At 44.5% G+C, this 286606-nt stretch overlaps 8 protein-coding genes and 1 non-coding gene across 18 annotated transcripts; 5 read left to right on the top strand and 4 right to left on the bottom strand.

Moving 5' to 3' along the window:
* The first annotated feature begins 1930 nt into the window (after window positions 1-1930).
* On the top strand, window positions 1931-9641 carry ATP6V1G2 (ATPase H+ transporting V1 subunit G2). The gene is made up of 3 exons (XM_058170843.1): window positions 1931-2314; window positions 2523-2623; window positions 8992-9641. Exons 1-3 carry the CDS (start codon window positions 2233-2235, stop codon window positions 9163-9165), a joined length of 357 nt encoding a protein of 118 aa, XP_058026826.1. The 5' UTR covers window positions 1931-2232; the 3' UTR covers window positions 9166-9641.
* Window positions 9642-18405: 8764 nt separating this feature from the next.
* Window positions 18406-33461, top strand: DDX39B (DExD-box helicase 39B). Of its 2 annotated transcripts, none has more exons than XM_058170182.1 (11): window positions 18406-18548; window positions 21305-21538; window positions 21629-21756; window positions 21902-21994; window positions 23263-23446; window positions 24212-24330; window positions 26180-26311; window positions 27925-28034; window positions 29046-29190; window positions 29469-29616; window positions 31964-33461. In XM_058170182.1, exons 2-11 carry the CDS (start codon window positions 21328-21330, stop codon window positions 31978-31980), a joined length of 1287 nt encoding a protein of 428 aa, XP_058026165.1. In that variant the 5' UTR covers window positions 18406-18548; window positions 21305-21327; the 3' UTR covers window positions 31981-33461. The 2 variants fall into 2 exon arrangements, with proteins under 2 accessions (XP_058026165.1, XP_058026166.1); XM_058170183.1 differs by having other exon boundaries at window positions 18484-18614.
* On the top strand, window positions 29277-29346 carry LOC131193773 (small nucleolar RNA SNORD52). Its single transcript, XR_009154025.1, has one exon. It is a non-coding gene; the product is annotated as a small nucleolar RNA SNORD52 (small nucleolar RNA).
* Window positions 33462-38533: 5072 nt separating the features above from the next.
* On the top strand, window positions 38534-51240 carry C2H6orf47 (chromosome 2 C6orf47 homolog). The gene is made up of 3 exons (XM_058167699.1): window positions 38534-39976; window positions 43669-44615; window positions 51148-51240. The coding sequence occupies exons 2-3, from the start codon at window positions 43983-43985 to the stop codon at window positions 51223-51225; spliced, it is 711 nt and encodes a 236-aa protein (XP_058023682.1). The 5' UTR covers window positions 38534-39976; window positions 43669-43982; the 3' UTR covers window positions 51226-51240.
* A 729-nt stretch (window positions 51241-51969) lies between these two features.
* On the bottom strand, window positions 51970-81222 carry APOM (apolipoprotein M). Its single transcript, XM_058169563.1, has 7 exons — window positions 81089-81222; window positions 72140-72282; window positions 63859-63932; window positions 59701-59799; window positions 58811-58909; window positions 55863-55902; window positions 51970-52801 (listed from the first exon to the last, which is right to left on the bottom strand). The coding sequence occupies exons 1-6, from the start codon at window positions 81197-81199 to the stop codon at window positions 55877-55879; spliced, it is 552 nt and encodes a 183-aa protein (XP_058025546.1). The 5' UTR covers window positions 81200-81222; the 3' UTR covers window positions 51970-52801; window positions 55863-55876.
* A 13606-nt stretch (window positions 81223-94828) lies between these two features.
* Window positions 94829-140159, top strand: BAG6 (BAG cochaperone 6). Of its 3 annotated transcripts, none has more exons than XM_058168691.1 (25): window positions 94829-94988; window positions 97541-97658; window positions 98380-98600; window positions 100797-100850; window positions 104801-104875; window positions 105692-105867; window positions 106099-106228; window positions 107497-107694; window positions 107855-108161; window positions 110110-110196; window positions 110306-110413; window positions 112968-113080; window positions 113743-113827; window positions 115776-116125; window positions 117281-117617; window positions 122474-122643; window positions 122740-122793; window positions 124515-124617; window positions 124705-124829; window positions 129139-129285; window positions 130991-131050; window positions 132588-132731; window positions 134989-135096; window positions 137865-138011; window positions 139849-140159. In XM_058168691.1, the coding sequence occupies exons 1-25, from the start codon at window positions 94911-94913 to the stop codon at window positions 139945-139947; spliced, it is 3594 nt and encodes a 1197-aa protein (XP_058024674.1). In that variant the 5' UTR covers window positions 94829-94910; the 3' UTR covers window positions 139948-140159. The 3 variants fall into 3 exon arrangements, with proteins under 3 accessions (XP_058024674.1, XP_058024672.1, XP_058024675.1); XM_058168689.1 differs by lacking the exon at window positions 139849-140159 and adding an exon at window positions 139112-139405; XM_058168692.1 differs by lacking the exon at window positions 139849-140159 and adding an exon at window positions 139112-139405 and having other exon boundaries at window positions 98380-98567.
* A 4675-nt stretch (window positions 140160-144834) lies between these two features.
* Window positions 144835-197575, bottom strand: PRRC2A (proline rich coiled-coil 2A). 7 transcript variants are annotated; one of them, XM_058168591.1, is made up of 32 exons: window positions 197283-197574; window positions 179095-179286; window positions 178659-178836; window positions 178468-178567; window positions 175456-175528; window positions 175198-175341; window positions 174954-175090; window positions 174768-174847; window positions 173838-173977; window positions 173629-173719; window positions 171380-171608; window positions 170231-170669; window positions 166500-166726; window positions 165521-165890; window positions 164029-164239; window positions 161297-163390; window positions 159372-159622; window positions 158256-158383; window positions 158015-158144; window positions 157478-157563; window positions 157092-157337; window positions 153218-153406; window positions 153018-153092; window positions 151680-151854; window positions 151522-151574; window positions 151242-151330; window positions 150838-151096; window positions 147786-147890; window positions 147470-147694; window positions 147292-147380; window positions 145724-145817; window positions 144835-145598 (listed from the first exon to the last, which is right to left on the bottom strand). In XM_058168591.1, the coding sequence occupies exons 2-32, from the start codon at window positions 179204-179206 to the stop codon at window positions 145461-145463; spliced, it is 6957 nt and encodes a 2318-aa protein (XP_058024574.1). In that variant the 5' UTR covers window positions 179207-179286; window positions 197283-197574; the 3' UTR covers window positions 144835-145460. The 7 variants fall into 7 exon arrangements, with proteins under 7 accessions (XP_058024574.1, XP_058024573.1, XP_058024575.1 ...); XM_058168590.1 differs by having other exon boundaries at window positions 179095-179261; window positions 197283-197573; XM_058168592.1 differs by having other exon boundaries at window positions 147792-147890; window positions 179095-179261; window positions 197283-197572.
* Window positions 197576-202815: 5240 nt separating this feature from the next.
* AIF1 (allograft inflammatory factor 1) lies at window positions 202816-231174 on the bottom strand. Its single transcript, XM_058173121.1, has 6 exons — window positions 230966-231174; window positions 223185-223246; window positions 215135-215201; window positions 212266-212307; window positions 207013-207175; window positions 202816-203457 (listed from the first exon to the last, which is right to left on the bottom strand). Exons 1-6 carry the CDS (start codon window positions 231039-231041, stop codon window positions 203373-203375), a joined length of 495 nt encoding a protein of 164 aa, XP_058029104.1. The 5' UTR covers window positions 231042-231174; the 3' UTR covers window positions 202816-203372.
* An 11314-nt stretch (window positions 231175-242488) lies between these two features.
* Window positions 242489-281500, bottom strand: LOC131193186 (uncharacterized). Its single transcript, XM_058173122.1, has 9 exons — window positions 280811-281500; window positions 278410-278628; window positions 276368-276540; window positions 268136-268250; window positions 261340-261544; window positions 256527-256608; window positions 251128-251351; window positions 247815-247919; window positions 242489-242913 (listed from the first exon to the last, which is right to left on the bottom strand). The coding sequence occupies exons 1-9, from the start codon at window positions 281211-281213 to the stop codon at window positions 242877-242879; spliced, it is 1563 nt and encodes a 520-aa protein (XP_058029105.1). The 5' UTR covers window positions 281214-281500; the 3' UTR covers window positions 242489-242876.
* Between the last annotated feature and the right edge of the window lie 5106 nt (window positions 281501-286606).

The following is a 286606-nucleotide window of genomic DNA, read 5'->3' on the forward strand; positions in this document are numbered from 1 at the left end:
CCTCCTAGAGTCATGCTAAGTGACTCCATATAAATTTTAATAAAATAAAATAAAATATGTTTCAAATCTACTTCCTGTTTTGCTTTTATTTTATTTTATTTTATTTTTGATTTTATGGAATCTTGGGCATTAACCTGGCTTAGGTAACCCTGTTCTACTCACGTTTAACAAAGTAGATCCAACAATGAAGATTTCTAATCCAGTGATTTATCTCTAGTAAGTACAATGCGTCCATCCAATTTCTAAAGACATTTTAGAACTGATATAGACTTCCAAGGATGAGAAGGCTGTGAAAAATCTCGTACTTTAATTAATTAATAAAAATATTAAATGCAGTTGTTAAGATGAGTTGGCAATCTTTTCAGGAGCTGTTTTTCTCCCAGGATATTTCAGATTGCACTTCCCATAATCTTAGCTCTTATAGTAATGGTGATTATAGGAACTGATGCATGTTCGTTCCTATGGGGATAGGACCATTTTGCTTGTTTCCAGGAGTGATGGAGCGTAACATTTGGTCTCAACATCAGCAGTTTTAAGATTGTGGCCTTCAGCTCTCAGAATTCCTTAGCCAGCATGCTGGCTGTGGAATACTGGGAGTTGTAGTCCATTGGCATCCTTCAGTCTCAAAAGACTATAGTATCATGCTCTGGAAACAGCATCTAGTATGGCTAAAAAGGCCAATTCGAGAGCGGCAATCCCTTCCACACTGAGGGCAGATACATTCTGTCTCCTGCCCAGCCCCCAGATTTCGCTGGTTCCGGGACGGCCTCTTTGCCTCAGCCTGCCGAACAAATATATCTTTGGATTGGAGAAGGCCATGCTGCGTCTTTAGCCTCCAAGCTGAACGATCGGAGGTCAAGGTTTCCCAGTTGTTAATGTCCATTCCCAGGGCCTTTAGGTCCCTCTTGCAGATATCCTTATATCATAGCTGTGGTCTCCCTCTGAGGCACTTTCCCTGCACTAATTCTCCATACAGGAGCTCTTTCGGAATCCGACCATCAGCCATTCTCACGACATGCCCAAGCCAGCATAGACGTCGCTGTTTCAGTAGTGTATACATGCATATGAAAGACAGCGCATATGAAAGGTGTTCAACTTTCTCTCCTGCCATGTGTAAAGGGTCCAAGACTCACTGTAGTACAAGAGTGTGCTCAGGACGCAGGCTCTATAGACCTGGATCTTTGTATGTTGTAGTCCACACCTCTTAAAATTGCCAAAAGTTAGGAAACACTGATCTAGAAGCTGTGAGTCTTATCATAAAATTGCCCCTTGTGTAACCTTGGACCAGGCCTCATCTTTCTGTCTAAACTACTTCACAAGGTGGTTGTGAAGGATCTTGCCACCCTAAACTTCTTGGAAGATGGTAGGAGAAAAATGACCATGTCACACAAGACTTGAAGTTTTTAAGAAGATGTTAGATAACCATTTGTCTGAAGTGGTGTTGCGTTTCCTGCCTAAGCAGAGGGTTGGATTAGAAGACCTCCAAGGTCCCTTCCAACTCTGTTATTCTATTCTACTAATGTTGAACAACATGTTGCTGTCCTTGTCTCTTAAGTGGACAACCCTCTTTTTTTTCATCCTAGTGTCCTCCTAACCTGACTGGCTTTGTCTGCTAATGAGGACAGATGACAGTTATGCTAAACACAAGCATTCAAAGCTCTAGAGAGAAGCAAACTTGTGCAGATAGTCCTCAATTTACAACAGTTCATTTAGTGACCACTGAAAGTTACAACGGCACTGAATAAAGGGACTTATGTCCATTTTTTACACTTATGACCTTTGTAGCAGCCCCGGGATCCTATGGTCCAGATTCAGATGCCTGGCAGCTGGTTCATACTTACGACCGTTGCTGTGTCCCTGAGGTCACGCGATCACCTTTGGCAACCTTCTGGCAAGCAAAGTCAATGGGGAAGCCAGATTCACTTAACAACCATATTAGTATCAACCGCAATGATTCGCTTAGCAACCGTGGCAAGAAAGATCGTAAAACGGGGCCAAACTCACTTTAACAAACGTCTCGCTTCACAAAGAGAGATTCTGGGCTCGACTGTGGTCGTAAGTCGAGGACTACCTGTATCTTGGCAACAATTAAGCAGCAGAAACGCTGGAGCAGTCGGGCACTAGGACCTTGAAGTGCTTTGCTCAGAAGTGGTACCCACTCTTGCTGGAAGCAGAAGGCATCACCAGAGCCTCTTGCAGCATCGTTGCTACGCATCTATTTGCTACAGAAATATGGCCAGCCAGACGCAGGGAATTCAGCAGCTGCTGCAGGCAGAGAAGAGGGCTGCAGAGAAGGTGGCAGAGGCCCGAAAACGTGAGTTGGAGCTCCCGGTTATTAGGGAAGATGCTGGAAGTGGGGTGGAGGCTGACCAGCAGAGTACCCAGGTTCTCAAGTGGAGAACGGCAGCATCTTTCCCTTTCTCGTGGAGAGGAATGGCAGGGATTTTTTATTTTTTTGAGGAAAGCTGGGCCTTGAAAGGTCATCTCTGCCTTGTCCTTGGACTTCTTTTTCTCCACCCCAGGAAAGGCCAGGCGGCTGAAGCAGGCCAAAGAAGAAGCCCAGGCCGAAATTGAGCAGTATCGCTTAGAACGTGAGAGAGAATTCCAGCAAAAACAACAGGCGGTGAGATGAAGGGCTTGGGGCTTACTTAGCCTTTGCAGTGATGAAAAAATCGAGGATGAAACACAGAGGAAGGGTGGGGAGGGGAATAAAAGATGAGAAGGGGGTGTGGATGATGGGAGTCGGAGCTTCTAAGAAGCCTGATGGGAATTTTGGCGAGGACGAAGAGAGAAAGGGTGGTACAGAAATCTGGAGAGATGAAGACTGGAGTTGGCCTTTACAATTTCCATTGCAATTTAAGGTAGGGAGTTTTGCACCAAGATCAAGGTTTTTGAGATACTTGGCGAGCCCAAATGTTTTGCTTCCTATTGAAGTCGAGGTATGTAAGACCATAATGTGGCCACCTTGAAAACAAAATACAAATAACTCCCCGAATAGAAACACATCTAAAGATGTAATGGAATGTGTGGGTGACCTAGGGAAGTGACGCTGCCTAGAAAAGACGAGAAGCAGGAGCCCACAATGGCCTAACAGCGAGAAGAAGAAACTTAGGTAAGACCCACTCAAATGGATCAAGCATTAAAAATGGTGATGGGAAGGTTGTATTTTCAGACTTACACATTTATGTTAACGTAGCCTTACAATGAAGTAGAATTAGCTCACCTGGTTGGGTTTCCCATCTGGATTACCTGGGGAGACCGACAAAACATATAACCCTTCACTGTCCCCAAGGTGCTTTTTCAAGAGGCAACTGGACTTTCTTGTTTTTTCTTGAAGACGTTTCGCTTCTCATCCAAGAAGCTTCTTCAGCTCTGACTGGATGGTGGGGAATGGAAGGATTTATACTCCTTGCAGACAGCTGGTCGTTTGTTGTGATCCGCCAGCAGCCTGTAGAGCTGGTAGAGCAGTCGGACATTGAGGAGGCTGGGGAGGACAATGGGTCAGTCCTAGAGTCAGGGGAAGGCCCAGACAAGGGCTCTGCGTCAGAGGCAGAGATGGGGCCAGGGCCATCTGGGAGCGATGTGCAGACTCTGGAGCCTCGAGAGGCAGAGGAATAGGAGGAGCCTGTTCCTAGTGCACACATGCAAAGAGCTGCCAGAAGGCAAGAGCAGCTAAAGCAAAAGGACGGCTCAGGAGTAAGGCCAGGAGATGATTGGGCCCTCCCATAAGGCTTAAAAGAACAGCAATGGCTGGGTTGGGTTCTTTGTAGGAAAGCAATGTTGCTACAATTGTTTCTTATCTCCTGTTTCTGAACTTCATGGGGTTCTTGCCAAGAAAAGTGTTTGGCAGGGTGCCAAAGAAGACAAAGGTTTGTGATGAGGCCAAAGGACTTTTTCTGAAGGACTTTGTTTTGGAATTAATTTGGACTAAGCGGAGAATGAAGTAATTCTCAGCTGTTCTAATAAAATATGTTTGTTTAGGACTGATTGTGTCTGGTAATAACTACTTGAGCCTAGGTCACGACAATCCTTTTAGTGAGTTGTTAAGGTCACCTGGAAGTTTATCTGTGTCATCAAATGACTAACTGTCTGCAAGGAGTATAAATCCTTCCATTCCCCACCATCCCGTCAGAGCTGAAGAAGCTTCTTGGATGAGAAGCGAAATGCCTTCAAAGAAAAACAAGAAAGGCCAGTTGCCCCTTGAAAAAAGCACCTTTGGGACATCCATGACCTGGATGACTGAGAATCTCCATAGACATAACCCTTCACTGTTTTTTCCTGGTTCCTCAAATCATCTGTCAAAGTTGCCCACCTCACTTCATCAAACAGTAAAGCCAGTCTGGGAATGTTTCAAAATCATCCCTAGATTTGTGGGATATAAGGATTCAATTGCCTGATCACCTGATCTTCCACCTTGGAAAGCTCACAAAGCAATAGCCTTCCCAAGCAAGACTATAAACATTGTTGACAGAATCAGATTTTTAACAATTATGATATTTATTCTTTATTATTGAGCAGTGACTTTTGTATTGTCTTATTGCTTCACTATTTTATTTATTTTATTTATTTATTTATAATTGGATTTCTATACCGCCCTTCTCCCGAAGGACTCAGGGCGGTTTACAGCCATATTAAAATACAAGTATAAATAGCAATATTTAAAAACAAATTAAAACCAAATATTTAATGGCCAAAACAACTAAAACGGTCAAGGACCGATTTAAAACCCATTTAAAATTACAATAAAATATTTCTTAGGCTAGCCCCGCACGATGAAATAGTAAAGTCTTCAGTTCACGTTTGAAGGGCTGGAGGTCAGGGAGTTGTCGTAACCCCAGAGGCAGCTCGTTCCATAGGGCCGGTGCTGCCACAGAGAAGGCTCTCCCCCTGGGGGCCGCCAACCGACATTGTTTGGTCGACGGCACCCTGAGGAGGCTCGCTCTGTGGGAGCGCACAGGTCGTTGGGAGGCTATCGGTGGCAGAAGGCGGTCTCATAGATAGCCCGGTCCTAAGCCATGGAGTGCTTTAAAGATGATAACCAACACCTTGAAGTGCACCCGGAAGGCTATCCTCTATCACCCGCGCGGCCGCATTCTGGACTAGCTGGAGCCTCCTGGTACTCTTCAAGGGGAGCCCCATGTAGAGAGCATTGCAATAACTAGCTGTTAAGTTGGAACAAATTTACAGTAGAGGTAGTTCTCGAGTTATGACCGGTCATTTAACAATTGTTTGAAGTTACAACAGACTCAAAAAAACGTTATTTGTGATCAGTGCTCAGAGTTACAACTGCTACACAACCCCTGCAATCATGTGGTTGCATTTCAGGCACTTGGCTATCACATTTATGACCAGTTGCAGCATTGTGACTTGTTTAGCGACCATTGTAAAATTAGTTTTAAAATTGAGTCAGGTCACACAGGGTACCTCAACTTATGACTATAATAACTTATAACTGAAATTCTGGTCCCAAGTGTATACAGGTAGTCTTGGACTTACGACCACAGCTGAGTCCAGAATTTATGTTGCTAAGTGAGAAATTTGTTAAGTGAATTTTCTCCCATTTTATAACTTTCCCTGCCACATTTGTTAAGTGAATCACTGCGGTTGTTTAATTAGTAACATGGTTGTTAAGTGAATCTGGCTTCCCCATTGATTTTGCTTGTCAGATGCTTGCAAAAGATGGTCACGTGACCCCGGGACATTACAACCATCATAAATACCATGTTTCCCTGAAAATAAGACCCTGACTTATATTTTTTTGAACCCTGAAATAAGCGCTTGGCTTTATTGCCATGCGCTCAATAGCCCGATTGGGCTTGTTATCAGGGGATGTCTTATTTTGGGGGAAACAGGGTATGAACCAGTTGTCAAGCATCTGAATGTAAATCACGTGACCATGGGTCGTAAGTGTGAAAAATGGTCATAAGTCACTTTTTTCAGTGCCATTGTAACTTGGAATGATCACTAAGTGAACCGTTGTAAGTTGAGGACTACCTGTACATGTGTGAGCTCAAATTTGGAAGTACTTGGTGGAAGCTAAATGAGCAGAGTGTACATGTCTTTGAGGAATCCTTGATACTCTCTGAGTTTGGTTGCTTTCTTGCAGACATGTCATTACCCAAACTAGGTAACATCATCAGTGTTAGTAGTCGGACGATGTCGTGTCCCACTCCTCTTCCGACGGCCAGGTCTGGGAAGTCTGTATCAAGCGTGGCCACGAAGCCTCTGCAGCTTTGCCAAATTCCTGTCAGAGTTCTCAGGGCAGGCAGGAATCAAAGGTGTGACTTCAGCAACCAGATGAGACTTTGCTTGACTCAAGGAATGCCAAAAAGCAGATCCTTTATATAGGCCATGGGGTGTGGCTCCATGACTCAGCACTTATCCAGGCCTGCCCCTCCCTTCCTTTTGCTGACGTCGCCTCTCCATTCTCCGGAAGCGGGGATCCGTCCACTGTGTCTTTCCGTCCTCCTGCTCTGCTGCCGGCAATTCTAGCACGTGGCTGGCTTTGTGCTCACACGCTGTAGGAGGGAGGTTTGTTTGCTCATTCTGTCCGGGCATGGTGCCAGGGCTGGGGGCTGGAGGCATGCCAGGCCATTCCTCTTCACTATCAGTCTCTGGCTCAGGTAGCAGGAGATGGGAGGGGCCCGGCTGAGGAGAGGAGGGCGGGCAAGGCACAACAGACTATCTCCTACCACAACTACTAGCACTGATAATGTCGCCTATTTTGGGTAATGAAATGTCTGCAAAAACAAAACAGCCAAGCTGAGAGAGCACCAAGAGATTCCTTATTTCAACCGTGAGGTACATATATTCCCCTTTATTGGTACATTTCTTTATTATTGGACAGCCAGGAATAGTAGGAGGCATGACAAAGAAGTCATGGAGGGGCAGGTCTGGAATTTCAGGCTTCCTTTTGGGCTCATTCCATTTCAAAGTAAGTATACCAAGCCTATTGGAAGCTGAATTGAGTTTAGTTTAAAGTTTGTAGCAGGAAATTATTATTTTATTATTTATTTTATTTTTATTTGTTTATATTTCTATACCGCCCTTCTCCCGAAGGACTCAGGGCAGTTTACAGCCATATTAAAACAATTTGTACAAACACTAAAATGATTTAAAATGAAATATTTAAATTTAGGTTGATTCCTTAAAACCCATTTAAAATTCCCAATTAAAACTATCAGGCCAAGTCCTGCACGATGAAACAGCCATGTTTTCAGCTCGCATCGGAAAGTTCATTATGTCGCTGTTCCATACTAAATTGCCAAGAATTTCCTCTCTGAACATGCCGACTTCCCTATCCTAGTGGAAGGGAAGAAACATGTTCAGTTTTTATTTGGAATACTGGATTCATTTCAGATTAAATTTCCTTATTGGAGCCTCGACTTAACGTCCACAACAGAGCCCAACGTTTCTGTCGTTAAGGGAGATATTTGTTAAGTGAGGTTTGCCCCACTTTACGATCTTTCTTGCCACAGTTGTTAAGTGAATCACGGCAGTTAATAAATTAGTAACCCGGTTATTAAGTGAACCTGGCTTCCCCATTGACTTTGTGTCAAGGTTCCAGAAAAACCTCTTCTGCATAAAAAAAACTCAGAAGCCATTGTTTTCCAGAGTTCTTTACTAGCATGAGGAAACTGGCACACGATGAGTGAAATTCCAAAACTGAATTTCCGGATTCTTTTCCCAGTTATACAAACCCCAAAAGTCCCGCCCCCCTGACCCCTTTGATGGTCACATGGTCCCACGTTCTCCCAGTTCATTTGAATATCTTCTTGCCACTCCTCCTGCAGATGTGAACACCATCCGACCTTGACCGCTTGAAGAATGTTACCATACCCCTCAACCCCCCTTCTTCCCCTCAGGGGAAAAATGTGGCAGCGTCTGGAACCCTAAAGTCTAATATGGTTTCCAGGCCTGACACTTTGCTTGTCAGAAGGTCGCAGAAGTGGATCACATGACTTTGGGACTCAGCAACGTTCATAAGTATGAACCAGTTGCCAAGTGTCTGAATTTTTGATCACCTGGTCCTGGGGATACTGCAAAGGTTTTAACTGTGGAAAATGGTTACACCACTTTGTTCAGTGGCATTGTAACTTTGAACCGTCACTAAATCATCATCATCTTTTTCTTCTTCTTTTAACAACCCTATAATCACTTGCGGGGTGAAGGCAACTGAATGGAGCTGAGGTGTTTACTGGCCGGATGCCTTTCCTGTCGCCAATGAGGAATTTTGTTCAGCAGATATATTCTCACTGTGCCCAGAGAGACAAATATCTGCCTCTATCTAGGATCGAACTCACAGCCTCCTGATTGTGAGGCGAGAGCTCCATCTCTAGACTACCACGTTACTCTTTGAACTATCACTAAATGAACTGTTGTTATTTGAGGATTACCTGTGTGTTGTGTCTCGTCCAATCTCACCTCAGCCGGGGTCTTCTTATCTGCTTCCGAACACGGAGGAATGTTCTAGTATGCCTCCCGGCCCCGGCCCTGGCTCCATGCCCAGACAGGCTGAAGAGGAAGAAATACCTCCAGCCCCCAGCTCTGGCTCCATGCCCAGGCAAACGGAACAACTAGATCCCTCCCCCTCCTCCACAGCATGTGAGCCTGAGGGAGGTCTATTACCAACAGCTGCCGACTGGAATGACCCTCGCGTCAGAAGACTTGATAGGCGGAGGCAACAGAAGGAAGGGAGGGGCAGGCCTGGATAAGTGTTGAGTCATGGAGCCACACCCCATGGCCTATATAAAAGATCTGCTTTCTGGCATTCTCTGAGTCAGGCAAAGTCTAAACATATCTTGCTGAAGTCACTTTCTGGTCTCCTGCCTGCCTTGAGAACTTTGCTAGGACTTTGGCAGAGCTGCAGAGGCACACCTGATTCGGATTTCCCTGACCCGGCCGTCAGCGGAGGAGTGGGACACGACACTGTGTTAGTGCTTCATTTCTCCTTATTTTGGAACAACCTTTATTTTTTTTCTTCTTCTCTAGGCTCTGGGCTCGCAGGGGAATCTATCCGCAGAGGTGGAGGCTCAGACCCGCAAAAAATTGCAAGCTATGCATGGAGGGCAGGCTCGAGGCAAGGACCAGGTCTTGCGTCACCTTCTCACTACTGTATGGAATGTGCAGCCCCAAATTCACCCCAATTACCGCCTGGCTGTCTAAAGGGCCTAGTGCCCCTGCCTGCAGTTGTCTGGTGGACTTCTGATGTACTCCTTATTCTCCACACAATACACTTTAGATGCCCAAATACCCAAGTTCCCTATTTCCACCTATAACTTCACTGAATCAAACAGGTTTAACATCCTGTGCTCCCTGAGGCTTCTCATTCATCCTTTCTACTTCTTTTATTGTATCTTGAATCAAGGCTGTGAATTGCATTTGATAGTCTGAGTAATCCATTCTGCCCAAAAGATGCAAAAGCAAGCAATCAACTTTCTATTCGTTACTGGACACTGACTGCACACTACATACAAAAGGCACACACCCGTTTTCAAAGTACATCTATAGGTTATTTTCTATTCCCCAGGATTACAGGTAGTCCTCAATTTACAACCATAACCGAGCTTGCAATTATGGTTATAACTGTGATGAGTCATTAAGCAAGTCATTATGTGACCGCTTCTGATTTTATTTTTATTTTTTTGCGGTGGTTATTTCACAAATGCCATGGTCATAAAGTAAACCCACTGTTTGCTATCTCCTTTTTTTTGGGAAGTAAACTGGAACTAAATGCTAGTTTCCCAAAAAAAACCCATCATAACTTGTGCTTATACATCCACAAGCACACTGCAATGAGCTATAAGCAAGCCAATTGGGAAGCATCCAAAATGAGATGTGTGTGCATGCGAATTTTGAAATCAGATTGTCACTTTTTCAGGGTTTGTCGGAATTTTGAACAGTTGTTAAGCATCTGGACGTAAGTTGAGGACTACCTGCAGTTGTTTTGGGGTTTTGGGCTTAGTTTTCATTTTTAAAAGGACTTTAAAATCCGAGGAGCTGATCAGAGGTGGGTTTCAGCAGGTTCTGACCAGTTCTGGAGAACAAGTAGCGGAAATTTTGAATAGTTCGGAGAACCGGTAGTAAAAATTCTGACTGGCCCCGCCCCCATCTATTCTCTGCCTCCCGAATCCCAGCCGATTGGGAGGAAATGGGAATTTTGCAGTAACCTTCCCCTGGAGTGGGGTGGGAATGGAGATTTTACAGTATCCTTCCCCTGCCACGCCCACCAAGCCACACCCACAGAACCAATAGAAAAAATTTTTGAAACCCACCACAGGAGCTGATCCCTCCAAAACAGGTCCATATTCTTTCACATCCCAGTGCTGGATCTTTCCTTCCGTATTACACAACCCTGTGGCATGAAAAGACGTGTCTGGAAATGTGAAGGTTGCAAGGTTACCCTTGCGTTACTCGCTACATGTATTTGTGCGCTGAGACCAAGAGGTTCTATTTCTGCTCCGTTGTACCCTGCTTAATTTGTTTCCTTCCTATGATCTCGACAATCTTGTTTATCTGTAAATGAACAGTTCAATAAAAATGGCAGGCAGTTAAACAAGGGGGGAAAAAAATGTAGTGTTTTGTTTTTCTTGACAGTTCTGCAGCAGGAGGTATTGTGGTATAATAGTCCTCAACGTACGACTGCAACGGAGCCCAAAATTTATGTTGTTAAGTGAGAAATTTGTTAACTGAATGTTGCCCCATTTTACGACTTTTCTTGCCACGTTGGTTAAAGAAATCGCTGCAGTGGTTAAATTAGTCACACGGTTGTTAAGTGAATCTGGTTTCCCCATGGACTTTGCTCATCAGATGTTCACAAAAGGTGGGGGGGTGTCACTTGATCCTGGACACTGCAAACCGTCATAAACATGAATCGGTTGTCAAGCCTCTGAATGTAAATCACGTGACCATGGGGATGTTGCAATGGTCATAAGTGTGAAAAATGGTCATAAGTCACTTTTTTCAATGTGGCTGTAACTTCGAACGGTCACTAAACAAACAGTTGTAAGTCGAGGGCAACCTGCCATTGTTGGTTTAAAACCACGTGAACTGGCTGCTCCTTCCAACAGAGCAAGATTTCTCTTTCCTAATCTGCCATAATCCAAACATTTTTGCAATTCATCTCTCACTGTCTCCTACTAGTGTATGTCGGAATTGCAGAGCATATGTGAAGTCAGAGACGCTGAGACAAACTTGTGCTTTTATATAAATAAATATGTTTTAAACCACTTAGAAAGGACTGTAAAGCACTGTGAAGCAATTTATACTGTAAGTCTAAGTCAGTGGTAGTCAACCTGGTCCCTACTGCCCACTAGTGGGCGTTCCAGCTTTCATGGTGGGCGATAGGGGTTTTGTCCGATACTGAAGCACTTTTCTTTTTTTTTTATTTAATTGACTTTTTTGAAAAAATTTCATAGCATTATTTAAAAACATTTTCATTAAGTTTACATAAAATTCCCTGTGACAATTTAAATTTCTGAAAATATACTATTTATATTGCCCGCGCATAAGTTTAGTTCACGTTATGTAAGTGAAACTAAATGGCGCTATAGTGCAACCGCAAACAAAAGATCCTCGTCCTAGAATAGCTCGCGCATCTCCCCCCACAATACCCAGCTGTAACAGACAAGCAGAGCTGGTAGCCAGTGCCCCCCCAAATCCAATCCACGATGCGCGAGAGGCATGCGCAGACGACGATACACAGCGCATTACTGTGGAACCGGTGGGTGGTTAGAAAATTCTACTACCAACAGAGATTCAAAAGTGGGCAGTAGGTATAAAAAGGTTGACTACCCCTGCCCTATACCATTCCAGAGGAATAGTTGTTCAATCTCTTCTTAAAAACATCCAGTGATGGAGTACCTACAACTTCTGAAGGCAAAGTTGTTCCACTGATTAATTGCTCTCACTGTCAGAAAATTTCTCCTTAGTTCTAGGTTGTTTCTTTACTTGGTTAGTTTCCACCCATCGCTTCTTGTCCTGCCCTCAAGTGCTTTGGAATATAAATTGACCCACTCCCTTCTTTGTAGCAACCCCTTAGATATTGGAATACTGCTATCATTGTCACCTCTAATCCTTTTTCCCCCCCACTAAAGTAGACATACCCAATTCCTGCAAAATATGCATTTTGTGTATTTGCAGATGAATTGAATTGTGAGCTGAAATCAAGAAAAGTTTTCACTGCAGGCAATATTGGGATTGTTTCTTCAGGCAGAAGGAAGGACATAAAGAAAACAAAAAGTGGAAAGAAATAGATTTTGTTGCTAAGAGATGAGATGAAATACACACCTGCAAATTAATGGGAAAAGGTAGATAACAGCTGGTTAATTTAAACAAAACTTCCCTCAACTCAGTGCTCTCTGATAGGGAGTCATGCAAATGAACTTGATGAACCTGTTCAGAAATCATTAGAAAAACACAATTTAGAGAAAAGTGGCTTGAGCCCAGGAGAAGAAAAAATATTAGGTTGGCTTCTTCCTGATTCCTTGGATGATAAGGAGGGGAATAAATATGCAATTGGGCATGCAAGATTTTGTTACTATAGCCCAGAGGTGTGCTGATAAATGTTTAAAAACCGGCTCTGCCAACTCCAGTGCCTCCATGGCGCCATGCCGCTAGCTAATGGAACAGCCGATTGGCATATTAAGGATTGTCATTCAGCTCTGCTTTCTTTCAGCTTGCAAAATTCCCAAAATTGTGACCATCTGCTCTTGCAAGCAGGTAGAGGCCAGCTACAGCATAAAATTACTATAGTCTAACTTGGCCACCTAATGAGAAGGAAGGACTCACTGGAGAAGAGCCTAATGCTGGGAAAGATTGAGGGCAAAAGAAGAATGGGACGACAGAGAACGAGGTGGCTGGATGGAGTCACTGAAGCAGTAGGCGTGAGCTTAAATGGACTCCAGAGGATGGTAGAGGACAGGAAGGCCTGGAGGAACATTGTCCATGGGGTCGCGATGGGTCAGACACGACTTCGCAGCCAACAACAACAGCAACAACAAATTTAACAAAGTATAGTTCTAGTATATTTTTTATTTCTTTTTGTCACAACAGTATACACAAACAATTGTCATAGATAAAACAACATATCTTGAAGAAAATATATATATATATGTAAGTAAAAAAAAATATGCATCAACTATATTAATTTGATATAATGAAGAGAACAATAGGACAGGAACGGTAAGCACTTTTGTGTTCTTATGCACGCCCCTAGACATCCCCAGTTTCTGTAATTGTTCATTATATGTTTTGTCCTCCGGTCCTCTAATCATACTGGACGCAGTCAGTATTCCAAGTGTGGTCTTACCAGTGCAGTATAAAGCTAAGTATTCTTCTGTGTTGGTTTCCTATCCTGATTCTTTTTTTTAATCATTTTTTATTTCATAGACAAACAAACATACAATACATAATCAATCATTCAGTGTATCATCTCGTACATCTTTTGTGTCTTCTTCTTACACCTCCTATGTTCATCATTTCTTGGTTTTATCCATTCATTTGTTATAACATTCTCCCCGCATTTTTTGCTTTGCTGTTAATACATTTATCTATGTTCACTCTCCCCATTCTTCTTCCCTTGTTTCATTGCAACATTACCCTATATATATAACAAAACAAATATAACCCCCCCAAGCACATCCTAGATCTGACCAACCACTGCCTATCCAACACATACTTCATCTATAATGGACAAAAATACAAACAAGTAGAAGGAGCACCCATGGGATCACCCCTCTCACCTGTCATTGCCAATCTCTACATGGAACACTTTGAAACCCAAGCTCTAGAAAAATCTGATCACAAACCCAAACTCTGGCTCAGATATGTAGACGACACCTTCATAATCTGGCCACACGGGAAAGAAAAACTTGACAACTTCCTCACACACCTCAATAGCCTACACCCCAAAATACAGTTCACCATGGAAACAGAAGTTAATAACCAACTTCCTTCCTGGATGTCTTAGTCTACAGAAACCCAATGGCTCCCTAGGACACACCATCTACCAGAAGAAAACACACACAAACCGCTATCTGCACGCACTCTCACACCACCACCCAGCACAGATCAACTCCGTAGCCAAGACACTCATCTCCAGAACAAAATGCTTAGCTGATGAACAACACCTAAAACCCGAACTAGACACTCTCACTAACGTACTAACATCCAATGGATTCCAAAGAAATAAGATTACCAAGCTAATCCAAAAAGAACCCCCCACTAAAATCCAAGACAGAGAACAAGAAAACGGCACAGCCCTCCTCCCATATATAAAAGGCACCACAGACAGAATCAGCAAGATCCTCCACAAACACAACATCAAGACAGCATTCTGCACAAACAGAAAAATATCCACCATCCTAAGAAACCCCAAAGACAAAATTGAGTTAGAAAATCAAGGAGTATATGAAATCCCATGCACCGCCTGCCCCACCACATACATTGGACAAACCAACAGAAGAATAAGTACACGCATTGAAGAACACAAGAACTCATTCAAAAAAGAGGAACCAACTTCTTCCCTGGTCCAACACTTTAAAGTCACAGGACATGATATTGACTTTAAAAAGACCAGAACTATCGCCAAAACTGAACACTTTAACAACAGAATAATCAGAGAAGCCATTGAGATAGAAAAACGCCCACACAGCATGAACAAACGAGATGACACCTCCGCCTACCAGCCATTTGGAAACCCGCCCTTATTGACAAACGAGTCCCTAACACGAGGAATGACACCAGACCCACACTCACAAGGTCCACACAGGATGTCACCACCGCACATCCACCCAGAAAGCAGACCCAAACCCACACTGATCATGAAGCACGACCAAGGACCAGAAGCCAGACCGCAGCTGCAACATTAGCCATTTCAAACCCCTCCAATCCATTCATGCAGCAGACTGACACCCACTATGAAGATGTAGCACGACCACAAAGCCAAACAACAGCTATGCAGCTCACCAGCTCAAATCCCCCTGCAGCACAGACTAGACTGAGCACAACCAAGCCCCCACCAACACAGGACACACCCCAGCCAATCAGAGCACAGAAAACCCCCATCCAATCAGAGCACAGCCAAGCTCCCACCCAATCAGTTCAAACCCCACTAGCAGTTAAAAGGAAGAAACAGCTGCGATCACACATTGCTCCCAGAAGCACGGTTGAAGCCTGAAGATGACGAATGAGACTTCGAAACGCCGCCAAGACACTTCCAATTTTACACGGAGAAAACCCGAACAACCAAAGACCTATATACAAACACCCGTGAAAACCTCAGAAAACAAATATATATATATATATATATATATATATATATATATATATATATATATATATATATATATATATATATATATATATATATATATATATATATATATATATATATAGGGCTGACAGTTCTCTGGATGTGTAACCCTAACCCTCTTATCATTTGCCCCTAGCATGCTAACTGTTTTTATGACCACATCTCAATACAAGTTATCATGCAAATCGACATCTAGGAGTCCTTAAGAGAAGTACAGCTGCCAAAAAAAGACAATGCAATCCTAGGCTGCATCTACAGAGAGAAAGTATCAAGATCACGTGAAGTATTAGTACTGCTTTATACTGCATTGGTAAGACCACACTTGGAATACTGACTGCGTCCAGTATGATTAGAGGACCGGAGGACAAAACATATAATGAACAATTACAGAAACTGGGGATGTCTAGTCTAACGAAGAAGAGGACCAAGGGTGACTTGATAATGGTCTTCCAATACTTGAGGGGCTGCCACAAATAGGAGAGGATTGAGCTAGTCTCCAAAGCACCTGAGGGCAGGACAAGAAGTAACATTTGGAAACTTACCAAAGAGAGATCCAACCTAGAACTAAGAGAAATTTCCTGACAGTGAGAACCATTAATCAGTGGAACAGCTTGTCTTCAGAAGTTGTGGATGCTCCATCGGTGGAGGTTTTTAAGAAGAGATTGACAGCCATTTGTCCAGAATATACTATAGGGCCTCTTGCTTAAGCAGGGGGTTGGACTAGAAGACCTCCAAAGTCCCTTCCAATGCTGTTACCCTGTTACATCTATTCACAGCACACCATGAATAGTTCATAAAGGACACATTGGAAGGCTACCGCACAGATTATAGGATGTAGAACACGGGGCTAAATCTCTTCTGCTTCAAGTCATTGATTCGTGATGAGAAGAGGCTTTGGAGTCCACTTGGCATTTTTTGCCTGCTCAAACTATTATTGAGTTCTCTATAGGCTCAGCCTAGCTTTCATGCACTCTTTCTACCAGACTCATGATCCCTGATTTACCATCATCCTTGTCAATCTGGCAGCAAAAACAATGAATTTAATGCAAAGAAATAACATATTCTGATGAGAGAGAGGTTTCCTGAGGATGGGCTCCAGCATGAGTCTGAAAGCTTAGAAGACTAAACCTCTGATCTCGGTGACTGACCCAGATTGAATCCTGCAACATTATATATGTATAACGTATATTTGGACACGTATATGTGCCTTCATTCGTGAGAGGAATAACTGATTCTAACTGGACGATGCCTACAGTATAACATTTAACATTGGACCAGCACTAATAAATTGAGGAATTACATTTTGCTTCTGCCCAAAGCAGTATAAGACCTAAGGAAAATATATTTCAGTTTCCAGATAAGTTGTCAAAAGACCACATAAAGAAGATAATTTAATTTTTAATCAAGACATTACTTTTGGCGTTTACCGGAGAAGGATCTGTTTTAGCTATTAATGACTAAAAGGAGTTGAGAAGTGGCTATGGTATGGAGACCTCTGAACTTTGGTGTTGGAGAAGACTCTTCAGAATATCATGAACAACCAAGAAGACGGTTCACAAAATAAAATAACTCAGAGTTCTGCCTTGAGGCACAAATGACCAGGTTTAAATTACCCTACTTGGAACATATTATACAAATACCAGCTCTCTGAGGTCAAAGAAGTAATTTCCAAATATTTATTTGGTAGCTCAGTAGCTGTCCGTTAACAGACAATGATAAAAAAAATTACCAGTATGGGAACATGTCCAAAGTAGTGATAATTTGAGCTTGATTATTTGAGTCTCGAAGAAGATTGGATTAATAGCTTTGATTTATTGTTTGGGGCAGAGGTTCAGCGTCATGCCACAGATTGCTGCACCCCAAAGTCACAGCCAGTGAGAATAGAAATAAAATGCCAATAGGACTGTTAGAAATCCCAAGGGTGCTTTTTCAAAAGGCAATCAGACACTTGTTTTTTTTCCTTGAAGGTATTTTGTTTCTCATCCAAGAAGCTTCTTCAGTTCTGAATGGGGAGAGGGAGGGGAACCTGAAGAAGCTTCTTGGATGAGAAGTGAAAAGTCTTCAAGGAAAAACCAAAGGGAAGTCCAGTTGCCTTTTGAAAAAGCACATTTGGGACAGCCACAACCTAGATGACTGAGAATCTCCATAGATAACTATTAGAAATCTTTATATTTTGCTTTAGCTCCCAAGCTCTTGTACCTTGAATGGGCTGCTATTGGAAGTACAAAAGCATGAAGTAATGCTAGAATAAACAATCCATGAGAGGATTGAGCCAAAGATTTTAGGTGGAAAATTGTCAGCAAGAAATTTATTTTATTTTGTCAATTATCTACCGTGTTTCCCCGAAAATCAGACCCTGTCTTATATTTTTTTGAACCCTGAAATAAGCGCTTGGCCTTATTGCCATGCACTCAAAAGCCCGATTGGGTTTATTATCAGGGGATGTCTTATTTTTGGGGAAACAGGGTATATAAGATAACAGGTAAAAGTATAAACATAATTTGGATACATGTAAAGAGTAAGTAAAAGGGAATATTAGGACAAGGATGGTAGGCATGCAGGTGCACTTATGCACTCCTCTTTGAGCAACTCTATTCCGATTGACTGGACAGCCACTTGTCAGAAATGGTATATGGTGACTTGCTGGAGCAGGGGGTTGGACTAGATGACCTACAAGATCTCTTCCAATTCTGTTTCTTTAATTGTAAGAATAGGGAAGAAATTTAACTGGTTCCTTCTGCAGAACCACCCCCCTTGAGTTATTGGCCTTAATACTGCTGCAGAAGAGTTACGTAATTCCTTTCTGGGAACGCGCTACCGGTAGAACCCAGCCTTTTTCGCATGAAATAAAATACAGCGATTTAAAAATAAACCACGTGCCTTTACTGACCAATTGCGAGCCAGCACCAATTTACTCCCATTGGGAGGACGCCTGCAAAAATCTGTCCCCATAAATCCTGTATTAAAATAGGTTCGAATGAAAACTGACGAATAGTAGCATCATTTACAAATTATTATTTAAAAATATGGTAGATGTAATCATCTTTTTAAAGTTTATATTTTTATCGGGCACTCAGTTAGACAAAAGGCGCCAAAAAACAACAACCGCGCGGGGTCCTCAGCGCAGGTCCCTGCAGTAGCTTCCGCTTACGCCCATCACCTAACGGAAGTGGCTTTCTTTATGCTGTGACCGAGTCTCGGCATTAACTCGTCGAACCCCTCCCCTTTGTGTAAGGTAAGCTGTTTTTTGATAATCGCCCTTTTATCGGCTCTCCCGGTTAGTCATCCGTCGTATATCGAGGTAGGTACAGTTTCTTCGGGCATTTGCTTTCCCGATTCTTCTTTTTTGGATGGTCATTTCTTTATCCCCGCGCCCAAATTTACAGTTGGGAGCGTGCGCCGTAGACCCTTGTCATTGTAGTTAAAGCCTTGAAATTAAAGATGGCGCCTTTTCTTGCGCGATGGGTGCGTTTCTTGGGCCGATCGTAATCGAGAAACATCGGCCGCTCACTATTACTCTCGTCTTCTTGGCCTGGTTCGTTAGATCGAGAGATCTCTTGTGCTCAACCCCAGCCAACAACTAGTCGACAAACCAATCATATATCTATATAATACGGCAGTTTTTGTAACACCACCATCCCTTCCATTTTTTTAAAACGGGGCCTTATCTGTAGAGGGGAAAAAAAATCTGAAGTATTGTCTAATGAGGCGGATGCAGTGATTTCTGGAGGTTCCCCCCCCCCACAACTGGCTTTGCAATATATGATTACATATTTTTACTGTAGTAATTAAGAATTACTGTTGCTAGCCAGGGTATCCTGCATTTGCTTCCTGATTATTTTTGGGATTAAATAGCTGCATCTTTCATGCGACAAGTTGCGTTGCCTGCTGAACAAGGGAAATACGTTAATGTGTATTAGCATTCATACAAATCGCGGGGGTGGGGGTTGCTGCCCAGGGTTAAATGGCTGCAAGGAGCTTAATTCCTTACTGAAAAGGTAAAAACTCCCTGACAAATTCAGTGTTAAAATACACAGGATCTCTTTTCTCCAGGATTTCTTCCTGGCTGCAGGAAGTGATCAGAAAAGTCAGGAGAAGGTGTTCCTAAGGTTTTCCTTACTGATCTTGCTTTGATAGCTGATTATAGAGTGAGATTTTTTTGGGGGGGGGATTTGCAAATGGTTGTTGAATCTGCCTTTTTCAGGGAAACATGGAAGCTGAGGTGCACCGCATGCAGCTGAACTGTTGCAGTACCAGTACTTCCAACATCGGTTGTCATGCTTTTTGCAAATATTGGGAGTTCAGCAGTAGACTTGCAGAGGTTGCTTATTGGTTATCCCTGTTTTAAGGCATAGATTATTACTTAAATCCTACCTGCATAGAGTTTACACTTTTATATGCATTCCAACCCTTTGATGTTTCCTACAAAAGGAACATACAGGCAGTCCTTGATTTAGAACTATAATTAAGACCAGAATTTCTATTGCTCAGCAAGGTGATTATTGAGCGAGTTGGATGTTTAATGAGTTATGCCCAGTTTTACTATCTTTTTTCCCATGGTGGTTGTTAAGCAAATAACTTGGTTATTAAGCAAATAGCTGCAATTAAGTGGATCATGTTAAGTGAATCTGGCTTCCTTTTGTGATTTAACTTGTTGGAAGCCAGTTGAAAGAGTGCAGTTGGCGATCACATGACCTTAGGAACCTGCAACCATCTTAAATACATACTAATTTGCCAAGTGCCCAGATTTTGATCATGTGACACTGGGATACCGTGACAGTCATGCGTGTGAGGACAGATCATAAATCATGTTTTTCAGTGCCATTGTAACTTTGGACAATCGCTGAATGAATGGTTGTAAATCTGTGTACAATAGTAGTACTTATGCCAACAAAACCATTTGGTATAATAACAATGGATGATTGATAATCTGTAGCTTGTATATTGATTTCATTGTGACTATCGGATCTTCTCTGCAAAATCAGGTAGTCACTGGATGGCAGTAAAATTAAACTGGATCTCACTTCCCCTTGGTGGCTGTTTGGATTTTTGCAGCCCAGATCTAGATTTTCAGTTTAAAAGTACTCTTTACACATACCTTTACAGGAGTCTTCAAAATTATTGAAAATTATTAAAATCAAAATAGCAAAAGAAAGTAACAGTCGAATCCTTGCTTGCATAAATTTGATTAAGGGTAAGAGATGTTCCATTTGTTCTATTTAATTAGCTAAAATATATATATTCTGATAAGTCTTCAGGATACTTTAACTTAAACCATTATTTACCAGAATTTTCAAGAGAATTTATAAAGAATGAAATTCTGCTAGAGTTTTTTTCTACTTAGTGAGATGATGGGCGTATCATGTTTGCTCATAATGGTAAGCCATGATATAGTTTCCTGCAACCAAGAATAATCTTGGGGGGGGGGGATTCCTGAGGTTGACTACTATGCCCTCAGTTACTTTCCTCTGTATCTCACCTGGCTTTTTAAGAGATTCTGGTAATAGGAAGATGGCATCATTTGCTGAAATCACCAAAATTATTTATCTGCAAGAACGAGTTAATAAAGCTCTATGCAATGGGAGTATGTCTCGGGTTAAATTTATTTTTGTGGTAGAATGGTTTAACGTGGTAGCCATTTTATGAATAGGCAAGTCTCTTGTGACAGCCATTGTGTGAGTTTATCACTTGCCCTCGAAGCCCTGAATGTTCCCCTAATCGTAGTGAAATGAACTTAAATCTTGTGCCATAATAACTTGGAATAGAGTTATAATACCATGCAATAGGAAGGGCCTTGGGCTAAGTTACGAATGTAGATGTCTTACTCTTGCAGATGCTTCATGGTCTGGTGCTACAACATGACCTTTCTCTTGAAAGGGTTAGAGGTCACTGTGGCTTGTAATGCTTTGTTTATTCGTGTTCTGCAGTATATTGATAATGTTGGGAATTTCCTTTCTAAAACACTTTGGCTCACTTAAGCCTTCATCTTAGTTTTTAGAGAGGGAGGCATCACCATGACCGAGAATGATGTTGACAATGAGCTGCTGGATTATGAAGATGATGAGGTGGAAAACCAAGCAGCTGGAGAAGGGGTGGATGTCCCATCTAAGAAAGACGTCAAGGGATCCTATGTCTCCATCCACAGTTCTGGCTTCCGTGATTTCCTATTAAAACCAGAACTCTTGCGTGCCATCGTTGATTGTGGCTTTGAGCACCCTTCAGAAGGTGAGTCGTGGTGATTTGTTCTGTGGAGAACTTGGGCTTCTGTGATCTCAGTGGCACCAGGTGTTAACTCTGTCCTTATTCTCAATGCAGTGCAACACGAGTGTATCCCACAGGCGATCTTGGGCATGGATGTCCTGTGCCAGGCCAAGTCTGGCATGGGCAAGACTGCTGTCTTTGTTCTCGCTACACTTCAACAGTTGGAACCAATAACAGGACAGGTATGTCAATGAAATCCAGACTCTCCCCCCCCCCCACGCAGATGATAAATGGGCACAGATGTTTGAAGCCTGATCATACAGGTGGGCTAAGAATAAGCAAGGGGGAATGGGAGAAATTACAAATTATTTTTGCCCTCTTTCACAGGTTTCTGTGCTGGTGATGTGTCACACGCGTGAACTGGCCTTCCAGATTAGTAAAGAATACGAACGGTTCTCCAAGTACATGCCTAGTGTCAAGGTAAGAGTCAGGAAGTTGTTCCTGTTCTGAATCGTCAAGACTCTGCTCTTGTTTACCATCATGGGAATAAAGAGAATAATTCTTAGAGAATTATTTCTTTGTTTATATTTATATGCCAACTCATGTGATCCTAGGCAGCTCACAAAAGCCATGTGACGTGAGTGATATCACTATATGCTCATTAAATAAAAAAACACATAGTGATGTGACCTTAACTTCTTTCCAAAAATATAATGAGGAAAGAACCATTCTAACCTCAGGACAGAGGGTTAACATCCGGCTGCTCCTAAAAAGGCTTATTTTGAAGCACCTTCCCCTTTAATTTCTCACAGATTAGGGATTTTGAGCCGTTTCTGTTTGCCATCATTGAGTGGGAGGGCAGAACGTACCTGGGTTAGAAGGTAACAGAGTTTCCTTGGTGAGATGGGTGGCATAGAAATTTGATAATTATAAAAAAAGATATGAACCATAAAAAACTTAATGCGTGCTAGTGCCTGAAGCTTGGTCAGTGCAATTTCTGCAAAACCAGTGTTGACTATAGCAAGGGAGCAGCTGTACTCAACGGTCGTAGCTTCTGAATTGACTTTAAGAGCAACCCTCAGCAAAACAGATTGCAGTATCCAAGTTCAAGTTAAGGACACATTACTGACACCATAGTCACCCAGTCTAGAAAAGGCTGCATTGGATAGCACAACTACCGTTTGCTGTTCCATCAGAGGACATGAATCCCAAAGGACCCAAAGTTGTTAACCTGCTGTTCCAGGGGTAGTATTAGCCTGTTCAGAGCTAAAGAAGCATTCTGGAAACTGATGGATACTAAACAAAACAGCACCTCCATCTTACTATGATCCATCTTCTAGGCTGTTCCATCTCATCTGTCCTCTGGGCCAGTGGTTCTCAGCCTGTGATCCGTGGACCCCTGAGGGGGCTGCAGTGTCATCATGGGAGATCCACGAAGGTTTGAAGAAATGTTATGAATTTAAATTTGAGTTAAGTCTTGGCTGTTTGTGGCCACAAAGTTCATTTAAAGGGGGTCTGTGGTAAAGAAAAGGTTGAGAACCACTGCTCTAGGCACTGGGGAAAGACTTAACATCTCTTTTAGCTTGGAACAGACATATAAAAACAAGAAAGGATTGAAAAGTTTTCTAGGGCTGTGTCAGATTCGGCTTAATATTCTGCTGTTTCCCACCCCTGGATACTCAGATGGTTGATTAAGCAGAATCTAGCAACCGTGCCTGACAATATTCTTTCATTCTTCCCTCCCATAGGTGGCAGTGTTCTTTGGAGGCCTGTCCATCAAGAAGGATGAAGAGGTTCTGAAGAAGAACTGCCCCCACATTGTGGTGGGGACCCCGGGCCGCATCCTGGCTTTGGCCCGCAACAAGAGCCTTAACCTCAAACATATCAAGCATTTCATCCTGGACGAATGTGACAAAATGCTTGAGCAGCTTGGTGAGTGTTGAGGGTATTGTGGAATAGAAAGAAAAGACAGGGCTTTAGAGCAGCCAGAAATCTACATTGTTCCCTTTGTAGACTTGAGTTTCTATGAAGGCAAGGAAGAATAGAAAAAAACTCCCTTCTTCTCAGGCCTTTGTTAGCTTACTTGGGGTACTTTCTGACTTTGGCTGTCTCTCTTTTAAAATTGAGGCACACTCAGTGTGATATGTAGAGAAGATAAATTTTAAAAATATATATTTTAATAGCAATAGCATTTACATTCATATGTCGCTCCATAGTGCTTTATAGCAACATCATAGATATATCCATTAATAGCAGTAGCACTTAGGTTTATATACTGCTCCATAGTGCTTTCACTCTGAGCAGTTTACCATTGTGAGCGTATTGCCCCCCAACAATCTTGAGTCCTCATTTTACTGACCTCAGAAGGATGAAAGGCTGAGTCAACCTTGAGCCAGTCACAATTGAACTGCTGGCAATGGGCAGAATTAGCCTGCAATTCTGCATTCTTACCACTGTGGCACCATGGTTCACAATAGCAACAGCACTCAGACCTATATACCGCTTTACAGGGCTTTATAGCCAGTCAGGATCAAACTGCTGTCAGTGGACAAAGTTAGCCTGCATTCTAACTACCGAGTCACCAGGGCTCTTTTTTCAAGGCTTTGAGATGCTTGTGTGCCTGTATTTTTAACCCAAGTCGCTATTGTTAACCTGACAAAACCTGTTAACCTATTGTTGGCCCTTCTTTCCTCCCAGATATGCGTCGAGATGTCCAGGAGATCTTCCGCATGACCCTGCATGAAAAGCAGGTCATGATGTTCAGTGCTACTCTCGGCAAGGAAATCCGCCCAGTGTGCCGCAAATTCATGCAAGACGTAATTAAAACCCTTCTACCTTCTTTACCCACCTGGCCGGTCAGCCTACCTCTCTCCCTCCCTCTCCCCATCCAAGGAAGGAGAAGGGGGCCGGCATGGAGAACACTACCACTCTTTACAGCTCATTGGGCTGCACCCTTGCTGCCCCTCACTTAGCCAGTTCTGCTAAGGCATCTCTAGGAGACATAACTTTCCGGAAGATCATTCGGGTGACGCTAAGAGCCTCCTTTGCACACACGAGCGACAGCACCTCTCCCAATAGGGTCAGAACAGCACTTCAGCTATTATCTTGATTTTGCCCCTCTGGCACACTTAGCTTAGAGATCATCTACATTTTACTTAGGGCGGATCCGTCCCAGAAGGGATCCTCTTTCTGCTTTCCCACCTGGCAAGCGGCGCAACATGGGCAGCGCTCCTTTGCTGCCCCAGTTCCCTCCCTCCGCGTGGAATTTGCCTGTTTGTGTCAGCGCCGTGCACGGAAGATCCTGGCCCACACACACACCCACGTTCGGAAGATCCTGGCCCACACACACCCAGGCAAGTGGTAGCCTTTTTTTTATTCCCCAAATCGTCCGCCCCCCCTCACCACCCCGCGTTAACCTGATACACACATTACGCACAAAGACACAACCGCGGCCTGTGTTGTTCCTGATCCTGCCCTTCCTTGCCCCGCCCCTCCCTGCCCACGCATTCTGGAGACCTGCGGCGAAAGACTCCCCGAGGGATCCGAACAATCGGAGGCAGCCCAGTGGAGCGGACGCCTGGTGACCCGGAGGAGAAGTTTTATCCTTTTTTGGAACGGGCAAAAAAGCATTATTTTCTGTAACCCTCTTCTCTCCTTCCCTCCCCCTGTGCCATATGGGAAAGGGATTTATTTCAGAGCCTTCGCAGTGGGGAGGGCAATAATCTGGGCATTTTCCCTAAGAGAGCCCCTAAATTATGAGGCAGAAAAGTTAACTCTTTAGAGGAGGGGGTGGGGAACGATGGCCCTTCGATGACTTGTGGACTTCGACTCCCAGAATTCCTGCTTGCTCGGGGATTCTGGGAGTTGAAGTCCAAGAGTCAGAAAAGGGCCATCGTTCCCCACCCCCCTGCTTTTAGAGTGCATTAATAAGAACGTTAGTTAACCCTGGAATGAGTTGAGTTCAAAATCAGGTGATTTTACTGGTCTGATGCGAGCAGATCAAAAATGATGTCTTCTCTTATATGGAAGGAAAGGAATGGCAGCTCCTTTTCTTTCATTGCCCAGATCTTGTTACCCCCTTTAGGCCAAGCAGGTTAAGATTCAACCCTCTGCATGGTTAAATGTTAAACGTCTTGGAGAAGTGACCAGTGGAAGTTAAGGTAGCTGGAGTCAATTAGTAAATCGCCTTTTTTCCCTACAAGTGGGGTGTTCATGTTTTTCTGGCAGTGAAAAAGGGATTATTGAAGCTTTGAATCTCTATTTGAAAAAGGGGATTATTTGAAGATCATACAGAGTCCTGATGTGACTCAAAATTCTTTTTAAGGTAACAATACTAATGTCATGTAACAGATATGTATTTTTAAAAGGTGATGTTAGCCCTCGTTCACAGAATATTTTGCAGGATAAATCCTTGGCTGAGAAGGGAGAACGCTGCTTCCTAGTGTGCACTGCTTAGGTGCATGTGGTTTTTTTGTTTTGTTTTTGGAGTGTTCTTGTCGGAAGGAGTTAGCCAGCCTTGGTTTTCTGGACCTGTCCTAAATAACAGGACCTGTGTGATAGAGAAAGTCGCTCCTGTGCACATCTGTGCTTCTTGTCCTCCCCCTCTCCCCTCCAAGGCCAGGTCAGTCTTACCTTGGTCTAACTGGCCCTGGATTTGCTTCTCAGCCTATGGAGATCTTCGTGGATGACGAGACCAAGCTGACACTGCACGGTCTGCAGCAGTACTATGTCAAACTGAAAGACAACGAGAAGAACCGCAAGCTGTTTGACCTGCTTGATGTGCTGGAGTTCAACCAGGTGCTTTCTGGAAATACAGCCTGTCTTGCGGTGGGGGGAGTGGTGGATGCAGGAGAGCCTAGAGCTGGCTAAATCCAGGTTATAAATTTATAACGACTTATAACCACTTCTTTAGCAAGCATTTGAAGTTACAACTGAAAAAAATGTGGCAGCTGGTCCTCACGCTTAACAACCATTGCAGTATCCCCATGGTCATGTGATCAAAACTTGGCAACCAGCATGTACGGGTAGTCCTTGACTTAACAGTTCGTTTAGGGACTGTTCAAAGTTACAACGGCGCGTATGAAAATGACGCATGACCGTTTTTCACCCTTTGCGACCATGGTGGCATTTCCACAGTGGCCTGATCAAAATTTGGCAACGGGACTCATGACAGTTACAGTATCCCGGGGTCATGTGATCAGCTTTTGTGACCTTCTGGTAAGCAAAGTCAATGGGGAAGCCAGATTCACCTAACAACCATGTTAACTAACAACAGTTGCAAGAAAGGTCATAAAATGAGGTGAAATTCACTTAACAAATATTTTCACTTAGAAACTGAAAGTTTTGGCTTAATTGTGGTGGAAAGTCAAGGACTACCTGTATTTACGACAGTTGCAGTGTCCTCAGATCATGTGATTCCTTTGGGACCCACCCAAACTGCTTCCAACAAGCAAAGTTAGTTAGATAAACCAGATTACTTTAACAATGGCTTGATTCACTTAACAGCCATCTGCTGAGCAAGGAAAATTCTGCACTGGTTGCAATCATAAGCCAAGAACCACCCTGTTTCCCCGAAAATAAGTCCTAGCGTGTTTTTATGCATGTGCCTAATATAAACCCTACACTCAAAATAAACCCACCTTAAGTGCACAGCTGGCTGCCCATTCTATATGGTTGCTTGCATTGCCATGAAGTGGGGTGGTGGTGGAGCTGCTCCATGTGCCATGCACTGGCTTATCTCAGGGCCCCTGCAGCCAGGTCATCCATACCCTGATGCCTGGCGGCGGCGGCAGAAACCCATGTGGCCAGCGGCCCACTTCTGCTTGCTCACGGTTGCAACAGAGCAGGAGATTGAGTGATGTGTTGGCGCTGTGGCTGTGAGGCAAGGCAGGTGTCGGCATGGATGGCCTGGCTGCGAGGGCCTTGAGGTAAGCCAGTGCAAGACACATGGGGCAGCTCCACCCACCCACCCCCACCTCATGGCATCAGTACTGGTGCACCATGCGGCCACCTATCTTGCTGCAAGGAGAACTGGGCTTCCCATACATGGTGTGTGGGGGGGAACAAGAACACACCCACACCCCGGAAAATAAGCCCTAACGCTTATTTTGAGGCCCAAAAGAAAATAAGACCCGGTTTTACTTTTGGGAAAACAGTATCTGTTCATCTTTAAAGACAGTTTGAGGATCTTAATTGAATGCTGGGAGCTGGCTGCTTCTGCTATGACTGTTATCTAAATTTTGTGCAAAAAAGTATCCTTGCCAGACAGGAGTTTTTGCTTATATTGCTCTGCAGAATAAAAGCTAACTGCCACTTTTTGACAGTCTCCGGAGTTGTCCGAGGGGGGGCTTCAACAAAACATAATTAAAGAAAGGTTCACTGGTGATTGACTTTCCCCTTCCTTTGCCTAGGTGGTCATCTTTGTGAAGTCTGTGCAGCGTTGCATAGCTCTGGCTCAGCTCTTGGTGGAGCAGAACTTCCCAGCCATTGCCATCCATAGGGGCATGCCCCAGGAAGAGAGGTGAGGCGGGATGGGCTTCTGGGTTCAGCTGCCTGCAGGGTCCTTTTGCTGTGATGAATTTGCTCAGACTAGAGTCTCTGACTTCTTCAGTGATGATGCTTTAAGCCCTGAGCAATGGCCCCTGCAGAAGCTGTTGTAACTTATCTTGCCAAAAACTTGATTTGTATGAAAAGGTACTAGAGAAAGAAATCGGTATCCTAGGGAGAAAAAGCTTGTTTCTCAGTTGAAATGTTTCAAAAAAGATTGCACTTTTAGCATACATTGCTTTTTGCAGGCACATCAAGATGAGCAGTGTTGGATCCTGAATATTAGGGGTTTGGAACCCACATTTTTCAGAAGTCTGGAATGTTTGATTTTCTGCTTTGGGGATCAGTTTGATGGTTTCTCTGAACCAGAAGCAGATTCATGTATTCCACAGGTAGCCTGCTCCTGAAACGAATGTTTTGTGTGGAATGCCATATCCGGGAAATTTCAGATCACCTCCAGAACTTTCATGAATACTGAACCTTTCCAGAGGAGATTTGAGATATTCCATTTTCAAATTAATGACTTTTACACACCCTGCATTTGCATGTGTATAATATGTGTAGAAAGAAGAAAGGTCTTGATGGGTTAGATCACAGTAATGGGAATTGAACATCTTATGAAGCAAAGGTTCAAAAAGTGTAAATTATGGATGAGGGATCACCAGTATCGCTTTATAGCGCATAAAGAATTTGAATGGGCCAAAAAAAAGTCCCCTATTTTAATTTTTTAGTTGGGAGAACCTTAGGAGGCCCATAGGTTTTTTGTGAAGGTTATATATAGCATTTCACCTTATAAAAGATCTTGACGAATCTTAAATTGGGCTCCTGGTTCCATCTTTTCAGGCTGGGCTTTGGAATGTCTCCCAAAGACCAGCATGGTGTTCAAAATAATTTGATTGATTAAATAAATAAATAATGTAATGCCTCAGAACTATGGGTGGCGTTTCCCAATGAAGAACACTACCATGTATTTGCTGTTTTGCAGATTGTCACGGTACCAGCAGTTCAAAGATTTCCAGCGTCGTATCTTGGTAGCCACCAATCTGTTTGGTCGTGGCATGGATATTGAGCGGGTCAACATCGCTTTCAACTACGATATGCCAGAGGATTCGGACACTTATTTGCACCGGGTAAGCTGAGCTGTCCCCAAAACAACCTAAATTTCCTGGGTTTAGGTGCCCAAATTGGGGATGGGTACGAAAGTCCAAGGTGTAGTTGCAGTGATGAGTTGCTCAGACTAGAGTCTCTGACTTTTTTCTGATGTCACTTTTCCAAGCTCCTGAGTAAGTGCCCTTGGTTGAAACCGCTTTGTTTTTAGTCCTGTACCGACCTTCGGCTGGGTTTGAATCCTATCTGGGGCTCCTGTGGAAAAAAAATTCATTTCCATCTTCTCATTTCTGGATTCTAGGTGGCTCGTGCTGGTCGCTTTGGCACAAAGGGCCTGGCAATCACTTTCGTGTCAGATGAGAACGATGCTAAGATCCTAAATGAAGTGCAGGATCGCTTCGAAGTGAACATCAGTGAACTGCCTGACGAAATCGATATCTCTTCCTACAGTAAGTGTGTTTTACCGATTCTCCTCAACTTAACGATCACTTTAGCCCAAAATTTATGTTGCCAGGTGAGACATTTGTTAAGCAGGTATTGCCCCGTGTTACAATCTTTCTTGCCTCAGTTGTTAAGTGAACTACTGCAATTGATAAGTTAGTAACCCAGTGGTTAAGGGAATCTGGCTTCCCTGTTGACTTTTCTTGTCAGAAGGTCACAAAAGGCAATCATACAACCCTGAAGCACAGCAAGGATCACCAATAGGAACCAATTGCCAAGTGTGTGAAAAATGCCCATGTCAATTTTTTCAGTGCCATTGTAATTCTGAACGATCACTAAACGGACTGTTGTAAATCGGGGATTACCTGTACTGTGCTTTAGCCCAGCCCACCACATCCTCACAAATAAGTATACCAGAAAGAGGATGTGGGGTGAAACACATGGTTGATGGCATAACGATATTGCCTGCTAAACATTTTGCAGAATAAAATGTTATATTTTCCAGATGAAATTGAAAAGTTGATGTTAATACTAAACATTCCCACTTCGTCTATATAGAAGAGCCACTTTCAGTATACAGATAGTCCTTGACTTAAGACCACAAATGAGTCCAAAATGTGTGTTGCTAAGTGAACCAGTTATGTGAATTCTGCCTCATTTTACAACCTTTCTTGTCACAGTTGTTAAGTCAATCATGGCAGTTATTAAAAGGGTTGTTAAGTGAATTTGGCTTCCCCATTGACTTTATTTACCAGGCCCAAGGTTGACTCAGCCTTCCATCCTTTATAAGGTAGGTAAAATGAGGACCCAGATTGTTGGGGGCAATAAAAGCTGACTTTGTATATAATATACAAATGGATGAAGACTATTGCTTAACACAATGTAAGCCGCCCTGAGTCTTCGGAGAAGGGCGGGATATAAATGCAATAAATAAATAAATAAATTTGTCAGAAGGTTGCAGAAGCTGATCACATTACCCTGAGACACTGCAACCGTCATAAATATGAGTCAGTTGCCAAGCATCTGAATTTTGATCATGTGACCATGGGGATGCTTCAACAGTCACAAGTTAGAAAAATGATCATACATCACTTTTTTTCAGTATTATTGTAACTTTGAATGGTCACTAAACAAACTTGTAAATCCAGGACTACCTGTAGTCTCTTCAGACCTTGGTTTAATTTTAATTGTACTTACTGTATTTTTCGGACTACAAGACGTACCTAAATTTAGAAGACGAAACCAACAAAGTTTTTGGCCTCTGTGTACCCCATTTTTTTGGCCCGTTTTCTAGGCTTTTTTTTTTTTTGGTCCCAATTTTTTCAGAAAAACAACCTGAAAAAATCCTCAAAAACGGGCTGAAAAAAGGCCCGAAAATGGGTGTGCGGAGGCAAAAACACCCCGGCCAGTGGGTGGGCAGGGCTTTGGCAATATTCTGTCTATAAGACGTACAGACATTTTCACCCTCTTTTGGGAGACAAAAATGTGCATCTTATAGTCCGAAAAATACGGTACTTAACATTCTAGTGATTTAATATGGTAGATTAAAGTAGACACCCTTTTGTGTATTGGTTCTTCCTTAGCTGATTTTTGTTCATTTTAATCTTAATATTTATCATTTGAATGTTTTATATCGGGGGTGTCAACTCAATTTCATTGAGGGCAGCATCAGGGTTGTTTGACCTCAGACGGGGCGGGGGGGGGGAAGGCATGGCCAGCTTGATGTCACTTGTTTTGGGGGCGCCAGTGGCGGCCTGCGCACTCTGCCAGCGAAAACAGAGCTTGGGAGGGCTGAGCGAGGCCCTCCCAAGCTCAGTTTTCACTGACAGAGGGTTGCAGGAGCCCATTGCAGCCGAAAACAGAACTGCCCTCCCAAGCTCTGTTTTTGCTGCAGAGGCCCCGCGGGCTGGTCCTTCACTGTTTCCAGGGTGGCCCCCACGGGCTGAATCGGAGCACCCCACGGGCTGAATTCAGCTCACAGGCCTTGAGTTTGACACCCCTGTTTTTATATTATGCCTCCCAGGGTTGCTTGATAAATGGGTGATATCTAAATTTAATAAATAAATAAAACAAAACAAATTGATATTTCAGAGAAACATAGCTCTTTTATGGTTTAAAGTGGTTCCCCCCACTTTATAAGCTGGGGGAACAGAACAACATTGGGTTTTGAGTGAACATAAAGAAGTTGAGGTATCTTAAGGGGAAGACATCGCAAAATAAGCGAGCGTAGAAAAGGGATTTTCTGCTCTTCAGAGGGAGTTAGATTTGCTTCGAATTAACAATGGGCCCTTTTCATTTAAGTCAGGAGCTGTTCACTTTCCCTGTTCTTGCCTGACGCCTTCTCTCTTTTTTCAGTTGAACAGACCCGATAAAATGGGAGGAGGGCTCGCCTCTCCATGTTGACCTTGGTTTTAATTCCTGACCTCTGCCACTTTCCTGAAACTTCACATTTAATTTCACCTGATGGAGAAAGAAGTGACTTGACTGTCTGGAATACAAACCCACCCCGGTCCTGTGGCAAGGAGAGAAGAGCTCCTGTCACTTAGCTACGCGTAGTAGTGAAAACGAGGCTGATCACAACAAACCTCCATTGCTCATTGAGAGAGAGAGCTCTTTGGGGTTGGAAGCCTCCTTGCTTGACCGGCACCCAAGACGAAAGGAGCAATTTCCTGTCGATGCTTTTAATACAAAAAAGAGACTTGACTTTCAGACGGATGTTCTCACTGCCTGCCTACCAGAAAGGGTTTTTTTTTTTTTTTTTGGGTGGGAGTGGGATTCCACATGTTGCATTGCTCCACTGTGTTCTCCAGTCAGCAGGTCATCTTCCCCACTGCTCTGACGGGAAGCACAAAAGAAAAGGGGGAGGGAGCTGAGGTGTGTGTGGGGGGTTTGCTCTTGTGAATTTGTGGCATTCAAAAATTGTGTTTTGTTTTAAATGAGGTGACTTCCTCGAATGGGAGAAACTTACGAAAACGAGCTTCCTTTTATAACATTCTCTCATGCCATTTTAAAATCCACTTTTAATATTTTTCCCCCCTCCCGTGTATTCCTCATGGCTTTCAACTTTGTCTGCATGTTAACATTACTTCCATCCCTGCTGGTATCTTCTGGCGGGTAAACTAGTAGTGAAAGTTAGTCATGTTTTAGCTATGGCTTGTTCTCTCTCTCTCTTTCTCTCTCACTCTCCCACCCTTTGAGACCCTCTTATTATTATTTTTGGTAATAAAGGAGCCCAGCTCTTAAGGGTGACTGATTAAACTAGTCTTGTGAATAAACATTTTGCTGGTATTTCGTTTTTTAGGATTTTGGCTCCATTGCATCTAACATAACTGTTGTTTTTTCTTACTGTGAACACACTGGCCCACATTAAATATGAAATTCTGTTGCCTGCTCTCAAGATGCTATATGGAACAAAACTGACTGAAACTGGACTGAATCAGATGCCTGAGAAGTATTTATTCAGGTGGATGTAAAACCAGCAGTAAGAGGACCAAGTTCAAAATTGGACAGTCACTTGTACGCTAAGGCCTGAGTGATTACAACTGGCCTTTTAGTGAATACTTGGTTAATAACAGCTATGAGAATGTGAGGATGCATGATTGATTCATCTGGGCCATGTACAAGTAGTCCTTGACTTATGACCTTAATGGAGCCTGCTTACCACAGTTGTATTTGCGGCAGTCATTTAAGCAAATCATCCTGGTTTGTTAAATGAAGATGGTTATTAAATGAACACTGATCATTAAGCAAACCGATGGCTTGCTATGGACATTAAGCAAATTGATGGCTACGCTATATGTAATTGCCAAAACCTGGAAGCGCAAGTATTCAATAAAACATTTGTGAAACATGATGATGTGATTATAGGACACTGGAAATTATAAATGACCACGTTGCAGAGTGCCTGAAATCTGGTCATGTGACCATGAGGGGAGAACAAAACTGGGTCATAACTAGCCCCAAGGTAGGTTGTACTTTTGAACTGTTGCTGAGCAAGCAGTCATAAATCAACTCCCTGTAGAAAGGCCTAGTTTAATGGAATATGTGAGATGACCACTTTTATTTGACACTTCTCTACAATCTTTCCAGGGTTTGTGTCTGGTGAGGACACAAATCCCTAATAAAGGCGCTCCTTGATCCTCCCAGTTGAAACTTTGTCTACCTCATTCAAAGAACTCCCATTTGTTGAGAGTTTTCTCTTGTGTAGAGATTAACAAAAGACACTACTTGCAAAAGAGAGCAGCTGCTGTGATAGCAACATCTCTTGTGTCTTCTCCCTGTTACTTTGTGCCTGTGCGGCAGCTCAGTGACTGGTAGTCCTCCATTTATGACCACTGCTGAGCCCAAAATTTCTTGTCAAGTGAAACATCAAAGTTTGGTCCCATTTTACAACCTTTCTTGCCACAGTTGTTATCAACTTATCACTAGTTGATAAGTTAATAACCTGGTTGTTAAGCGAACCTAGCTTCCCCATTGACTTTGTCAGATCACAAAAGGTGATCCCATGACCTTGGGACACAGCAATGATCATAAAAATGAGCCAGTTGCCAAAACAGCTGTTGTGTCGCAGAGGGTTAGATATTATATATTGCATATTGCAGGATAACTGCCCACTGTCAGGAGTTCAGTCCTGACCAGCTCAAGGTTGACTCAGCTTTCCATCCTTCTGAGGTCGGTAAAATGAGGACCCGGATTGTTGTGGGGAGGGCAACAGACTGACTGTAAACGACATAGAGGGGGCTGTAAAGCACGGTGTGTCAGGTTTCTGTGAAGCAGTATATAAGTCTTTTAAGTTCTAAGGCTATCTGAATTTTGATCCCATGATCATAGGGATGCTGCAACAGTCAACCAAAAAACTGCCATAAGTCACATTTTCCTTAACAGTCACTAAATGAACCGTTGTAAGTCGGTACCTGTAATGGAAGTACCTATAATGCAGACCCAAGTTTATAGTTGCCTGCAAGTTCTTTCGGTGCTTTTAAAAACAGCTCTAAAAGTTATTAATCTGACATGCAGCTGTCGCTCCTTATGCTTCTGGGTAGTTGGAAGTTTGCAGTGAAGAGTGAACAAACTGAGAATTTGCAAGTCCTTAGGATGGTATGCTTGCTATGTTAGCTGCCAGCTTCCTTGGATTTTTGTAAGCTTAGGGGGAAGGACAGACTTAAGAACAAATCTTGGTTGTTAATGAAGATGGTTATTAAATGAACATTGATCATTAAGCAAACCGATGGCTTGCTATGGACATTAAGCAAATTGATGGCTACGCTATATGTAATTGCCAAAACCTGGAAGCGCAAGTATTCAATAAAACATTTGTGAAACATGATGATGTGATTATAGGACACTGGAAATTATAAATGACCACGTTGCAGAGTGCCTGAAATCTGGTCATGTGACCATGAGGGGAGAACAAAACTGGGTCATAACTAGCCCCAAGGTAGGTTGTACTTTTGAACTGTTGCTGAGCAAGCAGTCATAAATCAACTCCCTGTAGAAAGGCCTAGTTTAATGGGATGTGTGAGATGACCACTTTTATTTGACACTTCTCTACAATCTTTCCAGGGTTTGTGTCTGGTGAGGACACAAATTCCTAATAAAGGCGCTCCTTGATCTAGTTGAAACTTGTCTACCTCATTCGAAGAACTCCCATTTGTTGAGAGTTTTCTCTTGTGTAGAGATTAACAAAAGACATTACTTGCAAAAGAGAGCAGCTGCTGTGATAGCAACATCTCTTGTGTCTTCTCCCTGTTACTTTGTGCCTGTGCGGCAGCTCAGTGACTGATAGTCCTCCATTTATGACCACTGCTGAGCCCAAAATTGCTTGTCAAGTGAAACATCAAAGTTTGGTCCCATTTTACAACCTTTCTTGACACAGTTGTTATCAACTTATCACTAGTTGATAAGTTAATAACCTGGTTAAGCGAACCTGGCTTCCCCATTGACTGTCAGAAGATCACAAAAGGTGATCCCTTGACCCTGGGACACAGCAATGATCATAAAAATGAGCCAGTTGCCAAAGCAGCTGTTGTATCGCAGAGGGTTAGATATTATAGCATATTGCAGGATAACTGACCACTGTCAGGAGTTCAATCCTGACCGGCTCAAGGTTGACTCAGCTTTCCATCCTTCTGAGGTCGGTAAAATGAGGACCCGGATTGTTGGGGTGAGGGCAACAGACTGACTGTAAATGACTTAGAGGGGGCTGTAAAGTACGGTGTGTCAGGTTTCTGTGAAGCAGTATATAAGTCTTTTAAGTTCTAAGGCTATCTGAATTTTGATCCCATGATCATAGGCATGCTGCAACAGTCGACCAAAAAACTGCCATAAGTCACATTTTCCTTAAGAGTCACTAAATGAACCGTTGTAAGTCAGTACCTGTAATGCAGACCCAAGTTTATAGTTGCCTGCAAGTTCTTTTGGTGCTTTTAAAAACAGCTCTAAAAGTTATTAATCTGACATGCAGCTGTCGCTCCTTATGCTTCTGGGTAGTTGGAAGTTTGCAGTGAAGAGTGAACAAACTGAGAATTTGCAAGTCCTTAGGATGGTATGCTTGCTATGTTAGCTGCCAGCTTCCTTGGATTTTTGTAAGCTTAGGGGGAAGGACAGACTTAAGAACAAATCTTGGTTGTTAATGAAGTATGTATTTTCCAAATCCCCCCTCCCGTTTGAGAGGGGAAAAACTATTTTAACGATGATTGTTGTTGAGAATGAAATCACTTCCTGCCATCACATCTGAGGATAAAATCCATGTTGTGGCCTTACCTCAATCGCCTTGGCAGAAACATAATCATGCAATTAATCACAAGCTGAAATAAAGCTTACCGGTGAAGAAATTAACCACAGTACATCCCCATCCATCAGTAGAGACAAGCCTACAGGTAGTCCTTGACTTACGACCACAATGGAGTCCCAACTTTTCTGTTGTTGAGTGAGACATTTGTTAAGTGAGTTTTGCCCCAATTTACAACCTTCCTTGCCACAGTTGTTAAATAGATCACTGCCGTTGATAAACTAGTAACCCGGTTGTTAAAGTAAACCTGGCTTCCCCATTGACTTTGCTTGTCAGAAGGTCCCAAAATGGGATCCATAACCCTGGGACACTGCAACGGTCGTAAGTATGAACCAGTTGCCAAGCTTCTGAATTTTGATCACATGATCATGGGGCTGCTACAAAGGTGGTAAGTGTGAAAAATGGGCCACGCATCACTTTTTTCAGTGCTGTGGTAACTGAACGGTCACTAAATGAACTGTTGTAAGTTGAGGACTTCCAGCAGTACATTCTTTGATGCCCTAATCCAGCGGTTCTCAACCTGTGGGTTGGGACCCCGTTGGGGGTCGAATGACGATTTGCCAGGGGTCGCCTAAAACCATCGGAAATATGGGAAGTATACTTGCGAGTCGAAGAATCGTGCTCCAATGATTGACTCCATAAGCCAGCTGCAGGGTCTTCAAATCGCTAGCCAAATTCGGCTTCAGGCGCAATGAATTAAAAAAGAGAGAAATCTTTGCTCTGATGTCTCCCTCTCAAGCCAGCTGCAATCACTCCCAATCGCTAGCCTAATCTGGCTTCAGGCGCCATAAACTTAATAGGGGAGGAGTCTCCGCTTTAATGCCTCTGTCCTCAAGGCAATCACAAGCAGTTCAGATCGCTAGCCAATACGGCTTCAGGCGCAATAAATTCAAAACGAAAATAATTTTATGGTTGGGGTCGCCACATCGTGGGGAATTGTATTAAAGGGGTCGCAGCACTATAAAGGTTGAGAACCACTGCCCTAATCCATGGGTGTCAAACTCGTGTCCCGCAGCCTGCATCCGGCCCACAGGGTGTTTTTAGATCTGGCCCATGGGGCCACCCTGGAAATGGTAAAGGAATGGCCCATGGTGCCTCTGTCAGCGAAAACAGCTGGGAGGAGGGCACGAGAGCAAGGAAGGAAAAAAAAGGAAAGAGGGGAAGGAAGAAGAAAGGAGAAGGAAGAGAGAAGGAAGGAAGATAATGAGGAGGGGTCTGAGGGAAGTCCTGCTTTAGCATTTGGCCACCAGAGGTGCCCCCCCCCATCACACAAGTGACATCGAGCTGGCCACACACCCTCAGGACCCAGGACAAACACAACCCTGATGCAGCCCTCAATAGAAATCAAGTTTGACACCCCTGCCCTAATCTAACCAGTTCAGGATTTTTTCCTTTGTTAAGGGATTGTAGGTGAGCTCCAGACAGGAGGCCTTGGGAAAGGTAATGTAACTTGATTCTCACCCCTACTGAGTCTGATCTGGTAGCCTGATATTCAGCCTGGTAGCAGGTTACCACACCTGCCTGTTTTGTATTTAGAAGATACTTGCAAACCTCAAAGGTCTCCCTGCGTGCAAGAGAGCCATTCCTGCAGCCCCTGTGAAGCATGGGGTCTTTCAAAGCAGGGGGTCTCCAACCTTGGCAACTTTTAAGCCCGGTGGACTTCAACTCTCAGAATTCCCCAGCCAGCAAAGCTGGGAGTTGGAAGTCCACCGGGTTTAAAGTTGCCAAGGTTGAAGAGCATAGTTTTTTTTTTCCAACATGGCCATTTTAAACTGAAGAATTCAAACCCTGGGAGTTCCCCAGTTGGCTTGGAGAATTCTGGGAATTGGAAGTCCCCTCCCACCAGCTTAAAAGTCGCCAAATTTGAATATCTCTATCACGGGCAAAAAAAAACCAACCAACAACCTTTAATGTTTGTTGTTATTTGTTTGCAATCCTGAAAAGACCTAATTTGCTAATTCTCTGCCTTTTTATTATTCAATCTCCCCCAGCCGATAGCCATCCTTAAAGAGTTAACAAGTAGTCTTGTTTATTCTGGAGTTCGATTTCTAGATTTGCAGCAACCCCCATGGGGAATTATTTTATTTATTTTATTTATTTGTCACAACAGTATATATAAGCATAAGCATGAAATAACTATACGATATATAAGTATATATATATAAGCATAAGTAATAATATAATTAATAATATACTTATTATAATTATAATAATATAATAATAGAAGTAATAAGTAATAATAAATTATATATATAAGCTTTGCTGGCTGGGGAATTCTGGGAGTTGCAGTCCTCCAGGCTTAAAGTTGTCAAGGTTGGAGACCCCTGGTTTAAGCAAGCTCTTTTTTCTGCTACTCTCGAGAAGTTCGACCGGGTCAGAATTTTATTTTAGGTTTTTTTCTAGGGAGCCTGGGAAAGAAAGCCCAGCTAGGAAGGCAGGGAGAAAAACAAGAGCCTCGGAAAAGGATCGATGCTGGTTCTCGCAACTCCGAAGCCCACCGCGCATCTCCCATCAAGGGCGCAAGCCACAACCACACAAACCCACACAAACCCACCAACCCACCACACTAGATTCCCAGCCGCCCTCCAGGCCTCTCACGCCTCACCCCCGCTGGCTTGTTCCTTCCCTCCGCCTTCCTCCACCCCCGCCTCTCGCTTCTCAACCCTCCCAATTTGCAAGGAGCAGCCGCCGCCGGTTGGGAACTGCAGCAAACGAGGGTTGTGGGAGGGAGAAGAGTCCGCCAGCCGCTTGGAGAGCAAGCCCCCAAGTTGGGGAAAAGGGTCTCTCTCTCTCTTTTTTTTTTTTTTGCCTCTCCCGGAGCCAAGAGATCCCGCTCCCGGGTTTTCCCTCTTCGACCTTGCCGGCGTCCTGCGCTGGTTGGATCCGAGACGTGCGAGCGCAGATCCGCCTTGCCAAGATCCGCGATCGCTCCGGTTCCTTGGGACGGCCAGATCCAGAGGCTCCCTCCTTCTTCTTCTTCTTCCCACCCACCCCCCGACCGCGCAAAAGCCTCCACCTCTTCGGGTGGCGCCTCTCCCAAATCCGGTCGGGCTGGAAAAGCCAAACAAGGAGGGAGCTCGCCTTTATTTTTTTCTCCTCTTTCGCGCCTCCCTCTCTGCGTCGAGGGCTGGGCCGCTTCTCCCTCTTTTCTTTTCTTTCCTTTCGTTCTCTCTCTCACCCTCTCTTTCTTTCTTTCTTTCTTTCCTTCCTTCCGAGGCTTGGCGGCTCCAAAGATTTTCCCCGGACGGGCTCCCAATTTCCCTCCCCCCCCGCTTCGCTTTTGCAGGCGCTGCTGCTTGGAAAGCGTCAAGGAAGAGGCGAGATTGCAAAAGCAAAGCTTTCCCCAGTCCTCCTACTCCTCCTCCCTTCCCTCCCCACCGCCGTCCCAGTTTGGGAAGAAAGTGTGGAGGGGGCGCGCCTCGACCCCTTTTTTTTAGAAGCGGAACGAGCCCCCGGCGCGCGGAGAACGCGCGATCCGAAAGGAGAGAAAAGTTGCGCCGGAGACCTTTGCGCCCAGGTGCGCGCTCCAGCCCGGGTGTATTTATGCGCGCGCGCGTGTGTGTGTGTTTGTCGATCAGGTGGGTCACAATACGGTGCGGCCTCTTCTAGCCGGGGGGAGTTGTGGATTTGGAAGGGGGGGCTCGGCCTATTTGGGGGTGGTGGGTGTGATCGCGGGGTGGTGGTGGTCGTGGGTCTCTATCCTTTGATTCGATACGCGGACGAGGAAAGGGAGGCTGTTCCTTCCAGGTTTGAATGGTGGGGAGGGGGGGAATTGGAGAGGGAAAGCCAGGAACGGTCCCTCCGCCAAAGCTTGCTCGGGATGGGCAATTCAGGCCTGAAAAGGCAGTTCCAGCAAGCGCAGGATGCTATAAATAGATCATATAATATCAGTCCGCCAGCAAACTCCCCCCCTTTTTTTTCTTCATTCATTGCTGAGTTGGATGCCTGCCTCAAGCATTTTCTCCACTCGGAAGTTTAGTGTGCAAATTCCAGGTAGGGGTGTTGTTGCTTTTTAAAAAATAATAATAATTAGTGCTTTGCAGAAACCTGCATGGATGGTTGCCTAAACTGGGTATATCCAACACAGGACATAGCTAGACAATGGCTGCAGATTAGATTTTATTCCTCCCTCCTTTTGAAAGGCCCACAATGAGGAATCGGGAGTATTTTGGCACAGATTTCATTATGCACCTTCAGGTAATGTTAAAATGGTAAGGTAAGCATTGTACCTCAGGTTTGTTTATTTGAATTTATATAACTGCCTCGCTCTCCTAAGCAGCTCTCCGATTTGGCCTCTTCAAAAATTCCTTTCTGTGTGAGGTGGCTCTTAAAAATTCCTTTTTATGTGCGGTTGCTCCAGCAAGCCTTTTCTCTGTTGCTAAGGAAGTGGAAAAGCTGAAATTAACAGCTCAAATTGGCCAAAAGAGCTGGCGTAGAAGAGAGCAAAGTTCAGAGAGCCATCACTCGTGATAGAGTGTTGGCTCTCAAAACATGCTAGGGCTATCTGATAAATTAAGCGATGTTTTGAGATGGCTGTTTGCAGAGGTATAGATACGGAAAAACTGTAAACAGGTGAGCCAAAAACTCAGTGAAAGGGTTCAAGGTGAATAGGGAGTTCTATGAATAGGTGAGATGTCCCTTCGGATAAATGTCTTGAGGCATTTATTACTACAACGTTGGCAAGTTTAAGATGTGGACTTCAACTCCCAGAATTCTGCAATCGGCATGCTGGCTTGGGAATTCTGGCAGTTGAAGTTCATGTATCTTAAACATGCCAAGGTTGAGTAACACTGGTTTAAGGAATATTTGCACTGAGGCCCCAAAGAGTCTTCCCCCCAATTTTAACGTAAGGATGCACTCACAGATTCTCAGTGACCAGGAGAAAAGAATTTGTGTCTGTTTATAGCATTGTTTCTCAACCTTGGCAACTTTAAGATAACTTGTTAGAATAGAACAGAGCTGGAAGGGACCTTGGAGGTCTTCTAGTCCAGCCTCCTGCTCAAGCAGGAGAACCTATACAATCTCAGACAAATGACTGTCCAGCCTCTTGTTAAAAACCTCCAACACTGGAGCGCCCATGATTTCTGAAGGCAAGCTGTTCCACTAGTTAATTGTCCTCACTGTTAAGAAGCTGCTCCTTAATTCCAGGTTGCTTCTCTCTTTGATCAGTTTCCAACTATTATTTCTTGTCCTGGCCTCTGGTGCTTTGGAGAATAATTTGACCCCATCTCCTTTATGGCAGCCCCTCAAATACTGAAATACTGCTATCATGTCACCCCTAATTTTTCTTTTCTTTAGATTAGCCAGACCCAAAAACTGCAGCTGTTCTTCATATGGTTTAGTCTCCAGGCCTTTGATCATCGTAGTTGCTCTTCTCTGAACTTTTTCCAAACTTAAAGGACTTCAGCTCCCAGAATTCTGGGATCTCGACTGGCTGAGGAATTCTGGGAATTGAAATCCACAGAGATTTTAAGAAGCCCTGGCTTAGAGATAATGCTTTCATTATTATCTTTTCATGCATTCTTCTTCTTCACCACCACCACTACCACCAAATTAGAGGTAGCTAAAATACGTAACTGTTTCCCTTAGGGCAAAGTCTATTTATCTCAGTGGGAGTTACTTCTGAATAATGATGAGCACTCAAAATTTCAAAAGCAGATCTTATACTGTAGTTGCTACACTTTGGGAATGGCATTCTTGCATTTTGAGGCCTGAAGAGATGGTTGGGGCAATGCAGTGATGCCACAGCAAGACAGATAATGCCTACGATTAAAAAAACAGGTTTTGACTTGGTGAATTCTTACGCTGTGAGAACATTCCTTTGTGCTCCCAGTCTGTAGCTCCTCTCTAGGTTCATTTCATATTTTGAGTTCACGGCATTGCAAAAGAGTTGTTCTGTCCCGAATTCAAGCTTGCTTTATAGGGAAGAAAGATTTTTGCAGACATAAAACAGCTTCTTCAATTTTGGAACAGCTTAGATATGGTGCTGAGTTCCCACATGCGGCTAAATCAGGATTGTTAAATTATAATTTCTTGAGCAAGTCATAATAGCCAAATCTGCTTCTAGTGCTAAATCAGTATTGTTGGATTTACAGCTAATGTTAAATCAAAATCAAGACATCTCATTGGCATTCAGTGGGAAGGAAGGAGAGCAAATATGGAAAATCAGCAAATTAAGATGTAGGTTAAATTGTGAATACATTAAGAGACAGAAAAAAGAAGCAGGAAGACAACCCTTAATTCCAGATTTAGTCTAAACTCTGCTTTTTCCATAAAGTGAAAACGTAATTTGGTTCTTTTGGTGGTGGTAGGGGGAGAATAAATGTGGGAATATTTGAACACTCTTCCCCAATCTCAATGTTTCCATTACTTGGCTAAAAAATTATAGAATTACAAGCTGTCCCTTTTTCTGTATCTTGGTGCAGTCAGAAATTCATAACTTGCATTCTCTAACACAGCTCAAGGAACACTAGATAAAATGGAAAACTGATTGAGTAAATTGGATAGAAAAGAGTTGATATGGGATGAATGAAAATGTGTGGATTCAATATACAAAATAATATAAAATATATTTGCCCTTACATCAAACTATTTGGAGTAGGTCATTATTATTCCTGTTGCTCCAGACACAAAGTAAAATAATAGGTCACAATAATTGAAGTGAATATTTATATTTTCACTAACTACCTTCAGAGAACCAGTTGTGCCCACTATCCTATCACTTTTAAAAAGCCAAAAAGCCAATTGAGGCTTTCTCTTATATGTTTCTTAAAGTCGAGTCCAGTGTTTCTCAACCTTGGCAAACTTAAAGATGGGTGGACTTCAACTCCCAGAATCCCCCAGGTAGTATGGACTGATTGTGGAATTCTGGGAGTTGAAGTCCACCCATTTTCAAGTTGCCAAGATTGAGAAATAGTGGTTTCATCCTTGCCACACCCCAACTCTTCCTCCCTTGCTTGTTCTTTTTTAGGCAATTAGTTCATCAATTTGAAGCTGCCTCCTCCATTTTAGAAGGAGGCAGAGGCCCCTTTTGACTGGAATTAGTGTGATGTGACATCTTGGAATGCCTGAATGATGGGGATACTGTACCGTGGCTTCCTTTTCCTGTTGAAGCAACAATATGCTTTTTTGTAAAAACACAGAGGAGAAGTTCCCATCTCCTCTTTTATCCAGTTTGTCCATAATGCTAAAAGAAGTTGTATGATGTGGCAATCAGTTGTACTTGCCCTTAAGAAAAAGTGCTATTCACCATCTCTATTTTCCTGAACAGAGAAAATTATATTCCCGACAGCCAACGTTCGGAACAACCGTAAGCCCGGATGACCCTTAATTTATGGACGAGCCCAGTTGTGGTTTATTTGAAGAATGAGTCAGCAACTTCAGGATTTGAAACACTTCTAATCAAGCTGAAAGCAGACGCAGAGAAACCCACCAAGATAATCAGCATTCTTTGCAGTGGGAATCCTTTCCGGGAAAATTTTCAGCCCAATTGACTTTTAATCTTCACTTTCCACGTCGCTGGTAAAATAGACATCCTGGGCTGGAGGCCTTCTTTGGCGAGAAGCAGGATTTATTCCCCTTGCAATGTTCTTAAACAGAGCCAAGTCGTGGCTCCCTAGACTGTCTTGGTGGAGAGGAAAGCAGGATTTTAACCAGGAGGAGCATTTGAAGGAAAAACCGGAGGTTCCCGTGAAATGCACGGTGCCTCCCAAGGCAAGATGGTGGAGTGGCCGTCGGCTTTTGGAAATGATTGGATGGGGCCAAGGTTCAGCGTCTGGAGGGCACTCGCTATTTGCTGGAATACCTCAATATGTGTCTCCTCACAAGCCATCGGTGGAGTCTCCAGAGCATTTCCAGATTTGCTTCAACTTCACCCGACACCTCTTTGACCTGTGCGTGGTGACTCTGCTCTGTGCATCCTCCCCGGCTTTCCGGTTGGTGATGGATATCCTGGGATTTGGAGGACCCTTGAAGGTTTGGCTCCACGGCTTGGCCTGTTTTTTGGTCAGCGCCTATGGGATGTACTTGGTTCTTTGGTTGGTCCAAGAGTATCTCTTGCAATTTGCCTGTCTTTATGGGTTTTTACAGACCTTGGTTTTGTGGGTCAGCATCCGCGCTGGATCGTCGGAGTCTCAAGAGGACAAACAAGCTGCCGGCCTCGATACAGATCGAGAAGGCGAGCAGCCCGCGGCTAATGGTTGTAAGCAAGAATCGCCACTATGAGGAGGAAGATTGTGTAGACTCACCTTTGGTGTCAGGGCCAGGACTGAAGCCCAGGAGATTGACTGAAGTGGGCCCTGGAGGACCAAAAGGAGTAACTTTTATCTTGTATGTAAGATGGCTGGACAGAAATTGGGAGGAGAAAAAGGTAATAAGGAGAAACAGTATTTTTCTCAAAACAAGTAATGACTCAAAAATAAGCGTTACATCCGCAGAACTTTCCCCATATAGGTTGTTCTAAATTCCAGTTCTCAGTGGCTGCAAGGAAAGAAACTAACAGATGGGATCCAGCCGGAATTATCATCATCTAGTGGGGCTCAGCAAAAATTACAGAGGGGGAAGAGGTGTGAGATTCATCTACCTTAAAAGACATAAACCAATCTCAGCCTGGTTTGGCTGTGATGGCTATATATAGAGGATTCTGGGAACTGTAGTTTTTGAAGGGAAGAGGAGACAGAAATTATTAACTTGTTTGGGTTCTTAATAGGAGTCATCTTTACCTCTGGTTTGAATCTGTAGTGCCCAAGTAAATATATATTTTCAAAAGAAAGCAAATAACATCCAAAATATAGCCAGTTCCTGCATATTTACAAGGGCCTATGATTTTTCCTTGCTTTGGCCTCCTATTGCTTTCTGGGTGGCGGTGACATGGTGAAGACCATCAAGAATAGGCAGCTGAAAATAAAAAGTATGTGCTGTTCCTGTATGGTCTAGCCCAAGGAGGTCTCCAAACTGGGCAACGTTAAGACTTGTGGACTTCAACTCCCAGAATTCCATGGCTGGCTGAGGAATTCTGGGAGTTGAAGTCCACAAGTCTTAATGTTGCCCAGTTTGGGGAGCCCTGGTCTAGCCAGTAAGAGCAAACAGTTGCCTTTAAAACAGGTTGGATGGACTAAAAACAATGGCTTGTTTAAAAGCCTAGAGAAGAGCCAGTAGTTGAATTTTCTGGGGATAAAATCCAGTGTATCCAAGGATCTACTCTCTTTTGCGAGGGAGAAGTAAGAGAAGACATAATAGTTGTATCCGTATCTGAGCCATGGAAGATATGTAGCCCAGTGGATGGGAAGGCGAGGTCTACCTTCCAGAGGATTGAGAAATGGACATCTGAAAGGCAGATGGCTTTAGCGCAGTTGGCAAGAAGGGTAGAAGGTCTATAGGAGTCCTAAGCTGTGGGTGACAGGGAATCTAGGAAGATTAACTATCTGGCACCCCTTTGCAGAATACCAGCAGAAATAAAAACTCTGAATTCATTCCTGAGCTGGACCTATTGCTGCTTTTTATGTGAGGCGAGTTGGCTTTCCCCAGCTCATTCTAGTAGAATTGTTGATGGGTGGGGACAGACGTTTAGAATAACACTCTGTTTCTTCCACCCCATATCTCAGGGAGAAGCAGTTCTGAGCCTACAGTTTCAATATCCCCAATTGGCTGGGGCTCCCCTTTCACCAGCAACCAGCTTTTTACCCAGTTTTGAGAAACTCCGGCTCTTCTCCTCATTTTCTTGACTCCTTTCCCACTTTTTGGCAATATTTAGATCACTGAACCAGGGTCCACTTCCCCTTATGGTAAAGAGCTGTTCTGAGCCAAAGTCTTAGTGGTTTAGTTTTATATTGTCCATGTGGACCTACAGAATCAGTGACTCGCGTATATTTTCCGTGTTGTCCATCACTGATGTGTTTTTATTATGTGATTTGTTTTTGATTTCTTGAATTTGCCTTATCTCAAAGCAAGTCACCCCCCACATAGGTCATTTCAACTATCCATGCGCAGGTTGTCCTTAGAAGCAGGAAGAATAGAAAGTAGATGTTGGACATCACAGGAGGTAGAAGCCAACAGAGAAGTTAGGGGGCTGGTATTTTGGGGGAAATCCGAATATAGGGTTTTTTGTGGGGGGTTTTGAGGAAGAATGGTGAGGAAGCTGATTCTGGTAAGGTATGTTAGATTCCTAATTGCAGAAGTTTGTTCTTCAGTTAAGGTTGACAGGTTTCACTTCCTTTGAAATGTTCTACAGCAGGAAACCCTCCTAGATATTTATGACTGTAATTTCCGTGGGATTTGAAATCCAAAAAGAATCCAGATGGAGGGATTCCCTGCTCTTGCTTGACCCAGATTCTCGCACAAAGTCCATGCCTTCGTCTAAAAAACAGAGGTTCTCCAAATTTGGCAACTTTTTAAGACTTGTGGACTTCAAACTCTCAGAATTCTCCAGCCAACATGACCGGCTGAGGACTTCCGGGAATTGAAGTCCACAAGTCTTAAAAGTTCCCAAGTTTGGAAACTCTTGATCTAGAACAGGGGTCTGCAAACTTGGCTCTTTTAAGACTTGTGGACTTCAACTCCCAGAGTTCCTCAGCCAGTTTTGCTGGCTGAGGAACTCTGGGAGTTGAAGTCCACAAGTCTTAAAAGAGCCAAGTTTGGAAACTCTTGATCTAGAACGAGGATGGGCAATCTGTGGCGGCCTCCCAGGTGATGATAAACTACAATTCTCAACCTTTTCCATCATGGCCCAAGTTATCTGGCAGTGGCACGGGTTGTCCAGATTCAACATTCCTTTTCTATCAGCAAACCATCCCATGAGAATGTTCAGCTTAGCTTGCGGCAAATCTCTTTTATGATACACGATGTGTCACTTCCAGAGTCCAAGATGCTATGAAGCCTGACTCAAAACGATCTTGTCATTTGAGCAATGCTCATACATTGATTTTCCTAGAGGCATCTACCCCCCTCACTTCCTTCTCCAAATAGAATCCAGCCTTTTTCGGTGTAGCCCTTCTATTATCCTGGGGAAACCTTGAGAAACGGGTGGGGGTGGGGATGGGGATATTATTTCAAAGGCAGTGATGTCCCATGCAGTGTGGCGGCTGTCTGACAAGAGTGCCCGTTTCCAAAACTAAATTTGGCACGCAAGAGCTGAAAGAGAGAGAGAGAGAGAGAAGGAGGCCTCATGACACGTCAGCTAACCTTGGGAAAATACAAGTAAGCAAATCCCAGCCTCTGGGACTTTGGCAGCTGACTGTTCCAATGGGTTGCCAGAACAGTCGTATCCATAGCGCCTCTGGTGCTGTGCCTTCAGATGACTCATTTTTAAGAAATCCCTATTGCAATACAAAAGAGCCTTTCAATTTCTCCCTCTTTTCTTTTTCTCCACAATGCACCTCTGGAGTGCAGGGCAGCTGCTCAACCTAGCACATCCTTTCCTTTCCTTGCCCAAATAGCTCAAACTGACTGAAGCGTGGCTCAAACTGGAGTTTCAGTGAAGACTGGAGGGGTTTTAGAACTAGGGCAAAATCACCAGCATCTTCCTCCTCTCCTGAGCGCAAAGGTTTGTCCTCCCAGCCCCAGCCAAGCCTCCTCCAAAATTAGGGAACTACAATTCCATCAACTCCCATTCGTGTGCTGATGGCTGGGTTGATGTAATCTAGTTCAGGGGCCTTCCAATTTGGCAGCTTTTTAAGACTTGTGAACTTCGACTCCCAGAATTCCTCTATGCCAGTGATGGCGACTCTTCTCGGCACCCGAGTGCCCAAACCGGAACACAGGTGCACATTGGAGCACCGGAAACCCAAAGACCAGCTGGCTGGCGCTTGCATGCCTGTTTTTTGGCCATTTTTGGGGCCATTTTCAGGGTGCTGTGCAGGCATTTTTCAGGCCAAAAAAGGCCCTGAAAAATGGCCTGGTTTTTGGCGGTTTTTTGGGCCGTTTTCCAGCTCTCCGGCACCCACAAAGATCAGCTGGCTGGAAACCAGAAGAGCAGCTAGAGACGGTGCGCGTGCCCACAGAGAGGGTTCTGCCTGCCACCTCTGGCACGCGTGCCACAACACAGCTCTATGCTATGCTGGCTGAGGAATTTTGGGAGTTAAAAGTCCACAAGTCTTAAAAGTTGCCATATTTGGAGACCTCTAGTCTAGTCCAAAGACAGGCCAAGCTGGAAGAAGGAAGGAAGAGAAATTAATCAAGATGCATCTTATGAACACAGTGGCTTTTAATAATTTTTTTTTTAGTAACCTCTTCCCCTTTGGCTGGGGGAAAAAACCCTCCCCTCTCCCCCCTCCCCCATTTTTAAAAGAATAAAGCAGCCCAAGACTATCTCTTCTTGAGGGGCATTTGAAATGACCTGTGTGTTGTTGGCAGATGAAGAGAAAATTTGTACTTTTCTTCCCCTCAAGCAGTAGAATTAATTCCCTTCCAAAAAAGCCCTGTTAAAAAAGAAACTGGAGCTTGTTTTTCCTGCCTTTCTGATTCTCTCTTACATCTGTCCTAACTTAACACCCGTAGAAGGTAATTACAAGATTATTTTCTATCTTGATTATTCCCTCTGTACATAGATGACTTTTTTTAAAAAAATCTTTTTTTATAGGCTTTAGAAGTATTGACATGGGGAAACGATGACATCCTCGCTCTTTGCCAGACTCCCATGTTTTTTTAAATTTATACAAGTAACACCTCCAAAAGGGCATGTATTGAAGGTGTTACAAATTTACTGTGACGTGCCAGGCATTTGCCAAAAGGTACTGTGACGTTCACACCAAAACATGCCATTCTACCAGATCTCTTGCAGTACAGTATTGTTAAATGTTCACCCATGGGTGGTGCCGGTAGTATTATACGCATATACAATCCTGGATCATTTATTAGGAAAACTGTGAAAAAGCATTTGCCAATTGTGGAAGTGCAAAAGGGGGAGAAAACACACATGTGATAGAAAGGATTCTTCCCATTCCCTCAATTGTGCCACCTATTACACACTCTCAACTATACCTCTTCCTGGTTCCTAATGTTATTTTGCACCATTCCAGGAGTCTAGGCGTTCTTTATGGCCTTTTTGAAGGAGAACATTGCTGCCTAGGGTCTGGGACAAATGGCTTTTTTATGTGGAAGAAATGTTTGACGGATAGGGGGTAAAATTGCATGGAATAAGGGTGTGTGGACGAGAGGGGTACATGAATTAACCTGCATATGTTCCGAGCCTTGTTTGTTCTTAAATGCTTCTCTTCTGGATCTGGTTATTTTTCCAGTTATGTTAAAATATATCTATATATTTAAATAAAAGGAAAATTTCAATGAGTACGGTAGCTTATATCTCATCACAGAATCGGTTATATCTAATTACAGCCAGATGAATCAATGAACTTTGTGCGGCTAGTCCTCATGACAGTTTGGACAAAGGCTTTGGCACACGGGCAGCTTAAACTGTCTTTCCAACATGTCTGAATGGGGGTTCCAGCAGCCAGGATCTTTACTTACACCGATGGGGTTGAAATGTGTCATTCTTAAGATCTACGTTGCCATTGTTCCAGAAACTGAGGGAAAAGGAAAGTGAAACTGGGAGAGAGATGTTTAATTTCTGAGTTCTTCCCCTTTTCTCTTGCAAAATGCCCCCCCTCCACTAGTTTTCACTTTCATTTTAGCTGGGAAAAGCAAATTATTGAGATAGGAGGTGAGACATTTGCAGTGCAACTGGCAGACGAGGGAAAGATTTAATTGCCTTTGGGAAGCCACAAAAATGTTTCAGGGTCTCCTTGAAGACCAATATATGACAAGAATAGAGTCCTTTTCATCTATTTATGTGCTCAGTTCTTAATACCAGTCTTAGTTACAGGGTTGACAGTACAGATAGTCCTTGACTTATGACCACAGATTTCTGTGGTTAAGTGAGACGTGTTAAGTGAGTTCGGCCCCATTTTACGACCTTTCTTGCCAGAGTTGTTAAGCGAATCACTGCAGTTGATAAGTTACTAAGTGTTAAGCGAATCTGGCTTCCCCATCGATTTTGCTTGTCAGAAGGTCGCAAAAGGGGATCACGTGACCCCGGGACACAGCAACGGTCACAAGTATGAACCATTTGCCAAGCATCTGAATTTGGATCACATGATCATGGGGATGCGACAAAGGTCCTAACTGATAAACGATCGTAAGTCACTTTTTTCAGGGCTGTTGTGACTGTGAACGGTCCCTAAATGAACTGTTGTCGAGGACTACCTGTGCTGACTAAAATCATACATCTTGCTAAGTCAGCCTCTGGCCTGTTTGTTTTTGTCCTACCATGTTATAAACTAACTATTGCAGTTTATATGTGAAGAATTGTGGTGTGGTGGGCCAGCCAAATGTGTGTTTTTTTCTAAACCACAATTAAAAACGAGGGATTAATGCGAGGTCTCAGTCACAAAATCTGCAGTGCTGACCCAACGAGTTCAATGCTGTTTACACCACTTTCCTCAACATGGTGCCCTTCTGATTTCCTGTGTGTCGTGTGGATGACAGATTCTCGAGGCAATGTTTGGCCCATTTTTAGAAGACTGATCTTAGCTTATTGCTGAAATGAAGCTGTTCTTGGGATCTTGCCTTTGGTGGCACCTGTAGGCTACAGGTAGTCCTCAACTTACGACCACAGCTGGGGAAAGAATCTCTATTCCTAAGTTGTTAAGTGAGTTGCTCTTGACTTTACAGCATTTTTTGCCACAGTTGTTAAGGGAAACCCTGCAGTTGTTCAGTGAATTGTGTGGTCATTAAGCGAATCTGGTTTCCTCCACTGACTTCGCTTGTCAGAAGCTGGCTAGGAAGATCGCAGACAGGGGAATCACAGGATTCTGGGATGCTGCACCTGTCCTAAATACATGCCAGTTGCCAGGCGCCTAAAATTCGATCACGTATCGTGACCATGGGAATGCTGCAACAGTCATAAATATGAGGACTGGTTGTAACTCCCTTTTTTCAGGGCTGTTGTAACTTGGAATCGTCACTAAAGAAATGGTTGTAAGTTGAATAGTTCCTGTCTGTTTCTATTCAATGCAATCCTAAATTGCATGAACAGAGGGATTTAATCAAGATCAAGTGAGGTACTAATACCACTCTATAAAGCCCTAGTAAGACCACACCTAGAGTACTGCATCCAGTTTTGGTCACCACACTATTAAAAAGATGTTGAGACTCTGGAAAAAGTGCAGAGAAGAGCAACCAGGATGATTAGGGGACTGGACACTAAAACATGAAGAACGGTTGCATGAACTGGGCATGGCTAGTCTAGTGAAGAGAAGAACCAGGGGAGACATGAAAGCAGTGTTCCAATATCTGAGGGGCTACCACAGAGAGGAAGGGGTCAAACTATTTGCCAAGGCACCTGAAGGCCAGACAAGGAATAATGAATGGAAACTGATCAAGGAGAGATTCAACCTAGAAATAAGGAGAAATGTTCTGACTGAGAACAATCAACCAATGGAACAATGGAATTCTTGCCTTCAGAAGTTGTGGGAGCTTCATTACTGGAAGCGTTCAAGAAGAGACTGGACAGCCATCTGTCAGAAATGGTGAAGGGTCTCCTGCTTGGGTGGGGGGGTTGGGCTAGATGACCTACAAGGTCCCTTCCAACTCTGTTAATCTGTTTATCCTGTGACATTTAAAGAAACACTTAAAATACTTAAATGCTTCTTTTGAGATGATTGAAGTGCCCAGAAAAACATTGCAAAAATTGGAGAAATGCAGTGGAGGGCTAAGCTGTTATCTGCACATTCCACTGAGATGGGCAGATTATTCACTTCATGCTGGAATTTGCAAATACCAGGTTTCTTCAAAGATGCTGTCTCCTTGATCCTTGCCTCAAATCAGTTTTCCTGGGTCCAAATGTGTTTCAGGCCTCCAGGTTTTATAGGTAGCCCTCGACTTAACGACCACAATTGAGTCCAAAATTTCTGTTGCTGTGTGAGACATTCGTTAAGTGAGTTTTGCCTCATTTTATGACCATTCCTGCCTCAGTTGTTAAGTGGTTCACTGCATTTCTTAAGTTAGTAACAGGGATGTTAAGGGACTCCGCCTTCTTTCATTGACTTTGCTTGTCAGAAGGTCGCAAAAGCAGATCATCTCACCCCAGGTCATAAATATGAACCAGTTTCCAAGCATTTTGGATTTTGATCACGTGACCATGGGGATGTTGCAATGGTCATAAACGTGGAAAAGTCCTAAGTCACTTTTTTCAGTGCCGATTTAATTTTGAACGGTCACTAAACAAACTGTTGTAAAACGAGGACTATCCATAGTTTCAGGGGCTTGCTTTGTTTTTAAATATGGAAGAGCCAAGTGTTTTCTCACTGGAAAATAAATTTTATTTAAAACTGCAAGCAATTGCTTCTCCAAGCAGATGAGTCAAGCCAGCTTCAAGGGGGTGATTCCTTCCTGCTGAGCTGGATATGCAGCTGATGGGAGAAAAAAAAACAATAATAAAAAATAATTAAAAAGTGGTCAACTTTTTGCAACCTTCCGACAAGCAAAATCAACTGGGTTCCTATAACAACCAGGTTACTAAGTTAACAACTGCTGTGATTCACTGTACAGCTGCGGCAAGAAAGGTCGCAAAATAGGACAAAATTCACTTAACAATTGTCTTAACCACAGAAATGTTGGGCTCAATTGTAAACTCAAAGATTACCTGTATAATATGCAAATCAGGGGTGGTATCCAGCCGGTTCTATCCAGTTCGGGTGAACCGGTAGTGGCGGCTGCGAGAGGTTCCGCCCAGCCACCCCCCAGACATCATCACATCCCATTTTTGACCTGTGCATGCACGGAAGGCTGTGCGCATGCATGCAAGGCTGTGCATATGCACGGAAGGCTCTGTGCATGCGCAGAGGGAGTGCGTGCAAGCAAAGCGAGTGTGCAATGCGCATGCTCACATTTATGAACCGGTAGCAAATTATCATATGTGGTGGACATGCCCAGAAGCTAAAAACTATTGAAATAAAATTAAGACATGGTTATAAGAAATGACACAACAACATATTGATTTAAAACCGGAGCTGTTCCTATTGGGTATCCTCCCAGAGAAAATTAGTATAGAAAATATTTACTTGATTATACCTGTAATAACAGTGGCAAGGATTGTTTTTGCACAAAATTGAAAAGCAGAGAAAATACCTCTGGAAGGGGAAGTTATTAAAAAAAAATGTAGACTGTGCAGCAGTGAATAGATTAACTTTGATGATTAAAGAAAGAGAGGACTCAGAATATTTTAAGATATGGGATCAATTTTACTGTTGGTTAGAAAAAATATATAGCTAAGCAAACTAATAGTTATGTAAGAAAATGGAATAATCAGAATATTGTACTTGTGGAAAAAATTGTAACAGATTAAATGAAAATGAAGATAGAAGAAGCAGCAAAAAGATGAAGTCAATGAGAAGACACCGAGATGTCACATGGAAGGAATGGCTGATGTATTAAATGTTTGTTTGTGTATAAAATAAAAAAAATTATAAATACAAACCATTTGCGAACCGGTAGCAAAGGTAAAATGCAATTGTACAGTTTTTACATAATTTGATTAATTATTTCTGATAAAGAAGAGAACAGCAGCTAATCACGTTCTCCCAACTAGTTTTTGAGATCTCACCAGTGGTGGGTTTCAAAATTTTTTACTACCGGTTCTGTGGGTGTGGCTTGGTGGGCGTTGCAGGGGAAGGTTACTGCAAAATCCCCATTTCCTCCTGATCAGCTGGGACTCGGGAGGCAGAGAATAGATGGGGGTGGGGCCAGTCAGAATTTTTACTGCCGGTTCTCTGAACTACTCAAAATTTCCGCTACCGGTTCTCCAGGACTGGTCAAAACTTGCTGAAACCCACCTCTGGATCTCACCAATCTCTGCTGTGCATGCTCAGGCCCAGTTTTGTGGTCTTAAGGGCTAGAAACCTGCTTTTAAAACAAACCAGGCTATAAGAATTGGCAAATTTCTTAGGCTTCAGCAGTTTGCCAGTCAACACCAAAGAGGTTCCCCTCGCCTGTGTCTTGTGCATCTACAGCAGCTTTTTTCAATCCTTTGAGGAATTCACGTGTTTGCTAGAAAATGGCTTTTCTTGCTACAGGACTATTGAAAAAGATGCTTTATTCTCTTGTGCTGTCATTTTCAATGCTCAATTTTTTAAAATTATTATCCAGAGCTATAGGCTCCGAAAGCTGGGAGTGGCTGGAGCCAGACATAAAGTTTCCTATTTCTTTGTCTGGGATCTCATCAATCTTCTCATTCAGACAATACAAATTTTGTGTGTGTGTGTACAGTTCCCTGTGCTTCTTCCCCTCCCAAAGGTACAGGATGTATCGGCAGGCTCCAGAGGTACAACATGAAATTTTGCCCTGGGGAGTCTTCTAATATGTGCAAAGACTTAACGTGAGATTAATTGTACATGGAAATACGATGCTGAACAGAGAATTCGACTTACTCCTATCGCACCATATATTTCTCTTTGTCCCAGCGGCTTTCTCTCTCATCTCCTCACCTTTTATCATTCTCCCTGTCCCTCCAGCTTGCTTTCTGTCCCATCCACCTTCTCTGTCTCTGTCTCTCTCTGTCCCTCCAATCCAAGAGTGGGCTGCTGGGGGTTCGCAGGGGTTCGGGAGAACCTCTAGCTAAGATTCTGTGCAGTTTGGAGATCCCCCAAATCCCACCCCTGGCTGGTCCCACCCACCCCACCCCACCCCTCCCAGGAATCCCCACACAGCCCGTTTTGGATGCAGGTAAGTGCAGGGCGCACACACAGGCTCGGGGAGGGCCAAAAACGGGCCTACTGGAAGTTTGGGAAGGCCAAAAACGGGCCTCCAGAGGGCCTACGGAGCCTGGGGAGGCAGTTTTTGCCCTCCTGGAGACTCGAGGAAAGCCTCCGGAGCCTGGGGAGGGCAAAAACGCCCCCCCTCCATGTCATGGTGCAGGAGGCCGACTAGACCACGCTCACCATGGCCACGCCCACCCAGCAACGGGGCAGAGAACCCCTTGCTAAAATTTTTGAAGCCCACCCTCATCTCTCTCTTCCCCACCCTCTTTCACTGGAATAATTTGTAAACATTTTTAAAAAATTAAACTAAATGCAAAAATGAAAATACACAAAATTATAAAACAAGGCAAAAGAAAGAAAAGAAAAAAGAAAAAACCTCTCAAACTGCATAAAATCAAGCTGACAGCGGAAGGAAGGATTTACCTTGTGATAAATTTGTAAGATAAAAGCCACAAATCGTCAAGACAAGTGCGCTTGATTTGAAGATGGATAGTAGAATGGGTCCTTGGTGCTCTCTGAGCTTGGTAGTTTTCTTGCAGATGTTTTATTACCCAAACTAGGTAACATCGTCAGTGCTGATGATTTTACCTAGTTTGGGTAATGAAACATCTGCCTGAAGATCAGAGAGCATCAGGGACACCTCATGTCAACCCTGAGCTACAAATATTCTCCTTTATTGGATAGTAAAGTATGGTATGGGTTAGATTTATCTTACCGAAGAATTAGAGGTCAGGTTTCCTGGAATTCACAGGCATCTAAGACAAAGGACAGAAAGAAAAGGTTACTATGGCACAAAAGCCTGCTTCCTTCCCTCCCTCCCTCATTCCTTTCCTTTCTTCCTTCCTTCCCTCCCTCCCTCATTCCTTTCCTTTCTTCCTTCCTTCCCTCCCTCCCTCCCTCCCTTCTTTCTTCCTCCATGTTAGTTGTGATTCTAACCTTTGGCATCCAAAAATGCATTTTGAGTAATGCAGTTAGATTGTTACAAGAGATCAAAACTGTCCAAGCTTTTACATATATCTAGTTACACACCACGAGTAACTCCTTTTTAACAAATGATAACCACTTCTAGGATTTAGTTTTTTGGGGCCGAAGGATCAAATTTAAGGTGGTGCTAAACCATCTGTGCAGAACTGAATAAAAACATTATAGCGTCTGATGCAGAAAATACTTTCATGGTAAAAAAATGAATAACTGCCCTTGCTGGATTACATGAAATCAAAAATAATCTCATAAGAAAAGGTTTTCAATGCATTTTGGATACAAGAGTGAGGAGTAGGGGTTATTGATTTCAGAGGTGGACAAAACCACCATCAACACCTGGATCACCAGGCCAGCAACAGAGGTGACTCCTCGAATACCTTACATCTTCTGCCTACCCTTTGCACATCGTGTTGGCTCTACCATTTTAATTCCCCACAATGTATCCAATGTAAGACGATTTGGATTATTGTGGGCCCTCAAAATGGTGCTCTTGTTCTATTAGGAAAGACCCCTGAAATCAGGGATCCTAGAAAATCAGTTAGACCAGGGGTCCCCAAACCTGGCAGCTTTAAGACTTGTGGACTTCAACTCCCAGAATGATGGTATCTCCATCATTCAGATGCTCCAAAATGTCACACCATGCTAATTCCAGTCAAAAGTGGGCCTTTACCTCCTTCTAAAATGGAGGAGGCAGTTTCAAATTGATGAACTAATTGCCTAAAAGAGAACAAGCAAAGGAGGAAGAGTTGGGGTGTGGCAAGGACTAAATTACTGTTTCTCAAACTTGGCAACTTGAAAATGGGTGGACTTCAACTACCAGAATTCCACAATTAGTCCATACTACCCGGGGAATTCTGGTAGTTGAAGTCCACAAGTCTTAAAGCTGCCAGGTTTGAAGACCTCAGAGTTAGACTAACATAGAAAAGGACAAACCAACCATCATTGTTGGAAAGAGGGTAAGCACTGGCCCAGAGAAGATTAAATGATTGTCTTCCAGTACTTCTGATGGGGTAGCAGGTACACATCTTGGAATGTTGAAATGGCACTTTTGCAAAATGGCTGCCTTGGCGGATATAGGCGGTAACAAATCAGACATTTAATCGAAATCCTCTAACTCTCCAACATGCTAACTTGAGAAACCCTCCTCTAAAGAGTCAGAAGAAGCGCAACAGAGCCAAGTCGACAGTAAGTTATGGGATGCAAAAGAAAAGAAACAGCAGGATGTCTACCCTGTCACTTTGGACATAAGAGACTGGATAACCAATTGTCTGAAATGGTATAGGGTCTCCTGCTCGAGCAAGGGGTTGGGCTAGAAGACCTCCAAGGTCCCTTCCAACTCTATTATTCTATGTTCTATGCTTCCTTAGGTCCCATCTTATTTTTCTCTTTTTACAGGGCACTCTTTCACATGGAAGTCTAGGCTTCAGTTCTCTCTCCATTTTAGATTTTTTGTAGGATCTATGTGAGTCCTACCACTGCTATTCAGTGGTGGTAATCAGCCAGTTCGGGTGAACCAGTAGTGGGCCTGCCTCCCCCCGCCCACTGCCCCGGGGCTATGCCGTCCTATTTAGCCACATTTTCTAAGCTGTGCTCATGCGTGCAAGGCGCACGTGCAAGCACATGTGCGGAAGGCACTCACATTTTCGGTGTGCGGTGAACCGGTGGTAAGATTATGTGAAACTCACCTCTGCTGCTATTATGAATAAAGATAGTGCTAGAGATTGGCACTGGGCCCTGTCACATGCCAGTTTCTTCCCAGCCTTTTCCTGTAAGTGCAAGGACTGGTTCTATTGGTTGCAACTGGAATTGATCAGCCAGCTTGTTGCGGTTGTGGTCCGCCAGCAGCCTGCGGAGCTGGCAATGGAGTTGGACAGCGATGAGGCTGAAGTGGGGCCAGGGCCATCTGGGAGTGAGATGCGGACTCCAGAGCCTCCAGAGATTGATGGTAGTGAGGCAGAGGAACAGGAGGAGCCTGTTCCTAATGCACGCATGAGAAGAGCTGCCAGAAGTCAAGAGCAGCTCAAGCAGAGAGGACAACTCGGGAGTAGGGCCAAGAGATGATTGGCCCCTCCCATAAGGCTTAAAACAGACCAGCAACAGCATTTGGGCTTTGCCGGTAAACAACATTGGTAGCTTCGTCTTCTGCTTCGTCTACGTCTTGCCTTTATTTTTGTGACTTCTGAACGTTTGCCAAGAAAGGCCTTTGGCAGTTTGCCTAATTGGACCAAGGTTTGCAATAAGACTGAGGAATTTGTGTAGGGAGGAATTTGTTTTAATTTAGTTGAATGACGCTGGGAATGAAGTAATTCTCAGCTGTTCGAATAAAGTTTGTTTGTTTGTTTTCATGGACTGAGATTCCTACTACCTACTTGGGCCTGGGTCACAACAGTTGACCAACCCTGATGTCATGGGCTGAGGGAGAGGGACTGGCCAAAAATCACCCAGTCAGCTTTCATGACTAAGATGGAACTAGAACTCTCCACCTCCTGGTTTCTAGCCTGATGTTTTAACCGGCTAGACCAAACTCACTCTCCTTAAGTTGAACTTTTATTTTTATTAAATTGATGCCAAGTCAGGAAACCTTCTGGGAGGCAAAGGAATTGTCTTATGGTGTTGCCCTCTGTCAGGATACAATGCTCATGCTCACAGTGGACAAGCTGCTAGTCCATAGAGGGGCTCTACCTTGAGTTCTGGGTATAAGGAGGAATTCATTCAGATCAAGGCAAGAAGCTTTCTTCCAGAAATCAGCAAGGCAGTGTTCTTCAGGACGGAGGATCCGGGCTGGAGAGAGAAGGAAAAAGCAGTTCAAGATCAAGAAAGAATCTGGATCTCAACCTATGATTTGGGGAACCTATTTTCTTAGCAAAAATGAAGAATTGCCATGAACATCTCTGGTTGGAGAGATTTATTTATTTAGGGCAGGTGTCAGCAACCTGTGGCTCCAGAGCCGCATGCAGCTCTTTGGGCCCTCTGCTGTGGCTCCATGTCGGATGATCCCACCACTGGCTGGCCCTGCCCCTCCCCCTCCCCTCCCAGTCACTCCTTGCCTGGCCTGAGAAGGTAAGGGCAATGGTGGGGAATGGAGAAGTGGCCAGAGCAGAGAGAGAGAGATACAGGGGTGGGGAGAGGGAGAGAGAGAAAGAGAGATGTCAAAAGGATTTTGTGGTTCCCGGTGTTTTTTAACAACCGGTTCTCTGCCCTAATGATCAGCCAGGTAGGTGTGGCTAAGGGGGTGTCATGTGACTGGTGGAAGTGAGTGACATCGAGTTGGCCACACCCAGCCAGGTTTTGTGTCTCCCAGTGTTTTCTTTTCTGTGGGAAATGGGTCCAAATGGCTCTTTGAGTGTTTAAGGTTGCAGGCCCCTGATTTAGGGAACTTATATTGCCACCTAGTCGCACATAGCGACTCAAGGCAGCTTACGGAATATAAAACCCCGTATAAAAACAATAAAATGAATAAAAGAAGTGTGAGGTATATGTCATGAGGTTGGAGAGGGCTGCCCTGCCTTAATTCTAAGAAGAAGGGGGAAAAAAAAAGGATTTAGGGACCAGAGCAAAAGGATCTTACTTACAGTAGAAAAGGATCCTTTGATAATCCTGATCTGTCTCCTGGACAATGATGGTGTTGGGACACTTGGCGGAGAATAATTCTGTCCTCATGTGAGGCCGGCCTGTTGCGGGAAATCCAGAAGGGGGGAAAAAACAGAGAAGGTTGGCATACATATCCAGGAGAACAATGCTGGCCAATGAAGCACTTGATCGGCTTGCCTTCAGAAGGTGAGCAAGAGAATTGCCTCTCTCAACATATAAAAAACACATTCTTGCAGGTAGAAAGCTAGTCTGTCAGCGTGTGCTCCAGGGGTGGTATTGACTTACCTTCGCTAGTGGTTCGCAAATGTGAGCGCACGTGTGCATGCGACACCTCTGCACATGACTTTCTGTGCATGCACAGAACGTCAGAAATGGGACGTGATGACGTCTGGGTGGGTGAGCGGAGCCTCCCATAGCTGCCGCTACTAGTTCGCCTGAACTGGATAGAACCGGCTGAATACCACCACTGGTGTGCTCTTATTTGAATGTATAGAATTCACACGTAAACAGCAGAAGTTCTGACCAGTTCTGGAGAACTGATAGCGGGAAATTTTGAGTAGTTCGGAGAACCGGTAGTAAAAATTCTGACTGGCCCTGCCCCCATCTATTCTCTGCCTCCCGAGTCCCAGCTGATCGGGAGGAAATGGAGATTTTGCAGTAACCTTCCCTTGGATTGGGGACGGAATGGAGATTTTACAGCATCCTTCCCCTGCCACGCCCACCAAGCCACGCCCACAGAAGTGGCAGTAAAAAAATTTGAAACCCACCACTGGTAAACAGTATCAACAACCAAAGGTGAATCTATAACTAAATGCAGAGATGGATGCAGTATGCTTTAATATCCAGAAGCTCAAATCCAGTTCCTTGTTTAATGAAGCAGCTAGAGAAATAGAAGACTACAATTCAGGTAGCCCTCGACTTACAATAGTTCATTTAGTGACCGACTGAAGTTACAATGGCACTGAAAAAAGTGACTTATGATCATTTTTCACACTTATGAGTGTTGCAGCATCCCCAAGATCATATGATCAAAATTCCGATGCTTGGTAAGTGACTCATATTTGTGATGGAGTCATGTGATCTCCTTTTGTGACTTTCTGGCAAGCAAAGGGGAAGTTAGGTTCGCTTAACAACTGTGTTACTAACTTAACATCTTCAGTGATTTATTTAACACTGTGGCATGAAAGGGCATAAAATGGGGCAAAACTCACTGAACAACTGTTTCACTTAGCAGCAGTCATTTTGGGGTCAATTGTAATCGGAAGTCGAGGACTACCTGTACATAAATCTGACACATGTAAAATGATTTCCTTGGGAAAACTTTTACATTAAAAAACTGCAATAGCTGCGAGCAACTAGTATTGCATCTTTTACTTTTTCAGAAAAAATATCAATGATGTAAAAATATGTATGAAATGACATTGCTTGGCCAATTAAATTTTATCTTTTTTTATAAAAAATGATTTAGGTCGATGCAGGAGTGATAGTTCAGCCATATATATTGGACCAATAGATGCAGTAGGGACATGGTGGCTCAGTGGCTAAGATACTGAGCTTGTCGATTGAAAGGTCAGCAGTTCAGTGGTTCAAATCCCTAATGCTGCACAGCAGGGTGAGCTCCCGTTACTTGTCCCAGCTTCTGCCAACCTAGCAGTTCGAAAGCACGTAAAAAATGCAAGTAGAAAAATAGGGACCACTTTTGTGGGAAGGTAACAGCGTTCCATGCACCTTTGGCATTTAGTCATGCCGGCCACATGACTACGAAGACATCTTCGGACAGTGCTGGCTCTTCAGCTTTGAAACGGAGATGAGCACCGCCCCCTAGAGTCGGGAATGACTAGTACATATGTGCGAGGGGAACCTTTACCTTTATCTAATAGATGCATTACCCTGTTTATATATTCTTGGTTGGTTTTCCAGCTTAAAGACATGCATCAAAATGAATCCACGGTTTTGTTATCTTTAAATTAGGCTTCTTTAACAACTATAACAACAGGTTTTCCCAGATGCTGGAAAATATTCAGCCTAAGATGAGGTTTTATAAGTGCAACTCTGCAGAAATACATATATTTTTTAAAAAAATTATATGGTTACCCACAGCTGTTAATACATAGGTGCAGAATAGTTTATAATGCAAAACACCTGCAGACATTCTGCCTTCAAACACTTACTGCCACAACAGAGATTAAAATAGGGTAGGATCAAAAGTGGATTTTTTTCATTGAGCAAATAAGGAAGTTATGAAAATGCAGGTAGTCTTCAACTTATAACCTGTTATCAACCATTCAAAGTTACGACGGACTCCCAAAAGATAATTATGACCTGAACTTGAAGTTCTGACAACTGGGCCCTCCACCACAGCCCCGTGACCATATTTTGGGGGCTTGGCAAGCAGCCAGTATTTTACGGCATCATCCACAGATACCTGACCTCAATTTACCATGTTTCCAAGCTTCAAACAATGCCCCACAGCAAACAATGGGTTTGTGAGGTCCAAAATGTACTCAAGTCATCAAAGTGCCAAAGAGAGACTTAAGCAGAGGCTTGGAAAAAGTAACAGCTTTTATTTCGCAAAAGAAAATAGCGGGGTGGACAGTTCCACAGCATACAGGCAGCAAGCATGCAAGGAAGAGCCACACTTGGAAAAAGTATGGCAAACTTCTTCTTTTTTTTAAATGCCCTATTTTTTTTTTTTTTAAATAGTTCTAAGAGTCTCTTTTCCTGGATTTTCCTTTCTTTCTTTCTTTTTTTTTAAAGTTAGGTCTAAATAAAAAGGAATCTTCTCACCAAGCTCCAATCACTGTTCATCTGCACTGCTCCTGCATGTTTCTTTGTTGCCTCGGCTGTCCCAGCTTTGTGGCACCCATGATGGCTGCTTCTTCTCGTGGAAGGAAAGGGAAGAAACCCTGAGACCAGCAGGAGAGTTGCTGCTCGCCCCGAATTACAGGGCGCCCCTCTTTTCTTCACCACCCCTACAGAATGACTTTAGCTCCTTTCGGAGCCCTCCAACAGGGAGAACTCAGTGTGGGAGTGCGCTTGTCACATCCAATACCGCCATGACATCAGCCAGAAGTCAGTATGGTGAACTTCTGATACATTCATATAACTGATCAGAGACAACAGTTTGTTACCCAACTCTGGCCCCCGGCCCATGCCTTTCTTATCTATAAAGCATTCCTTATACCCCTGCGTGTCCATGCTCTCCTCATCAATCGTAACTCATCCCTGGATAGCTCTTTGTTCTACCATCTGTTACTGGCCCCAAGGCAGCAAGGAAGAGAGAGGCTGGGTGCTTAGCAACAAGTCTAAAGTGTAGCCAGAGCACCGCCATATTTGAACCCTGACAGGCAACGACATGCACAGCTGCTTGCTTGAGACATGCACCAGAGACATGCACCAAAACAAGATAGCAAATGTTAGATTAATAGCAGAAACATTTCTTACAGAAGCAAAATATCAAAGGTTAAACTAATTTTTATTGCTGTGTCCCTTCAGGTTTACTTAATGACCATGGCATTTGCTTAACAATCGACACACACACACACACAATTGGTAAAAAAGACTTGGTCACCTTAGGAACTACTTCACAACCGTCATGATCACTCAATTACCTTCATAAGTCAAGGACTGCCCTGTACTACATTAAATGCAATTGTAGGGGAGCCCTCCAGTGCCCACAGATGCCAGTGGGAAATATTAGTGCAGATAAACTTATCTTATTGATTTCAGTAGGAAATTTATTGATACCTTTGCCAAAGCCATGCATTCCTATTTACCTCGCGGGGCAGTTATTCCCTGCATCCATGCTTCAGATTCTTAATCTGGCTATATAACATATATTGCTTTTAAGATCAGCTTTGAAGGTAACATTATCGGCAAAGCTGGCTCGCCTCACAATCAGGAGGCTGTGAGTTCGATTCTAGGTAGCAGCTGGTATTTCTCTCTCTGGGCACAATGAGTAAATATCAGCTGTGAACTCTGCATTGGTGAGAGGAAGGGCATCCGGCCAGTAAACACTCAGCTCCATTCAGTTGCCCTGACTCCATCACGATGCAAGGGATTACGGGGTTATTAAAAGACAAAACAACAGCAACAAAATTATCAGCAAAGCTGGTAGGAAAAAAAACTTGGAGCCTTACCTTCCGTAGCCAGATCAGCACTTTCTTCCCTAAGCAAATAATTCCACGATCTGGGAACGCATTGGCCTGTTTTCCTAGGAAGAAAAGAGGCAGGGGGAAAAATACAGGTGAGCTGTAAATGGGCGGAAGGACAGACAAGTTTCAAATGTGGTTGGAAAGGATCACTGTGACTTGAGTAAAGCTGAGGGAAGAACCTGACACATAAAATGCACTTGTTTTTTAAAACAATCCCTGGCTTTTAAAAATAGTCAGTTGTAAGAGGGGGGGTGCATCTCTGAGGTTGTGGCAAAGCAGATGTGTGTGATGGTGATAGAAAACACCAGGTGAAATTCTAACCTTGACTTTTAACGATGACAGGAAGGAGATTTTGATAAACAGGTAGTCCTCGACTTACAACAGTTCATTTAGTGACTGTTCAAGGTTACTGGCAGCGTTCCAGAAAAAAACCCCAACTCCAAGTAAAAACCCCGAAGCAAGCATCTTTCAAAGTCTCTATTTACTAGGATAGGTAAACTGGCACATCTGGGAAAATCCGAATCTGAGAGATCTGGGTTTTCCCTCAGTAAATCAAAAAACCCCAAAACCATTCCCTGATTCCGCAGTGCTCTGATCGCCAACCGTCCCATCTTGAGACAGCACTCCGACCACTCCTTCTCCAGATGTGGGATCGGCCTGACCTTGACTGACAGGAAGAATGTTATTATGTCTAAAGACAACCCCTCTACTAAATCCCTCCCTCCTACTTTCCCACACATGAGAAAGTGGCAGCACGGAAGCTTCCGGCCTAATATGGCCTCCAAAGCTGACAGTTACAACAACATCACTGTCCTACAACCATTTTTCACATTTATGACCACTGCAGCATCCCCATGGTCATATGATCAACACTGAGACGCTTGGCAACTGACTTGTATTTAATGACAGTTGCAGTGTCCTGGGGTCATGAGATCCCCTTTTGCAACCTACCGACAAGCAAAGTCAATAGGGAAGCCAGATTCACTTACCAACCATGCTACAAGCTTAACAACTGCAGTGATTCACTTAACAATGGTGGCAAGAAAGATAGTAAAATGGGGCAAAACTCACTGAACAAATGTCTCTTGTAGTGTTCTGTCCCCCCACCTCAGTCCGGGAGGCACGAGTGATGACTTAATTAGCCGGCAATTCAGTCCATGGCAGCTATCAGCTCTGGCAGCAAACTAGAGAGCGTCTCTGTTATCTTTTCTTGATGCCGGCGAGTCAACCAGGAAACCAGGAACAAACAGTACTTCAGCTCAAGTTCTCTCTAAGCAGCTGATTTGTTCACCACAGAGTAGTATAGCAGCCCCTGCTGCTTTTATACCCTGTGGGGTGTGGCTCCGTGACTCAGCACTTCCTAGGCCTGCCCCACCCCTGCTTCTGTTGTTCCCGCCTCTCCTGTCTACGAAACCTAGGACTGATTGTCCTCAGCTGGGTCTGGGAACATTGCCTGGGCAGGGGAGATACAGGAGACAGAGGCCTTGTTATTTCTTCCACCTGGCCTGCCTCTGGCTCCTGGAGCTGAGCCAGAGAGGCCGGCCTTGCAGAAGGGAGCCCTGATGGCCCTTCCCCCTCACTCTCTGAGTCACTTTCTGGCAGGGGGCCAGGCCCGGGGGTGGGTGGGCTGCAGCCACAACATGTAGCAACATAAATTTTGGACTCAACTGTGGTCATAAGTTGAGGACTACTTGTATATGGCACTTTCTATAAAAATACAATAGGTGCTGAGTAAACATACAGGATATTCAATATATATTTATACTGGTATATGTGTGTATATATATCTTCTCACATCTTCTTTATGTATTTGAAGAACATGATGTATCTCGGTGTTCAATGGAAAGTGATTTGTGTTTGTGTGTGTGTGAGACTAATTATTTCTGGGCTGTGTATAACACACACAGTACACACACACACACACACACACACACACACACATACAGAGTGTATAATATTTGCAGAATGCATATTATATAATTGGGAAGGCAATAACAGGAGACAGGGAAGTGCCTGTTTCTGGTGCAATCCAGCTACTGTTCTATTTTGTTGCTTTTCTATATTGTATTCTACTATTTGATCGCAGATCTGAACTTTTGCTCCTCTATTTTTAGGTATCGGAAGTGGGCTTTTTAAAGAATTCAATCTCTTTTTGAGTACCAGTCTCTTAACAAAAGCAGAGAACAAGCACCTCCTTCTCTTGATACAGATAGTCCTCGACTTACGACCACTTCAGATGGCCACTAAACCGTTGTAAGTCGAGGACTACCTGTACTTTCTTGATCCTGTAGTCAATTTCACAATTTAATCTCATTGGAGAACCTTCTTTAATTCATTTCAAAATTTCCCATTTCAATTTCACAATCCTGGCATGGAATTCCCTCCCTGCTTATAGAAATGCAGGTATGGGTGACTTACAACTGTTCATTTAGGGATTGGTTGAAGTTACAATGGCACTGAAAAAAGTGACTTATGACTGTTTTTCACACTTAACAACCGTTGCAGCATCACATGATCAAAATTCAGACACTGGGCAACTGACTCACATTTATGACAGTTGCAATGTCCCGGGGTCATGTGATTCCCTTTTGCGACCTTCTGACCAGCAAAGTCAATGGGGAAAACCAGTTTCGCTTAACAAACATGTGACTAACTTAACAACTGGAGTGAGTCACTTAACAATGGTGGCAGGAAATGTCGTCGCGAACTCAAGACCCATCTTTTTATCCGCGCAGGGCTGGCTTAAATTGGGATTTTAATGTTAAATTTATTAATTTTAAACGGGGTCTTAGCATGGTAAATTTTAATCACTGGGCTAATTTAAATAAGTTTTTTAAATCGTATTTTAAACTTGTATATTGTATTGTCGGTTTTATTATGCCTGTACACTGCCCTGAGTCCTTCGGGAGAAGGGCGGTATAAAAATCAAATCAAATAAATAAATAAATAAATAAATAAAATGGGGCAAAACTCACTCAACAACCGTTTTGCTTAGCAACAGAAATTGTGGTCGTAAGTTGAGCACTATCTGTGGAGTGTATTTTTCTTTGTCAGGGTTCAACACATAAAAACTAATTACGATGGCTGTTGTGACCCGCCAGCGGCCAGCAGAGTACCGGGTACTTACGGGACCGCCTGCTGTTACCTTATGCCTCCCATCGACCCGTACGCTCTCACAGAGAGGGTCTCCTCAGGATGCCGTCCGCCAAGCAATGCCAGCTGGCGGCCCCCAGGGGAAGGGCCTTCTCTGTTGGAGCACCTACGTTCTGGAACGACCTTCCCCCCGGTTTGCGCCAAATATCTGACCTTTGGACCTTTCGCCGGGAATTAAAAACTCACTTATTTATTCAAGCGGGACTGGACTGACTGATTTTTTAAATTCCAAATTTTAAAGTTTTAATCCTTTGTAATTTTATATGGGGTATTTTAGGTTAGGTCAATCTGACGGTTTTAATTCGGCCACTATTGAATAGGTATTTTAAATTGATATTTTAACTTTGCATACTTGCTGTTTTTATTTTTGGCTGTACACCGCCCTGAGTCCTTCGGGAGAAGGGCGGTATAAAAATTTAAATAAATAAATAAATAAATAAATTCGGACAGTGAGGAGGTTGGGAAGGAACACGGGCCAGTCCTGGAGTCTGGGGAAAGCTCTGACGAGGGCTCTGAGGGCAGAGATGGAGCCAGGGCCATATGACAGGTATCAGCTGCCTTCGGAGTCAGACATCAGTGAGGCAGACGAACAGCTGGAGCCTGTTCCCAGTGTGCGCATGCGCAGAGTTGCCAGACAAAGGGTTGACTTGGGAGTAAGGCCACAGGTGGACAGTGAAGGGCCCCTCCCATAGGGAATAAAAGAAGAGTGAAAGGGGAGGGTGTTTGCAGGAGACAATTATTTCATTCCTGCATTCTTGCGAAGTATTGCAGTGTCTGAAAGATATCATCCTGGCTACTCTCCAAGCCTGATGAAGGTCGGTAATTGCGAACTATCTTGAAAGACAGTGGGAGAGGAAAGACTTTGCTGGAGAGGAATTTGCTGTAAATTAAATAAAAGGGGTTCATCGGGACGAGGACTCGGCTTCGTGCTGCTTGGGGAAGCCTAGGGCAGAACAATGGCAGCAGTGAGTTTGACAAACTGTAATTTCCCAAAAGACTTACGATAAAATAAGTCACCGAACGCTTGTAATTTTGAGGAAAAGAACAGCAGTATGAAAAATAGAACCACTTTTATATGTCTTTATCCATGAGGCAGTTATATTTCGCAAATGCTTTTAAAAACATTGTTACAGGCACTCCCAGGTTATTTTATGGTCACCCACTCATGCACACCCTATTGAGGCATGCAGATCATCTAAGTTTCTACCTCAAATAGGTGTGTCTAGAATAGACAAGACACACAGCTCCTGGTCAACAGCTCAGAAATTATCAGTCTCTCTCTCTCTCTCTCTCTCTCTCTCTCATACACACACACACACAAATCACTTTCAACTGAATACCGAGACACATCAGGTTTTTCTAATACGTGGAGGAGATGTGAATTGAAAGTAGCAGCAAAATGTACAGGTTAGACAAGGTACATTTGCTCTTTCTCACATGCACATACACACTTATCCAGACCTGGGTCCTAACTAGGCTGCTAGCTAAATGGATGGAAGCTGCCAGTTTTGGATACAGAATAACAGAGTTGGAAGGGACCTTGTAGATCATCTAGCCCAACCCCCCCGCCCAAGCAGGAGACCCGACACCATTTCTGACAGAAGGCAGTCCGGTCTCTTCTTGAAAGCTTCCAGCGATGAAGCTCCCACAACTATCGAAGGCAAAGCTGTTCCACTGGTTGATTGTTTTCACTGTCAGAAAATTTATCTTTATTTCCAGGTTGAATCTCTCCTTGTTCAGTTTCCATCCATTTTTCTTAGTCTGGCCTTCAGGACCCTGGAGTAGACTGGTTTAGGACCTTTTTTTTTTTAGGGCAAATTTTTTTTATTTTTTTTCCATAATAATTCCCACAATTTGACCAGTGTACAATACAATCACTTATACAACAATCGATCCTATACTCAAATTATGCTCAATCCGGGCTACTCGACCGCCACTCCCTCCCTTAATCCTTTCTACCCTTCTCATCCTTCTTCAACTTTCCCCACCATCCTTCTCCTCGCTTTCCTACTTCCCCTCCTCTTTCCCACTTCTCACTACCATCCTTTCTAACCCTCTATCTTCTCCTCCTTCTTCTCCTCCTATCCTTTCTTCTCCCTCCCTTCTTTCCTACCTACCTACTTTCTTCCTTCTTTACTCCTCTTTCCTTACCCTTTCCCTTCGGGAGTGGTTACCGAGCAGCCCCGACTTTACACCATTCCAACTTGTTTAATTTTACCCTTATTTCTGTACAATGGCAATCAATCAACTTATAATCTTCCCCTTCCCCCCCCCATTTCCCCCCCCCCCCGGTTTAGGACCTTTTATAAGCCAGCCACCCACCCACCCAAAGTCCTTGTGCTGATGGGATTTGAGTTTTTCCATGTGCTCAGACCCAGGTTCAGGTGACATTTTTCTTTCTTTCTTTTTTTTTCTTGTTTCTTTTTTAATTACCTTCAATGGTTTCTATTCATGCCAGGACAAATGCCAGCTAAATGCTAGAAAAACCATCATAATCAGGGGTGGGTTCTACTTACCTTTACTACCGGTTCGCATTGTACCCACGCGCGCATGCGCAGATCACTTTTGATGATGTTCGGGTCAGTGGGCGGAGTCTCCTGCCGGTTTTACTACCGGTATTATAGAACCGGTCTGAACCAGGGGCAATCCACCACTGATCCTAATATAGGATCTCTTCCACAGCGCGACTAATTACTAGAGAGAGGGGAGATCTCTTCCCTTCATTGGAGGTCTCAAAGCAAAGACCAGGCCTAGCACTGATGATGTTACCTAGTTGGGTAATGAAATGTCTGCCAGAAAACCACCAAGCTCAGAGAGCACTAAGAACCTGTTGTGGCTCCAGCTCCCCTCTCCCCCCCCGGGCCTGGCCCCCTGCTAGAGAGTGACTCAGAGAGTGAGGGGGAAGGGCCGTCAGGGTTCCCTTCTGCAGGGCCGGCCTCTCTGGCTCAGCTCCAGGAGCCAGAGGCAGGCCAGGTGGAAGAAATAACAAGGCCTCTGTCTCCTGTATCTCCCCCCGTCCAGGCAATGCTCCCAGACCCAGCTGAGGACAATCAGTCCTGGTTGGACCCTAGGTTTCGTAGACAGGAGAGGCGGGAACAACAGAAGCAGGGGTGGGGCAGGCTTAGGAAGTGCTGAGTCACGGAGCCACACCCCACAGGGTATAAAAGCAGCAGGGGCTGCTATACTACTCTGTGGTGAACAAATCAGCTGCTTAGAGAGAATTTGAGCTGAAGTACTGTTTGTTCCTGGTTTCCTGGTTGACTCGCCGGCATCAAGAAAAGATAACAGAGAAACTTGGCAGACGCTCCCTAGTTTGCTGCCAGAGCTGATAGCTGCCGTGGACTGAATTGCCAGCTAATTAAGTCATCGCTTGTGCCTCCCGGACTGAGGTGTGGGGGACAGAACCGAACCCCACAGTTCAACCCTGATCTACAAATTTCTGTTTCTGTTGGCAAAGACCAACATCCTTCTTCTGAAGATGTTCAAGGGATGGGTTGGATCAGATGCCTTAAAAGTTGCTTCACGTTTTGTACAGTTCTGCAATAAAGCTGTCACAGACAAATGGCCTTTCCCCCTTGAAATTGTGAATGAAAGCAACTTAAATTTTTCTCTTCTTATTACAACTCGGGCTGCATGGAAGGAATCCTAGCTATTTTGTGCTTATGGTTACACCTCTTTTTGCTCTGGGTAAGTCCAAGGGCAGTGTTTATGTTCGTTCCGTCTTGGGGCTTCATTGAATTTCATACAGCTAGTCCTCAACCTACGACCACCATTGAGCCCAAAATTTATGTTGCTAAGCAGGATATTTGTTGTGAGTTTTGCCCCACTTTACAACCCTCCTTGCCACAGTTGTTACGTGAATCATCGCCGCTGTTCGCGAATCCGGCTTCCCCCATTGACTTTGCTTATCAGAAGGTCAGAAAAGCGGACCACGTGACCCTAGGACCCTGCAACGGTCATAAATATGAGTCAATTGCCAAGCATCCGAATGTTGAACATGTGACCATAATGATGTAAGTTGTAGGTGTGAAAAATGACCGCGTCCCTTTTTTCAGTGCTATGGTAACTTTGAATGGTCACTAAACAAACTGTTGTAAGTCGAGGACTACTTATAGTGTGAATAGGTCATTCACAAGGACAGAGGATTACCATTACTATAAAATCCGACCGCTGCCCTTGCTCAACAACAGTTAACCTCCCAAGATGCTGACATGGATTTGCATAGCAAAATTATTGAGTCTCTACATTAGTGTTTTTCAGCCTTTGGCAAATTTAAGACCTGTGGACTTCAACTCCCAGAATTCCCCAGCCAACATGGAGACACTGCTCTACACATACTGTGCACATAAGAGGCCCTTATCTTCATTAATAATGCAATACGGGTGCTCCTCGTATTGTAGCCCAAAATTCCTGTTGCTAAGTGATACATTTGTTCAGTGAGTTTTGCTCCATTTTACGACTTTTCTTGCCACAGTTGTTAAATGAGTCATGATTGCAGGTGTTAAGGTTGTTAAGTGAATCTACTTTCCTCATTGACTTTGCTTGTCAGAAGACTGCAAGAGGATCACATGACCCCGGCACCACTCTCACCATCGTAAATGTGAGTCAGCTGCCGTGTCTGAATTTTGATCACACGACCATGGGGATGCGGAAATGGTCGTAAGTGTGAAAAATGGTCGAAAGTCACGTTTTTCAGTGCCGTTGTAATTTCGAACGGTCACTAAATGAACTGCTGTAAATTGAGGATTATCTGTATATATTCTAGAGATTCTTCGATCAGAACCTTACCCCGGGATATGGTATAGATCCCAAAGAGATATCCTGGAGACTGAAGGACTACATCCTTGGTTAAAAATGTCTATGTGTGTTAAATTTTGGAAAGTTGAACTTACAGTCGGATGGCAGCCCGTAGTTGCCCGTAGTTGTAATTTCGAACGGTCACTAAATAAACTGCTGTAAATTGAGGATTATCTGTATATATTCTAGAGATTCTTCGATCAGAACCTTATCCCGGGATATGGTATAGATCCCAAAGAGATATCCTGGAGACTGAAGGACTACATCCTTGGTTAAAAATGTCTATGTGTGTTAAATTTTGGAAAGTTGAACTTACAGTCGGATGGCAGCCCGTAGTTGCAACCGCTCTGGGCCCTCACTCTGATTCATACTAAACAGGGTGCTGTCAACATAGGCAAATGTCTCCAGCGACGATGCTGATGCTGATGCAGCTGCAATGAAGAGCCACCTGCCAAGATACTGCAAAAATGAGAATTTGGTTACTTCAGGTTAAATTAAGAAAACAAGCTGATTCTAAATCCCTATGCTTTATTCTTAGGCATAATCTTTATGTTGTGGCCAGCCGGCGACCAGCGGAGGTGGCAGCAGAGTTGGACAGTGAGAAGGTTGGAGAGGAACTTGGGCCAGTCCTGGGGGCTGGGGAAAGCTGGGACGAGGGCTCTGCGACAGAGGCAGAGAGGGAGCTAGACAGCAGCAAGGCAGAGGAATAGCTGGAGCCCGTTCCCAGTGTGCGTAAGCGCAGAGCTGCCAGAAGACAAGAACAACTATGAAAGCAGGGTTGACTTGGGAGTAAAGCCAGACCTTGGAGATGATTGGCCTCTCCCATAGGAAACAAAAGAGGAGCGAACAGGGAGGGGGCTTTTGCAGGAAACAATTCGGTCGGTTGGTCGTTTCAAGAGTGGAAAGTCCCATTGAGACTAAATTGATTTTAAATCTAATAACAGCAGCAAGATTACTAATAGGACAATACTGGAAGAAAAAAGAAGTACCTACAATAGAAGAATGGATATTGAAAGTTGCCAATTTGGCTGAGATGGCGAAGATATCAGCCTTTTTGAAAGACAATACGCAAGAAAGATACTTAAAGGAATGGAAAAAATGGATTGACTATATTCAAAGTAGATATCAGACTAAGAGTTATCAGACTGTTTTTGAATGATTATGATGTATTATTTTTGTTTGTTTTCGGGGGAAGTTAGGAATTGATGATTGTAGGGGTATAATTAAGTTGGGACGAAATTTTTTTAGCATATGTTTGTTTTATTTTTAACTATACCTTGTGCTCGTTCTGGGAAGTCGGGGGGGGAGGGGGGTTGTGAAGGGAGGGGGGAGGGGAGGTGGAGGGAAATGGGGGGAAAATTTTCTGTAAAACTTTTTGAATTAAAAAAAAAAAGAGTGGAAAGTCCTGTTCATGACTCTAAAAGATTCTGTGCCAAGTTTTGCCTTACTCTGCGTTTGGAAACAAGTTACGTGGAACTTGCAAAGCGAGGTAAGATGTGTTGATAAATATTTCTTTGAAAAACTGTTTGGACAAGCCTTGCTGACTGTGAATGAAAGTAATTCACAGTTGTGTAAATAAAAAAGGTTTTGCTGGGACTAAGACTCTGCTTCCTGCTTTTTAAGGGAACCTAGGTCAGAACACTTTACAGGCAGTCCTCGACTTACAACATTTACTGACCCTTCAGAGTTACCCTTCTTGCGACCTTCGTTAATGGGTAAACCAGATTCACTGAAGTGTAGCTAACTTGACAATTATCATGATTCACTTAACAACTGTGGCAAGAAAGGTTGTAAATTGGGGTAAAACTCACTGAACAAATGTCTTGCTTAGCAACGTACATTTTGGGCTCATTTGTGGTCGTAAGTCGAAGACTACCTGCATTTTAGAAAAGGACAATTCTTTCTCCATCGATTGTGTCTTTTGACACATTGTCAACTGCCAAAATTCAAAATATTGTCAGTTCAAGCTTTGAAGAGAAAATAGAAAAGAGTGGGTGAGGAAAGAACTAAGTGTTTCAATGGCATTCTCGTTACTAAAAGTAGAATTCTGTGTAATTTGGCAAATTGAAAGACGGTATGTCAGTGCAACAGAGGGAAATAAGCAAAATAGTCCCTACCCAACATCATTTTTCCCCAAGAAGAATAACCTATTTGGCCTTCTGTAGAATAGAATAGAATAGAATTTTTTATTGGCCAAGTGTGATTGGACACACAAGGAATTTGTCTTGGTGCATATGCTCTCAGTGTACATAAAAGAAAAGATACGTTCATCAAGGTACAACATTTACAACACAATTGATGATCAATATATCAATATAAATCATAAGGATTGCCAGCAACAAGTTATAGTCATACAGTCATAAGTGGAAAGAGATTGGTGATGGGAACTATGAAACGATTAATAGTAGTGCAGATTCAGTAAATAGTCTGACAGTGTTGAGGGAATTATTTGTTTAGCAGAGTGATGGCCTTCGGGAAAAAACTGTTCTTGTGTCTAGTTGTTCTGGTGTGCAGTGCTCTATAGCGTCGTTTTGAGGGTAGGAGTTGAAACAGTTTATGTCCAGGATGCGAGGGATCTGCAAATATTTTCACGGCCCTCTTCTTGATTCGTGCAGTATACAGGTCCTCAATGGAAGGCAAGTTGGTAGCAATTATTTTTTCTGCAGTTCTAATTATCCTCTGAAGTCTGTGTTTTTCTTGTTGGGTTGCAGAACCGAACCAGACAGTTATAGAGGTGCAAATGACAGACTCAATAATTCCTCTGTAGAATTGGATCAGCAGCTCCTTGGGCAGTTTGAGCTTACTGAGTTGGCGCAGAAAGAACATTCTTTGTTGTCCTTTTTTAATGATGTTTTTGATGTTAGCTGTCCATTTGAGATCTTGCGATATGATAGAACCCAGAAATTTGAAGGTTTCTACTGTTGGTACTGTGTTGTCAAGTATTGTGAGAGGTGGAAGTATGGAAGGGTTTTTCCTAAAGTCTACCACCATTTCTACGGTTTTGAGTGTGTTCAGTTCCAGATTGTTTTGGTTGCACCACAAGGCTAGTCGTTCGACCTCTCGTCTATATGCGGATTCGTCATTGTCTCGAATGAGACCAATCACTGTTGTGTCATCTGCGAACTTCAGTAGCTTAACAAATGGATCATTGGAGATGCAGTCATTGGTATACAGAGAGAAGAGAAGTGGGGAGAGCACACAGCCTTGGGGGGCCCCTGTGCTAATTGTATTTGCTAATGACAGATTTGCTCCTTGGACAATCCTTTTAAATAGATATTCTCACATGCACCATACATACCGAAGGATTCACTAAAAGAGATTCCTATCTAGTAATGTCATCGTTATATGGTAGCTTCACCGCATACATAAACATCAAGCCTATATTAGAGAGCCTAGAATATAGAATCATAGGGCTGGAAAGGACCTCGGAGGTCATCTAGGCTGCGTTGTTTCTCTGCGTCATATAATATATCTGGGTATATGCATAATTTTGTATTTATTTATTCATTCTTTCATGGTTACGTAGTGTATATTGGAGATGGTGACCCTTTGAGAGCTGTATGCAATGAAATTTTCATTTTAATGTATGCCGATCAGTATACATTCCAAGTGACAATAAAGCCCTATTCTATTCTATTCTATTCTATTCTATTCTATTCTATTCTATTCTATTCTATTCTATTCTATTCTATTCTCTAGTCTAACCACTTAGGTTAGGAGGATCTTATACCATCATGATCAGGGGTGGGATTAAAAAATTTAGCGGTTCCCTGCCTGGTTGCTGGGGGGGCGTGGCCAGGGGGGCATTGCCTAGTTGGCTTCCTGAACCACGGCGGGGGGTGGGAGGGGGCGGCATTTTCGCTCTACCCAGACTCTGGAGGCTTTCCTCGAGCCTCCGGGAAGGCAAAAATGGCCTCCCCCGGGCTCCAAAGGCCCTCCGGAGGGTGGAAATGGGCTGTTTCCAGACTTCCGGTACTTCTGGTAGGCCTGTTTTTCGCCCTCCCAGAGCATCTGTGCAGGCAGGCCCTGCACTTACTTGGCATCCAAAATGGGACACATGGAGACTCCTGGGAGGGGCAGGATGGGGTGAGCAGGATCAACCAGTCCTTGCAACCACCGATTCGGCAAACCAGATTAAAATTAACATCCAGTTCGCCCAAACTGGTCCGAACTGGCAGAATCCCATCCCTGATCATGGTCAAATGGTTGTCCAGTCTAGTCTTGAAAACCTCCAGCAATGGAGCACCCAGAACAACCACAGGAGGCAAGCTATTCCATTGATGAATTGTTCTCAGTGTCAGAAAATTTCCTTACTTCTAGGTTGAATCTCTCCTTAACAAAGCTTCCACTCATTACTTCTTGTTGCGCTCTCTAGGGCTTTAGAGAATAAGTCTATTCTCTTTTCTCTGTGACAGCCCTTCAAGTCATGGAAGACAGCTATCAAGTCACTCCTAATGCACCTCTTCGATAGACTGCTTGTCGTTTTTAAAATGTTCTCTATCTTTATTTTTTTAAAAAAAATATTTTTATCTGATAAAAATCTTCAGAGGAACTGAAAGCCCTTGCAGTCTTGGGAGTCCTAGTGGACAATCACTTAAATATGAGCCAGCAGTGTGCTGCAGCTGCCAAAAACGCCAACACAGTTCTAGGCTGCAGAAACAGAGGGATAGAATCAAAGTCACGTGAAGTGTTAATACCACACTTGGAATACTCCATCCAGTTTTGATTGCCACGGTGTAAAAAAGATGCGGAGACTCTAGAAAGAGCAAAGAGCAACAAAGATGATTAGGGGACTGGAGGCTAAAACATATAAAGAACAGTTCCTGGAATTGGGCAAGTCTACTTTAATGAAAAGAAAAACTAGGCATGACATGGTAGCAGTGTACCAATATCTAAGGGCTGCTACAAAGAAGAGGGGTCAATCTATTCTTCAAAGCACCTGAAGGCCGGACAAGAAGCAATGGGTGGAAACTAATCAAGGAGAGAAGCAACCTAGAACTAAGGAGAAATTTTCTGACAATTAGAACAATAATTAGTAGAACAACTTGCCTCCAGAAGTTGTGAATGTTCCAACACTGGAACTTTTAAAGAAGAGATTGGACACCATATGTCTGAAGTGGGGTAGGGTTTCCTGCCTGAACAGGGGGTTGGACTAGAAGACCTCCATGGTCCCTTCCAACTCTGTCATTCTGTTCCGTTCTGTTCAGACTTCCATGGATTAGAACTTTCTCCCCATAGATTAATACAGCTATAGTTGACTTTTATGAACGTGGACATACAATCATAAACCATCTTCGCTCACTGTTATTTAAAGAACCTTCCCAAACTGTGACTTGAATTGAATACTTTATTTGGCCGAGAGTGTGATTAGACTCACAAGGAATTTGTATTTCCATATTAATTTCCGCTTTCTAGATAAGATGGCTTAGTTGAGAATTCTAGGTAATCCCAATGTATCTGGAGTGATCAGATTGAAGAAAACTGCTATAGATACCGTGTTTCCCTGAAAATAAGAGCCTGTCTTATATTTTTTTGAACCCTGAAATAAGCACGTGGCCTTATTGCCATGCGCTCAAAAGCCCGATTGGGCTTTATGGCCAGCAATCACAAGCTAAGGTATACAAAATATACATAACCTCCCACCTTTAAAAATTTAAAACTTTAGATCCCCTCACAATAAAAATAAAGAGATAGGAAAGAATAATAAAAAGAAAAAAAGAAAAGAAGCAATACCAACTTCACATATTACTTCTTCTTACAGTCCATTTTTAAAATTAATCCATCTTCTCAAATTCAATTTTTTTCCCTACTTGTATATTCCTTCAAATTTCATAAATCCATTTCTCAAATTACAGTCCATCTTCTCGAACTCAAATTTTCATCACTTATATATTTCTTCAATTGCCATAACATTTAATGTCCGTTCTTCTTACAGTCCATTTTAAAAATTAGTCCATCTTCTCAAATTCAATTTTTTTCCCCACTTGTATATTCCTTCAAATTTCATAAGTCCATTTCTTAAATTACAATCCAGCTTCTCAAATTCAAATTTTTATCACTTATATATTTCTTCAATTGTCATAACATTTAATATCCAATCTTCCAATACTACTCCCAATCAAATATCATTTCGAATAAAATCTCTCAAATATAATATTTCCAGCTTAACTTCATAACTTTTACTATCTATAAACATGTCAATTAAAACAAATAATCATTTAAACTACATCCACAATATAACAGTAAACAATTAAAATCATTACATCCACATTATCTAAATTCATAAATTTCACTTTCCATCCTTCACAATTAAATAATATCATCCCATAGATTTATACCATACAAATAGCAAATAACAAAAATCCTATAATTTATATCCTAAACAAATCAATTCCAAAAATTAACCATAATCATCATATTCACATCTTAAACATTCCTCCCCTCTCCCATTCTATTTTCCATCATTTCCAAACCAATTAACTTAGCATCTAACAACAAAGGATTCCCACTCTTTAAAACATTAATATAAAAATGTCTCGCTTTCATAACTGAATTAAGAAAATACTTTCTGCCTCTAAAATTCAATTTTTTTCCCCACTTGTATATTCCTTCAAATTTCATAAGTCCATTTCTTAAATTACAATCCAGCTTCTCAAATTCAAATTTTTATCACTTATATATTTCTTCAATTGTCATAACATTTAGTATCCAATCTTCCAATACTACTCCCAATCAAATATCATTTCGAATAAAATCTCTCAAATATAATATTTCCAGCTTAACTTCATAACTTTTACTATCTATAAACATGTCAATTAAAACAAATAATCATTTAAACTACATCCACAATATAACAGTAAACAATTAAAATCATTACATCCACATTATCTAAATTCATAAATTTCACTTTCCATCCTTCACAATTAAATAATATCATCCCATAGATACCATACAAATAGCAAATAACAAAAATCCTATAATTTATATCCTAAACAAATCAATTCCAAAAATTAACCATAATCATCATATTCACATCTTAAACATTCCTCCCCTCTCCCATTCTATTTTCCATCATTTCCAAACCAATTAACTTAGCATCTAACAACAAAGGATTCCCACTCTTTAAAACATTAATATAAAAATGTCTCGCTTTCATAACTGAATTAAGAAAATACTTTCTGCCTCTAAAATTCACTGACAAACCCATTGGAACTTCCCATCTAAAATATATCTGATGTTTCTTAAACTCATCCACTAAAAAAGCAAATTCTCTTCTCTTTCTTAACATATTTGCTCTGGGAAGTCTGGGGGGGGGGGAAGGGGGAGGAGGGGGGGGAAAGGGGGGAAAAATGATACATGGATTGATTATTAATGTACAGTAATTTTTGAAGATATGAAATTAAAATTTAAAATGATATTGGGGATGCTCGACTGCCATTTCAGAAAGAAAAGGAGAGAGGAGTAGAAGGAGGGAAGAAAGTAGGTAGGAAAGAGTAGAGAAGGAGGAGGGGAATAAGAAGGTTAGATAGGGTGGAAGAAGGGAGGAGTGGAGAAGGAGGAGAGGAAGTAGTAAAGTGAAGGAGATGAAGGATGTGAAAGTAGTAGAGGGTAGAGAGGGAGGTTGTGAAGAAAGGAAGTGGCAATCGGGCAGGCCTGAATCAATAATAAATAAAAATTAATGATTAATGATGGATAATAGTTTGTACATAAATATAATGTTGGAAAATGGAAATAAAAATTATTTATTAAAAAAAAAAAGCCCGATTGGGCTTATTATCAGGGGATGTCTTATTTTCGGGGAAACAGGGTATTTCTGGACCAAACTATAATCTGCGAATTATAAAACAGAAAGTTTTCTAATCATGGACAGGAGATCCCAGGTCCCAGAGAGAGAACTCAGAATAAACTCTGGTTTGTTAATTGCTTTTGTCATAGCAGCTCTGAAAGCAAAAACATTTGGTTTGCTCTTGTTTTTCCTGAAAGTCTGAGGCCATATTATTTTCAACAAGATAGAGGACAAAAGAACTTTCCCATAAATTATGGTTGGCTTTAGTTAGTAGAAAAATACTCGGGATTTGCAATGCTGACCTCAGGCAGCAAATATCTTGGACCTGACTGGTCTTGCTTTGGTTAAAACTGCTTTTTGTTGGGGGTATTTTTTCTTCCCCATGCCTCTTTCCAAAACGCCACTCTTGACATTTAAATCATACCAATACTAGGTTGCATTTTTAAAGGATTTTTCTAACCAAGGTTGAAACCGGTCTCAAAAAGTGGGCTTTCCTGTCACCAGAAAGCTATTTATTTTCAACTCAATTCTTACTATAACTTTGAATTTATTGAGGATTGAGGCAGCAGATCAATTGTATAAATAAACAGTACTTATTAGCGAAACACATCGAAGACTAATTTAGTTTGAACACTGAGATTTATAAAACTTAGATTCACCAACCATGGTGTTTAAGTCTGGACTAGGTAAAGGACATTCTGGTTTGAGACTATTCTTAATCCTTTACAGATCCCTCGCATCCTGGGCATAAATTGTTTCAACTCCTACCCTCAAAACGACACTATAGAGCACTGCATACCAGAACAACTAGACACAAGAACAGTTTTTTCTCGAACGCCATCACTCTGCTAAACAAATAATTCCCTCAACACTGTCAAACTATTCACTAAGTCTGCACTACTATTAATCTTCTCATCGTTCCCATCACCCATCTCCTTCCACTTATGACTGTATGACTGTAACCATGTTGCTTACGATTTATATTGATATTGTTTTCTGATTGCTTATTTGTACCCTATGACTATCATTAAGTGTTGTACCTTATGATTCTTGATGAATGTATCTTGTCTTTTTATGTACACTGAGAGCGTATGCACCAAAGACAAATTCCTTGTGTGTCCAATCACACTTGGCCAATAAAGAATTCTCTTCTCTTCTCTTCTATTGGAAGTTTACTGGGTGATGTGGGCCAGCTATTCCTTCTCATCCCAATATACTCCATAGATCAGTTGTGGGGAAAAGCTGGGGAAGGAAGTGCTACATATGCCTTGATATGGAAGAAAGATGAGATAGAAGTGTAATAAAAGAATAACAACAATAATACACAGTACAGTTGTTATGTTTTTCCTCCATCTCTTTATGTGCCTGCCGTTTACCTGATGCACCTGAAATTTGGAAATTGTTGAATTTAGGTGGTTTTCCTCAACAACAGCAATTATTAACATGGCATCCTGCCTGGATTTTTAAATTTTTGGTTACCTGGTCCCGGTTCAGTTCATTAGCATGCAACTTCACAGGATTCTCACATGGGAACACGGCATCCACAAAGAGTCCATACAGGTAGAGCAGGTAAGTCCACAGGCCCTCCATTGCTTGGAGCTATTGGTGGCTTGCTCTGAGAATCGGTCTCTGAAGGTACATCTTGTACAGTTCACCTTTGCCCTCAGCTTGTTAAATGTTTAGCCCTCCAGGGTCTAGAGTCCGTTGCTGTGTGTTTTAGACTATGAGTGAAAATGAAATCCAGAAAGGTCCTACCAAGCAAGGCCAGGGGACTGGAAAGCAGACAAGCCGAGGAGGTGCATTTAGCGAGTTCTTTTAAAAATAGTTTTTATTCAGCATTTACATCTTTAAAATCAGTATTACATTTTTACAGCTTTCCGATACTGGTATCTTTGATAACATCCATTTTATCTTTTAACCAAACTATATACATATACATTTTATATATTACTAGCTAATTTCTATATTCATTACACTTTATAGCTATCTATTACACATTATCTATTTCATTCCTCTATAGCAGTGGTAGTCAACTTGGTCCCTGCCGCCCACTAATGGGCGTTCCAGCTTTCATGGTGGGCAGTAGGGGTTTTGTCCGATACTGAAGCACTTTCCTTTTATGAAAACCTAATGAAAATGTTTTTAAATAATGCTATGAAATTTTTTAAAAAAGTCAATTAAATTAAAAAAAAGGAAAGTGCTTCAGTATCGGACAAAACCCCTACCGCCCACCATTTCACCATTCCCCGTGAAAATTTAAATTTCTGAAAATATACTATTTGTATCGCCCTCACATAAGTTTAGTTCACATTACATAAGTGAAACTAAATGGCGCTGTAGTGCGACTGCAAACAAAAGATCCTTGTCCCAGAATAGCTTGCGCATCTCCCCCCACACCACCCAACTGTAACAGACAAGCAGAGCTGGTAGCCGGTGCCCCCTCCCCCAAACCCAATCCACGATGCGCGAGAGACATGTGCAGACGACGATACACAGCTCATTACTGCGGAACCGGTGGGCGGTTAGAAAATTTTACTACTAACAGAGATACAAAAGTAGGCAGTAGGTATAAAAAGGTTGACTACCCTTGCTCTATAGTATCTTTATATACTATATTATGTTTATATATTTATACATTAATTTTAGATTCTTTCTTCAACCAGTTATACTATCTATTCCATGTTTTGTAATATATCGTTTCCTCTCAGTCTTTTAATTCATTGTTAATTTATCTGCTTCTGCGCATTCTAACACCTTTTTAATTATCATCGAGTTTGATGGAGCAGAATTTTGCTTCCAATTTTGTGCAAATGAAATTCTGGCGGCCGTAATTATGTGTAGTATGAGGTAGTAAATTTCTTTTCTAATCTTCTGTTCCCAATTGTATTCCCAATAAAAATTAATTCAGGTTTCATGGCAATTTTTTCCCCTGTCATTTCCTCTATCCATTTTTGGATTTTTAACCAGTATGCTTTTGCCTTGGGACATGTCCACCACATGTGGAAATACGTCCCTAGCGATACGTCCTACAATGTTCCCTTATAGGTAGGAAGCTAATGTTGGGTTCGAATGGGAATTTCTTCTGAAGTGGTTTCATCCACAGTAGGAGCTTTGCGCTTTTAATTTTATGTTGGTTTTCTCCTGCCCTGGATCATCTGATTCAAAAAAAAAAAAAAAAGCAATTGGTTAATTTAAAGTAATATGTACCATTTCCCGTTGCTAAAGTTTTTTTGTCCCTTTGCTCAGGTTTTCTTCTTCTTTCTTGTTAATACCTCCTAGGCCCAATCCTGCATAATGTCTCCAAAATCAAATTGCGCAGATTATTTATAGGGACTAATTTACTAAAAAAGGAAAGTATTTGTAGCTCAGGGTTGAAATGAGGGGTCCTTGGTGCTCTCTGAGGTTGCTTGTTTTCTTGCAGATGTTTTATTACCCTAACTAGGTAATATTTTCAGTGGTAGTCTACTTAGCACTGATGATGTTACCTACCGTATTTTTTGGAGTATATGACGCACCGGAGTATAAGACCCACCTTAGCTTTTGGGGAGGAAAATAAGAAAAAAGCTGATTAGCAGGTAGATTGGCCTCCCGGAATACCTCCAATCAGCTGTTCCAGAGGTGAATTTTAGCAACAGGTTCCTTGGTTGTGAGCTCTGTACCTTGCTTTTTTTTTTTTTTGCTTTTTTTAATGCCTCTGAAAGCCTCCGAAACAGCTTCAGAAAAAAAGCCTCTGAAGCTGTTTGGGGGCTTTTTTTCTGTAGCTTCATTTCTGATGCTTTTTTCAGCCTCTGAAACCTCTGTTTGAGAAGCTGGGTGGGGCTACATTTGGAGTATAAGACGCACCCAGATTTTCACCCTCTTTTTTGGGGAAAAAAGGTGTGTCTTATACTCCAAAAAATACAGTAGTTAGGGTAATGAATAGTCTGCAAGAAAGCAAGAAAGCACAGGGAGCACCTAGGACCCCTCATTTACAGGTATTCCTCAACTTACGACAGTTCATTTAGTGACTGTTTGAAGTTACAATGGCCCTGAGAGAAGTGATTTATGGCAGTTTTTCACACTTATGACCCTTGCAGCAACATGGTCACATGATCCATATTCATATGCTTGGCAACTGACTCACATTTATGATGGTTGCAGTGTCCTAGGATCATGTTCTCATTTTTTTGCAACCTTCTGACGAGCAAAGTCGATGGGGAAGCCAGATTCACTTAACAGCCGGGTTACTAACTTAACAACTGCAGTCATTCACTTAACAACTGTGACAAGAAAGGTCGCAACATGGGGCAAAACTCACTTAATGATTGTCTCGCTTAGTAACAGAAATGTTGGGTTCGATTGTTGTCGTAAGTCCAGGAGTGCCTGTATAACAGCAGTATAGGGACTATATGGTTTTGTTGAAAAAAACGTCCACTCTGGGTTCAATTCCAAGTGAGGAAAAAGACACTGGATTCATGGAAGTTGTTTGGAAAGAAGGTTTATTGATGAAGAGGATCACATGGCTTGAGTTCCTGAGCAGAAAAAGGACCAAAATGCTGAGAGTGCCTTGGTTTTATGCCCTCTGTTGGGCTTTGAATTTGAGCTTGTATTCTGATTGGTTGTCAGACTCTCATGCGGCCATGCAGGGGCAACTCTGTGGTCTGTCCTGAGTCCCAAGCTTGGTTGAGCCTTGCTGGGTGATGCAATCTCCCCAGGTGCCATGTAGTGAGTTCTGTTGCTAGATGGGTAGAGTTAACCCTACCTTTGAGGGATCTTGGGTGAGGGCATTTGCTTATGAATAGACCTAGCTATCTCTTTATCTCTTAAGTGGGAACATCTGCTGTGGGCTATTGAGGAGGGTGGGGGCTATTAAAAGTGAGTCTGTTTCCTGCCTAAAACATGTTTCTCCATTTCTCATCCAGGGAAATATAATATTCTGCCTTTTTAATATTTCCTAGAATATTTCATTTTCCTAGGAGAGGGCGGGTGTTAACTTCCTACAATACCTATCATGCTTTTCATATTGCTTTTATATTTGCCTAGGGCCAGGGGTAAAATCCAGCAGGTTCTGGAGAACCAGTAGCAGAAATTTTGAGTAGTTTGGCGATCCGGCAAATACCACCTCTGGCTAGCCCCAGAGCAGGGTGGGAATGGGGATTTTGCAGTATCCTTCCCTTGCCACACCCACCAAGCCATACACGCCCACCAAGCCATCCCATGCCCACCAAGCCATGCCCACAGAACCGGTAGTAAAAAAATTTGGATTTCACCACTGCCTAGGGCTCTAAGAAGAGTTATGACTAAGAATATACACAATATTAAGTTGACTGAAGAATTAACACATTTTTGGAAGCTTTTTAGTTTGATGATCTCTTTATCAAGCAAAGCACTGGAGGGGTAGAGCAAGGAGGAAAAATGGGTCCCAAAATAGGGAAGAGGAGAAGCTTCCAATCTATTCCTTGGGACTCTGAGGTACAGAAGAGCAGATAGATGGTTGTGTTGTGCCAAAGCTGGCTTGAAATAAGAAACAAGTCAGTTGTAAATGTCTCAAGTGAGGCAATACAAATTCTAGCTGTTCAAGACACAACCCTTTGCATGCTATGCAAAATAACTTGTTTATTTATCGTACTCATAAATTCCACCCTTATTATTTTTACAAATAAGTAGCAAAAACATCCAAATACACCTTCCTTTTCCTAGGAATTTTCCCCACAATTAAAAAACCCTGTCAGGAAGGTTCGGTTGAGAGAGAAAGAGAGGGAGAGGGAGAGAGAGAGAGAGAGAGACGGATTGGCCTGAAGTCACAGAGCCGGCTTACATGGCTAAGGCAGGACTTGAACTCACATTTTGCTTTCTAGCCTGTTGTCTTCGCCACTAGACCAAGCTGGCTCTCAAAATAATTATGTGGTTGTTCTCACATCTGGTTGGGAAGACATTTTTTCCCCTCCTTCTCTGCACATTATTAACTGTTGAATTTCAGCCTTCCAGAAAGCTGTCAAAGGGCAGGAGTGAATCTGTATATACTGTATATATATTTTGTATTACTGTATTGGTCAAGATGGAGTTAAAACTACTTTTGATCCTTAGGAATCATTTACTGACTACGAATAACTTAAAGATGGCACCTATTGGGAGCTGAATGTTAGTGATTACTAAAGAATATGAGTTGGGGGCAGAGATGGATTGTTTGTTAAGATTGGCGAAGGGAACTTGGAGGTGTGTGTGTTGCCCACCCAAAAATACATTTCACCTAGTAATACAGGCAAAGCAAAAACTCATTTATTAGGTGGATAAAGTCAAATCTATGGATTACATTACTCTTTCCCAGATGGGTTTCTTTCTTTAAAACTTGCAAATGTATTAACTTTGAATACAAGTGTGTTGCAAATGACTTTCAGAATATGCTCTCTATTGTTTAGTATTGAAGTGACAAGTTCTTGCATACCAAAAGAAATGGCCTTGGCCAAGAGAAAAAAAAAACATGTTTTCCATCAATAGTCAAAAAGAGGCTAGATTGCCATGTTCAAAATGCTAATATCACCTTTTAAAATGCTAATAATGAAGCTTAAAATTCCAGGTAACCATATTAGTATTTTGGCATGGTATGGTGTGCACATCTGAAGTTTGGGGAAATCATGTTTTCCTTTTAATCAAAGCCATTTTATTTTTTATTTATTTACTTTTTATTTATTTATTTTGTCACACAGTATATATAAGCATAAGCATGAAATAACTATATAATATATAAGCATATATATAAGTATAAGCATGTAATAACTATATTGATTGGATATAATGAAAAGAAACAATAGGACAGGAACGGTAGGCACGCTTGTGCTCTTATGCACGCCCCTTACAGACCTCTTAGGAATGGGGAGAAGTCAATAGTAGACAGTTTTTGGTTAAAGCTTTGGGGATTTTGGGAAGAGACCACAGAGTCAGGTAGTGTATTCCAAGAATTAATATGCAAGAATTAAACTTTTCTGCAATTAAACAATTTTTGTTGTTGTTGTTAGTTGCGAAGTCATGTCCGACCCATCGCGACCCCATGGACAACGTTCCTCCAGGCCTTCCTGTCCTCTACCATCCTCTGGAGTCCATTTAAACTCATGCCTCAGTGACTCCATCCAGCCACCTCGTTCTCTGCTGTCCCCTTCTTCTTTTGCCCTCTATCTTTCCCAGCATTAGGCTCTTCTCCAGTGAATCCTTCTTATTAGGTGGCCAAAGTATTTCAGTTTCATCTTCAGGATCTGGCCTTCTAAAGAGCAATCAGGGTTGATCTCCTCTAGAACTGACTTGTTTGTTAGCCTTGCAGTCCAAGGGACTCGCAGAAGTCTTCTCCAGCACCAGAGTTCAAAGGCCTCAATTCTTTGGCGCTCAGCCTTCCTTATGGTCCAACCTTCACAGCCATCCATTGCAACTGGGAAAACCATAGCCTTCACTATACGTACTTTTGTTGGCAGGGTGATGTCTCTGCTTTTTAGTACGCTGTCTAGATTTGCCATAGCTTTCCTCCCCAGGAGCAAGCGTCTTTTAATTTCTTGGCTGCAGTCTCCATCTGTAGTGATCTTGGAGCCCAGGAAAATAAAATCTGTCACTACCTCCATTTCTTCACCATCTATCTGCCAGATAGATGTTAAACAATAAAAAATAAATAAAATAAATAAAAATAAAAAATAAATAAAAAATATATTAAACAATAGGCTAACAGTAATGGAGTTGGAAGGGACCTTGGAGGTCATCTAGTCCAACCCCCTGCTCATGCAGACCTGTACTAGAGATTCAAACTGCCGACCCTTCTGATCAACAAGCTCAGTGCCTTAGCCACTGAGTCACCTAGTCAGGGTTTAATAGGGAGCATATCTTGTCCCGAAAGAGTTAAAGTCCATGCAACTTAATGTTGGCAATTTTGAAAAACACTGTTTTTCAGTTCTTTGGTTTGCAGCCTGTGAGCTACACAAGAGTGGTTGAGAAATTGGGTGGCTTTGGAAATGTGAATGATAAATTAAGCATAAATAAAAGTAGCGTCTCATGGAAGTAAGGCTGGAAGGAAATACTTCCTATCCTATCCTATCCCTATTTCGAACATCCTTTTAATTACACTGATTTAATCAGCCGAAAAACAAAATTGCAACAGCCTCATGCTTTTGCAGCAGTTCCCATTGGCCAATCGTTGCTAAGCGACGAGCAAAAACAAAGACGGCGGCGAAACGATGGCTTCTACCACAGACTAATATAATTCTCTTCTTCCCATGTCTTCATATTAGAGGGGGAGGGGAGAAACCCTAAATAAAGATGGCGGATTAAACTTCACTTTTTCGGGCTGCAAGCGGAGAGGGGCGGATAAGCTTCTGCTAATTTAAATAATATGGCGACCACAAAGGTTCCACCCTCCGCTTTTTCTCAACGGCCCTTTACGTCATAGGAATACGTATTATGTCATCTCAACAGCGCGCGGACGTAAACTACAAATATTCTCTCGTAGTGGTAAAGCTATTTGGCTCCTCCCACCGCGTCTGAGGCTCCGTTAAGGCATTCCTTCGGACGTACTACCTTAGTTCAAATGCTTAGAATTATTTTAAATAGTATATGAACTGAGGAAGATTTTTTTAAAAAAACAAATAAAACCGAAGAAGCTATTATCAGCACCTGGGATTTTTTTTTCTGTCCCTTTTCCTACCGAATTTTTGAATTGAGAAGTGTCGGGCAGTCCTTTAGGCAACTAAGGAACAGTCGCAAGTCAAGGGGCTTAGCGGGCTCCAGGCGCATGCGTAGTGACCGAACGGCCGGGAACTCGGCGCTTCGGAAGGCAGGCGCTCGCTCCAGCCGCGAGGCCGGCGCCTGTTTGCCCCCCACCCCACCCCGATATCCATTCCGGAGCAGGATTTCGTGGGGGAAAGGACCCGCGGTGGGAGAATTTTTGCAATCGGAGGACCTCCTTTGCCCGTGGCTCCGCGGAGGCAAGCGGAAGTGCCGCCATTTTAGAACGTCCGGAGAAAATCGCTTCGACGCAAGCGTTAGATCAGAGAGGTAAAGCCGTGAGTAAAAATGAAACGGGGCCCGATATTTCCGGCTATCAAAAAAAAACAACCGTCTCCTTATTTAATAACCCCGGGCGGAAACAAAGAGCGTCGTTTGCTTCTTTCCTCGGCCCGCCGTAGGGACTCTTGATATAAAAGTTAATGTATGTATAAATAACTACATAATGGCAACGCGACCCCTCTCGGTGGGTGTAACGTTCAGCCTCAGATGGGCGAAGGGAACCCGGAGGCGTGTCGTTTTTCTTCCCATGTGCTAACTCTATGGAGCGAGGATTTCCCCTTCTCTCTCTCTCGATATATATGGGAATTTTTTACACCCCCCCCCCCTTTTTGGGCAGGAAGTTTTTCTGGAAGCGGAAGGAAAAAGCTTCGTGCTGGAAAATCGATTCCTGCTTGACGGGAAGTGAAAAGGACGCGAGGGGAGGAGGGGGTTGTTTCAGGGTAAAAAAAAAAAAATTATAAAAGGGGTGGGGAAAGGAAAGGAGAGGAAAGGAGCGAGGGGAGGGGGCCGCTTCGCCTTGCTCTAAAGGCTCCCAGCGCTTTGCCTTCTTACGATCGGATCCTGGGAAATACCGAATCGGGTGCGGAGGACGGCGTGGGATCGTTGTCGTATAATCTGGGGGTATATATGATGGGGGCGAAGGCTATTCCGGAGGGTGGGAAGAAAGAAGGAGGGGGAGGAAGAAGGAAAGAAGGAGGGAGGAAAGAAAGAAGGAAGGGGAAGGAAGAAGGAGGGGAAGGAAGAAGGAAAAGAAAGGAGGGGAAGGAAGAAGGGAAGAAGGAAAGAAGGAGGGGAAAGAAAGAAGGAAAGAAGGAAGAAGGAAGGGGAAGGAAAGAAGGAAGGGGAAAGAAAGAAGGAAGGGGAAAGAAAGGAGGGGAAGGAAAAGGAAGAAGGAAAGAAGGAGGGGAAAGAAAGAAGAAGGGAAAAAGAAGGAGCGGGAAGGAAAGAAGGAGGGGAAAGAAGAAGGGAAAGAAGGAAGAAGGAGGGGAAGGAAGAAGGCGAAAGGAGGGGAAAAGAAAGAAAGGAGGGGAAAGAAAGAAGAGGGGAAGGAAGAAGAGGGGAAGGAAGAAGGAAAGAAGGAGGGGAAAAGAAAGAAGGAAAGGGGAAGGAAAGAAGGAAGGGGAAAGAAGGAAGGGGAAGAAGGAAAAGAAAGGAGGGGAAGGAAGAAGGAAGAAGGAAAGAAGGAGGGGAAAGAAAGAAGGAGCGGGAAGGAAGAAGGAGGGGAAAGGGGAAGGAAAGAAGGAAGGGGAAAGAAAGAAGGAAGGGGAAAGAAAGGAGGGGAAGGAAAAGGAAGAAGGAAAGAAGGAGGGGAAAGAAAGAAGAAGGGGAAAAGAAGGAGCGGGAAGGAAAGAAGGAGGGGAAAGAAGAATGGGAAAGAAAGAAGGAGGGGAAGGAAGAAGGGAAAGAAGGAGGAAAGAAAGAAAGGAGGGGAAAGAAGGAAGGGGAAGGAAGAAGAGGGGGAAGGAAGAAGGGAAGGAAGAAGGAGGGGAAAAGAAAGAAGGGAAAGGGGGGAAGGAAAGAAAGGAAGGGGGAAAGAAGGAAGAAGGGGGGAAGAAGGAAGAAGGGAAGGGGGAAGACCTGGCTCTCAGCAGGCGTTCATCTTTGAGCAGGAGGAGGGTGGTGGTGGTGGCTGGATGATAATTGTCCTCTATAGGTGGTGGTGGTTGTTGGGGAACGAGTCCCATCATCCTTGGAATGGTCATGCTGGGGTTTAAGAGGCTTATGGGGAGATCAGAGTTGCCTAGGGAGGGCAAGACGGCTTGCCCTCCCGAGGCATCTCCCGAGGGTGAGGCTTGCTAGCCCTGTTTTCGGAGAGACATGGTGGCCTCTGAAAACCTCCCCATTTGCAGAAGGTTCCTGTGATTTTTTTTTTGTTTACATTTATATCCCGCCCTTCTCCGAAGACTCAGGGCGGCTTACAGTGTATAAGGCAATAGTCTCATTCTATTTGTATATTTTTACAAAGTCAACTTATTGCCCCCCCAACAATCTGGGTCCTCATTTTACCTACCTTATAAAGGATGGAAGGCTGAGTCAACCTCGGGCTTGAACCTGCAGTAATGGTGGCCTCTGAAAACCTCCCCATTTGCAGAAGGTTCCTGTGATTTGTTTGGGAGTGACTTGGGGATATCTATGGAGGTTCTTGATTGTCCCGAAGGGGCTTTTTCCAAAAGGCAACTGGGCTTTATTTCTTCTCCTTCTCCATCCTCCTCCTCCTCCTCATCCAGGTTATGAGTCTCTTAAAAGGGCTTTTTCCAAAAGGCAACTGGGCTTTCTACTTCATCATCATCATCACCATTATTTTTATAGAATAGAATAGATTTTTTTATTGGACACACAAGGAATTTGTCTCAGTGCATATGCTCTCAGTGTACATAAAAGAAAAGATACCTTCATCAACGTACAACACTTACAACGCTTAAGGGCCTCTGGTGGCTCAACAGACTAATGCAGTCTGTTATTAACACAGCTGCTTGCAATTACTGCAGGTTCTAGTCCCACCAGGCCCAAGGTTGACTCGGCCTTCCATCCTTTATAAGGTAGGTAAAATGAGGACCCAGATTGTTGGGGGCAATAAGTTGACTTTGTATATAAATATACAAATAGGATGAAGACTATTGCTTAACATAGTGTAAGCCGCCCTGAGTCTTCGGAGAAGGGCGGGATATAAATGCAAATAAAAAAAAAAGATGGTCATAGGGTACAAATTTAATACTTAATGATACAACACTTAATGATAGTCATAGGGTGCAAATTTAATACTTAATGATAAAATACTTAATGATAGTCATAGGGTACAAATAAGCAACCAGGAAACAATATCAATATAAATCGTAAGGATACAAGCAACAAAGTTACAGTCATACAGTCATAAGTGGGAGGAGATGGGTGATGGGAACGATGAGAAGATTAATAGTAGTGCAGCTTTAGTAAATAGTTTGACAGTGTTGAGGGAATTATTTGTTTAGCAGAGTGATGGCCTTCGGGGGAAAAAACTGTTCTTGTGTCTAATTGTTCTGGTGTGTACTATTCTCAATCATCCAGCTCATGATTGTCCTGAAGGGGCTTTTTCCAAAAGGGAACTGGGCTTTCTACTTCATCATCATCATCCTTATCCCATGAAAAGTTTTGCTTCTCATCCAGGAAGAAGAAGCAGCCAAAGAAGTTTCTCAGATGAGAAGCAAAATGTTTTCAAAAGGAAAACAAAAAATAATCAAAATCCGGTTTCCTTTTGGGAAACCCCCCATGCACCCCCCTCCCCCGCTTTGGGATAGTCTGCTGATATTCTTTCTTTTTGTCTTTTCTTTTTGTCGGCAGTCAGAAAGGGTCCTTCTTGAGGGGCATGTATTTTAGGTAGGATGTTACTTATAGTGTTTCTGCTCCTGATGTACTTACTACAAGTTGGAGTGGAGAAATTGTGGTTCTGAACTGAGAAAGAGAAAATTCATCCAAGCTTCTTGAATGAGGTGAAATGTTTTAAAAGGGGGAAGTCCAGTTGCCTTTTTTGGGGGAAAAGAAGGACCTTTGCGGTAGTCTGGTGATACTCTCTTTCTTTTTGTCAATAGTGACAAAGGGTCGTTTTTTAAGGAGCTTTAGGGTGGTTGTTTTTTTGGGTAGATCGTTCTAGTATTTCTGCTGATGAAGTTGGAGAGGAGAAATTGTGGTTCTGAACTGAAAAGAGGCAATGGGCTTATTCTGCTGCTTGGTTTACGGGACATTTTATTCTCATCTGTACAGTTTGGGGGAGATGGGTTGAATGAATCCCTTCTGAATTCTTTCAGATTTTTTTTCTTTACTAGTGAAGCCACGCATGTCCAACCTTCTGGCTTACCTGGGCCGTATTGAGTGAAGATGAATTGTCTTGGGCCCCATATAAAATATATAATATAGTTAATGTATGCATATACACATAAAAGTGAAAATTTGGGCTGCATTATTAGCTGTTCAGGTCCGCATGTGGGTCATGGGCGCCATGGGTTGGACACGCCTGATTTAGACCTCCTTGTGTGGGCTGAATCCCAAAGTTCTTTAATGGCTTACTTTATCAACTCCTTGCCCTGGAAAAAAATGTTGTTTGAAAAAAAAAATTGCAGTTTGCTTTTAATTAATAAGAGTAGGCTCTAAGTCAAACGATGTGAAGACATAATTGGAGGGACTGCCAGGTGAGCTGCATGGTTGGGAAGAGATTTGAACCGGATACCTTCTGGAAAGTGCAGTAATGAGTACAATGTCAGGTTATAATCAATGGTTAGGTTGGGTAAAATGAGGTTCACCAGCCCTAATCCTAGCTATGTTTCCCTACTAATAATTTTTATTGATTTTTGGTTACTTATAAACCAATAGTTAATTGTAGTCTTGCTTATTTATAAAGCTTAAGGATACTTGTGCTACTTACCGATATTTGGAAGTTTGTTAAAACGGAGTTTCTTCCAAGGAGGAGGATTGTAGAAAGACCTGTCTTTTTTTCTTCAAATGAGTATTGTTAATAATCTAGGGTGGTTTTTTTCTCTTTTTTTTTCCTCCTAGGGTTTTACACCATCTTTTAAATTGCTGCTTGTATGGTCATTTGCTGGAGGTCAGTTAGAATTTTTCAAAGACCATGGAAAACAATTTTTTTTTGGTTTACATTTATATCCCGCCCTTCTCCGAAGACTCAGGGCGGCTTACAGTGTATAAGGCAATAGTCTCATTCTATTTGTATATTTTTTACAAAGTCAACTTATTGCCCCCCCAACAATCTGGGTCCTCATTTTACCTATCTTATAAAGGATGGAAGACTGAGTCAACCTTGGGCCGGGCTTGAACCTGCAGTAATTGCAGGCTCTGTGTTCTAATAACAGGCTTCTTAACGGCCTGAGCTATCACAGCCCCTAATGTGGGCCACAAATAATAACCTAAGCATATGTAGGTTGTCAGGTAGACAGTTTTGTGGAGTTATTAGCTTTCCGCCAATGAAGGTGGGAGACTGTATACTTAGTCAAATCTTGTTTACTGGGGCTTACACTGTTCATTAGGACAGGGCTTTCCAACCTTGGCAACTTTAAGACTTGTGGACTTCAACTCCCAGAGTTCCTCAGCCAGCTTTGCTTCTGGGAGTTGAAGCTTTGATTCTGGGAGTTAAAGTCCGCCAGGCTTAAAGTTGCCAAGGTTGGAGACCCCTGGCCTATAGTGAATGGATCATAACAACTTCCCTAAAAGACAGACTCATTTGGAAAGGAATCATCTGGAAAAACGGCTCTCTTAGATTTCTTAGATATTTCTTCCTTTTTCTGGCAATGCTAAACATGTGAGTTACAGCCTCTGTGAATGAAACTTACCAGTTTTCTTCCAAAGGCGCTTTTTCAAGGGGCAACTGGAGTTTCTGTTTTTTCTCTGAAGACGTTTCGCTTCTCATCCAAGAAGCTTCTTCAGCTCTGACTGGCTGGTGGGGAAATCAGAACCGACGAAGCCTCTTGGATGAGAAGCGAAAGGTCTTCAAAGAAAAAAACAAAGGAAGTCCAGTGGCCTCTTGAAAAAAGCACTTTTGGGACAAACTGTGACCTGGATGACTGAGAATCTCCATAGACATTTACCCGTTTTCTTGTTTCTTACAGAAAAAAAATCTGTAGATAGCCATGGCGGAGCTGGAGAACCTTGAGGTGATGATAAAAACCTTGGACTCTCAGACAAGAACATTCACAGTCGAAGGAGAGGTAAGCTCACCTGAATTTGGATAACTGCAGGGAAGTGGATAGGACTTGTTGTTTTTATGCCTGGGATAGCTCAGCAGTGTATTGGTGTTGCTTTGCAGAACTCACCGTTACCTGCTTTATGGTAACAGATGATGAGTAGAAGATCCCTATTTGTTGGTGTTCTGACCCAGGCTTCCTGAGAAAGCATAAATCACAATTTTAGTCCCCGAAAAATCCTCTTTTGTTGAGACGGCTGTGCATTATGATCATTCGCAGCCGGTTATGATTCACAAACAGTCTGTGAAGATTCCCACAGTTGTCTGCTCAGATTGACACAGTCTTTCAGGGTCATCTTGATAAGCACCCACCTTTCTCTTCCTTGAAACGCTGCCAGAGACCTAACTGCCAATTAGTTTTGCAAGGCCAAGTCAAACCTTGTGAGCCTCTTGGATGAGAAGTGAAAGGTCTTCAAAGAAAAAAACAAAGGAATTCCAGTGGCCTCTTGAAAAAAGCACTTTTGGGACAAACTGTGACCTGGATGACTGAGAATCTCCATAGACATTTACCCGTTTTCTTGTTTCTTACAGAAAAAAAATCTGTAGATAGCCATGGCGGAGCTGGAGAACCTTGAGGTGATGATAAAAACCTTGGACTCTCAGACAAGAACATTCACAGTCGAAGGAGAGGTAAGCTCACCTGAATTTGGATAACTGCAGGGAAGTGGATAGGACTTGTTGTTTTTATGCCTGGGATAGCTCAGCAGTGTATTGGTGTTGCTTTGCAGAACTCACCGTTACCTGCTTTATGGTAACAGATGATGAGTAGAAGATCCCTATTTGTTGGTGTTCTGACCCAGGCTTCCTGAGAAAGCATAAATCACAATTTTAGTCCCCCCGAAAAATCCTCTTTTGTTGAGACGGCTGTGCATTATGATCATTCGCAGCCGGTTATGATTCACAAACAGTCTGTGAAGATTCCCACAGTTGTCTGCTCAGATTGACACAGTCTTTCAGGGTCATCTTGATAAGCACCCACCTTTCTCTTCCTTGAAACGCTGCCAGAGACCTAACTGCCAATTAGTTTTGCAAGGCCAAGTCAAACCTCGTGAGCCTCTTGAAGTCAAACGGACCTCTTTTATGTCTTATGGGAGGGGCCAAGCAACTCCCAAGCCTTACTCTCAACTCACCCTTTTTCCCCCTTGATCGTTCTTGCCTTCTGGCAGCTCTGCGGGAGCTTTCCTCAGACTCCAGGACTGGCCCACGTTCCTCCCCCAACATCCTCACTGTCTGATTCTGCTGCCAGCTCCTCAGGCCTCTGGTGGGACCACAACAGTTGGTCAGGAAGAAATAAAAAAAAAAAAGAAGAATTCTGGAGGGCCTGGTGTGAAGATGCAATAAAGCTGCAGGCCAAATTCTGAAAAAAGCAGCGGTTAAATATTTAATTCCTCTAGGAAGAAATGATAGTACAGGTGGTCCTCGACTTACGACCACAATTTAGCCTCCTATTTTTGTTGTTAAGCAAGGCGGTTTGATTTTAACTTTTTATGTCTTAACTTAGATGTAAGTGCAAGCTGCCCAGAGTTACCCTATAGTAAGATGGGCAGGCAATAAATTGTTTTGTATATGTATGTGTGTGTATGTACCGGTATGTGTATATGTATGTTATATATGTATATGATATATATGTATTCAATATATGTAAACAATTATGTATATATGTTTGTATGTATAAATTAATTATACCTTCAAACGTACATAATAAACACACACACACACACACCAATTTATTGGCGTGTATATATATATATATATATATATATATATATATATATATATATATATATATATATATATATATGTAGGTCTTTGGTTATTGGGTTTCTCCGCGTAAAATTGGAAGTGTCTTGGCGGCGTTTGACGAAGTCTCATTCGTCATCTTCAGGCTTCAGCCGTGCTCTGGGAGCAAAAGTGCTTCGTGCTTTTGCTCCCAGAAGCACGAAGCTGAAGCCTGAAGATGACGAATGAGACTTCGTCGAAACGTCGCCAAGACACTTCCAATTTTATGCGGGAGAAAACCCGAATAACCAAAGACCTACATACAAACACCCGCGAAAACCTCAGAAAACAAATATATATATATATATATGTTCAATCAGTTCAAACCCCCACTAGCAGTTAAAAGGAAGAAACAGCTGCGATCACACATTGCTCCTAGTGCTTGTGGGAGCAAAGCCTTTGCTCGCACAAGCACGAAGCCGTAAGCACCAGCCTGAAGATGATGAATGAGACCTCGTTGAAATGTCGCCAAGATACTCTCAACCTTACACGGGAAAAGACCCAAATATGCCAAGACCTACATACCTATGCCCGTGAAAACCTACGAAAACATATACATATGTATGTATATTTACACACACACACATACAGATTGATTGATAGATAGATAGATAGATAGATATGTGTTGATCAGTTAAATTAATAAACAAACAAACAAATAAATATTCGCTGACAACTAGGAGATCTGGTCTTGGAAAAATTTCACCTGAGCTTGCTTTGCTGTCAGCGTTCCAGAAAACCCCCTCGCCAAGTAAAAACTCCAAAGCAGGCATCTTTAAAAGTTCTTTTACTAGGATAGGTAAACTGGCACATCTGGGAAAATCCAAATCTGAGAGATTCGGGTTTTCCCTCAGTAGATCCAAACTCCAAACCCAACCCCTAATTTCTCTGCCGATCACATGCTCCAATCGCCAGCTGTCCCATCTCGAGACAGCCCTCCTTCTCCAGCTGCAAGATTGGCCTGACCTTGACCGGCAGGAAGAATGCTATTATGTCTAATGGCCCCTTCTACTAAATCCCCCCTCCTACTTTCCCACACATGAGAAAGTGGCAGCAGAGAAGCTTCCGGCCTAGTATGGTTTCCAAAGCTGACATTCAAATCCTGACAATCTTCAAGACATCTGCAACATTTCATGGACATGGTAGACCCCACAGCTGGATGAGTTTCTGGCACTTTGCATTTCCCCTCCCTCCCTTTTCCTTCCTTCCTTCTCTTTGTGTATATGGTCACTCGCATTTGAGATCGCAGTGCGCTGTCCCTCTGCAGAACGGAGGCGCTTCCTTCATTGTTCGGGCTTTCCTAGGCAGGTGCTGTAGAGGGGCCAGGTTCTGACAAAGGAATAGTGGGAAGAGAGTTTCCTCCTGGTGGTTTTTCTTTTTAATTTTCCTTTTGCTCCACGTAGATCACCGTGAAAGAGTTCAAGGAGCACATAGCAGGCTCAGTCAACATTCCCTCCGAAAAACAGCGCCTCATCTATCAAGGGAGAGTCCTACAAGATGACAAGAAGTTGAAAGAATACAGTGAGTCGGGAACCAAGAGAAGGTTGGGGTGTGTGTGTTGAAATGAACAAGGGGAGGGTTTGGGAGACGGGGGAGGAGTTTCTGACCCAGGGTACAGCCAAGTTCACCCTGGGAAAAGCCCCCCGAAATGTTAGCGTTCTGCTTCCATAAAGGCTGCCCAGAATAAAATTCATATTTTGCACGAAATGCTCGCTCCGGAGTTGTTTTGGCATAGATTCATAACCGCTGGGTTACGGTACAGTGTAAAATTGTTGGAATAAAAGTTTGAAATTGGTCTTGAGACATTCAGATTGGGAAATAAAGTGGTTGTCTCTTTCTTGACCAATTTTTTTCCTGCTTACATACATACATGTTTGGAAATGTACGTGCATCTTGTACATCTTATTTGTACATATATATTACAATATAATAATAGTAATATATGTATTATAATATACCATATTTTTCGAAGTATAAGATGCACCTTTTTCCCCAAAAAAAGAGGGTGAAAATCTGAGTATGTCTTATACTCCGAATGTAGCCCTGCCCAGCTTCTCAAACGGAGGTTTCAGAGACTCAAAAAAGCATCAGAATCGAAGCTTCAGAAAAGAAGCTCCCAAACAGAGCTTCAGAAAAGAAGCCCCCAAACAGAGCTTCAGAGGCTTTTTTTCTGACTTGGAATGAGAATTCTATAAGGAAATATGACCACGTATCCTGGTTGTTGTTGGGTTTTTTTTTGCAGATGTTGGAGGCAAAGTCATCCACTTGGTGGAACGTGCCCCTCCCCAGACCCAGTCGCCCTCGGGAGGGCCTTCAGGAGCAGGCTTGTCCTCCGCCCCTCACAACAACGCGGGACCCCGGGGGTCAGGTTCCACTGTCCATGACCGCAACGCCAACAGTTACGTTATGGTGGGAACCTTCAACTTACCAGTAAGCATTATGGACCCACAGCCACCCACACAAGTGAGTTTTAGCCAGAGAGTTGTTCCCGCTGCGGGGCAAGGGGAAGTATTTGGGCTCCCCCTAATGCTTTCGCCCCCTTCCCGTTAATAACACAAGAAGGGAACTTGTACGCTGCTACATGGTAGGGGGAGCTGGCGGCGGGGTGCTTTAAGCCAGGGGTCTCGAACCTTGGCCAGTCCACAAGTCTTAAAGTTACCAAGGTTCGAGACCCCTGCTTTAAGCGGCTTTGGGTTCCTCCCTTCTGCTTTTGCACAGAGTGGGGTTAGTGTCAGCCGTTCCTGAACTGTCATTTCTAACTTGGAGGGGTGTGTGTTGTGAACAACGTGATGCCACCAGCACAAAGTGTGGCTTTTCCTTCTGTTCTGCCTGCCTTTGCGATGACTGTGTGCGGTCGGAGAGGAAGAGGGTTTGAAACACGCACAGGCACAGGGCTTGCTTTCCGTTGCTTGGGTCACTCCGAAAAAAATAACAGGTAGTCCTCGGCTTACGACCGCGATGGACAACCCCCCCCCAACGTTTCTGTTGCTCAGCGAGACATTCCTTAAGTGAGTTTTGTCCCATTTTACGACTTTCCTTGCCATAGTTGCTAAGCGAATCACTTCAGGTGTACTTACCATAGTGGGTAAGTCAATCTGGCTTCTCCATTGAACTTTGCTTGTCGGAAGGTTTGCCAAAGGGGATCGCATGACCCTGGAACGACGACGGCGTCCTAAGTGCGAGTCAGTTGCCAAACCTCTGAATCTTGATCATGCGATCGTCTGGGTGGAGAAATTTTGTTAGTTGGAATTTTGAATGTTTGCCCCATTGGACGACTTTTCTTGTCCCGTTTGTTTAACTGAGCCGCTGTAGCTGTTAAATTAGCCACACGGTTGTTAAGTGAATCCGGGTTTCCCCGTTGGTCATAAGGTCGCAAAAGGGGACCTTGGGACCCTGCCACCGTCATAAATGTGAGTTCAGTTATCAAGCATCTGAACATAAATCACAGGACTGTTGGGGATGCTGCAAGGGTGAAAAAACGCTCCTAAGTCGTTTCCCCCCCCCCCAGTGCCATTGTAACCTCGAACGGTCACTAAATGAACTGTTGTAGGCCGAGGACTACTTGTATTCAGCCAGACTAAGAAATGACAATCCCTAGGGTGGGGGTGGGGTGTATCTACTGGGGCTAGTCAGGAACAACCTTCTCTCTCCCTCTCCCTCTCCTATCTTTCTCTGTATTCCTGACTTGACGATCGTCCAGGTAGCCCAGAGGTCCCCAAAAATGGCAACTTTTGCTGGCTGGAGAATTCTGGGAGTTGAAGTCCACAAGTCTTAAAGCTGCCAAGTTTGAAGACCTCTGAGGTAGCCTGTATCCATCTTTAAACAAGGCTTGGGGCGAGGGCTCATATTTGAGAACAGAGTGACAAGCAAAGCAGGTATTGCGATTCTGAAATTACACAGCCTTGTTAAATGTACTTTGAACAATAAACATTTAGGGATGTTTAGCATATGAGCTACATACTTGAGGATCTCCATTTCCGAATTGTGTCCATTTGGAACTCAGCCCCTCTTGAAGTCAGTGCAGTTTCCCTCCCAATCAGATTTCAGCCCTAAGAATTCTGTGCCGTCTTTTCAGAAATACGTGGTTAATGATTTCGTTTGTGGTGGCGCGTGGAATAAAGAAATTAAAACCAAAACAAAAAGCGGCTAAAGAATTCTAGAAGGCCTCTTTGGAAGTCATTATTTGGTCCTTCCTCTAATTATTGCTTTTTTAAAAAACTCCTGCACCTATGTGATTTTGCGAAATTATTGGACCGGTGATCCCCGGCCATGAATTCACAGGAGCATAAACAGGTTCCCAAAAGCGCACACTCATGTCTGAATGGTGTATAATTATGTTTTGTGTGTGTGTGTGTGAGAGAGAGGGAGAGAGGGAGAGAGGGAGTCACGAGAAATAAACCCTGGTATTTGGTATTATTTCAAGAAAGTATCTTTCAAATGATGTGTAATTTCAAGAATCTACCACACTGGTTGGGGAGCAGCCTTGGATGATGTTGCATTTGATTTACTGGTGTGTTTGTGTGTGTGTGTGTGTGTGTGTGACCTTCTTTTTCTGCTCTGTTTTGTTCTTTTCTCCTGCACACACCTACCTCATTTTTTCCCCCCCTTGGTCCTTTTAATTTTTTTCTCTGTCTATTTCTCACTCCCTGCTTTCCAAAGAACGATGGATCGTCTGTGGACGTTCATATAAATATGGACCAGGCTCCTATTCAGGTACAAGTGGGTTGGGAAGGACAGAATTTAACATTAAAATTGATGGGTTTATTTTAATATGTGGGCATAACTGAGACTCTGGACTGTAGCATGATGTAAGGAGATCTGGTTGATTGAGAGGCCGCTTAGATTGTTTTTTGATTCTAGAAAAGCTCTTTTTTTAAAAAAAACAAAAAAAACAAAGTTTATTTATTGAAATGTTTTTGTCACCACGATGTAAAAAAGATGTTGAGACCCTAGAACCGGGCCTCCCAAACTTTTTAAACTGGGCTGATTCAGATGTTGTTGTTTTTTTACTTTTAAAAGCATTTTTTCTTCGGCCGAAAAAATGCTTTTAAAAGTAAAAAAAAAAAAGCCTCTGATGATTGCGCGGCTCAGCTGGGATCGTCAGAACCCTTTAAAAACATTTTTTCCTCTGGCAATCCCAGCTGAGTTGCCTGATCGCCAGAACCTTTTAAAAGCATTTTATACAACCTCTTCGGCCGACCCAGTCACATTACCCCCCAAGCCACACCCACAGAACCGGTAGTAACAAATTTTACATTCCACCCCTGATTTGTAATGCAAAAAAACAAAACAAAACCCCAAAAAAACAATATTTAAAATGAAGAACAATTTTAACCAACATAAATATACTATTAATTCAATTGGGAACTGTGGGCCTGCTTTTGGCTGATGAGAAAGTCAATAGCCGGGCTGAGAGAGGCTGTCGCTGAACGGCCCTCCCTTCTCCTCTCTATGATCCCACATAGTTCCTTCCCCTTTGGTTCCAGCCAATGCCTTTGGGGCAGGGGTGAAATCCAGCAGGTTCTGACCGGTTCTGAAGAACCGGTAGTGGAAAATTTGAGTAGTTTGGAGAACCGGCAAATACCACCTCTGGCTGGGCCCAGAGTGGAGTGGGAATGGAGATTTTGCAATATCCTTCCTCTGCCATGCCCACCAAGCCACACCACGCCCACCAAGCGTTACCACAGAACCGGTAGTAAAAAAATTTGGATTTCACCATTGCTTTGGGACTCTTTGCAAGCAGCAGAAAATGGACCTGCCAGCAGCCAGGAAAGGGATAGGAGGCCAGACTTCTGTTTTTAAATCTTTGGGATTACAAGGCTAAAGGCGTTTTAAGCCTAAAGGAGAATTCAAACTGATTTGCTTTTTGCCACACTTGTGTGTGTGTGTATCCACACACGTGAAAGCTACGAAAATTTGTTCAGCAACCAATTTGGTGGCTGTACGGCAACATCCAAAGCAGCGGGTGATCAGGCATTATACTGCGGTTGCATTTGATATTAGTTTCCGCCAACTTCAGCTGACTTTGGAAAAACTAGGAGACATGGAGACGATGTCCCCCACCCACCCACCCACTTTTAAAGTGCTACTTTAAAAGCAGCCCCCTCCCCTACTTAAAACACCGGCCCTGGTTCACATGGCTGTGAAAAAAGACTTTTAATTTAAGGCAGTACGTTGGCAAGGCCAGAGCCGCTTTTCAAGGCAAGCGCACCCCCCCTCTCCCCTATTCAAACTGTGGAAAAGATCCCGTTCAAATTGTTTTCAAAGACTTTTAATTTAAAGCAGTACTTTTGCAAGCTGCGCCGGTGAGATCACCCCCTCAGCTGGCCCTCCCCCACCCCCTCCTGCAGCACCCTTCGGCCTTACCTTCCAGCAGCAGCTGTGTGATCAGAAGTGCAGCTCAACGGGTCAAAGAAGTGTGGCTGGAGTGGATGCTCGCTGGAAGATAAGGCCGATGGTAAGGGGGCGGGGCTTAATTTCCACCACTCCGCGGGCCGGATATTTTGCATTGGCGGGCCGTATCTGACCCGTAGTTTGAGGATGCCTGCTCTAGAAAGAGAGCAGAGAAGAGCAACAAAGATGATTAGGGGACTGGGGGCTAAAACATGTGAAGAATGGTAGCTAGAATTGGGTATGCCTAGAAGGACTAGGGGTGACATGATAGCAATCTTGCAATATCTCAGGGGCTGCCGGAAAGAAGAGGGAGTCAAGCTATTTTCCAAAGCACCTGCATTTAACCAATCCAACATTCTCTCCAGAGGCAATTTTTGATCAGTGGCTGCTGTTTTATGAAGAAGATAGTTCTTCCCAAACCCTAGTTTCACGTCTTTAGCCACCATTCTGAAGCATTGTACGCTGCGGGTGCCAGATTCAGGGTCTTTCATTGGAGGTCTTCTACAGTTGTGGCCAAAATTGTGGAAACCTTTTGGGAAAAGTGTATTTTTGAGGTTTGATGGCTAATAACACCACTTTATTTTTATTTTTTTGGAGTTTCAAGATAATCATATTCCACTGCTGGTATGGCCTGGGAATAGCCCAGACCTTAACCCAATTGAAAATCTATGGAGCCGACTAAAGAAACTTGTTAGTCAGAAGCGACCCAGCAATAAAACCCAGTTAATAGAAGCAATCATTCAATCTTGGTTTCACATTAGAACAGCTGCAGAACTAAAAGACTTGGTTCACTCCATGGGAAGACGTTGTAAGGCCGTAATTCATGCTAAAGGTTACCCAACTAAGTATTAACTGACATGGTGATCATTTTTTGCATATCTCATTTTTTCTGTGGTGATAATTTTTGTATATCTCATTTTTTTTCTACGTGTTTCACTTTTCTTCGTTACACTGTAACTGCTATTCTAATAACAAATCCTTCATAAACGTTCTTGCATTACATGCGTGATTAAATTACCTTTCCATTGATATAAAATTTTATTGGTAGTACTGCAAATAAAAGTGGTGTTATTAGCTAGTTTTTGAAAATACAGTGTTCCCAAAAGGTTTTCCACAATTTTGCTCACTACTGTGAAAGAACGGCAGAGAAACTGAAGGGCATTTTTGTTTTTCATGTTTAGCGGAAAGGAGTTGAGGGTTGTTTATACCGGTCTTCTCCGGACCGATGACCCTCCTGAGGCAGCTTCTGCGAACTCCCATCCAGAATGCGATGCTGACTGGACATGATAGTGAATCCATCTGAAGTGTTCTTAACTTGGAATATAGATGTCTCATTAGAGTTGATGTACTCCAGAGCAGGGGTCTCCAACCTTGGCAACTTTAAGCCTGGAGGACTTCAACTCCCAGAATCCCCCAGCCAGCAAAGCAAAGCAAAGCTGGCTGGGGAATTCTGGGAGTTGAAGTCCTCCAGGCTTAAAGTTGCCAAGGTTGGAGACCCCTGCTCCAGAGCCAGTCAGATATCAGCAAAATCCTGGCAGGCTCCTATGACTTAATCTCAATGTCAGAAATAAGAGGAAAGGAACCCAAAGTCAGGAAGACTCCCAATGCGGAAAATATTTGCAATTCTCCAGGGATAGAAAAGAAATCTTGTTCTCTGCATCCCATAGAGCAGGGTCTCCAACCTTGGCAACTTTAAGGCTCATGGACTTCAACTCTCAGAATACCTCAGCCATCAAAGCAGGCTGGGGAATTCTGGGAGTTGAAGTCCACAAGTCTTAAAAAGTTGTCAAGGTTGGAGACCCCTGCCATAGAGCTTCCAGGTTGGCATTTCACTGGACCTTACAACCCCCCACCCCCTCCAATGTATCCTTACTTAAATTATTTTAGCTCCCCTGCCTGCCTCTTCTGTTAGACATGGAGGGGTTGCTTTAGTAACCCATTGGGTTCTTCCTGCCCGAGGGCTTAGCAAGAGCCATCAGGACTACAGGATACAAAGCTTGGCTTGAAAGGACCCAAGTAAGTAGAAAAGCAATGCAGTCAGCACTAAAGAGGAGGCGGGATGACCCACAGGTTTGGAAAGTGGGTGTGGGGTAAGTGGATTCAACTCGAGGAAGGACAGAAGGGCCCGAACCTGGCCTTAAGGAAATCAAGAAGTGAGAAGAAGAGTTGGTTTTACCCAAGGAAGGATCTGCAGGGTAGGAGGAATTCTGCTTCAGGGGAAAAGGTCCTCTCGGGCCTTCTGATAACGGCCGTTTCTTTCTTCCGCACAGAGTGAACCTCGTGTCCGTCTCGTTATGGCCCAGCATATATTACGGGACATTCAAGGTATCCTGAACCGACTAGAGGTAAGGGAATTTCTAAGAATAGAATTATAATTAGAAATAGAATTAGAATTTAGAGTAGAGTAGAATAGAATGGAATGGAATGGAATGGAATGGAGTAGGAATAGGAATAGAATTCTATTATAGAATAGAATAGAATTTTTTTATTGACCAAGTGTGATTGGACACACAAGGAATTTGTCTTGGCTCTCAGAGTACATAAAAGAAAAGATATGTTCATCAAGAATCCTAAGGTACAACACTTAATGATAGTCATAGGGTACAAATAAGCAATCAGGAAACAATATCAATATCAATATCAATTGTAAGGATACAAGCAACAAAGTTACAGTCATAAGTGGAAGGAGATGGGTGATGGGAATGATGAGAAGATTAATAGCTCAGATTTAGTAAATAGTTTGATAGTGTTGAGGGAATTATTTGTTTAGCAGAGTGATGGCCTTCGGGAAAAAACTGTTCTTGTGTCTAGTTGTTCTGGTGTGCAGTGCTCTATAGCGTCGTTTTGAGGGTAGAAGTTGAAACTGTGTCTGTCCAGGATGTGAGGGGTCTGTAAATATTTTCACAGCCCTCTTTTTGACTCGTACAGTATACAGGTCCTCAATGGAAGGCAGGTTGGTAGCAATTGTTTTTTTCTGCAGTTCTAATTATCCTCTGAAGTCTTTGTCTGTATTGTTGGGTTGCAGAACCAAACCAGACAGTTATAGAGGTGCAGATGGTAGACTCATCTAATCCTGGGAAACATGAAGTAGGAATGTAGAATTGCTGCCCTAGAAACTCTTTTCTATAGGGTCTGGAAGATCACCTGTTCCTTTTCTTCAGGGTAACACCAGTGACCATGCTGCTGCGGGATCTGAGGATACTCCATCTGCTAGCCCGACCGAAAGGGAGCCAATGACGGGCACCGAATCGGAGCCTCCCCAGGAGCCGACGCCAGCAGAGGAAACGCCGCCCTCCGGGAGCGAGCCGCCCCCTGGAGCTGAAGCAGCCGCCCCCAAGTAAGGAGGCTGCCCACCAAAGAGATAGCAAGAGTTCTCCCCTCCCCCCCCTTCAAACCAGCCAGGTGCTGACAGGTCAAGGCGGGGTGGGGAACTGTGGGTGGGAACCATAGAGGTGGGCTGGTAGAGGGGCAGTCTCGAGGAGCTGGAGGGATACTGGCTGTTTCGCAGAGGAAGCAGAGGGGGGCAGTCCCTGAGCAAGATGGCGAGGGTCCTTCTCTGTTTCCGTAGCCACCCGTCACCTGGCGAGTATGTGGAGGTTCTGGGCGAGCTTCGTGGGTTGGAAAGCAGACTCCAGCCTTTCCTGCAGAGATACGAGGAGGTCCTGGGAACTGCTGGCACTGCTGACTACAACAACAATGTAAGAGATGTCCGGTTCTAAAAAAAACACAAAAGTTGACCTCTGATCTGGGAATCTACCTTTTCACCCCTTATTTCTGCATTTACTGGGTGTACGAAGTTGGGTCCATGTCTTATTTACATTGGGACCATTCGATTTATCATTATTCTTTTGATGGATGCTCTGGCCTTCAGTCCTTCGTCTTCGGCTTCCAGACGTGGCTTCCAGAGGCCTCATTCCTGTTCTGACCTAGGCTCCCTGAGAAAGCTTAAATCACACGCTTAGACCCAAAAAACCCTCTTTTATTTAAATGGCTGTGAATTCTGGTCATTCACAGCCCGTAATAATTCACAAACATTCTCTGAAGAGTCTGACAGATGTCTGCCACAGTCTTTCAAGGTAATGCTTATGACAGCAACCGTCATAAGTATGAACCAGTTGCCAAGGGTCTGAATCTCCTTTGAAATGCTGCCAGAGACTTAATTGCCAATTAGTTTGGCAAGCCCAAACGGAGCACAGAGTCAAACGGAACTTCTCAGAGTTTGAATCGACCAGAATGAACAAATTGCTTCCTGCACAGGCTCACATCTGTTTGCTCCTCTCTTATGTCTTATGCGGGGGGCCTTACTCCTGAGTCGCCCCTTTTGTCTTAACTGTTCTTGCCTCCTGGCAACTGTGTGCATGCACGCACTGGAAACAGGCTCCCCCTGTTCTTCTGCCTCGTTGATGTCAGATTCCGGAGGCTCCAGAGGCAGCACATAACTACCAGATGGCCCTGGCCCCCTCTCTGCCTCCGGTGCAGAGCCTTCATCTGAACCTTCCCCAGACTCCAGGACTGGCCCATGTTCAACCTCCTCACTGTCCGAATCTGCTGCAAGCTGTGCTGGCCACTGGCAGACTACAACAGTTTATGGGCTCGGTTCCCCCATCCCGTTCGTGTCTGAGCCACTGTTTAAAGCGCTTCCGGGTTAAAAGGATTTGCCAGTGACATCAACGTCTCCCGGGGGACACCCATGGGGAGGATTTCTTTTTATGTCGCTATCAAGGAGCTGGAGCAAATGACGGGAGCTCACCCTGCCACTCGGCATTACTTGGGTCTCAAACGTGGGCTTGCTAGCCTCCAACCCAGTGTCCTAACCACCTGAGCCCCATGCTTCTTTTCTGACCTCACGAGTTTTTTGATCTGACTCAGCAAGCCTTTGAAGTGATGTTTTTTAGGCTTGGTAAGGAACAACCCCCGCCCGCCCCCGCTTTGTTTCATTCAAATTTCCCTGCTTTTCTTTTGCCAGACGGAAGGACGCGAAGAGGACCAACGTATAATCAACCTGGTGGGGGAGTCGCTGCGCCTTCTGGGTAACACCTTTGTAGCCCTCTCGGACTTGCGCTGCAATCTCTCCTGCAATGCCCCCCGCCATCTCCACGTGGTGCGACCGATGTCCCATTACACAGCTCCCATGGTCCTGCAGCAAGCTGCCATCCCCATCCAGGTGAGGCCTCGGCCCGGAAGAAGCCAGGTTGGGGTTGCCTTTCCTCAAACCCGGGACTGGCTTGGGCCACGGCTCTGGTTTCCCGAGGCTGGGTGAAGAGTGCTCAGCGAAAGAGAATTCAGAAGGCACTCCCGTTTCTTCCTCCGGGTTCTTGCTTCAGATTAACGTTGGAACCACTGTCACCATGACGGGCAACGGTGGCCGCACCGTCCAGACCAACTTGGAAGGCTCTGCTGCTGCTGCCGCCGCCGCTGCTGCTGCTGCTGCTGCTACGGCCGCTCCCACCACCCAGCCTCGCACTTCCAGCCCCGTGGAATCAACCCAGCCCTCCGAAGGCTCGCCTCCTTCCCTCTCCCCGGGGGTCACCCCTATCCCGCCGCCGACCTCTCAACCGGGGCACCCCCGTGTCATCCGCATTTCACATCAGACGGTCGAGCCTGTGGTTATGATGCACATGAATATACAGGGTGAGTTTGGGAAGCCTGATCGAGATCAGGGCTGAAGGTTATACTCAATGGAAGGCAATATTTGCAGCTCAGGGTTCAACTCCGGGGGTCTCGGGGGCTCTCCGAGCTTGGTTGTTTTCTTGCAGACGTTTTAGGACCCAACTAAATAACATCATCAGTGCTTGAAGGGAATGGTGTTTGGTTTCTGTTTATATACAGCTGTTGTGACCCAGGCCCAAGTAGGTAGTAGGAAACTCAGTCAGTTTAAAAACAAACAAACTTTATTAGAACAGCTGCAAATTAACTCATTCTCAGCTTAGTCCAAACTAAAGTCACAGCAAAGTCTTCCCACCACAATTCCTCAGTCTTATCACCAACCTTGGTCTTAATTAGGCAAACTGCCAAAGGCCTTTCCGGCAAAAGTTCAAAAGCAGAAGATGCCAACAAGAAACAAATGCGGCAAGACAAAGCTATCAACGTTGTTTTCCGGCAAATAGCCCAAATGCTGTTGCTGGTCTTTTAAGCTTTATGGGAGGGGCCAATCATCTCTTGGCCTTACTCCTGAGTTGTCCTCTTTGCTTGAGCTGTCTTGCCTTCTGCCATCTCTTCTCATGCGTGCATTAGGAGCAGGCTCCTCCTGTTCCTCTGCCTCATTGTTATCAGCCTCTGGAGGCTTCGGAGTCTGCATCTCACTTCCCAATGGCCCTGGCCCCACTCAGCCTCCGACGCAGATCCCTCATCCGGGCCTTCCCCAGCCTCCAGGACTGGCCCATGTTCTCCCTCAGACTCATCGCTGCCTGACTCAGTTGCCAGCTCTGCAGGCTGCTGGCAGACCACAACAAGAGCGGTTTGGCCGGGTCAAGTGTTCATGTGTTGTTGTTTTCTTCTTGGTAGTGCCTTGTATTCTTTGAACTACCAAGCCCCTTGAAGATGGTCCATGGCCGAATTCCGACTACTGGAATGCGGGTTGTTGGGAGGATAAAGTGGGGATAAAATGCTGGAATCCCCAGAAGTAAAAATGGGACCCAAGTATATATAATTTTTCATTCAGTATTTAAAGCAATCATTGCTCAAGAGTCTTCATTAAACAATTCAGTTAAAACGTTATGCCAAGTGTTATTTTAGTATTTTTTTACCACAGGGCCCCGTCCCAAATTTCAGTCGACCAAACAACGTGGAACAAAATTTATACAGGTAGTCCTCGACTTAACAACTGTTCATTTAGTGACCGTCCAAAGTTACGATGGCCCTGAAACAAGTGACTGATGACTGTTTTTCAGTTACAACCATCCCCATGGTCACGTGATCAAAACAGGCATCTGACTTGTACTTATGACCGTTGCTGTCTCCTGAGGTCACACAATCCCCTTTTGCGACCTCCTGATAAAACAAAAGTCAGTGGGGGAAGCCCAATTCATTTAACAACCACGGTTACAATTAATTTTATTTTATTTATTTTTATTTAATCACATTTTTATACCGCCCTATCTCCCGAGGGACTCAGGGCGGTTTACAGCCTATTAAAAACACAAAAACACAAATATAAATACAAGATAAAACACTAATTAAAAGACTTATTAAATAAGGCTGTATCAAACGTATCAACTGCAGGAATTCACTTAACAACTATGGCAAGAAAGGTGTTAAAATGAGGCAAAACTCACTTAACCAATATCTTGCTTAACAACAGAAATTTAGGGGCTCAATTGTCGTAATTGGAGGACTACCTGTGTTGTTAAAGGATGGGGCGGGGGGAAGGAGAGGGGGCTGAAATAAGGCGCTCTCCCCCCCCTCGCTTCTCAGCATCTTAAAAAAAGGTCAGCTTACCAGATTTCAGTTTAAAACCATGTTACCTGGGGAGGAAGTGTTACGTGAAGTGAAACCCAGACCATCCAGAGAAAGAGAAATCGATCTACAAAGTCGGACGGCCTCTCATTTTTGAGACCCGCTTCCTTTTCTCCCGCTCTAGACTCCAGCTCCCAGCTGGGCAGCGGCAGTTCCGGCGGAGTGCCGTCGATGGGACCATCTGGTTCAACCGGACACTCTCAAGGGATGGGTAAGGAAAGTGGGTCCCTCCGATCTGGGGGCTCCGGCCAACTGTGGGTTTCCCCCCGTTTTCTGGTCCCGTTGATTTTACCTCAGGCTCTGTTGTTGCTTCTCTCCAGGTAGCGGCCCCCACATGCCCCTACCCAGCCTCCCGCCGGAGTTCATGCAGGCCGTGGCCCACCAGATAACGCAACAAGCCATGGCAGCGGCGGCCTCAGCAGCCACAGGTAAGCTGCCAAGGAGGAGAAGGGAAGCACATAGGTAGGTTACAGTGGTGGGATTCAAATCATTTTAACAACCGGTTCGCCCAGGCTGTCGTGGGAGGTGTGGCCCATCCCTGTTCTCTAGCTCCGCCAAACATGTGGGACGAGCTTCCGGGGATGGCCAGCCTGACCCTGAGCGAACCAGTTGTTAAATTATTCCCCCTCCCCAAAATCAAAGTGGATCCTGGGTGCCGCGCTGCAATGGAGAAATGGGCAACGGAGCAGCCGGCACGAGGGAAGGCAGGGGAGCAGGGAGAAGAAAGAGGGAAAGCAGCCGTCTCCTTCCCTCACGCTGGCCACTCCGTTGCCCGTTTCTCCATTGCAGTGCGGCACCCAGGATCCACTTTGTTTTGGGGGGGTGGATAATTTAACAACTGGTTTGCTCAGGGTCAGTGTTCTGTTTCCCTCCCCCAATACTCCCAACAAAGAGTCAGTCAAAGGCGTCCTCTTCTACTTTATTTACATAGATAAATGTCCTGGCCACGTCTACCCACGGGCCTGCCAAGTTTCTGGAGATAACGAAGAAATTATAGATAAGGCCAGAATTACTCACGAACATTTTCTTCCCTCCATTGATACAGTTTGCCTGCGCAAATTCATTGCTTTGTCCAAGACAAAAAACCAGGAAGTCCCGCCTCCTATTTATAGTCTCTGCAGATGTCACTGCATGACCATCATTCCTTGGCTTTATCCCAACGCCACTGTGCGCCGGTCACGTCTGCGCAGTCTTGCATCACTCCAAAACTGTTCTTGGGGCGTTGCCAAATCAGAAGAAAGCTCGAGAGAATCAGGCCTTGCCGGCCCCTCCTCCTCCCTTTGAGTGGGTGCCAGGGAGGGAGAGGGCCCAGGAGAAGCAGGGCTTGCCAGGTCTTCTCCCTCACTTTCTGAATCATCCGAGTCCAGGAGTCCGGGTCCAGGAACCTGGGTCACAATAGTCAGGTTGGCCATTGCGGGAGACTTGTCCCACGTGTGTGTGTGTTAATTTAACGACCGTTTCGTGTGAACCGGTTCGAACCGGCTGAATCCCTCCACTGGGTAGGTAGCCCTCGACTTAACAAGAGTTCATTGAGTGGACGGTTGAAAATTACAACGGCGCTGAAACAAAGTGACTTACGGCCGTTATTGCTACTTCCAATCATGGCAGCCTTCCCGTGGTCACGTGATCCAAATTCAGATGCTTGGCAACTGACTTATATTTATGACGGTTGCAATGTCCCGGGCGGTCTTGTGATCCCCTTTTGTGACCTTCTGACAAGCAAAGTCGGTGGGGAAGCCAGATTCACTTAACAACCGTGTGACTAACTTATCAGCTGCAGCGATTCACTTAACAGCTGTGGCAAGAAAGGCTGTAACATGGGGCAAAACTCACTTAACAACTGTCTCAGCCACAGAATTTTTGGGCCCAATTGTGGTCGTAAGTCAAGGACTACTTGTAGCAAGGGGTGTTTTCCCTGAAACGGGGAGCAGGAAGGAGTTGCCGGGTCCCTGAGAGCTAAGCCTCCTCCTAGGGGTGCCAAGATCCTGATCATAATATAGCTAGTCCTCCACTTACGACCACAATTGAGCCCAACATTTCTGTTGTTAAATGAGACATTTGCTAAGTGAGTTTTGCCTTATTTTATGATCTTTCTTACTTCAGTTGTTAAGTGAATTCCTGCAGTTGATAAGTTGCTATTCTGGTTGTTAAATGAATCTGGCTCCCCTATTGACTTTTGCTTGTCAGTCTCAAAAGGGGATTTCATGATAGCAACGGTCGTAAGTATGAACCAGTTGCCAATTTTGATCGCATAATCACGGGGAATTGTTGTGTCTTGTCCGCTCTCACCGCAGCCGGGGTCTGCTTATCTGCTCCCGAACACGGAGGAATGTATGCCTCCCGGTCCCAGCCCTGGCTCCATGCCCAAGCAGGCTGCAGAGGAGGGGGCACCTCCCGGTCCCAGCCCTGGCTCCATGCCCAAGCAGGCTGCAGAGGAGGGAGCATCCCCCCGCCCCAGCCCTGGCTCCATGCCCAGGCAAACGGAGCAGCTAGACCCCTCCCCCTCCTCCACAGCATGTGAGCCTGAGGAAAGTTTACTTCCAACAACAGCTGATTGGAGTGACCCTCGCATCAGAAGATTGGATAGGCGGAGGCAACAGAAGGAAGGGAGGGGCAGGCCTTAATGAGTGCTGAGTCATGGAGCCACACCCCATGGCCTATATAAAGGATCTGCTTTCTGGCAGTCTCTGAGTCAGGCAAAGTCGAACTTATCTTGCTGAAGTCACTTACTGGTCTCCTGCCTGCTCTGAGGACTTTGCTAGGACTTTGGGCAGAGCTGCAGAGGCACGCCTGATTCGGATTTCCCTGACCCGGCCGTCAGCGGAGGAGTGGGACACAACAGGAATGCTGCGAAGGTTGTAACTGTAAAATGTTTGTAAATCTCTTCTCCCAATGCTGTTGTAACTTTGAATGGTCACTAAACGAACCACCGTATGTCAAAGACTACCCATGTTCGCTCTCTTTTTTGTGTGTGTTTTCTAGGCCAGCAGGTCCCCAGTTTCCCATCGGCTCCGACACGCGTAGTGATTGCCAGGCCTTCAGCTCCTTCTGTGCGGCCCACCCACGCGGGATCTCCCCAGGCCGTAGGACAAGGGGTGAGGACCTGTGGGGTTGGGAGATCTGGGAGTGGGGGCGATGGCATTTCGTCTGTGGTGCTTTCTGCCTCTTGAAAAACGATATCCTTGTGTTGTGACCCAGGCCCAAGTAGGTAGTAATAAACTTAGTCTGTGAAAAAACAAACGAACTTTATTCAAACAGCTGGGAATTACTTCATTTCCAGCGTCATTCAACTCAAAGTAAAACAAATACCTCCCAACACAAATTCCTCAGTTATCTCACAAACCTTAGTCCAATTAGGCAAACTGCCAAAGGTCCTTCCTGGCAAACGTCCAGAAGCCACAAAAACAAAGATATAGACGAAGCAGAAGATGAAGGAGAAGATGCAGCTACAATGTTGTTTTCCGGCAAAGGCCAAATGCCGATGCTGGTCTGTTTTAAGCCTTATGGGAGGGGCCAATCATCTCTTGGCCCTACTCCTGAGTTGTCCTTTTTGCCTGAGCTGCTCTTGCCTTCTGCCATCTCTTCTCCTGCGTGCATTAGGAACAGGCTCCTCCTGTTCCTCTGCCTCACTACTATCAGGCTCTGGAGGCTCTGGAGTCCGCACCTCACTTCCCGATGGCCCTGGCCTCATCGCTGTCCGACTCCATTACTGGCTCCGTAGGCTGCTGACGGACCACAACTCCTTCTTTCCATGCAGGGCCCAGGCATGGGTGGCAATGCTTCCTTAGCCCAGATGATCAGCGGATTGGTGGGACAGCTTCTCATGCAGCCTGTGATAGTGGGTAAGTGACAACAGACAGGCAGCCCGGAGTGGGGGCTGCGGATCTTGAGATGCAGGAGTGGGTTTACAGATAGTCCTCGACTTACAACAGTTCACGTAAAGTGACCGTTTCGACACTGAACGGCACTGAAAAATGTGACTTAGGATCATTTCTCGCACTTACGACGGCTGCAGCATCCCCATGGTCATGCGATCAGAAATCGGACGCTTGGCAACGGGCTCCTATTCATGGCGGCTGCAATAATATGTTTGTTATTTTTCATAAATGTTCAGGAAATAAGAAAGGAGGAAGGAGAAAAAAGAGTTATTTGGAAGAGTAAATAAGTATTTTAGTGATTTTATAGGGTGTAATTGTATTTTAGCTTTGCCAATTGAATAAGTTTTTTAGGGGTAGTTTTTAATTATTGTATGGGTTTGCTTTGTATTTTAACTGGCTGTTCACCGCCCTGAGTCCTTCGGGAGAAGGGCGGTCTATAAATTAAAATATTATTATTATTATTATTATTATTATTATTATTATTATTATTATTATTATTATTATTATTATTATTATTATTATTATTATTATTATTATTATTTTGGTCTCTGTATACAGGGTCTCAACCTTGGCAACTTTTAAGACCGGTGGACTTAAAAGTTGCCAAGGTTGGAGACCCTTGCTGTATACTCCAACTGATTTGCAGTATTGAAAAACATTTCGGCTATCTGAAAACTATACAGATAGTCCTCAACTTACAACAACAATTCACTTAGTGACCAAAATTACAGTGCACTGAAAAAAGTGACTTACGATGAGGTCTTTTCACGCTTGTACCTATTGAAGCAATCCTGATGATCACATGATCAAAATTCAGATGCTTGGCAACGGATTCACATTTATGACTCTTGCTGTGGTCCAGGGTCACATGATCCCCTTTTGTGAACCTTCTGACAAACAACGTCAAAGGGGAAGCCAGATTCGCTCAACAGCCGTCTGACTAGAATAGAATTTAGAATAGAACTCATTGGCCAAGTGTGATTGGACACACAAGGAATTTGTTTTGGTGCATAGGCTCTCAGTGTACACAAAAGAAAAGAAAAAGAAAAGAAAGAAAGAAAAAATACCTTCATCAAAGGTACAACATTTACAACACAAATGATGGTCATAGGTTGCAATTTAACCCTTAGTGATTAGTGATTAACTAATGTGACGTAAGTTAACAACTGCAGTGATTCACTTAACAACTGTGGCAAGAAAGCTCGTTACATTGGGCGGAACTCAATACTTTTCTCACAGCAACAAATTCTGGGCTCAGTTGTGGCTGACTCTGTAAACAGCTTAGAGAGGGCTGTCAAGCATGGTGAAGTCACTTTTTTCAGTGCACTGTAATTTTGGTCACTAAGTGAATTGTTGTTGTAAGTTGAGGACTATCTGTATAGTTTTAAGATAGCCGAAATGTTTTTCAATACTGCAAATCAGTTGGAGTATACAGCAAGGGTCTCCAACCTTGGCAACTTTTAAGACCGGTGGACTTCAACTCCCAGAAGTCGAAACCTTCCGCCGCGAACTTAAGACACATCTATTTATCTGCGCAGGACTGGACTAGAATTTAAAAATTTTTAAATGTTTTAAATTTTAAATTTGGTTTTAAATGGGGTTTTATTATTTATATCTCTATTTTAAATATTCGGCCTATGTAATAAGTTTTTTAAATTAATGTTTTATCTTGTATATATATATATGTTTTTTAAGTGGCTGTAAACCGCCCTGAGTTCCTAGGGAGATAGGGCGGTATAAAAGTACGAATAATAAATAAATAAATAAATAAATAAAAAGTCTAAGTGCCATTGCTGAGCGCTATTGCTAGAGTTAAATGGGGGATCTTGGAAAGTTTGATGGCGGACCGGGCGTCCTCCACCATCACCTTCTCTTGCTTGATCCAGCGGCCCTCTCTGTCTTGCCTTTCCAGCTCAGGGCAGCGGGGCTTCTTCGTCGACCACTTCCTCCGTCAGCGGCCAAGCTACTTTCAGCACCAGCACCTCGGCCTCCCCTCCCACAGCCTCGGCCAGCGCTGGCACCACCAACACGGCCACGACGGCTGCAGGGGGCAGTTCAGCTGGGGCCCCGGGAGGTCCCATCCCTTCGGGCCAGACTCCTACGGCCGCTGCCACCGAACTCCAGTTTTCTCAACTGCTGGGGAACATCCTGGGGGCGGCAGGCTCCAGCATGGCGGGAGTGGCAGGGGTGGGGTCTCCCACCATCACGGTGGCTATGCCCGGTGTGCCTGCTTTTCTGCAGGGCATGACAGACTTCCTTCAGGTGAGTTCTCTCCTCTCCCGTCCTCCCCTCCCCTCCCCTTCCAGTTTTCCTTTGCCTACCTGTTTTCCTTCCCCCTCTCCTCTCCTCTCCCCTCCCTTTCCTGTTTTCCTTCTCCTCCCCTCCCCTCCTTCCCTTCCCTTCCAGTTTTCCTTTGCCTTCCTGTTTTCCTTCCCACTCTCCTCTCCTCCCTTTCTCTCCCGTCCCATCCCGTTCCTTCCCTTCTTTCCTTTTTTTTAAATTTACATTTATATCCCGCCCTTCTCCGAAGACTCAGGGCGGCTTACAGTGTATAAGGCAATAGTCTCATTCTATTTGTATATTTACAAAGTCAACATATTGCCCCCCCAACAATCTGGGTCCTCATTTTACCTACCTTATAAAGGATGGAAGGCTGAATCAACCTTGGGCCGGGCTTGAACCTGCAGTAATTGCAGGCTGCTGTGTTCTAATAACAGGCTTCTTAACAGCCTGAGCTATATCCTCTCCCCTCTCTCCCTTCCCTTCCCCTCTCTTCCCTTCTCTTTCTCTCCCTCCTCCCTCCTCCCCTTCCCTTCTCTTCTTTCTCCCCTCTCCCCTTCCTTCTCTTTCTCTCCCCTCTTCCTTCCTTTCCCTCGTCTCACTTTCTCTTCTGCCTTTCATTCTCTCTCATATTTTTTCTCTCACATTCTCTCTCTCTCTCTCTTTCTTCTTCCTCCCCAAATAATTGCCTCTCCTTGGTTTAGCTCGGAGAAGGAGCATTTCAACAAAGACCTGCTGAATGACAGCAGTCTGTCTGGCCTGCTAGGTCAACCCCAACCGAGTCCCTGAGCCAGCACTGAGCCACAAAGCACCTGCATTTGGCATCCCAAATCTGTTTTTTTTTTTTTGGGTGGGTGGTTCTCATTGGTTCCGTTTTCCTTTCTTCAAATCATTATTGGTCTGAAGATGCTGGGCCTGAACCCAACTTTGTGAGAGAAAAGCCCTCCGTGGCTCTCCTATTCTCAGATGGTTCCCTTAGAAATCTTCTTTGCCAAATTCTCTGGATTCCCGTCTGTCTTTCAAGACTCCTTTCCTCCCCTTTGAACTGAAAGAAGCTGGGCCTTGGGGCTTTCCAAAATTAATGCCGCTCTTTCCAAGCACCCGTCTCTCTCTTTTCCTTCCTTTTTTTTCTTCCAGGCGACGCAAATGGGGGGAGGTCCTCCAAACCCTCCTGAGCAGATGGCGCCTCCTCCGCAACCGGCTGCTTCTCCTTCGCCCCCTCCCCCCTCGGCCCCCCAAAGTGGACCAGAGGGATTCTCGGCCGGCCTGGGCAGTGGCGGCCATGGTGGTCGCGGGGGCGCCTCAGCTGATGCTTTGCCTCCTGAGTTCTTCACCAGCGTGGTCCAGGGGGTGCTGTCCTCCATGATGGGCTCCCTCAGCGCCCAGCAAGGCAGCACGGAAAGTATCGCCGACTTCATCCAGCGCCTCAGTGGCACCAGCAACATCTTTGAGCCAGGCACGGAAGGCGCTCTGGGTAAGGCCTACGCGGCTGCTCTGGCAACGGGGAGCCATCAAGTGGGATAAAACTTGACTTCTTGTAGACCTAAGGATTCGGCAGCCCATTGAATTCTCTAATGCAGGCGGTCCTCGACTTACAACAGCTGGTTTAGCGATTGTTCAAAGTTACAACAGCACTGAGAAAAAGTGACCCACGGCGCCATTTTTCTCACAGCCGTTGCAGCCTCCCCCATTTTGGTCACGTGACCAAACATCAGACGGTTGCCAACCGATTCACATTTACGATGTCCCGGGATCACCTCTTGCGAGATCAATGGGGGAAACCAGATTCGCTTTAACAACTGCGTAACTCACTTAACAGCCACGATTCACTTAACAACGGAGGCAGGAAAGGTCCGTAACATGGGGTTAAAAAACTCACTTAACCAATGTCTCGCTTTGCAGCATCCATTTTTGGGCTGAATTGTGGTCGTACGTCGAGGACCACCTGTACTTTGCCTTCTTAATTCCTCGTATCTTAATGGGTTGAGGAATTGAAGAATTTTTAAAGGGTATGTAAGGCCCGGCCTCTTCCCTCCTCATTCAAGAAAGGGCCTCCCAACAGCCTGATGTGGATTCAGCCAATCCACAGGTGCGAAGGTGTTACTGTACTGGCTGCTCTGAGAAAGAGATAAAGGAACTTTTTCAGGGTCATCCTTCCCTCCCCCCCCACTCCCGGTCGATGAAATCCACATGGCCCTCCCTCCCTTTACGTTCCCCAAAAGATGGGAAACCGCCAAGACGCTTAGGCGCCGGGCTAGAAAGTATAAACCAGTAAATTGCAAGGATGTGTTGTGTCTCGTCCACTTTCACCGCAGCCGGGGCCTTCTTATCTGCTTCCGAACGCTGAGGAATGTCCTAGTATGCCTCCCGGCCCCAGCCCTGGCTCCATGCCCAGACAGGCTGAGGAGGAGGAAGCACCTCCAGCCCCCAGCTCTGGCTCCATGCCCAGGCAAACGGAGCAACTAGACCTCCCTCCCCACAGCATGTGAGCCTGAGGGAGGTCAATTACCAACAGCTGCAGACTGGAGTGACCCTCGCTTCAGAAGAATTGATAGGCGGTGGCGACAGAAGGAAGGGAGGGGCAGGCCTGGATAAGTGCTGAGTCATGGAGCCACACCCCATGGCCTATATAAAGGATCTGCTTTCTGGCATTCTCTGAGTCAGGTAAAGTCTAACATATCTTGCTGAAGTCACTTTCTGGTCTCCTGCCTGCCTTGAGAACTTTGCTAGGACTTTGGCAGAGCTGCAGAGGCACGCCTGATTCGGATTTCCCTGACCCGGCCATCAGCGGAGGAGTGGGACACGACATCATGCAGGATAGATTGGGGAGAAAGCCATACAATATGAATGCGATATGAAATGCAGGGGGGGGCCCTCTCTTCCCTCTTGAGAAATGACAGATTCACGGATCTGACAAAAGAGGTTGGTTGTCAGATTTCCCCAATTCGGAAGGGGTCCTTTTATTTCTTTGTGAGTCTGTGATTTTATTCCAACTTAGCAAAATGGGCTGATTTATTTGGGGTGGCCCAGTTGCCTTTTAAATCTTTAGTACAGTCAAATGCCCGCCGTAAGGAGGATGGGTACAAGAAATTTAAAATCAGGGGGAAAAAAATATACGAAAATAAAAATGACCTAAAAAGCTAAAAATAAGGTAAAATTCTAAAGAAAAAAAAAGGATAAAAACAAATAAATGGACGTAACCTAAGATTGTTTCTTTGCATTATTTTCTGCTTTTAAAATCCTTCTACCCCACCTTTCCCCTGTAGCTGGTCTTTGTGGGTAATAAAGGTTGATATGATTTGATTTGCTACTTGTACTTAAGTGCAAGGCCCTTCTTTGATTATGAGACTTGCTGCATTCTTTATTCTTTTTCTCCCCCGTGGCCTCAGTCTCAAAACCATGTTGAGTAGTCAAAAAAAGAAAAAAAGAAAAAGAAGGAAATGGTTGGGTTTTGGGTTTTTTTGGGGGGAATATTTGGAAACCTCTGTGTATTTGGGCCTGTGTGGCTCAGACTGCTAAGACAGTCTGTTATTAACACAGCTGCCTGCAATTACTGCAGGTTCTAGTCCCACCAGGTCCAAGGTTGACTCAGCCTTCCATCCTTTATAAGGTAGGTAAAATGAGGACCCAGATTGTTGGGGGGGCAATAAGTTGACTTTGTAAATATACAAATAGAATGAGACTATTGCCTTACACACTGTAAGCCGCCCTGAGTCTTCGGAGAAGGGCGGGATATAAATGTAAATAAATAAATAAAAAATAATAAAAAAAATAGGATGAAGACTATTGCTAACATAGTGTAAGCCGTCCTGAGTCTTCGGAGAAGGGCGGGATATAAATGCAAATTTAAAAAAAAACAAACTTTGGTTGTTGTCCTTGTAGCCCTCCAAGGTAGGCATGTTTTGTATTGCAGATGAGGAGTTAATGTTTAGGGTTAATTTGTATCCACTGGGCATCTCATCTGGGCTTGGAATTAAAAATAATCCTGTTTAGCTACTTGGTTGTCTTCACTGGCTCTTCTTTTCCTTTTCCCCATGGGATGGTCCTTGGGCTGAAAGGTCCTTCTTTCCTTTTCCCAGTCAAGTTCTCTCTGCTCCTGCTGTCGTCTTCCAGTGGTCAATTAATCAATCAAAATAGAGCTGGAAGAGACCTTGGAGGTCGTCTAGTCCAACCCCCTGCTCAAGCAGGAGAGCCAATACCAGTGATGGCTAACCTTTTCCGGACCGAGTGCCCGCACCAGAACCCCCAAATGCAATGTGCGTGCGCCTGAACCCCCAAAATGCAATGCACATGCGGGCCCCGCACATGCACCCTGCCCCCCCCCCGCATGTCCCCCTGCCTCCTGCACATGTGTGGACCCCCCGCAGTGCCCACCCACCCCCGTGCATACATGGCAGACACCCAAAGACCAGCTGGCTGGCGGCAGGCACGCACACATACCTGCGCAGCAGAGCTAAACTGGGGCGACTGCTTGCGTGCCATCCGAGAGTGCGCTGCATGCAACCTCTAGCACACGGCCTATTTCAGAAAAGTGGTTGTCCAATCTCTTCTTCTTTTTTTTTTTTTTAGTAAAAAAGTTTTATTTCCATTTTCCAACAACCTATTCAATATACAGTCTCTTATTCAACATTAGTCATTAACTTTCATTTGTTACTTATTCGGACCTGCCCAGCTACCACTTCCTTCCTTAACAAACCTTTCCTCCTCCCTTCTCTGCTTTCTTCTACTTTCTTCATCCTTCCTCTCCTTCGCTTTTCTACATCCTCTCCTCCTTCCCTACTCTTCTCTTCCACCCTTTCTAACCCTCTCTCTTTCCCCTCTCTTCTTCCTCTCCTTTCCCCCTTTTCTACCTAGGAAAGAGAGAGGTAGAAAAGGGGTTGTCCAATCTCTTCTTAAAAGCCTCCAGTAATGAAGCCCCCCCCCCGCCCCCCCCCCCCCCCGGGAGCTGTTTCACTGGTTAATTAATTAATTGTTCTCACTGTCAGGAAGTTTCTCCTTAATTCTAGGTGGCTTCTCCCCTTGATTAGTTTCCATCCATTGTTTCTTGTCCTGTCTTCTGATGCTGTGGAAAATAAGTTGACTCCTCCTCTTTGTTGTGGCAGCCCCTCAAATACTGGAAGACTGCGATCATGTCACCTCCCCCTAGTCCTTCTTTTCACTAGACCAGCAAAACCTAATTCCTGCAGCCGTTCTTCATTTATTTATTTATTTATTTATTTATTTGATTTGATTTTTATACCGCCCTTCTCCCAAAGGACTCAGGGCGGTGTACAGGCGAAAGTAAAAAAGAACGATACAATATACAATTTAAAATGCAAGTAAAAAACTTATTATAATCAGCCTAAGAACTTTAAAATATATAAAAAAACTAAAACCCCAATTTAAAATTAATAATAAGAAATTTAAAATCGATAAAACTTAAGCCAGCCCTGCGCGAATAAAAAGATGTGTCTTCAGTTCGCGGCGAAAGGTCCGAAGGTCCGGTATTTGGCGTAAACCCGGGGGAAGCTCATTCCAGAGTGTGGGAGCCCCCACAGAGAAGGACCTTCCCCTGGGGGCCGCCAGCCGATATTGTTTGGCGGACGGCACCCTGAGAAGTCCCTCTCTGTGAGTGCGCACGGGTCGGTGGGAGGCATGCGGTAACAGCAGGCGGTCCCGTAAGTACCCAGGCCCTAAGCCATGGAGCGCTTTAAAGGTAGTAACCAAAACCTTAAAGTGCACTCGAAAGGCCACAGGTAGCCAGTGCAGTCTGCGCAGGAGCGGTGTTACGTGGGAGCTACGCGTAGCTCCCTCTATCACCCGCGCAGCTGCATTCATACGTTTTAGTCTCCAGGACTTTAATCATCTTAGTTGCTCTTCTCTGCAATTTTCCCTCCAAAGTCTCAACATTTTTTTTTGTTAACATGGTGACCCAAGTCCGATGCAGTATTCCAGGTGTGGTCTTGCTAAGGCTTTATAAAGCGGTAATGATCCCATTAGTCTGGACCAGGACTTTTTTTTTTTTAAATTTGCATTTATATCCCGCCCTTCTCCGAAGACTCAGGGCGGCTTACACAGTATTAAGCAATAGTCTTCATCCATTTGTATATTATATACAAAGGCAACTTATTGCCCCCAACAATCTGGGTCCTCATTTTACCTACCTTATAAAGGATGGAAGGCTGAGTCAACCTTGGGCCTGGTGGGGCTTGAACCTGCAGTAATTGCAAGCAGCTGCTGTTAATAACAGACTGTCTTAGCAGTCTGAGCCACAGAGGCCCAGAGACTTTGAGGGGCTTGTGACGCTGACCCCCCCCCTCTCTATTTTTTTTGCTGCTCTTTGTTTTTCAGGCTTCTTTGGAGACCTGCTGTCTTTGATCTGCCAGAATTTCTCCATGGTTGACATGGTGATGCTGCTTCACGGCCAGTTCCAGCCTCTGCAGCGGATTCAGCCCCAGCTCAGCCGCTTCTTCCGGGAAGAGTACCTGCACGGCCAGGAGCCCACCGACCGCAACGTCCGGGTGAGATGAGCTTCTTCTCACGTCCGGGTGTTCCTTCTCCAGCTTTTTAGCTGCTGCTCAGGTGAATAATTTGCCTTCTCTTTTGGGTTCTTTCAGATGGCCACCTACAGTTTGATCAATGGCTTGGAAGAATACGTCCGGGAGAGTTTTGTAAGTTTGATTCTACTTTTCCTTCCTCGGCTTTGATAAGAGCTGTGTGGTTTGGGCTGGGGAATGGGAAGCACAACCGGCCACTCAGCTTGTGGAGATGAAAGTGTTACTGCCACAGTGGCACAATGCTTAGAATATAGTACTCCAGGCTACTTCTGCTGACTGCCTGCAATTTGGCAGATCGAATCTCACCAGGCTCAAGGTCGACTCAGCCTTCCATCCTTTCGAGGTGGGTAAAATAAGGAGCCAGATTGTTGGGGGCAGTAGGCTGACTCTGTAAACTGCTTAGAGAGGGCTGTAAAAGCACTATGAAGCAGTCTTTAAGTCTAAGTGCTATTGCTATTTAGTCAAGTCAGTGTTTATTAGAGTCAAAGACCAGAGCAAATTAAAAACGCTCAAGGAATATCCAGTTAAATTTTTTTTAGAATAAAATAATAAATAAATACACTCGATATTAAAATCACAACTTGGCATCCAATTTGTGAGCTGCACATGAACAAAACCCTACGTGGCCCAACTATCGTATAAAAATTAGTCCTTAAATTGTTAGGCCAGTAGGTTTAGATCATGGGTGGGCAATTAATTTTCCCCAGGGGGCCACATGAGATACTGGCACTTTTATGGAGGATCCACCCCTGCCCCCTGGCACTGCCACCTCAGCTCTTGATGCTGCCAGTGCTCTTCCCCTGACACTGCACAGCTGCCCTGCCTGCCCTTCACCGATGCCACCTGCCTTCCACTGATGTACACCAATGCCCTGCCCCTGACACTGCTGTGATTCCGCCCCTTATTGCCACTGCCTGCAGACCATAAAATGCCCACATCTAGTTTATTTTATTTTTATTTAGTTTAGTTTATTATTAAATTTCTATACCGCCCTTCTCCTGAAGGACTCGGCGGTTTACAGCCAGCATAAAACAATATACATAAATAGATTAAAAAACACTATAAAAATCTAATTCAAATTTGGCTAAACATTAAAACTATTAAAAATCAATAGTCAAACTCCAATTAAAAACCATAACCCATTAGGCCAGCCCGACGCGATGGAATAAAAGGGTCTTGAGCTCGCGTCAGAAGGTCCGGAGGTCGGGGAGTGATCGTAACCCCGGAGGAAGCTCGTTCCAGAGGGTAGGTGCCCCCACAGAGAAGGCTTTCCCCCTGGGGGTCGCCAGCCGGCATTGTTTGGCTGACGGCACCCTGAGGAGACCCTCCCTGTGGGAGCGCACAGGTCGGTGGGAGGCTATTGGTGGCAGCAGGCGGTCCCGTAAATAGCCCGGTCCTAAGCCATGGAGCGTTTAGATGGATTCAGGCTGCCTCTGGGACTGCTGGGACATTTTTGTATGTAGAACTGTCATCTTTTCTATGTACATAGAATCCTTGACCTACAACCAGTCACTGGGCACTAGCAATAGCCCTCGGACTTACATACGGCTTCACAGTGATTTTCAACACTCTCCCCACTTAACTCTGTACATCTAGCCAGCTGTGCAATGCCGTGGGTCAGAAATGCCCTACAAATTAAATTTGCCCTCATTTTTCAGGCGCCCTGTGTTGTTGTTCTTTACGAGCCCCCCCTCCCCCCAAAAACAGTCACAATACTCTGTGTAAACACTCATAAAAGCTGCACCCAGAACTTTTTTAAACTTCTTATTTTAGGACAATAATCCAGATTTGCTCTCCGTCTGTTAACCGGATTTGTTTTGTTTTTTCCACCTTAGGCCTCAGTCCAAGTCCAAGATGGCGTCGACATCACCCGCACCAATTTGGAGTTCCTGCAGGAGCAGTTCAACCGAATCGCGACCCATATCTTGCACTGCACGGGTAGGAAGTTGGACAGAGGGTGGAAGGAGGCTTTCCCGGAAGAGAGATTCGCTTTTTTGTAATCACGTTGGCCGCTTTTGGTTCCAGATCACACCTTTGGCTACCGACTGCTTGAGCTGTGTAACCAGGGTCTCTTTGAGTGCTTGGCGCTGAACCTTTACTGCTTGCGAGGGGAGCAGACGGCCCTCACCACAGTCATCAATGACCGCATTGTGAGTGACAAGACAGGTTGGGCAATTGCCCTGTTTTGAGGAGGGCCTCTTTAATCGGTCAACTAATTTATTTATTTATTTATTTATTTATTTAATTAATTAAACTTTTATGCCGCCCTTCTCCCGAAGGACTCAGGGCGGTGTACAGCCTACATTAAAACAACTAACATACACACTAAAATAACAATTAAAAGACTTATTCGATAAAGGCCAAATTAAAACCGTCCAATTGACCATATAAAATACCCAATAAAATTAAAATTTAAAAATTTAAAATTTAAAATTTAAAAATCAGGCCAGTCCCGCTTGGACAGGTGGTCTCCAACTTTGGCAACTTTAAGACTTGTGGACTTCCAACTCCTAGAATTCTTCAGCCAGGGAGTTGAAGTGTACAAGTCCTAAAGTTGCCAAGGTTGGAGACCCCTGAACCAAGATGATTAAAGGCTCTGGAGAGTAAAACGCACAAAGTACAGTTGCAGGAACTGGGTTTGGCTATAGTCTAGAGCAGGAGTAGTCCACCTTTTTATACCTACCATCCACTTTTGTATCTCTGTTAGTAGTAAAATTTTCTAACCGCCCACCAGTTCCACAGTAATGCGCCTGTATCATCTGCGCCTTCCTCTCACACATCATGGATTGGGTTTGGGTGGGGCGCCAGCTATCAGCTCTGCTTGTCTGTTACAGCTGGGTGGTGTGGGGGGAGATGCGCGAGCTATTCTGGGACGAGGACCTTTTGTTTGCGGTCGCACTATAGCGCCATTTAGTTTCACTTACGTAACGTGAACTAAACTTATGCGCGGGCGATACAAATAGTATATTTTCAGAAATTTAAATTGTCACGGGGAATTTTATGAAAACCTAATGAAAATGTTTTTAAATAATGCTATGAAATTTTTTTAAAAAGTCAATTAAATTAAAAAAAAAAAAGGAAAGTGCTTCAGTATCGGACAAAACCCCTACCGCCCATCATGAAAGCTGGAATGCCCACTAGTGGGCGGTAGGGACCAGGTTGACTGCCACTGGTCTAGAGCAGTGATGGCTGACCTTTTTGCTATCGTGTGTCAGGAGTGGGGGAGGATCGCGCATGTGCGTGCTCACACCCATAATTTTTTGCGCAGGTGTGCAAGAGCCCCCTCACTCCTGGCATGCGATGGCCCAGTAAGCCCGTTTTTCTCTCACCCAGACTCCTAGAGCCGGGGGAGGGCGAAAACGGCCTTCCTCACCCCCCTGGTAGCCCTCCGGACGCCAGAAACGACCCTTTTGCCAACTTCCGGTGGGACCGGAAGACCCGTTTTTTGCTGTCCCCAGGCTTTAAAGCCTTTCTAGGAGTCTGGGGAGAGCGAAAACAGCCGTCCCCACCCCCCCTCCGGAGGCCATCTGGAGGCCCAAAATGGACCGTTCGCTGGAAATTGGCAAACGGGCCGTTTCCAGCCTCCAGAGGGTCTGGGGGAGGGTAGGGAAGGCTGTTTTCACCCTCCCCAGACTCCTAGAAAGGCTCTGGAGCCTGGGGAGAGAGAAAAATGGGCATTTCCACCACCCCTGAGGCCCTCCGGAGGCAGGAAACAGCCCGTTTCCCTACTTCTGGTGGGTGTGCCGGAGCTGAGCTTGCATGCCCGCTGATATGGCTACGCATACCACAGGTTTGCCATCACGGGTCTAGAGAAAAGATGGACTAAATATGAGCCAGTTGCCAAGCATCCAGTATGGCTGTGATGGTGAACCAAGTGCCAAAACGAGAGCACTTCACGGCCACTTGTCAGGGAAGAGGAGCTGCCCAGGGAGCGTACGCGCACCGGATAAGGTACTTCTGGGTTCCGGTGCATGCATGCGTGCCGGGCCAGCAAGTCTTCCAGTTACTGCTGTGCTGGTGCACACTCCGGGAAAACCAGCTGTTCCGGTACTGCCGCATGCAGAAAGGCCAGCTGATTGTCATGTGCGCATGCGTGCCGTAAACCCGGAAGAGGAACGGGCGACGCCGTGCATGTCAGGCAACATGACTCTGTGTGCCACTTTGGGCACGCGGGCCATAGGTTCACCATCACGGGACTATGGGGATGCCGCAAAGGTTTGTAAGTGTGGAAAACGGTCACGGGTCACTTTTTTCCAGCGGTGGTGTAACTTGCAGTGTTCCAGTTTTTGAGAGGCTGCCACAAAGAGGAGGGAATCAATTTATTCTCCAAAGCCCCAGAAGGCAAAGCAAGAAGCAACGGGTGGAAACTAATCAAGGAGAGAAGGAACCCGGAATTAAGGAGAAACTTCCTAATAGTGAGGACAATTAACTCCTGGAGCAGCTTTGCCTTCAGGTGCTTCATCACTGGAGGTTTTTAAGAAGAGACTGGACAGCCACTTGTCTGGAATGATATAGGGCCTCCTTGAGCAGGGGGCTGGACTAGAAGACCTCCAAGGTCCCTTCCAGCTCTTAGTCCGATTGATTGAAGAACGTTGTTGTGTAATCTGGAGATGGAGTTGCTACCTATCTCTGTTACGGAGCGGGCAGGGAAGAGAAGGAGAGGATCATGCATTGTGATGCTCTGGTGCTTGGCCAGAATGATGCGACAATAGTCCATCCCTTCTAAAGGCTACAGGTGATCCTTGATTTACAACAGTTCGTTTAGTGACCAAAGTTACAACGGCACTGGAAAAAGTGACTTATGACCATTTTTCACATGACCGTTGTAGCATCGCCATGGTCGCGTGATCAAACTTCAGGCGCTTTAGCAACTGGCTCGTATTTATGACCTTTGCAGTGTCCCAGGGTCACGTGATCCCCTTTGGCAGCCTTCTGACCAAGTCAGTGGGGAAGCCGGATTCACTTTAACAACCGTGTTACTAGCTTAACAATTGCAGTGATTCACTTTAGCAACTGTGGCAAGAAAGGTCAATTAAACGGGGCAACATTCACTTAACAAACACCTCACTTGGCAGCAGACATTTTGGGCTCCATTGTGGTTGTATGTCAAGGACTACCTGTATATCCCAGTCACCAGTACTGGTAGTCACTTGATGACTGTTCAGTGTTACGATGGACTTGGAAAGAATTATTTACAACTTCTCCCCACCCCTCCCGTCTTCTCCCCCTTCCCTCTTCTCCTCTCCCCTCCTTTCCTCTCCCGCCTCCCCCCTCCCCCTCCCTTTTCCTCTCTCCCCTCTCCCTCTCCCCTCCCTTCTCACCTCTCCCCTCCCCTCTTCTCCTCCCTTTCCTCCCTCTCCTCTTCCTCTCCCTCCCTTTCCTCTCCTCCCCTCCCCTCCTGTCTCTCCCTCCTCTCCCTTCCCATTCTCTCCTCTCCTCTCCTCTCCTCTCTCCCTTCCCTCTCTCCTCCTTTCCTCTCTCCTCTCCTCCTCTCCCTTCCTCTCCCTCCTTTCCTCTCTCTCCCTCCCCTCCTCCTCCCTTCCTTCTCTCCTCTCCTCTTCTCCTCTCTTCCTCCTCCTCCCTTTCCTCTCCCTCCTTTCCTCTCTCCCTCCTTCCTTCCTTCTCTCCTCCTCCTCCCCTCCTCTCCTCCTCCCTCTCCTCTCCTCCTCCCTTCCTTCTCTCCTCTCCTCTCCTCTCCCTTCTTTCTCTCCTTCCTTCCTTCCCTTCTCTCTCCTCTCCCTCCCTTCCTCTCCCCACCCCTCCTTTCCTCTCCTCCCCTCCCTCTCCTCCTCTCCTCCTTTCCTCCCTCTCCCTTTCCTCTCCCTCCTCTCCTTCCCTTCTCTCCTCTTCCTCCTCCCCTCCTCCCTCTCCTCCTCTCCTCCTCTCCCTTCTTTCTCTCCTTCCTTCCTCCTTTCTCCTTCCTTCCCTTCTCCTCTCCTCCCTCTCCCCTGCCCTGCCCTCCTCCCTTCCCTCTCCCTCTCCCTCTCCCCTCTTCTCTCCTCTCCCCTCCTCCCTTCCTTCCCCTCCCTCTCCTCTCCCTCCCCTCCTCTCTCCTCTCCCTCCTTTCCTCCCTCTCCTCTTCCTCCTCCCCTCCTCTCCCTTCCCTTCTCTCTCCTCTTCCTCCTCCCCTCCCTCTCCTCTTCTCCTCTCCTCCTCTCCCCTTCTCTCTCCCTCCTTCCTTCCTTCCTCTCCTCCTCCTCCTTCCTTCCTCTCTCCTCTCCTTCCCTCTCTCCTCTCCTCCCCTCCTCTCCTCTCCTCCCCTCCTTCCTTCCTTCCTCTCCTCTCCTCCTCTCCTTCCCTTCTCCTCTCTTCCTCCTCCCCTCCTCTCCTCTTCTCCCTCTCCTCTCCCCCTTCTTTTCTCTCCCTTCCCTTCCCCTCCTTTCTCCTTCCTTCCCCTTCTCTCCTCTCCTCCCCTCTCCCCCTGCCCTGCCCTCCTCACCTTCCCTCTCCTCTCCCCAGAGGCGGATGTCAGCGGACATGAACCCGTCCTTGGTGAGCTGGCTCACCACCATGATGAGCATGCGCCTGCAAGTCATCCTGGAGCACATGCCAGTCACAGAGGAGCAGATCTTGCAATATGTCCGCAGGGTGGGCGACCTCCCACAGGTGAGGGACGTGGGGGAATCCATGGGAGGAAAGAGCAGGGGGGAAAAAGCAAATTCCTAGGAGCTTTGGGGACTGGCAGCCATGGCCAAAGAGGGTAAGGCACGGGGCACAGAGGTGGCTACTCGGACGAGTCTTTCCGCAATCTTTGCACTGGAATTGGCCTAAGAACTTCAGCTGTGCTAGTAGAAGGAGCTGGTAGGGCTTCGTTTTGGTGGAGGTTGGAGTGGAGAATGCCTAGAAATGTTTTTTGCTGATGGGACCAGCCCTTGTGGAATAGTCACTTGTTGGAGGTTCCTCAGTTTCCAACACTTGAGTTGTGAGCCAGTTGTTTGCTGAGATACAGATTCCCCTTGCACATATGTGCTAGCCGTTCCCAACTCTAGGGGCTGGTGCTCATCTCCGTTTCAAAGCTAAAGAGCCAGTGCTGTCCAAAGATGTCTCCGTGGCCATGTGGCTGGCATGACTCAACGCCAAAGGCGCACGGAACACTGTTACCTTCCCACCCTATGGTCCCTATTTTTCTACTTGCATTTTTTAACGTGCTTTTGAACTGCTAGGGTGGCAGAAGCTGGGACAAGTCACGGGAGCTCACCCCGTTACGCAGCACTAGGGATTCGAACTGCTGAACTGCCGACCTTTCGATCGACAAGCTCAGCGTCTTAGCCACTGAGCCACCTTGCTGAGATATAGGCAGCTATAAAAATCAATCAATCAATCAAAAAGACCTTCCATAAAAAGTTTAAAACAGCTTTTCCAGGATTTTTTTTTTTTTTGGTGAGGGGCGTCTGCCCTGTATTGATTGGGATATTTTAACCTAGTTATAAGATTTATTATGATTTTGTTTGCTTTTATTGTGAACTTACCCAGGTTCTTGTGATGAGATACAAATCCAATCAATCAGTAAGTAAGCAAGCCAGAGCCTTGTGATAATGGAACATGGGTGCTGAGGTGTGGTTAGGCAGTTGTCCATAAAATCCTGAGAAAATTTGGAGGGCGTCATTGTTATGGTGACTATTGGAAAAGGATAAAAGAACAAACCCGGAAAAGGGAGAGATTTGAAGGAGCTTCATAAGGATAAAGAAATGTTAACTTTTCTGTGTGCTTATAACTTTGCTAATGAAAATATCTGAAAACCAAGCAGTAAAGGTCAAGTTATTTTAAAAATGACCTAAATAAAGATCACAGGTGAATTAAAAACAAAAACAAAAAAACCCTGAAGGACAGCTTTCTGAAATAAAGGACAGTCCTTTATAATAAAAGGACACAAGATCACTGTCATCATAGCATCTCTTTTACCTATTTTTTTTTTAAATAATAACATTCAACTTTTTTTTTTTTTTTTTTGCAACTACACCCATTGGAAACTGGTTTAAAGTTCAGGATGGTCCTACAGCAGGGATATCAAACTCAATTTCATTGATGGCCAGTTCAGGGTTGTTTTTGACCTCGGAGGTGGGCGTGGCTGGGGTGGGTGAGTGTGGCCGGGGAGGGGCACTGGCAGAGGCACCGCAGACCGGTCCTTCGCTGTTTCCAGGTCGGCCCCGTGGGCCAGAGTTTGACAACCCTGTCCTATAGCATAGTAGCGCTTTGCCTCTAAGAAGCTGGCTGCGAGCAGAGCAGGGTCCAGAAGAGGAAGATGGCAGGGAAAGGCCCAGAGTGCAGTGCAAGGACTTTGATAATCTTCTTTTTCCTTGCACCTTCTCAGCCTGCTCCCGAAGAGCCCATGGACGTCCAGGTTGCAGAACAGGCTCCAGAGACCATGCAGGTATGGAATGGGAGGGGCTTTTTAGCACGCTTCCGGGCTGTCTGTGCGACGGATTTGTTTCTTGCACAAGAAACACGAGAGCTTGGAAACAGTAGGTGAGGATTAGCATCTGTTGAGACCTTCAGAGGTTTTTTTTTTCAAATGTGAGGTGCATTACGATCGGGGATCCTTGCTGTGAGGTGCTTGTCAGAGTTTAGGCAGCGTAACTAGTAGTATGAGATAAACCCAGGAGCTATAACACAGCACACAGCACACAGAGCCTTTTAGTGTAACAGTGGTTTTATCTACAGTGAAATATTTACAAACATACGTGGTTAAATACCTTTACAGCTACTGACACACGGAGCAATAATACACACGACTAGAGAACAAGAAGTAGAATGCACGAGGAAAAGGCTTGAAGAGAAGGAACACCCTCTAATGCAGTGGTTCTCAACCTTTATAGTGCTGCGACCCCTTTAATACAATTCCCCACGATGTGGCAACCCCAACCATAAAATTATTTTCATTTTGAATTTATCGCGCCTGAAGCCGTATTGGCTAACGATCTGAACTGCTTGCGATTGTCTTGAGGACGGAGGCATTAAAGCGGAGACTCCTCCCCTATTAAGTTTATGGCGCCTGAAGCCAGATTAGGCTAGCGATTGGGAGTGATTGCAGCTGGCTTGAGAGGGAGACATCAGAGCAAAGATTTCTTGTCCCGACCCACAGGTTGAGAACCGCTGCTCTAATGGCTTCCTTTACATAGCAGCTTCTGACCCATCTTCTTGGAGTGGCAGTAACTCTGCTGCCTTCATTCTATTGCATCAGCTTCCGGCTGCCTTCCGCTTACAGCTTCCCATCAGCTTACAGCTATTAACTCTTCATAGCCTGACAGTGCTGCTTCTACAGTGCAGACAGTAGAATGAGTAGAAACAAAGGCAAGCTGTTTTCAGAGGGCGGGCACCACAATGACTGAGAAAAGCCCGCTTGCTGGGTCTCTCCAGATGACATTATTTAATCAGAACATGCAACCGTGTCAGACTGCGAGATGGGTAGAAGCTACAGGGAGTCCTCATTTACCCACCGCTCGTTTTTGCGACCGCTCAAAGTTGCAATGGCACTGAACCAAGTGGAAGTTGCGACCGGTCCTTGGCGTTCCAGTGACTCCAGAAAAACCAGTGAAGAAACCAGCAGGGAAAATTGCAAGCTTCTCTCCCTTGCAACAGTCCATAGATCTTGCGGTCATGTGACATTACACTTTACAATCGGATTGTGTAGTAGGGGCAATCACAGTCCCCATCACCAAGGACTACCAATACAGGGGGATAGGGCTTTGTAGTTGATAATTAGCGCCTTGAATTGCACCCAGAAATCCACTGTCAGGCTGTGCAGCTTAGAAAACAGAGGTATCCCCACTGCAAGTGCCACCGCATTGTGGGAGAGCTGCAGCTCCTGAATAGACTTCAAGGCAAGCCTCAAGTAGACCATGTTGAAACAGCTGAGTCTGGCTCTTGTGAGGTTCTTCTGTGCATCCCTGTTTTTTTCTCTTTTGCAGCGAGAGACTGCGGCCTCCCCAGCCCCAGCCACGACAGCTGAGGAAGCCATGCCCCAGCAGCGAGGGGAGCCGGAACGGGAGGAATTGCAGCAGGGGGAGCCCCCCGCCCCCGATGTGGAGCCCTGGGCTGCTGCTGTGCCCCCTGTGAGTTCCCTTGGATGGGAAAATGGGCGAGGGAGGGAGGGGGGGGTCCCTATCTAGTGCAGAGCACATTGCGGGGGTGAGAGATCTTTGGTGCTCTTTAAGTTTGCTTGTTTTCTCGGCTAACACTGCCGACCGCCAAACAGTTTGGCAGTTCCAATCTCACCGGGCTCAAGGTTGACTGAGCCTTCCATCTTTCCGAGGTCGGTAAAATGAAGACCCAGATTGTTGGGGGACAATAGGCGGACTCCGTAAACCGCTTAGAGCAGCAGCAGTCCCCAAACTTTCCAGCTTCATGGCTGGCCTGCTGGCGGGGGAAGGAGCATGTGAGTGGCAGCTACACGTGTGCACGAGCGCAGCTTCATTTGTGCGAGCAGTGTGTGCGCCCTCCACTGATGCGAACGGAGGTTTGTGTGCAAGCAGAGGGCGCTTGTGCTTGTGTACGGTGCTCCAGTTGTGTGAGTGGAGGGCACTTTTGAAGCTGGACTCTTTCTCCCACAGCTGATTTCCAACAGACCGTGGCTTGGTCAGTGAGCTGTGGCCTGGGGATTTGGGACCCCTGGCTTAGAGAGGGCACAGTGAAGCGATATATACCGTGTTTCCCTGAAAATAAGACCCAGTCATATATATATATTTTGCCTCCAAAAGGGGCACCAGGTCTTATTTTGGGGGGATGTCTTACCCGCTTACCTTAGGACCAGTGGTCTCCAACCTTAGCAACTTTAAGCCTGGAGGACTTCAACTCCCAGAATTCCCCAGCCAGCTAAGCTGGCTGGGGAATTCTGAGAGTTGAAGTCCACCAGGCTTAAAGTTGCCAAGGTTGGAGACCCCTGCTTAGGACCACTGCAGCCAGGCCATGCGCCAACATCTGTTGCGCCGCTGCTTGACGCTGTGTAGCTTGTGGTGCCGGTGCCGCTGCTCACAGCTAGAGGCCATGTGGCACATTGCGCTGGTGCCACCACTTGCAGCAGGAGGTCCTGTGGGGTGTTGTGCCGTTATGGGTACAAGCCTTGGCACTGGTGTGATGTGCCATGTGTCCAACTGTGAGCGGCCGCGGAAGAAATTGGGCAGCGGTGTGACAGGTGTCGGGGTGTGGGAGGCCCAGCTGCGGCAGTCCTACGGTAAGCCGGTGCGGGGCGGATGAGGCAGCTCCACCCCACTATCCCGCCCTAGCTTGATTTTTACGCATGCGCCTCACACCCCACCTCACACAACCAGATGGCAGGACAGAGTGGGCGGGGTCTTCACCAGGGCTTATTTTTTGAGATAGGTCTTATATTAGGAGCACATGTAAAAATCAACCTAGGGCTTACCATATTTTTTGGAGTATAAGACGCACCTCTCCCCCCCCCCCCAAAAAAGAGGATGAAAATCTGGGTGCGTCTTATACTCTGAATGTAGCCCCTCCCAGCTTCTCAAATGGATGTTTCAGAGGCTGAAAAAAGCATCAGAAACAAAGCTTCTGAAAAGAAGCCCCCAAACAGAGCTTCAGAGGCTTTTTTTTCTGAAGCTGTTTCGGAGGCTTTCCGAGGCATAAAAAAAAGTTTTTTCTGAAATGGAGTTTCAGAAGTTTCAGAGGCAGAAAAAAAAGCTAAAAAAAGGCAAGGCACAGACCTCACAACCAATGAACCTGTTGCTAAAATTCACTTCTGGGAACAGCTGATTGGGGCCCCCGATCCATCTGCCAATCAGCTTTTTTCTTATTTTCCTCCCCAAAAACTAAGGTGCATCTTGTACGCCGAAAAACCTGGTGTTTTTGGGGAAACACAGTATGCCTAAGTGCTCTTGCTGACATCATCACCGAGATGCTAGCACTGATGATGTTACCTAGCTGGGTAATGAAACGTCTGGAAGGAAACAATCCAGCTCAAAGAGCATCAAGAACCCCTCAGCTTTTTTTTGGTTTTGTTTACATTTATACCCCGCCCTTCTCCGAAGACTCAGGGCGGCTTACAATGTATAAGGCAATAGTCTCATTCTATTTGTATATTTTTTACAAAGTCAACTTATTGCCCCCCCAACAATCTAGGTCCTCATTTTACCTACCTTATAAAGGGTGGAAGGCTGAGTCAACCTTGGGCCGGGCTCGAACCTGCAGTAATTGCAGGCTCTGTGTTCTAATAACAGGCTTCTCTACTGCCTGAGCTATCCCGGCCCCCTCTAGCTGAACCCTGAGCTAGAAATATTCTCCTTGATTGGTACATTGTGGGGGATGCTGACCTGTTCCCGAAACCTTTGCTCTCCCCTTCTCCTCTGCCAGGAATGGGTGCCCATCATCCGGGAGGACATCCAGAGCCAGCGCAAGCTCAAGCAACAGCCACCCCTCAGTGATGCTTACCTGAGCGGTATGCCAGCTAAGCGACGCAAGGTGAGACGGGCCCTCTTGGAGGGGTGGGCGAGGACACTCATTTGCCTGGAGTCTTAAAAAAAAAAATTGGAGGGTTTTAAGAAGAAATTGGACAACTATTTTCTCTAAAATCTGTACAGGTGGAGTCCTTGACTTACAACAGTTCATTTTGTGACCGTTCACAAAGCGGTCATAGTGGTCACTATTTTTTCATACTTATGACTGTTTGCAGCATCCCCCCACGGTCACGTGATCAAGATTCAGCCGCTTGGCAACGGAGTCCTATTTATCGCAGCTGCAGTGTCTCCCAGGAGTCATGCGGTCACCTTTTGTGACCTGACAGTCGGTGGGGAAGACAGATTCATTTAACAACAATGATACTGACTTAAGAACTGCAGTGATTCGCTTAACAACCGTGGCAAGAAAGGTTGTAAAATGGAACAAAAACTCACTTCGCAACAGAAATTTGGGGCTCAATTGTGATTGCAGGTCAAGGGCTACCTGTGTAGGGTTTTCTTCTTGAGCAGGGGTTGGCTTAGAAGACCTACAAAGTCCCTTCCAACTTTGTTACAGGAAGTCCTTGATTTACGACCACAGCTGAGCCCAGAACTTTCTCACTTAGCAGTATAAATTTTGGGCTCAGTTGTTGCCATAAATCAGACTCCTGTATTGTCTTTTGTTGGAAGCTTATATATCTATATCATCTATATAATCTATCTATCTCTATCTCATATCTATCACCTATATATCTATCTCATATCTACCTACCTACCTACCTACCTATCATCTCTCACCTCTCTCTCTCTCTATATATATATGTATTTATATTCTCTCTCTCTCTCTCTCTCACCTCTCTATATGTGTATATGTATTTATATCATCTATCATCTACCTACCTACCTACCTGGACCCAGCTATTTTGGGAAATTATCATCCAGTCTCCAACCTTCGCTTTGTGGCGAAGGTTGTAGAGAGTGTGGTTGCATGGCAGCTTCCCCAGTACCTGGATGAAGCTGTCTATCTAGAGCCGTTCCAGTCTGGCTTCCGGTCCGGACATAGTACGGAGACAGCTTTGGTCGCGTTGGTAGATGACCTCTGGAGGGCCAGGGATAGGGGTTGTTCCTCTGCCCTGGTCCTCTCAGCAGCTTTCGATACCATCGACCATGGTATCTTGCTGCACCGGTTGGGGAGTTTGGGAGTGGGAGGCACCGTTTATCGGTGGTTCTCCTCCTATCTCTCCGACCGGTCGCAGACGGTGTTGACGGGGGCAGAGGTCGACCGCGAGGCGCCTTACTTGTGGGGTGCCTCAGGGGTCGATTCTCTCACCCCTCCTGTTCAACATCTACATGAAGCCGCTGGGTAAGGTCATTAGTGGTTTCGAGGTGAGTTACCATCTGTACGCTGACGATACGCAGCTGTACTTCTCCACCCCGGACCACCCCAACGAAGCGGTTGAAGTGCTGTCCCGGTGTCTGGAAGCTGTACGGGTCTGGATGGGGAGAAACAGACTCAAGCTCAATCCCTCCAAGACGGAGTGGCTGTGGATGCCGGCACCCCAGTACAGTCAGCTGCGGCCGCGGCTGACTGTGGGGGGCGAGTTATTGGCCCCAATGGAAAGGGTGCGCAACTTGGGTGTCCTCTTGGATGGGCGGCTGTCGTTTGACGATCATTTGGCGGCCGTCTCCAAGAGGTCTTTTTACCAAGTCCGCTTGGTTCGCCAGTTGCGCCCCTTCCTTGACCGGGATGCCTTATGCACGGTCACTCATGCTTTGGTCACTTCCCGTTTGGATTATTGCAATGCTCTCTACATGGGGCTGCCCTTGAAGTGCACCCGGAGGCTGCAGCTAGTCCAGAATGCAGCTGCGCAGGTAATAGTGGGAGTGCAGTGCAAACTGCGCAGGTTTGCTCCCATGTAACACCAATCCTGCGCAATTTGCACTGGCTTCCTGTGATCTTTCGGGTGTGCTTTAAGATTTTGGTTACCACCTTTAAAGCGCTCCATGGCTTAGGGCCCGGGTACTTACGGGACCGCCTGCTGTTACCCTATGCCTCCCACCGACCCGTACGCTCACACAGAGAGGGCCTTCTCAGGGTGCCATCCGCCAGACAATGTCGGCTGGCGGCCCCCAGGGGTAGGGCCTTCTCTGTTGGAGCTCCTACGCTTTGGAATGAACTTTCCCCTGGTTTACGTCAAGTGCCTGATCTTCGGACTTTTCGCCGTGAGCTGAAAACACATCTATTTATTCAAGTGGGACTGGCTTAGAAGTTTTACTAATTTTAATTGGGGTTATTTATATTTTAGTATTTTAAACTGTTTTAAATTCTGGCCATTCTGTAATATGTTTTGTTTTAGTTTTGTTTTAAAGTGTATATTGTTGATTTTTATTTGGCTGTACACCGCCCTGAGTCCTTCGGGAGAAGGGTGGTATAAAAATCGAATAAAATAAAATAAAATAAATAAATAAATAAATACCTAACTAATTATAATCTCTAACCTCTCTCTATATATGTATATATGTATTTATATTATCTATCTATCTATCTATCTATCTATCTATCTATCTATCTATCTATCTATCTATCTATCTATCTATCTATCTATCTATCTATCTATCTATCTATCTATCACCTCTCTATAGGTATACATGTATTGATATCTATCTATCTATCTATCTATCTATCTATCTATCTATCTATCTATCTATCTATCTATCTATCTATCTATCTATCTATCTATCTATCTATCTATCTATGGCTAATGCTTACATGTTTTTAAAAAACCTTTGCAGACAATGCAGGGTGACGGCCCCCCGTTGCTCCTGTCAGAGGCCGTCAACAAAGCTGCCAGGGTGGTCGGAGTAAAACCTTTGACAAGCGCTGAGAGCCTGAACCGAGACCTGGCTGATCCAGCGTTGCAAGATGGCTACCAGCAGCAGGTGGGATGTGTTCCTTGACTGTGGGACAGAGGGTGCAATGTCAGGGACCCAGAGCTGTTTTCTTACCAGGAAGGGATAATTGCCGTGAAGAGCTGTGGGGTGGCGACGCTGGTTAGAATGCGGTATTGCAGGCAGACTCTGCCCACTGCCAGGAGTTCGATCCTGACTGGCTCAAGGTTGACTCAGCCTTCCATCCTTCCGAGGTCGGTAAAATGAGGACCTGGATTGTTGGGGGAGCAAGAGGCTGGCCTGTTTTTCGCCCTCCCCAGGCTCCAGAGCAGGGGTCTCCAACCTTGGTCCCTTTAAGACTTGTGGACCTCAACTCCCAGAGTCCCTCAGCCAGCAAAGCTGAGGGACTCTGGGAGTTGAAGTCCACAAAGGAAAGGGGCCGTAATAGCTCAGGCTGGTAAGAAGCCTGTTACTAGAACACAGCAGCCTGCAATTACTGCAGGTTCAAGCCCGGCCCAAGGTTGACTCAGCCTTCCATCCTTTATAAGGTAGGTAAAATGAGGACACAGATTGTTGGGGGGGCAATAAGTTGACTTTGTAAAAATATACAAATAGAATGAGACTATTGCCTTATACACTGTAAGCCGCCCTGAGTCTTCGGAGAAGGGCGGGATATAAATGTAAATAAAAAAAATAAAAAATAAAAAAAACCAAGTCTTAAAGAGACCAAGGTTGGAGACCCCTGCTCCGGAGGCTTTCTAAGAGCCTGGGGAGGGCGAAAATGGGCCTTCCCACTCCCACCCCACATCCCCCAGAGGCCTTCTGGAGGTTGGGAATGGCCCGTTGCTGACTTTTGAGCTCGGAAGGCCCGAAAATCAAATGTGCAGGCCAGAGCTGAGCTAGGGCAACGCTTGCGTGCCGACCGATATGGCTCCGCGTGCCATAGGTTCGCCATCACGGCCATCATCCCTTGCGGGGTGGAGTCTGGGCAACTGAATGGAGCTAGCAGAGTGTTTTAATGGCCGGATGTTCTTTCCGTCGCCAATGCAGAGTTTTGTTCAGCAGATATATTCTCATTGTGCCCAGAGAGAGAAATATCTTAAGTGGCTGTTGCTAATGGATGCTCTTGCTTTCTTTCCGCCTTTTTCCAGTTGAAATCTGATCTGCAGGAGAGACTTCAGTCCGATCCCAGTTTCACTCCTCAGCGCTTCCCCAGTGCCCAGCAGGCCTTCGTGGCTGAAGACTCCTAAGAGAGGCCGGCTGGAAGCGCCCGAGGCCTGATCATCAAGGCCGGCCTCACTGTCCACATGCGCGTGATGCAGACACCCCACTCCTTTCTCAGGCCAAATATTTAAATTCCATTTATTTTCCCCCATGGTTGCAGTGACTTTTCTCCCCCCCCCTCCCCGTGGAGTGTCCAAGCTGCTGCCAAAATCAATAAATAAAAACCAAGTCTTAAAGAGACCAAGGTTGGAGACCCCTGCTCCGGAGGCTTTCTAAGAGCCTGGGGAGGGCGAAAATGGGCCTTCCCACTCCCACCCCACATCCCCCAGAGGCCTTCTGGAGGTTGGGAATGGCCCGTTGCTGACTTTTGAGCTCGGAAGGCCCGAAAATCAAATGTGCAGGCCAGAGCTGAGCTAGGCAACGCTATGCGTGCCGACGATATGGCTCCGCGTGCCATAGGTTCGCCATCACGGCCATCATCCCTTGCGGGGTGGAGTCTGGGCAACTGAATGGAGCTAGCAGAGTGTTTTAATGGCCGGATGTTCTTTCCGTCGCCAATGCAGAGTTTTGTTCAGCAGATATATTCTCATTGTGCCCAGAGAGAGAAATATCTTAAGTGGCTGTTGCTAATGGATGCTCTTGCTTGCTTCCCGCCTTTTTCCAGTTGAAATCCGATCTGCAGGAGAGACTTCAGTCCGATCCCAGTTTCACTCCTCAGCGCTTCCCCAGTGCCCAGCAGGCCTTCGTGGCTGAAGACTCCTAAGAGAGGCCGGCTGGAAGCGCCCGAGGCCTGATCATCAAGGCCGGCCTCACTGTCCACATGCGCGTGATGCAGACACCCCGCTCCTTTCTCAGGCCAAATATTTAAATTCCATTTATTTTCCCCCATGGTTGCAGTGACTTTTCTCCCCCCCCCTCCCCGTGGAGTGTCCAAGCTGCTGCCAAAATCAATAAATAAAAACCACATGTCCAAGATTCAGTTGCGTGTTTTTTTCTCCCACCCATCCCCCTCACAATCAATTGTGGCTTTCACACTTTGTAGCACCTTTGCCTTGAGTTATTTTTTGCCAAGCGGGTTCACACAGCCAGCCTTTCCTTGGGAAGGCTTAAAAGAAGCACAACGGGTTTCAGCATTAAAACCACATGCAAGGTGCCTCAGAGCAGTGGTGAAATCCAAATGATTTTACTACCGGTTCTGTGGGTGTGGCTTGGTGGGCGTGATGTGGCTTGGGCATGGCAGAAGAAGGATACTGCAAAATCCCCATTCCCTCCCCACTCCAGGGGGAAGGTTATTGTAAAATCCCCATTCTCACCCCACTCTGGGACCAGCCAGAGATGGTATTTGCTGGTTTTCCAAACTACTCAAAATTTCCGCTACCGGTTTTCCAGAACCTGCTGGATTTCACCGCTGCCTCAGAGGTGCTTTTTCAAAAGGCAAACTAACTGGACTATTATTTTATTTGGGGAATTTATATTGCAGCCTAGTCGCCCATAGCAACTGAAGACGGCTTACAGAATATAAAATTGCATATATAACACAGTAAAACTAATAAAAGAAGAGTCATATAACCCAGTGATTCCCAAACTGTGAGCCGCGGCTCCCCAGGGAGCCGCGCCACCGCCACAAGGGAGCCGCGAAGAAGCAGCGTCCGCTCCACACGCGGTGCCGCGAGATCCCAGACGCACAAAGCCAGACACGGCCGCAGCAACCGGGACTCGCACACCGCAACTCGGGACAACTCAAAGCTGGACCCTCAGTCAGCACCCACAGGGCAGCCCACAGCAGGCAGGAACCCGCCGCACGCCGACGACGGACCAAAGGAGAAGCGCGAGCTCCGGCCCCGCCCGCCCGCCTGAACCACAGCGCCCGCCCAGACCCGCCGCCTGACGAAGCAACGGCGCACCTCCCCTCCAGTCTGCCCGCGACGCCACTGGCCTCCCAGACCACCCGACACGCTGCCCAACACGGCCGCGGCCACCACGCTCGACGGGATCGGGAAAGAGGCTGCAGAAAATAGCAAAACCACCCGTTAGTTCCTCCCAGGTGAGCCAGGCTGAGGCGAGAACAGCCACCTCCTCCACAAGGCGGAGACCCGAGGGAACAAGGGGATCGCGAGGCCAAACTCCGAGACCTAAGCAGGGACCCCCACGCCTGGGAAAGTTCCACAGAGGCCGCTCCCATCAAAGGAGACGGCGCGTCCATCAGCAAAACATGAGTATGCCAAACACTTTGTAGAAACAGACTTTTTGATTAAACTCACATACCTATGTGATATCTTTGAAAAGTTGAATGTGTTGAATCTCTCTTTACAAGGAGGCAATATGCACATTTTAAAGTTAACAGAAAAGATTTCAGCTTTCAGAAAAAAATTCAGAAAAAAAGACAAAAATTTAAAAAAAAATCGGATGTACCTATTAAGGGAGCCGCGGAAAAAATCCGAAGTGTTATGGGAGCCGCAAACCGAAAAAGATTGGGAACCTCTGGTATAACAAATTAATAAGATCACCCCCCTACCCTGGCGACAGCACCTCACAAGACCCATTTAATGGGCTCCATCCTGCTCTGGGTTCCCCAGGCCCGCTGGCAGAACCAGGTTTTCGGCGCCTTCCAGAAGAGTGTTAAGAGTGGGGGCCACTCTAATCTCTAGGGGGGAATGATGTTCCTGTTCTGACCTAGGCTCCCTGAGAAAGCTTAAATCACACACTTAGAACCAAAAAACCCTCTTTTATTTAAATGGCTGTGAATTCTGGTCATTCACAGCCCGTAATAATTCACAAACATTCTGTGAAGAGTCCAACAGATGTCTGCCACAGTCTTTCAAGGTAATGCTTATGACAGCAAAGGTATTGTAGCAATGTTGTTTTCCTACAAAGAGCCCAAGAGCCATTGCTGCTCTTTTAAGCCTTATAGGAGAGGCCAATCATCTCCTGGCCTTATTTCCGAGTCATCCTTTTTGCTTTAGCTGCTCTTGCCTTCTGGCAGCTCTTTGCATGCGTGCACTAGGAAGAGGCTCCTGTTCCTCTGCCTCTCTGCTGTCAGCCTCTGGAGGCTCCAGAGTCCGTGCATCGCTCCTCGATGGCCCTGGCCCTATCTCTACCTCCGACACAGAGCCCTCGTCTGGGCCTTCCCCTGGCTCCAGGACTGGCCCATTGTCCTCCCCAGCCTCCTCACTGACTCCGCTGCCAGCTCCAGAAGCAGCTTTCACACTCAAGTGGAGAGGGGAATGTTTTCAGACACTGAATTTATTAAGAAACTGGTTATACGGATGGATTTGGGGCTATGTTTTTACTGCAGTTGATCTGCAAAACTGTTGAAACTTAGAACTTTTGAGGTTGTTGGGGCTTGCTGAACTTGGGTTATTTTCTTGCAGACATTTCCTTACCCATCTCTATAACAGCATCACTGCTTGGTGAGGTTTGCTTGGTTTATCTAGACATGACTTGTCCCATCAATGTTGGTGGGAGTGTTATTAGTTCCTTGATTAGGCTGCTGTTGTTTGCATGGAGAACACCTTTCTCCAGCTCAACAGCAAGTAGCTGTAGGTGCTTGGGACTGCCCATCACCTTGTGGCTTGACTACTGATTGCAAATTTGGTTTTAGGTGCGATTCAAAGTGCTGGTCACTGCCTACAAAACCCTCATGGAGCCTGACTTTAGAGGGACCACCCATCTCCCATTGTATCGGCCCAGTTTTACCTGGCAGGGTTGGTATGCCCTGGGTTCCATTGATTGAATGCTGTATTTTTTGGAGTATAAGATGCACTTTTTTCCCCTCTAAAGAGGGTGGAAATGTTGGTGCAGCTTATACACCTTGTAAAGCCATTTTTGGCCTCCCAAAGCCCAAAAAATAGGGCATGCAGAGGCTTTGGGTGGCCCGCGGAGTGCTCCTGTGGGCTGGGGAGGGCAAAAACGTTTTTTTTCTTGCATACTGCTTCAAAATCTTGATGTGTCTTATACACCAGTGCGACTTAATAGTCCGAAAAACATGGTAATTTCATCTTTTGGATCACAAAGTACATTGTGTCGCACCATTTGCCCTCTGGAATGAAATACCCTCTCACTAGTGGTGGGTTTCAAAATTTTTTACTACCAGTTCTGTGGGTGTGGCTTGATGGCATGGTACAGCTTGGTGGGCGTGGCAGGGGAAGGATACTGCAAAATCTCCATTTCCTCCTGATCAGCTGGGATTTGAGAGGCAGAGAATAGATGGGGGTGGGGCCATTCAGAATTTTTACTACCGGTTCTCTGAACTACTCAAAATTTCTGCTACCGGTTCTCCAGAACTGGTCAGAACCTGCTGAAACCCATGTCTGCCTCTCGCCCACCTACCCAAGATTCAGACAGCTTCCAATCTACTTCGATTTTGAAGGGCTGTGAAGATGTAGCTCTTTACCCAAGCTTTCCTCTTCCCAACCAGATTGCTTTCTCTGCCACGTCTGTACTTACGTTGACATTTTAAAAACATTTTGAACTTGCAAACTGCAGATTTTTCTGGGACTTGGGTGTCGCGTGCTTTTATAATATAAAATTGAACTACGGTAATTAAATATAAAGAAGGCCAAATTGATGGCACTGGGTAGAGCAACCAGACTTGGACTTGACAGAGAAGACACTGAAGCGGGCGAAAGGTTCTGCCTTTTAGAATCAACTGTCAACAACAGAAGAAATATGGGAAGGTCGTACTAGTCTTGGAAAAAATATATTCAAGTGCTTTCGATGCATCTGTACCTTTTCCGTGTGACACTCTAAGGAAGAAAAAAACTGGCATTTGAATTTGAAGAAACCAAGTAGAATGAATTTGGGAACAGATCATTCCGGGAAAAAAATCTATGTGGTCGATGGCACAATTCAGTAACATGACTACTTTCTATGGTGGATAAGTTGCAGGCCAGCAGCTTATGATCAGTTAGTCCAAGAAAAAAAAAAATTTTCTATTGCTAGTCAATCATCCGTAGTCATCTTCTCTCCCTTCCCAGAGAGCTGCTGTGGACCAGAATGGAGGAAAATGCCGTTCAACACCCTACCCTAAGATTCTTCAGCTTCTTGGATAGATCTTAACACTTAAGTTGTGATGTTTCTGCCCTACTTGTTCTAATGCATCTTCGCAATTTTATGGAACAAGTGGCTTACAGAGCCGTGGTGGCTCAGTGATTAGAATGCGGTATTGCAGGCTAACTCTGCTCACTGCCAGAAGTTTGATCCTGGCTGGTTCAAGGTTGACTCAGCCTTCCATCCTCCTTTTGAGGTTGGTAAAATTAAGACCCAGATTGTTGGAGACAATAGGCTGATTCTGTAAACCAGGGGTCTCCACCCTTGGCAACTTTAAGACTTGTGGACTTCTTGCTGGCTGAGGAATTCTGGGGGTTGAAGTCCACTAGTCTTAAAGTTGCCAAGGGTGGCGATCCCTGCTGTAAACCACTCGAGAGAGGGCTGTAAAGCCCCATGTAAGTCTAATTGCTATGTGCTAATCGCTACTCTAATCCTGCTAAGACTACTTCTCAATTTACTTCATGTCAGGTTGATTTCAGGCAATACTATGAGTAAACAGTGCAGGTCATTTTCACGCAGAACTTTAACCAGAGGTATTCTCCATGGATTTTACAATGAAATCAAGGCCTTATCAGTAAACATTAACGACAGGGGGAACTCAACAGATTGATCTTTTTATTTTATTGGTTTTTTTTAAACAACTTTTTTTTTTGGTTTTATTTATTAAACAAACCAGCTCGACCACCTTTTAAAAACTCAACGCTTCCTATTTCAAACTCAGGGGAGCAGACAGACAGGAGAGGAGGCAGGCTCCCAGGCACGCCTCCCCCTACTCCCATAAATAGAAGAGGGGAGAGGCCAGACCTCACATGTTCATATTTATATATATTTACACTCCACACTTTAGAGCAGCTCCCCACCCCCCCTTCGGATCAAGAGGCAACGCAGCCCCTCCCAGAAAAAATATAAACTCAGGTGAAACCAAAGGAAATAAGCAAAAATACATTCAGCTGGGAGCCTCCCCAAATCCTGATCCTTGCCCCCCCAAATTACACTCCGAGTATCCCACTAAGAGTCTAAACACCCCTAACAGAGGGGACAAATTCAGTGTGCCCCCTCCCCACATAAACAGAAAAGGAGTTAAGGAGACACCCCCATCTTTAGGATACATCAACCTAGAGGAGGGATGAGCCCCAGCAAAGAGCCCTTCCGCTCCCCCACCAAAAAAATCATTTTGAGGAGAGGATGTCAAAACCAAATCCAAAGGGGAGGGAGAAGTATTCTGGGCTAGTGGTGTCCGGAGAGATTGGGGTCTTGCTTGTCGGTGTGGGAACGGGTGTCCGGCTCAAGGCGGCGGACAGGAGCTCCATCCCGGGGTTGAGGTGCCCGTTCCCAGCAGCGGGGGTTCCACCGAAGGACGTCTGACTGCGAGGGCAAGAAGAAGAGCGGAAGGAAAAGAGGAGGAGGAGGAGGAGGTTAAAGGTAAGATTGGTCTGGCCTGCCATCTCATCCGTTGTCTGTACTTAGTTCGCCCCAGAAGCCAGCCTCACCTGCTGGTAGACCTCAAAACGCTGGGCACGAAAGAGGCCGCCGTAGCCAGACCCGGGAGATTTGAGCCTGGCGCTGAAGCCTCCAGAGAAAGGCCTGCGGGAGAAGAGAAAAAGGCTCCGCCTAAGAAAGGGACCCCAGGCAGCCTTTGACCTGGGCTCTCGGGGCTATCAGGATGCGGTTCTAAGGAAAAGCAATTCAACCTGGCTGTGTTTCTCCTCTCCAGAGAATTTTGTAGTTTTTTTTTTTTACATCCTGTTTCTCTTTCTAAACAGAAAATCCTGAAAGCCGTGATTTTCTGTAAAGAACAGATTTATATTCTGCTCTTCAAAAAAAAAAAAAAAATCTCTCTACAGGAAGCAAAAGCATTATCGATATTTTAATAGCAATGCCTTGAAACCCTCTTTGGAATTCTTCATTTGTAAAATTTGACTTACTGTGAAACTTCAAGAAGCTCCCAACAGCTTATAGGTAATCCTTGCCTTACAACTATTTGCTTAGTGACTCTTCCAAAGTTACAGCAACACTGAAAAATGTGACTTATGACCGTTTTCCACATTTACAACCTTTGGAGCAGCCTCATGGTCACGTTATCAAAATTCAGATGCTTGGCAACTGGTTCATATTTATGACCGCTGTGTCCCAAGGTCATGTGATCCCCTTTCGGGACCTTTGGACAAGCAAAGTCAATGGGGAAGCCAGATTCACTTAACAATCGGGTTACTAACTTATCAACTGAAGTGAGTCACTTAACGGTGGCAGGAAAGGTCATAAAATGGGGCAAAACTCACTTAACAAATGTCTCCCTTAACAAGAGAAATTTTGGGCTCAATTGTGGTCGTAAATCAAGGACTACTGGTACTAGATTATCCCTCCACAAATTAGGCTTCCCTAGTTTGTGAGATACATGGAGGCTGTCAAAGGGGCTGTGTCCAGGAAAACCCTTTTTCCACATGCTCTGTGTTTTTCTAGATAAGTTTCCTTAAAATAGGTAAATGACAAAAGGAAACGCTGCAATGAAAACACTTCCTTTAACATCATCTTTTTATTTTTATTTTTTACAATAAGGCCTCCAAAGTCCTACAGACATTCTTCATGGTAAAAGCGGTGGGAGGAAGCGCCTGGCTGAGGAATTATGGGAGATGAAGTCCACACCCTTTTAAAATTGCCCAGGGTTGAGAAACATGGAGGTATTGAGAAACAAGGACGTAAACTAATGGAAGAAACATTCCTCCCCACTGGCAGGAACCCCTTTTTTCAATCCATTTCAAAACAAGGAGCTTTACATGTGAACTGAGATCCCCCCACCCTCCCTGGCAACCGCTGTGCTACACCCAGGTATAAATCAAGGGAAAAGCTCAAATGACAAGAAGTCGCAGTGACACCTCTTCCTTTAGAACCGCTAGAAATTCTCCTTTTCCACCTAATCACCCCCCATGTTTCAGGGATATGACACAGGAATTCAATACATTTTCAAAACTTCATCCAGCTGGACGAACAAGTAAGATTTCACAGCCTTGGAAATATAAACTTCAACCACAGATCATTTCACCCTACAGAGAGTACTTGCCTGTTCCCAGAAGGGGGTCGGGCACCCACAGACCCCAGACCATTGAGTTTCCGGTAATCTGGCATGGGTTTCATTTCCAGAGCGTGAAGCTGAAGAAAACAAGCCTTGTTAGGATCCGGGTGTTGGAGGCTTCCCTCCCTCCCTCCCAGCAGGCTCCATTTTCCCAACCCTTCTTTACCTCGTTGCGTCCCACTCCGCCGGGGGGAAAGGCTCGGATGGCCGGAGACACCAGTCGCCCAGCCAGTTGTCCCGGGGGGCGGAGTGCCTGGGCAGCCACAGGAACCAGAGGCATTGGAGGAGGGGGTGGCGGGGGTGGGGCAGAGGCAGCTGGGGGTGCTTGTTGCAAAGAGCCAAAGTTCACCACCGGTGGTAACTGGGGCGACTCCACCACTGGCAAGAGCACCTGGGGCAGAAGCAGAAAGAAGAGAGTGGCAGATGCTGTATTCACAACCTTCCCGGGAAGAGACTGGGGAGGGTCAGGAAAGCAAGCTCACCCTCACCTGTTGGGCAGGTCCTGTGGCTGTCAGGAAATTGCTCTGGTTGCCTTGGCCCAGTGTGGCTGGGTAGAACTCAGAAGGGGAGGCGAGTTCCTGACGCACCTGTGGAGGAAGGTAGGGAAGGTCAGGGAGCACCTGGTCCTTGGATGGCGACGGCACAGAAAAAAACTGGATATACCCTTTCGGGGTGGTGCCCGGGCAGAACCCAAACTGGGTGTGGGGGAGTTCTGGTCTGGTGGGACCATAATCTGCGTTACAAATATGATGGGCTGGTGGGCAAGAACAGGTGCACAGGTAGTTTCCTAGTAAGATTTTGATTGCTTATTTAATATCCTATCACTATCACCAAGTGTTATATCTTATGATTCATGTTGAATGTATTTATGACGACTATGATCGTGGTTTATCACTTATATCTTTTATGTACACTGACAGCTTACGCACCGAAGACAAATTCCTTGTGTGTCCAATCACACTTGGCCAATAAAGAATTCTGTTCTCTATTTTTTTATTACAACCGTTCAAGTTACGACGCCACTGAAAAAAGTGATTTAGGACCATTTTTCACACTTAACGTAACATAATAACAGAGTTGGAAGGGACCTTGGAGGTCTTCTAGTCCAACCCCCCCCTGCTCTTACAACACTTATTGCGGCATCCCCATTACATTCAGATGGTTATTATTATTTTTATTATTATTATTTATTTGATTTTTATACCGCCCTTCTCCCGAAGGACTCAGGGCGGTGTACAGGCAAGATAAAACCAGCAATACAATACAGGTTAAAATACAATTTAAAAAACTTATTTAAATTAGCCTGGAGATTAAAATTTGCCGTACTAAAAAACCCCATTTAAAAATTAATAAATTTAACATTAAGATTCCAATTTAAGCCAGCCCCGCGCGGATAAAAAGATGTGTCTTCAGTTCGCGACGGAATGTCCGAAGGTCAGGTATTTGGCGTAAACCCGGGGGAAGCTCGTTCCAGAGTGTGGGAGCCCCCACAGAGAAGGCCCTTCCCCTGGGGGCCGCCAGCCGACATTGTTTGGCGGACGGCACCCTGAGAAGTCCCTCTCTATGGGAGCGTACGGGTCGGTGGGAGGCGTGTGGTAACAGCAGGCGGTCCCGTAAGTACCCAGGTCCTAAGCCAGTTAGTTAGTTAGTTAGTTAGTTAGTTAGTTGACAACTAACTCACATTTATGACAGTTGCAATGTCATATGACGCATTCTGACAAGCGAAGTCACTTAATTCACTTAACCAGGTTACTAATTTAACAACTGCAGTGACTCACTTAACACATGTGGGCAAGAAAAGCTGTAAAATGGGACAAAACTCATTCAACGAATTTCTCACTTGGCAACATAAATTTTGGGCTCAACTGCGGTTGTAAGTTGAGGACTACCTGTAATTCACAAGGATAGATAAAAAAATGGCTTCAAGTTTCAGGAAACTGAATCCGGTTGGAATCAGGGGAAAAAAGAAGGAACTGAGAGAGAGACTTGTGCATTACAGAAAATGGGGAGAGTTGACGGAATAGAGACTTTTTACACCATGCAATAAAAATCAGGCCAATTCCCTTACATGGACCAAAACATCCATACATAGACTACTTGAAGGTGAATATTTCAGGTGTGTTAAGACTTTATGCATGGAAACTTTGCACATCTTCAGTAAAAAAAAAAACGAGGCACGTATTTTTCAGAGGATTTAATTCCTTTTTTGTTTTGTTGTGCTGCTTGGTCTCTATTACCAATTGTTTTTGAAAAGGTATGGAGAGGCCGACGGGAGACATGATATGAATCTCAATGCAGCTGTCAAAAACTTGGCAAGGAATCTTCTCAGCCAGTGAAGGAAAAAACTCTTCCTCTGGTAAGCCGTGGCAATATGCTGATAAGAAGTAGTGATCACCCCAATGTCCTTGTACCAAGACGGGCACCGTTTGGGTGAGCAAGCAGGCAAATCAGGTTTAAAATGCCACATTGCATCTCCTGTGTCACGCGCCTATTGATCTAGTCACCAAAAACAAGCCTCTGCTGATATTGCCCCCCCCAGAGACTGCTTTAGTAGCACAATCTGGCACGCAAAGGGTTCAAAATCAGAAAAAACTTGAGTTTTTGTCAGCATGAGTGTCTTTGCAGTTGGAAAAGCTTCCCCCCCTGCCTCCCCCCGCATGCAGACCGGAAATTTTGTTTGCTGGATTTTTTTGCTCAACTGCAGGACTGGAAAGCAAATCAATTTCACACCAGAGCTATAAAGGAGGGGTGGCTCTTTCAAATGTTGATTCCTGCTCCGTTGCCACATTATCCGAGTGCTTTTCTGTAAAGCTGCCCAGATTCTTTGGGGTTAGGAAGCATGTAAGTGGACTAAATGGATAGATAAAACCAAGTTCAGATCAAGAAGCTGCCTTTGTAGACCCTGTTATTTGAACAGCATTGCATCACTGAGAAAGCGCTGGCCAAAATGCACCTCTAACTCAAAAGTCTGCTTTGATAGGTACATGTTTGGTTTCAGGAGGGCTACTCTGCCCCAATCTGGCTCTCCTTTGGAATTCCAGTTCTCTCTTCCTTCAAGTAATTTCACCTGCTCTTCCATGTTCCCTGCCCATTACTGACAGCCCTCAACTTACAACCATTTGTTAGCTAGAAACTTTTGTTTGAGGTAGGGTAGCGACTTACAGTGACAAGATGTGGAAGTCACCCTAAGTGACTTACACTCAGTCCTTGCAGTTACAATCACAGCACAAGTGTTTTATGACCTGAGTGCTTGGCAACTGTCCTGCGTTTCTGGCGGTTGCGGTGTTCTGCGGTCACATGATCGCCATTCGCAACCTTCCCAGCCAGCTTCTGACAAGAAAAGCCAAAGGGGAAGCTAGTAGGGAAGACTGCAAGTGCTGGTCATATTGCTGTCTTGCTTAAAGACCCTAGCAAAACGATTGTAAAATCGGGTGTAGTCACACACAATGCCTCACTTAACAACACATTTCCCCAGTCCCTATGGTTGTCATTAAGTGGAGGGCGCCTCATCGTCTCGCATTACTCCTCCAGTACCTGAAGCAAGGCCTGTTCAGGAGCCAATTGGCTTCCACAGAAGGCTGAGCTGTAGATGAAGGAGGGAGGCGGTGCCTGGTACAGCAAGCCCGTAGCCGGAAGTTTGGGCAGGTCGGCTGCCTGCAGAGCTGCTATTTCCACATACTGTCCTTTCAAGGCCATCCCCGAGAGCAAGGCTGAACTCGGAAGCACTGCGCCCGCTGCCGTCTGAGCTGGAGAAGCAGGGGCCGGGCTGGGCTGGAGGTACAGATGCTGGGACCTAGGGAGCAAGAATCTGTCTCAGACAGCGCGAACAGCTGCGTTTGGGACCTGACCCTCCGGGTGGGTCCCAAACAAGGCGGGATCTTTGCTCCATCTCCCAACCACGACCAACCTATCGTCCGCTCCCCCACCGGCCTTGTTACCTGTATGAGTGAACAGAGGGGGTGTTCGGACGGTAGTTGCTGCCACCACTTGCGCTGTGGAGCTGAGACTCGAGCTGGGCGTTGGGGACCTACGGACAGAGAGGATGAATAAAACGCCATCAGAGGAGAAGGACGCAGGAGGCCAACAGCAGCCACATCCCCAGCCCACCCCGAGCAGCATGCGTCATATTTTAACTGGTCTGTGCCCAGTGCACAATCCCCACTTTCTGTTCCAGGAAAGCATCTCCCTCTTCCGCCTCCCACCTGCCAAGATGGCTACCTGGTTCCCATAAAACAGCTCCGGGTACAGCCGTGGCCCCTGGCCCCTCTCACCTGCGGAGAGAAACACCATCAGGCGCTAATCTGCTTTCGAGCCACTCAAAGAGTCCCGTCCGTCCGTCCGTCCGTCCCCAAAACCAACCAAATCCCCTTCCCTACCTGAGAACATGGGAGCGTCTGCTGGGAAACCATGCAAACAGGAAGAGGCGGCGGCAGCTGGAGCTCCCGGGAAAGATCGGGGCTCGAAGGAACGACTGGGAGGCATCTCGGGGGATGCCCTGTGGCAGGGAGGGGCTGGGGGAAGCAGCTCCCACTCTCGGGGAGCAGAGGCCAGCTGTGGAGAGAGCAGACGGAGAAGCTGTTGGGAGGCAGAGGGTCACGGTCTAATTCTCCAATTCCCTCTCACCCAAACCAACTGAACCTAGTTTATTCCATCGCTACGTATGCTGACTCAAACACAAACCTTTAGCAATCTAATTCAAGCTACACATCAAGGGAGCAAGCTGCTTGCAAGTCCCGTGGAGCTGCTCTGCCTCTGACTGCAGCATAGGCTGCTACCCCACTTACCCCTCCGGTGGGTCCCAAACAAGCGGATCTTTGCTCCATCTCCCAACCACGACCAACCTATCGTCCGCTCCCCCACCGGCCTTGTTACCTGTATGAGTGAACAGAGGGGGTGTTCGGACGGTAGTTGCTGCCACCACTTGCGCTGTGGAGCTGAGACTCGAGCTGGGCGTTGGGGACCTACGGACAGAGAGGATGAATAAAACGCCATCAGAGGACAAGGACGCAGGAGGCCAACAGCAGCCACATCCCCAGCCCACCCCGAGCAGCATGCGTCATTTTAACTGGTCTGTGCCCAGTGCACAATCCCCACTTTCTGTTCCAGGAAAGCATCTCCCTCTTCCGCCTCCCACCTGCCAAGATGGCTACCTGGTTCCCATAAAACAGCTCCGGGTACAGCCGTGGCCCCTGGCCCCTCTCACCTGCGGAGAGAAACACCATCAGGCGCTAATCTGCTTTCGAGCCACTCAAAGAGTCCCGTCCGTCCGTCCGTCCCCAAAACCAACCAAATCCCCTTCCCTACCTGAGAACATGGGAGCGTCTGCTGGGAAACCATGCAAACAGGAAGAGGCGGCGGCAGCTGGAGCTCCCGGGAAAGATCGGGGCTCGAAGGAACGACTGGGAGGCATCTCGGGGGATGCCCTGTGGCAGGGAGGGGCTGGTGGAAGCAGTTCCCACTCTCGGGGAGCAGAGGCCAGCTGTGGAGAGAGCAGACGGAGAAGCTGTTGGGAGGCAGAGGGTCACGGTCTAATTCTCCAATTCCCTCTCACCCAAACCAACTGAACCTAGTTTATTCCATCGCTACGTATGCCGACTCAAACACAAACCTTTAGCAATCTAATTCAAGCTACACATCAAGGGAGCAAGCTGCTTGCAAGTCCCGTGGAGCTGCTCTCGTCTCTGACTGCAGCATAGGCTGCTACCCCCACTTACCCCTCCGGTGAGTGCCTGGTGCAGCTCTTCACCTGCTTTGGGGACTTCGTTCACAATGAAGCGAAGGTCAGCGTCCTGCAAGGCCAAAGTCCCCAGTCGAGGTCTGAGCCCAGGGCTTCTCTGGCTCAGAGTTTTCAAAGAGTAGCGTACGGCAATTCTGGGAGGCAGGTAACCCAGCCGCTCCCGACGGCCACGCTTACCTTGTCGCTGGCACCGAATTGGATGGGTGGGCAGGCTCCTGGGGAGTCCAGCTGGGGGCTCTGTTCAGCCTTCAGACCGACCAGGCCTTCCGTGCTCTCCTTGGCCTTCTCTGCCCGCTGGGAGCGCTCGGTGCCAATAGCACCCGGGGGAGGGTGGTCTCGGGGCAGGGGCTCCGGGGAGCTGCTCACCTGTTGCAGAGGAGGAGTGACAAAGCTCATGAGGCAAACCTTTCTAACCTTAGCAGGTCATGCAAATTGCAAGCTGTCCCCCCTTCAATGAACAGCTGAGGTTTTCAAGCCGTCAAGCAACATCGGCAGCTGAACGGGGATAGCCTGCAATTTGGACAAAGGCCCCAGTACAGGTAATCCTCCGCTTAGGACCATAACTGAGCACACAATTTCTGTTGCTGAGAGACTGTGGTGAATTTTGCCCGTTTTACAACCTTCTTGCTACAATTGTTAAGCGAATCACTGCAGTGAATAAGTTAGCAAACGGTTGTTAAGTGAATCTGGCTTCCCCCATGACTTTGTTTGTCAGCAGGTCGCAAAAGGGGGATCACATGACATTGCAACAGTCGTAAATACGAGTCAGTTGCCAAGCATTTGAATTTTGATCATGTGACCGTGGGGATGCTACAGTAGTCCTAAGCTGAAAAACGGTCATAAATCACTTTTTTCAGTGCCACTGCAACTTTCGTCATTAAATGAGCTGTTGTAAGTCCAAGGACTACCTGTATTCTCCTCACATGTTACCCAAGGGACAGAGAGCTTCCCCTCACTTCAGATGAAGACACCATGATCTCCAAGCCTTCCCTCTCTATTGGAAAAATGACGACGACACAAAACAACTTCAACCAGATCAAGGACAGATTATCCTATGAAATTTCTGATGCTCAGAGATGGGATCATATCTATGTCATCTGGCAGACTAGCTTCCTAAGATCGTCTTTCTTGAAGCCCCAAAGGAGAATCTTGAAGGAGAGAGCTGGCAGGCTGAAGAGCCAGATGGAACACGGAACACTTGTAAATGATCCTTTCAAGTAAATCCGAAGTAAGTCTGACTTTGGGGTGCAAATATTTTATAAAAGCAACAGACTGTCTCCACCGTCATACACTAAGCATCGCATCACAGACTTCAGAGGATAATTAGAACTGCAGAAAAAATAATTGCTACCAACTTGCCTTCCATTGAGGACCTGTATACTGCACGAATCAAGAAGAGGGCCGTGAAAATATTTGCAGATCCCTCGCATCCTGGACATAAACTGTTTCAACTCCTACCCTCAAAACGATCTAAGGAGCACTGCACACCAGAACAACTAGACACAAGAACAGTTTCTTCCCGAAGGCCATCACTCTGCTAAACAAATAATTCCCTCAACACTGTCAGACTATTTACTGAATCTGCACTACTATTAATCGTTTCATAGTTCCCATCACCAATCTCTTTCCACTTATGACTGTATGACTTTAACTTGTTGCTGGCAATCCTTATGATTTATATTGATATATTGATCATCAATTGTGTTGTAAATGTTGTACCTTGATGAACGTATCTTTTCTTTTATGTACACTGAGAGCATATGCACCAAGACAAATTCCTTGTGTGTCCAATCAGACTTGGCCAATAAAATTCTATTCTATTCTATTCTATTCTATTCTATTCTATTCTATTCTATTCTATTCTATTCTATTCTATTCTATTCTATTCTATTACTTTAATTTTATTTAAGAAGATGTTTCTATCCTTTAAATGCAAAGACAAACACACAAAGAGGTGTTGTAAGGAACTGCCTCTCAGCAAGCAAGACTTTAGTTGAATCAAAAGAACTTTTTGCTGAGAGACGAGTGATTGCAGGAGAATAAGGCGAAATTTGAAAAAGCCCGCGCAAAGCAAACATTCTTTCCTTTCCCCAAGCCCAACTTCCCCTCCCCCACCCCCACCAGTCCACAAAAGGTTGTTTGGAGAGTCTCTGAGGCGTGAGGAGATAACAGCTCCCCCTCAGGGCATTGGAGTCAGGCTGAAATCAGCTGGGAGAAAGTTTGCTTTCCCCGCTCCCCAATTCTGTCTCCGAAAACGCTTCCCCCTCCCCACCCCACCAGTCCACAAAAGGTTGTTTGGAGAGTCTCTGAGGTGTGAGGAGATAACAGCTCCCCCTCAGGGCATTGGAGTCAGGCTGAAATCAGCTGGGAGAAAGTTTGCTTTCCCCGCTCCCCAATTCTGTCTCTGAAAACGCTTCCCCCTCCCCATGTCCCAAGCAGTTACAGCAAAAGCAAGCTAAAAATGCCAGCAAGCCTCTCCCCCTCCTTCCAACAGAATGGCAGGACACGATGGTGGGCCTGACAGGTGTGAGTTGTGTCCAGAAATTTGCAAAACTAGAAAAAAGTTGCTAGGAGGAATGTGGAGGGATACATGGGGCTAGCACCCTATTTAAAGGTCCTACTTAGCTGGAATGCAAGCATCTCATAGCAATGAATCACGTCCTCGTTACTTGACTAGACAACTGTAATGAAGCCACCTCAGAAAATGTAATTGCTGAAAAATGCCCGATTATACCTTTGCTTCAGGCCATGTATGTATGTATGTATATATGTATGTAGCTTGGGATCTAGGGACTTGCAAGATCACCTTGTCGTATCACACAGTACCTGAAGCTGCAAAGGTATGTGGTTAGCAAGAGAACAACGTTGCAAGATTGTGGTTAGCGAGAGGACAACGTTGCAAGATTGTGGTTAGCAAGAGAACAACGTTGCGAGCTCATGATCAGAAAGGGCCTCTGGTGGCTCATCAGGCTAATGCAGCCTGTTATTAACAGCAACTGCCTGCAATATTGCAGGTTCAAGTCCCACCAGGCACAAGGTTGATTCAGCCTTCCATCCTTTATAAGGTAGGTAAAATGAGGACCCAGATTGTTGGGGGGCAATAAGTTGACTTTGTATATAGTATACAATTGGATGAAGACTATTGCCTGACATAGTGTAAGCCGCCCTGAGTCTTCGGAAAAGGGCGGGATATAAATGCAAATAAAAAAAAAAAAGGGAGCCAATCAACTCGGTTGCTATGACAATATGAACAGATTCCGAAAGTCATATGATTTGTGGTTTTAAGGTTGTGATGGCAAACCTATATAGCATGTGTGCCGGAAGTGGCATGCAGAGCCATCTCTCCGGACATACGAGCAGTTGCCCATTGCTCTTCTGGGTTCCGGCGCGCCGGCCAGCTGGTCTTCATGCACGTAGGAGCACCCGAATCTGGAAAAGCAGGTGGCCAGTGTGCATGCCCCAGCTGGACACTGGAAGATCATCTTCCTGGCACATGCATGCGCACCGGGCACCTGCTCTTCCAGTTTCTGGCATGTGCGTTCTATTTCGGCACTCGGTGCCTAAAAGGTTTGCCAACACTGTTTTAAGGTATAAAGGATACGGGTGAATAACGGGAGGTTGCCACTGAACCTCAAGCCATCCCTTTTGACTGATCCCTCATTGCAATGTGATGTAGGTGCCTTAATAGCAAAGGCTTTACGTTTGCTAGGCTTTAAATTCTAATAAACCTCTGAATCCCAAAGCGAGACTTTTGTGGTGTGCCGTCTGTTCAATTGTTATTAAATGCAGCTATGCTCATGATTCGGTCCCCCCCCGCCCCCGACAGGTAGAATCCTCTGACTCCAAAGATTGAGCCCTACCTGAGTAAAAATAGTGACAAGTCCAATAAGCATAGCTTAACCGATTGTGTCAGAAGAACACACAAATTTAAGACGTAGATGGCAGAATGTTGACAAATATAACCCTTGTCAGAAGCCATCAAGATCACCAGAGGCAGAATGAAGAGGGAAGTTATCAACGATTTGCAGCTGCCCAGGAATAAACGTTGTACCTTCTTGTCCTTGAGCAAACTGGAGTCTCTAGTTGGTGGTGGCCTCCTCCTTTGTTCCTTAGGGTCCGTTCCTTCTGGATCGGTGGCCAAGGTGTCATCCTTACTTTTGCCAATGGCTCCACCCCGCTTGGTGGCAGCATCCGGTGTGGCTTTCAGACCCCCGTCGGGAGAGCTGCGTTGGCTACAGGTGGCCGAGGAGACCTGTGAGTCACTGCTAAGGTCCACGCCACTGTCAGACAGGCTCATCTGAAAGAGAGGCCAATGGGATTCAGGTTAGGAGAGTTCAGGATTAAAAGGAAGCCCCGAACAAAAGTCTTCCTAACTTGTTAACATCGGTTCCGTTCTCTCACGGATATGCTTCCCCCACCCCTTCCCAGCTCTCTCACCTCTGTACTTGCAACCTCTTCAAAGGCGTTCAGAGGGTCAATCCATGGTTCTACAGAGGCAGGACGGTAGTTTTTCCGAGAAGAGTCTGATTGAATGAAGTACAAGGGAAACTGTGTGGAGTTTCTCTACGATTTCTAAGGAGGCCTTCAAGGCTCACCCTATCCAAATTGAAGACTTGTTCCGGCTCATAAGTGTTTATTTTCAACCCATATGAATTTTGCCAGACATCAGATGCCAAAGGGTTGCAGACACTCCCTGCCTGTTCCTTGCCAAACACCTATCCAGAATGCTCAAAGAACAGCTGACAAAATGGACATTTAAAAAAAAATAAAATAACCCCACACCTATACAGACACACCTTTAACTGGTATGATCAGGTTTGTTTTGGTCCAAAGGATTGTATGTCACTGCTAGAGCTGCCTATCTACACTTCAACTCAACCCTCCCCTCTTTCCTTTCCTTCCCCTCCCTTCCATCAATCCACACACCTTCCTCCTTTCCTTTCCCTTCCTTTCCTATCCTATCAAATAACTTACTAGAATTCAGACGGTTCCAGATCTGTGGGGCTAGCCCTTCTGACACTGGCACACTCCTGCTGAGAGGCTCCCCTGGTGTCTCTTCTTTGGAGGGTGCGAAACCTGGTCCACTGGGAAAGCTGAGGGGCTCCTGGGAGAGGTGGGGAAAGAGGTACCAAAGTTATCCCTAAGTGTTTAAGCCAAATACGAGCCTCTTTCCCTCGATTTGGCACTAGGATGAAAAAAAAAAAATTCTGCTTACCTGCTGTAGAAGATCTTGCTTGCGAGGCCGTTCTCGGCGTTTTGCACCAAAGCTGCTTACTGTGCCAGATTCCTTCAGAGGAGCACTGCCGGAACGGAGAAGCTGGTTCTTGTCCAGGAAGCAGGAATCTGAACAGAGAGGAGAGAGTGAGTCCAATCAAACCAGACAGAATCAGGCAACAATATTAAAGGTGATAAAAAACTCTATATACACAATACCAGAAGTTGGAAGGGACCTCGGAGGTCTTTTATTCCAACCCTCTATATCATTCTAACTCCAAGACCCTATATCATTCTGGAAAAATAGTTGTGTAACCTTTTCTTGAAAACCTCCAGTGTTGGAGCACTGATTAATTGTTCTAATTGTCAGGAGATTTCTTAATTTTACATAAATTCTGTCCCTCTCTGGAAGCCGATACATTTTACTTCTCCAAGCACTTTAGTGGCAATGCAGCACACAGAACAATAAGCCATTCTAGAGTCCATCATTAGTAATCTGCAAAACCAAGCTTACACTGTGCCTTGGGGAAACCAGATCTGCCATAAAAAAAAGTCATGAGCTTTTAGAAATTTTACTGTCAAAAGAGGAAGAGATGGGAGCGCCAAAACATTATGATTTCCCTGGCAACTTCCACTTGAAAGCTAATAAACTAGCAACCTTTGAACTTAATTTTAATAGCTACCATGAATACCCCAAGTTGTTTTTGCACTGTGTAATCTCATTGATTAGAATGGGATTATTAAACAATAATCATGAAACAATATGAAAAAAAGAAAATGCTTGTCCCGTGAGCCGAGCTTCCACTCACAATCCCTGTGAAAACTGGTATTCTTGCCAACTAGCAATTTATAGTCTCAAAAGTGCATTTCAAATGACAACTGGACTTTCTTGGTTTTCGCAACTAAGAAACTTCTTCCGTTCAGAAGAAGAACTGAAGACGCTTCTTGGATGAGAAGCGAAACGTCTTCAGAGGAAAAACTACTCCTCCAGTTGCCTTTTGAAAAAAAGCACCTTTGGGACAACCATGACCTGGATGATTTGAGACTCTCCCTAGACATTTAGCAAATGATAGAGCCAATTTTTTTCGAGCTTTGGCCTAAAAGAGCTCCACGTTACCTGTATTGCTGCCATTCCTATTCTCAAAGCACCCCAACGGGAGGCCCGAAGCATTCCCACTTCCAGAGCCGAGGAAGGACGGCTGAGCTGGGCCAGGGGAGGCAGGCTTTGTGTGGCGGCTGCCCAGTTCAGCTAGAGCCTGCTGGATGCCAGCTGGGTCACTGTGAATGACGCGATCCAAACGATACACTGTACTGGTAGTAGGAGCAGGAGGGAGGCTCAGGCCGGGAGAGTGATCGTCTGTGTTTCGGCTGGAGGGGAGCAAATGGTGATCGATGGAAAATATTGCAAAAGAGAAGGCAGGAAGAAAGGAGCCCTCTGTCCACAGTAGGCCACCCTCAAATACCCTCCCTTCCATTTGGGGCCAAAGGCTTTTCTTTCTATGCCTGTGATGGATGAGATCGCTTCTCGTTTCCGATTCCGTGGGTCTTCGACTCAAGAAAGTTCTTGATCCAGCTTGTCAGCCAAAGGATTTTATTTCATTAACACCAAAAATAGGGTGACAAACTGGCAAATAGCTAAGGATTTTTATGATGAATTCCTTGAAAGAAAGAAGTGGGGAGTGGGTAGCTTCAGAAGGGCTTATTTGGGTGGGGGTGGGGATGATGACATTCAAGCAGAATTTTGGTGCTTGTATTGAAGGGACTGATGAGGACTACCTGGTTACATAAGCTTTTGTTGAGAAGATTATACTGGAATTTAACAGAGATGGAAAGGGATTGAGGAACATGCTCCGTAAAAGCATTCCTAAACAAAGCCGAGGCTTTCCAACATGGCTTCTTGAACGGGACATGAATTAGTGTGTGTTATTTCAGCCACCAGGAAGAACCAGGCATGGCAGGTAAGGCTGTTTACACTTATACTTACTGTGGGAAGGCTGGACCAGGGGAGACAGGTGGAATGTCAAGAGAGGGTGTATCTGAACACTCTTTGGTTTTGCTCCTAACAGAAGGAGGTGCTTTTCCCACATGATCTGAAGCTTGGTAATCTTGTTGCTTTTTAAACTTCTTTGCAGGGACATTTGTTACATGTTAAAAGTTTTTATCCTTCTACACCTTGTAACATTTTAAAGATAAAACACTAGTACAGAAAGCACAAACAACAATTGCAACTACGGCTTAACTGAGCGAGAGACACTACTGATCGCTGCCGATAACCCTTTTCTGATAACCAGCCAGGTAAGGTTGGACTGCAAGTCCCATCATTCCCGGCCAGGGCAACTAGGCTGCCTGGAATTACAGTGGTATCTTGGTACTCAACTGCTTTGAAACTCATCAAAATTGATACCCAAGTCATTTTGATGCAAACTCCCCCTCCCCCAATACTCACTTGGGCCTCTGGTGGCTCAACAGACTAATGCAGTCTGTTATTAACAGCAGCTGCTTGCAATTACTGCAGGTTCAAGTCCCACCAGGCCCAAAGTTGACTCAGCCTTCCATCCTTTATAAGGTAAGTAAAATGAGGACCCAGATTGTTGGGGGCAATAAGTTGACTTTGTATATAATATACAAATGGATGAAGACTATTGCTTGACATAGTGTAAGTCGCCCTGAGTCTTCAGAGAAGGGCGGGATATAAATGCAAATTAAAAAAAACCTTTGTTTGATACTCAACGCACAAGCTAGAATTTGTTGTGTGGACTGCCTTGTGACTCGCTACATTATTCCTTATGGGAAAAATATCTGTATTGTGCCTCCTGGAACGAATTAACGATGAATACCGAGGTACCACCGTTAAGGGGAAACGTAGCCCAACGAAACTTAGGACAGCACCTTGGTTGGAAATAGTGGTGGAGGCTATGCTAGCTTAAGTCACACTTGAGATCACAAAGTCATTCCAGGTGCCTTGAGTTCCCTGCTTTTGCTTTGGGCTCTCCTCTCTCTCCCACCCACCCACCCTGCACAAAGGTTACCCCCAGGACTTGCCTGCGATTCTTGGGAGAGGGCCAGCTTCTTTTATCCCCTCCGCTGCGACCGCTGCTGCTCCCTCCACGGCCAGCTTTGCCTCCTCCCCCCGAGCCAGGGTTGGAGCGCCGGTTCTGTCGGTCCATGCCAGGCCGTTGGCTGGAGAAGCTGCGTTTGGACATTTCTTTCTTCTGGGCTAAACTGAGCTCATTGGTAGAGGGACGCCCCCCGACGGAAGGCACGCCGGAACAACCCCCTTTCAGGAAGGCAGTGGGGGGAGGTCCGCCAGGCGCCGGCTCTTTCTCCCCACCACCGCGGCGCTCTGTGAAGTCACTGCTCTCTGAAGCCGTCTCCCACTCCTCATTTGCCTGGTCAGAGTTCTGGTTGGACAAATCCGGAGACTTTGTGCCAGCCGCTCTACGGGCAGTCGATTCCTCTGGGACGGGAACCGAAGGTGCCGGGGAGAAAGGCTGACCCACCACCCTCTGTTCACCGTTGAGTCGGGCGGCGTTCTCCCGCTCCTGTTTCAGCCTCCGGAATCGAGGTGGCTTGTCCTGTTGCTGAGAACGGCCATGGCGCCGTCGCCGAGGTGGTCGGTCAAAGCCACGATCGGAGTTGGGGCCAAGGGGAGGTTGTTTAGGGGGCGCTTGAAAACCACCAGTATCCTCTGGGGCCATCGGGGGAGGTCCCGATGGTGCCTTTTCCTTCACTGAAGATTCCAGAACCCCTTCTTGTTGCTTTTCGGGTTTCTTGTTGGGTTGGGGCTTAGATGGAGGGCTCCACCCGCCAGGGGGAGCACGGCCACCTCCTCGGCCACGACGGGAAGGTACACCCCGGGGAGTGAAGACACGCCCGCTACGGGCTCCTGGATCAGAGAGGCGTGGGGGCATCTTGTCAGCAAATCGAGGCAAGCCAGGGTGCTGGGAAGGGGGTACTGCTGTATGAGTCACCGGTGGGCCTCGATTGCGCTGGCTAGGGGCTGGCTCTTTGGTCATCTCCTTGTCTGAATGGGCCACGTCACTGGCACTCTCATGGGTCTCACTCCCTGTCTCAGACCCCCGCTGACGTCGCCGTTTCGGGATCTCTTCATACTCTGAGCCTTCACTCCGCGTCTCACTGGTGTTGCGAGGACGGAAATTTGAGCCGGGCCCCGTAGATTTACCAGGCCCATCATCAAGCCGATAGAAAGGCTCGCGGTAGCTACGGAACTCTCGGCTTCTTCCCCGTCCGCCTCGGCCACGGCCACTGTAAGCACCTCGGAAGCCCCGTCCTCGGGCAAAATACTCTCCTCGCCCCCTTGCCCGACCACGACCAGCATAGCCACCACGCTCGTAAGGGACTTCTCGCCGCCGGCGACCTGGTGACAGGTTGCCCTGTTGATGATGCTGCTGCTGTTGCTGCTGCTCTTTGGGTGGCATCATTGTTCCACCATTGACCACTGGCTTGCCTTTGTTCTCCTTGCCCGGTTTTGGAGGCTCTTTGGGTAGTTCTGGCTTACTGCTCACTGCCTCTCCACTCTCCTTGGCCTTTCCTCCAGTACGCACTTCGTCAGCTTCATCTTTTATCTCCTTAGGAGGAGGCGGTTTCTTAATGGGTCCAGCTCGGCGTGGAGTCTTGTCTCCGGAAAGGTCTTCAATTTTCCGGCTGCTGCCAGGACGAGGACCCCAACGTGTCTCCGTTTTGGGCTCACGCCGTGGCTGCTTATGGAATTCATGCTGCTGCCGCAGTGGCTTTTCCACCCGCCGTATTATTTCCTCTTTGACTGGGGTCTCCTCTTTGGGCTGTTCAGAGGGAGGCTTTTTAGCTACTACTGGACGAATGACTAGAGGCTCCACTGATTTGACCTCTTCCGGGAGATCACGATGGAGCAACTGTGGTTCCTCTTCACTTTTGCGAGATGCTTGGATTTGCGGCTCTGGTCGCCCATTTCTGTTCACTTCTGCCGGTGCTGCCAGAGGCATGCTGGCTTGCCAGGGCCCTCCTGGCCGTGGGGGCTCATCCATTGGGAAGCGATGCAATGGTGCCGGGTTGCCATTTTCTGAGAAGCCCTGGTAGTTCCCCATGTATGGCTGAGGGGTGACAGCATCACGGAGGCGAACAGGAGGTGTCTCACTCCTGAAAAAAGACATCAAGTATATGTTTTATTATGAAAGTCAACGAGTGGTTGATTTCTGTAATAAAAGTAGTATTCAGTAGTACATGATAAGCTGTTCTAAACTCAATTGTAAAAAAATTCAATTTTAGTAACAGAATTGTCAAAATCCGGAATACCTTGCCTGGGTTAGTTGTCCCAACCATTAACTTTCAGAGTTTCAATTCTAGCTTAACTTCTATGGACCTCACTCCATATTTAGGAGGTCCCTAAGGGGGCATGTGTAAGTACACTGCCGTGCCCATCATCCTGTCAATGTTTTGATTTTCTAATTTTGTTTGTTCAAATTTGTAATTTTCATTTGAGGGAATAAAATAAAATAAATAAATAAATGGCAGCCCAAAGCTGTGCCATCTTCCTTCCTCTGTCTTCTCATCAACTCTTCAATTTCATAAGGAACTGCAATGGAGATTCAAAAACTGATATCTTTGGTGATGAGGCACACAAGTGTGAATTTCCTTCAACATTCAAAAGGACCACGTCTCCTGATGTGGCTCCAGTAACAAAAACATCAAATTATTATACAAGACAGGATTGTTCGTTTATCTGTCCCCTTGTTCCTGCATCCAAGCAGCCCAAAAATCTTCTAAAGATTCCTCACCTTAAGCCTTTCTCCTCTTCATCTTGCTGCCGAAGAGATGCTGTTGGAGGCCGTGAGTCAACAGTAGAGGGGGCGTTGGTGAAGACATCTCCAGCCCAGGCTAGCTTGGGATCAACAGGTGGGGTGCCACGCTCTCGAAGGATGGGGGGATGGCGTTCAAACTGCTCTGAGTTGGAGCCCCCGCTGTCTGATCGCTCACGGGGCAGAAGACCTGAGGGGAGAGAAAAGGCAGCATGTGTAGAGAACGCAGATCTAACTCCCCGTGCAGTTTTCTAAATAATAATAATAATAATAACAATAACAATAACAATAACAATAACAATAACAATAACAATAATAATAATAATAATAATTATTTATTCAATTTTTATACTGCCCTTCTCCCGAAGGACTCAGGGCGGTGTACAGCCAAGGTAAAACAAAACGGTACAAAAATATACAATTAAAATACTTATTATATAGTTGGCCTAAAAACTTTAAAAATATATAAAACTAAAAACCCCTTAAAATTAGTAATAAATTTAAAACCAATAAAATTTAGGCCAGACCCGCGCGAATAAATAGATGTGATTTCAATTTGCGGCGGAAGGTCTGAAGGTCAGGTATTTGGCGTAAACCCGGAGAAGTTCGTTCCAGAGGGTGGGAGCCCCCACAGAGAAGGATCTTCCCCTGGGGGCTGCCAGCCGACATTGCTTGGCGGACGGCACCGAGAAGTCCTTCTCTGTGAGTGCGCACGGGTCGGTGGGAGGCATGAGGTAACAGCAGGCGGTTCCGTAAGTAGCCAGGCCCTAAGCCATGGAGCGCTTTAAAGGTAGTAACCAAAACCTTAAAGTGCACCCGAAAGGCCACAGGTAGCCAGTGCAGTCTGTGCAGGAGTGGTGTTACACGGGAGCTACGCGAAGCTCCCTCTATCACCCGCGCAGCTGCATTCTGGACTAACTGAAGCCTCCGGGTGCACCTCAAGGGGAGCCCCATGTAGAGAGCATTACAATAATCCAAGCGAGAGGTAACGAGCGCATGAGTGACTGTGCACAAGGCATCCCGATCAAGGAAGGGGTGCAACTGCCGAACCAGGCGAACCTGGTGGAAGGCCCTCCTGGAGACGGCCGTCAAATGATCTTCAAACGACAGCTGTTCATCCAGGAGAACACCTAAGTTGCGCACCCTAATAGCGGTCTCCAACCTTTCTGGCTTTGCCGACTGGGGAGGGGAGAGGATGGTTTTGTGCTAGTGGTTGGTGAGCATGCGCAGCTCCATTTGCGCAAGTGGCGGACACACACAGCTCACACAAATGGATCTGCGTGCATATGCTCACCTGCTGCACACGCAAGTGGAGCTGTGAGTGCATGCCCCTGCTGCTTCCGTGGCCCAGTTCTTTACGGGACAAGGCCTAATAGTGGGCTGCGGCCTGGGGCTTGGGGACCCGTTCTAAATCCATCTTCCATCAGATTCAGCTTACCCACAAATCAACATTGGTTTCACTGATACGTACCAGAGGGGTGTACACCAGGAGGATAAAAATCCATAGGGGGCCTGCCCTGCATCATGCGCGGGTCCATGTAAGGCGGGATCATCATCCAGCGAGGGTCAAAGTTTATCTGGGGCATTGGCGGAGGCCGCCCAATAGAGCCCGGGTAGATGCCTTTGGGTGGAGCCTGCTGTGCCTGAGGGGGTGCCGAGGGCTGCTGCTGTCCAGGTGGCCCCGCCTGAGGATGAACATTGCCCGAGGGGCCCAGAGGGGCCAGAGGAACACCTGATGCCTGCTGCTGGGTAGAGGAAGACAATGGAGGCTGGACCTGGCTTTGTTGTTGCTGCTGCTGCTGCTGTTGCTGCCACTGCTGCTGCTGTTTCAGCAATTGCTCCTGGGAGGGTAATGAGAGCATCTTTTATGACACAGTAAATTCAACAACTGCTCCTAACTAGAGCCTGTCAGATCTGCCAACAAACCGCTTCGCTTAGCTTTGATGGCAGCCTGCCATAAACTGTGGGGAGGGAGGAATGAGAGGATACAGGGAGGGGGGAATGACAGGAACCAGAGGTGCAAACCAGAGACGGTTGAGAGATCCAAGGACACCAGCCTGGGAAAGAAACGCGAACGCCCACCAAAGAAGAATGCCAAAATGTGGAAAACACCTAGTTTGAACCTTACTGGACACCACCAAGAAGACCAAGGGGAGGCGGACCTGGGAGAAGGGAAAATTACCGGGTTTGTGCAGGAATCCCTCAGATCTGGCTTTGCTACGCTGTAACCACTTAGCTTTGGTAAAAGTTATAGCTTTCACTACAAATGGAGTCGAGGGTCTTTCTTTCCTAAATGCCTAAGCTGGGGCAAGTCTGACACAGCTCCCACTTGCACAAGCAACTGCTAGATATGTTGTTTCAGTACCTGCGGGGACATCAGCAGGTACCAATTCCTCAATCAGACCTCAACCTAACAAGTTCTACTGGCTGTTTCTTCTCAGACATATTACCTGTTGTTGCCGCTGGAATCGAGGTGGTAAGGACTTCTGATATTTTGAGTAGCCAAGGGTCTGAGCCGGAATTGGCTGGCGAGCCGGGAGAACCGTCTCTCCCTTGGGCTCCACCTTGGCAGAGATGGGCACTGCTGGAAGGACGGGTCCAGGTAAGGCTGGTTGCTCTTCCCTCACTTCTGGAACTTCCTTGGGAGGAGGGGGCGGAGGCAGAGGGGGTTCAGCTACTGTGGAACAAGATAGAACAGGAAAGACAGGAAATGAGCAGCACAGTCCCATGCATTAACCTATAACCGATGATGGTGAACCTATGACACACATCATAGGTTACACCACCTGTCATTTCTGGTGACACGCAAAGCCTCTGGACCCTCTGCAAGTCATGCAGACTCATGCTCGTGTGGCCTCTGGAGCCTCCAAAAAGTACTTGTGAATGGAGTATGCTTTCCTGCTCCTTTTGGAGTTACAAGGTCACTCAAGAGCATTCTCCAGTTTCCTGGCCTTGTGATGCCTTTAAGAGGCATTTTGAAAAATATTTATAATTATGTAAGAATTTATTTAATACATTTAAATAATTCAATTCTAGTTGCTATTCTGTTATGAATTGTTTCTCTTTTATCGGGGGTGTGAGTGTGACACACCAGCAGACTCAAAGCATTTTCTGACTGCTGAGCTCAAAAGGTGCAATTACTACTGACTCCTATTCCTATTCCTCCTCTCCCCCCCCTTCCTCCTCCTCCTCTTCTTCTTCTTCTTCCCTAGTGTCTATCCATTACAGGACGAAGGCCTCTTCCACACGTTTCCAACCGATGCCACTGATCTATAAAGTCTTTAAAGCATATCTCCCTGAACATATTTTTCTCTCTACACTTAGGCTCTGACGGCTCAAAGTCTACCAGGAAGCAATTTTTCAACATACTTTTCTCACTTGCTAAAAAAAATAAGTTTTCCTGTATTGATGTTAACATGAGCTCCCCTACTCCTGCATTGTTATTCATTTTAATCTTGCTTGAATATTATCGAGAGGTTTGCAAAATGACCATTTGATGATATAATTCAATACCTTCTGATGCAGGATGGTTTGCGACATGTCCAAATTAAGAAAAATGTATGTAATCCTGTTCCCTCAGACTGCAACTGCCCACACGGCCAGAAATAGGTCATAAATTGGATTTTGGAGGGGTCTTTTTTAAAATTTGGGGAGAATTCATATGCAGAAAATGAGTACCAGGAAGAAAAAACAGACCTTTCTCCTCAAGTCAGTTATGCACCTACAATCAAAATCTGAGAGACCTTTTCTATTTTCCCCAACTTCTGAGCAAACAACATAAACAATGCCTTCTTCTGTTATGTCCTTGACTCACTAACAGCTCCAAAGCATTGCAAAAGATTCTGAGGGCCTCTTCTACAGTAGTCTAACCCAAAACCTCTATATACATTTAAAAACCCAAAGCATAGTCCTGCTAGCTGGGAATGATGGAGAATGTAGTCTAATGCACTAACAGATGCCACTTTGTAGATGGCTGTTTTGGAACATGCTTTCAGATGATGTGGGCCAAGGCCTGTTGAGTCCTCTTGCTTATGGAAGTTAACAGAGAATGGGCTCTGTTGACAGGCACCAGCCTTGCTCTGCCTGGATTTTACTTAATCTGAAATGTAAATCAACCCAAATATTCCAAATGTTATTTGTACCGATTCAAACCAGGACTGTTGGACTAAGAGATGCCTTATTTCCAATTTGAAAAATAAGTTTTTTTCCACCAAAGAAGGTTAAAATACAAAACGCCAAAATATTTTTTTTTAAAAAAAACAACCCAAAAGAAAAAACAAGAAGAAAAAAGGCATTAACAACAAAAAAAAGTGCCTTTAAAAAAGTCTGACACATATACATATAACTTCCTCCCTAGTTGAAAGCTGATTAGTATAATAGAGCAATGTGGGTTTCCCAGCCCTTGCCAAACAGGCCAAAAATACTTCTAAACTTTTAAACTACTGAATACTTAAAAATTGTTAGCCTGTCATCTATAAACTACCGTGTTTCCCCGAAAATAAGACAGGGTCTTATCTGCTTTTAAACCCCGAAGTAAGGGTGGGTGGGTCTTATTACTTTGTGGGTGCAGGAGGCCCCGGGTGGCCTGCCCATTCACAGCCGTGAGTCTGGAAGAGAGGCTCCCTTTGCGCGCTGCCATCAAGCCCCTCCCTTCCCACAGGGGGTGTGTGTAGAACGTGAGTGGCCTGAAGGTACCAAGCCATGCAAATGCCTGTCCCCACCTCTTGCTCACGTGCCTCCCAGGCCTCACCACGTTGATGTGGGCAAAGCCAGTGAGCACCAGGTTCTTGAGGAGCTCGTAGCCAATGCTGCCGGCGCCCACCAGCAGCACCCATGTGGAAGCCACGGCCTGGGCCAGCTCTCCCTGCAGGGTCCAGCTCCAGCTGTCACCACAGAGTAGAAAGCATAGTCCCAGAGCGGCCGCTGCCCTGGCTGGGGTTTGGAAGCCACAGAGGCAGAGTTTGGGGGAGATGAAGAAAGACTTCTGCTGCTTCCCTTGCATGCAGCCAAAAGCAGAAGCAGCAGAAGCCTTTCTTCCTCTCCCCCAAACTTTGCCTCTGTGGCTTCCAAACCCCAGCCAGGGCAGTGGCCGCTCTGGGAGTGTGCTTCCCACTCTATGGTGATGGTCTCTAGAGGCCTCCCTTCCTCCCTGCTCCTCTCAGCTCTTTTTGCCCCATGCTCCCCCCACCTGAGCGCTGACCAACCAGAGCGCCCGCCGGTAAGCCTGGGAAGCCCCTCCACCTCAGGAGTTATCAGACTAGATGGCAATCAGGCCAAACTTCCTGGGGAAGGGAGCCTCGTGGGACCCTTGCCATCCTCCCTTCCTCCTGCAGGTCCAGTTTACTCTTTCCAGGCGCCCGGCAACAAGACACTGGGCACCCGCACCGAGGGCAGCCCCAACAGACACAGCTTGGCCAGCCCAGCTACGGTCAACACTCCTCGCCTGTGGCTGAGCTTGGCTGCAAGGGGCCACCAGGCCTTTGCAGGTGGCGGCGGCGGCAGCAGCACCTGCACCGCCTCAGCCATACCCGAGACCCACACCCAGCTGGGCTTGCCGTTGTAGACCTCTGCAACTGCCTGCCGCGCATGGAGGCCTCCTATGCTGCTGGTGGCCACCCTGCCAAGGAAGCCCCAGGGCGCTGATGCTGCTGTGGCGGGCGCTTGATAGCGCGAGCTATGTGGACGCGGTACCTGGGTGCGGGGGCGAGAGTGGGCAGGCTGCAGGAGCAAGCGCTCGAGCTCTACGGTCGGTGCCGCAGATGGCGGGCATAGGAGTTCATAGGGATGTGGCTGCCTTGGGTGGGTTGGGGGGGTGAGGGACCTGTGTGTGCATGTGTGTGTGGAGGGGAGGCTTAATTTTGAGGGAGGGCGTATATTTAGGCCCACCCCAAAAAAATCAGTCTTGGCTTTATTTTTGGGGAAACACGGTATATTAATAATGAAGTTGTTAACAGAAAAAAGAATAATAATAATGAATGATTATGTAAAGATATAAAAGTAATAAAAATTGTAAACACTAATAATAGAAAGACAGATTTCAAAGAGAAGGTTGAAATTCCCTCTGTTATCCCTTTTCTTTTTCATTTTGCACACACTGTATATAACACGGCTGCAGTTTCACTGGCTCTTTGGCTAGCCTCTCAGATATGCTTTTCTAATACTAATAGAAAGAAAAATTTACCAAGAGCGGTTGAGTCCAAGCTGCTCCCATTGCTGCTGCTGCTGCTGCTGCTGTTGCTGCTGATACTGCCACCTCCAACATTGGCAGCTGTGTTGTGAGGTTTGTTAGCTAAAACCACCTCTTCTTTTTTTTCTTCTGGGGAGCCTGGGGCAGCCAATGGATTGGGGGGCACAGGGGTGGGAGGTGGAGGAGGAGGAGCAGGGGGCTCTTTGGGAGGTTCCGGCTTCAGACGCTTGTCAGGAGCGCCAAATTTCTCGTCCAGTCGCTTGAGCTTCTCGGCGCAGGCGGCTCGCCGTTCCTCTTGCATGCGCCGTTCCTCCTCCTCCCTCCGACGTCGGGCCCGCTCCACCGCAGCAGAAATCTCCGAGGAGGATTGCTTTCGGCGCTGGCGCCAAGCTTCATCCTCATCCTCAGGAGGAAGTGGCCGCAGTGAGCGGTCCTGGAGGGAAGAAATGGGCTTGGCTCAAAGCTGCTCCCTCAATGGAATTGCGTTTTGAGGGAGAAGAAGGGATCTTTCCTGATTTAAGCACCACAGTGGGAATTCAACTGTTGGAGGTTTTCACATGCAAGTCACTTAAGCTCCTCATCATTCTGTTTATGAGAAAGCAGCCCTTGCTTTGCTGCACAATAAAGCAGCAACAAACTATAGGTACCCCTCAATACAACTGACTGCTTAGTGACTGAAGTTACTGTACATTCCCCCAAAACCTGGATTCGAAGTTCTGACGGCTGCTCCCCCTCTAGTCACATGATTGCATTTTGGATGCTTAGTAATTGATCCACAGGCTTTGCAGCTTTCTGTGGTCATCAGACTGCAATTTAGGTTTTTTGCTAAGAAACTGTTTTCTTCTGGTTTTCAGGAAAAAAAGAAGTCCATTGTGGACAATGGGTTCACTTTACAGTTGTGTTCACTTAATGACCAAGAAGTCCTAAAATTAGGTGTGGTCATGTGATAACCCGCTTAATAAAGGCATGACTTACAACCACAATTCTAGGCTCAGTTACTGTTGTAAGTCAAGGATTAGGGATAGCCTGCTTTCCTTAGTCATCGTCTCATACTTTACACTCTTTGGTTTAAAGAGGAACCATAATCCGCTCTATGTCCTTAAATCCCTAGAGTGGCAATGGCCAAACCCTCCACCGACTCACTGGGAAATCGTTGGGCTGCCCCCAGTTGCCCCTGTTTGGAGGTGGAGGTGGTGGAGGCGGTGGCGGGCGGACAGCAGGGGAAGGTGACGGCACATCTTTGGCGCCCTCTGGGGGGCGCGTGTTTTCAGTCCAGGCTGTTTTCACAAGAGATTGTTCCTCTTTGGGAGTTCCAGCCTTCTTTGTCTCAGCGCCCGAGGACTGGCTTTCAGGACCAGAAGTTTCATCATTACTACAAAGAGATAAGAGAGAAGAGTAAAAACAAGAGCTTTGCGGATTATGTGCACACCGGGTCTGTCTACTTTAATGAAAAGAAGAAGTAGGGGTGAGATGATAGCAGTCTTCCAATATCTGAGGGGCTGCCACAAAGTGCGGAGGAGTGGGGTGGGGGGGTTTCAACCCATTCTCCAAAGCAGGGGTCTCCAACCTTGGCCACTTTAAGACTTGTGGACTTCAACTCCCAGCTTTGCTGGCTGAGGAATTCTGGGAGTTGAAGTCCACAAGTCTTAAAGTGGCCACGGTTGGAGACCCCCTGCTCCAAAGCACCTGAAGGCAGGACAAGAAGTAATGGAGGGAAACTAACCAAGGAGAGAAGTAACGAAGATACAGAAAGTCCTCACTTAAGAGACCATTTGAAGGTAGGACACTGAAAAAAGTGACTTATGACTGTTTTTCACACAGATGACCTTTGTAGCATCCTTATGGTCACGGGATTGATATTTGGAAGCCTGGTAACTGACTCAATATTTATGACGGTTGTAGTGTCCTGGGGTCATGTGATCACTTGTGACCTTCTGACAAGCAAAGTCAATGGGGTAGCCAGATTCACTTAACAACCGTGTCACTCATTTAGCAACAGCAGTGATTTACTTGACAAATGTGGCAAGAAAAGTCATAAACTCGGGCAAAGCTCACTTAACAAATTTCTGACATAATAATGTACTTTGGGCTCAATTGTGGTTGAGGAGTATCAAGTACAGGGAGAAATTTTCAGACAGTCAGGACAATTAATCAGTGGAACAGCTTGCCTTCAGAAGTTGTGAGTGGTCTTCACTGGAGGTTTTTAAGAAGAGACTTGGACAACTACTTGTCTGGAATTGTATAGGGTCTCTCCTGCTTGAGCAAGGGGTTGCGCTAAAAGACCTCCCTTCTCACTCTTGTTATTCTGCTATTCTGTTTGCAGTTGGGGTAACCAGCAATAAGATCTTTGACTCAAATATTCTGGAAATGCAGCCACCTGGAAACGATTTTCCTTGAATCTCACATGGCTGAGGGCTGCATCTTCGGAGTGTCACATATGAGCAGAGATATTTTTTAAAAAAACCTTCTTTCCTACAGAATTATTATTATTATTATTATTATTATTATTATTATTATTATTATTATTATTATTATTTATTTGATTTTTATACCACCCTTCTCCTGAAGGACTCAGGGCGGTGTACAGGCAAAGTAAAAACAAGCAATACAATATACAATTTAAAATGCAAATTAAAAAACTTATTTTATAATTGGCCTAAAAATTTAAAATATATAATAAACTAAAACCCCATTTAAAATTATTAATAGAAAATTTAAAATCAATAAAATTTAAGCCAGCCCCGCGAATGAAAAGATGTGTCTTCAGTTCACGGAAGGTCCAAGGTCAGGTATTTGGCGTAAACCCGGGGAAGCTCGTTCCAGAGTGTGGGAGCCCCACAGAGAAGGACCTTCCTGGGGCCGCCAGCCGACATTGCTTGGCGGACGGCACCTGAGGAGACCCTCTCTGTGAGAGCGCACGGGTCGGTGGGAGGCATGCGGTAACAGCAGGCGGTCCCGTAAGTACCCAGGCCCTAAGCCATGGAGCGCTTTAAAGGTCGTAACAAAACCTTAAAGTGCACTCGAGGCCACAGGTAGCCAGTGCAGTCTGCAGGAGCGGTGTTACGTGGGAGCTACGTAGCTCCCTCTATCACCGCGCAGCTGCATTCTGACTAACTGAAGCCTCCGAGTGCACCTCAAGGAGCCCCATGTAGAGAGCATTACAATAATCCAAGCGAGAGGTAACGAGCGCATGAGTGACTGTGCACAAGGCATCCCGATCAAGGAAGGGGCGCAACTGCCGAACCAGGCGAACCTGGTGGAAGGCCCTCCTGGAGACGGCCGTCAAATGATCTTCAAACGACAGCCGTTCATCCAGGAGGACACCTAAGTTAATTAATAGCCCAGAAGCCGAGTTCATGGGAAAACCCATGCAATCACTGCCCAATTCTTACCGGCTTTCGGTAATATCTTCATCGGACTCTTTCGCGTCTTCTTCATCACTGAATTTTAGCTTCTCAGTGTAGTCCACTTCTTCATGGGCTCCTGGTGAGAGAGGAGGGGAGAGATAAGGAGACTGAAATCCCAGCACCATCCCTGGAGGGCTGGAAAGAAATGGTTGCATAATCCAGCAACCATTATGTGATTCTTGCCATCAGTTTACCTGCCCAGCCCTCATCGTTTTCCTGGTCCAACTCATCAAATTCTTTTAGGTCGTCCTGCTTAAGGACGGGAGGACGGCTTACAGGTTCCGAGGTGCGCAACTGAGGTTGTGCGGGGCGAGGGCCTGGGAGCCGCTGGAACCTGAGAAGGAAAGAAACGGCAGGAGAGCTTAAACGCCACTTCGGCTTTCTCCTACTGGCTAACCAAGAGACATCTTAAACCCAGAGGAAAGATCAAAGAGCCAAAGAATATCAAAAAGTATCCGAGTCCAGTCCACGTAGTGAAGAGGCAACCCACATTCATTTCTAGTGCAGGAGCCACCAGACCATATTTTACCTCACACAGTAATATTTGCAGCCAAACTGTGAATAGAACTGTGAATTCTATCAAGTTAGAATTACCTGCGATACCCATTTAAGAGTTGGTTAATCAGCCGTGTAATTCTTTAACCTGAATGTGAATACTGGGAGTAAACTAAGAAATTAGAGAAGTGTGTTTTCTTAACTCAATTGTGTATTTTCCTAGGACGATGTGGCTGTCACATGAGCCCACAAAAGGGGCAACTCATTTAACAAAGTGCCCATAGATGGAACAAGTGGCCCTGGGCCCCCTCGGAGACACCCCTTTTCATTGTGGACCTCAATAGCGACGTATCCTTTCCACTTCTTTATTAGCAACCATATCTAGCTTTCTTCTGTTTAAAAGGTACAAACTCTATCATCATCATATCTTCATCATTCTTAACTATTCCGGAAATTTAAAGTTAAGTACTTCAATCAAAAGGTCTAAACAGTTTCAGAGTCCCTTTATTAGACCACAAATATGTCAAGCGTTTCACTTTTGCTAGAGGGCAGATATCCTCCTCAAGCCACATTCGTTGACCACTAATTCAATCCTCTTTACACATAATCCTTCCCAAATCTTGATTTACCTCTGTGCCTCTGCTGTGGGGTAGCGGTAAGGTCCCTGTGGCCCATACGGAGGTGGGAACGGGAGATATGGGGGATACATCTGCAATTGGGTAGAGAAGAAACTCATTACTGGAAAATTCCCCCGTCCCCCAAAGCTTTCTTATGAAGCAAAAAAGCTTCAGCATCTTCTTCCACAATATACTTACAAATGGCGGCATCATCCCCCGATAGGGAGGGAATTGAGGCGGGATGCTGGGCTGCATGCTGACACCAGCCCGTCCATCCTCAGGCACCAGCTCCCCGTCGGTGCCCCGCCCACCTCCATCCCGCCAGCTGGTTGCGTCTGCAAGAGATTTATCAGAGGAAGCAAATAAGTGCGGGAGAATGGGGAAAAGAGCCCCTTGAATGGTTTACCAAGAGGTAGATACCTCAGAAGCTACCGTTACTTACTTTGGGGGCGGAGGTTTGGTCCGGGCCCATACGACGCATCGGTAGTGTCCTTTTCTTTGCCAGCTTTGTCCTGGTCGCCAGCCGCCTGCAGGGTCGGAAATTCCTCGCGAGAGAATCGCGACAGTAGGCTTGATCCCTTTCCACCTTGACATCAGAGAAAGATGGTGGAGTGTCTCTTGGCAAGACTGCTCCATCTTGCAGAAAAAATGGGGATGCTTTAACTTGCATGAGTTGGGGTGGGGTTGGGGCAAAACTTACCATCTCCTTGTGCTCCATGGGTAACGCTGGCCTGTGCCCAGGACTTTACCCCGCTTGCTACCGTAGGGGGATTCTGAAAGAAGGGGACAGGATGAGAAATACTAACTAAAAACAAAATCTTGAGGGCTTCCAATTATCCAGGGATCTCCACAATGTAGGTAAACATAAATCCCAGTATCTAGATCAGAGTTCCCCAACCGTTTGCAGACCAGCGGAGCGGGGAGGAGGGGATAGTTCCGAGCAAGGGGTTGGCAAGCACGTGTACATGCGCAACACTATTTGCGCTAGTAGTGTGCACATGCGCCTGCTTCTCACGCAAATAGCACACACATGCTTACCAGTTCCCACAACCAGGTTGCAAACAACCTCACGGCCCACTAGTGGGCCATGGCCCAGAGGCTGGGGACCCTTGATCTAGATCATGTTTCCGTAAAATGTCAGTTTAATGGCGGCCATCAATTGCCACACACCAGCTAGCATGGGATTTTGAGAATTTAAGATTTATTGGTTGGGAAAAGCCGATCTAGTTCCTTCAAGACAATAAATTTTCTAAGATCATGGTTAAATGTAAAATGTACGTGCTTCAAAAAATTTCTAGAAAGCAGAAGGGTGAAAGTTAGAAGTGTCCAGGAGTTATTATTCAAGCATTCTTGCATCTTCCAATCGTTACTGAGAAACTCACAGGCACGAATGTTGTTTATGTTCACCTTAACAAAAGATTCAGGCTTATGAGCAACTCTTCATTCTTTGGGGCCTGCGCAGATCAGAAGCTTTTGTCTGGCAAATCATAGGCAAGCATTTACATATAACTAGGCACTAAAAGGTTTTTGATGGTATGAGGGCACAAAACAGGGTCATTACTGCTCAATGCTACACATGAATCAGGGTGCTATGATTTGTCCATATTGCTGCCACCTCCAGTATAAATTACTGCAACGTGTTCTACGTGGGGCTGCCTCTGAAGCATACTCAGCAGCTGCACTTGGGACTAAATGGAGCAGCTCATCTTCTGGCAGATAATACTTGGTGACATGCACACCGTGTGCAGGTACAGTTCTCTGCACTGTTTGCCAACAGGCTTCCAGGTCCAATACAAAGTACTGATGTTGAGTATATGAGGCTTATATAGACGCCCTGCGGATGATTCAGGAATCAGAAAGAGTGACAGGCTACGGAAAATACCTTCCTTCAAGTGGGTGCCTTTTGCTTCTGATCTTTTGGGCAGCAGATAATACAGCTTGTTCGGACAGCTTCGAGGAGTTAACTTTGTTTATTGTGTGCATAACCACAACAATAATTGTGGTTATGGGTTATGAATTTAACGCTAATCCACGAACTGATGACCTCCACAACAGAAAACAGTATGGGCCTTTTGCTGTGTGTTATCTTTACACATATTTGAAATGTGTGCTCCGTTTCAAAGCAAAACATTTGTTTTTAAACATCTCTCTTCATAGAGAAAGAGGAAAGAAGAAAGACGAAAAACCTCCCGGGAATTAGTGTTAACCACTTTTGTATTACAGGTAGTTCTTGATTTATGACAATGGAGCCCAAAATTTCTGTTGCCCCATTTTACCTTTCTTGCCTCAGTTGTTAAGTGAATCACTGCAGTTGGTAAATTAGTATAATCTGGTTGTTAAATAAATCTGGTTTCCCTGTTGAATTTGCTTCTCAGAAAATCACAAAAGGGGGATCACATGATCCCCATACACTGCAATTGTCATAAATATGAACCAGCTGCCAAGCATCTGAATTTTGCTCACATGACCATGTGGATGCTGGAAAGGTTGTAATTGTGCAAAATGGTCATGTCACTTTTTTCAGTGCCGCTGTAAATTTGAAGAGTCACTAAATGGATTGTTGTAAGTCGAGGACTACTTGTACTGCCAAGCAATTACATGGACTTGTTCATATAGTCATCAGAAACCAAGGTTACTTGAAAGATTCTACCTTTACCTGTCTTGAGATTTTTTTTCACGCATGGAACTACTCCTCACCATTGTTCTAGACTGATTAAAATCCACTTTTCTGAAATTCAGTGTGCAGTTTGGAAATTGCAATTCACAATGCGTTGGTAAACATGCGATGCTATACTATGCCATGCCAAGCCACACTTAATGTTATCCTTATTGGGATTAATATGGTTCGAAAATAAGCTAGTTTAAATTGGTACGATCATAATTTCCATCAGCCTGTCATTCAGTCGGAACAACATTTGCTTCCAATTTACACAATTTACTTCTAGAAATTGCCCCGCCTCCACAATGAGAATAGCATAATTTGGAGCTGACCACATAAACCATTTGCCAGGTTAGGTTCCTCAACCCAGGAATCTGCAAACTTGGCTCTTTTAAGACTTGTGGCCTTTAACTTCCAGAGTTCCTCAGCCAGCTTTGCTGCCTGAGGAACTCTGGGAGTTGAAGTCCACAAGTCTTAAAAGAGCCAAGTTTGCAGACCCCTGCCTCAATCGGTCAATTTGGTACATTCCTTGCATTGCATTACCTTTCCAATCAGTTATAGCAGAGCTATATTCATTTTTCTCACCATGGCACACGTATACATCTGAACTAGATTATGTTCTCTGTCATATATGTAGGTTTACACATAATTTATTTATTTTGTCATGGTTATGTAGTGTATGGAGATGGTGACCTTTTGAGACCTGTCTGCAACGAAATTTCATTTTTAATGTATGCTGATGAGTATATATTTAAAGGGACAATAAAGTTATTTTAAGTCTTCCCAGGGAAGGAAGGAAGAAGAGTAATTGCACAGTGGACCAGTGAATGATAAAAAGAGGGGCAGGCTGATATATCAAAGATGGACAGTGAGGAATAATTAGTAAGAGAGAACTGACTAAAGCTAGAAATCCCAGAATATTTTTTTTTTGCCAGATGTAGGTTACAACTAGATAGACACAAATGTCCAGAAAAAAGAGAGAGAGAGAGAAGGAGAGAGAGAGAGAGACACTGGCTGAATGCTTCCAGCCTCCCATTCTTGCACCAAATTTACCTCGGGGGCTGTTGGGGGTCGTTTCGGTGGGTTTGAGGCAGACGTCTGTGTAGCCGGCGGTGACTGCGATTCCGGCGGCTGAGCTGTCGAGGCATCGGTACTAGAGGCAGTGATAAAAAAAAAGTATAAGCTTGCAAATGCGCACAGAAACACCCCCCCCCCTTAATGACTTCATGTATTGCCCTACCTACCTCTTTGGGTCTGGCTGTTCCTGCTTGCTTGCCCATCCTGTCCCGTCTTTCGGCACTAGTGAGACGTTGGGGTCATTGCCTTTGTTCTCTGCTTTTAAGCTTGGCAGATTTGCAGGGGGTGGCATGCGTCGGGCAATGGCAACCTTACCGAGACTCTGCAAGCCATGGCGGGGGGTTACTGCAGGAAAGAGGATTTCAAAGGTTAAATGCTGCCCTGAGACATCTTTAAGCAACTGACTCTCCCGATTCACACCAATTGCCAACCGGACTTTTTGTCAAATCCCCGGTTAACCAGTTACGATAAGGGACAGCTGCTCAGGGCGCTGCGAGTACCATCAGAGCATCAGAGATAGAGCAAGTTCATCATGGCAGCTGCCTCCTCCTTTAAGAATGGGGCTGGGCAGAATCAAGCCTGATACACACTGGCCGTTTTTACCTGTGGGTTTCTGGATCTCTAAGGACTTGCCCTTGTACGTATCAAACAGGTTGAGCGACGAATACTTTTTTCCATCCTTCCCCTTTGCTGTTTGCCCCAAACGATCTGACATTGCGCTGTAAGGTCATTGAGTACGATGGTTCCTCCTGGCTCCCCGCGAAACGTGCCTATGTTGGACCAGGAAGGAGGAGACTAAGAGGAAGAAAACGCAGCCGTATTGGTTTTATCTTTCCCCGTCGATCAGCAGCTATTAAATTTAGTAGCCAGTTGACACAAGCAGAGCCGGCTTTAGGCTAAGGCCAAATTAACACTGGCTTAGGACACCGAAGCTTAAAAAGGGCACCGATGTTGCCCTTTCTTCGGAAATCATTCTGAAATGCAGATCTTCACATCGGCGGGAAATGATGCCATTAGTCAAATGTGGCTTAGGGGTGCCATATTCCTTTGTACTGGCACTGGATAAAACGCTTTTCCTAATACAACACTGAAGCTAGTCATGACGATGTCCCATTTTTCATATCCACTTGAGGGAAATATAATGAAATACCTTTATAGGATTGTCCATTTCACTGAACATGGCTTGGTGATATACAATCAACAATTAAAACAATGTCACAACTATCAAAACACTTTAAAAATGAATAGATTGTGAGAGAACATCCAATCCAAACACAATACAGGTAGTCCTCAACTCACGACCACAATCGACCTCAAAATTCCTGTTGCTAAGTAGACATTTGCTAAGTGTGTTTTGCCCCATTTTTACAACTTTTCTTGCCACAGCTGTTAAGTGAATCACTGCACTTACTAAATTAGTAATATGGTTGTTAAGCGAATTGGGTTTCCCCATTGGCCTTGTTTGTCAGAAGGTCACAAAAGGGGAATCATGTCTCCGGGAAAACTACAACTATCATAAATCTGAGTCAGTTGTCAACTATCCAAATGTAAATCACGTGGCCATGCTACAACAGTCATAAGTGTGAAAAATGGTCATAAGTCACTATTTTCAGTGCTGTTGTAACGTCAAACAGTCACCAAACAAACTGTTGTTAAGTCGAAGACTACCTGTTCAACCATCATATACGTTCCCCAACCCAAGGTTGTTGGAAGAACCATATTGCGAGGGCCACCTAAAAGACTAAAAAGGGTGGAGTTAACTCCTCCTGGGAAGGGAGAGATGATGGGAACCCCAGCAATAAAGGTACATTGTCTTGGTCCTGCCGGATGGGACCTGTAGGGCTTTAAAGGTCAGAACCAGCATCTTGAATTGCATCTGGCCGCATACCGGCAGCCAATGCAGCTCACAGAACATAGGTGTGACTTGTGCCGTCCTAAAGGCACAGCAACTGTGCAGCCACATTCTGCACTAGCTAGAGCTCCTGAACGCTCTTCAACGGCAGCCACACGTGTAGTTTGCATTACAGCAATCCACTCTGGAGGTGACCAGGGGGTGAGTGACTGTGAGCAGAGCCTCACGGTCCAGGAAAGAGTGAAATTGGTACACAACATAAAAGTTGCTCAAAGGCCCTCCTGGTCATGATTTGAGCAGGAGACACAAGTCTAGAAGGACCCCCCAGATTGCGCACTGGTCTGTCTGAGATAGCGCCAGCCCATCTAGTATCAAAGATGATGAAGTCCCAGATCCACAAAGACCGAAATCCCAGAGCCACTTAAGTCTTGCCATGGTTCAGAGGAACCCTGTTGCCCCAGATTCATCTCCCCGTAGCAGGGGGCAGCATCAGATGTTTTCATGGCAAGCAGGGCCAAGGCATGACCTGGCCATCACAGTGAAGTTACAGAGAGCTCTTTCAACTTCAGATTACCTTGCTAGTGTTCCAACAGAAAAACGAGATCAAATGTGTGACCACTGTCCCACGTCAGGTCCTGGATAACTTGGGACAAGGCCCTGGTTATTTATTATGGTGGCCATGAACTCCTTGAGCCACTTCAGACCCCACTTCCAGAAAAGGCAGATTTAAATCCCACAGGACTCTATCCCTAGAAAATTTCACTGCCAAATTCAAGACACAGTCAAGCAGTTCAGGCAGGGAAGTTGCTACCCAACTGGGAGTCTGGTACAGTAGTAACAGTCTCAACTGATCCCTAGAGCCCAACTTAAGGAACAGGATCTGACAGCCGGCAAGTTCAGGGGCACTGCAGAGCAATGCCCCTGAAAGCCATAAGAGATTCCCAGAGTGCAACTGGCAAACCCCAGATGCTGCCCTTGGATCTTGGCTGATGCCACACTCTCGACTCAGCCAGATCTTGGTAATACAGGTAGTTCTCAACTTACAAGCACAATGGAGCCCAACATTTCTGTTAAGTGAGACATTTGTGAATCATTGCAGTCGGTACGTTAGTATAACCTGGTTGTTAAGCGAAACTGGCTTCCCCATTGACTTTGCTTATCAGAAGGTCACAAAAGGGGATCACATGATGACCTCAGGACACAGCAACAGTCATAAATATAAACCAGTTGCCAAGCATCTGAATTTTGATCACGGGGATGCTGCAAAGGTCATAACTGAAAAACGTTCGTAAGTCACATTTTCAATGCCACTGTTCCTTTGGACGGTCACTAAGTGAACTGTTGTAAGCCGAGGACTACCTGTACAGATCAGATCAAATGGCGGATGAGGGAAACGATTAATGACCTGGTATTAAGCAACAGCTGAAAACCAGGGCCTCTGAATCAACTTGTAATCAACCTGTATTAACACAATTTTCTCCATGGAGAAGTGCACCCAGGTTGGCAAAACAAGCAACCAAGGAAGAGGCATGAGACTGACCAACAGCTCTAGTTATAAATGCCTTCTATCAGCTTGACCTACTGATTTTACAATTTAGCAATAACGAAATGTGTGTTAATTGCTTACTCATTTTGGCCATCAGGGTCAAACACTCAAGGGAGGAGGAATGCCATCCAATAAGGTGGCCCCTACATTTTCAATTGCATCAACTGATAGCAAATAAGAACAACAATAATGATATATGTAATCCTCGACTTACAATGTCAATTGGAACCAGAATTTCCATCACTAAAAAAATGTAGTCATAGAGGGCAACCATATTATTTAGCGATGGCAATCCCAGCAGTCTCAGTTGCTGTTAACATAGTCATCATGTGGGCAATACCTTGCTGGCTTCCCACAACCAAGTTAATGGGGAAGCTGGTAGGAAGTTGCATCAAATGGTCTGCAAGCAGGCAGGCAGGCAAGTGGCTGCTGGCAGGTAGAGAAGGGTGTGAAGGAATGTGCAAGGGTGCCTGACAAGGCTCAGGGGTGGTGTATGTGGGGAAGCCTTGGGGGTGGGGTGGGGGTGTGAGAATGGCAGAGGGGTTGTGGAAGGATACGCAGATGGAGGAGGCTTAGGTCAGTGATCTTCCCTGTTGGCTTCCCCAGCACTTCCTGGTCAATGAACTAATGATTTTAACCCAAGGACAACCAATGAACGAAGGCAAATATACGTGTCCCAGGATAACGTTGCAGGATCCAATCTGGGTCGGTCATCAGGACCAGAGATTTAGTCTTCTGAGCTTTTGGACTCGTGCTGGAGCCCATCCTCTCTTGAAGTTGCACATACAACTTCAACAAGCACCATACAAATCTCACACACAAAACAGCACACATTCTGCTAGATAGAAGTTCCCCGAGGATGGGCTCCAGCACGAGTCAGAAAGCTCAGAAGACAAAACCTCTGGTCCTGGTAACCAACACAGACTGGATCCTGCCATAACCAGTAATTTCTTGGGCATCCCATTCCCTACAAGGAATATGGGTGATCCACATATATGCCTTATCAATGAAAATTCCAGTCAAGATAATTTCACTTAAAGAATAAAGCAAGCATTGTTGTGTCTCACTAAAGTATCCCTAAGGTTCCAATTAAAAGCACAAGAATTGTAATAGTTTACATATATTTGAGTTTCACTGTGAACTATACAGCACTACTGGACTCTTTGCAGTTAAAGGCTTAACGTCTATGTCATTAATTATTAATTTCTCTTTCTCTTAGATTACTACGTTGTTGCTTTAAACTTCTAAATAACCCAAACAGCAAAACTTGTATATATGCAGAATTAGAAATACTTTTCGGGGATGGATTTAGGACAGAGATGAACAGTGTATAAGAGCTAGGGGCTGCAACTCAATCATCCAATTATTCTGGGATGCCACTAAGAAGGGCATCATGTATTTCTTCAGCCAATATTTTGGGGGGACAGAATTAGAGTACCAATGAGATTGGGCTTATTCCAAAAGACAAACCATTCTATTGTGGCTTTTAAACCTCTGCCAAACAAACAAGCAAGCAAACAGGTCTAAAAATACATTATTTTACTACAAAATTTCAGTGGTATCATTGTGGGATGCTAGATGACTGCATTCAGCCAATGGATTGCTCAACCCTTTTTTGGAAATTAATGGACTACATTTTCCCAAAGCATCAATTACCTAATTACTTAGCTATTTTTCTGTTTTTCTTCCTGAAGTACATGAATCGAACAAAGGAAATGGATTCGTGTCTTTTTGGTTCAGCACCACTGTGACACTTGCTCATAAAACCTCTGAGAAGAATCAGAACTGAAACTGATTTTGGAAGTCATCTAATCCAATCTTGCTAATGCTATAAACCCATCATTTTTTCATATGTAGTTGTACAAAGGGGCCTGGGAGATATTTATGAGCGTGATTGGAAAATTCTATTTACCTCTTGTGGGAAAAGCCAGATTTTACTTGAGAATTTGCAAGTTAACCAATTATCCTAGCTTGCATTCCACATTGGACTCTTTGCTATAGGCCAGTGGTCCCCAACCTTTTGGGCACCAGGGACTGGTTCCGTGGGAAACAAATTTTCCACAATCCGGTGTGTCTGCGTGTGTGAGAACGGACTAGTTTCATGCACTACCTAGATCCCGTGCATGCACAGACAAAGCTTCACTCACTTGCATGGCCCGGTTCCTAATGGTCCATGGACCGATGCTGATCCGTGGCCCCCTGTTATAGCCAATAAAATGTGTATTTATGAAATCTATATAGCCATTGCCCTAAAAAAAGTGAAGAAGTGGAATATGAGTGGGAATCAATTTATATTTCTAGAAACTGCAATTGTCTCAGTTTAGCCTACAGACTGGACTAAATATTCCCCAGAAGTATAACTTGCTACCTTAAAGAGAGGAAAAAACCTATCCTTGATCATCTAGGTGTGATGGATAACACATGATTCATAAACAAAAATCAATTCATGATTATCAATCCTGCTCCCTAACCTTTGAAGTAGTTCTATCAGAGGTTTACTACCCAGAATACTGTAGTTACTGTATTCAGATAAGAACAATAATGATTTATAAGTTAAACAATTATTATACCTGGTAACATTCTTGCCTTCTGATACTTTATTACAATATTTTCCACTGTGGTGGAAGATACTAAGAAAATGAAATACACAGCTGTGCAATTGTCAAATTCAATTGCTTATTTGCTAATAACTAATTAAAATGATTAAGTGCTTGTAAATAAACTTTTACTGGCATCCCAAGGCCATTTCAAAATTATCCCACGGTTCTCCTGGTTGCGATCCATAAATTCTCATTCTGTAAATCTCTTTTAACATTACTATCATGTTAGCAATGATGCCTTTACACAAAATATTTGGAGAATCTAATTTCTTCACTGAGAGAGATAGAAAATCATGTATGATAATATATGCATGGAATCGTCATTTTAGAGTACATTATTACTCAATATGTAATTATCAGGATTTCTCCAACTAGACAATGGTTCGGTATTTAAGTGAGGTTCCATGTATAGAAATTCATGTAAACTCCAAATACTGAAGATCTGATACAAATGATTAATATTTCATTTAGTACCTAATTAAATAGTACCTCCTGATACATATAAAGATATTTAATCTCAACACAGAATATTCTCAATCCCATTCTTTGTTTTAAATCAACTACGTGAATCCTGGCTTCTATAAACAGCTCTACATTACAAAAAACCAAAATTAAATATTTAAATCTGCATTTAGATTTATCATTTACTAACCTTTAAAAACTAAAATTACATCAGAAAAACAGTCGTCCAACCCATCTATTCCATAAGAGTCTAGCAATTGAGATGCAACCAAGTAAATTTTTTGTACCATATTTGATTGGAAAGTATTTTAGGCATTGCCTTGCCTATAATGCTGCATGACACAGTGGCTTAGCACAGGAGTCCCCAATCCCTGGCCCATGAACCGGCACTGGTCTGTGCCATGCCAGAAACTGGTCCGCACAAACAAGCAAAGCCCCATCCGCGGGATGTAGGCAGCACGCAAAACCATGCCCCCTCTGGTCCATGGGAAAAACTCTCACAACAGAAGCGGTCCCTGGTGCTCAAAAGGTTGCAGGCCACTGGTCCAGCACAATACCCAAACCCAGCAAATATCTCTGTGTCTATAGTTTGTCTTATGATAATAAAGGTAATTTGCCTTACAAATATATGATTAATCATGTACTTTGTACAATGTTTGCATTTTTTATTTTTATTTATTTTTGTCACAACAGTATACACAAACAAATGTCATAGATAAAACAGCATATCTTGAAGAATATATATATAGATATAATTAAAATTATGCATCAACTATATTAATTGGATAGAATTAAGGGAACAATAGGACAGGAACTGTAGGCACATTTGTGCTCTTATGCACGCTCCTTACAGTCCTCTCAGGAATAGGGTGAGGTCAATAGTAGACAGTTTTTGGTTGAAGATTTTGGGATTTTGAGTAGAGACTATGGAGCCAGGTAATGAGTTCCAAGCATTAACAACTGTTACAGAAGTCATATTTTCTGCAATCAAGTTTGAAGCGATTGACATTTAGCTTGAATCTATTTTTTGCTCTTGTAATATTGCAATTGAAGCTGAAGTAGTCTTTTATAGGAAGGATATTGCAATAGATGATTTTGTGTGTTAAACACAGGTCATGTTGAAGTCGACGGAGTTGTAAGTTTTCTAATCCCAGGATTTCAAGTCTGTCAGTATAAGGTATTTTGTTGTTTCGGAGGAGTGAAGAACTCTTCTAGTGAAATATTTCTGGACTCGTTCTATTGTGTTTATGTCAGAGATGTGGTATGGGTTCCAGACGGATGAGCTGTATTCAAGAATAGGTCTGGCAAATGTTTTTATAGATGAAATATTTCATCTATACATATGTCCTCTTCTAAAATTCATTTAATTTTTCTGCAATTTATATGCTGCTCAGTTGCTTTTTTTAGTCAGCAACATAAATTTAAAAAGATAAAAACTAATAAAATTGATGACATTTATACTGTATTTCCTCAAATGATTTTCTCCTCTATTGTCATAAATTAAATCAACCTAGAATTTGGCACAACTATTTTTATTTATCTGTATCAATTCCATATGTTCATTTTAAACAACAAAACTAAAGGTGTTGTATATAAGCACGTATAAACATAATTTAAGAAAAAAAAATACAAGCAATACTGATTTGCAGTTATCCTATCCCTAACACACACTATTGGAGGTAGCAAAGCACAAGTATCTCTAAGTTGCTTGTGGGACACTTCAATGGCACACCCTTGGTTAGTTCTCTGACGCCAAGATCAGCGGATCTAACTTGAAATGATGGACAAGGGCTCAGTGACAGGTGCAGGACTGAGGTCAAAGGAGGACAAAGGAGTAGTCTGGGACACTAAAACACTTCAACTTTCACTTGGCAATAAAACAAGTTCAATAGCAACAATATTGCTCAGCAAGATTTCAGCATGGACAATAACAATCTCAGTGAGCAAGAAACAGGGTAGAGACAATTGCCCTATAGATAGTCCTTGACTTATGAACACAATGGGAGTCTGGAACCAGACTTGATTTTACAATCATTTTTATAAATCTATTCTTCCAAATGGGTTTGTGTTTCTTTTGCCAGAAACAGGCAAAAACATTACAAATTGCAGTCACATGACTGCAGAATGTTGTAAACGTGAGCCGGCTGCCAGAAATGCAATCACATGACCATGGGGGGGACAACAGCAATCATAACTTTGGGGGTAGGTTGTAAGTAGCTTTTTAACAGTCCATCATAACTTTGAATGATCATAAATTGAAGACTACCTGTATAGGTAGTCCTTGACTTGTAACAGTTCGCTTAGTGACCAAAGTTATAACAGCATTGAAAAAAGGGACTTATGGCTATCTTTCACACTTATGACCATTACAGCATCCCCATGGTCATGTGATTTACATTCGGATGCTTGACAACTGACTCACATTTATGACGGTTACAATGTCCCGAGGTCATGTCCTTTTGTGATCTCCTGACAAGCAAAGTCAATGGCGAAGCCAGATTCACTTAACAACTGGGCTACGAATTTAACCGCTGCAGTGATTCACTTAACAAACGTGGCAAGAAAAGTCGTAAAATGGGGCAAAACTCACTTAACAAATTTCTCACTTAGCGACATAAATTTTGGGCTCAATTGTGGTCGCAAGTTGAGGGCTGCCTGTACTAAACTGGCTTATGTAGAGTCAAGTGACCCAGTTAACTTAATCTTTGAGAGTTGTATGCAACAAAATTTCATTTAACGTATGCAGATTAAAGTGACAATAAAGTTATTCTAACTCTAACCAAGTTCAACTATTGCAACTGACAGTGGCCCTTCCCACTTGCTATTGGGTGGAATTCAGTCCCAATGTAGGATGTTGTTCTGTGGGGGACTACGCAACCAGTTCTGTAGCCCAGGGATGATTACTGTCCAGGGCAGCTGATCAGAGGCAGAGGTTATTTCAGTTTACAATCTCTACTTAGATAAGGGGATGATATTGGTATGTAAACAGGTTCTTTCTCAATGAGCTGTCATCGTATTTCTGCAAGGGTGATGAAAGTAGGGAGAGCTGCTTCAGAAGTCCAGCCTACCAGGAAGGGGAGAGTTGGTAGTACCCAAATCAGCTGATCAATGAACACAGCTCAGAAGCTTGGGGGCAGCTACTATATATCAAGTTACAGACCTCCTCCGAATTTAAGAGGGATGTAATTTGCTAGATTGGACATACTCTTAATTTTGCAACTGAAAAAGAAAATAAACAAAACTACTCCCTAAAGAAAATACATTGTTAATCTGATGTGAAAGCATCCTCACATTCGCAACTATACTTGGCAGTCACAAGATAAGTTAATTATGGCAGCTATTCTAGTGAGGTTTTCAGTGCTGCATTTATGGAATAAGAGATAATTTCTGTTTTTGAGAGGATTCAAAGGATTTCACAAAGAATGCAGCTATATTCCATGGCTGCAAATAAACTCAAGAAGAACTGTTGTTCTTCCTATAGTTGAATATCTTTCCTCCTTGATTTCCAATATTAAAAGCTGAATTTCTTCAAATGCTCAACCTTTATTACGTAAGTGACTTATTAGTACTCGTGGCGATTGGACAGTTTGAAAATCCTTAATTTGCTCTATTTTGGCTGCTGTTATAGGAACAAACTCAAATATTCTACACACTAAGCAAACTGCATATGCTTGGGAATGTTAATTCTCACTACTGCATCCTGTAAATAGCACAAATTAACTTTTTATTCTTCCACCACCTGCTAATTTGATGGCGATGGGGTTAGCTCATCTTCTGGCAAATGAAAGTGATGTTATAAATGAATTAGGGGGGGAAAAAGAGCATATTGCAAAGCATTACTGCAATAAAATAAAATAAAACTGGAAAGAAAAAGAAAAAAGCATAGGTGATTGGTATAATGAGATTAGTTTTTTGGAGATGCACAACTGTGAAAAATATATGTGTGGGTGGACAGAGGAACCAAAATAATTTTAATATTTTTAAAGGGCATCTCAAAACTAGGGTTTCTGACTATCATTTGAATGTCACAAGCATGAAAACATACCCCTGTTGGATCAGAACAAACCTGAAAACTAGATTTATTTAATCCAGCACTTGTTCTGGTATTCCACTCCAGTCACAAGAGTGCAAGATCATTCATTTATGTTCTGTAGCAACTCAAATGGGAGTCCTATGGCTTCTTACACTGGAGATATTACACAAATACCATCTGTAGCCCATTCTGGATCCTGATACCTTTTTAAAATTATTTAAGTTGTTGGTCCTCATTCTTCATGCAGAAAAAAAAAATACTTCCTTTTCATCTGTCCCAAATCTACCAATTACCCTCATGGTTTCTAGTATTTAGGTAGTCCTTGACTTACAACAGTTCATTTAGTGACTGATCAAAGTTACAACGGCACTGAAGAAAGTGACTTGTGACCATTTTCCACACTTATGACCATTGCAGCATCCCCATGGTCACGTGATTTACATCCAGACAACTGACAGCTGGAGTGTATTTATGATGGTTACAGTGTCCTGGGGTCATGTGATACCATTTAGCGACCTTCTGATAAGCAAAGTCAATGGGGAAGCCAGATTAATTTAACAACCGTGTTACTAATTTAACAACTACATTGATTCACTTAACAAATGGGAAAAGAGTTGTCATAAAATGAGGCAAAACTCAATTTAACAAATTTCTCACTTAAGCAACATAAATTCTGGGCTCAATTGTGGTTGTAAGTCGAGAACTACCTGTACATTTTTCCAACTCAAAAATACCCTGTCTAAGATATGACTTCAGTATTGTTTGCAATATTCAAAGTATGTTTGTTTGTACCCATTACTTCCTCTGAAAGGCATTATTATATTGGCAGCTTTATTTGTTTTCTGAAGGCTTTTTGGAACTTGTTTTTCTCCTGACACATACACTGAATCATTTTTCAATCCAGAAATCTGTCTTAACTTCAATATTTTTCTCCCTAGGTGGTCTCTGCTAGCTTAGATTTCTTTCAGAATATCTGCATTAAAGGGTTACTTTTTTTGGAGGGGGAGGAAAGGAAACGACGGAAATGTGTATTTTATTTTTGCTTTTATTGAAATATAGGCACTATTTTAGAGATGTATAATTTTATTTAATCTACTTTTTTTGCTCATACTACTACTACTACTAATAATAATTATATATATATGTTTTCTGAGGTTTTCGCGGGTGTTTATATGTAGATCTTTGGTTATTCGGGTTTTCTCCCGCGTAAAATTGGAAGTGTCTTGGCGACGTTTCGTCGAAGTCTCATTCGTCATCTTCAGGCTTTAGCTTCGTGCTTGCTCCCAGAAGCACGAAGCTGAAGCCTGAAGATGATGAATGAGACTTTGTCGAAACGGCGCCAAGACACTTCCAATTTTACGCGGGAGAAAACCCGAATAACCAAAGACCGACCTACATACATACATACATACATATATGCGCAACCTCTTCATAAAAAAGACAGAAAATTAGAAATGTAAAAAAAAAAAAAATCAGACATTTTTTTTTCAATTATTAGATTTGTTTAATCGGGTATCCTTCAGGTAGGACAGATCCTTTTGGTTCCATCCACCTATAATTATTTGGTGTTTTCAGCAAAAGTCTTATATCAGTCCTTTGCAAGAAGCGGTTATTTAAATTCTACAGATAGTTCATGATTTGTAACAGTACGTTTAGTGACCGTTTGAAGTTACAGCGGCACTGAAAAAAGTGACTTATGACCATCATTCACACTTACAACCATTGTCATATGACCACGGGGATGACCATCATCCCCTAGTCATGCAATTAAAATTTGTATGCTTGACAACTGGTTCATATTTATGACAATTTCAGCATCCTGGGGTCATAGTGATCACCTTTTGCAACCTTCTGATGAGTAAAGTCAATGGGAAGGCCAGATTCAGTTAACAACCGTGTTACTGGCTTAGCAACTGCAGTGATTCACTTAACTGTGGCAAGAAAGATCATAAAATTGGGCAAAACTCACTTAGCGAATGTTTCGCTCAGCCACAGAAATTCTGGGCTCAATTGTGGTTGAGGACTCCTTGACTAATTCCTGGCGCTTAAGAAAATATATTTTTATCTTTCATCTGCTGAGTTTATAGTAATGTGAGGGACGTCTATCAAAAGCATTTGGAAAGCTGTGCTTGCTAGATCACCCAGCCTATGTGATATTTTCCTGGGAAATCACATTTAATTATGCTGAGGTAATTGTGCCAATGTTTGGTTACATATCAACAGTCACATAAACTAGACTCAATCCTGAAAGATGCAAAAACTATAATGTTTCACAGAATATGTCATTTTCTAATCAAAGTTTATATTATTACTAGTTTTAACCTCTTAAATCAAAACTTTAGATTTTAATTGAAAACATGTAGCTATACTTATCCCAGAATCATTCCACACAGAGCCTAAGCCACAGAAAAATATATATACTGAAGGTACAATCTGCTAGCATTTTTAAAAAAACTTAAATGTCTCCCCTCCATTTGTTCCTGTGATTTCAGTTTCAGTTGCGGAGTTAGGGTTCCCTAATTTTGCCCTCCTCTGACATGCAATGAAGTGGAAATTTCCAATCTCAGTTTGCAAAATCTTGCCACAACTTGGCAAACTTCAGGTTTTTATTTTTAATGCAATCTGTCCACAAGCCAAGGCCAAAATGTAGACCTACATTTCTGAATACTGCAAAAATAATAATAATCTGATTTTATAAAAGCAAAGCCAAGAGGAATTATTTACAGAGTCAGCATCTATGTCCAGTCTGATTTTCCTTTATATTAGGAAAAATAGGACTCTGCTATACAGCTCATCCACGTTTAGGAATCACAATTGGGACTGGCAACTCAGCCATTAAGTGAAACAGTCACTAAATGAAAACCAACTGTGCTCATGGTCTTACTTCAGGTTTCCTTTGCTTTACAGGCCTGCAAAAGCTCTACATGTAAGGATTGGTCATTAAACTGCTTTTTCACCACTGTTATAACTATAAGAGCTGTTAAATGAGGCAGTCACTGAATGAGGACTACCTGTATTGCTGTCCCATCAATTCTCAAAGCTCGCATATTGGTTTTTAGCAGAATGAGAAATAGCATTACTTTTCCCCTCAATTAAAAAAAAACACAGCAAAATTAAATTACAGCATAGTGCAGACCATTAAATTAAACTCAGCCACTGCAGATCATAAAACAATGGCATAACATTTTATCATCCATTGCTAATCATTCTGCTGCTGTATTTCATACCAACTTGTTTGTGTTTGTGTACTACAATTTTTTAAAAAATGATGCGGGGGTAAAATGAATATAGATCACTCACATTTATATTTCACATTTCAAAAGTTCTGTTTGGATCACAGAATCAAAATATAAGAATGCTGAACTTTTATGTTGCTGGATTAATTTATTCTAAGCAAAACGTTCAAGTTTTAAATACAAGTTTTATTATTATTATTATTACTAAATTTATCCCCCCCATCTCACGGTTTGAAGTGACTCTGAGTGGCTAAGAAGCTGGCATAAAACATCTGATTTTTGACAGTACCTCTGCATGAGCAGAACTGTATCCAGTGTACACAAACACTCAGTGTACAACAAAACGCCACAATTGCACAGGTCTTTCACACAAAACCAGGCACAAAGAAAATACTACTACTACTTCAGAGAGAGAGAAAAAAAGATACAATTGCTTTTGCATGTGGCAGCACTATAGAAGTATGTACAGTACTCCTTATCAGTACTAAACTAAAGCAGTTCCCACACAGCAAGGTCCTGAAAGCTAGTTAAATGGGACCACACACAAAGCTTCCCTGGCCATCATATATCTAAGCTACTGCCAAAAATGAACCATGCTGGTGGCATCATTGACAAATTGTTTCAACATCCAAACTGTTGCCTATCACATCTTCCTGTGCAACAGTAAACTATATGAAATTTGTTCCTCAACCAAAATTCATAGGGTAGGAATCTGGTACTGAACTTTAACCTCTTCAAATGCCAAACTTGAAAATATAATTAAGTTATTGCAAAATGAGATGGAGGAGAGAAACAGGACCAAGTCTTTGACTTTAGGTTAATTAATATATAGATGATTTTAGTGGTGATTAATCCAATATCAAGGCTCATGTCACAGTCAAGGCCTCTAACATCTAAATCCCAATTATATATTTGAGCCTACTTCCAAAGTGTTGCTATAGCGATAGATGGCTAAAGAATACTATATGATTAAGATACTGTTCTAACCACTGTTAATTACCAGTGGTTAGTCTAGGTCACCAACATTCACATTAATTAATAAATATTATTTAAGACTTTAAAATACTTTTGAGATGCCTCTTTTCAACAAAAATAGATCTAAACAAGATGATAGTCAAATATAAAAATAGATCCAATATTGAATGAAATGTTTTAAAGGATGCTCTATTCCTCTCTACATATAATACAATGTTTAATTATCATTTACCTTATTTAATGCTGCAGAAAATGTAAGATTAGGTTTACTGTTACCCCAAAGTTTTTATTATGCACTGAAGTAATTGTCAATAGCACTGATTTAATGGGAAACAAGGAATCTAAAGACAACCCTACTTCTGAGATATAGTTGACCACCATTATTGATAATATCTATCTACGGTTGGATTAAACCTTGAAGTGCTGTAGAGCAGCTATTTGACTGTGGAGATACTCACAAAATCTACCAGGGCAACTGTCTGCAAATGATTTAACATGCAGATTAATATTGTATTAACTCACTATGCAAAGTACCCAATGTATGTATTAAGAAATGCATCTCCTGGAAATCATTTCAGCTACTTTATGCCAAAAGAGCACATTTTTGCATTTCAGCCATATGAAATTTTCTGTTTCTTCTTTTAGCAGGATTCTAAAGGTAATATTACATTTATGTCTCAACAAGGTTGTGTCATGCTGCTTAATCTTCTGAAAGGATATCTAATACCACAGCCCTCATTGTGTTTTCACTACATAATGCATAGCTAAGATGTTCAATTCCCCCAGCACTGCACAACCAGATATAATGGCACCTGGGTGAAAACAACCCAATGGAGATTTAAAAATAGCACTCCTACTAGTAGCAGCTGATAATTTTTTATCCATTATTCATGCAGCATTTCTTTGGGCACTGTCTTTTAGAATACTGACTAGTCATGTATCATAAATCAGCTGGATATTCATTTATTAGAAAACTACATGTTTAGGCAAGTTTATAAATCTGGATATTTAATAATTCAAGCGATAAAAAAACCTCAAATTATATTTTAACTGTGTTGGAAGGAGAAAAAATATTGTTTCAAAGGCACCCTGATACCGAATCAGCTATCATTAATTATTAATATATCCAATTTATCTGCAGAATCTCAAAACTGCATTAGTGGAATATGTTTTAAAGAAACCCTTCACTAGCACTATGCTAATACTTAATTAGCCCCCTCCCTCTACAACAAATAAAAAATAATCCCAGATCTGAAAGTAGATGCAATTTCAACAAAAAAGCAATAATCTAAATTCCACTTCTGGAATAGAAAAGCATTGGATAAAAATGTCTTTCTGCAACAACCATTTTGGTTATGAACCAAACAGAGAAACAAATAGCCACCGCCTCATCTTAAACCCTTCCTTTGCATTTAATCCCAAAACATGTGTAAATACTGAAATTCAAGACTATCAGGGAAAGGGGAGGGAGAAACAGGACACAATCTTACTCTTCCTCACAACTAGCATCAGAAACTGTTTGAAAATTTGTATGAAAAGCATTTGAAATTCAGAGATATGCAAATTGTATCAAATCCCAGTAACCCTGAAATGCAAGATTTGTATGTTTCATTTTCAAATATTTCACTGAAATCATGCATTCTAATCTTCTGATCACAGTAAACCTAACAAGGATTTTCAAGACATTAATCAAAAAGCTACCTTAGACTTAACCATAGTCCAATTTTTTTGGAGGCACCCTTTATTTTGGAAAACACTTCATTCAGAGAATCACAGTTCAAAAATGTAAGGAAGCCATATTAGCTCTTTTTGTGTCAGAATACACCCTCGAATTACCATCACCCACTCTCTAGCCACACTGATGGGAAATTCAAATTTAGCATTTAAGCTAAATTAATTCTGGCTGTGGCACTAAAAAAAATGCCCTCCAAATGGAATACACATACCACAAGGACCCATTAATATTTACTAACCACAGATGACAAGGGAATTCTCCCCCTCAAACAATTGATTTTGTGTTTAGAATGCAATAAAAAAAGGAAGACTTAGATTAACTAGCCACTCTCTTTCCCCAAAGGCACGCCCCTCATTTAAGTTCTCCCCCCCCCAAAGTGATATATTTATCCTCTCTAAACAGATTCTCCATTAACTAGATTTAAGGAATATATACTTGCATTCCAATACTAACATGCTGCTGTTTAGTGTCACCCCAGTACAGCATAAGGAATTGTAGCACCTGGTTTTAAAACAGGATTCAGATTTTTAACTGCAATAAAACATTCTTTTATATAAACCCAACAGCCCATCTCACAATTAACATGGCTGTAACTTCACAATTATCTCAAGACTACCTTGCATTAAGAGAACTGTCCCTGAACAAACTGAAAAGCACCATTCCCCCACCCCCATTTACAGCAATATTAAAGCAGACAGTGGGAAAGCTGGACGGTTGATCTCTTCAAATATTAGCCCTGCCTAAATCATTATTAAAACACCTGCCACACCTCCTTCCTTCCCATTCCTCCATATTTTAAACCTTACTACCGAAAGATCAGATTGAAAAGAAATAAACAATTTAGCCTGCATCCTGCAGGGGAACTGCAATGATCAAGCTTTTTTTTTAAACGGGGGGGGAGCAGTTTTTTTTTTATAAAAAAACCCCCAACTATCCTTCCCATTCAGTTATCTGGATTTTCTAGCAGCTCCTGATTATTATTATTTGCTTCTTTTAAGAAAATAGCAAAGGCCCCAGCTGATTCCCTCTCCTGTTAACAGCAGCATCTCTCAGCTCCTTGAATGTCAAGACCACTACACTGAAAATATGCTTTTTTTTGGGGGGGGGAGGGGTGTGTGTGTGTAAAGAAGGACTTGTTCTCTCTCTCTCTCTCTCTCTCCCCTTTTCATCCCACCCCCCCATTTTGGACTTCAAAATCCAAAACCCTCTCCACCCATTTTTTTTTTCCTCCTGCAAAAGGGTTGGGGGAAATAATGGCGAGGTTACAAAGGGGGAGCCCAAGCACATCCTCAAACCCCAAGCAGGACAGACAGACACCCCCCCCCGCCTCTTTTCAAGGGGCAGCTTCCTTGAGAAATAAAAAGCAAAGGAAAATTAAAAACAAAACACCTTTCTCTCTCTCTCTCCCCCACCCCTTTTAAAAAAAAAACCCTTTTCAGGGCTTTGGCCAGGAGCCTTTTTATCAAATTATACTAAAACCAGGCAGGATGGGGGGGGGGGGGAGAAAATCCCCCCCAAAGACATCTTTGGGTTTGGCGTTTCCTTCCATTCCAGAGGCCCGACCTTGCTGTGCCCCCCCCACCCCAAATGTAAAAAGCCCTTCAGGGACCCCAACAAACGATGGCTACTGGACAATTATGGTGTGTGTGTGTGTATGTGGGGGGGTGTCCTCCAAACAGCTGTCCCGGGGAGACCCTGGAGCTTCTTGCCTCGCCCTCCCCCAGTCACACCTTCTTCAAAGCGCCCCCCACCCCAAGAATTACCTGGCGTGTGGTAAAATGGAGCAGGGAGTGAGGGGGGGGTTGTCTTAAAACTGGGTCATAACTGAACTCTGAAGCTCTTTAAAAAAAAAAAAAAGGCCTGCGGGTCGGCCTTTCTGAGCGACGCCCCGCGCCCACCCGCGGATTTTCGCCAGAGGTGGGGGGGACGGGGACCCACTCCAGGGGTGGGTTGGGAGAAGGCCTGGTGGAAAATTCTCTCTCTCTCTCTCTCTTTTTTTGCAAGCATCCTTTCTTCTCCCTTCGGAGGCTGCTCCGTTGGGGAGAGCAAGTACGCGCCCAGCTGCCCTCGACCGGGGAGGGGGGGCAAAATACCCACCAGCAGCAACAAGGGGCAACGCTCCGGGGAGGGCAAGGCCGGTTCAGGAGAAAGGAGAGCGGGGCCCGAGAGGCGGATGGCTGCGGATTCGGTTTGGTTCGAGTTATCGAGAAGGATGAAGCAGGGGACAAGATGGCGGAGGCCTGAACGTTCTAACCGGCTCAACCCGACCTATTCTCCCATCTCGCACCAATACCGCTTTCTTAGGAGCTGGCAAAAACAGGCTTGCTGAGAACGAACCAGGCCGATACCCACCTCGTCGGATCGGGCTCGGTCCGCTCTTTCCGGATACGAGCTTCCCGGGGGCGGAAGGGAGTCCAAGGCGGAGGATGGAGGCAGATTACGTTAACCCCCTCCCCCGGCTTTGTAATTTGTCCAAGGCCCGATGTGGCAGCCTCGGCGTCTAAGCACCGACTAAACGGCCATCCGGGTCTCAGGCCCCGGCGGCGGCGCGAAGCCACGCCCCTTACGCTGTTGTAAGAGGAGGGGCTAAGGGGAGAAAACCCGGAGGAAAGGAATCGTGAAGCAGATTGTGGAGTTGTCTTGAGTTGTGGACGTGGGTTAATGGCGGGGCAAGATCTGTGTCAGAACGTGTCAGCCTGCGGCGCACGGAAGGTTCTTTGCATTCTTGATTGCAAAAAATAAAAATATTGCAAACTAAATTTAACGGCAGACATTCTGAGAGACGTGTGTCTATGGTGGCAAGAAAAAAAACTGGGTAATTTAAAAGCACCTTTTTTTTTTGACTACACGTAGTCCTCGACTTAAGACCACAATTGAGCCTCCCCCTCACCATTTATTTTGCTAAGAGAGGCAGTTCTTAAGGGAATTTTGCCCCCTTTTATGAGCTTTTTTTGCTACGTGTTGTAAAGTGAATCACTGCAGTTGTTCAGTAATGTGGTTCGTTAAGTGAATTTGGCTTCCCCATTGACTTTGCTTGTCAGATGGTTGCAAAAGGTGATCACGTGACCTTGGGATACTGCAACCCCCCCCCAGTTGCCAAGTGTCTGAATGTTGATCACAAGACCATTGCTGCGATGGTCATAAGTGTGAAAAACGATCATAAGTCACTTCTTTCAATGCCATTGTCATTTTGAATGATCATTAAATGAATTGTAAGTTGAGGACTACCTGTATAGTGTAAGGTAAAGGTAAAGGTTCCCCTCGCACATATGTGCTAGTTGTTCCCGACTCTAGGGGGCGGTGCTCATCTCCGTTTCAAAGCCGAAGAGCCAGCGCTGTCCGAAGACGTCTTTGTGGTCATGTGGCCGGCATGACTAAACACCGAAGGCGCACAGAACGCTGTTACCTTCCCACCAAAAGTGGTCCCTATTTTTCTACTTGCATTTTTTATGTGGTTTCGAATTGCTAGGTTGGCAGAAGCTGAGACAAGTAAAGGGAGCTCACCCTTTTACGCGGCACTAAGGATTCGAGCTGCTGAACTGCTTATCTTTTGATCAACAAGCTCAGTGCCTTAGCCACTGAGCCACCGCGCCCCTCTACTTGTATAGTGTACCACTTCATTAAAAGGCATAAATTTATCGTCTCTCGACAGCTTGTCTTTTGATAGGGGTTAGTTGGAAAAGTTGCTACCAGACTCCTGATTTTTTTTTAACCTAACAGGATAGTGGCCCCCAACCTTTTGGGCACCAGGGCCCGGTTCTGTGGAGAAAGATTTTCCATGGACTGGAGAGCGAATGGTTTCGTGCAGTGGTGGATCTCAGAAATTTTTCCTACCGGTTTTGTGGATGTGGCATGACTTGGTGGGTGTCGCAGGGGAAGGATACTGTAAAATCTCCATTCCCTCCCCACTCCAGGGGAAGGTTACTGCAAAATCACCATTTCCTCCCGATCAGCTGGAACTCGGGAGGCAGAGAATAGATGGGGGTGGGGCCAGTCAGAATTTTTACTACCGGTTCTCCAAACTACTCAAAATTTCTGCTACTGGTTCTCCAGAACTGGTCAGAACCTGCTGAAACCCACCTCTGGTTTCGTGTGTTGCCTGCATCTCACGGATGGGGCTTTGCTTGCTTGCATGGCCTGGTTTTTGGTATGGTGCAGCCTGGTGCCGGTCCGGGGATCAGGAATTGGGGACCCCTGCAATAGGAGTTCCCTTAAATTCCAGCTGATATGGAACAGACTATCTACACTGCAAATAAGCATATTCTTTGGGAGGAAAAAAATCCCTTGTTTATTCACAAAAGACTTTCTTTCTGTTAGTGCAGAAAGCATTGCATGCTAAAAGGAAGAAGAGGGTGTTTTCATGTCACTTGGGCCATCCGAGGCAGGGTTAGATATTTGAAATGGTTAAATAGCCTTCATATGTGTCATCCAAAGTAGTGAAAGGAATCAGTTCGGCATCTCTACAAGCAAACAAGCAATCTCTGAGAGCACCAAGGACTCCACGGTTAATATTCAACCTGAAGTGGTATTTCAATAATTTGGTTTCTAATATACTTCTATTCACCTGGGCAATGTTGACAACAATGTCAACAATAACTCTGTTTGCTCAGGCCCAGCTCCTGCCATGGTTAGCGAAAGGGGCACAAGTGGATATTTTGCTCCCGAGTGGCTTCAGAAAAAAGGCCCCGAATTCTGAATAAAGATGTTACGGTGTTGTCTTGCTGAAGAGAACAGGGTTGGAAATAATAGTAGTGCGTGAATTTGTTATCTGTGCAAGCCAAGTTCATAATCCTTGGTTTGCTTTAGGTGTGAACCCCGAATAATGCTCCTGGGTATCAATTTTATACGACCTGGGCTGTATTTATGCACAGTGCACACTAGCCAGTCTATAGAAAAGAAGGGTTGGGGTGACATGATAGTGGTATTCCAGTATTTGAAGGACTGCCACAAAGAGGAGGGTTTTTTTGGGGGGACGGGGTTATTTAGTTTCCAAAGAACCAGAGGGCAGGACAAGAAACAATGGATGGCAATTAATCAAGGAGAGAAGCAACCTGGAATTAAGGAGAAACAGTGAGAACAATTTGCTATTGGCCTTCAGAAGTTGGCTTCGTCACTGGGGCCTTTAGGAAGAGAACAGCCACTTATCTGAAATGGTATAGGGCCGTGATGGCGAACCTATGGCACGTGTGCCACAAATGGCACGCAGTGCCCTCTCTGTGGGCACGCGAGCCATCACCCCAGTTCATTTGCACCGCACATGCACATGCACATGCGCCTCCCGCCAGCCAGCTGGTTGTTGGGTCTTTGCCACGCATGCGGCATGTGAGAGGACCGTATGTGCATGTGTGAGGTGCGGGGCACGTGCAGGGGCTGCGTGCGTATGCCCGGGGTGGGCCCCATGCACAGGGCCGGGCATGCATTGCATTTTGGAGGTTGAGGCATGTGTGTGCAGGGGGGCTTGGACTAGACCTCCAAGGTCCTTTTGCAGCTCTATTTTGATTGATTGATAGCCAACCACATGGTTACTAGGTGCGTTGTGCAAGTTCAAAAAGTGAAGTGGGTTGGTCAGTGCTTCGTTTAATAGGGATAGATTAATTGGGCTGTGCATAGTAGGCTTTGCATTATTGGCGAGTGTAGCATAGGATTGCACAGGTCGGCGTCCTCCAGTGCTTTCAATAGGGCCGGGATAGCTCAGGCAGTAGAGAAGCCTGTTATTAGAACACAGAGCCTGCAATTACTGCAGGTTCGAGCCCGGCCCAAGGTTGACTCAGCCTTCCACCCTTTATAAGGTAGGTAAAATGAGGACCCAGATTGTTGGGGGGGCAATAAGTTGACTTTGTAAAAAAAATATACAAATAGAATGAGACTATTGCCTTACACATTGTAAGCCGCCCTGAGTCTTCGGAGAAGGGCGGGGTATAAATGTAAACAAAAAATAAATAAATAAAGATGTAGGAGACGACCAGGCTGAGCCTGAGGGAGGGGTCAAACGCCTCATCAGTCTTGAATCTTGTGAATCTCTTCGTGCCCACAAGAGATCTAATTCCAGCTCACCTTGAATTCCACTGACTTTTACCTACCACTAATTTGCTTTGATTGTTAGTAGTTCAGATTCTTGTAGGAGCTCATGCTCACAATAAACCTTTACATGCATTTGAATTGCTTGGATTGCCTGATTTTCCCGGCTCTTAACAACAGGAGTCCTTGATTTACAACCACAGTTGAACCTGGAATTTTGGCCATAAGTTGTGGCCATTGTTAAGTAGGCCACCGTGTGACCTGACTTAATTTTATGACCATTTTTATTGAGTCACCATGGTCATTAAGCCATTCACATGGTGTTAAGCGAACCAGGTGGTCATGAAGGGAATGCAGCACATCCAATGTTGGTTTTTCTGCTGGAAAATGGCAAAAACGATTGCAAATTGCAGTCATGTGTTTGCGGGATGCCACAGCCGGTTATAAATGCAAACCAGTTGTGAAGTGCACAAAATGTGATGATGTAACTGTGTGTGTATGTGGGGGGAGGCACAGACATAACCGGTAGTAAGTAGATTTTTTAAATCTGGTGTAACTTTTCTCAAAGGTGCTTTTCCAAAAGGCAATTGGAGTTTCTACGGTTTTTTCCCTTGAAAACATTTCGCTTCTCATCCAAGAAGCTGCTTCAGTTCTTGGATGAGAAGCAAAACGTTTTTAAGGGGAAAAAAACAGTCCAGCTGCCTTTTGGGACAACCATGACCGGGGTGATTGAGAATCTAACAGAATAACAGAGTTGGAAGGGACCTTGGAGGTCTTCTAGTCCAACCCCCTGCTCAGGCAGGAAACCCTATACCCAGGAAACCCTATACCCATACGTCACTTGATGCTGTGAGTTTGACTGCCCCAGGGGTGAAATGCTCCCGGTTCGGACCGGATTGCCCGATCTGGTAGCGATGGTGGCGGGTGGTTCGGAGAACCAATAGCAAAAATCCCTGCCCCCCCCCTCTGCCCCGTGTTCATCAGAGGTTGGGTTTTTTTTTTTACTTTTAAAAGCATTTTTTCTTCAGCCAAAGAAGGCTTTTTTAAAAGTAAAAAAAAAAAAGCCTCTGATGATCGCTTGGCTCAGCTGTGATCGTCAGAATCCTTTAAAGTCATTTTTTCTACAACCTCTTCAGCCGAAGAGGTTGTAGAAAAAATGCTTTTAAAGCGTTCTGGCAATCAGGCAACTCAGCTGGGATCGCCAGAGGAGCCCTTTAAAAGCTTTTTTCCCTCCGGCAATCCCAGCTGATCATCACAGGCTTTTAAAAGCATTTTTTTTACAACTTCTTAAGCCGAAGAGATTGTAGAAAAAATGCTTTTAAAAGTAAAAAAAAAAAAAGTTGGCCACACCCACCCAGTCACATTACCGCCCCCCCCACCAAGCCACGCCCATAGAACTGGTAGTTACAAATTTTACATTTCATCCCTGCCCTGCCCTATACTATTTCATAGTTATCCAACATTTTCTTAAAAACTTCCAGTGTTGGAGCATTCACAACTTCTGAAGGCAAGTCGTTCCACTGATTAATTGCTCTAACTGTCAGGAAATTTCTCCTTAGTTCTAGGTTGCTTCTCTCTTTGATCCAGATGTCTCCACAGACATCCGTTGCAACTTTGAATTGGTCGTAAGTCAAGGACTAACCGGACACGGAACTTGCTGGGGGAACTGAAGCCTAATAAATGTCATAGGTACTAGGCTGGGAAAGACTCTGATGAATTAGCCAGTAAGTAAATGTTTATTCCCCTGGCATCAAAATGGGGAACTTAGTCCAATAAAAAGGAAAAAAAGCAGCAACCACTGGGCTCCTAGGAGACAAAAGGAACAAAGCTTTGCTTTGGGAAAAGAGAGAGGAAAAAAAAGACAACATTAGAGACATTATTTATTTTTAAAATGTGCAATTGTTGCCTTTACCTCCCTCCTCCAGCCCTGTGCTGGAACAGGTAGTCTTTAGCTTAATGACCACGACCGAATCCAACATTTCTGTGGCTAAGCGAGACATTTGTTAAGTGATTTTAGCCCCATTTTTACCACCTTCCTTGCCACCGTTGTTAAGTGAATCACTGCAGTTAAGACAGTTAACATGGTTGTTAAGTCAGTCCGCCTTCCCCCTTGGCTTTGCTTGTCGGATGTTCGCAAAAGGAGATCGCAACCGTCGTAACTATGGGTCAGTGGCCAAGCATGTGAATTTTGATCACGTGACCATGGGGATGCTGCAACGGTCGTTAAGTGTGAAAGACGATCATAAGACACTTTTTTTCAGTGCCATTGTAACTTCTTACGGTCATTAAATGAACAGTTGTAAGTTGAAGACTACCTGAATAGTTTGTGTGTGTGTCTATGTGTGTGAGAGGGAGGGAGGGAGGGAGGGAGGGAGAGAGAGAGAGGGACTATATGATTCTCCTTTCTTCTATTCTTGGGGATGGTTAAGGAAGGTCTGCCACTGTTTTCTTTGGAGCAGGCCCAGTTGGAAGGTCTTCCTTCTCTTTCATTTTTTCATACATCAGAATTCTGCAGAAAAACAACAACAACAGGAATTCACAGAAGGTACTCTTCATTTTCCCTGAGTCTCTTCCTCTTTATTACAAAATGAATAATAGGGTATGTGTGTGTTTAAATAACTAGCATCAGAGAATCATTGCTAACCTATTCACCTCAGAGATCAGCAGTGTGAAGCAGCTGCCAAAAAAGCAACTGCCAAAAAAGCCAACACAGTGCTAGGCTGCATAAACAGAGGGATAGAATCAAGATCACACTTGGAATACTGTAACCAGTTTTGGTCGCCACGATGTAAAAAAGATATTGAGACTCTAGAAAGAGTGCAGAGAAGAGCAACAAAGATGATTAGGGGACTGGAGGATAAAACATATGAAGAACGGTTGCAGGAACTGGGTATGTCTAGTTTAATAAAAAGAAGGACTAGGGGAGACATGATAGCAGTGTTCCAATATCTCAGGGGTTGCCACAAAGAAGAGGGAGTCAAACTATTCTCCAAAGCACCTGAGGGTAGAACAAGAAGCAATGGGTGGAAACTAATCAAGGAGAGAAGCAACTTAGAACTAAGGAGAAATTTCCTGACAGTTAGAACAATCAGTGGAACAACTTGCCTGCAGAAGTTGTGAATGCTCCAACACTGGAAGTTTTTAAGAAGATGTTGGATAACCATTTGTCTGAAGTGTAGGTTTCCTGCCTGGGCAGGGGTTGGACTAGAAGACCTCCAAGGTCCCTTCCAACTCTGTTCTTACTATTATCTATCCACAGATCCCTAACTTCTGCAGAGACCTCTTTTTAAACCTGCTCTGCTTTTTGCCAGTTTCAAATGCTAGCCTGGTAGAAATCATGCCAACTTGAGAAATGACTGTTGGGCTGCTGAACTACAACTGCCACTAGTCCTAACCATCGTGATCCACAGTGAGGGATAATAACAGAATAACAGAGTTGGGACATTGGAGATCTTCTACTCCAACCCCCTGCTCAAGCAGGAGATCCTATACCTATCAGATACCTGTACAATTAGCACAGGGGCCCCCCAAGGCTGTGTGCTCTCCCCACTTCTCTTCTCTCTGTATACCAATGACTGCATCTCCAATGATCCATCTGTTAAGCTACTGAAGTTCGCAGATGACACAACAGTGATTGGTCTCATTCAAGACAATGACGAATCCGCATATAGGTCAAATGACTAGCCTTGTGGTGCAACCAAAACAATCTGGAACTGAACACACTCAAAACCGTAGAAATGGTGGTAGACTTTAGGAGAAACCCTTCCATACTTCCACCTCTCACAATACTTGACAACACAGTATCAACAGTAGAAACCTTCAAATTTCTAGGTTCTACCATATCGCAAGATCTAAAATGGACAGCTAACATCAAAAACATCATTAAAAAAGGACAGCAAAGAATGTTCTTTCTGCGCCAACTCAGTAAGCTCAAACTGCCCAAGGAGCTGCTGATTCAGTTCTACAGAGGAATTATTGAGTCTGTCATTTGCACCTCTATAACTGTCTGGTTCGGTTCTGCAACCCAACAAGAAAAACACAGACTTCAGAGGATAATTAGAACTGCAAAAAAAATAATTGCTACCAACCTGCCTTCCATTGAGGACTTGTATACTGCACGAATCAAGAAGAGGCCGTGAAAATATTTACAGATCCCTCGCATCCTGGACATAAACTGTTTCAACTCCTACCCTCAAAACGACGCTATAGAGCACTGCACACCAGAACAACTAGACAAAAGAACAGTTTTTTCCCGAAGGCCATCACTCTGCTAAACAAATAATTCCATCAACACTGTCAGACTGTTTACTGAATCTGCACTACTATTAATCATCTCATAGTTCCCATCACCAATCTCTTTCCACTTATGACTGTATGACTATAACTTGTTGCTGGCAATCCTTATGATTTATATTGATATATTGACCATCAATTGTGTTGTAAATGTTGTACCTTGATGAACGTATCTTTTCTTTTATGTACACTGAGAGCATATGCACCAAGACAAATTCCTTGTGTCTCCAATCACACTTGGCCAATAAAAAATTCTATTCTATTCTATTCTATTCTATGATGGCAAACCTATGGCACGCTTGCCAGAGGTGGCATGCAGCGCCTCTCTGGGGGCACGCGAGCCGTCGTTGCCGCTCATATCTGCCCGCACATGCGCACATGCCTGCCGCTGGCCAGCTGATCTTTGGGTGTCTGCCATGCATGTGTGGGGGCGGAGCACATGGGGGGGCAGGGGCATGTGCAGGGGAGCATGCAGGGGGGTGCATGCGCATTGCATTTTGGGGGTTTGGGCATGCGCGCTTTGGGCACTCGGTCCGGAAAAGGTTAGCCTTCGCTGCCCTATAACATTTTAAACAAATGCCTGTCCAATCTCTTCTTAAAAAATTTCAGTGACGGAACACCTACAACTTCTGAAGGACAGCCATTCCACTGGTTAATTGTTCTCATTATCATGAAATTTCTTAATTCTAGGTTGCTTCTTTCCTTGATGGTTTCCATCCATTGCTGCTTCTCCTGCCTTCAGGTGATTTGGAGAATAGCTTAATTCCCTCTTCTTTGTGGCAGCCCCTCAAATATTAGAACACTGCTATCATGACATGCTTAGACCTTTTTTTCACTAGATTAGACAAACTCATTCTATCCCTCTGTTAACGCAACCTAGGATTGGATTGGCTTCTTTGCAGTGGTGGCATTCAAGTAATTTAACAACCGGTTCTCTGCCCTAATGATTTCTTCCAATAACCAGTTTACCAAACTGCTCAGAAAGTTAACAACTGAAAGTTAACAACTGGTTCTCCCAAAGTGGTGCGCACTGGCTGAATCCCACCGTTGCTTCTTTGGCAGCTGCAGCACACAGCTGGCTCAAATTTAAGTTACTGCTATTGAGCAAGGTTCCACTTATTCTATACCCGTACATTTTGGTTTTTCTTGCCTAAATGTGAAACATTACTTTTCTCATCTTTGAATTTCATTTTCTTAGATAAGGGCCTGGTATTCAAGCCTGTCAAGATCCTTTTGGATCTTGAACCTATATTTTGGGGTGATGGCTATTCCTACTAGCTTGGTATCGTCTGCAAGTTTGATGAGTTTCTCATCTAAATAGTTCATGTCGTGGGCCTAAAACAGAACCTTGGGGTACCCCACTGCTTATTTCCCTCTATGTAGATGTGGTTTCATTAAGGACTACACATTGAGTGTGGTTTATCAGCCAGTTACAAATCCATCTGGTGGTGATGCTGTCTATCCCATTTTCTAACTCAGGGGTCTGCAAACTTGGCTCTTTTAAGACTTGTGGACTTCAACTCTGGGAGTTGAAATCCACAAGTCTTAAAAGATCCAAGTTTGCAGACCTCTGTTCTAACTTAATAAGAAGAAGTTAATAAAATAAGAAGTTAGTAGGTTGTGGTCTACTTTGTCAAATGCCTTACTGAAATCCAAATATACAATGTTCATAGCATTTCTCTGGTCTATTACCTTATGTCATATTATAAACTGCCCCGTGTCACCTTGTCGTAAAATGAGAGGTTAATAAATTTAATAAATAAATACTTACATTTTAAGGATAGCGGATCGCTTTCCCAGCATCATTGAGACAAAGTCACGGTAATTGATGGTTTCACTCATCCCTCCTGTGACTTCAGTGATCATTTTTTTCAATTCTAGGTGGGTTTTGGCTGCACCCAACTTTTCTAACATCCGCTTCAGAGCCATGATATCTTCAAGGAACAGGACGAACAAGAATGAACCACAATAAAAAGGAAGATAAGTGGCATACAAGACACACCTGCTTCTAAGAAAATATAGGATAGGATAAGAAAGGATAGGATAAGATAGGATAGATAGGAGATGATACGATACAATACAATTTATTTGGCCAAGTGTGATTAGACACACAAGGAATTTGTCTCAGGTGCAGAAGCTCTCAGTGTACATACAAAGCAACAGAGTAATAATGATTGTTATTGATAATAATGAACAGTAATATTAACCAGTGACACTAATGAGGGGATAGCCAAGAAGATGAAAAGGATGCTAATCATACTACAGCCAGACAAAATAGGTGAATACACTTAGTTATAAGATGATACTGTGGGGATTAGGTGTTCATCAGAGTGATGGAACGAGAGAAAAAAACTGCTTCTGTGACTAGTTTTTTTGGCACGTAATATCCTATAGCGCAGAGGGGCCGTGGTGGTTCACTGTTGTGGTCCACCAGCAGCCTGTGGACCTGGCAACAGAGTCAGACAGTGAGGAGGCTAGGGAGGACAATGGGCCAGTCCTGAAGTCAGAGGAAGGCCCAGACGAGGGCTCTGCGTTGGAGGCAGAGGTGGGGCCAGGACCATCAGGGAGCGATGCACGGACTCCGGAGCCTTCAGAGGCTGACAGCAGAGAGGCAGAGGAACAGGAGGAGCCTGTTCCTAGTGCACACATGAGAAGAACTGCCAGAAGGCATGAGCAGCTAAAGCAAAAAGGATGACTCGGGAGTAAGGCCAGGAGATGATTGGCCCCTCCCATAAGGCTTAAAAGAGCAGCAACGAGCGGTTGGGTTCTTTGTAGAAAAGCAACGTTGATTCCCGTGCTTCTTGTCAGCGTCTCTTGAACTTTGTGGGGGGTTTGCGAAGAAAAGCCTTTGGCAGGTTGCCAAAGACATCAAAGGTTGGTGATAAGGCCAACGGACTGGTTATTAAGAATTTTGTTTTGGACTAAGCTGAGAATGAATGAATTCTCAGCTGTTTTAATAAAATAAGTTTGTTGAGGACTGAATTGTGTTTAGTAATCACTACTTGGGCCTTGGTCACAACACTCACATGGTGAGACGATGGGCCTGCGCACCACCGAGATCGGTGGCTCGATTCCCGTGAGCGAATAAACTGTGTAGGGACAAGAAAGGAACCTCCCCTGATTAACTACTGGCATTCTGGCATCCAGTAGGTAAAAGATAACACCGCCCGAAAAAAATTCCTTTCACAGAGGCAGCCAGCCACCTTGGTGATCCCTGGCTAACACGTGCCGTATGCTAACCGCCCCCCCAAATAACAACCCTATAGCGGCATCCTGAGGGGAGGAGTTGAAATAGGTTTTTTTTTTTTACATTTATATCCCGCCCTTCTCCGAAGACTCAGGGCAGCTTACATTGTGTAAGGCAATAGTCTCATTCTATTTGTATATTTATATACAAAGTCAACTTATTGCCCCCCCAACAATCTGGGTCCTCATTTTACCTACCTTATAAAGAATGGAAGGCTGAGTCAACCTTGGGCCTGGTGGGACTAGAACCTGCAGTAATTGCAGGCAGCTGTGTTTAATAACAGGCTTCTTAAAGCCTGAGCCACACCGCGGCCAATAAAGGTTATGTCTAGGACCATGGCTTATGTCCATGACTATGGTGGGTCACTTAATGAACACAGCACAAAATGTCATAAAATTGGGTGAGACATGTGATGATCCACTTAACAATCAGCAAGACTTAACAACCGTAATTCTGGGCTTAGTTACCATCATAAGCCGAGGACTATTGGTAAATGTTACAAATTGGTTGAACTAATATGCAAGCTCCACCTAGATCAGGGGTGTCAAACTAAAGGCTCAGATCTGGCCTGCGGGGCTGCCCTGGAAACAGCGAAGGACCGGCTCACAGTACCTCTACCAGTGGAAATGGAGTTCGGAGGATTGCAGGATGCCGTCCCAGCCAAAATCAGAACTCATAAGGGCCATGCGCGCCCCCTGAGCTCTGTTTTCACTGGAAAAGGGTTGCAGGAGGCTGTCCCAGCCGTAAATGGAGCTCGGGAGCCTGTTTTCGCTAGCAGAGTGATCAAGCCAGGGGTGAAATCTACTTACCTTCCTTACTGGCTCAGAAGCTGTGTGCGCGCGTCACATGCACACGGAGACCTTCTGCACATGCACACGGAGACTTTCTGCACATGCACAGAAGGTAAAAAACACATTACTTCCTGGTTAAAACCAGAAAGTAATGGCACCCGAGTGGCGGGTGTCGCTGGTGGTTCGGCGATCGCTACCAGATCGCCGAACCACTGGCCATGATCGCTATGGGATCACGAAATCCTGTCAGAACCGGGAGCATTTCACCCCTGATTCAGGCCACCACAGGCGCCCCCGACACGAGTGACCTCAAGCTGGCCACGCTCAACAGCCCATGGCCCCTACCCCTCCGAGGTCAAACACAACCCTGATGTGGCCCTCAATGAAATCGAGTTTGACACCCCTGACCTAGAGGAATTGAGTCCAAATGGCAGCTTGGTTTCCCAGCACAGCCTGTGTTTTCAAACATTTTCATCCAAATGAGGTCTGAAAAGAATGGCAGATTAAGTCCCAACTCTCACGGATCAATAAAGTGTGATTAGGCCATAACGCAAGAACTGGTTTAGTTAATTTCCGATGTGGGGAACACATTCAAGGGAAGCTGTTTATTCAGCACACTGGAGAATGAAGTTAGTCAAGTTAATGTATATATTTGTTTAGGGATCATAGTTAGACGGCACTGAAAAAAAACCCTTATGATTGGTTTCCACCCTTACGACCATTGTGGTATTCCCCATGGTCATGTGATCAAAATTCAGACACCTGGCAACTGGCCTGCACCTATGATGGTTGTAATGTCCTGCAACCCTCAGACCAGAAAAATCAACTTTTATAATAATAAAAATGTCATAATAACATTGGTTGGTATGGTGGACTTTTGCCTGCTTTTTTCCTTTGTGTATACAGCCTCCCAGAATTGTTGGATATGAGATGGGCAGCAAATAAAATTTCTAAACACACACACACACACACACACACACACACACACACACACACACACACACAGTGAGTGAGAGAGAGTGAGAGAGAGAGAGCTCTACATGAGCAATGCCCCTTACACCTTTCATTTTAGCCCTCAAATAACCCTGTGAAATTAGCTCGAAAATCATCCAATTTCCATGGGTGACAGACAGTGGATTTAAAATCTGGGTCTCCCCAGTCCTAAACCAGCATTTTAATCACTGTACTGCAAATTTATGAACACTTCGTATTTTCACATATTTCCTGACAGTTAGAACAATTAACCAGTGGAACCACTTGCCTCCAGAAGTTTTAAATGCTCCAACACTGTACGTTTTTAAGAAGAGATTGGATAACCATTTGTCTGAAGTGGTGTAGGCAGTGGTGGGATTCAGCCAGTTCGCACCACTTAGGGCGAATCGGTTGTTAACTTTCTGAGCAGTTTGGCAAACTGGTTGTTGGAAGAAATCATTAGAGAACCCTAATTAAATTACTTGAAGCCCACCATTGGGTGTAGGGTTTCCTGAGCAGGGGGTTGGACTAGAAGACCTCCAAGGTCCCTTCCAACTCTGTTATTCTATTCTATTCCCATGGTATTTTTTTTGTAGCCCTTCCCCCCCCACCAGGCCTATCCAATTTCTGCCTTGTTAATCTTAACTTCTGGTTTGTTTGGTTGTCGTTTTTTTTACTGATTTTAATTGTTTGGTTTTTATTTTGTTACATTTGTTACATTTTCTTGCTGACTTTTGTAGTTTAAGCAATTTGGCTTTTGAAAGCAAGATGTTTTGGGGTATTTTTGTTTTGTTTTGCTTTTTCTCTTTAACTGTATGATGCTTGCAGATCGCTTCATGTATATAAATGCAAAATAAATTTCTATAATGTTGCCCCCCCCAAAATGACATGGATACAAACATGGAAGACATGAGGAAAGAAGCTCGACATGGAGGAAGCGTTATTTTACTGTGGTATTTTATTAGTAACAAGAACGATGGATAAAGCAGGATATTTGAGGACTTTATCCTTTTAATTTATTTTTAATAAACTTTATTAGAATTTTGAAAATAAAATAAAAAACTAACAAGAGGTAACACTTAGAATAAAAATAGAGGAAAAAAGAAAAAGAGAATAAAGACAAGGATGCAAAAATCAAGGACTTATAAAGAAACAACTTCTAGGTTTTTTAATAGCAGTTATAAGTATAAATATAAATTAACCTGTTCTTTTAACATTATGGTAGAAATGGATTTGATCCAACCCTATTTCCTGAATTAAGGTTTGGATTAGAATACAGCATTCTAATTCTACACCTCCAGATTTAGTAACATAGCGCCCCATTCAATAAGCAGACCAAAATGCCTATTCATATGTATATTTTTTAATGAGTTTAGAAATTTTAAAAACACATATGTTTGACTATACATAGGAGGAGGATGGTGGGGAAAGTAGAAGAAGGATGAGAAGGATAGAAAGGATTAAGGAAGGGAGTGGCGACCGAGCAGGCCCGATTGAGCATGGTAATTTGAGTATAGGATCGATTGTTGGATAAGTGATTGTACTGTACACTGATCAAATTGTGGGAATTATTATGGAAAATAAAAAACTTTTTAATAAAAAAAAAATAAGCAGACCAAAATGCCTATTCATATGTATATTTTTTAATGAGTTTAGAAATTTTAAAAACACATATGTTTGACTATACTTTAAATATTTAAAAACTGAAGGTGTAAGGGCTGTTTTTACAAAACAGCAGATTGATGAAGAAATAATATCAAATGGGAATGGCAAAGATTGACCAGTTCATTTGTAGATTTTCTAAATCTACATTTTTATGGACGAGGTGACAATTTCATTTTTAAAATGGTGATTAATTTTAAATATCTTGGCTGAGAATTGGAGGAGTTGTTGGGGAGTGTAGGAGAGAAAACAATCTTAGCATGTTTCTGTGTGGCTATTTATGGTCTGTATTGTTCACAGAAAGACATTTCTATATCGATTAGTGTGAATCTTATCTGTGGGTAACACTTACCTATATCACCTTGTGCATTGAGATCGAATTCCATGTACTTCTCTGCAAAAGAAAGCAGTCAAGAGCACATTATAAGTCTATCCAATCCATCATAAATTCCAATTTTGAGGAATAGGGATAACAGATGTAAGAAACCAGGAGCCAGGATAGAATTCAAAAGCATTGTGAGTTTGTTCCATGTTACCTATATACAAGAATCTGATCTACTAATGGTCAGTGCAAAATAGCACCAGATAAGAGTCAACTGACTTCATGGGTGTGGACTTAGGTCACTTTCAGGGGCATAAGGATTCCAGACTGATGATGCGTTTGACACACAGGCACCCTTGGGCATAGCCTGTTCATCTTCTACATGGGGAGTGCCCCAAAGATGCTTTTCTAAAAGGCAACTGGACTTTTTTGGGGGTTTTTTTTTGTTTGAAAAGGTTTCGCTTCTCATCCAGGAAGCTTCTTCAGTTCTAACTGAATGGTGGGGAATGGAAGCATTATATTCTTTAAAATTTTTTAAAAATTTTTTAAAATATAAATAATACAAACATAGTACAGATACATTTAAATACAAAAAAAGAAAGGAAAAAGGAAAAGGAAATAAAATACTTATTACAGTACATCCCCACCTCCCGGAGATCACTTTCCCCCCTTATATTTCTTCGTCTAGACTAAAAGATATACAACATATTCCAATTGTGCCTTTATCCCCTCTAAAACAACATACCGTATATACTCGAATATAAGCCGATCCGAGTATAAGCCGAGGTCCCCAATTTTACCCCAAAAACTGGGGTAAACTGGGGACTCAGTATGCCGAGGTGGAAATGAGGCACCACCGGTTGGGGAAACCCTCCTCCCTCAGCTGAGAAGGCTGGCGGCTCCCCGCCCGCCCTCTCACTGCACCGCAGGGCTTCCCCGTCCGGTAAAATGTGAAAAAGAAAACAAACTCGAGTATAAGCCGTATATACTCGAGTAAAAGCCGAGGGGCTTAAAAAAAAAACAAACTCGAGTATAAGCCGTATAGACCCGAGTATAAGCCGAGGGGACGTTTTTCAGCACAAAAAACGTGCTGAAAAACTTGGCTTATACTCGAGTATATACGGTATATCCTTGAGTAGGTTTGTTCCCTTTGCTTTCCATCAACGCTGATTTTATAACCCCCCCCCAATTTCATTATAATTGTTTGCTTTGATCATCCCTTTTTAAAATTTAATTTCTGTTGTTAATTTATCATTTGTTGCCAAACTCCAGAAGGATTTATATTCTTTGCAGTCATCTGATTGTTAATTCTCTCAGAGTCATTGAGGCCACTTGGAGGTTTATCTGTATCCTCAGGGACCCCTGAGTCAGAGTGTGTAAATGAATGTGGAGCAGTGATGAAATCCAAATTTTTTTACTACTGGTTCTGTGGGTGTGGCTTGGTGGGCGTGGCTTGGTGGGCGTGGCAGGGGAAGGATACTGCAAAAATCTCCATTCCCTCCCCACTCCTGGGGGACGGATATTGTAAAATCTCCATTCCCACCCCACTGGCATTTGCCAGTTCTCCAAACTATTCAAAATTTCCACTACCGATTCTCCGAACTACTCAAAATTTCCGCTACCGGTTCTCCAGAATCTGTCAGAACCTCCTGGATTTCACCCCTGGTGTGGAGCTTTCTTGGGACTGCTGAAAGGACTACATTGTAGAGAGGAGATAGTTGGTGTCGTACCCCGCCCTTCCCCTCTGTTAAAAGAGGATGTTTCAATTTTAACATAGATGGCCTCTTATAATAATAATAATATCAGAGTTGGGAGGGACCATTTAGATATGAGCCATTTAGATATGAGCCAGCTGCCAAAAAAGCCAACACAGGAGGTCTTCTAGTCCAACCCCCTGCCCAGGCAGGAAACCCTACACCATTTCAGACAAATGGCTAGCCAATATTTTCTTAAAAATTTCCAGTGTTGGAGCATTTACAACTTCTGCAGGCAAGTCATTCCACTGATTAATTGTTCTAACTGTCAGGAAATTTCTCCTTAGTTCTAGGTTGCTTCTCTCCTTGATTAGTTTCCACCCATTGCTTCTTGTTCTACCCTCAGGTGCTTTGGAGAACAGCCCGACTCCCTCTTCTTTGTGGCAACCCCTGAGATATTGGAACGCTGCTATCATGTCTCCCCTAGTCCTTCTTTTCATTAAACTAGACATACCCAGTTCCTGCAACCGTTCTTCATATGTTTTAGCCTCCAGTCCCCTAATCATCTTTGTTGCTCTTCTCTGCACTCTTTCTAGAGTCTCAACATCCATTTTACATCGTGGCGATCAAAACTGAATGCAATATTCCAAGTGTGGCCTTACCAAGGCATTATAAAGTGGTATTAACACTTCACGTGATCTTGATTCTATCCCTCTGTTTATGCAGCCCAGAACTGTGTTGGCTTTTTTGGCAGCTGCTGCACACTGCTGGCTCATATCTAAATGGTTGTCCACTAGGACTCCAAGATCTCTCTCACAGTTACTACTATTGAGCAAGGTACCACATATCTGGTACCTGTGCGCCCAATGTTCAAGTCTGTCAAGATCTTTCTGTATCTTGAGCCTATCTTCTGGAGTGTTGGCTATTCCTGCCAGCTTGGTGTCATCTGCAAATTTGATGAGTTCCCCATCTATCCCCTTGTCCAAGTCATTGATGAAGATGTTGAAGAGTACTAGGCCTAAAACAGAGCCTTGGGGTACTCCATTGCATACTTCCCTCCATGTAGATGTAGTTCTTGGACCCCTTTTTCTGACCCTCTCATCAATTGAAGAAATTTGGAGTAGATCTGTTCTACTCTGCCAAACTGCAATATCCCATTCCACCTTTTCCATTACTTCAGCTCCATCATCACCAATGTCACTCACTTTTAAATAGCTCTAGTTTTTCAGCAAGGTCTTCATCTGTGCTGTATTTGGGGCTCTCCAAGAATTCCTGTAGAAGGCCCGGGAGAAAAAAAAAAAGAGAGTTTAAGTGTGGGGTACAAGACAACAGAAAGCAAAGAGGCAGTTTGAGGGTGAGAATAGCATTCAATATGTCCTAATGGGAAAATGGTGGCCCATCTTAAGACCCATCCAGTATTTGAGCAGCTGCCAGAAAGATGAGGGGGGTCAACTTATTTTCCAGAGCACCGGAGGGCAGGACAAAAAATGATGGATGGAAACTAATCAAGGAGAGAAGCAATCTGGAATTAAAGAGAAACTTCTGAACAATGAGGACAATTAACTACTGGAACAATTTGCCTTCAGAAACTGTGGGTGTTCCATCACAAGATGATGGAGCACCCACATCTTGTGATGGAGATGAGACTGGACAGTCACTTGTCTGAAATGGTGTAGGGCCGGTCTCCAGCTTGAGCAGGAAGTTGGAGTAGGAGACCTCCAAGGTTTCTTCCAGCTCTATTCCGATTGATTGAACCTGTTAAAACCATGAAGACCTAATTCCATTCACACTTAATTGGGAGTGATTTTGATTGAACTCTGATACAGTATTTCTCAACCTTGGCAGCTTTAAGCTGGATGGACTTCAACACCCAGAATTCCCCAGCCAGCATGACTCCCAGAATTCTGGGAATTGATATCCACAAAGCTGAAAGCTGCCAGGATTGAGAAATGTTGCTTTAGTAGATGCAAAGATACGGCGGATTGGGTATGTTTCTTAGGCAAGGCCACCCTCTTTGCATTCTGAATGAAGTGGAATAAATACTAAGTTAAAGTTGTAATATGGTGATTTAAATGTGTTTTTCTGCTCCAAAATGGTATGGATTCCTTTTACTTATCTCGGATTAAGGCTGAATGATGCCTTCCCCCCACCATCAAAGTTTCTGTTAGATCCATTAGCCTTTCATATGAAGAGGAAGGGATCAGCTTCCAGATTTTCAAAGGGATCGGGTGTATATATTTTGACTTTTGAAATTTCTTTGAATATTAGTAGCTCAGGTTGACAGTTACGTTGTTGGTTTCAGTTCTGAGCTTGGCAATTTTTTTTAAATTTGAATTTATATCCCGCCCTTCTCCGAAGACTCAGGGCGGCTTACATTGTGTAAGGCAATAGTCTCATCCATTTGTATATTATATACAAAGTCAACTTGTATTGCCCCCCCAACGATCTGGGTCCTCATTTTACCTACCTTATAAAGGATGGAAGGCTGAGTCAACCTTGGGCCTGGTGGGACTTGAACCTGCAGTAATTGTAATTGCAGGCAGCTGTGTTAATAACAGACTGCATTAGCCTGTTGAGCCATAAGTTGTTTGGTTGCCACAAGTTGGTTGCAAACAACGCAAAGCGCACTGAAGACATCTCCTTGAATGGGGACGAAACGTTTGCAACCAAATCGCTAAGCTCGGAGCTCAAAACCACAATGTATTTTGACTTTTATTATTAAGCAGAACAGGAGTAATTTTGACTACCAACCTGTAGGGGTTTAGCCAGTGGTGGGATTCAAATAATTTAATCACTGGTTCTCTGCCCTAATGACCGGCTGGGTGGGCGTGGCCATGATGGGCGTGGCCAGGGGGTGTGACAGGCAGTACTCGGCCTACCTGCAGCCTCCTGGGAGCAAAAACGGGCCGTGGGGGGGGCCCATACCCACACACCCCGCACCCTGTTTTGGGCCTAGTAGGCCTCCCTGCACTTACTTGGGTGCATGGGGACTCCAGGAAGGAGCGAGACAGGAAGGGCCAGGGCCAGCTAGTAATTTAACAATTGGTTCGCCCGAACCGGTTGAATCCCACCACTGGGTTTAGCTAAGAAAGCTATTATTTGATTCATTTGAAAATACGGGGAGTGCTTAGTTCTCATTCCATTCAGTTATTTTTCTTGATTTAATTGCAGCAAGATATAGCGGAACGACTTTGGGGTTAAGTCTTAAATTTGATCCCGATTCCCATAAGAACCTCGATCCTTTGGGATTACAGTAATTTAAGATCGGCAGATAAAAGACTTTTTGGGGAGAACCTAGGCAGGAAAAAGATATTAATATTTAACTCAACCGGTCATTAAAAATTCTTTTAAAGTTTCGAGAGGCTTCAGGAAGAATTTAGATTGCCTAAAAATGGCCAGTCACAATATATCCAATTAAAACATTGTTGATATTCCAATGCAGTCGGCTGCATTGCCAGCTGCTGAAATCGCTGGCTGTGTTACAAAAGGTCTTGGTGGTATCGAAATGTATAGGGAGGGTCATTTGGGGCAGAAGGGGGGAGTCTAGGACAAGTCATCGTGGCCAACTTGCCATGGCCAACTCACCCAAGGGCAACAGTTAATCTCACATCGAAGAAATAGTGGAATAAAATCACTAAAGAAAGTATGCAAAAGGAAGGATACAATGAAATGCGAATGGCAAACATTAAAGTTGTTGAGTTATTTTAAATAATTAAATTGAATTGTTGAACTGTCTCGCAGTATGTTGTCCCACGGTGAGTTGGCTGCAGTGAGTTGTCCCATTTCGGGGATAGGGAGTTCGAACAAGTAAAGATGGACAGTGTGATCATGTAATGAAAGCCTTGAGGCTTGAATAACCTGGTCACAGCTGCCATCTTAAATTTTTAACCCCTTTGAATATAAAATTGCATTATTATATACCTTATGATGTATCTTGTTCTATTTTAACATTAATCTCTCTTCTGCCTGCCTGCCTGCCTGCCCGCCCGCCTCTCTCTCTCTCTCTCTCTCTCTCTCCCTCTCTCCCTACCTACCAACCTATATATCCATGCATCCATCCATCCACCTGTGTACCCACCCACTTATCCATCCATCCATCCATCCATCCCCCCCTCTCTCTCCCTACCCATCCATCCATCAATCTATCCACCCTCCCACCCATCTATCTATATATCCATGCATCCACTCATCCATCCATCCACCCACCCACCCACCCGCTTACCTATCCATCTATCTATACATCCATCCATCCATTCCCCAGCTACCTATCTGTCTATCTATATATCCATGCATCCATGCATCCACCTACCCACCCACCTATCTATCCTTCCATCCATCCATCCACCCCCACCTACTTATCTGTCTATTTTCATATCCATCCATCCATCCATCCATCCATCTACCCACCCACCCACCCACCTACCTATCCATCCATCTATCTATCTATACATCCATGCATCCACCCACCCACCCACCCACCTATCTGTCCATCCATCCATCCATCCACCGCCACCTACCTATCTGTCTATCTATACATCCATGCATCCACCCACCCACCCACTCACCTATCTGTGTATCCACCTGTCCATCCATCCATCCATCCATCCATCCATCCATCCATCCATCCATCCACCTACCCACCCACTCACCTATCTGTCTATCCATCTGTCCATCCACCTGTCCATCCATCCATCCATCCATCCATCCATCCATCCATCCATCCATCCACTCACCTACCCACCCACCCACCCACCCACCCATCTATCTATTCATCTATCCATCTGCACATACATCCATGCAGCCATGCATCCACCCACCGACCCACCCACCTATCCATCTATCTAATTTATCTGATCATCTTCCTTGTACTTTAGCAAGTGAAGCAATCAAAATATTATTAGGAAGTCAGATTAAAGAGGGCTGTCATGACAAAATTATTTTTTACTCTTTTTAACAAGTATTGCTAATTTCTGCTGATGTTTTCGGTGATGGTGAACATAGATGAGCTATTTTCAAGGCAGATGCATTTCTGAATATAATCCCAACTTTTCCAGTGAAGGCTCTGTAAATTAGAAGTGCTGTCTTTGGTGAAGGCGATGGGGAATCTGGTAAGGAAAACTCTCTGAAATGATGACCTAACAGGTCACAGGTTGTCTAGTGCAGGGGTCTCCAACCTTGTCAAATTTAAGAATTGTGAACTTCAACTCCCAGAGTTCCTCAGCCAGCCAAGCTGGTTGAGGAACTCTGGGAGTTGAAGTCCACGAGTCTTAAAGTTGGCAAGATTGGAGACCCCTGGTCTAGTGTTATAATCTATTTTAGCCACTAGGGGTCAGATAAACTATAAGGTTAAGTAGTATGTGGACAAAACTAGAATTTCAGCAGTGTTGGGTGGGGTGAAACTTGATTTTATTGCTAGCGTACATCTTTGACAATAAAAAGTTACTTATTTATTTTAGGGAAAAACGTTGCAGTTGAAGAGCCAGTCTTTCTAATGCTGGAGAAAGACATTTCACAGACACATAGGCCTAAGTACATTTTTTTCTTTTTCTTTTTGCAGTTTTTTGCTCTGATATTTGTCACCAAAAAAATTAAACAGTGTGTCCTTCTTTCCCTCCTCAATCCTCCTTTCCAATTGTCCATATCTCCTTTGACTTGTTGGAAAAGTTATTGCCATTCCTCCTAATGTTCAGCCCCCATGGGTTACTTTCAGGGGTGGGCTTCAAAAATTGTAGCAAGGGGTTCTCTGCCTGGTTGCTGGGTGGGTATGGCCATGGTGGGCGTGGCCTAGTCGGCCTCCTGCACCATGGCAGGAGGATGTTTTTGCCCTCCCCGGGCTCTGGAGGCTTTCCTTGAGTCTCCTGGAGGCAAAAACGGTCTCCCCAGGCTCCAGAGGCCCTGTATTCATAGACCCATTTCTGGGTGTTCCCCAAGCTAGTGTTCTTGGACCAACGCTCTTCATACTATACATAAATGATCTCTGTGACCATATCTCAAGTTATTGTGTTCTCTTTGCTGACAATGTCAAACTGTTTAATACCACTAACAATACTTCTACCCTTCAAGAAGACTTTGACTTTGTTTCCGATTGGTCTAAAACTTGGCAACTCCAAATCTCAACCAGCAAATGCTCAGTCTTACATATTGGAAAAAATAACCCTATCAACAAGTACAAGCTTGATGGTCATTACCTTACTGATGACCCGCACCCTGTCAAAGATCTTGGAGTTTTCATATCAAATGACCTAAATGCCAAAGCCCACTGCAACTACATCGCAAAAAAGGCTCTAAGAGTTGTAAACCTAATTTTACGCAGCTTCTTTTCCAAAAACTCTACACTACTAACTAGAGCATACAAAACATTTGCCAGACCTATTCTTGAATACAGCTCATCCGTCTGGAACCCATACCACATCTCTGACATTAATACAATCGAATGTGTCCAGAAATATTTTACTAGAAGAATTCTTCGCTCCTCCGAAAACAACAAAATACCTTATACCACCAGGCTTGAAATCCTGGGATTAGAAAATTTAGAACTTCGCCGACTTCGACATGACCTGTGTTTAACACACAAAATCATCTATTGCAATATCCTTCCCGTAAAGGACTACTTCAGCTTCAATCACAATAATACAAGAGCAAACAATAGATTCAAACTTAATGTCAACCGCTTCAAACTTGATTGCAGAAAATATGACTTCTGTAACAGAGTTGTTAACTCCCAAACCGCTGTGAACCCCCAGTAGCCCATCCCTGGTTACTTTCCTACCGTTCTTTTCTTACAACGTTCTTAACATTACAGAAACATCTACGGTAGCATTCCTACTGTAAAATGAAACCTGGTAATGGCATGATGGTTGATAAAGAGCTTTATATGCTACAGTCATTGTAGACTGTGGACGTTGAGATTTTAAGCAACAGAGTTTCTTGGTTTGAAATCTGTTATTTGAATCTCTCTGCTCATGTATTTACTAATGGGATTATTTCCCCAGTCACTGAAATCCAATATGGGACCTATGGATGACCTTCGTTTCCCCTACGTTTTAATCCAATGCTGCAACTTTTGACATAAAATAACCAGATGAAATCCACAGTATCTGGTTTGCTGAAATTTAGAAAAAAATAGGATCTTCAGATTATATTATGTGTGTTGGTGTGTACATAATGAATAAATATTAAACTGATATATGAATCTGTTCCTGAGTTTGCTGCAGCGATATAGTGATGAGGTAAATATTCAGAGTTACAAAAGTTGGAGTAGGTCAACTGTAGTGCCAATCAGCAAAAAAGGTTTTGATAGAAGCAGGTAAAAAACTAATTTTTGTTCATTGATTGGAATTTCTTAATTATGATCCTGTTTAGTGGATAGGAACAGTTCAATACGTAGCACCAGGATAAAACAGAATGTTAAAAAATGGATGAAAATAATCTTAAATGTGTGTGAAAGAATTAATGTAATAAAAATGAATTTTGCATCAAGACTGATATGTATTTATCTGGGAAGCAAAGTCTATTTGGATGGGTCAAAGTCTTGCAGGGAGCTTCAATGGCTGAGTGAGGGGATTAGAACTCAGGTCTTTTCACTCCTAGTTCAACACCTTCACCACTAGACCTTGGGCCAATCCCCTCTCTCAGGCCAAAAATCACTTTCATGACTGAAGATAGACTTGAACATGACCTGAGTCACAGTTCCTGTGTTTGCAGCCTATTTCACCATACTTAATCAAGGATACTACTCAGCTAACTTTGTTTCCTGGGTTCACATCAGGGGTGAAATGCTCCCGATTCGGACCGGATCAGGTGATCTGGTAGCAATGGGGATGGGTAGTTCGGAGAACCGATAGCAAAAATCCGTGCCCTCCTGCCACCCATGCCCACCCAATCTCTTGGTCCCCACTTGCCTACTTGGCAGCTAGCTGCTTCTTTCGGGCTCACTCTTGCCTTGCTTCGGCTGCTGCAATCAATTGCATCAGCTAGCAACTCAATCTGACTGCCTTGTCCCTTGAATTGGGTAAGAAACTGGGGATTTTTTGGGGGGGGAAGCTTTAAAAAATAATTAATTGGGTTTTTTTAAGGAATTTTTTTTTTAGACATAGCAATTTAAAGTTAAGGAAGTTTTAAATTTAGCTGCTTTTATCTAAAAATATCTGGATGCAGTGGCTTAGTGGCTAAGACGCTGAGCTTGTTGATTGAAAGGTTGGCAGTTCAGCGGTTCGAATCCCTACTGCCGCATAACGGGGTGAGCTCCCGTTACTTGTCCCAGCTTCTGCCAACCTAGCAGTTTCGAAAGCACGTAAAAAATGCAAGTAGAAAAACAGGGACCACCTTTAGTGGAAGGTAACAGTGTTCCGTGCGCCTTTGGCGTTTAGTCATGCCAGCCACATGACCACGGAGGCATCTTCGGACAGCGCTAGTTCTTCGGCTTTGAAACCGAGATGAGCACCACCCCCTAGAGTCGAGAACAACTAGCACATATGTGCGAGGGGATCCTTTACCCTATCTAAAAATATAAATTAAAGTAAAATAAAATAATAAAATATTTGTGCTTTCTGAGATTTGGTGTGTTTTTGTAGTGTTTCACTCTACACAAACACATAAAATCTCACAAAGCTGCATGTGGCATTTTGTGTGTGTGAGTAAGTTGTGTTGTGTGTTTGTAAAGTGTTAAAGTTGGTTTTTGAGCTTTTTGTGACTGTGTGAGGTTCCTGCTTCTTTCAGCCCCCCCCAGGCCATGCCTCCAGACCCGGCTGATGGCAATCAGGCCTGGCTGGACCCTAGGTTTCGTAGGCAGGAGAGGCGGGAACAACAGAAGCAGGGGTGGGGCAGGCCTAGGAAGTGCTGAGTCATGGAGCCACACCCCACAGGATATAAAAGCAGCAAGGGCTGCTATACCTCTTTGTAGCAAGCAAATCAACTGCTTAACTAGAGCTGAAGTACTGTTTGTTCCTGGTTGACTCATCAAGAGAGATAATAGAGACACTTGGTAGACGCTCGCTAGTTTGCTGCCAGAGCTGATAGTGCTGTCTAATTAAGTCATCGCTCGGACTGAGGTGAGGGGGACAGAACAGGCCTCTTGGAAAAAAGCACCTTTGGTTCAACCTTGGCCACTTTTAAGATGTGTGGACTTCAACTCCCAGAATTCCCCAGCCCCTGGGAGGTGAAGCCCACACATCTTAAAGTGGGCAAGGTTGAGAAACACTGCTGAAAAATGATTGGTGGATAGCGTGTGGTGTAAACACAAACATTGAGTCTTACCTTGTTGAGGGAATCTAACAATTCTTCCTGCTGAACCTTCAACGCCCCATAGGCTTTTCCTCCTAAAAGAAGGAGAAAACATTAAGGTAAAGGTAAAGGTTCCCCTTGCACATATGTGCTAGACATTCCCAACTCTAGGGGGTGGTGCTCATCTCCGTTTCAAAGCCGAAGAGCCAGCGCTGTCTGAAGACGTCTCCATGGTCATGTGGCCGGCATGACTCAATGTCAAAGGTGCACGGAACGCTGTTACCTTCCCGCCAAAGGTGGTCCCTATTTTTTCTACTTGCTTTTTTACATGCTTTCGAAACTGCTAGGTTGGCAGAAGCTGGGACAAGTAACCGGAGTTCACCCCTTTACACGGCAGCACTAGGGGTTTGAACCGCTGAGCTGCCGACCTTTCGATTGACAAGTTCAACGTCCTAGCCCCTGAGCCACCGTGTCCCTTGAGAAAACATTAGCAGCCATATAAAGCTGTCTGCACATCTGTGCCTTCCTTCCCACATGTTCCTCTGGGCCTTATCCAGTATTTACAGTTCCCCTTTTAGTGGCAGTTTCTTGATGAGAAACGGGGTGAGATGTTCCTCTCCTTGGATTTTGGTTTGCTGTAGATCTTGGGCAATCGAAGAGGAACTAAACCAAATATTCTGACTCAGTGGTATTTTCTTTCGATTCCCCCCATTCCCTCACCCACAACAATAAAGAGGAAAAGCTGTAAACAGTCACAGGTCATCCTCAACTTACGAACCACAAATGAGCCCCATTTTTTTTTTTTGTGTGTCAAGCGAGACATTTGTTCAATGAGTTTTGTCACATTTTACGACGTTTCTTGCCCCAGTTGTTAAGTGAATCAGTTCTTCGCTCAGTTAGTAACATGGTCGTTAAGTGAATCTGGCTTTCCCCGTTGACTTTGCTTGTCAGAAGATCGCAAAAGAGGGGTGTGTGTGTGTGTGTGTGTCACATGACCACGGGGCAGCGCAACCGTCGTAAATACGAACCAGTTTGCCAAGCGTCTGAATTTTGATCACATGACCACGCGGATGCCGCAAAGGTTGTAATTGTGAAATACAACCAGATACAACCTTACGACTTACAAATAGTCTTAAGTCACTTGATTCAGTGACTAAATGAACTGTTGTAAGCCGAGAACTACCTGGATTGGGATGGGAGACTATGGCTGCAGTCAGTGGTGGGATTCAAATAATTTAACAACCGGTTCTCTGCCCTAATGACCAGCTGGGTAGGCGTGGCATGGTGGTCATGTGACTATGTGGGTGTGGCCAACTTAACGTCACTCACGTCGATGGACGCTTCACCTTAGCAGTTATAATGTAATAAAGGTTAACCGGAGAGGCAGTTTCTGTAAGCAGGGCAATAAAGATTAGGCTAGAAACACCACCAGAATGTTTCCTTCCTGCCTTCCTTACAGGATTAGCTCTGTAAAGTGGAAAAAAAACAAAATAAGATTTCTTCCAACAACCGGTTCTCTGAACTGCTTAGAAAGTTAACAACCGGTTCTCCCGAATAGGTGCGAACTGGCTGAATCCCACCACTGGCTGCAGTGGAAAACTTGACACTGCAGCGTTGACCATGGAAGGAAAAACAGGAATTAAGGTCTTGCAAAAAATAATGCATCTGCTTAAAAGACTTTTCTTTTCTTCTTTTTTTGGTACTAAGAATGGCAAACTTCCACATTCACGAGTAATTTTTGTTGTTTCAAAATATCTGCCCACAACAAGAAAGAAGGTACTGGTGACCAGCACGGCCATCGGCCCTTAAAGATAGCCCAGATGAGAAGCATCAACCATGAGTAATTGCACTGCCTTCGTTGTGAGTAGAGGCAGGTTTCAGCAGGTTCTGACCAGTTCTGGAGAACTGGTAGTAGAAATTTTGAGTAGTTCGGAGAACCAGTAGTAAAAATTCTGACTGGCCCCGCCCCCATCTATTCTCTGCCTCCCGAGTCCCAGCTGATTGGGAGGAAATGGGGATTTTGTGGTATTCTTCCCCTGCCACACTCACCAAGCCATGCCATGCCCACCAAGCCACACCCACAGAACCGGTAATAAAATTTTTTGAAACCCACCACTGGTTGTGAGGTTAGATCAACAGAATCTGGCAAGTCTGAACGCACATCTCTCCCCCTTTACCTGTGCAATCCAAGAAACTAAGGAAATTCTCTTGTGAAACAGAATGGGCCATCTTGCTTCAGCCAATTTGCTGTAGGCAACTTGCCATAGCCAGTGGTAGTATTAAGCCGGTTTGTACCGATTCGGGTGAACTGGTACGGAGGTAGGCCTGCCTACCTGGTCTGGCACGTGGCCGTCCTATTTAGCCACGTTTTCGAGGCCAGGCGCGTGAACAGAAGGCACACATGTGAGCAAACCACATGCATGGAAGTGCGCGTGTGCGGGCAGGGCGAACTGATGGTTAAAAATATGTGAAACCCACCTCTGGCCATAGCAGCCAACTTGGCACAGGGCAATTCACTCTGGGGCAATTCAACAATTCAATTTAATGATTTAAAACAATGTAAACAATATTTAAAGTTTTGTGATTCACATTTAATGTTGTCCTTCCTTTGGCATCCTTTAATTATTTTATTCCATCAGTTCTTCGATATTAGCGTAACTCTTGTTCTGCGGGGAGATGTTCTGTGGCGAGTTGGCTGAAGCGAGTTGGCTGTGGCAAGTTGTCCTAGATCCCTTCTGAAATGTTTGCCACATCCATGTTGCTTCTCTGGGCTCAGCTGCCTCTTATCTGATTGTTGCCTAGTCTGCAGGTACTGCTGCTGCTGCTCCTCCCCTCCACCCCTTCCCCCTCTTCCCCCTCCTCCTCCTTCCTTCCTTCCCCTCCTCCTCCCTCTCTCAGATATTCTCAGAGATCATTAGAGTGATTGACCAGTGAGCCCTTGAGAGCCTCCAGACTTTTTGGGGGCGGAATGGGACAACTCACCCCAGCCAACTTGCAGCCACCTCTCCACGGCCAACTTGCTGTGGCCAACTCATCATGTCCAACTCATCATGTCCAACTCATCATGTCCAACTCATCATGTCCAACTCATCATGGCCAACTCATCATGTCCAACTCATCATGGCCAACTCATCATGGCCAACTCATCATGTCTAACTCATCATGGCCAACTCATCATGTCTAACTCATCATGGCCAACTCATCATGGCCAACTCATCATGGCCAACTCATCATGGCCAACTCATCATGGCCAACTCGCCACGGCTAATTGGCTGTGGGACAACTCACCGCAGGACAATTTAACAGTTTCAATTTAACGAATTATAAATAAACTTAAAAATGTTTTAATTTTTGTCATTCACACTTCATTTTGTCCCTCCTTTTGCATCTGTTCTTTAATTACTCTATTCTAGGGGTCTCCAACCTTGACAACTTTAAGACTTGTGGACTTCAACTCCCAGAATTCCTCAGCCAGCTTTTCTGGCTGAGGTATTCTGGGAGTTGAAGTCCACAAGTCTTAAAGTTGTCAAGGTTGGAGACCCCTGCTCTATTCCATTTTTTCTTTGATATTAGTTTAACTCTGATCCAGCAGTGAATTGTTATGCAGCCATAGCAAGTTGGTTGTGGCGAGTTGGCCACGGTGAGTTGACCATGGCGAGTTGGCTGTGGCAAATTGTCCTAGACCCGTTTAGGGTAGCTTTAAATCAATTGGTGATCCTTAAAGGCAGAGGCAAGCAACCTGGTACAGGTACTCCTTGACTTACAACTATTTGTTTAGTGACCATTCAAACTTAGAAAGGCACTCAAAAAAAGTGACTTAGGACCATTTTTCACACGATCTTTGCAGCATTCCCATAGTCACGTGATCAAAATTGGGATGCTTGGCAACTGGTTCACAGTTATGACGGTAGCAGTGTCAGGTGATCCCCTTTTGCAGCCTTCTGTCAAACAGAGTCAATGGGGGAGCCAGGTTTCACTTAATGACTGTGTTACTAATTTAACACCTGCAGTGATTCGCTTAACAACTGTGACGAGAAAGGTTGTAAAATGGTGCAAAGCTCACTAAACACCTGTCTTGCTTAGCAACAGAAATTTGGGCTCAACCTATACCTATCAGTCTCCTTCTTTGAGCTGACATGCTGGAAAACTGTCATGTCCCCCTCCCTCTCCAAAGACCAGGTCTAGGAAGTCCGTATCAAGCGTGGCAACGAAGCCTCTGCAGCTTGTCAAATTCCTTCGAGGTTTCTCAGGGCAGGCAGCAGTCCAAGTTGTGATTTCAGCAATAGCAGCAAACTAGATGAGACTTTGCTTGACTCAAGGTTGGAATGCCAAAAGCAGGTCCTTTATATAGGCTGTGGGGTGTGGCTCCATGACTCAGCATTTATCCAGGCCTGCCCCTCCCTTCCTTCTGCAGGCATCGCCTCTCAGATCTCCAGAATCGAGGATCCTCCCACTTTGAATTCTCTTCAGCTGGATCTGCTATCAGTAATTCCAGCACGTGGCTGGCTTCCTGCTCACACGCTGTAGGAGTGAGGTTTATCAGGTTTGTTTGTTCATTCCTGGAATCCTCTCCGGGCATGGGGCCAGGGCCGGGGGCTGGAGGCACGACAGGCCATTCATCTTCATTATCAGACTCGGAGTCTGATAACAGGCCTGGGTGTAGACAGGAGGGGCCCGGCTGAGGAGAGGAGGGAGGACGAGGCACAACAAAAACAAAATAAAAGAAGGTCCTTCCTTCCTTCCTTCCTTCCTTCCTTCCTTCCTTCCTTCCTTCCTTCCTTCCTTCCTTCCACTCCACACGGCTCCACTCCACTCCACTCCACTCCTGTGGGGCCCTGTGCATAGACTTCATGCTATTCTGAGAAAATTATGGAAGTGCTGACTTTTATGTTTCATAACTTGAATGTGAACACATATGCTGACCATTGGATTATTTGTTCTATTTTCAGTTTAGCTCAACCTTTCAAATATTTAAATTCAAGTTTGACCTCTGGATGCCAGTAACACCAGCAGGGCCACTGCTGTTTTTTTCCTTCCTTTTCACTGTGTCAAATCTATTTCAGAACATCTTCTACCCTACTTTAGGGTAGAATATTCATTTTCAGCAATTGCCCCACTAACACTTGGTGATACGTTCAAAGCAGGGGTGAAATCCAGCAGGTTCTGACAGGTTTTGGAGAATCGGTAGTGGAAATTTTGAGCAGTTCGGAGAACTGGCAAATACCACCTCTGCTTGGCCCTAGAGTGGGGTGGAAATGGGGATTTTGCAGTATCCTTCCCCTGCCACGCCCACCAAGCCACGCCCACATAACCAGTAGTAAAAAAAATTGCATTTCATCACTGGTTCAAAGGAAACATTGAACCTCCAGAAGGAAACTTGGAGAAAACACGACCTCTTTAGGGGATGTCTTGGCCATCCACCCCATACAAACAAGAAAAGAGAGAAGGTAAAAGCTAGAAAGTCCGAAACAAGAGTTTTGCGCTATGGCAGAGTCAGTAATTACACAACCCCCAACCTGCAGGTAGCTACTGAAAGTTTTGGAGTGTCCCTCTTTGGAGACTGCTAGACCAGTGGTGAAATCCAAATTTTTTTACTACTGGTTCTGTGGGTGTGGCTTGGTGGGTGTGGCTTGGTGGGCATGGCAGGGGAAGGATATTGCAAAATCTCCATTCCCACCCCATCACAGAGGAAGGATACTGCAAAATCCCCATTCCTTCCCCACTCCTGGGAGAAGGATACTGCAAAATCTCCATTCCCTCTCCACTCCTGGGGGGAGGATATTGCAAAATCTCCATTCCCATCCCAGTCTGGGCCCAGCCAGAGGTGGCATTTGCCGGTTCTCCGAATTACTCAAAATTTCCACTAGTTGTTCTCAGAACTGCTCAAAATTTCTGCTACCAGTTCCCAGAACCTGTCAGAACCTGCTGGATTTCACCTCTGTGCTAGACTTTATCATTTTGTACTTTCTGCGAGACATGATTGGACACATAATTAAAGAGCAACCCTATCAAGGAGAGAATGAAGTCTAAAAATAAGTTAATATGTGCAAAATTCATTCTTGTCCTTGACCGCATCGTCTCCTTTTGGTAGAACGTACAGTAGTGACCAAAATTGTGGAAACCTTTTGGGAAAAGTGTATTTAATAACACCACTTTTTTGGGGAGGGGGTGGCCTGGGAATAGCCCAGACCTTAACCCAATTGAAAATCTATGGAGCTGACTAAAGAAACTTGTTAGTTAGAAGCGACCCAGCAATAAAACCCAGTTAATTGAAGCAATCATTCCATCTTGATTTCACATTATAACAGCTGCAGAAGTAAAAGACTTGGTTCACTCCACGGGAAGATGTTGTAAGGCCGTAATTCATGCTAAAGGTTACCCAACTAAGTGTTAACTGACGTGATCATTTTTGTATATCTCATTTTTTTCTACGTTTCACTTTTCTTCTTTATACTGTAACTGGTATTCTAATAGCAAATCCTTCATAAAAGTTATTGCATTACATTCTTGATTAAATTATCTTTCCACTGATATATAATTTTATGGTACTACTCCAAAAAAAAAAAAAAAGTGGTGTTATTAGCTAATATTGCGGATTTTTATTTGGCTGTACACCACCCTGAGTCCTTCGGGAGAAGGGCGGTATAAAAATCGAATAAAATAAATAAAATAAAATAAATAAATAATTTTAGAAAACACACTTTTCCCAAAAGGTTTCCACAATTTTGGCCACTACTGTATTTGTTGTATTTGCTGGCAACAGGCAGTGCTGGAATACTTCAGCCCCTTGATTGTCAGACTTCCTTAACAATCCTTACAATTAAGATTACTCAAATAAGCCAAGTTGACAGCCGCAACGGTGCCGTTGAAGCTCTGTTGGCTGACATGTTGACTTTTTTGACCACATCCTGCAGATCCCCGTTTCCTGCTTTTCAAGCTGGGACTGTCGCCGTGCCTCGGTTGGCAGACTTTTGACCAGTAGCTTGTTCTAACTAACAGGATGTCATTGGCGGCTTATCAGCTGAGTTCCCAGCAAAGAGTTATAAAGATTCAGAATAAAGCTGGAAGGGAGGTCTTGTAGTCCAACCCCCTGCTCAAGCAGGAGCCCCTAGCCTAGCCCATTTCAGACAAATGGCTGTCCGGTCTCTTCATAAAAACCTCCAGTGATGGGGCACCCAAAACGTCTGATGGCAAAGCTATTCCACCGGTGGATTGTCCTCACTGTTAGGAAGTTTCTCCTTAATTCCTGGTTGCTTCTCTCCTTGCTTAGTTTCCATCCATTGCTTCTTGTCCTGCTGCCTTCAGGTGCTTTGGAAAAATAAGTCGACTCCCTCTTCTTTTATGGCAGATACTCAAATACTGGAATACTGCTATCGTGTCTTCCCTAATTACAAAACTCTTGCAACCGTTCTTCACGAGTTTTAGTCTCTGGGCTTGTAAGCCTATGCTTGCAAAAAAAATAAATAAATCTGTTCACCAGATCAAGGCATTGATAAGATCTCCTCCATCCCTTGCTCAGCTAAAGTTCTGCAGGTTATCGTGGAGCCCTCCTTAACTAGAAGACTTTGGATCTCCCATTAGCCTCCTTTCACAACCCAAAGTTGTCTCCTCCTGCGGTCCTATTTGGGAAAACCTATCCGAATTCTCTTTTCACCCTGTCTTCGGTGCCTTCCACTCCCTGCCTCTCCCCTTGGGTCTCTCTGGTTCTCTTGCTGTTACTAATTTCCCAACGCTACTCTCTTTCTCAACTCCGAGTTGCAAGAGGCTGCGCTGTTGCTTCCCTAAAAAGACACAATCCCAAACAAGCTGGGTACCTTGTGGATTCATCGGCTCGCTTGTGCGCCTTTGCCTGGTCTTCCAAGGGGTTCCTCCGGATTCCGACACACACATTCACAGAGGGCTCTGCTCAGCGCTGCCACGCCACTCCCCACGTTCCCCCTTACTCAAGCGTCCTTTTCATATAGACAGCGCGGTGCACACGCATGTATATATGAAGCGGCCACTTCCTTTTTTATGCTCAGAGAAACCACAGTTCATTGGCGCGCACCCGTTGCACGGGTAGAAGAAGGCTTAATGTTTCGGGAAGCTTTGTGCTGCAGACAACCGTGTATGTGTGTATTTGTGTGAGGTGGGGGGAGGCTGGAAATGACAGGCCCACCCTTTGTGCAGAGGGAGCAGGTGGAAACGAGGCAAGGCTGGGGTGAAGGAGGGTTGAGGGAGGGGTGGGGAGAGCGGGGCATGTTCCCAGCAGCTGCCAAGCTTAACCGATATCTTCAGATTTGAAGCATCGCAAGTTACTATGCTGTGGAAATATGCGCTGGCTCATTCTTAGCCATTGTTTCGGGGAGGGGGGGGGAGGAGAACTGCATTGGATGTTTTAAGGTCAGAGTTCATCGCTCCCTCCCCACACACCCCACAGCCCAAATGGCCCATGGAGCGCTGCCAAAACATGATGACAAATTCATGCGTTTTCAGCTGTTTTTTGAGTTTCACTCATTTTACAGTTGATTGGAATAGTTTTACCGGTAAGTATGGAAATAGGAGCCTAAGGCCTTATTGGGGCAAGATACAGGTAGTCCAATTGAACTCCCAATTTTTTGTTGTTGAGTGAGATAGTTGCTAGGTGAGCTTAGCCCCATTTTATGACCTTTCTTGCCACAGTTGTTAAGTGAATCATGGCAGTTGTTAAATTAGTAACATGGCGGTTAAGTGAATCCAGCTTCCCCATTTGACTTTGCTTGTCAGGAGGTCACAAAAAGGGATCGCATGACCCCGGGACACTGCGACCGTCGTAAATACGAGCCAGTTGCCAAGCATCCGAATTCTGATCATGTGACCAGAGAGATGCTACAACAGTCGTAAGTGTGAAAAATGTTCATAAGTCACTTTTTTTCAGTTCCGTTGTAACTTCAAATGGTCACTAAATGAATGGTTGTAAGTCGAGGATTACCTGTATTACGGGATAGCTATACATAAATACTAACTTGATGGCACCAACCAACCAACCATATTATTATTAGCATCCAGTCATATATTTCGTGATTTCCTCCCTTGGTAACAAGACCAGCCATGGAGGCCGTCTCCTGTTTATTTGGTTGGAATGAGGAAAAGAGCACTGCATTATCAACTTGTGTATCCCTTTTGGACACACAGACAAACACACGCACACAACAACATTATATCCGGGGGTGGTATTCACTTACCTTCACTACCGGTTCGTAAATGTGAGCGCATGAGCCGCCTCCGTCCATGTGCAGGGCCTTCTGTGCATGCGCAGAGTGTTGTGTCTCGTCCAATCTCACCTCAGCCGGGGTCTTCTTATCTGCTTCCGAACACGGAAGAAGAAATACCTCCAGCCCCCAGCCCTGGCTCCATGCCCAGACAGGCTGAAGAGGAAGAAATACCTCCAGCCCCCAGCTCTGGCTCCATGCCCAGGCAAACGGAGCAACTAGACCCCTCCCCCTCCTCCACAGCATGTGAGCCTGAGGAAGGTTTATTACCAACAGCTGCCGACTGGAGTGACCCTTGTGTCAGAAGACTTGATAGGCGGAGGCAACAGAAGGAAGGGAGGGGCAGGCCGGGATAAGTGCTGAGTCATGGAGCCACACCCCATGGCCTATATAAAGGATCTGCTTTCTGGCATTCTCTGAGTCAGGCAAAGTCTAAACATATCTTGCTGAAGTCACTTTCTGGTCTCCTGCCTGCCTTGAGGACTTTGCTAGGACTTTGGCAGAGCTGCAGAGGCACACCTGATTCGGATTTCCCTGACCCAGCCGTCAGCAAAGGAGTGGGACACGACACAGAGCATGAAAAAAGATGTGATTACATCTGGGGGAGTGGGCGGAGCCTAACGCATCCACCGCTACGAGTTTGCCCAAGCTGGATAGAACCAGCTGAATAGCACCACTGATTATACCGATATAAATATAGGGATAGGGCCAGGGGTGAAATACTCCCAGTTCGGACCGGTTCAGCCGAACCGGTAGCAATGGCAGCCGGTGATTTGGAGAACCAATAGCGATGGCAGCCGGTGGTTCAGAGAACCGGTAGTGATGGCGGCACGAAGCTCCACCCACCCACTCACCCAGTCATCATTACTTTCTGGTTTTAACCAGGAAGTAACCTGTTTGCGCATGCGTAGAGGGTCCAAGCATGCACGTGATGCCTGCGCGCACTTCTGAACTGGTTGGGAAGGTAAGTAGATTTCACCCCTGGATAGGGCTGACTTGAATCTCAGCAGATGCTGCTGATGCACGCAGAACAGTGTTTATCCAAGCATCTGAACCTGGTTTTTGATAAGACCATCAAAATACGGCTAATTCATCAAGCCTTGTGAGTGGAAGAATTTAACCGGTTCCCCTGACGAATGGAAGTCGTTTTGGCTTTGTAGCCAATGAATGGATTTGAGTCCCAGAATTACAAGCTTCTGCGTGTATTGTTATTTTTATGAACTGTGGTTGCTACGGTTTTATCGCAATATAGGTAATATATTTCAACTCTGTAGGTGAGTTGCAGTGGTGAAATGTAAAATTTGTTACTACTAGTTCTGTAGGCGTGGCTTGGTGGGGGCGTAATGCGACTGGGTGGGTGTGGCCAACTTTTTTTTTTACTTTTAAAAACATTTTTTTTATAACCTCTTCGGCCAAATGAAAAAATGCTTTTAAAAGTAAAAAAAAAAATCTCTGATGATCGCGCAGCTCAGCTAAACATGGGGGAGGGGAGCAAGGATTTTTGCTACCGGTTCTCCGAACCACCTGCCGCCATCGCTACCGGATCGGGCGATTCGGTCCGAACCGAGAGCATTTCACTCCTGGTGCGTTGGGATGTACAGACTGGGCAACGATTGGAGCAGCTCAGAAGCCCAATAAAAGAAATAAAAAGAATTGAATAAAGAAAAAAATATCATTTTGAAAGCCATTCCAAAGGTCTCCAAGAAAGTCATGAAGCTTTCGACTGGCCATTTCTGGTTTGCTTACTGAATAGTCCTAAAATTAGCTCTGTTTGGATAGATCCTGACACAGCTCAAGACTTGGGAGTGAGGTTTTGACCCAGGGATGTGTGGTGGATTTTTGTCCACTGTACTATGAGGCTAATTGTTCAACCTCCCATCTGTATGTGGATTCATCATTGTCTCAAATGAGACTGATCACTGTTGTGTCATCTGCGAACTTCAGTAGTTTGACAGATGGATCATTGGAGATGCAGTCACTGTTATATAGAGCGAAGTGGGGAGAGCACATAGCCTTGGGGGGCTCCTGTGCTAATTGTACAGGTATCTGATGTGATTCTGCTTAGCTTCACCTGCTGCTTCCTTTCTGTTAGAAAGTATTTTGCAGTATTCTTCCCGTGGAGTGGGTTGGGAATGGAGATTTTGCAGTATCCTTCCCCTAGAGTGGGGTGGGAATGGAGATTTTGCAGTATCCTTCCCCTGCCACACCCACCAAGCCATACCCACAGAACCGGTAGGGAAAATTTTTTGAATTTCACCCCTGGTGCGCACACGTGCGTGCATGCTAGCTTTTCTCACGCTGGCCCCGTCCACGCATGTGCCTGGCCTTCTGCGCATGTGCTTTGCTGGTGCGTGTGCCTTCCGCCCATGCGCCCAGCCTCAAAATCGTGCCTAAATAGGATGGCATAGAGCTGGGGAGCTTGGGCCCGCCCCCGCCCACCCACAATTTCCACTATCACTTTTATTTTTTATTTATTTATTTTGTCACAACAGTATATATAAGCATAAGCATGAAAGTAACTATATAATATATAAGCATATATATATAAGCATAAGCATGCAATAACTATATTAATTGGATATAATGAAAGAAAACAATAGGACAGGAATGGTAGGCACGTTTGTGCTCTTATGCACGCCCCTTACGGACCTCTTAGGAATGGGGTGAGGTCAATAGTGGACAGTTTTTGGTTAAAGCTTTGGGGATTTTGAGAAGCGATCACAGAGTCAGGTAGTGTGTTCCAAGCATTAACAACTCTGTTACAGAAGTCATATTTTCCGCAATCAAGAGTGAAGCGGTTAACATTAAGTTTAAATCTATTGGTTGCTCTTGTATTATTGCAATTGAAGCTGAAGTAGTCTTTAACAGGAAGGACGTAGTAACAGATGATTCTATGAGTGAAGCTCAGGTCATGTCGAAGGCGACGGAGTTCTAAATTTTCTAAACCCAGGATTTCAAGTCTGGTGGCATAAGGTATTTTGTTGTATTCAGAGGAGTGGAGAACTCTTCTTGTAAACTATTTCTGGACACGTTCAATTGAATTGATGTCTGAAATGTGGTGTGGGTTCCAGACAGGCGAGCTTTATTTGGGTGATCTGGTCTGAACCAGCTGATTACTACCTTTGCCTATACGATTTCTGTCAAATTATTAACCAATCTCTTCTTGAATCCTTCCAACATTGGAGCATTCACAACTTCTGGAGGCAAGTTGTACCGCTGATGAATTGTTTATGTTAGGAAATTTCTTCTTAATTCTAGGTTGCTTCCTCTCCTTGCCACCTCGAATGATGGAGATATCCTCTCCAGCAGCATCCGGGAAACAGAGTTGAATCTGTCCTCTGATTCTGAATGTGCCACCAGGCAGTGCATACATGCAAACTGGTAAACTCTCAGCACCTTCAAGAAGGATTTCCTCCCCTTCCCTAACCTCTGCTGTGGAGAGGTAATCCATCTGCAGCTGTTACCCAGCTTGTGGATACTAACACATGCTCTTTGGTTAAGGGCTGGGCAGGCACAGCTGTGCTTGGCTTGTTTTGCGGGCCTTTGAGTCAATCCTGACTCTTGATGACTTGCCTGGATAAGTCCCTGCGATTGTCTTGGCATGATTTTGGTAGCAGTTTATTCTTGGTTGGCCTACAAGTTCTAGTCCAACCCAGCTGGCCGAAGGTTGGACTAGAACTCAGTCCAGTTTCTAGCCTGTCGCCTTAACCACTACGTCAAATTGTGTCAGCTCTGCCTGGTTCGGCTTGGCACCTCACAGGCATCCTGCTTTCAAAAGAAGAAATGTGGGGGGGGGGAGGATCAAAGGAGGAAGAAAAGGGAAAGGATGAAAGGGCAATAAAGCTTTGTGTGCATGTGATAGGGAATTGGGAAGGAGTGGGGAATGACAGATCAGAAGGACCAGAGCAGTTGGATCCTGTTTATACCAGCGTCCCACAGCCAGGCACTGTGAGTAATATGCGGATTACCCACAGACATCTCAGAGTTCTCAAAACATTTTGGCAAGCTTGATTGGAAATGGGACTTGTCATGGAGAGAGGATGGGCAAATCTATACCTTATTTTTGTTTCTACTGAGCGCGGGAGTTTTCAGAGATGGCTTGACTTTACTGCAACCAATTCTATTTTTTTTTTCTATTGGCATCCTTCAGTCTCAAAAGACTATGGTATCGTGCTCTGGAAACGGCATCTAGTGTGGCTAAAAAGGCCAATTTGAGAGTGGCGATCCCTTCCACACTGAGGGCAGATACTTTCTGTCCCCTGCCCAGCCCCCAGATTTCGCTGGTTCCGGGACTGCCTCTTTGCCTCTGCCTGCCGAACAAATGTGTCTTCGGATTGGAGAAGGCCATGCTGCGTCTTTAGCCTCCAGGCTGAACAATCAGAGGTCAAGGTTTCCCAGTTGCTAATGTCCATTCTCAGGGCCTTTAGGTCCCTCTTGCAGATATCCTTATATTGCAGCTGTGGTCTCCCTCTGAGGCGTTTTCCCTGCACTAATTCTCCATACAGGAGATCTTTCGGAATCCGACCATCAGCCATTCTCATGACATGCCCAAGCCAGCGTAGACGTTGCTGTTTCAGTAGTGTATACGTGCTAGAAATTCCAGCACATTCCAAGGTGAACATTTGGAAATTGGTCGGATGGCTGATGGATTGGTCGGACTGCAACCAACATCCTTAGTAAAAGAACCTTTTGCTTGAACCAAATGGAGTTTTCTTTCTTAAGGGATCAGATTGAGGCAGGTCAATCTGCCTCAGTTCAGGGGTGAAATGTAAAATTTGTTACTACCAGTTCTGTGGGCATGGCTTGGTGGTGGTGAGGTAATGTGCCTGGGTGGGTATGCCCAACTTTTTTTTTTTTACTTTTAAAAGCATTTTTTTCTACTACCTCTTCAGCTGAAGATGATGTAAAAAAATGCTTTTAAAAGCCTGTGATGATCAGGCAACTCAGCTGAGATCCCCAGAGGAAAAAAAGCTTTTGAAGGGTTCTGACGATCCCAGCTGAGTTGCCTGATCGCCAGAACCTTTTAAAAACATTTTTTCTACAACCTCTTCGGCTGAAGAGCTTGTAGAAAACATGCTTTTAAAAGGTTCTGACAATCCCAGCTGAGCTGCGCGATCATCAGAGGTTTTTTTAACTTTTAAAAGCATTTTTTTCAGCTGAAGAAAAAATGCTTTTAAAAGTAAAAAAACCAAACCTCTGATGATTGTGCAGCTGAGCTAGGGCGGAGGGGGGCAGGGATTTTTGCTACCAGTTCTCTGAACCACCTGCTGCCATCACTACCAGATCAGGGGATCCGGTCCGAACTGGGAGCGGTTTCTCTCTTGTACTTCACCTACCAGGAGTTTTATTTTTATTTATTTATTTATTTGTCAAACATGTATAACAGATATAAGTATAAATACGATTATGAATCAGGATAAGGATGCATGCGCACAATGCTTCTGTGCATGCGCAGAGACATCCAGGCGGGTGGGCAGAGCCTCCTGCCACCGCTGCTTCCGATTCGCCCAATCCGGGGCGAACTGGTAGCAACCCACCCCTGTTATGCACACCCCTTACAGATCTCTTAAGAATGGGGTGAGGTCAACTGTAGACAGTCTAAGGTTAAAGTTTTGAGGGTTTGGGGAAGAGACCACAGAGTCAGGTAGTGCATTCCAGGCGTTGACCACTCTGTTGCTGAAGTCGTATTTTCTGCAATTGAGTTTGGAGCTGTTTACCTTGAGTTTGTATCTATTGTGTACTCATGTATTATTGCGGTTGAAGCTGAAGTAGTCATTGACAGGTAGGATGTTGTAGCAGATAATTTTGTGTGCTACGCTTAAGTCAGATCGAAGGCGGTGTAGTTCTATATCGTCTAATCCCAAAATTTCAAGCCTGGTGGCATAAGGTATTTTGTTGCAAGCAGAATTATTCTAAGTGTAATAGTGGTCCCATTCAGGAAGAACCCTGCAAAGTGAAACTTCTATGTTTCTATCAGTATAGACTTGAGATGGCTTCATTGTGGAGAGTGCACTGAATACTAATAATTATAAATATGCCGAATGAGTAAGGAATTCTATTTGGAAAACACAAGTGGAACAACTTGCCTGCAGAAGTTGTAAATGCTCCAAGACAGGAAATTTTTAAGAAAATGTTGGATAGCCATTTGTCTGAAATGGTGTAGGGTTTCCTGCCTGGGCAGGGGGTTGGACTAGAAGACCTCCAAGGTCCCTTCCAACTCTGATATTATTATTATTATTATTATAACACTGTCCCCAAGCTATGATACATCAACTGTGGTGGAAGCTTGGCTAGCCAGGTAGGGAGTGGGGGTCTTCTGGGATTTGCCTGATTCTAGCAGATGCTTGAGACAGCTGCCTCTTCTCTAAAGGAGAAAGATAAAAATATTTTTTTTTTGTTCACCTGGGCACTTCGGATCGATGGCCAAGGGCTGTTTTCCCACAAATAGGGATGAAGAAGAAGGAGGAGGGTGGGAAGAAGGAGGAGGAGAATGAAGATGATGAAGAAGAGGAGGAAGAAAGGAGGAAGAGAAAGGAAAAAAGAAAATGAAGAAGAAGAAGAAAAAAAGAGGAAGAAAGGGGAAGAGATGAGGAGAAAGGAGGAGGAGGAAGAAGAGGAGAAAGGAGGAAGAAGAGGAGGAAGAAAGGAGGAAGAGAAACGAAAAAAGAAAATGAAGAAGAAGAAAAGAAGAGGAAGAGGAAAAAAGGAGAAAGAGGAGGAAGAGGAGGAAAAAGAAGAAGAGGTGGAAGAAAGGAAGATAATGGAAAAAAGAAAATAAAGAAGAGGAAGAAAAGAAGAATAAGATGATTAAGAAAGGAAGAAGAGATGAAATAGGAGGAGGAGGAGGAAGAAGAGGAAGAGAAAGGAGGAAAAAGAAGAGGAGAAGGAAGAAAGGAGGAAGAAAAAGGAAAAAAGAAAATGAAGAAGAAGAAAAGAAGAAGAAAAAGAAAGGAAGAAGAGGTGGAAGAAGGAGGAGAAAGAAGAGGAGGACAAGAAAGGAGGAAAAAGAAGAAGAAGAGGAGGAGGAAGAAAGGAGGAAGAGAAAGGAAAAAAGAAAATGAAGAAGAAAAGAAGAAGAAGAAGAAGGAGGAGGAAGAGAAGGAAGAGGAGGAGGAAGGAGGGGGAGGAGGAAGAAGAAGAAGAAGAAGGAGAAGGAAGAAGAAGAAGAACTAACATTGATTTAATTTAAAATTTAATTAAATTAAAATTACAGCAAAGCAATTAAATATTACCCATGTATTTAATAATATTTCCTCACAGTTTTAGCACTTAAAAATTGGGGTCTGCTTTTGGAGGAATAGGTTGGGCTGTCCCTTCTGAAGCAGCTTAGGTTCCTCCAGAATTGCTTGAGTTCCGCCCATTGAACATTCTCACTCAAGGCCTCTTGATGCTTGATATCAAAACTCTGATCTTTCTAGCCAATCGATTGGGGCAGATCGATTTAGACTATCAGATCTGTTAGTACCACGTGCCTGTGCTGACGTTTGTCTTATTGGGCTCTGTGCGGAATAGGAATAGCTTACGTGGTCAGAGTATTCCCATTTAGGTCCTTGGCCCCTGGGCGGTACTATCTTCTTATAATTAATAGTATCAAGAACCTAAAAACAAAACCAACAAACCAACCATATTTGAGGATCTACTCATGATTTGGCATGTCTGCCAGGGTACACAGAAAGAAAAGGACAGAGACATTTCTGCTTGGAAAGACATGCCATTTTCTGACATCCTCAAATCCTGCTCCATTCTGGCAGAGTAGAGATAGGAGGGATGAGCAAAGAACCTTGGGGGTAGATGCCAAGTGTGTGTATGTATGTATGTATGTATGTATGTATGTATGTATGTGTGTATATATATATATATATGTAGATCTTTGGTTATTCGGGTTTTCTCCCGCATAAAATTGGAAGTGTCTTGGCGACGTTTCGACGAAGTCTCATTCGTCACCTTCAGGCTTCAGCTTCGTGCTTCTGGGAGCAATGTGTGACTGCAGCTGTGTCTTCCTTTTTAACTGCTAGTGGGGGTTTGAACTGATTGGGTGGGAGCTTGGCTGTGCTCTGATTGGATGGGGTTTTTTTTGGTGCTCTGATTGGCTGGGGGTGTGTCCTGTTTGGGTGGGGCTTGGTTGTGCTCAGATTAGTCTGAGCTGCAGGATTTGAGCTGGTGAGCTGCATAGCTGTTGTTTGGCTCCGTGTTCGTGGTCGTGCTACATCTTCATAGTGGGTGTCAGTCTGCTGCATGTATGGATTGGAGGGGTTTGAAATGGCCAATCCATACATGCAGCAGACTGACACCCACTATGAAGATGTAGCACCACCACGAACACGAAGCCAAACAACAGCTATGCAGCTCACCAGCTCAAATCCTGCAGCTCAGACTAATCTGAGCACAACCAAGCCCCCACCCAAACAGGACACCCCCAGCCAATCAGAGCACCAAAACCCCCATCCAATCAGAGCACAGCCAAGCTCCCACCCAATCAGTTCAAACCCCACTAGCAGTTAAAAGGAAGACACAGCTGCAGTCACACATTGCTCCCAGAAGCACGGCTGAAGCCTGAAGATGACGAATGAGACTTCGTCAAACGTCGCCAAGACACTTCCAATTTTACGGGAGAAAACCCAATAACCAAAGACCTACATACAAACACCCGAAAACCTCAGAAAACATATATATATATATATATATATATATATATATATATATATATATATATATATATATATATATATATATATATATATATATATATATATATATATATATATATATATATATGTTTTCTGAGGTTTTCGCGGGTGTTTGTATGTAGGTCTTCGTTATTCGGGTTTTCCATCCACCCAGAAAGCAGACCCAAACCCACACTGATCAGGAAGCATGACCAAGGACCAGAAGCCAGACCACAGCTGCAACATCAGCCATTTCAAACCCCTCCAATCCATACATGCAGCAGACTGACACCCACTATGAAGATGTAGCATGACCACGAAGCCAAACAGCAGCAGTGCAGCTCACCAGCTCAAATCCCCCTGCAACTCAGACTAATCTGAGCACAACCAAGCCCCCACCCAAACAGGACACACCCCCAGCCAATCAGAGCACAAAACCCCCCCCCATCCAATCAGAGCACAGCCAAGCTCCCACCCAATCAGTTCAAACCCCCATCAGCAGTTAAAAAGGAAGAAACAGCTGCAATCACACATTGCTCCCAGAAGCACGAAGCTGAAGCCTGAAGATGACGAATGAGACTTCGTCGAAACATCGCCAAGACACTTCCAATTTTACGCGGGAGAAAACCCGAATAACCAAAGACCTACATATATATATTGTGCCATTGCTCCCAGAAGCACGAAGCTGAAGCCTGAAGATGACGAATGAGACTTCGTCGAAACGTCGCCAAGACACTTCCAATTTTACGCGGGAGAAAACCCGAATAACCAAAGACCTACATACAAACACCCGCGAAAACCTCAGAAAACACACACACACACACACACACACACACACACACACATATATATATATATATATATATATATATACCCTTCAAGGCAGTGATGAAATCTGAACCGGTTTACTACTGGTTTGCTGGCTGCACATGTGTGCTGTGCACACACATGCGCAATGCACACCACACACCAAATGCAAGGTGTGTGCGCAGTGCATGCCAATAGGAGACATGGGGTAAGTAGAACAGCGTGTGGGGGTGTCTGTGATCAGCTGTGGCACACAATCTTTTTACTTTTAAAAGTATTTTTTTACAACCTATTTGGCCGAATAGGTTGTAAAAAAATGCTTTTAAAAGTAAAAAAAAAAGAGGCTTTAAGGATTGCATGGCTCAGCTGAGATCGTCAGAGCCTTTTTTAACCCTTTAAAAGCATTTTTTTACAACCTATTCTGCCGAATAGGTTGTAAAAATGCTTTTAAAAGTTAAAAAAAAGGCTCTGACGATCACGCGGCTCAGCTATGATCATCAGAGCCTTTTTTTTTTACTTTTTAAAAGCATTTTTAAAAGAAGCAGGAAACGGGAAAGTGGGCAACCAGGTATTGGGTGGGCATGGGCGGGGGGGGGGGAGGCAGGGATTTTTGCTACCGGTTCTCTGAACCACCCGCTGCCATTGCTACCCGATCAGCCGATCCGGTCCAAACTGAGAGCATTTCACCCCTCCTTCAAGGTCATCTATGGTTTGAAGGTTATTTCAGCTGTCCAGTTAAAGTAAGCAGGCACCTCCAGATCAGCAGCAGCAATATAAGAAGATGCCAGAGGCAGATGATTACCTGAGCAACAACAGCAAAAGTATAATCTCATACCGCACGGGAGAAGGACTGATCAACCATTCCAGTTATCTACCGAGAAAACCAGATGAATAGACAAGATAAAGCGATTATTGATGTAGTGCTGGATGATTGGTTGGATATCATTCAAGATGCTACTGAAGAAAATCAGAGGATCTCAGAATATCAATGATGCTCACAACGGTTTCAGACTTCTGGACATCTAGTTGCTGATGCTACTCCACGCAGTAGCCAGAATTCTGAAGTTGCAAAGACAGAATTGCAGCGGGATTGTGGAAGGACGCATGAAATGAAAAAAAAAAAAGGTTGATGAAACTTAATATTATATGGAGAAAGCAGTACTGACTTTGATGGGTTTCAGAGTTCTAATTCTATAATTTCAAAGGAGTTCAAGAATAAACCTGTCCATCACTCCCTCCCTCCATATCTATCTATCTATCTATCTATCTATCTATCTATCTATCTATCTATCTATCTATCTATCTATCTATCTATCTATCTATCTATCATCTATCTATCTTGCTATCTCTCTCTCTCATCTCTCATCTATCTATCGCTATATCTCTCTCTCTATCATCTACCTACCTATCTATCTATCTATCTATCTATCTATCTATCTATCTATCTATCTATCTATCTATCTATCTATCATCTATCAATCATTTATCTATCTATCATCTATCATCTATCTATCTTGCTATCTCTCTCATCTATCATCTATTTATCTTGCTATCTCTCTCTATCATCTATCTATCTATCTATCTATCTATCTATCTATCTATCTATCTATCTATCTATCTATCTATCTATCATCTATTTTATCTATCTATCAATCATCTATCTATCTATCATTTATCTCTCTTGATCTCTCTGTCTCACTCTACCTACCTACCTACCTACCTACCTACCTACCTACCTACCTACCTACCTATCATCTATCATCTATTTATCTGTCTTTCTATCATCCCTCTCTCTCTCTGTCTCTCTCTCTCTCTATCATCTCTCTCTAATCTGTCATCCCTCCTTCCCTCCCTCCCTCTTGTTGATGGGAAGATGTTTTGGGGGAACAAAAGACCCCAAAAGGAAAGAAAAAGACTAAAGCATCTCCCCACCAACTATCAACACCCAGATGTGCATAGATTAACTTCAAGATTTACATCGAACCAACAATCAAAAAGTAAACAATACCCCAATTAAGGAACTGCCAAACAAACTAACAATAAACAGCACAACCAAAAAACCTCCAAGACCACTCCCATCAACACTGACAGGACAATCTACTAGAATATAAATTTAGAGCAATCTCCACTCCTTTCTACCACTGATGATGTTACCTAGTTTGGGTAACAACCAAGCTCAGAAAGCACCAAGGACCCACTCATCCCTCCCTCCCTCCCTCATGACTGGGTGGTTTATAGAATGGGCAAAAGAAGATACAGTTCTCAAATTCTTGAGAGCTAAATCGCCATGCCTGAAATATCCTTTAATCAAAGTTTGGTGTCCTTTTCTCTGAGGTTGATAGGAAAATGCAGCATGAAGGAGATAAAAAGTGTTTTAAAATGCCGAAGAAACTTGACACTGTGAATAGGCCAGATGAAGAACTTTTACTCAAATCTTAATTTCTTGCCCTGATCTAAAACCACGCAGTTAATGTAGCAGAGATCACATTTCAGTACAGATGGTTGAAATACCAAGTTATAAATATCCCCAGTATTGACCATATGCTAGTTAATATATTAAGCACTCAGTAATGTACTGTAGATGCAAATATATCAAAAGAGAATAAGAAAATGAATATCAAGCGGATTGTGATCAGCTGAACTAATAAACCGAGTGAATACCGCTGCGAGCAATTATGACAGTGTGGGAAGCCCTCCCATCCTAAAGAATGTAATATTTTGGGGAATATTAAGAGGCAGAATGTTATATTTCCTCAAAGGAAAAATGGAAAAACATGTTCTAAGAGGCAGAAAGCAGCCCCCAGTCTTTCTTAATAGCCTCCAGCTGATGCCTGAAGTCTTTAGAGATGGATTTTTTTTGCCCATTAAGAAAGACTGGGCCAATCTATTCACAAACAAAACACTTTCAGCTCCAGGTGATGGGATTAAGAAGGACAGGACATGATCTTCTAGGACATAATAGGATTAACCCACCACCATTGGAATTGCAAGAGATGCAAAAGCGCCTTCATTGCACAATCCCAAGAACAGTTCAAACTTCAAAGTCACGGAAGCCTATAAAGATCCATCCACTCCTTCAACCAAATTGTCAGCTGTCCCAGAACTACATGCTGTGTGTTGGTTCTGCTCATCAGTAAACAGAGTCCTTCTTTCCAATCAGCCTCCATTTTTATTTCCAGTGCCTTTCTCCCTGGCTTGGAACCAGACCAGATTTTTCTTCCAACACCAGACTCCAATTGAAGCTGGAAAGCCACAGTCATGGAGGAACAAATCACAATTTGTTAAACAAAGAACTGGATTATGTGACAAGATGGCAAGTCAGCTGATCGTCATCGGGAGCTCCAGCGACTAAAACAGGCGAAGCGCAGAAAGTTCAGAGAAGGCAGCAGCTGTTCTGGATAGCCATTTTGGGCACTCATGTTGTGTTTTCAGCCTCCAAATGTGTTGCGTTTTCAGGTGGCGATGTGCTTTGGCGATCCCCACAGCCATGAAGGGCTCTCAAACAGAGTGTTTGGAGGCTGAAAACACGACACATGGAACTCAAAAACATAAGCCATTGTCTGTGGCAATTGTGGTCCGCCAGCAGCCTGCGGAGCTGGCAGCGGAGTCAGACAGTGAGGAGGCTGGGGAGGACAATGAGCCAGTCTTGGAGTTGGGAAGGCCCAGACGAGGGCTCTGCATCAGAGGCAGATATGGGGCCAGGGCCATCTGGGAGTGATGCACGGACTCCAGAGCCTCCAGAGGCAGACAACAGAGACACAGAGGAACAGGATAGAAACTAACAACCTACTCTACAACAAACAATTTGGTTTCAGGAAAAAGTTATCATGTAACTTACAACTTCTCCACTGCAAAAACATATGGACTTCAAATCTAGATCAAGGCAAATCAATAGATGCAATCTACATAGACTTCTGCAAAGCTTTTGACTCAGTAGTACACGATAAACTTCTCCTTAAACTAACATCCTATGGCATCTCAGGACCCCTCCACAAATGGATATCTGCTTTTCTGTCTAACAGACAACAAGTGGTCAAAATTGGCAATGCTTTATCAAATCCTGTTCCTGTCAAGAGTGGCGTTCCTCAAGGCAGCGTCCTTGGACCAACACTCTTTATTCTATACATTAATGATCTTTGTGACCATATCTCAAGTAATTGTGTTCTCTTTGCTGACGATGTCAAACTATTTAACACCACAGACAACACTTCTATCATTCAAAACGACCTTGACCATCTAACCGCTTGGTCTAAAAATTGGCAGCACCAAATTTCAACCAGCAAATGCTCAGTCTTACATATAGGAAAAAAGAACCCTAAAACTAAGTACATACTAGATGGACATTACCTTACAGACGACCCCCATCCTGTTAAAGACCTTGGAGTTTTCATGTCAAATGATCTAAGTGCCAAAGCCCACTGCAACTACATAGCAAAAAAAGCTCTAAGAGTTGTAAACCTAATTTTGCGTAGCTTCTTTTCCAAAAACACCACACTACTAACCAGAGCATATAAAACATTTGCTAGACCAATTCTAGAATACAGCTCACCTGTTTGGAACCCTCACCACATCTCTGACATCAATACAATTGAACGTGTCCAGAAATATTTTACAAGAAGAGTTCTCCATTCCTCTGAAAACAACAAAATACCTTATCCCACCAGACTTGAAATCCTAGGCTTAGAAAACTTGGAACTCCGTCGCCTTCGACAAGACCTAAGTTTAACTCATAGAATCATCTATTGCAATGTCCTTCCTGTTAAAGACTACTTCAGCTTTAATTGCAATAATACAAGAGCAACCAATAGATTTAAACTTAATGTTAACCGCTTTAATCTAGATTGCAGAAAATATGACTTCTGTAACAGAATCATCAGTGCTTGGAATACTTTACCTGACTCTATGGTCTCTTCCCATAATCCTAAAAGCTTCAACCAAAAACTTTCTACTATTGACCTCACCCCATTCCTAAGAGGACCATAAGGGGCGTGCATAAGCGCACAAACGTGCCTACCGTTCCTGTCCTATTGTTTTTCTTTTCTTCTTCCTATATATGTTTATATGTGTATATACTATATAATCTTTTTGTATGATGTTGTGACAAAATAAATAAATAAATAAATAAATAAATAAATAAATAAATAAAGGAGGAGCTTGTTCCTAGTGCACGCATGTGAAGAGCTGCCAGAAGGCAAGAGCAGTTAAAGCAAAAAGGACGACTCAGGAGTAAGGCCAGGAGATGATTGGCCTCTCCTATAAGGCTTAAAAGCACAGCAATGGCTCTTGGGCTCTTTGTAGGAAAGTAACATTGCTGCAATCTTATCTTATCTCCTATTTCTGAACTTTGTGGGGTTCTTGCCAGGAAAAGCCTTTGGCAGGTTGCCAAAGAAGACTGTGATAAGGCCGAAGGACTTTTTCTGAAGGACTTTGTTTTGGACTGAATTTGGACGAAGCTGAGAATGAAGTAATTCTCAGCTGTTCTAATAAAATATGTTTCTTTAGGACTGATTTGTGTCTGGTATTAACTACTAAGGCCTAGGTCACAACAGCTAGGAAGAAGATGCATGGAGGTTGAAGGGTGGGGACCGATGGGTGGGCACCCAAATTTTCAGCCTCTTTTAGGAGTGGAAAAAGTGCATTTTATACTCCGAAAAAATACGGTACCTGCACTTTGGAGGGTGCCAGGTGAAGGCTACCTTAAAGAGCACCACTTGTTTCAGGGGTCCCCAACCCCCCATCCATGGACTGGCATCAATCTGCAGCGTGCCAGAAACATGCCTGTGCAAACAAGTGAAGCCCAATCCACAGGATGCAGGCAGCATGCAAAACCATGCCCTCTCTGGTCCGTGGAAAAAACTCTCACCATAGAACCGGTCCCTGGTGCCCAACAGGTTGCAGGCCACTGACTTATTTGATTCCAAACAAGGCGGCTTCAAAAATTCAACTAGGTTAGAACTCACGAGGCTGGTGTGGGAGGCTGTGTGTTGTGATCTACGGTGAAACTGTTCACGTTGCCATTCTCATCACTGATCAGGACTTCTGCTAAAGGAGAACAGCAGCTGGACCTAGAGAGGAGATAAACACAGAAGATGGCTAAGCAGGAGATGGTAAATTGACATTCCTTAAGAGCTTTCTGAAAGGTTGGTAGAGTCAGAGGGCAATGACATTCCAAAGATCAGGTGTGCAACCCCAAAAGATACATTTTCTGGGACTTCCAAGATATTTGTATTGATGGAACTGGAGTGTGTTCCTCCCGTCAGACCTGATGAAGCACATAGAAACAAGTGGAAAAACATGGTCCTTCAGCTATATTGTGTTGAGACTTTGGCCCAAGTAGTTATTACCAGACACAATCAGTCCTAAACAAACATATTTTATTAGAACAGTTGAGAATTACTTCATTCTCAGCTTTGTCCAAATTAAGTCCAAAACAAAGTCCTTTGGCCTTATCACAAACCTTTGTCTTCTTTGGCACCCTGCCAAAGCCTTTTTTTTTTGAGCAAGAACCCCAAAAAGTTCAGAAACAGGAAATAAGAAACAAGTGTAGCAATGTTGCTTTCCTACAAAGAACCCAAGAGCCGTTGTTGCTCTTTTAAGCCTTATGAGAGGGGCCAATTATCTCCTGGCCTTACTCCCAAGTCATCTTTTTGCTTTAGCTGCTCTTGCTTTCTGGCAGTTCTTCACATGTGTGCACTAGGAACAGGCTCCTCCTGTTCCTCTGCCTCTCTGCTGTCTCCCAGCAGCCCACCCCTGATGATACGACAATAGTGGGCCTTATTCAAGATGAAATGACAGTGCTTAGTATAAGGAGGTAGAGGGCTTGGTGAACTGGTGTAACAAAAACAGCCTCGTTTTAAACATAGGAAAAGAGATCATTGCTGATTTCAGAAAAGGCAGGCACAGCCACACACCTCTGTGTAGTAATGATTCACCTGTGAAGGTAGTTAACAGCATCATGTTTTTGGGTGTGTAGCTAATGAGTAGGCTAGCATGGTTGCTCAATAGTGAGATACTGGTCAAGTGCGCACAGCAGCATCTGCATTTTCTGCGTCACCTGAGAAAAGTACATCTTGTCCTTACTATTTTCTATAGAGGGACGATCGAGAGCAGCCTGCCCTGTATCTGGGGGGGGGGGGGAGCCCGGATACTATTGCAGAAGAGAGAAGACAGCCTCCCCCCAAAAAGACATATCTATATCAGCAAGTCTATTCTGATGCCTTCCAGATGCTTCCAGAATTCCCAATGAGCTGGACCTTTAGAATTCCTGGAGTTCCTGACTCTACATGAGGCTGCCCTTGAAAAACATCCAGAAGCTCCAATTGGTCCAAAATGCAGCAGCCTGCACGGTTTTATGCAGACCTCGGTGTGCACATGTGTCATCTCTACTGCGAGAGCTACATTGGTTCCCGATTTGCTTCTAGGTGCAATTGAAGGTGTTGCTTGTCACCTTTAAAGCCCTTCATGGCTTGGGACCAAGTTATCTGAGGGACTGTCTCTTGCCCGTCACATCCACCCGACCCACTAGAACGGGGAGGCAAGAAATAGCAATAGCACTTAGACTTATATACCGCTTCACAGTGCTTTTACAGCCCTCTCTAAGCAGTTTACAGAATCAGCCTATTGCCCCCAACAATCTGGGTCCTCATTTTACCCACCTCGGAAGGATGGAAGGCTGAGTCAACCTTGATGTCAGGCCTGGAAACCATATTAGACTTTAGGGTTCCAGACGCTGCCACATTTTTCCCCTGAGGGGAGGAAGGGGGGGCTGAGGGGTATGGTAACATTCTTCAAGCAGTCAAGGTCGGATGGTGTTCACATCTGCAGGAAGAGTGGCAAGAAGATATTCGAATGAACTGGGAGAACGTGGGACCATGTGACCATCAAAGGGGTCAGGGAGGTGGGACTCTTGGGGTTTGTATAACTGGGAAAGGAATCCGGATATTCAGTTTTGGAATTTCACTCATCGTGTGCCAGTTTCCTCATGCTAGTAAAGAACTCTGGAAAACAATGGCTTCTGAGTTTTTTTTATGCAGAAGAGGTTTTTCTGGAACCTTGACATTTGAGCCCGGTGAGATTCGAACTGCCAAATTTCAGGCAGCTGGCAGTCAGCAGAAGTAGCCTGCAGTACTGCACTCTAACCACTGTGTCACCACACTGCGGGTCTCATCCCCTAAGGAGGTACATCTGTCGGGACCCAGAAGAAGGGCCTTCTGTAGGGCGGCTCCCTCTCTCTGGAACAGGGGTGTCAAACTCAGGCCTGGGGGCCAGATCTGGACCATGGGGTGTTTAGATCTGGCCCGCGGGGCCACTCTGGAAACAGCGAAGGACCAGCCCGCAATGCCTCTGCCAACAAAAACGGAGCTCAGGAGGGCTGCGTGCGGCCTTCTTGAGTTCCGTTTTCACTGGCAGATGGTTGCAGGAGGCTGTCGCAGCTGAAATGGAGCTCAGGAGCCCGTTTTCGCTGGCAGAGCACTCGGGCCACCACAAACACTTCCAACATGAGTGACGTCGAGCTGGCCAAACCCATTCTGGCCATGCCCCCCGCCTCCCTCAAGGTCAAAGACAACCCTGATGTGGCCCTCAAGGAAATCGACCTTGGTACCCCTGCTCTGAAACATCATCCCTGAAAAAATTAGACTGGCCCCCACTTGGCCGTGGTGGCTCAAGGCTGTAAGAAGCCTGTTATTAAAACCAGCTGCCTGCAATTACTGCAGGTTCAAGCCCCACCAGGTCCAAGGTTGACTCAGCCTTCCATCCTTTATAAGGTAGGTAAAATGAGGACCCAGATTGTTGTGGGGGGCAATAAGTTGACTTTGTATATAAATATACAAATAGAATGAGACTATTGCCTTATACACTGTAAGCCGCCCTGAGTCTTCGGAGAAGGGCGGGATATAAATGTAAACAAACAAAAAAAAACTTTGGCAAACTTTCAGAAGGCCCTGAAGACGTGGTTTTGCCAGCAGGCCTGGGGAACCCCAAAGTGTGATGGAGCCCATCAAATGGCTTGTTTAATCATGTGCTGAGGCAGGGGGTGGGTGGGTGATGGGTTATTTGTTTTTTATCTTTTTAAATCTTTTTTATTTTTATTTCCCCCTCCCCATTTTGTGTTTTTCACTGTTTGTAAGCCGCCTTGAGTCGCTGTGAGCGAGTAGGTGGCTATATACATGTTCTAAATAAATAAATAAATAAATAAATAAAATAAATATTGCTCAAGTATACCTGAACTCTACATTATGTAATAAGAGTTGTTCAGAAAACAGAGGTACGTACTTGTAATCACAGATGAGCTTCTTATTGCTACCCTCCTCTTCTGAGTGACAAGATAAAGTGCTGGGATCTGGGCTGATCTGGACACTAACAGCAGCTTCAGCACCCTCAGCAGAAAATGTCATGTTCCAGATGTGTTGAGAGCAGTCGGGTTTTTGCTGGCTCTCAGCTCCGCATGGCATATAGAATTGGAGAAGGTGATAGACTGGTGGGTTTTCTTCAGTTTCCTGAATGAAGAGCACATATCTATTAATCCTCCTTGTGACTAGAGATTTAGATACAGATTAACAGAGTTGGAAGGGACCTTGTAGGTCATCCAGTCCATCCAGCCCTACCCCCCTGGTGTAGGATCTGCTTGGGTGGGTGGGGGGCAAGCAGATCCTACACCATTTCTGACAGATGGCAGTCCAATCTCTTCTTGAAAGCTTCCAGTGATGAAGTTCCCACGACTTCTGAAGGCAAGATTTCCATTGTCCCATTGATTGATTGTCTTCACTGTCAGAAAACTTCTTCTTATTTCCAGGTTGAATCTCTCCTTGTTCAGTTTCCATCCATTATTCCTTGTCTGGCCTTCAGGTGCTTTGGAAAATAGCTTGACCTCCTCCTCTCTGTGGCAGCCCCTCAAATACTGGAACACTGCTATCATGTCTCCTCTGGTCCTTCTCTTCACTAGACAAGCCACGCCCAGTTCCTGCAACCGTTCATCGTATATTTGAGCCTCCAGTCCCCTAATCATCCTGGTTGCTTTTGTCTGCCCTTTTTCTAGAGTCTCAACATCTTTTTTATAGTGTGGTGACCAGGAGTGAAATGCTGCTGGCTCTATCCAGCTCACGGAAGCTGGTAGCAGTGGCGGTGGGTATTTCAGAGAGCCGATATCGCCGGTGGTGGGAGGATCCAACCTTCCCAAACAGGGACGTCATCATGTCCCGTTTTTGACCATCTGTGCATGTGCAGATGATGGCGCGTGCACGAAGCGAGCCAGTAGGAGAGGTAAGTATATTTTACCCCTGGTGGTGACCAAAACTGGATGCAGTACTCTAGGCATGGTCTTACTAAGGCTTTATAGAGTGGTTAAAGTGGTATTTGTGCTTGATTGAACAGTAATCCCATGTATAGCTGATCTCAGTAAGCAAAACACAGATAGATGTGAAGGCAACCAGGTATCTGAGGACTGTGGGTAGACTGGGAAGTTGAAACCCCATCTTGGGAAAGGGTAAGAAGTAGGGCTAGTTCAGAGGTCGGCAACCTTACTCAAAGAGCCATTTGGATCCATTTCCTACAGAAAAGAAAAGACCAGGAGACACAAAACCTGGGTGGGCGTGGCCAACTCGACGTCACTCACTTCTACCAGTCACATGACCTCCCCTACCCATACCTACCCAACTGGTCATTAGGGCAGAGAATCGGTTATTAAAAAACACAGGAACCACAAAACCCTTTTGACATCTCTCTTTCTCACTCTTTCTTCCTCCCTCCCTCCCCCCTCTCTCTGTATGTCTCTGTCTCTGCCCTGATCGCTTCTCCATCCCCCCCCCGGCCGTCGCCCTTACCTTCTCAGGCCAGGCGAGGAATAACTGGGAAGGGAGGGCGAGGGGCGAGGCCAGCCAGTGGTGGGATCACTTGACAGGGAGCCACAGCAGAGGGCCCAAAGATATGGCTCCAGAGCCTGCAGGTTGCTGACACCTGGGCTAGTTACTTCTGCACAGTTGCCAAGAAAAATTAAATGGAGATGTCCATATTGTCCCTACCAGTTGAGCAAAATTAACGTGACTTTAATCATCTATAAATTTTACTAGCCTCTTTGCTGCCTTCCCCTTGATGCAGAATCCTAGGCTGTGAGACCTTCGGAAGCCTTGAAGATGTACTGTGACTGCATTCATAGGAAAAACTTAACTCAGTGTTAAGTGTGGATCAAAGATTGATTCGTGTATGCAGGGAATACAGAAATGCACATGTAGGGTATTTTGCCGGTTGCTTTTTTATGTGGTCTTTTTATTTGGCTAGTGCAATGTTTCTCAGCCTTGGCAACTTCAAGATAGGTGGACTTCAACTCCCAGAATTCCCCAGCCAGCCTTGCTGGGAGCTGAAGTTCAAACATCCTGGTTACCAAGTTTGATTTTATTTATTTATTTATTTATTTTATTAGATTTTTATACCGCCCTTCTCCCGAAGGACTCAGGGCGGTGTACAGCCACAATTATAAAACCACACAATATATAAATTAAAACAGAAACTTAAAACCAAGCATATTACATAGATGGCCGAAATTTAAAACAATCAATTTAAAACCCTAAAATTCATAAATAGCCCCAATTAAAATTTAGTAAACTTTTAAGCCAGTCCCACTTGAATAAATAAATGCGTTTTCAGCTCACGGCGAAAGGTCCGAAGGTCAGGCAATTGGCGTAAACCAGGGGGAAGTTCGTTCCAAAGAGTAGGAGCTCCGACAGAGAAGGCCCTTCCCCTGGGGGCCGCCAGCCGACATTGCTTGGCGGACGGCACCCTGAGAAGACCCTCTCTGTGTGAGCGTACGGGTCGGTGGGAGGCATAAGGTAACAGCAGGCGGTCCCGTAAGTACCCGGGCCCTAAGCCATGGAGCGCTTTAAAGGTGGTAACCAGGATCTTAAAGCGCACCCGAAAGACCACAGGAAGCCAGTGCAGACTGCGCAGGAGTGGTGTTACATGGGAGCAACATGTGGCTCCCTCTATTACCCGCGCAGCTGCATTCTGAACTAGCTGAAGCCTCCGGGTGCACTTCAAGGGCAGCCCCATGTAGAGAGCATTGCAATAATCCAAACGAGAAGTGACAAGAGCGTGAGTGACCGTGCATAAGGCATCCCGGTCAAGGAAGGGGCGCAACTGGCGGACCAAGCGTACTTGGTAAAAAGCCCTCCTGGAGACGGCCGCCAAATGATCTTCAAACGACAGCCGTCCATCCAGGAGAACACCCAAGTTGCGCACCCTTTCCATTGGGGCCAATGACTCGCCCCCAACAGTCAGCTGTGGTTGCAGCTGACTGTACCAGGGTGCCGGCATCCACAGCTACTTCATCTTGGAGGGATTGAGCTTGAGTCTGTTTCTCCCCATCCAGACCCGCACGGCTTCCAAGCATCGGGACAGCACTTCGACAGCTTCGTTGGGGTGGCCCGGGGTGGAAAAGTACAGCTGCGTGTCATCAGCGTACAGATGGTAACTCACCCCAAAGCCACTGATGACCTCGCCCAGCGGCTTCATATAGATGTTGAACAGAAAAGGCGAGAGAATCGACCCCTGAGGCACCCCACAAGTAAGGCGCCTCGCGGTCATCTCTGCCCCCCTGTCAACACCGTCTGTGACCGGTCAGAGAGATAGGAGGAGAACCACCGATAAACGGTGCCTCCCACTCCCAAACTCTCCAACCGGTGCAGCAAGATACCATGGTCGATGGTATCAAAAGCCGCTGAGAGATCTAATAGGACCAGGGCAGAGGAACAATCCCTGTCCCTGGCCCTCCAGAGGTCATCCACCAACGCGACCAAAGCTGTCTCCGTACTATGTCCGGGCCGGAAGCTGGACTGGAACGGGTCTAGATAGACAGCTTCATCCAGGTTTGAGAAACATTGGGCTAGTCCAGGGGTAGTCAATCTTTTTATACCTACCGCCCACTTTTGTATCTTGGTTAGTAGTAAAATTTTCTAACCGCCTACTGGTTCCACAGTAATGCACCATGTATTGTCATCTGTGCATGCCTCTTGCACATCGTGGATTTGGTTTGGGGTGTGTGTGCCGGCTACCAGCTCTGCTTGTCTATTGCAGCGGGGTGGTGTGGGGGGAGATGCGCGAGCTATTTGGGACGAGGCTCTTTTGTTTGCGGTCGCACTATAGCGCCATTTAGTTTCACTTATGTAATGTGAACTAAACTTATACGTGGGCGATACAAATAGTATATTTTCAGAAATTTAAATTGTCACGGGAAATTTTATCAAAACCTAATGAAAATGTTTTTAAATAATGCTATGAATTTTTTTTAAAAAGTCAATTAAATTAAAAAAAAGGAAAGTGCTTCAGTATCGGACAAAACCCCTACCACCCACCATGAAAGCTGGAACGCCCACTAGTGGGCGGTAGGGACCAGGTTGACTACCACTGGGCTAGAGAAAGGTTTTCTTACTGGAAACCCGAAAGAACAGGAACATGGGGTTGGTCTCAGTGATGGGATTCAAGTAATTTAACAACCGGTTCTCTGCCCTAATGATTTCTACCAACAACCAGTTTGCCAAACTGCTCAGAAAGTTAGCAACCGGTTCCCCCGAAGTGGTGCGAACTGGCTGAATCTCACCACTGGTTGGTCTGTGAGCTATTGTCTGCAGGTTGGGAAATTTTCCGCCCAATCTTTTTTTTTTTTTTTAAAAATTTTAAAATTTTATTTTATTTATCAATCATATATAAGATAACAGGTAAAAGTATAAACATAATTTGCATACATGAAAAGAGTAAATAAAAAGGAATATTAGGACAGGGACGGTAGGCACACGAGTGCACTTATGCATGCCCCTTACAGACCTCTTAGGAATGGGGTGAGGACAACAGTAGAGAGTTTAAGCTTAAAGTTTTGGGGGTTTGGGGAAGAAACTACAGAGTCAGGTAATGCATTCCAGGCATTGACCGCTCTGTTACTGAAGTCGTATTTTCTGCAATCAAGTTTGGAGTGGTTTACCTTGAATTTGTATCTATTATTTGCTCATGTATTGTTGTGGTTGAAGCTGAAGTAGTCATTGATAGGTAGGACATTGTGGTGGATAATTTTATGTACTATGCTTAGGTCAGATTGAAGTTGGCGTAGTTCTAAGTTGTCTAAGGCCAAAATTTGGAGTCTGGTGGCATAAGGTATTTTATTGCGAGCACTCTTGTGAAATATCTCTGGACTCCCTCGATTGTATTTATGTCTGATATGCAGTGCGGGTTAATTTAAATTTAGCTAATTTAAAGCAAAGTGGCTCCATTTTAATCTGTGTTTGCATTTTTCTTGTTTTTTGGAGGAGCAACAGTTGTTTCTCCTAAGACAGGGGTGTCAAACTGGCGGTCCATGGGCCGGATGCATTACATGGCGCAAGCCACAACCAGCTTAGCTCCGCAAAGTGGAAAAATGTCACGGTACATCAAGTGACGGCAATGTGATGCTGCAAATTTGACACCCGCATGTCCTAAGATCTTGGTCTGGATCTTGACAAACCAAAACTGGAGCTGCAAAACCAAGGATAAAAAACCCCCACAAAATTGCAGATTACGATGCTCTCCGTGGCTGAGGAATTCTTGGGAATTGAAGTCCGCGTATCTTGGAGTTGCTAAGGTCTAGAAAGACTGCAATGTAGGACACACAAAGACATTTTCAGAAGTTTGAGAGTAAACCCTGAGAGACTCACCAAGGCTGTTTTGGGAATGACAGAGATGAGCAGAGTCATGAAGTTTTGCGATGAACTGGTTTTCGCTATAAATGTTGCAAGACTGAAAGAAAGATTAGTGATGATTGTTAATAAAACAGGCATATCTTTGGAAGGTGTCAGAGTATATTCATGAACTGGAATAGAGCACAGCAGCAGGTCAGCCAATGAGGGCTGTTTGGCAACTGAAACATAGTATTTGTTGTATAAGAGACAGTTTGGAGCCTGGGCGTGGCTTAACTGTTCTGTATATAAACTTGAGGGCACTAGCTTCTCCTCTCCTCCATTTTGCCTCCTCCACCACTAGACTTGTGGTGCAACCAAAACAATCTGGAACTGAACACACTCAAAACAGTAGAAATGGTGGTAGACTTTAGGAGAAACCCTCCCATACTTCCACCTCTCACAATACTTGACAACACAGTATCAACAGTAGAAACCTTCAGATTTCTAGGTTCTATCATATCGCAAGATCTAAAATGGACAGCTAACATCAAAAGCATCATTAAAAAAGGACAGCAAACAATGTTCTTTCTGCGCCAACTCAGTAAGCTCAAACTGCCCAAGGAGCTGCTGATCCAATTCTACAGAGGAATTATTGAGTCTGTCATTTGCACCTCTATAACTGTCTGGTTCGGTTCTGCAACCCAACAAGAAAAACACAGACTTCAGAGGATAATTAGAACTGCAGAAAAAATAATTGCTACCAACCTGCCTTCCATTGAGGACCTGTATACTGCACGAATCAAGAAGAGGGCCGTGAAAATATTTGCAGATCCCTCACATCCAGGACATAAACTGTTTCAACTCCTACCCTCAAAACGACACTATAGAGCACTGCACACCAGAACAACTAGACACAAGAACAGTTTTTCCCCCCGAAGGCCGTCACTCTGCTAAACAAATAATTCCATCAACACTGTCAAACTATTTACTGAATCTGCACTACTATTAATCTTCTCATAGTTTCCATCACCCATCTCTTTCCACTTATGACTGTATGACTATAACTTGTTGCTGGCAATCCTTATGATTTATATTGATATACTTACCATCAATTGTGTTGTAAATGTTGTACCTTGATGAATGTATCTTTTCTTTTATGTACACTGAGAGCATATGCACCAAGACAAATTCCTTGTGTCTCCAATCACACTTGGCCAATAAAAAAAATTCTATTCTATTCTATTCTATTCTATTCTATTCTATTCTATTCTATTCTATTCTATTCTATTCTATTCTATTCTATTTTGCCTTCTCCATTTTGTGCTTCCATTTTGTGCTGTGTTTGTACTTGCTATGTCTCTTCTCTACAACGTGGAAAAACCTACAAGGATATTGTATGCCTTATGTGTTCTTATCAGGGGTGTAATGCTACCGGTTCAGACCGGTTTGGCTGAACCGGTAGTGATGGCGGTGGGTGGGTCGGAGAACCGGTAGCGACGGCAGCACTAGGCTCCGCCCACCCACCCGGTCATGTTTTAACCAGGAAGTAACCTGTTTTTTACCCTCTGTGCATGCACAGAAAGGTTTGCACATGCGAAGAGGATCCGCGCATGCGCAGAGAGTCCACGTGCACATGTGTGCAGCGTGTGCACTTCTGAACCAGTAGGGAAGGTAAGTAGATTTCACTCCTGGTTCTTACGTATATAAAGACATTTTGAATCCTGCTTAATAGTCTGCTTGTGTGTGCTGGAACAAAATCTGACAGAAGGGTGATATGAAAAGCCCCCCAACCTTTTGACCAGGGGTCCCCAACCCCCAGGCAATGGCCCAGTAGTGGGCTGTGATCCTATTTGGAACCGGGTTGCACAAGCTGCGGGCAAGCACATGCATGCAGCTCCATTTTTGTGAGTGCTGGGCACTGGTACAGCAGCACAAATGGTGTTGTGCCTCGCCTGCCCTCCTCTCCTCAGCCGGGCCCCTCCCATCTCCTGCTATCTGAGCCAGAGTCTGATTATGAAGAGGAATGGCCTGGCATGCCTCCAGCCCCCAGCCCTGGCACCATGCCCGGACAGAATGAGCAAACAAACCTCCCTCCTACAGCGTGTGAGCACGAAGCCAGCCACGTGCTAGAATTGCCGGCAGCAGAGCAGGAGGATGGAAAGACACAGTGGACGGATCCCCGCTTCCGGAGAATGGAGAGGCGATGTCAGCAAAAGGAAGGGAGGGGCAGGCCTGGATAAGTGCTGAGTCATGGAGCCACACCCCATGGCCTATATAAAGGATCTGCTTTTTGGCATTCCTTGAGTCAAGCAAAGTCTCGTCTGGTTGTTGAAGTCACACCTTGGATTTCTGCCTGCCCTGAGAACTCTGACAGGAATTTGGCAAAGCTGCAGAGGCCACGCTTGATACAGACTTCCCAGACCCGGCTGTTGGAGGAGGAGTGGGACACGACAAATGGAGCTTCACGCATGTGTGCGAGTGCCTACTGCTCACGCAAATTAAGCTGTGTGTGCAAGCGTGCATACCTGCCATTTGCACAGATCCATTTTCTTTCCCCCTCACCCGACCAGTCCGCAAAACCGGAATAGTTGGAGACCGCTGCTTTAGACAACCCAGCACTTACATTGCTATTCCGGACTGGCTCTGACCCAATTTCAAATTTATAATAATTGAAAGGAGTCAAGAAAATTACAAAACATGGCTTTCAGACTGTCTCCCTCTCTGCAAGATTAAGTATTGAAACTGCAATCCTATCCGTCTCAAGAGTCCCTCTAGGGAATCTTTCCTTTTCATCAATAAATAAGTCAGTAAATCGAGATAATGTTAGATAAATAATAATAGATGAATAGATAAATGTTGGAATAAATGGAAGGTTGCCTAGGAAGGATGGCATTAATGATTGAGGCAGGAAGTGGTTTTCTAACAACTAGGTTTATATTTTGCACTAAACCATAATGTAATTGCTTGGGTTTTGGCTTCGTGTGCTGTCCAAACCCAGCCATTATGGTTTAGAAACTGGATTCAGTAGAAAGAGGGGAAACTACTTTTATACCAATACTGACAGTCCTTGACGTACGACTACAGTTGAGCCCAACATTTCTGTTGCTAAGCGAGAACTGTTAAATGAATTTTGCCCCATTTTAGGACCTTCCCTGCCACAGCTGTCAAATGAATCACTGCAGTTGTTAAGTTAGCAACATGATGTCAAACCTGCCCCAACTTAGACATTTAGGAAAGAAAGACCCTCAACTCCATTAGATTGAAGTGATAGCTTCTTTTACTAAAGTTAAGTGGTTGCAGAGTAGTGCCGAAATTGTGTAAACCTTTTGGAAAAAGTGTACTTTTGAGGTTTGATGGCTAATAACACCACTTTTTCTTTTTGGAGTTTCAAGATAATCATATTCCGCTGCTGGAATGGCCTGGGAATAATCCAGACCTTTAATCCAATTGAAAATCTATGGAGCTGACTAAAGAAATTTGTTAGTCAGAAGCGACCCAACAATAAAACCCAGTTAATAGAAGCAGTCATTCAATCTTGGTTTCACATTATAACAGCTGCAGAATTAAAAGACTTGGCTCACTCCATGGGAAGATGTTGTAAGGCCGTAATTCATGCTAAAGGTTACCCAACTAAGTACAGTATTAACTGACATGGTGGTCATTTTTCTATGTCTTGTTTTTTCTATGGTGATAATTTTTGTATATCTCGTTTTTTTCTGTGTGTTTTACTTTTTGTCTTTATACTGTAACTGCTATTCTAATAGCAAATCCTCCATAAAAGTTATTGCATTAGGTTCTTGATTAAATTATCTTTCCATTCATATATAATTTTACGGTACTCCTCCAAAAAAAAAAAAAAAAAAAAGGATGTTATTAGCTAGTTTTAGAAAATACACTTTTCCCAAAAGGTTTCCACAATTTTAGCCACTACTGTAAAGCTAGATCTGAACATTCCCATGTAAAGGTTACACTTTTCCACTTTCCCTGGACCTTCCCCCCGTCTTGACCAGTGTCCAATAGGACGCCTTTGGGGATGTTTTGGGAACGACTCAGAGCTTGGTGCCTCTCCCTGCATTTTCGCATTCGGTTCCCAGGCCAGGTGTTGTCGTGTCCCACTCCTCCGCTGACGGCCGGGTCAGGGAAATCCGAATCAGGTGTGCCTCTGCAGCTCTGCCAAAGTCCTAGCAAAGTTCTCAAGGCAGGCAGGAGACCAGAAAGTGATTTCAGCAAGATAAAGTAGACTTGCCTGACTCAGAGAATGCCAGAAAGCAGATCCTTTATATAGGCCATGGGGTGTGGCTCCATGACTCAGCACTTATCCCGGCCTGCCCCTCCCTTCCTTCTGTTGACGCCGCTTATCAATTCTCCTGAAGCGAGGGTCACTCCAGTCTGCAGCTGTTGGTAATTGACCTTCCTCAGGCTCACATGCTGTGGGGGAGGGGGAGGCGTCTAGTTGCTCCGTTTGCCTGGGCATGGAGCCAGGGCTGGGGGCTGGAGGCGCTTCTTCTTCCTCGGCCTGTCTGGGCATGGAGCCAGGGCTGGGGCCAGGAGGCATGCTAGGACATTCCTTAGCGTTTGGAAGCAAATAAGAAGGCCCCGGCTGCGGGGAAAGCGGACGAGGCACAACAGGTGTCCTTGGAGGCTGGTTTATTCCACTTTGGCACCTCTAGTCCTCATCAACGTGTCATCCCTCCCGCCGTCTGTCTTCTCATTCCTTGGTCACGTACTACTGCCCCAAATTCCTACCCCTCACTCCCTTGCAATTTATGGCAGTAGGCCAGCAAAGTGAAGAAGCTGAAAATGGCAGACTTGACACATGATTTCTAAAAAGTTGGTGTTGCCATCCTACCTTGAGGCAAAGTTGGAGCTCTTGGCAGGGGCCACAAACGTTGCCGTGAGAACGGTGCTCTCTCCTTTCCTCAGGAAACCTTGTACAGGTCTAAAGCTCTGTATGAAGCCCAGGTCATCCTGGACATTAAAGGTGAATGTTGTAGCTGATCCATCATTCACCACCTGGACAGAGAACTCTAGGCTCCCACCCGGCAACAGCGTACCTTGGAAATATAATAGGACAGGTAGCAGTGGTGGGTTTCAATTTTTTTATACTACTGGTTCTGTGGGCGTGGCTTGGTGGGCGTGGCATGGCTTGGTGGGTGTGGCTTGCTGGGAGTAGCTTGGTGGGCGTGGCAGGGGAAGGATACTGTAAAATCTCCATTCCCACCCCACTCCAAGGGAAGGTTACTACAAAATCCCCATTTTCTCCCGATCAGCTGTGACTCCGGAGGCAGAGAATAGATGGGGGTGGGGTCAGTCAGAATTTTTACTACCGGTTCTCCGAACTACTCAAAATTTCCGCTACCGGTTCTCCAGAACTGGTCAGAACCTGCTGAAACCCACCTCTGGACAGGTGTATCAAACTCAAAGCACCTGAGGGTAGAACAAGAAGCAATGGGTGGAAACTAATCAAGGAGAGAAGCAATTTAGAACTAAGGAGAAATTTCCTGACAGTTAGAACAATTAATCAGTGGAACAACTTGCCTGCAGAAGTTGTAAATGCTCCAACACTGGAAGTTTTTAAGAAGATGTTGGATAACCATTTGTCTGAAATGGTGTCGGGTTTCCTGCCTGGGCAGGGGGTTGGACTAGAAGACCTCCAAGGTCCCTTCCAACTCTGTTGTTGTTGTTGTTGTTGTTGTTATTATTATTATTATTATTATTAGGCCTGTGGGCTGGATATAGCCCATGGGGTGCTTACCGGTAGATCTGGCCCGCAGGGCTGGCCTCAGCGGTAAAATTTAAATTTTTTCCCTACCGGTTCTGTGGGCGTGGCTTGGTGGGTGTGGCAGGGGAAGGATATTGCAAGATCTCCATTCCCACCCCCACTCTGAGGCCAGCCAGAGGTGCTATTTGCCGGTTCTCCAAACTACTCAAAATTTCCACTACCGGTTCTGCAGAACCTGTCAGAACCTGCTGGATTTCACCCCTGGTTTTGCCCCATTTTACGAACTTTTCTTGCCACAGCTGTTAAGCAAATCGCTACAGTTGATACTGACATGGTTGCTAAGTGAATCTGACTTCCCCATTGACTTTGCTTGTCGGAAGGTCGCAAAAGGGGATCACGTCACCTTGGGACGCAGCAACTGTCATAGATAGGAACCAGTTGTCAAGTGTCTGGATTTTGATCACAAAATCTGGGAAGTGGCTCAACAGGCTAATGCAGCCTGTTATTAACACACAGCTGCCTGCAATTACAATTACTGCAGGCTCGAGTCCCACCAGGCCCAAGGTTGACTCAGCCTTCCATCCTTTATAAGGTAGGTAAAATGAGGACCCAGATTGCTGGGGGGGGGGCAATACAAGTGTTGTGCCCCACTCCTCCGCTGACGGCCGGGTCAGGGAAATCCGAATCAGGCGTGCCTCTGCAGCTCTGCCAAAATCCTAGCAAAGTTCTCAAGGCAGGCAGGAGACCAGAAAGTGACTTCAGCAAGATATGTTTAGACTTTGCCTGACTCAGAGAATGCCAGAAAGCAGGTCCTTTATATAGGCCATGGGGTGTGGCTCCATGACTCAGCACTTATCTAGGCCTGCCCCTCCCTTCCTTCTGTAGCCGCCGCCTATCAATTCTTCTGAAGCGAGGGTCACTCCAGTCTGCAGCTGTTGGCAATTGACCTTCCTCAGGCTCACATGCTGTGGGGGAGGGGGAGGGGTCTAGTTGCTCCGTTTGCCTGGGCATGGAGCCAGAGCTGGAGGCTGGAGGTACTTCTTCCTCCTCAGCCTGTCTGGGCATGGAGCCAGGGCTGGGGCCGGGAGGCATGCTAGGACATTCCTCAGCATTCAGAAGCAGATAAGACGGGCCCGGCTGCGGTGAAAGCGGGCGAAACACAACAACAAGTTGACTTTGTATATAATATACAAATGGATGAGACTATTGCCTTACACACTGTAAGCCGCCCTGAGTCTTCGGAGAAGGGCGGGATATAAATTCAAATAATAATAATAATAATAATAATAATAATAATAATAATAATAATAACAACAACAACAACAACAACAACAACAACATGATCATGGGATGCTGTCAACGTCGTAACTGTGGAAAACGGCCATAAGACACTTTTTTCAGTGTCATCGTAACTTTGAACGGTCAGTAAAGGAACTGTTGTAAGTCGAGGACTACCTGTAATCCTCACTTGGCCGCTTCCCCAAGACCAGGGGTCTGCAAACTTGGCTCTTTTAAGACTTGTGGACTTCAACTCCCAGAGTTCCTCAGGCAGCAAAGCAAAGCAAAGCTGGCTGAGGAACTCTGGGAGTTGAAGTCCACAAATCTTAAAAGAGCCAAGTTTGCAGACCCCTGCCCCCAGACAGTCACATGATCGCATTTTAGATACTTGGCAACCAGCTCACATTTATGGCCCTTTGCAGCATCCTGCAGTCACATGACTGTGTTTTGGGACAGTTTCCGGCATTTCTGGTTTCCAGTGGGGGGGGGGGGAAAAAAGGGCCATTGGAGAAAATGGGTTTGTTCAACGATTGCCAGGTTTGCTTCAAGGCCGCTACAAAAAAAAAAAAAGGTTGCACAATCAGGCATAATCTCATGGTGATTATTGCAGGTTCAGTTACAGTCGTAAGTTGAAGGCTACCGCAGTTTCGTTTTTCTGGGAAGATGTTCCCGTTCACTGGGCATCCATAATTTTTATTTTGTAAGGCTGACTTGCAGGTTTCCATGGAGCTGAAATACCGTTGGAAACAAAGCAGATATTAGAGGCTGCGAACAGGTTTTACAGCATGCCGACTTCCCTTTTCATTCTGTTTCAGTAACTGCTAAGAAAGGAAACGGGGGAAAAAAAGAAAGCCAGCCATTCGGTTCCCGAACCGCAAAGCCAACAGATGTGCTTGTCCTGCGTTCTGCAGGCATTGCATTTATATTAGCAGGTTTGCCTGCTTTGAATAGTAAAATGGAGAATGCTCCTGGTTGTTTTTCGTTTTTTTTAAATTTTTGCAAAGACTCCTTCCAGTTTTGTTTTTTTTCTGGGATGAGAATTAATGGGAACCTTCAGGGGAAGGCTGGATGGGGAATTCTGGGAGGTGAAGTCCCCATTTCTTAAGGTTTATTTATTTATTATTTATTTATTTATTTGATTTCTATACCGCCCTTCTCCCGAAGGACTCAGGGCGGTGTACAGGCAAGAATAAAACAGACAGTACAATATACAAATTTAAAATGCAGTTAAAAAACTTATTTTAAAATTGGCCTGAGAAGTAAAATATATAATAAGCTAAAAAAAAACCTTTTAAAATTAATTTCTAAGAATTTAAAAATTTGTTAAAATCAATTTAAGCCAGCCCCGCGCGAATAAAAAGATGTGTCTTCAGTTCGCGACATAATGTCCGAAGGTCAGGTATTTGGCGTAAACCCGTGGGAAGTTCGTTCCAGAGTGTGGGAGCCCCCACAGAGAAGGACCTTCCCCTGAAGGTTGCCAAGTTTGAAAAATGTCATTGTATACCAGTGGTGAAATCCTCCGCGGATTGCCACCGGTTCGCTGCCTACGCATGCCCAGTGCACATCAAACGTATGCTGCATACGGGCATATGCAGTGCATGCCAGAAGCATGCTGCGCGCATGCACAGTGTGCGCCAGATGCACACTGTGCATGTGTGCATGCGCAGTGGACACCAGATGCAAGCTGCGCATGCATGCGCAGTATGTGCCGAATGCGCGCACTTCACGCAGAAAAAGGAGGCTTAATAAGGTAAGTAGAGCAGCGAGAGGGAACAGCTGTGCCATGCAATTTAGATTAACTAGAAAGCAGGATTTCCTGCTTTCTAGCGAATATAAATCGTGCGGCACAGCTGATCGTTGGAAACACCGGTTCAGATGAACCAGTAGCTTTTTTTACTACCGGTTCGCCTGAACCGGCAGCTTTTATCACTACTGATTCACCTGAACTGGTGCAAACCGGTAGCATTTCACACTGTTGTACACCCTTGGTTGGTTTCAACATTCTTGTCCCAAAGGTGCTTTTTCCAAAAGCAACTGGGCTTTCTTTGTTTTGCTTGAAGATGTTTCACTTTTTTTAAAATTTGAATTTATATCCCGCCCTTCTCCGAAGACTCAGGGCGGCTTACATTGTGTTAAGCAATAGTCTTCATCCATTTGTATATTATATACAAAGTCAACTTTTATTGCCCCCAACAATCTGGGTCCTCATTTTACCTACCTTATAAAGGATGGAAGGCTGAGTCAGCCTTGGGCCTGGTGGGACTTGAACTTGCAGTAATTGCAAGCAAGTTAATAACAGACTGCATTAGTCGGTTGAGCCACCAGAGGCCCAAGAAGTTTCTTCGGCTCTGACTGAAGTCAGAACTGATAATAAACCTCCAAGTAGCTTCAAGGACTCTCAGAAAGAGTGCTAACGATCAGATGACTGCAAGGAATATAAATCCTCACATTCTCTACCATTCGGTCAGAACTGAGGAAGCTTCTTGGTTATGAGAAGTGAAATGTCTTCAAGCAAAAGAAAGAAAGTCCAGTTGCCTTTTGAAAAAGCAGCTTAGAGAATCTCCATAGACTTTCAACATTCTTGTTAGCGGAGTCTATGGATTCTGAAGTAAAGGTAGGCAGATGTAGCACCAATTAAAGAGCATCTTTGTAGCTGTGGGTTGAACTCTGGAGTCCTTGAGGCTTTCTATGTTTGGTTGTTTGCTTGCTTTTGTTGCCTGACTAGGTGAGATCTAATTACTTAGTTGGTAACATCTGTTATCTAACCGGGGAACAAAATGTCTGCAAAGAACCAACCAAGGACTCCATGGGTAGATGTGCTTCCACTAGATCCGTCTATGGAGATTCTCCATCATCCAGGTTATAGTTGTCCCAAAGGTGGTTTTTCCAAAAGGCAACTGGACTTTCTTGTTTTTTTTCTTTGAAGATGTTTTGCTTCTCATCCAAGAAGCTTCTTCAGCTCTTGACTGGATGGTGGGGAATGGAAGGATGAGAAGCGAAACCCCTGGATGACCTGGATGACTGAGAATCTCTATAGACCTTTAGCTATCCAATTTGGGATGAACACCCTTTGAATGGTGTGGGAATGTGAATGGATTTCTGGAGAAAAAAATTGCAGTCCACAGGAACCAGGAGCACGTCTCAGGTGACCCTGAGGACACAGATTCTCCATCGTCCAGGTCATCGTGGTCCCAAAGATGTTTTTTCCAAAAGTCAACTGGACTGTCTTGGTTTTTTTTTTTCCTTAACGTTTTGCTTCTCATCCAAGAAGTTTCTTCAGTTCTGAAGTGAAAAAGAGCTGAAGATGCAAAACGCTAGAGATAAAACCAAGGAAGTCCAGTTGCTTTTTGAAAAAACTGCCTAAAAACAGACATTCTACGAGCTCCGGAACTGAAATAATTAAAATTTTATTTTACTAAGCTTTCGTCAGCCATCTGCTGACATTGTCAGAGTATTAAACTACCCTTACAGAGATCTCTGCCTTTATATGGCACTAATCAATTTGGCCATTGCAGGTGTAATAGGCCCCTCTAGCCGTCTCCCACTTGTAATCAGCTGGGTTGTTTTTGCTGTCCTCATGCTGGTTGATGGAGGCTTAATTCCTACTTTTTCCTTCCTCCTAGCCTGCTTATCTGTAAGGGATGGTGTTAGCCTGTCAACCATCGCAATTTGCTGTCTTATCTGTGACCTTGGGCATGTTCGAATCCGAGTAAGGGTATGGCTAGCTGATGAGAACTAAATAGTTTGAAATAGATCTATACTAGTCTCCCTTTATTTCTTTATCAGCAAAACACAAATTTGGTACAAAGTAGTTTGTTGTGAAAGCGACTGCCTGAGGGCTCCTGGATTGGAGTTGAAAGGTGAAAGGGAAGCAGTATGCTCTCTCCTATATGGTGGTGCTCATCTTCGTTTCCAAGCTGAAGAGCCAGCGCTGTCTGAAGATGTCTCCATAGTCATGTGGCCGGCATGAGTAAACGCCAAAGGCGCACGGAACGCTGTTACCTTCCCACCAAAGGTGGTCCTTATTTTTTCTACTTGCATTTTTTACATGCTTTCAAACTGCTAGGTTGGCAGAAGCTGGGACAAGTAACGGGAGCTCACCCCATTACACAGCACTAGGGATTCGAACCGCTGAACCGCCGACCTTTTGATTGATAAGCTCAACATCTTAGCCACTGAGCCACTATCATATATCATATAGATTCTGTACCTCTTTCCTGCCATCTGGTGGATATTTGCTTTTGGCTCACAGCTCTGGTAGTCAACTTAGGTCAGGGGTGTCAAAGTCAAGGCCCGCAGATCGGATCTGGTCCACGGGGCTGCCCTGGAAACAGTGAAGGACTGTCCTGCGATGCCTTTGTCAGTACAAATGGAGCTCGGGAGGGCTGCATGTGTTTTCCCTGACAGAGGGTTGCAGGAGGCCGCCGCAGACAAAAATGGAGCTCGGGAGCCCGTTTTCACAGGCAGAATGCTCGGGCCACCACAGGCTCCCCCAACACGAGTGACGTTGAGCTGGCCACACCCTCTGGCCACCCACCACCCGGGACATCAAACACAACCCTGATGCGGCCCTCAATGAAATCGAGTTTGACTTCAGTGGATCAAAATGGCAAAAGAAGTTTTCCTACTGCTGCCAGGGACTTACTGTCTTGGTCTGCCAAGGGTAGAATCCTTATTGACGCCACATGGATAGGATTGATGTTGAGACGTGAGAAGGGCAGGTTGCCAGGAGACAGACCTTCTACTTTTAGCATCGGAGACTGGAAAGTTAAAAAAAAGAGGGGAATTAATGGATTTTACATTGTCTGCCTCTTGCATCTTGAACAGAGAAGAGATTATTCCAATCGTTTCTGCCGTTCCGGGTAAGTTAACTGTACTCAGACCCTGAGAAGCTGCTTTTTAAAATAAAGATAATAAAGCCCTTAAAGGCTTAAGAAATTATAGCTATAGTTATTTTTGCAGTTTGTAATATTGCAGCTGGCTGTAGAATAGAATAGATAGAATAGAGTTCTTTATTGGCCAAGTGTGATTGGACACACAAGGAATTTGTCTTTGGTGCATATGCTCTCAGTGTTACATAAAAGGAAAGATACGTTTGTCAAGAATCATAAGGTACAACACTTAATGATAGTCATAGGGTACAAAGGAAACCTTGACTTTGCTTTTGTTTTTCCTTTTGGGGCATTTATTTTATCCTTTGTATGAATAGTTTTAATTGGAGCAATCTGGATTTTATTTTTAATGCTGCTGTTTTACAATATGACTGCATTTCTTTGGTTGATTATTTATTTAATATATTTAACTTCCTTGTCCAGGGGAATTTTTGTGTAGGGGGACTATAACCTGAGTCCCCCAGCTCCTAGTTGAACTCCTTCACAACTACCCCATACTAGCTCATATTCTCATAATAGAGAAGGTATTTATTATTAAATTTATATGAAACCCATCTCACCAAAATGGCTTACAATCAAATGTGAAACCCACCACTGCTTACAATCAGGGGTGAAATGCTCCCGGTTCAGACCGGATCGTCCAATCCGGTAGTGATGGCAGCGGGTGGTTCGGAGAACCGGTAGCAAAAATCCCTGCCCCCCCCCAATGCCCAGCTGAGCCTTGCGATCATCAGAGGTTTTATTTTTAAAAAACTTCTAAAAGCATTTTTTCTTTGGCCGAAAAAATGCTTTTAAAAGTAAAAAAAAAAGCCTCTGATGATCGCGTGGCTCAGCTGGGATCGGCCGAAGAGGTTTTAGAAAAAACGCTTTTAAAAGGCTCCTCTGATGATCCCAGGTGAGCCGCGCGATCGTCAGAGGCTTTTTTTTCTTTTAAAGGCAAAAAAACAACAACAAGATAACATTAAAATATTAAAATAGTAATTGTTAACATTGGTATGGGTAGTAAAAAATAGTATGATAATGAGGAATGGCCTCTTATTTATTTTACTCTTGTTAAAAGTAATTTGGTCCTTTTTGGTTCTTTTGGTCCAATTTGATATCTATAAACTTTGTAACTTTGCACAGGGACAGGTAGTCCTCAACATATGACTGCTATTGAGCCCAAAGTTTCTGTTGCAAAGCAAGACATTTGTTAAATGAGTTTCCCTCCCTTTTTCAACCATTCTTGCTGCAGTTGTTAAGTGAATCACCGCAGTTGATGAATTAGAAACTCAGCTGTGAAGTGAATCTGGCTTCCCAGTTGACTTTGCTTGTCGGAAGGTCGCAAAAGGGGATCACATGACCACGGGACACTGCGACTGTCATAAGTACGAGTCAGTTACCAAGCATCTGAATTTTGATCATGTGACCCTGGGGATGCTGCAATGGTTGTTAAGTATGAAAAGTGGACTGTTTTCAGTTCTGTTGTAACTTTGAACGGGCACAAACCAAATAGTTGTAAATCAAGAACTATCTGTATATTTTTTTCACAACGAGCAACTTTTCACAACTTCTGGAGGCAAGTTGTTCCACTGATTCATTGTTCTAACTGTCAGGAAATTTCTCCCTAGTTCTAAGTTGCTTCTCTCCTTGATTAGTTTCCACCCATTGCTTCTTGTTCTACCCTCAGGTGCTTTGGAGAACAGCCCGACTCCCTCTTCTTTGTGGCAGCCCCTGAGATATTGAAACACTGCTATCATGTCTCCCCTAGTCCTTCTTTTCATTAAACTAGACATAACCAGTTTCTGCAATCGTTCTTCGTATGTTTTTAGCCTCCAGTCCCCTAATCATCTTTGTTGCTCTTCTCTGCACTCTTTCTAGAGTTTTGCTGGTTTAGCTTTATTGTACCCCATTTGGGTATTACTTTCACTAGAAAGCTGGTAAAAATTAGGATATAAATAAATATTGTTACCCCCTACCTTTGGACATTCAGACTCTAGAAAGAATGCAAAGAAGTCCAACCCCCTGTATAGGGTTTCCTGCCTAAGCAGGGGTTTGGACTAGAAGACCACCAAGGTCCCTTCCAACTCTGTTAAATTCTGTTATTCTGGAATGGCCTTGAAGTCCAGGCCTAAAGGTCTCCCTGCTCTATGGCTGTGAAGAGTGGTTGAGTGACTGAGCAATTAGATCTTCAAAACTAGGATTCCTCTGACTTGATAAAACTAGACAGTGAACGCTAAGCTCCCTTTATGGTTCAGTGGTTATGTTTGGCATTTGTGGAGCAAGCTGTGGGTGTCCAAAATGGTTCCCACTGAGAAGATTTGCAGATTTGATTTGAACTGAATTGAATACCTTATTTGGCGGAGTGGGTTTAGACGGACCTTTCGCCGTGAGCTGAAAACGCATTTATTTATTCAAGCGGGACTGGCTTAAAAAGTTTTATTAAATTTTTAATTGGGGTTTTTACGTATCTTAGGGTTTTAAATTGTTTTAAATTTTTGGCCATTTAAGTTATATGCTCGGTTTTAAAGTTTTGTTTTAATGTGTATATTGTGGGGTTTTTACTATTTGGCTGTACACCGCCCTGAGTCCTTCGGGAGAAGGGCGGTAGAAAAATCTAATAAAATAAATAAAATAAATAAATAAATAGACACGCAAAGAATGTGTCTCCGATACAGAAGCACTCAGTGTATATGCAAAGCAACAGAGAGAATAATAATAATAATATTCATAAAAGGGGGAAATAAAGAATACGAAGGATAAGCAATAATACTACAGCCACTCTACAGGTAGTCCTCGATTTACAAAAGTTCATTTAGTGACCCTTTGAAATTACGACGGCCCTGAAAAAAAGTTACTTACGACCGTTTTTCACACTTACAACCATTGTAGCAATAGCAATAGCACTTAGACTTATATACCGCTTTATAGTGCTTTTATAGCCCTCCCTAAGCGGTTTACAGAGTCAGCATATTGTCCCCAACAATCTGGGTTCTCATTTTGCCGACCTCGGAAGGAGGGAAGGCTGAGTCAACCTTGAGCCTGGTGAGATTTGAACTGCTGAACTGCAGCTAGCAGTCAGCTGAAGTAGCCTGCAGTGCTGCACTCTAACCACTGTGCCACCTCAGCTCTTAGCATGCCCTTGGTCACATAATCCAAATTCCGATGCTTGATAACTGACTCACACTCACACCAGTGGTGGGTTTCAAATTTTTTTACTACCAGTTCTGTGGGCATGGCTTGCTAGGCGTGGCATGGCTTGGTGGGCCTGGCTTGGTGGGCTTGGCAGGGGAAGGATATTGTAAAATCTCCATTCCCTCCCCAATCTAGGAGAAGGTAGCTGCAAAATCCCCATTTCTTCCCGATCAGCTGTGACTCCGGAGGCAGAGAATAGATGGGGGCGGGGCCAGTCAGAATTTTTACTACCGATTCTCCGAACTACTCAAAATTTCCGCTACCGCTTAGAAATATTTCCAATCGTGTAAAACTGCCAAAGGCATTCTTTGATTTGATGGAAGATTTAGAATTGAGAGATGTATGGCGAGAACGCAATGAAAAAGAGAGAGATTTTACATTTTTTTCTGACAGACATCAATCTTTTTCTAGGATTGATTTCATTTTAATTACTAATGATTTGTTTTTCAGAGTGAAGAAGACAAAAATTTGTTCTAGAACCTTGTCTGATCATAGCCCGGTATGGATTGAGTTAGATCGGGAAAAAGAGGCCAGGAGGTCGTGGAGGATGAATGAGAATTTGTTTAAATATGAACAAAATGTAAATGAATGTAAAACTCTAATGAAGGAATTTTTTTCTTTGAACATGGATAAAGGGACACCTATAGAGATAGTTTGGGACACCAGTAAAGCATATATGAGGGGAATTTTATTAGAGATGAATAATAAATATAGAAATAGACTGCACAAAAGGCGAAAAGAACTAGAAGAGGAAATTAAAAGGAAGGAGCAGTTATTGGTAGGCAATCCAGGAGATAGTAAAACAAAAGAGTCAATAAATATATTAAGAGGTCAATTTAATATGTTAATGGCAGATCAGGTGGCAACTAATTTACAATATGTAAGACATAATTTGTTTAATAATTCTAATAAACCTGGAAGGTGGTTAGCATATTTATTAAGAAAGAAACAGAAACGACGATAATTGATAAAATAGAATATAGAGGTAAGGAAGTATATCAGCAAAATTTGATTAAAAAAGCTTTTTTAGAATATTATACTAAGTTATATTCTAGAGATGTGATTAGTGATAAAGATATAGATAGATATTTACAGGACCACGGTATTTTAGAAATTACAGTAGATCAAAGGGAAGAGTTGAATCAATTAATTTCTTCAGAGGAAATAGTGTTTGCAATTAAGCAGCTTAAAGCGAATAAAGCACCAGGTACAGATGGCTTGACAACTACTTATTATAAAAATTTACAAAATGAGATGATTGTACCACTTAAGGAGTTATTTAACAGAATACAAAGGGGAGGAGAAGCTCCTCCTTCATGGAGGACAGCTTTTATTTCATTAATACCTAAAGAAGATCGAGATGGTGTTAAACCAGAGAATTATAGGCCAATATCGCTTTTAAATACTGATTATAAGATATTTGCTAAGATACTAGCGAATAGATTGATGCCACTGATGAATCAATTAATTCATAATGACCAATCAGGATTTATTAAGGGGAGACAGATGAGATATAATATGAGACAAATTGTAAATTTACTTGAATATTTGGAAGGAAACAGCCAGGTTTCAGCAGCATTCCTCTTTTTGGATGCCGAAAAAGCTTTTGATAGATTGGATTGGCAGTTTTTGTTTAAAGTAATAGAAAAAATGCAATTTGGGGATTATTTTATTCAAGCAATTAAGGCTATATATCAAAAGCAAACAGCTCAAATAATAGTAAATGGTGGATTAACAGAATCTTTCAAGATTGAGAAAGGGACTAGACAAGGATGTCCCTTGTCACCATTATTATTCATTCTAACTTTGGAAATATTATTGAGTAAGATACGTGGTTTAGATCGAATAAAAGGAATTAGAATTAAAAATCAAGATTATAAATTAAGGCGTTTGCAGATGATTTGGTTGTTTCTTTATCTCAACCAATACATTCAGCTGTATATTTGATGGAGACAATTGATCAGTATAGTAAGGTATCTGGGTTTAAAGTGAATCAACAGAAGACAAAATGATAATTAAAAATATGAATACACATCAGAGGAAGAATTAGAAAGAATAACTGGATATGAAGTAGTTAAAAAGGTTAAATACTTAGGAGTATACATTACAGCATCGAATGTAAAATTATATAAAAACAATTATGAGGTATTGTGGGGAAAAGTAATTAAAGAAATGGAGAAATGGAAGAAGTTACAATTATCATTGTTGGGAAGAGTGGCAGCTATAAAAATGAATGTTTTGCCTAGATTTTTATTTTTGTTTCAAATGATTCCAATTTTGAAGAAAGATGCAAATTTACAAGAATGGCAAAAGGATTAATAAATTTGTATGGAAGGGTAAAAACCGAGGATAAAGTTAAAAATAATGCAAGACGTTAGGGAAAGAGGGGTTTAAAATGCCTAATTTGAAATTGTACTATGATGCAGTTGTTTTAACTTTAATTTCTGATTGGATTAATTTAACAGAGGAAAGGATTTTGAATATAGAAGGTTATGGTTTGTTATATGGATGGCGCATATGTAATATATGACAAGAAAATTGATAAGACATTTAAGAATAATATGGTCAGAAGTGCGTTGTTGAGGATTTGGAAAAAATATCAATATAAGTTAGATGGAAAGATACCAATATGGACCATCCCCAGACATATGATAGAGAATATAAATATATTACAAAAAATGGAAGTTATCACTTACAAAGAGCTTTTGACTATGGAAAAAGGGGAATTACAGTTGAAATCTAGGGAGAAATTGAGGATGAAGGAAGAAATTATACATGGTTCCAGTATGGACAATTGCAATCTAGATGGAAAATAGATCAGAAAATTGGTATAAGGCAAAGTGATGATAATCTGGTAAAACAAATAAAAGATCAAGGTCAACAGCATATAAAGAGATTATATAATGTATTGGTTGAAATTGATTCAGAAATGGAGTTGGTTAAAGATTGTATGGTAAAATGGGCACAAAATTTTCAACAACCTATAATGTTAGAAACATGGGAAAAAATTTGGGTGAGGAATGTTAAATTCACGCAAGCACAAAATTTAAGAGAAAATTTTATAAAATGTTTTATAGATGGCATTTAGATCCTAAAAACTGTCATGTATGTATCCAAATGTGAAAGCAAAATGTTGGAGATGTGATTGTGAGGATGCTACCTATTATCATATATGGTGGACTTGCAAAAAGTTAAAGCCTTTTGGATTAAAAATATGGTGGATTATGCAGAACATTTTGAAAAAGAAGATCAAGTTTGTTCCACAGTTCTTTTATTAGGAATAATCTCAGATTGCACTGTTATAGAGACAAAACTGATTCTGAATTTAATAACTGCTGCAAGATTATTGATTGCACAATATTGGAAGAAAGAAGACTTACCTACAATTGGAGAATGGATTAGTAAAGTATCAAATTTAGCAGAAATGGCAAAAATTTCTGCCTACTTGAAAGACTGTACACAAGAAAAATATATATTGGAATGGAGGAAGTGGATTGATTATATTCAAAATAAGTATCAGATTAAAAAATATCAATTAGTTTTTGAGTGAAGTTAGGAATTATTATGTATTAGTTTAAGAAAGAAGGGAATTGATAGTGTGATGGTGTGAAATGGAATATGTTTTATGTTATATTTTAGATTATGTTTGTTAGTTACAATACCCTGTATTCTGTTCTGGGAAGTCTCGGGGAAGGAGGTGGGAAGGGGAAGACTATAAATTGTTTGGTTGCCATTGTACAGGAATAATGGTAGAATTAAACAAGTTGGAATGGTGTAATGTCGGGACTGCTCGGCAAACACTCCCGAAGGGAAAGGGTAAGGAAAGAGGAGTAAAGAAGGAAGAAAGTAGGTAGGTAGGTGGGTAGGGAGGAAAGAAGGGAGGGAGAAGAAAGGATAGGAGGAGGAGAAGAAGGAGATAGAGGGTTAGAAAGGATGGTAGTGAGAAGTGGGAAAGAGGAGGGGAAGTAGGAAAGCGAGGAGAAGGTGGTGGGGGAAGTTTAAGAAGGATGAGAAGGGAAGAAAGGATTAAAGGGGGGAGTGGCAGTCGAGCAGCCCTGACTGAGTATAATTTGAGTATAGGACTGATTGTTGGATAAGTGATTGTATTGTACACTGGTCAAATTGTGGGAATTATTATGGAAAAATAAAAAATTTTTGCAAAAAAAAAAATAAAAAATTTCCGCTACCGGTTCTCCAGAACTGGTCAGAACCTGCTGAAACCCAGTTCTGACTCACACATGATGGTTGAAGTGTCACAGGGTCCCGTGATCACTTTCTGACAAACGAAGTCCGATTCATTTAACAACCATGTTACTAGCTTAACAATAGTTAAGGGCCGTGGATAGCTCAGGCTGTAAGGAGCCTGTTATTAGAACACAGTAGCCTGCAATTACTGCAGGTTCAAGCCCGGCCCAAGGTTGACTCAGCCTTCCATCCTTTATAAGGTAGGTAAAATGAGGACCAGATTGTTGGGGGGGCAATAAGTTGACTTTGTAAATATACAATTAGAATGAGACTATTGCCTTATACACTGTAAGCCACCCTGAGCCTTTGGAAAAGGGCGGGATATAAATGTAAATAAAAAAAAATGGTTGTCAAGAAAAGTTGTAAAACAAGGCAAGACTCACTGGACAAATCTCTCGTTTGCAACAGAAATTTTGGGCTCCATTGTGATCGTAAATTGAGGTATATGGATTAATATAGGCTAGATATTAGACAGAACATTCTCCTTACGATTTACCATGGAAGTTCTAACCGGTCATCCAACACGGAGTCAAATCAGAAGATGAAGAAATAACTGTGGTTCATACCAATGAATCCAGATGAATCGGAGCAAAGGCCAAGATATTGCCAAGAGCATCAGAAGTTTGGTTCAAAATGATGGAGTGAATAGGACCTCCTAGTCCATCAGAAATGACCAGACGTTGCACCTGGGTACCTCTGCATTCTCCCAGCATCTTTATGGAGATGGTGTAGTTTGACCCTGGGAAAGACGTAGAAAGTTAGCAGAGGGTCTGTGGAGATTCTCAGTCATCATGGTTGTCCCAAAGGTGCTTTTTTTCAAGAGGCAACTGGACTTTCTGGTTTATCTTTGAAGATGTTTTGCTTCTCATCCGAGAAGCTTCTTCAGCGGTTGCTGGGTGGTGGGGAATGGAAGGATTTATATTCCTTGCAGATTTATATTCCTTGCAATTACGACCAGCTGACTGACTTCCCCACCATCCAGTCCAGTGGTGGGTTTCAAATTTTTTACTACCGGTTCTGTGGGCGTGGCTTGGTGGGCGTGGCTTGGTAGGTGTGGCAGGGGAAGGATACTGTAAAATCTCCATTCCCTCCTCAATCCAGGGGAAGATTGCTGCAAAAGCCCCATTTCCTCCTGATCAGCTGGGACTTGGGAGGCAGAGAATAGATGGGGGTGGGGCCAGTCAGAATTTCCGAACTACTAAAATTTCTGCTTACCAGTTCTCCAGAACTGGTCAGAACCTGCTGAAATCCACCTCTGGTCCAGTCAAAGCTAAAGAAGCTTCTTGGATGAGAAGAGAAACATCTTCAAAGAAAAACAAGAAAATATAGTTGCCTCTTGAAAAAAGCACCTTTGGGACCAAAGTTAGCAGAGAATCCTGTCTCTTCCTCAATACTCTTTTCTTCTGAAATGTCTCAAAGGTGCTTTTTTCAAGAGGTATCTGGATTTTCTTTTTTCTTTGAAGACGGTTTGCTTCTCAGCCAAGAAGCTTCTTCAGCTCTGGCTGGATGGTGGGGAACGGAAGGATTTATATTCCTTCCAGACAGCTGGTCATCTGAATCCTTTTAGAGGGTCTTGAAGCATTTGGAGGTTTATCTGTGTCCTCAGGGTCACCCAAGTAGTGCTCCTGGTTCCTGTGGACTGCAATTTTTTTTCTCTGGAAATCCATTCCTACTCCCACACCATTCAAAGGTGTTCATCTCAAATTGGACAACTAAAGATCTATAGAGATTCTCAGTCATCCAGGTCATCTAGACGTTTCGCTTCTCATCCTTCTATTCCCCACCATCCAGTCAGAGCTGAAGAAGCTTCTTGGATGAGAAGCGAAACGACTTCAAAAGAAAAAACAAGAAAGTCCAATTGCCTCCTGAAAAAAAAAAAGACCTTTGGTACAGCCATGACCTGGATGACTGAGAATCTCTATGGTTTTTTTTCTTCTGAAGTGGATTTCTCTTAGCACCTAAAACTTTTGCCTGACTTTTTTTTTTTTTAGCATGGATGTTGGTAATGGAGGATTTGACCTCAGAGTTGCAACAGGACACTCTAGAACCGTGATGGCGAACCCATGGCACACGTGCCACAGGTGGCACATGGAGCCATATCTGCGGGCGTGCGAGCTGTTGTCTTAGCTCAGCTCCAGTGCGCATGCGCTCGCTGGCCAGCTGGTTTTCAGCTGCCGCTCCCCTCCCAGGAGTCTCCACGCGGTCCATTTTGGATGCCAGGTAAGTACAGGGCTCGCGTGAAGATTCTGGGAGGGCATTTTTGGCCTCCAGAGGGCCTCCGTGGCGGTGGTGGAGGCCGTTTTTGCCCTCCCCAGGCTCCAAGAAAGGCTCTGGAGCCTGGGGAGGGTGATAAATGGGCCTACCGGGCCCACCAGAAGTCAGGAAATGGGCCGTTTCCGGCCTCTGGAGGCTTCAGGAAGTCCTGCTAGGCCCAAAACGGGCCACAGGGATGTGTGTGTGTGTGTCGTATGCGCATGCGTAGGGGAGCGGGTGGCAGGGGGGCATTGAATTATGGGTATGAGCATGCGTGTGTGTGGTCCTCCCTGCTCCGCCCGCTTTTGGCATGTGACGGCAAAAAGGTTTGCCATCACTGCTCTAGAAGAATTACCTTTCACAGGCTGTCCTTGAATGGGAAGCATGTAGCCGTTCTGCTTCTGCATTATCCGGTAAGTAAAATCAAGCAAGCTCTTGCCTCTAATCTCCACCTCATAAGAGCCCCTTGGAGTCATAGATACAGTCCACCGACCTGGCTGAGGGAGAGGAGATACCTTCACGACCTTCTGATTCCTTGTGTCAATCATCATACGAGGTATTCTGAATGAGTCACCTATCGTGGAACATCACAAAAAGGAATGAATGGCATTACAGGTGGTCCTCAACTTACGACCACAACTGAGCCCACATTTTCTGTTGCTAAGTGAGACATCTGTTGAGTGAGCTTTTTGCCCCGTTTTACGACTTTTCTTGCCGCCGTTGTTAAGTGAATCCCTGCAGTTGGTCAATTAGTCACACGGGTGTTAAGGGAAACTGGTTTCCCTGTTGATTTTGCTTGTCAGGAGGTCGCAAAAAGAGGATCGCGTGACCCCCTGGGCACTGTGACCGTCATAAATACGAGTCAGTTGCCAAGCGTCTGAATTTTGATCATGTGACCATGGGGATGCTGCTATGGTCCTAAGTGTGAAAAATGGTCCTAAGTCGCCTTTTTCAGTGACATTGTGTTGTGTCTGCGCCCTCCTGCCAGAAAGTGACTTGGAGCCGGGGCCTCCTGCCAGAAAGTGACTTGAAAAGTGAGGGGGAAGGGCCGTCAGGACTTACTTCGGGAGCACCGGCTTCCCTGGCTCAGCTCCAGGAGCCAGAGGTAGGCCAGGTGGAAGAGATAACGAGGCCTCCGTCCCCTGACTCTTTCCCTCCCCATGCCATGCCTTCAGACCCAGCTGATGGCAATCAGGCTTGGTTGAGCCCTAGGTTTCGTAGGCAGGAGAGGAGGGAACAACAGAAGCAGGGGTGGGGCAGGCCTAGGAAGTGCTGAGTCATGGAGCCACACCCCACAGGATATAAAGGCAGCAAGAACTGCTGTGTCTCTTCGTAGCAGGCAAATCAACTGATTAACTAAGAGCTGAAGTTTGTTCCTGGGTGACTCATCAGCGTTGAGGGAGATAACAGAGACACTTGACAGATGCTCGCTATTCTGCTGCCAGAGCTGATAGTGCCGGCTAATTAAGACATCACTCAGACGGAGGCAAAAGGATGACAGAACACATTATAACTTTGAATGGTTACTAAATGAACTCTTTTTAAGTCCAAGACTGCCTGCAGAGGCTAAAATGGCTGGCATTATGGCTTCCTCCAATTCCGGACATCCACGATTGTGCAACTGATGCCCCCACCTTTTTTTTTTTTACATGTGTCCTGCGTCAGACAAGGGAAAGTGTTTGCTTGCATAGTTGCAACCTTTTTTTGACGTTTTGTATACTCAATAACAGATCAGCAGAGTTGAAAGAGACTTGCAGGTCATCTAGTCCAGGGGTCTCCAACCTTGGCAAGTTTAAGCCTGGTGGACTTCAACTCCCAGAATCCCCCAGAGTTGAAGTCCACCAGATTTAAAGTTGCCAAGGTTGGAGACCCCTGATCTAGCCCAAACCACTGCCCAAAGAGGAGACCCTACACCAGGGGTCAGTGGTGGGTTTCAAATTTTTTTTACTACAGGTTCTGTGGGCGTGGCTTGGTGGGTGTGGCATGGCTTGGTGGGCATGGTTTGTGGGCGTGGCAGGGGAAGGATACTGTGAAATCTCCATTCCCACTGCATTCCAGGGGAAGGTTACTGCAAAAATCCCCATTTCCTCCCAATCAGCTGGGACTCGGGAGGCAAAGAATAGATGGGGGCGGGGCCAGTCAGAATTTTTACTACCGGTTCTCCGAACTACTCAAAATTTCCGTTTTTGGTTCTCCACAACTGGTCAGAACCTGCTGAAACCCATCTTTGCTAGTGTCAAACTCAATTTCATTGAGGGCTGTATCAGAATTGTGTTTGACCTTGGGGGGCCAGGTTGGGTGTGGCCAGTTTGACGTCACTCGTGTTGGGGGTGCCTGTGATGGCCCGAGTGCTCTGCAAGCAAAAGCGGGCTCCCGAGCTCCATTTTTGGATGTGACCGCCTCCTGCCACTCTCTGCCAATGAAAATGGAGCTTGGGAGGCCCTCCCGAATTCCATTTTTGCTGGTACCATGGGCTGGTCCTTCGATGTTTCCAGGTCGGCCCTGTGGGCCAAATCTAAGCAACCCGTGGACTGGATCTGGGCCCCAGACCTTGAGTTTGACACCCCTGCCCTATGCCATTTCTAACAGATCGCAGTCCGGTCTCTTCTTGAAAGCTTCCAGTGGTGAAGCTCCCACAATTTCTGAAGGCAAAGCTGTTCCATGGGTTGATTGCTCTCACTGTCTATTTATTTTTATTTCTAGGTTGAATCTCTCCTTGATCAGTTTCCATCCATTTTTTTACTCAGTTCAATTACCTGAAGGTTGCCAGATATTAAAGTTGAATCTCTCATGCCTCAAAGTCTTGACTGAGATTGATATTTCGGAGAGAGTTTCATCCACGAGGAAGGAAAACCGAGATCCATCCACACGATTATGGGCTATTTTAACAGGAGCGGCATTCATGGACAGCTCCACTACGCCAAGGGCCTTAGAAAGTTGGTTTTTCTTCGTGTTGAGGTAGTAGCCACCAGAAAAGGATGCTAATCCTTCATAGACATTATCATGAGTTCTCTGAGTGGCTCTAGCATTCCTCTTAACAGCTTCTGCAAAAAATGAAATACATATTTCTTCTTTAAAGGGGCTCCTCCAGAAGTTTACCAAAGAAAAGAAAACTTGTTTTAGAAAAGTGCATTCTAGAATTTGTATTATTATTTTCATAAAATTCCCTATTTAGGTAAATTAGATTTCTTTGAACCTGTTCAAACCTAATCTTACGAAGCTTCTTCTCCAGAAACACTACATTACTAACCAAAGCTTATAAAACATTTGCTAGACCAATTCTTAAATAAAACTTGCCTGTCTGGAACCCATACCACATTTCAGACATCAATACAATTGAACGTGTCCAGAAATATTTTACAAGAAGAATTTTCCACTCCTCTGAATACAACAAAATACCTTATGCCACCAGACTTGAAATCTTGGGTTTAGAAAACTTAGAACTATGCCGCCTTCGACAAGACCTGTGTTTAACTCATAGAATCATCTATTGCAATGTCCTTCCTGTTGAAGACTACTTCAGCTTCAATCATAACAATACAAGAGCTAACAATAGATTTAAACTCAATTTAACCGTTTCAATCTTGATTGCAGAAAATATGACTTCTGTAACAGAGTGATTAATACTTGGAACACACTACCTGATTCTGTGGTCTCTTCTCAAAATCCCCAAAGCTTTAACCAAAAACTCTCTACTATTGACCTCACCCCATTCCTGGGATGTGCATAAGAGCACAAAATGTGCCTACCGTTTCTGTCCTATTGATTCCTTTCATTATATCCAATTAATATAGTTATTACATACTTATGCTCATTTATATGCTTGTATATTGTATAGTTATTTTTGTGCTTATGCTTATATATACTGTTATGACAAAATAAATAAATAAATAAAATAAAATAAATATTTTGCAACTCTTTTCTTTTAGTTGATAGTTCTAGCATAATCCTATTCTCTCTACTTTCTATATATTTACTCTCTAATTCTCTGGTTTCCTCCTCCAACCGTTTTAAATGTTTCTCTTTTTGTTTTTTATATTATACGAATATTTTATCCCCAAACCTCTCACTACTGCTTTCAATATTACACCTATATTACTATCTCCCTCTTCATTTATAGTCCATATTTCTTTTAATTCCCTTTCCATTTTTTCTAAAATCTCTTTATTTTTAAAGATCCTCAAATCCATTTTCCATTGACTTGCTGTAGTTTTCAGTAGTGCATTGCTACTGGTTCAGTCCGGATCTTGAGAACCGGTAGTAATGGTGGCCGGAGGCTCCGCCCACCCGCCTGGAAGCTTCTGCGCATTCATGAGCGCGCGCTCCCATTAGTAGTGAAGGTAAGTGGAACCCACCCCTGGTAGTTTTGTTCAATAACTAGAGATGCCATTGGTAGCAAGGCCTTTCGTCAGGATGTTTCATCAGTTGACCATGGTGTCAGCCCTGGAGACCATCTTTTTCTTCAGGGCTGCCACATTTAGTGCTGTGAGAAACTGGAAGGGGGGATTGCATGGAGTCACAGGGATATCTAGCCATAATAACTTTCATTTCTCAGAGAGTCAAGGACATTCAGCCTGTACCTGGAGTGGTGTGACTGGGAGGCACCTCTAGTTGGGATGGTGCATTGATTGGACTTGTGGTAGAATTCATTTTTTTTTTGCTACTGGTTCTGTGGGCATGGCTTGGTGGGCGTGGTGTGGCTTGGTGGGTGTAGCTTGCTGGGCATGGCTTGGTGGGCGTGGCAGGGGAAGGATACTGCAAAATCTCCATTCCCACCCCACTCCTGGGGGAAGGATATTGCAAAATCTCCATTCCCACCCCACTCTGGGGCCAGCCAGAGGTGGTATTTGCCGGTTCTCCGAACTACTCAAAATATCCGCTACCGGTTCTCCAGAACCTGTCAGAACCTGCTGAACAGCATCCCTGGATTGGACCATGTGATGAACATGTGGGTGCAGGGCAGGGGTGAAATGCTCCCGGTTCTGACTGGATCTCGCAATCCAGTAGCGATCATGGCCAGTGGTTCGGTGATCTGATAGCAATGGCAGAGCAAAGCTCCGCCCACCTGCCCGGGTGTCATTACTTCCTGGTTTTAGCCAGGAAGTAATGTGTTTTTTACTTTGTAAAAAACTTTGTGTGTTTCTGCGCATGTGCAGAAGGTTTTGCGCATGCGCAGAAGGTCTCTGTGCACATGTGATGCATGCGTGAGCAAAGCAAGCATGTGCATGCGCCATGCGCACTTCTGAACCGGTAAGGAAGGTAAGTAGATTTCACTCCTGGTGCAGGGGAAGGTGTTTTGGACTTTCCTCTGGGTGGGGAAAACCTGGAAGCTTTCAGATTCGGGTTTTCCCAGATGTGCCAGTATGACATTTCTAATAAAATGGAACTTTGAGGAACCTCTGGTCTTGGAGTTTTCTTTCATTGGGGGTGTTACTTGGAACCCTGACACAGGGATTCTGGCTTACCATCTCGTACAAAAAATGTCTTTGTGGTTTCAGTGGCCATTTCTGCAGCTTCCTTGTGCAAATAGGAATGAGAGGAGAGTAGGTGGTCAGTTGTCTCTTTATGGCTGCCCCCAGGAGAGGACGGGTCTTTGGTGGCATTGGACCATGTGATGAACATGTGGGTGCAGGGCAGGGGTGAAATGCTCCCGGTTCTGACTGGATCTCGCAATCCAGTAGCGATCATGGCCAGTGGTTCGGTGATCTGATAGCAATGGCAGAGCAAAGCTCCGCCCACCTGCCCGGGTGTCATTACTTCCTGGTTTTAGCCAGGAAGTAATGTGTTTTTTACTTTGTAAAAAACTTTGTGTGTTTCTGCGCATGTGCAGAAGGTTTTGCGCATGCGCAGAAGGTCTCTGTGCACATGTGATGCATGCGTGAGCAAAGCAAGCATGTGCATGCGCCATGCGCACTTCTGAACCGGTAAGGAAGGTAAGTAGATTTCACTCCTGGTGCAGGGGAAGGTGTTTTGGACTTTCCTCTGGGTGGGGAAAACCTGGAAGCTTTCAGATTCGGGTTTTCCCAGATGTGCCAGTATGACATTTCTAATAAAATGGAACTTTGAGGAACCTCTGGTCTTGGAGTTTTCTTTCATTGGGGGTGTTACTTGGAACCCTGACACAGGGATTCTGGCTTACCATCTCGTACAAAAAATGTCTTTGTGGTTTCAGTGGCCATTTCTGCAGCTTCCTTGTGCAAATAGGAATGAGAGGAGAGTAGGTGGTCAGTTGTCTCTTTATGGCTGCCCCCAGGAGAGGACGGGTCTTTGGTGGCATCATGTTTCCTGCCATGTCCACATTTGCCTGCATGGGCAAAAAAATATATGATAAAAATGCACATTTTTCTGGGCAGTGCTTTTCATTGTGTAGTTGTAGTGGCTATTTTTTAAAAAAAAATTATTTAAAACATTTATATAGCCGCCCGTCTTACAACCAGCTCTGGCTGGCTCCCAGTCAAAAATTAAAAGACATTTAGAATTATATACAAATTATATAAAAAAGAGCCGGAATAGCTCAGGCTGTAAGGAGCCTGTTATTAGAACACAATAGCCTGCAATTACTGCAGGTTTAAGCCCGGCCGGAGGTTGACTCAGCCTTCCATCCTTTATAAGGTAGGTAAAATGAGGACCCAGATTGTTGGGGGGGCAATAAGTTGACTTTGTAAATATACAAATAGAATGAGACTATTGCCTTATACACTGTAAGCCGCCCTGAGTCTTCGGAGAAGGGCGGGATATAAATGTAAATAAAAAAAATAAATAAATAAATTTAAAATTATATAAAAAACATGAAAAAGAAACAAAGACCTGGCAGCAACGCATGCTAACATGCCGTTCTCTAATATTTCACCTGAAGGAACACTTGAGGGAAAAGTCAGGTCTTTAAAGCCTTAAGGAAGGTGAAAATGGTGGAGATCTACTAAACTTCAAGGGGCAAGGTGTTTCATCGCGCAGGGGCTGCCTTGGAAAAGGCACGCTTCCTAGCTCCCATCAGATGACAATATTTAGGGCAGGGGTGTCAAACTTGATTTCATTGAGGGCTGCATCAGGGTTGTGTTTGATCTTGGATGGGGGTGGGTGGGTGTGGCCAGGGTGGGCGTGGTCAGCTCAACAAAACTCCTGTCAGCAACTGTGGTGGCAGAGCTCTCTGCCAGCGAAAACGGGCTCCTGAACTCCATTTTGGGCTGTAATGGCCTCTGGCAACCCTCGGCCATTGAAAAGAAGCTCCATTTTCACTGGCAGAGGGTTGCAGGAGGCTGTCGCAGCAAAAAATGGAGCTCGGGAGCCCATTTTCGCTGCCAGAGGCACCATGGGCCAGTCCTTCACTGTTTCCAGGGCAGCCCCATGGGCCAGATCTAAGCACCCCATTGGCCGTATCCAGTAGTGAAATTCAAATTTGGTTTCTGCTGGTTCTGTGGGCATGGTGTGTCTTGGTGGGCGTGGCTTGGTGGGCATAGCACGGGAAGGATACTGCAAAATCCCCATTCCCTCCCCACTCTGGGGTGAGCCAGAGCTGGTATTTACCGGTTCTCAAAATTTCCGCTACCGGTTCTCCAAACTACTCAAAATTTCCCACTACCGGTTCTCCAGAACCTGTCAGAACCTGCTGGATTTCACCCCTGGTTGTATCTGGCCCGTGGGCCTCGAGTTTGACACCCTCTGATTTAGGATAAGAGACTAGGAGTGTGCCCACCCTATTTGACCTTGTAAGATGAGTCAATATCCTTAGGGAAAGGATGTCCTGCAGATAGTCTAGCCCTCTGCCTTTAAAGGTTATGATTTACACCTTGAATTGCACCTGCAGAGAAACAGGAAGCTAGTGTAGTTCACACAACAGAGGTGTGATCTGGGCTGAGCTTTAGTGGTTTGTATGCCTTCCTCAGTAGCAATTCTTAATTATACATCATCATTCTGTGCCATGCTGACTATGTGATCGATGTCGTGTCCCAATGTCTGAAGATGTTTAAAGTCTAACTAAAGGGAAAGAAATAGGCTCCGAGTAAGATTGAGTTTTTGTTTCTATATCAAAGTTCTCGTTTGGGTCTGGTCTCAAAGGATTCACACTTCCTCTTGTAGGAAGTAAAATCCACCTGGTTCAGTTCCAAGGTGGGAGAAAGGCGCTGAAAATAAAATGGAGGCTGAATGGAAAGAAAGCTTATTGATGAAGCAGAACCGCCAACAGCATGAGGTTCTGGGGCAGCTGACCAATCGGCTGAATAGATGGTTGGATCTTTCTAGGTTTCTGTGATGCTGGGGGTTGTGCAATGTTTGAAGTGCCCCTAGGGCAGTGATGGCTAACCTTTTTCCCTCGGGTGCGTGCACTCTATCGTATGCTCGCACATGCCCACACCCATAATGCAATGCCACTCCCACATGCCCCGCCCCCCTGCATATGCGTGCAACCCTCACTTGCGCATGCAACCCCCCCATGTGCACACGACCCTCCTCACCCCGCGCATGTGCACGCGACCCCCCCTTTTGACCTCACATCCCAAAACAACATTGGAGAGGAAATCTTTGCATCCCAAAATGGCTGGGTGGGGGGAAGCCTC

This window comes from Ahaetulla prasina, chromosome 2 (genome assembly GCF_028640845.1).
Source record: "Ahaetulla prasina isolate Xishuangbanna chromosome 2, ASM2864084v1, whole genome shotgun sequence".
In the NCBI taxonomy this organism is placed as follows: Eukaryota; Metazoa; Chordata; class Lepidosauria; order Squamata; family Colubridae; genus Ahaetulla; species Ahaetulla prasina.

Coding starts and splice junctions, on each gene's coding strand:
- ATP6V1G2 (XM_058170843.1), top strand. CDS start 2,233: ATGGCCAGCCAGACGCAGGGAATTCAGCAGCTGCTGCAGGCAGAGAAG. Junction 2,315..2,522: donor GGTGGCAGAGGCCCGAAAAC/GTGAGTTGGAGC, acceptor TCTCCACCCCAG/GAAAGGCCAGGCGGCTGAAG. Junction 2,624..8,991: donor TCCAGCAAAAACAACAGGCG/GTGAGATGAAGG, acceptor CTTCTTCTCTAG/GCTCTGGGCTCGCAGGGGAA.
- DDX39B (XM_058170182.1), top strand. CDS start 21,328: ATGACCGAGAATGATGTTGACAATGAGCTGCTGGATTATGAAGATGAT. Junction 26,312..27,924: donor ATGTGCTGGAGTTCAACCAG/GTGCTTTCTGGA, acceptor TCCTTTGCCTAG/GTGGTCATCTTTGTGAAGTC. Junction 28,035..29,045: donor GGCATGCCCCAGGAAGAGAG/GTGAGGCGGGAT, acceptor GCTGTTTTGCAG/ATTGTCACGGTACCAGCAGT.
- C2H6orf47 (XM_058167699.1), top strand. CDS start 43,983: ATGTTCTTAAACAGAGCCAAGTCGTGGCTCCCTAGACTGTCTTGGTGG. Junction 44,616..51,147: donor GTTGTAAGCAAGAATCGCCA/CTATGAGGAGGA, acceptor TTTCCTCCACTG/ACTTCGCTTGTCAGAAGCTG.
- APOM (XM_058169563.1), bottom strand. CDS start 81,199: ATGGAGGGCCTGTGGACTTACCTGCTCTACCTGTATGGACTCTTTGTG. Junction 72,283..81,088: donor ATGAACTGAACCGGGACCAG/GTAACCAAAAAT, acceptor TCATTTTTGCAG/TATCTTGGCAGGTGGCTCTT. Junction 58,910..59,700: donor TCAAAGGATCCTTTTCTACT/GTAAGTAAGATC, acceptor TTCTCTCTCCAG/CCCGGATCCTCCGTCCTGAA.
- BAG6 (XM_058168691.1), top strand. CDS start 94,911: ATGGCGGAGCTGGAGAACCTTGAGGTGATGATAAAAACCTTGGACTCT. Junction 110,414..112,967: donor GGCGGCCTCAGCAGCCACAG/GTAAGCTGCCAA, acceptor TGTGTTTTCTAG/GCCAGCAGGTCCCCAGTTTC. Junction 131,051..132,587: donor AGGCTCCAGAGACCATGCAG/GTATGGAATGGG, acceptor TCTCTTTTGCAG/CGAGAGACTGCGGCCTCCCC.
- PRRC2A (XM_058168591.1), bottom strand. CDS start 179,206: ATGTCAGATCGTTTGGGGCAAACAGCAAAGGGGAAGGATGGAAAAAAG. Junction 165,891..166,499: donor GATTCCAGCGGCAACAACAG/GTAATATGTCTG, acceptor TTACCCTCCCAG/GAGCAATTGCTGAAACAGCA. Junction 151,097..151,241: donor CCCTCTGTTCACTCATACAG/GTAACAAGGCCG, acceptor CTTGCTCCCTAG/GTCCCAGCATCTGTACCTCC.
- AIF1 (XM_058173121.1), bottom strand. CDS start 231,041: ATGTGTGTGTCGGAATCCGGAGGAACCCCTTGGAAGACCAGGCAAAGG. Junction 223,247..230,965: donor CGAGCCGATGAATCCACAAG/GTACCCAGCTTG, acceptor TCCTTCTTTTAG/GAGGAAAAGCCTATGGGGCG. Junction 203,458..207,012: donor CGATCCGCTATCCTTAAAAT/GTAAGTATTTAT, acceptor GTTTTTCTGCAG/AATTCTGATGTATGAAAAAA.
- LOC131193186 (XM_058173122.1), bottom strand. CDS start 281,213: ATGAAAATAATAATACAAATTCTAGAATGCACTTTTCTAAAACAAGTT. Junction 278,629..280,810: donor TAATATCTGGCAACCTTCAG/GTAATTGAACTG, acceptor GTTCCACGATAG/GTGACTCATTCAGAATACCT. Junction 256,609..261,339: donor AGCTCCAACTTTGCCTCAAG/GTAGGATGGCAA, acceptor TCTTTCTTTCAG/TCTTGCAACATTTATAGCGA.